This window comes from Asterias amurensis, chromosome 5 (genome assembly GCF_032118995.1).
Source record: "Asterias amurensis chromosome 5, ASM3211899v1".
Lineage (NCBI taxonomy): Eukaryota > Metazoa > Echinodermata > Asteroidea > Forcipulatida > Asteriidae > Asterias > Asterias amurensis.
Window position 1 is genome coordinate 17,037,490 of NC_092652.1, and position 259,900 is coordinate 17,297,389.

Consider the following 259,900-nt stretch of genomic DNA (forward strand, 5'->3'; position numbering starts at 1 on the left):
TTGAGATACACCAAATGAGAAGACTGGTCTTTGACAATTACCAATAGTGTCCAGTGTCTTTAAGTTATCGTGATGTCTAATCACAAAACCTGTTGTTTCTCAGGTGCTTCGGTTGCAAAGTGCGACAAGGAGGGCCTGACTGCCTTATGCTGGGCATGCCTGAAGGGACATCTCAACATCGTCAGGTCATTGCTCGAGAGAGGATCTGACATTGATCATGACGACAAGAATGGTCGGACTCCGCTGGACCTTGCTGCCTTCTTTGGAGATCCACAAGTTGTAAGTTTTGTTTCAGTATTTGTTTATGGTTTCTTGTGTTATTTTCTTTAACCGTCATTCACATTAAATGAAGTGCCTTTTTTTTCATTCAACAGGAAATTTATTCTTATATCTCTATATAATGTCAGGGCTTGACATTATCTCTACTTAATTTTGATTTTGTTCGCCCTTGGGAAAAATCAGGAAAAAAATTTGTCATTAGATAGGATGTAAAGTCGATTAAATCCTGTATAATGTTAAGATGAATGGATTTTTGTTGAAATTGGCAAGAAAGGGGAGGAGAAAAAAAGGTAAAATGTTGATGAAAGTACACTGTTCTCATCTTAATTGATTTCTCTTTGTTCTTGACTATACAGGTACAGCTTCTGATTGAAAAAGGTGCTACTATTGAACATGTTGATAACAGCAGTATGCGGCCACTAGATCGAGCCATCGGCTGCAGGAATACCTCCGTCGTGTCAGTACTACTCAAAAAAGGAGCCAAACTAGGTCCTGCTGCATGGGCGATGGCTACCTCCAAACCAGATATACTGGTCTTACTACTCAAGAAACTCATGGACGATGGAAACGCTCTGTATAAGGTAAGATGATTCAACAACTTTGCATTGTCTCCTGACAGTGACTAGAGCAAGCTAGTGGAAGTGTTTAGACTATTTAGAATGCACTTCGCGGTAGTGAAGCTATTGATGAGAAGTCTCCTAGATCCACTGAGCAAAAGTAGTAATCCCTACTGATTTTCTAAGTCTGCACAGGAAGTAGTTAATAAGCAGGACAGTTCTTTTCACAACTAAGAACTCTATCAAATTCCCCAAAAGATCTACTCTGCAGCAGTAGAGAATTTTTTCTCAAAAAACAAATTGGAGACCTACATCCTTTATCCTACTTTCCTGATGTTTTCGTAATTGTTGTATAATGTTAATTATAATTCATGGCTATTTCATCACTTATTCTTTGTGCGTTGGGGGAAAACAAATAAAAGAAATTAATTAAAATTAATTTCAATTGGTCTCAACCTCCCATTTGACTGTACAGAAGGAGAAGTGGCGAGAGGCGTGTCACAAATACCAGTGTGCGTTAAAGAAGTACCCCACAGAGGCCTTCGGTGATGAGATACGCACCTTCAAGGAACTCAAGGTCAACCTCTTACTCAACGTCTCCAGATGCAAGAGGAAACTTGAGGTGAGTCTAGGGTCGACACTCAATAATGGACCCTTTGAGATATTAGTCAAAACTTTGCCGTCTCCCTTCCCCCACAGATATCCCCCATTTTAGCCTGTCCAGTCACTAGTTTACTACTTTTTATCCCGTTTCCCATTTGATCTTGTCCTTCTTGTGGTCAAACCAGTCCATACCCTCCACCCCTCATCTCCTTTTTAATTTTTCCCCTTTGCCTTTTGCTGTGTACTTTCTGACTGCCTTAATGACTTATTTGAATTATTGGTTTATTAATTGACTGTTTTTGAAATTGATCGACAAGGTGGATTGTTGATTTGATTGTTTTTTTATTGATTGTTTTCATTAATTGCATATGTTTATTGATTGATTTGTTGTTTTGATTGAATGATTCATTGATTCATTGGTGCATTGATTATTTGGTTGATTGATAAAATGTTTGATTAATTTTTGTTATTTTCACATTTATTGATTGATTTATTGATTGACTTGTTGATTGATTTATTGATAAACTTATTGATTGATTTATTGATTGATTTATTGATTGATTTACTAATTGATTGATTCATTTTACCTTTGGGATTGATTGATTGATTTAATTGATTTTATTGAAAGATTTATTGATTGACATATTTATTGATATATTGCTTGATTTATTGGATCTTGCAAATATTCAGGATCTTGCTTTCAATTGTATTGTAGATACATTTACTTGTTGAAGTTTTGTCCATATACCTAGTCTTCCCGAGTGTTTTAAGGGTTCTCAAAAAAAAAAAGTGCAAACCTTTTTACAAGTTGTCATGGCATGGTTTAAAGAAGTTTGTTGAATGCACCTCCGCAGAATGAACGCCTACCATTTCCACCAATTTGGTGGTGAATTCCTTTGTGTTCATTTTGGCTCCCAAAACGGTGGACAGGATAGGCGTGTGTAAATGCGCTGTGTGTCTTGCAAAGGCACAATTTAACAAAATAAACTTTCAACCGATCAATTGATCATTGAAAGTTGCCTCCAAAAACCAATTCATGGGTTCACTTTATTTATGTATCAGCTTATTTGATGTCCGTCTAATTTTCAGAGCACTTACAACTGTTAATGATGATTATTTACAATTATGTTTACTTAGGATTGCTTTGCTTCGTATACTTTCACTATTTTTGTGTATATTTTTTCGAAAGGATTTCATTTGTAATGTGCAATGACCATTCCTTATTTTTTAATAGCGCTATATAGGAACCATTTATTTAATCTAGGCCTACTAAAGTAATATTGCTCACAAAAATCCCATTTTTATTTTCCTTTTTATATTTTCCCTTAATACAATTGTGCGTATGATAAATGTTTAAAAGTCTAAATTTTATGATTGATAATTATAACTTTTCGGGTATTTGTTTATGCCTCTGAAGAAGGTCCGGTGTGGATCAAAAGCTAAGGCCATTTACCCCACTCATTATATATTTATATAATTTATTTATATTTATTTACTTACATGTATATTATTACGTCTCCATAACGTTTAGTGTATTTATAATCAGTATTAGAATGTTTCACATTGCTTTGTCACATATCAAATGTTGTACTTCTTATTGTTGATCCTGTAGGACATTGCGGGAGCCATCGAGTTATCCACGAAGGCCTTAGAGATTAAGCCCAAGTGTTTTGAGGCGTTCTATGCAAGAGCCAGAGCCAAAAGAGCGATCAGGTAAGGACAGTCCAAGAATGATGTTGTAGTTATTTCATTTCATTTATTATTATTATGGACTCTCAGAAAAAGCGATCTTAGTCCCTGTTCTAGCCAAGAACCCCATGGAGACAGACAAAGAAAATGTTTTATTTTTTGAGATGTGGGAGGAATACCCAAACAATAATTCAGGGATAACCCATGCAGTCAGGTAGGGACTGAAAACCCATTCCATGTAGTGCCCCCGGGGCTCATTGCCACCTACTAATGGGGTTGAAACAGGGTTTACCCCCTTCACAGTCTGTAAGGATGTAGGCATGGGTATCATCCACTATAGGAGCCTGGTTAGTGAAGAAGAATCGCTGCCTTCCCAACTTTTTACGAAGCAATTGATCAAGTGCCTTGCTCAAGGGCAAAAGTGTCATGACCGGTAATTTAACCCACACTCTGCTGCTGACAACACCAGAGCTTGGGTCCGGTGAACTAGACTGCTCGGCCACGACACGCCACAAAGAAGTGTATAATTATTAGACAAAACACTGATGTTCACTTTCCTCTCTCTCCCTCTGTCTTGTTTATTCAGGCAATTTGGACCAGCACTTCAGGACCTCCTGGAAGCCATCAAGCTAGCTCCCAACAACAGGGAGGTCCGTCGACTCCTCGTTCGTGTAAAGGAAGAGTGTAAAGATGAGACCAAGAAGCAGAAGGAGATCCCCTCTGCTAAAGACTCACCAGCTGACAATGACCAAGGCAGGGATTCTGGGGTTCCCAATTCGCAGCCGGGAAGCTCCCAGGCCTCGGAGAATGAGATCTCGCCGCCTGATTCCTCAAAGAGGGACGGGGTGTTGCCTGGAAGCCAGACCATACCATCCCAGCAGCACCTGATGTCTTTGAGAAATTCCGAACAGTCCAGCAAGGGCTCCAACCCCTCCAGACAGGTGGCCAGTAAAACACTGCCGAATTCCCACACTATACCTGCGAGTGCACGGATCGCATACACCGGTATGACTAACTCCTACCCGGTAACCGGTACCCTTGTGATGGGTGATCCTCAAGGGTCACTGACAGGGGATGCAGGGAACCAGGATATACAGCGACCTTTGACCTTACAGATTGCACTTGGCCAACCAGGGGGGAACAGCTCGGCAAAGCCAGTGCAGGAGCAAGTTAGTCGGCAGGTTCCGCAGGAACAAGTATCGAAGCAGCAGCAGGCTTTAAGGCAACAGCAACTTACGGCACGGCAGCAAGCCCAGTCCCTTCAACGAAAGACTGCACTTTCCTCTTCCTATAATCAGGACAGTAACTCTAGACTGCTGGCCAAACCCATCACCAAACCTATGCACGCTGGAAACTTTATGCCGATAGCGTCACATCCCGTGAACAAACATCTTTCGACGACAAACACCCATCCGATGGTCTCCAACCCGATGGCCCATCGACCGCTACCGAAACGTCCAGATGAAGACATGCCATCGAGAGCTTCCCCGCTGAGTAACTCCCAAGGAAATCCGCCAGAGATTGGAGGATCTTCCAAGGTATCCACACAACCTCCAGTCATGATGAGGGGCAAACAGCACCGAGATATCGGACAACCTGTGGTGTCACATCGACTCAGCTTTAACATGGAGAACTCAGACGAGGGCAGTATGGAAAACTTAGCCCAGTCCGCCCCCGTCCCGAAACCCGTGGCCCACAGGGCGATAGTGCCCCGGCAGGCATCGCCACTTGTTTCCCAGCACCAGCTACAACAGGAGAAGGATGCCCAACATGGTATGGTTCGGAGTGTGCTGGCACAGCCTGCTGTTCAGCATGCGACATCACCACCACAACCCGAGCCGATGAATGGTAACAGGCAGCCACCCCCTCAGCCAGTCATGCGCCAAGGAAGCAGTGGGTCTCTACATCAGCAGCAGCAACAGCAAAGTTTGTCATCTGGGCAGGAGTTCCCACGACCGTCGGCACAGACTTTGTTCATTGGGCCGACAGCACTTTAGCCTTCCAACTAATGTAACCATTTGTATGGCAGTCGACTTAATACACTAATACTATACAAGACCACAAGGCCGTTGTCCAAACTGGCCCTGTTGAAATATAGGATGTCAGCAGGAGCCACCAACAAGCTATTTGCGGGTTACATTTGAGTAAAGTCTGTTGCAATTTTTAATTTTTTTTTTAATGCAAGTTCACCCCCAAACAAGGCTAAAAAGCCACTCTTGGTAAGGGGCTACAAAAAAAAAACTACTAAATGAAAGATAACTCGGGAGAGAATTGATATTCCTCTTAAAACAGTCATGATTGCTTAGTCTGTAGGGTCAGTTTTGGTTTTTGGTTTGTTAAATGCAAGTCGCCTGACACACGAGGCCTAAAGGCCACAAGGTATGGGCTGTTTTTTTCCAAGGGCCGATGCCACCTCCTCCTGGGGCTGAAACATGGTTACCCCCTTCACAGTCCATATATGGATGCAGGCTTAGGTATCATCCATCAGATGCCCGGATGGTAGAGCAGAAAGCACTTCCTCCCCAACTTTACAAAGCAATCATCGTTTAGGTATATTGCTTAAGGACGCAGGTGTCACGACCGGGACTTGAACCCACACTCTGCTGATCAAACACCAGAGCTTGAATCCAGTGCTCTTAACTGCTAGGCCATGACACGCCATGAATTTGCTATGTCAAATGGTTTGGGACAATCTTTTGTATTGCAATCTGAGCAAACCTTGTCTCTAGCATCACTATGCAAGAGCTTGCCCCCAAACCATGATACATAGCGACTGTCTCTATAGTCCGATGAATTAAAATTTAAGCAATGAGTTGTGACTAAGCCATTGTACCAGACTTTATTCAAATCTAACCAATGAAAATGATTTGCTAAGTGACCCATCTGCACTAGTATTGACCATTTGTATCTGGAGTATTTATCATATGCAACATTTTGTACTAGTTTATATTCATATGCGACTCTGTACTTTTTTCTCTTTTTTTCCCATACAAACTTAGACCTGTTCCACTCAAATTACTCCGAAGATATGTTTTTTCTATTCCAGTGTTGAATTTAAACTGTTCTATCATTATGATTAGCAGAAAATTTATAAAGCTTCTAAGCTTTGTTTTTCTTTAAACACAATTGCTCATTTATTGTTGATGGCTGCTTGCCTGGCGCATGATCAGTCTGCCTTCCAGCCAAGCAAATGATGAAGTATGAAAATATTTCATAACAATCTGACATAAAAGGAGAGAAAAACTGCAAGTACTAAATTCGCATCTAGAAGAAAAAAAAACGTTTGTAGTAAAGCATATGTAAATTTTGCTTCGCAAGAACAAAGTTCTAGCCATAATACAATAGACTGATCCATTAAGCTCCGCCCCATTAATAATAATAATAATAAGACATTTGTAAAGTGCCTAATGCAAAAGCCTCTAAGCGCATAAAAGAAACAATAAAATAAACAATTAGAGAAAGATACAAGATACAAATAGGCAAATTACAAAAAGAAGCTTTAAACAACTGAGTTTTCAACAGGGACTTAAATATTGTAAAGAATTAGCGTATTGACCAATCACAACGCAACAAAGGTCCAACAAATAAGGTCCGACATTCGTGCGCGTATCTTGGCGTGTTCTTGCTCACATGTGCGTCGTGGGCGGAGCCTACTGGATCGGTGTATTGTGCATGTAATGATAAACTGGGCTTGGTGGCTGGTTTCACCGTGTATAATTTTTCGCCTAGAAAGAAAATTATTTTATTTTTCGGCCCAGGGCTAGGCATACAAAGAGATAATGCCTAGCCTCAGTTTAAATGCTACTCCCTTTTCGCCCCCCTTTTTTATGTTGAGTTCTTCAGATGGGAAAACGGCTTTTAAGTTAAAAATATGTTCTGTGAAATTCTGATGCCCACTTACAAACATTTTATAAAAGGTGTTCTACGTTATCGTGAGTGATGAAGAGTTGTTCGGTTTTATGCAGCGTTCACTCTAGCAAGAGCAAACTTGAAAATAAAGGTTGTAAACTGCTTACGAACAAACAAAAAAGGTTTAATGGCCCAACCCTAGCAAAGTCTTTCTCAAAGGTTAAACAAAATCATCCTTCAAGAAAGGCTCTGTTAGGATTGAAACATCAGCTTGGAACAGCTAAATTGGAGAGAAAAAAACTTTCCACTCCATGACCAGTACCTAACTGCATACTTTTTAAAAAGTACTGACATTAATTTCTAAGTTTTTAAAAGATTTTCCCCGACACCAAAGTAATCAAAAGAGCGGTAGGGGATTTTTTTTTTTTTTTTAATGGAGAAGGTGGCTTTTAAGTTTTTAAAAAAATTGCAGAATATGAAGTAGTGGTATACATTTATGTATAGTCTCATTTTGTTAATTGTATATGCGTAATTATATTTATTTTGGGGGTTTAAATGAGGATTTTGAGACTTACTTAAAACTCATTGCTCCATTATTTTTATTTGTATAATTGAAAAACAAGGGTGAGGTTTGTCGCTGGATCATGGTGCAGGTCGACAAAATAAATTAGTTAAATTAATATTTGTATTTATTTGTTATCCTTTTTAAGATGACTTGGGCAGAACTTCCACCCCCTCCCCCTTTAATACATTGTAATTATCATAATAAAAAAAATGCCTTTTTTTTCCAAACTTAAATTTTGCAACTGATTCTGTGCCCTTTTGTGCTATGCAGTTCACTGTAATGGGCAGACTGCCCTATGCAAAAACACGTATTTGTTGGGGCGATCGGTTGTCTGATAGATTGATCATGCTGCATTTTTGGTAGATCTATTATCGTGAAGCTGTCAACCAATCGCGCAACGAGTATATTGGCACAAACGGCCGATCGTCTAGGAATGGTTTTATGCAAACTTCTGTGTTGCGCGATCGATCGATAGCTACTCGAATAATAGTTCCTCCAATAGCTCGGCGCAAACGGTCGATCGGCCGATCGTGCCAAACAAATTCATTTTTTTACCACCTGTGAAGGCATATGAATTATTGTATGTGAATTCTATGTGAGGTTTAAAGGCAGTGGACACTATTGGTATTATTGTCAAAGACCAGTCTTCTCACTTTGTTTTTCTAAACATATGCATAAAATAACAAACCTGTGAAAATTTGAGCTCAATCGGTCGTCAGAGGTGCGAGATATGAATGATATAAAAAAACACCCTTGTCACACGAAGTTGTGTGCTTTCAGATGCGTGATTTCATGACTTCAAATTCTAAACTTGAGGTCTCGAAATCAAATTCGTGGAAAATTACTTCTTTCTCGATAAACTATGTTACTTCAGAGGGAGCCGTTTCTCACAGTGTTTTATACTATCAACCTCTCCCCATTACTCGTTACCAAGTGAGGTTTTATGCTGATAATTATTTTGTGTAGTTACCAATAGTGTCCACTGCCTTTAATCAAAATATAATGCCAGGTTGATACTAGCCTGAACATTCGACATACATGTAGCACTTGGAGGTTCGTGAATAACGCCAGGTATCTGCCTTTAGTGCCTGGCCAGATAACCCTTTGACCTAGCATCCATTTCACGTGGAGACTCGCAGTCAATGCACACTTACACACATTGAGTGAAAAACCATTTAACATTTTACTATTTTCTTGTGAGTCCGATGAACGATTGAGCTTAACCTAACGTGTCCATTGCCTTTAATTCAGACATTAGATTTTGAAACCACAAGATCAAAATTAGTTTCAAGGGATATTTTCCACCATGACCAATCTTTATGTGTAAATCTGTGGAACATCTATATTTTCAATATTACAAACAGTATGCACTCTCTTTCATGGTTTTACATATTCAAGGATATTTAAAGACGATGGACACTATTGGTAATTGTCAAAGACGAGTCTTCTCACTTGGTGTATCTCAACATATGCCTAAAATAACAAACCTGTGAAAATTTGAGCTCGATTGGTCGTCGGGGTTGCGAGATAACTATGAAAGAAAAAAGCACTATTGTCACACGAAGTTGTGTGCTTTCAGATGCTTGATTTCGAGACCTCAAATTCTAAATTTGAGGTCTCGAAATCAAATTCGTGGAAAAATACTTCTTTCTCGAAAACTACCTCACTTCAGAGGGAGCTGTTTCTCACAATGTTTTATACTATCAACCTTTCCCCATTACTCGTAACCAAGTGAGGTTTAATGCTAACAATTATTTTGAGTAATTACCAATAGTGTCCACTGCCTTTAAAGGCAAAGTGAAGATCTTTGTAAATACAAAATCAAGACATTTGGAGAAAGCAATCCAACAAACGACAGGCCTAACTATGTAAACCATTCAAACGCATAATTGATCCAAACGAGTGAAGTACCAGGCCACTGATTTTATGTGTATATATTCAGGAACGGTTTAAGATGCATACATTTGACAACATTTTATTAAAGTACCTCTTTTTGTTTAGGATGAAATATGCAAATGTTTAAAATCATATTTAACCTTTTGAAAGTACTTTAAACGGATAGCTCTTTTTCATTATAATTTGAGTATTATATAAGTTTGTGGGGGGTTGCAATATCACCCTCCTCTATGTTTAAAACTACATGTCCCACTTACCACAAAATCCATCCCCTGGTATTGTCTGATTTTGATTTATTCAGTACTGTAAGGTAAAAATTATTTAAGCTTGACATATGGGCTGGGCACGGATTACATGCAGTTGGAAGCCGCTTGCAGCCCACTGCCTCTGTTACACCTGGGTACAATTTCATTGAGCTGCTTAAGCACAAAAATAAGCTAAGCAAAACAAAATTATGCCAACCAGAATGAGGATACCAGCCAAAATATCATGTCACATGTACACTTTATGACTGGTATCCTGATCACTTTTGCTAAGCAGGGGTTGCTTTAAGCAGTATTTTCTGCTTAAGCAGCTCTGTGAAATTATGGTCTTGGCTTAGGGGCCCTTCAAAAGTCAAATAGACTTTGAGATTTTTCTAATGGAAGTGCCCTTTGCAAAATGACTCTCTACCCTCCCAAAGATAAAATTCTAGACCTGTTTCAGTTGCCAAAAACCTCCTAAATGAAGTGATTTTTTGTTTTCTTTTTGCTTTTTCAGCATCATGACGTAACAAATGATTTATGTAAAAAAAATTGTACAATAGAATCAAGACCATAATAATTGTACAAAACAAATTCCTAGAAAATGGCTGTACTTATTATGCATTTGTGAATATTTGACTGGCATGATTTCTTTTTAACCTTATTTAAAGAATCACTGATGCACGTATCTAATTACCATACAAAGGCGTTTGTCAGTTTATACTGTACTGAGACATACTATAACTCTAATGAGTATGGCAAACTGTAGGTATTATTTATAGTCAAATTGTATATTACTGTAATAAATTTGTGCATTTACAATAATTTGTAAATAAAATACATGAAACTGTTTCATTGTTGCTTTGCAAAAATCTTCTTTATAAAAAATGAAAAACTGTTTTGATTTTTTTTATATAAAGGAACAACAAAAATAGATTTGTAGATAAACATCGACATTTAGTCCACAAAATCAAGGCTTAATTCATCCAAACTTTCTCCCGTTGTAAATAAACTCCCATTTTCTACTCGTATCTCTGAACGGTTCATCCGGTCCTTTGTCTTTTGTTTGCCATCTGCAGATGTCACCTTTGAACTTTGACATTTAGAGTTCGCCTTGCCCTTAGTGGATGGAGAGGGTTGCGCTCTTTTTAGGGCGCTTTTGTTTTGTGGCGTATCTTGTCGCTCATCGTCAGGAGATGTAAATGTAAATTTGCTCAGCTTGGACAGTGTCCCTGTTGCAACTCTGCTTGGTGTCACTGTGGATGAAGTTTGGAAGTTTTTCCCGCCTTTTGGCGATATAAATGCGCCCTCTGGGAAGTTGCTGGAACTCAGTTCCATGGTCTGTTGTTTCTCATTCGTCAGTTTCGTCTTTTTACTCTGTTTAGAGAGCATTTCTTCATCTGAGCTAAGCTTTCGTTTTGACTTGCTGGTTTTTCTATGATGTTTTTCTGTACTTGTGTCATCGCTGCTTGGTTGTCTGTTTGATTTTTTCTCCTCGGATGATGAGATCGACTGTTTTGCGGAAATTCCTGGGGCGGGTGTTTCCCGCCGAAAATTATTTAACATTTGCTTAACCTCCCGTGAAACGCCGCTCTTCGTGGTCGATTCCTTCTGCGTTTCAGTGACATGATCATCAGGATCATCATTCAGCGTGAACAGTTTTTTCCTTGGGGTTTCGTCTGGATCTATGCGGGTACTCTCCATAGTCAGCTGACCTTCGACCTCACTGAGGGAATGCTGGGATAGGGTTGCCATAACAACATCTCCATCCTCGTCAGTCGCACACTGAGATCCCTGTTTGTTTCCATTCCCAGATGACACATTTTGAAGTTTTTCATTTCTACAGCCATTTGGGTTTTCCTTTTGCTTGGATCCTATGGACCACTCACAGCGCCCCTGTTGATTGGTCCTTGCATGCTCATGTGACTTGTCCACTCTCGACTGGCCATCGGTTGGAGACGTTCTACTTTTAGATTTAAACTTATGTTTGAACGACCCATCTGTGGATTTCCCCCGGTCTTTACCAGCAGATGTTCTCTTGCCTTCGACGTCATCTCTACTTGGATTGTCTCCTTCCACATGCTTCCCATCAGCTTGAAATGATACATTATGTACCGACCGATTTGATGACTTCTGACGAGCCCTGGTGGTAGATTCACTACTTGTCTCTTCATATCCTCTGTGAGTGGACGTTGATGGCCCGTCTGCAGGTCCTTCCTGCATAGAGTTACTAATGATCTCATCACTACTACGAGTCTCACGACATCTGGTTGATCGAGGCGATCTGGCAGTTTTATCGTTAACACTTTCTTCAAACAGATCCATCGTCTTGTTAATTCCCTCGATCCTCGATGGATCCGCTTCGGTTGTGTGGTTGACGTTACTCATGGTTTGGTTTTTGGGGTTCTCAAGAAGTGAATGCTCTCTGTTCACATCGTCCAAACGTTGGAGTTCAGATTGAAGAACATCTTGAAGTCCCAGATGAGCTAGGATTAACTCCGCTGAAAATATGAAGAGAAAACCTTTTACAGAGCGGGGTACAGAAACTGGTTCTGTTAACGTACAAATGTATTTCTGGGAGACGTTTAACCACTTTTGGGTTTTTTTCCGAGCCCACCTTAGTTTTTCCAAACTTTTTGGAGCTTCTCAAGTAATCTCTTTCTTTTAAAATCATTGTTGCCAATAAAACGCTGACTTGATAACGAAAGATAACAAAGGTCCTCATAATTAGTTGTATGTTTTTTTGGACAGACTTATGGAGAGCATTAACCAAAAACTCTGCCGTAAGTCTGTCCTAAAACAAACTTTCTTCTAGAGACGTTGCCAAGGTGAAGTGGGTAACTGCATTTTTAGTGCTTTTTTTCACTAAGGATAATAGCAATTCGGACAGCACGACAGCTTGGCTTGCAAACACCTCCAAGGAATATTTTGCACTTTTCGTTCTTTCTCACAATTAAGATTTGTTTACTGAACATAAGAAAATACCTTGGGTTCTGTACTCTGTTTCTGGCTCTTCGGGAAATGATGTGTGAAGGGCGTTGACCCCTCCCATCAATGCAGCTCCCTGTCAACCAAAGTAGGAAAAGAATTGATCAAAACATAAACATAAGACAGACAGCTGTCTGGAATTGTTCTATTTGTCAGGAAATTTCAAAACCGTTTTTTTTCTTTTTAACGTGTCAGCAGCCGTTTTCCTAGGGGCATCCTTTTGCAGAATTTCTATTTCATAAAGCTGTTTACTGTAAGCAAGGGTAAGTGCTAGCTAACCCGCGGTAAGCACACAAGTGACGTTACAATGCAAATCCATGGTAAACGGGCATGTGCGCCTAGAAGTTTTCTGCTTACTTGAGAAATCATGGTATAAAACATTTATGCTTTTATGCACATTTTTCTGCTATAGTAAGCACAAAGATTATCTTACGGGTAATAATAATAGTGGCTTCTTATAAAGCGCTCAGGTCTGTCACGCAGTGACGCTCGTGGCATTTCAACATTATTACCCATTATTAAATCATTCCTTAAATCATCTCAGCTCCCTGGGGAATATACAGCCTAGCTGTGCTGCCAAATATGTAGCGCACTTAGCTAATCAATCTCAAGAACCAACTCTGCCCTCACAGTGGTTTGAGAGAAGCTTATACTTTAGTATCTTGCTCAAAGACACAAGTGTCACGACCAGGATTCGAACCCACACTCTACTGAACAGAAACACCAGAGCTTAAGTTCGGTGCTCTCATCCACTTGGCCACGACAACTTTATGCAATTGGGTCTTGACCTCCATAACTACCTGCATTGTGGATTCCATAACGCTCACAGCTGCCACCGCGTCCATCACCATAACGGTGTCGTGACACATGAGACGAGCGTGGGCTTGAGAAAGTCGCACGGTACTCTCCAGGAGACGGATGGTGGTGCGTGCTGCGTTGCGCTGATCGGCTTGGCGCTGGGCTTGGTAGTAACGGGACAGTACCCTGCATGAATAGTTTAAAGGTAGAATCAGAGATGATTTGGTATTTTTAACGTTATGCTGATTTATAATGATAATAATATCAAAGTCTTATATAGCGCACGTATCTATGTACCAAACAAGGTACTCAAGGCGCCGAGTATATAAAAACTTACAGAAAGATAGGTTTTTGCGGTGATGTATTCTGAGACCCAATTATTTAGCACCTTATAAGGGTTTACAAGGTGCTACAGCGCAGCCACAACCAGGAACACCGGGGCGAACCCCTTCTCTTATTGCTGGGTTCTTTTACATGCTTTACACAACACATGGGACCAACAGCTTTACATCCCATCCGAAGGACGAAGCAATGGGTAAGTGTCTTGCTAAAGGACACAAGTGTCATGGCTGGGGATTCGAACACACACTCTGCTGATCAGAAACACCAGAGTTTGAATTCGGTGCTCTTAACCACTCGGCGACGAAACTTCCAAACTATAACAGAAAGATAAGATAGAAGTCACATGTGAGAGTTTCAGCAGAATACAGTGTCTGAGAAAGTAAACTCAAAGGCACTATATACACTCTCGGCCAAAATACTTGGGGCCCCCCATTCGCAACAGTCTCTCCCTCAGCCCCCCACCCAATGTTGATGGCAGAGTATAGCGCGCAATGAGAGCCAACATTGAAAGGGGGGCACAAGGGCGATGGTGTGGGCCCAACGAGATAGGGCCAGGATTATAGGATTGAGCCTACTTTGGAAAAAGAAATTGAATTGTTGCTAGATAAAATATCTAGGGGCGATGCTTCCCCGTAGACCCTTTGAGAGCTAAGCAGACAGAATTAGCGTATCTCTGTAAATCGAAAATGGAGGGGGTTGTTACTAGGTGTAAGGCTAGATGGCATGAATGTGGTCAAAACAATCAACATTTTTCCTGAATATGGAAATTCCAAGGTACTTTTACCAGATTTGAATATGTTATGACTTTTGAACGATCCTTTTATGTCCGCAAAAAAAACCTGATCTATCTCTGTTTACCTATTGGCATCTGGTGACATCAGAGGATTGATTGATTTAATGAGACACAGATAGGATTGCATCTTCTCCATACTCCAAATAGTATCCTTGGAAGTTCCTGAGAAACAGAAGGAAATAAGATCTATTTACAAATATGAATACGGTAAAACTTGTGGAATTGTGATGAAATAGAAGCAAAGGTATTGTTATTAAGAGCAAAAAATTATTTTCAGAGACAAGAATTAGTGGGTTGTCTGATTTTCAACAAAGACATGTGTGGTACATGTATCTTTTACTTGTTGTTTCTTTCTGTCTAAACTCAGTCAATTCATTCAGAAATCTAGCTCACTACCAGTTTTGAACAAGTCGAAGATCATGATGCAATTTTTCTAGCAGTGGCAGTGGCAAACTTTTGCAACTCGGGTACAAGATTGGTATAAGTAGCTTCTAGCCCCTTACCAAGAGTGGCTATCAGCGTTGTTTGGGGCAAACTTGCTTAGAAAGTTTCACGAATTTGGGATATTGGATTTGGTTTGTTTTTATACCTTGAGGGCCTGGTGACTTGCCCTCCAAAATAAACGAGGAAACAATCCGATCCCAGTCATCATTCTGCGAGTCAAGCAGCACGAGCACAAGATCAAACCTGGACAACAGCGGGCTAGCGAGGGCGACATTCACACTGATAGACTCGTTTGGGTCGTACTGTCCTTTGGGGTTGGTGGCAGCGAGTATGGTGGTACGCGTGTTCAGCTTACACACAAGTCCTGCCTGAAACATGGCAAAAAAATTAATCTATAATCGGAATAGGCAAAATAAAACAGATAACAGAGTTTCAAGGCCATGCAGCCAAGCACACCAGACTCAAGCTCGTGGCCCAAGCAAAACGGACTCTAGCTGAGGGCCCAAGCACACAGGACTTAAGCTCAAGGCCCAAGCACACAGGACTCAAGCTCAAGGCCAAAGCAAACCGTACTCAGGCTCAGGGCCCAAGCACAACGGAATCAAGCTCAGGGCCCAAGCTTAATGGACTCAAGCTCAAGGCCCAAGCAAACCGGACTCAAGTTCAAAGCCAAAGCACACCGTACTCGAGCTCAGTGCCCAAGCACACAGGACTTAAGCTCAAGGCCCAAGCACACAGGACTCAAGCTCAAGGCCCAAGCAAACCGGACTCAAGCTCAAGGCCAAAGCACACAGGACTCAAGCTCAAGGCCCAAGCAAACCGGACTCAAGCTCAAGGCCAAAGCAAACCGGACTCGGGCTCAAGGCCCAAGCAAACCGGACTCGGGCTCAGGGCCCAAGCACAGCAGACTTAAGCTCAAGGCCCAAGCATACAGGACTTAAGCTCAAGGCCCTAGCACAATGGAATCAAGCTCAGGGCCCAAGCACACTGGACTCATGCTCAGAGCCAAAGCACACTATACTCAAGCTCAGGGCCCTAGCACACAGGACTCGAGCTCAGGGCCCAAGCAAACGGACTCAAGCCTAGGGCCCAAGCACACAGGACTCGAGCTCAGGGCTTAAGCATACCGAACTCAAGGTCAAGCACACCAAACTCAAATTCAGGGCCCAATTACATCAAAGTCCAGCTCAGGGCCCACAAGCACACTAGACTCAAGTTCAGGGCCCAAGTACATCGGACTCCAGCTCAGGGCCCAAGCACACTGGACTCAAGCTCAGGGCCAAGCTCAAGATCTTTTCCTTCAAATTGGACCTAAAGCCGTAAATGCATGAAAAGGAACCCAGTTTGTACACTTATCGCTAGAAGGGGTCTTATAGTAAACAAATTAAGCATACCTGTCTTTAAAATCGTTACTGCTTTGAGATCAGATAAAGTTCTATTGAAGAACTGATTATTTGTATAACTATCTTTCTATCTTTTCAAGGAACCTATCGTGAGGTGCAGAAATGATATAGTTAGAGTACTTTCATGATCAGCTACAGTTTTTTATCAGAAATGCATTTTATTATACCTTGGCAACGCTGATCGTTTGCTGTTCCATTGCTTCATGTATACTGCCTCGATCATGCTCACGGATACTGTTAAACTCATCTGCAGAGAAAAATATTCGCAAATATAAAAAACACAATTTTCAGACTTTTATCCAAATTCAGACTTTATTTTTGTCTGCCAGGTGGAAACATTTGAACATTTCAAAATTGTGTAAAAGCGAAAAATTCTACACAGACGACTATTCTGAAGTATCAGTTATACTTTAAATTGCCTTTCTCAACATTTTTATGAAGCACATTGTATAAAAAGGGAGGGGATGCTATCTCTAAAATGATTCGGTAGGCTTTTCCATATAATAATAATAATATCGAAGTCTTATATAGCGCACGTATCTACCAAACAAGGTACTCGTGGCGCTGAGTATATACAAACTTTCAGAAAGATAGGTAATTGCAGTGATGAATTTTGAGACCCAATTATTGTGCACCTTATAAGGGTTTACAAGGTGCTACAGCGCATACAGCAGCCACAGCCAGGAACACCGGGGCGAACCCCTTCTCTTTTCGAAAAGTGCACTGGGTTCTTTTATATGCGTTACACAACACAAGTGATCAACGGCTTTACGTCCTATACTCAGAGTTTATAATATTTTCTATGGTGTGGTTTTCAAATACTTAAATCTTGTATTTCCTGTTGCTCTGATGGCTGCCCATAGTTGCAAAAACCCAGAAAGTTCCATACAGCAGGCTGGTCTCAAGTCCCAGACTAAACTTTGGGGTTTATGTTGCCCCAACTGGCATCCTTACCAATGCAGCAGATACCTCCATCAGCCAGCACCAAGGCCCCAGCTTCAAGCTGCCATTCCCCTGAATCCCTGACTGCTGACACGGTCAGACCTGCACTTGTTGAGCCGATCCCTGTGGTCAGTACAGAGCGAGGGACCACCTTGGCAGCGTACTTAAGAAACTGTGATTTCCCTGTACCTGTATGGTGGGGATAGTCAAAATCACAATATCAAAGCTTGTTGTTTTCTCATGCATGTTTTTTCGGCAGCCCCTTTCACACTGCTTGAAAAGCTAACCCTTGCAAACTCCCGTGAAATAGCTACCCCTTGTCTAGACTTGATTCAAGTCTTACAGATCGCGGTTATTCTTCTGCATCTCAGCCATGAAAATGCCCCCACACTATTAGCTATCATGCGCACTAACTCGCAAGGGTAAATGACGAAGAAAGATCACAAGAGGGCGCTATTTGTAGCGGCATGCAGCTATCAGAACGACTAAAAAGCCACGATCGAAAACTTGGAACCAAGTCTACTCCTTGTCAGTACTGCTCTGAAGTTTTAAATTATCTACCATGCAAGCTCAGCTGGAGCCACTGCCATGAGGGGAACTTCTGGCCCAGAGTGACCCATTGTCTTTTCGTCTAAACGGGTGTTTGTTGTATGTTCATGTATTTATATTGTTCTTTTAAAGTATTCTATTGTAAATTAACAAATTGTTTTTATCCATCCGTTTTTGGCAATTGCGCTGTGGATGTTGTATGAAATAAATAAGTAAATACTGCCCCTTTGTATAAAAATCATTTAAGGTGATGTAATGTTTTTTATTTTGTCTTCGAGTATTGGTTGACTTTTTTTCCCAGATTCTTTACAAAATTCAAGCCATTAATAAATACTATCAGATTTCTTTGACGAAGAAAAAACCTGTGAAATATTAATAAGAAAAGATCTGCTCGTGGTAAAAAAAAAGTAATAGGCAAATTTTACCTGGATCCCCTACAAGAAGAAGGTGCGATTCTCCCCTGGTCCTGGTCCCTGATTGGTGGGAATGAGCCACACCCCCTGCCATTACCATAGCAACGGCTAGTTTGACAACATACAGGCCGTATACCTGGGGGCACAGACTCGATAGGATCACATTGCGGCCCTGTTGGGGTGGAAAAGAAAAAGGAGTTTCTCTTAGAAATTATGACAAATCGCTTTGAGTTTTACTGAATTCTGACCTATAACCATGCTGCAACATTTTGGTCCAGTTCCCTGTATATAATATCGTTAAATAATAAAGACTCACACCGTGCCATTGAGTGGTCAGACTAATTTGCAGATCAAACCTTACACGTAGTTTATATTTCATAAGCCATTTTTAGATATGGTGATAATATCAAATGCACTAAAAACAAATACTGGTCAACTTTGATTTGGTCAACCCAAAATTTGAAAATGTACACAGACATGCCCTTGTGACTTACAACTTGATATTTGTAATGAAAACGTTGCATGCCATTTACGGTGATCCCTCTGCTGCTGTTGTTTCCAGATTGTATTGTAAGCTTGAGTGTGATCCCAGGGCCCAATTTCATAGAGCTAGTAAGCACAGAAATTTGCTTAGCATGCATTTCTTCCTTGATAAAAACAAGATTGCCAACCAAACTCCCACGTGACTTTCAGAATAAGCAAGCAACAGCTGAATACCAGTAACAAGCAATATGCAACAAATAGAAATTTGTTTGGTAATCCTGTTTTGATCAAGGAAGAAATGTCATGCTAATTTTTGTGCTTAGCAGCTCTATGAAATTGGGCCCTGGTTACACGTACATGTATATGGCAGTTAGAAGTTGCATGGCTTCTGACTGGTACCCCGCACTAAGGTATTGACAAAATGTGACAGGCTCTACAAAAATGAGTCGCTTGTCGCACAACCCACTTTCCAGTACAGGTCTGTTGAGTGATGGGAGGGTTAAATTATATAGGGTCTATATTTTCACATTTTCTGATCGATAAAGGTGAATAAAACATGTAGTTTTGTGTTCATCCCTTAGACATTAATAGGTGATGTTTTTATTAAACTGGCTGTTTCCCTAGTATGGGTTATTTTCAGATTGTGACATCTATTTTTTTCAAAAGGTCATAACCTTTGAACCAAATATCACACAAGTGTGTAAGCTATATCAAAATGAAGCTTGTTGTATGCTCTTTTCAGCTATGTATAAAACCCAATAAGTCAATTGTCCCCCTTGTGACTCATTTTTTTCATTTTTGCAGAGCCCATCACAAATAGGGAGAGGGCCCAAGGGCAAGATAGCTCAGTTGGTAAATTTGTCTTTATTCAACCCAAAAGAATTTGAAGAAAAAAAAACAGCACTGATACTTACTGTGAAAGGTGAATATTTATACCTCTCCCAGAATTCTTCAAATTCTTGCCTCTGTAGAGAAACCAAGTATAAAAAACAAAATGTTTCAAGTACAAAAATTACCGGGCCCAATTTTATGGCTCTGCTTACCGCCAAAACCATTACAGCAACGATTTCATAGATGTTTGGTTTACATCGGGAATAAAGAATATAGTTTGTTTTTATTCTTACACAAATGTGTATAAACCACTGAATGTATACTCAGTACTTTCCCAAGTTCTGTGAAGACAAACCCAAGACCTTTGTAATGCTACAGAATGTTACAAGATCAAAAAATATTAGGCAGTGTAATGGAGCACGTTCCCCATGACAGCAACAGAGCCCGACGTCCTGAAGTCCAACTTGTACCCAGCGAAATCAAGTATCAAATCTTACATTTTGTGGAAACCACAAACTGATTTTTTTTTTATGAAGAAAGGGGGAAGGCCAGCTCAAAACATGATCAGCTGTTATTTTAATGTCGTTCACAATTCAAAGGTCTATAACTCTAAGACATGTAAGAGTATACTGAAGACAAGAACGAACCATTTCGTTGGTCACGGTGACTGTTCCTCTCTGATCGTTTTTAACTAATATATGATTGGCTCTCAGGACAAGCTCGATCTCACATTTACCATCGATGTTAACGGGACGCCAGCGTCGCAAAACGATGCCACTACAAAATTAAGAAAGGAAAAAGTTTCAAAGGTGACGTTGTAGGTGAGATTGGGGAGGGGGCGGGTTGGAGGAGAAAATAATTTAAAAGGTCAAATTTAATCGATGCTTTTAAAAGCACATGTACAACATTGGTAATTGTCAAAGACTAGCATCTTCACTTTATGTGACCCAAAATATACCTGAAATTACAAACTCTTAAAGGCAGTGGACACTATTGGTAATTACTCAAAATAATTATCAGCATACAAACTTACTTGGTAACGAGTAATGGGGAGCTGTTGATTAAATAAAACATTGCAAGAAACAGCTCCCTCTGAGGTAACGTACTTTTCAAGAAAGAAGTAATTTTCCACGTATTTGATTTTGAGACCTCAGAATTAGATTTTGAGGTCTCGAAATCAAGCATCTGAACACCGACAACTTCGTGTGACAAGGGTGTTTTTTTTTCATTATTATCTCACACCTTCGATGACCAATTGAGATCAAATTTTAACAGTTTTGTTATTTTATGCATATGTTGAGATACACCAAGTGAGAAGACTGGTCTTTGACAATAACTAATAGTGTCAAGTGTCTTTAAAATCACACGTACATGTACAACAATGGTAACTGGCACACGTACAACATTGGTAATTGTCAAAGACTAGCATCTTCACTTTATATGAACCAACATATACCTGAAATTACAAACTCTTTATACAAAGTAAGGCTCAATCAGTAATTGGAGATCAGAAAACCAACTGTAACATGTTTTTTAATGTTCAAGTCTGTAGAGTTTGGCCTGGCAAGATCAATACTAGTTGTTTTACAAATTTCAGCAATTGTTTTAGCCATAACGAACTGTCCTGGACCTTGGAACAACTAAGACGGGCGAGGAGCCAGAACAAAGCGAGTACTTGCCCTGCTTTTTCTTGAGCAAGTCATTGATGTAGTCAGGTGCAATGTCATGAAGTGATTTGTATACTATAGTCAAGATCTTAGAAACAATACTTTATTTGATTGGAAGCCAGTGGTTGGACATTTTTTATTACTATTTTTTTTATGCCAGACACACAAGGCTTGAAGACCACTTCAAGGTGTGGGCTACAATCAACTACTTTTCCAGGGGCCGTTGCCACCTACTCCTGGGGCTGATAAAATTACCCCCTTTACCGTCCATACGGATGTAGGCATGGGTATCATCCATCAGAAGCCTAGCCGATAGAGCAAAAAGCATAGATACCTCCCAAACTTAAAACATGAGAGTTGTGGTTATGCTTACCAGATAGTGACGTCATCCCCTGCCTTGCAGCAATCTACGAGGTCGTCCTCCAGTACGACCCACATCGACCGAGGAATCTGAAGATAATGTTAAGGATGCAAATCAAATTTCCGTCATCACCAGCTTCTTAAAAGTCTAATAGTACTTATGCTTTTATTTTGATGTGTACATGTTGTTCAACTGTGGATGTGTATTGTTGTGTTGGTACAAAGGTAGTCCTCATATATAAATGTATCATATAAAACTTGAAGGAGTAGTCCTTGGTGGACATGGTAGTCCTTGGTGGACATGGTAGTCCTTGGTGGACATGGTAGTCCTTGGTGGACATGGTAGTCCTTGCTGGACATGGTAGTCCTTGGTGGACATGGTAGTCCTTGCTGGACATGGTAGTCCTTGCTGGACATGGTAGTCCTTGGTGGACATGGTAGTCCTTGCTGGACATGGTAGTCCTTGCTGGACATGGTAGTCCTTGCTGGACATGGTAGTCCTTGGTGGACATGGTAGTCCTTGGTGGACATGGTAGTCCTTGGTGGACATGGTAGTCTTTGGTGGACATGGTAGTCCTTGGTGGACATGGTAGTCCTTGGTGGACATGGTAGTCCTTGGTGGTAGTCCACAGTGTTGTAAAGTAATTTTTTTCTCAAGTCAAGTCATGAGTAATTTTTCCTTAAGTAAAGTCAAGTCGCAAGTCGGTGAAATTGGCCACTCAGGTCTGTATGACTCGAGTCCAAGACTCAAGTCAACAACACTGTTAGTCCAGTGTTTTGAGACGATGATATTCCCTCTCATTTTAAAGACACTGGGCACCTTTGGTAATTGTCAAAGACCAGTCTTCTCACTTGGTGTATCTCAACATATGCATAAAATAACAAACCTGTGAAAATTTTAGCTCAATTGGTTGTCAAAGTTGCGAGATAACTATAAAAGAAAAAACACCCTTGTGATGCTTGATTTCGAGAACTCAAAATCTAATTTTGAGGTCTCTAAATCAAAATTACTTCTTGCTCGAAAACTACGCAACTTCAGAGGGAGCCATTTCTCACAATGTTTTATACTATCAACCTCTCCCCATTAATCGTTACCAAGTAATGTTTTACGCTAATAATTATTTTGAGTAACTACCAATAGTGTCCACTGCCTTGAAGTTGTAATGTATCAGTTGATTCCAGACAAACAACGACTCCTAATATCTAAAAGAAACTTATCAAAGGATACCGTCCCAACTGCCAACTTCTGCACCTGTTCCTGAATCTTAATCTCTTGGTAGTCACGGCAACTGGTGGGAGACCCCACCCCGCTACTTGATAGACAGGTGAACTTATTGGACCCACATCCCTCGGGGTTGGGACATGAATTTGGTTTACACTCGCTGTAGTACTTCTCAAAGGAGGCCTAGAAGTGGCAAAGACAAAAATATGTGTTCCCTAATTATTGGGGGGAAAAAATTGACATGTATCAATCTAAAAGCTCTTTGATTACTAATGTTTTTTAAGGCACATGGACTATTGAAAGAGCTCCTTGCACCAAAGAGCCTGCAAATCAATGTTAAAAAAATTGCAACTACAGCACGTAGTTTAAGTGTCCTTTTGGCCACCTGGCTTGTGACCCTCCAGTGGAGGGCAATAATAAATTACCATGAGCAGTAGACCTGAAGGCACCCCAAGGTTCTTCAAAAGCAAAATCACAATTGATTTTTCCCAGATTTGAATTTTTCTTTGAACTTGCGAATAAATTATACCTGAACACTAAAAGGATGTCTACATTTGGAGCACATGAAATCCTTCTCAAACTCCAGCATTTTCACCATAGATGTTCGGATAACTGTTCCTGCATCGAGAAAAATAAGAACAAACTAAATATTATACTTTCCCAGTGGTTTAATCAAACTCTCCTACCTGGAACAATAAGCCATGTGCAGGTTAGATTTGATTTAAGTCTGGTATAATGACTTGCTTAGTCACAACTCAATGCTTAAAATTTGATTTCATTTTTGGGGTTGAACAAAGAATTGACTAGTGGGATTCGAACCAACGACCTCAGGATTAACGTGCCGGCGCTCTACCAACTGAGCTATCTAGCCCTATATTGGCAGTGTCCCTATTTTGTCAATATCTTTGTTTGGGGGTGCCAGTCAGAAGCCATACAACCGTTAACTGCCGTGTAGCCAGGGATCACACCCAAATTACGATACAACCTGGGAAGCGGCAGCCAGGGGATCACCTTAAGGGGATGCAACTTTTTGTTTCAGATATCAATATAAACCACAAGGGAAACTGACTGGGTAAATTTTGAAATGATATCAGACTACATGTATATCGACAGTTGCTATGTCTCATTGTTCGGGACAAGCTTTTTTTAAGTTAGGTAAGAGAAATAATTATTAGCATAAAACCTTGATAGTATAAAACATTCTGCGAAGAAATTTTCCAAGAAAATCTCACAACTTCGATGACCAAATCAAATTTTCACAGGTTTGTTATTTTGTGCATATGTTGAGATACACCATGTGAAGACATGTCTCTGACAGTTACCAAAGGTGTCCAGTGTCTTTAAAGACAGTGGACACTACTGGTTATTGTCAAAGACCAGTCTTCTCACTTGGTGTAAATCAACATAGGCATAAATTAACAAACCTGTGAAAATTTGAGCTCCATTGGTCGTCGGAGGAGCGAGATAACTAAAAGGGAAAAACACCCTTGTCACACGAAGTTGTGTGCTTTTAGATGCTTGATTTTGAGACCTCAAACTCTAAGCTTGAGGTCTCCAAATCAAATTAGCGGAATACTACTTCTTTCTCGAAAACTACGTCACTTCAGAGGGAGCCGTTACTCACAATGTTTTATACTATCAACCTTTCCCCCATTACTTGTTACCAAGTGAGGTTTTATGCTGATAATTATTTTGAGTAATTACCAATAGTGTCAACTGCATTTAAGCCTTTAATCCCATCATCACATGGGGATTCATTAATTAGGTCCCTAGCTTATAGATAACTACCAAAGGCCTTTCTCAAGAGCCCAATTAATATATTTAATTAGCTGAGCAGTTAAAAATAGTGGACACTATTGGTAATTGTCAAAGACAAGTCTTCTCACTTGGTGTATCTCAACATATGCCTAAAATAACAAACCTGTGAAAATTTGAGCTCAAGCGGTCGTCGAAGTTGCGAGATATTAATGGAAGAAAAAAACACCCTTGTCACAAGTAGTTGTGTGCTTTCAGATGCTTGATTTCGAAACCTCAAATTCTAAACTTGAGGTCTCGAAATCAAATTCGTGGAAAATTACTTCTTTCTTGAAAACTATGTCACTTCAGGGGGAGCCGTTTCTCACAGTGTTTTGTACCATCAACCTCTCCCCATTACTCGTAATCAAGAAAGGTTTTTCGATAATAATTATTTTGAGTAATTACCAATAGTGTCCACTGCCTTTAACCCTTTAATCCCATCATAGGTCCCTAGCTTATAGATAACTACCAAAGGGCTTTCTCAAGAGCCAAATTAATATCTTTAATTGGCTGAGCAGTTAAGAACACCAAACCCAAGAGATTTTAATAATAAAATAATAATAATAACAAGACTTGTAATGCACGCATATCCTCCCTGCTGGGTGTCCAATTTTGCTGATTTTTCTATTACAAAAGACTCACCGGAAACAGACAGAAATTGTCCAATGTCAGAGTTCCTAGGCAGGGTTTCCCTGATGAGCTCAGGGCAGACAGGGAGCCCTGTGACACGAGCGTGAAGATTCACTTTCAGCGTCTGAAACAAGTTTGTCAATACAATTGCGTAATTTTCTCACCCAATGTTTGTCATCTTATACAAAAAATTTGAAATGTAGTATTTTTGCCTGGGTCATGTTCAGTCGGTATGTCTACGAGTCACATCTTTAAGAAATGCCCCACCCCATGCCAAAGTCACGCACATCTCAGCAAACAGTGAGATGTTATTCGAAGTAAGACAACCAAAAGACCACCCAAGATATCAATGGACTTTCAAAATGTTGATATGTTAATAATGTGCATCAATTTTGAAAGAAAAATGTTGAGTACTACTATGGAGGAAGGAAGAGAATTACGAGATGTCGTTAAACGAAGTCCATTTGTTCGAACTCCTTCTCTTCCTTCCTTCATGGTACTAGTAAGTTTTCTCACACACTGACATCAAATTATGGAACTAATTAAAAGAACCTTTGTCAAATCAGGGGTTCATTGTGGCAACTATGTTTTTAAAGAAAATTTATCTAGTGAAGAAGCTCCAAAAAGTTCTGCTAAATAAATAATGACGTAAAGTGGTTGATTAATTCTATTTTCTCACCATCTCCTCTTTCTGTGTGTGGTTTCTGTACAATGACATTACAGCTCTCCTCAATCCAGTGTTGAACGCACTCAGAGTGTGCTCTGGATGATTCAGTACCAAGTCACTCAGATCCATGTTGGACTCAAACAGAGTCATCGCACTACATTTCAAGAGTAAATTTATACAAAAAAAGTTCACAGATTTACAAATAATTTACAGGGTTTACAGAAGGTAATGGTGAAAGACTTCTCTTGAAATATTGTTCCATGAAATGCTTTACTTTTTGAGAAAACATTAAAACAATATCAATTCTCGATAGCGAGAATTACGGATTTGTTTTAAACACATGTCATGACACGGCGAACCGCGCGGAAACAAAAGTGGGTTTCCCCCGTTATTTTCTCCCGACTCCGTAGACCGATTGAGCCTAAATTTTCACAGGTTTGTTATTTTATATATAAGTTGTAATACACGAAGTGTGGGACTTGGACAATACTGTTTACCGAAAGTGTATAATGGCTTTAAACAAATATAAGTCATTCTCAACAGCTAGTAGGCTGAACAACAAGATTTGTAAAAGTTTTAAAATGTTAAAATTCATAAAGTACAAGTAAACAAACATTTACATGTATTTTTAATACAATTCGTTGTTTAATACTTCAAACAACTTAGGTTGAAAATTCAATCTTCAAAAGTTGAACAATACAAACTTGAATTCCCATTTATATCACTTTAAAACAGGGATCGCTCAGAACTTGTTTTTATGACTGTCCAGCGGGACCAATTAGCTTCAAGTCATTTCACTTGTCCATTGAAAAATATAAAAAGCTCCTTATTTCCCAGTATGTAACAAAGTATTTATACCGTTTCGTCCCCCATTGTCAATTTCTCCAGGTGTTTGTTCATCTGTCTGTCTGTCTGTCTGTTTTGTCTTTGTATTGTCCTAAGCATGTACATTTACCTTCAGATTAAGTACTTTGTTGTGTAGAGGCAAGCCGCTACAAGCTACCTGGCTTATTTGGGGCCTTGCCTCCATGCGCTTTCCCCAATATTATTTTTTATTTATACATGGTATGCATTACAATGTAGTTCTGTTTTATTTGTGGTAATAAAATGTGAATTGAATTGAATCGTTTTCAATGGCAAGTATTTCAAAAAATAGGCACGGTTTTCAACCCTGAAGTAGCCAGCTGGGCCCAATTTCATAGAGCTGCTAAGCACAAAAATTTGCTTAGCATGAAATTTCTTCCCTGATAAAAACAGGATTACCAACCAAATTTCCATTTGTTGCATATTGCTTGTTACTGGTACTCAGCTGTTGTTTGCTTATCCTGAAAATCACGTGGAAATTTGGTTGGTAATCCTGTTTTTATAAAGGAAGAAATTTCATGCTAAGCAAATTTTTATGCTAAGCAGCTCTATGAAATTGGGCCCTGGACCACTTTATAAGAGAATTTTGACAGGTCCTCAGGTGTTTTGAGTAGGTAGCATTTGACCAGCGGACCACTATTAAGAGAGAACTCTGTAAATGCTTTAAATCTATGTACACAAGTAACCCCCCCCCCCTTTAATATTATCAAAACTTTTCTGAGTAAAATATTAAAAGTTCCCCTGATCCCCCTCAACCATATTTCTCTCTTTCAGCATACAGAACACTTCAATTCTCTAATACAATTTGAAGGTATTTTCAAAGTCTCAAAGCCAACATTTAATCATAAATAATTTATGTTCAAGATATTATTAAACACTGAAAACTATTAAATTTTGGTTTGTACCCATACACCGATGTGTTTTAGCACTGTATACTCACTACTTTCCCAAGTTTTGTGTTTGTTTTCACAGGACTCGGGAAAGTACCGAGTATACAGTGCTAACACACATCTGTGTATGGGTAAAAACCAAAATCAATATTCTTTATCCATGATGCAAATTTAACATCTATTATAGTGAGAAACGTATTACTCAATAACTCGGTACTGAAAAACACAGGGTGGCCGCACCTGTCCAGTCACATTTCTAGTGGCCAAACACTAAAACCACACTGGCTTCTGGCATGTGGTCCAGTGTAAAAATATGAGGCCCTAAAAAGGCCAACTCACTCGATGATAACAGGGTAGTGAGTTCCATCATCTTCCTGTAAGAGTATCTCAACCAGATCATCTCTATGTTGATCAATCACATAAGACTGAAAGATCACTAGAAAATGAAAGGAAAAAGAAAAAATGTATTAAATCATGCCTGATACTTCACAGAGGCAACAGAGGCAATTGCCTCCATGATGAGGATTAAGTTTGTGCCCTTAGAATTTGTGTCATGATTTTTGAAAGTGGTAAAAATGGGGCAAATCTGGTGACTAGCTGTCGAAATTATAGGCTTATGTGTTGGACCAGATTGTCTTTTGCCGCTCGAAAGAATCTCGTAACCCTCCGGCCTGGCGGTCGTCGGGAGGAGGGTTATGTTATCGCAATTAGGTCATGGTGGTGCCATAAAAGACCTCATCTTCGGCTTGGTCTTTTACCACAATGCGACATTTAAGACCTAGATGCCGCTCTTTTGTTCCCTTATAAACCTTAATAGAAGTTGTTTTGTTTACCAGTGTGCTCCTCTGTTTGTTCACTGTTGAATGACAAACCAGACATGTTCTTCAACTTCAACGTAACTGTACAAAATGAGGTAAAGACATAAATCATATTTAATCAGCAACGGAATGAATTATTGTTTTGTTAAATTTAATTGGCCAAGATGACGTAATTAGTAAGCTAATGAGCCTGACTAGATGGCCAGTGCGAAAACTAATGAGCAGGCCATAATTGTGAACAATTTTAACAGTAATATCTGTGGGTCCCAACATGAACATGTGATTCTCATAAACCAGAACACTTAATCCATCTTGCCCCAAGCAAAGCCGCCCCCTACGAAGTCACCCATTGCGAAAGTTCCCCCGCCCCCCCACCTTGCAAAACTTGTCATCGGTCAATAATGACAAATTCCGAAAAGACAAATAATTTTGAAAAAGGAGTACAGCGCCCCAGTTACTGGGTCTAGCTAGTCGTATCGTACGGGACCTGACCGACCGTAGATGTGTCAGTGTTAAAATCAGCAGCTCGGTGACACTGCCACTGGACCAGTGCAGGAACCACTGGCCCAGTGCAGGAACCACTGGCCAGTGCAGTGGGGCCATTGGTGTACCGTAGGGGCGGGTGATCCAATTTCCAAGACTTGAAAAAAAAACTTTAAAAAGAGGAAACAGCGACAGGTTACAGGTACTTCTAGAAACTATAGTATAAGGCTCCCCTGTGAGCAGGGGAGCCTCACAGGGGAGCCTTATAGTTTCTCTAGGAGTAAGCGACAGGCTGACTGCTCTGCTGAAAGAATGCCTTACCAAGCAGGCATCCATCAAACTTACTCCTAGAACTATTTCGGTTTCGTCCGGCTATCGTCTCCCGTAACTTACGGGAGACGATAGCCGGACGAAACCGAAATAGTTATAGGAGTACATCAAACTCTGCTGGGTAGTATTGTAAAATTGTAGTTAGGTACTACCATACTAGACAACTCACCTACTCTTTTTGCAACTGTGACAGTGATCAACACGGAGTATGATCAACACGGAGTAGAATTTACTTACAAAAATAAACATCACATCAAACGGCGCGCTTCCACCGCATCTCCGCTGTCGCATATTTCATAACACAACTCTTGAGGTCGCTCTTCACTTTGTTAATCATCGTTGCGGTTTGCGCGAACTGTGCATGGGGTGCTGCAGCTACTGGGGCTGCGTGCGATGCGTGCGGCCATGCAGCAGAGAGATGGGATCTGAAGCCATACTTTTGCGTCTATCGAATCATCGTTTGCCAAGTGTATGTCTTCTCGGTCTACGGTCTTTCTGACGGGCACAAGAAGCTGAACATTTACACAAGTAAACAGGGAAGGCTCTGCAGCTAGCTGAATCAGTGTAATTAGACCCAGCTTTCTTTTGTTATATCAAATAAATAATGATTTAGTTCGTACTACGAATCGTAGGTTTTCAGGCATTTATTTTCTGCCACATACGGCGGGATGCCTTTCCTGCAACAATTGAGCCATGGAGGTAGCTGACCTTCGTCCTTGCATTTATCATCATGGAGCTGCCGCGCGCTCTCTCTGTGGCCAGCACAGACAGTGCGTACAGACACTAGGCAGCACAGCCATTGTACAGCCATTATCTGAATCTGAATTATAATATTGGCAAAGCATCCTAGAGTAGACCTAGTGGAAACAAAACACATTGACAAAGCTAACACTAACACTAACACTCAGGCAGGATAGGGACTCTTCTTGTCTTGCCCTAATAATAAATATATCTGAAGAAGAATTCTCCATCATCTGATCTATGTCTGGCCATGGTCTGGCAAAAGGGGTACTGTCTGACCATATGGTCTGACCTGCCCCAGTTAGGCAAGTGCACTCATGCATGTCATAATCGCTCTCACAGTATTTTATAAATGTTTTGTATTTTTCCTCGAGTGTGGTATACCTAGCTCAATTCTGCAACATAGACCCAGTAACTGGGGCGCTGTACTCCTTTGGAATTTTATTTAGTATGACCGATAATGACTAAATTTCTACAAAAGCAGTACAGCGCCCCACGTACTGGGTCTACTCTAAGTCTAACTACAACATAATTATGGCTGGCTTTGTTGGAAAGCATTTCTTACTTTAATCCTATAGACCTTATGCACATGACGTCATTTCAGTACGGTGCCCTCGCCTTGAGGTCAAAAGGAGGTTGTTCATTGGCCAATCTGTGTGCGTTTCGATTGTTTCGTCACCGTTTGACCTCAAAGATGGCAGCTGGATGACGTCAATGCATAAGGTCTATTATAAGATAATTTAGACTTGGCCTTTTGCCCTTTTTAGTTCACATATGAAAATATGAATTTATGCAAATTAAATATGGAGACCTCTTTTTTTAGGTCCCCACAGTCAACTGAAAGGTTCTTGACTTGTTGTACTGTGACTTCCAGTCCACTGGTGCAGTGCTTTTGAAGAACTAAGTACTCAATAGTCTAAGATAAGAGTTGGCATTTATAAATTCCTCTGTGGTAGTTGCAATCCCTGCCTAAATACTTCGGCCACCCATTTGCAACTCTTCCGAAACAGAGTTCGCCAAAATATATGCTTCTCACAAAGCAATCGCAAGATGTATGAACCAGGCTTTCGTCTTTTAGATTCACCAGAGGCAAAACACCAAACAAACAAAATTAAAAGTCCCCAAAGTTAAAGTTCTTAAACCAAGTAACTGTTTCCATTCCACTGGAGTAGTGCTTTCGTAGGACTTGTATAGTATTCCGTAGTAGCATTTAAAGTGTAGGCTGGCCTGGAATTTCATCTTTTAGATGGCAATGCCATTTTTAAGTTAAAAGGGGCACTTCCAATGGGAAATCTTAAAAGTCTATGTGAAAGTTTTGATGGGGCACCAGGGCCAAGACCAGGGCAACAGAGGCCACAGCCTCCGTGTCCTTCATGAAATTCCAGGTCTGAATAGGTACTTACTAGGAGTAAGTACTAGGATGTTTTGGAGGACAATTTCCTGACCTCCCTGTCAAGCTCCTGACCTCCCTGTCAAGTTGTAGGACAAAGTACCAAGTCTAAGTATTTATACTACCGTACTAGGCCTACATACATACATCTAATCTGATCCTTTTGGATGGTAAGCAGTTTGCAAAGTCGAGTGAAAGGTTCTTGACGTCTCCATTACACTGGAGTAGTGCTTTTGTAGGACTAGTTGGCTACTCAGTAGTCTAATAGCATCCCTTCTCCATGGTAGTAGGTACTCCTAGAACTAGAAGTTTAATAGTTCTAGGAGTAGGTGGTAGGGTGCTTTCCCCGTAGATTTACATTACAGTTTTAGAGGACAATCTCCTGTCCTCCCTGTCAGGTACCAAGTGTAAGTACTTACTACCATGCTGGAAAACAATCCAACATCTAATCCTTTTGGTAAATCCTTTGGTTAAATCTAAAGCCTTTGTGATAATTGGTAGTAGGGAGGCTGCTATGAACTTAACTATTCTCAGAAAAGTGCGCCTGCTCAAAAGTATGTACTTCTTAGAAATTGACAGCTTCACCTCGTGTTTCAAAGTCTCTCATTCCAGTACAATATGCTCTGTTTTTAAGGTTTCTGATTTTCATCGTCGACATTGAGAATGGAGGATTTTGAAGACGTAGAGGAGACTCTTGAGAGACTTCAGAGAGAATGGCTGGCTGGGGACAATGCCCTCCCGCCTGAGGATCAATTCACCCCAAGCTACTGCTACGACTGTGCGCGGACTAGCGGTGTTGCAGTCTGCCGGAAGCCATTGCCCAACAAAAAAAAGAAGAGATCCAGGCCAGCTGCCAAAGGTTAGTACACAGGGACATGTGGCAGGCATGGAGGCTATGGAGGCCATGACCTCTGTTGCCCATGGTCTTGACCTTGCTGCCCCTTCAAAAGTTTCCCATAGACATTTACATTTTCTAATGGAATTTGTAAGTGCCCTTTGAAAAATGAAAATGGCCCTGCCTCCTCGAAGTTGAAATTGCAGGCCTTATGTGGAGTTACCAAAATTGACTCAGAACAGGTGGTTGGATAACTATTCCCGAAGCAAATTTGTCTTCAGATTTCCATCAGACTGTATTTTTATCAGATATGTGTTGGTTACTCGCTGTAAGACACACATTCCTCTGATGCACTAAAACAAGCTCTTTGTCAGTGGATGGCATTTGTGTAGTTACAGTCTGCGTCTTTGAGATAATAGTATAGAGGTAGGTTGGGAGACCATTTAGATTGTTTTTATTTTAGTTTTCTCAGCACGTGTACGCTGATTGTAGTGTCTCTTGTGTTTCCAACCTCTTGTGGTTGAACCAGCCCCCTCACGCTATAACCCCCACCCCCACCCTCTTGTCTCCTTCATTGCACATCCTATACTTTTTCTGTGTGCTTTCTGCCACTCTCCCTGTCTCTCTCAATTTAATTCAGGTTGACTGCTTCTGTTACACCAGTATACATGTTTATTTGTGTTTTGTTGTCATTTAGCCATCGAGAAAGACTCTGCTAGTCGAATCATCTGGCCATTAACTTTTTTTTTTGCATTTATACCATAGGTCCTTTTGGTTGGTAACAACTAATTCTGTTGTCTCTTTTACAGATAAACTTGTATGACCTGTAGGAAACTAGGAAAGCCGACTGGTTATAATATTCCATTATTATTTATCCTTCTACTCTTAGTGACACTTTTCTGGCCAGTTGACCAACAATTCAAAACCAATCAATTGCACTGGTTTTGTATGGTGGCACAACTGTGTTCAGAGCTAACTGTAATAAGCCCTTTGCATGTTAGATTTGAACTCCTCAGACTGTAAACAGTTTCTATGTCACATGATTCGGGGCAAGCTTTTGCATAGTTACGTAAGAGACGGTGATCATGAATACCCAAACACAATTCTGAATGGATGTGTATGTCATAATGGTACAGGGTCTGCTCATCTGGAGGTTGCTATACAAAAGCTTGCCGCAAATCAAGTGACATAGCAACTTTCTCTGTAGCCTGAGGAATTCAAATGTAAGTGGTAACTTGTGACTAAGCGAGTCATTACCAGACATTATTAAAATCAACTCGCAAATGGCTAATTGTGTGTACTGTGCAGTATGCATTCACCACATGATAGAATATTAAAAATGCAGTCTTGTATAGTTCATGTGTCATTAGAAAGCACAGTGGATGATATTGAATGGTCGGACAGTAGGAGTAGCATTTTCAGTTAGCAGTGGTCTGCTGGCCAAATGCCACTTAAAACACCCTAAGACCAGTCAAAAGTTTCTCCAATAGATCTGGCCGGCTAGTTCAGTGTTGAAAAGCATACTGTATATCGAATGAGTTATGGACAAGTGAAAAAGCTGACAGACTATACTAATGAAATGGCAAAAGAACTGGTCCTGCTGACCAGTTACTGAAAATGTTTAGGGCAAACCCTGCAGACTTTGTTCTTCTACTATAAGATCTTTTTAACTGTCCCTAGGACATCATCAAAGTATTGCAATCGGATAAGAGCACCAAACTCAAGCTCTGGTGTTTCTGTTCAGGATGGTGTGGGTTCGAATCCCAGTCGTGACACTTGTGTCCTTGAGCAAGACACTTAACCATAAGCTTCTCTCCACCCAGGGGTAAATGGGTACCGGTGAGCTATCTTTTTTTTTTCGTACCACAAACTGGCCATCGCATACACGCATAAGGTATGGGCGCTTTCCCGGATCCCTTCACTGTTGACCCCGTAGCCAGCATGTGGTACAAAACAAAAAATTGCTACCTGTGAGGGCCGAGATGGTTAAGTGAATGATTAGCGCAGAGCGCGGTAACTGGCAGCACCGGCTGTGGGTGGCACGGTTGGCTAGTGCGTAAAGCGCTCGCCTCTCACCAAGGTGACCCCGGTTCGATTCCCGGTCGGGGCCATATGTGAGTTGAGTTGTGCGTTGGTTCTCTGCTGTGCCACGAGGGTTTTCCAGACTATCCGGTTTTCCTCCCTCAGGAAAAAATCAAACACTTTCGATCTTGGCTGTGCTCCGTGGTCATAATGGGTTGATGTGGCTGGCAGCTGAATGCGCCCTTGCATGCCTGCTTCTCGAACACGTTGTAGCCGCGTCCTTTGCAATTCAGCTCTTAGCTGCGAGTAAGGATGATTAGCCCCCCAAATTATTATTATTATTATTATTATTATTATTATTATTATTATACTCCCCAGGGAGCTGAGATTAAGGAATGAACTAAGGCCCAGTGACCAGGGGTAATAATGTTGAAGCTTCATGAGCATCACTGCGTGACTGACCTGAGCGCTTTATAATAAGCAACTATTATTATTTTTATTGTTAACTTTGGAACACTTTATTATTATTACTTTACACTTTATTATCTGTTACTATAAGCATAGACCAAGAAGCATGGTAAAAGAAGCCGCAGTTCTTTTAAATTCAAAACTTGCTTAAGACTCATTTGTGTAACCTGGCAAATAATTAGTGAGATTTATAGTTTGTATGTACTCAGCTCCTCGAGTACCTTGTTCGGTAGATACATGCGCCTGAATCACCCAGCAGGGTGCACATTACAAGTCTTATTATTATTATTATTTATTACTTATTATTATTATTATTATTATTATTATTATTATTATTATTATTATTATTATTATTATTATTATTATGTCCCATAAATATACTAATTTGTTTACTTTGAAATTGTATCTTTGTATTTGATATTTCTTTGTTGTTGCCTGCTACATTGTGTTTTGTATGCTGGGCCTCAGAATAGGGTCTGGTACATGGGTTCACTAAATAGATGGCGAACAATAAACGTTTACACTCGTTATTCTTGTTATTATCACTAATGTTAAGTGTATCTCTCTTATGGCATTAGGCATTAGTCAAGAGGAGTTATTTCACTAATCCTATGTAATCCCTCTTGACTCTGCTAATATTATTTAATCTCATCATGATACAATTATTTTATTAAAACATGTTTTTCCATCAGAGCAGGTACTTAAGCATTCCGATTGAGGGCGCCACAACAAAACAATCCATAATCTGATTATTCTCAACTTTCCTGTACAGGTATTTCTCACCAGGCTATCACAAATCATGTCAAAGCCAAAGCAGCTCCCCAGTTCAAGAAAGTCTTGACCATTCAGGCATCTGCCAAGATCAAGAAAAAAGCCCTGAGCAATCTCTACGGCCAGAAGAACGAGAGGGGGCAATGCTAAATCCTCACGGTCAAAAAACAGGCCCAAGGGGGCATACACATGCGACGAGTGCGGGCAGGTGTTCTCCTTCAGTTGCAATCTCCGGAGACACTTGGAGCAGCACGTGCAGAAAGCCAACGAGTACATATGCAGGCAGTGCGGCGAGTCGTTCACGGTCAAGAGGGCGTACGTACGGCACGTTCAGAAGCACAAGGCGGAATTGATCAGCGTTACCTCAGATAATGTGGAGGAACCTGACACTATAAACACACCAGAATACTTTCCAGTCGAAGAGAATGATTTATCTGATAATGATAATGTTTCTGATGTTGAGGTATCCGACAATGTAGATGCATGGACGTATGATATGGAGAACACACACTCCTCCGAGGTTGCCGATGCACAGTATTCAGAAAATTCGCTGAATGCGACGACTGCGGCTGCTGCTAATGCCTTCACATCCGAGGAGGAACGCCCGTACGCTTGCTACAAATGCGGCAAGACCTTCAGCCGTAACATGTACCTGAATCAGCACATGAGAGTCCACAACAACGCCAGACCCTTCTCGTGTCAGTACTGCACGCGGAAGTTCAAGACCAGACACCATTCCAAGAACCACGAGAAGTCGCACATGTTCAGCAAGCCCTACCCGTGTCAGTACTGCTCCATGTCCTTCGCACGTAATGCGTACCGGGCAATTCACGAGCGAAGGAAACATCCGCATAGTGTAGACATGGAGAGTTCAAGATGAACTATTTGACCCCAAGACAGACGAGCCCTGGGTAAACCACACTGCCATTGTCTTCTACTTGTTTTGACAAGTGTTTATAGTTGAACAAAGTTAAAGACAATCCCTCAAAAATCATCACTGACTGTTCTTTAACCGTACAGGAAAGCTGGATCAAAGATGAAAGAGGCTCTCTTCACATCCTTGGTAAATCATGCCCCCCCCCCCCTACTGGCCCAGTCTATTTGTGACCACCTTTCGCCAAATCTGAGCGATAGATTGTCAGTAATGCAATAAACCCTTCCCACGAAATATGTAAATTGCACATAGCGCGTGCGCACTTACATTGTGGTTGGCAAAATGAGGGAATATCGCCCTGTTTTGTACACGGCTAATGGGTGCGTGACGCCAGACGTGATTGTGCGTCTGCTTAGTCCACAACTCTATGCGGTTTGCCAGCCAATAGGGTATGTACGCATGCGTGAATGTAATTGGCATATTTCATGGGAAGGGTCCATTACATAGATAGAAACAATATGAATGTCACGGGGAAGGGGAGTGGAGATTGGTTGGTACCACTATGAAGCAAGGGTGGCAAAACAGTGCAGCTCAAAAAAAGAGCTATGATGTATGGATGTGAATATAACCTTTTCTATACATCAGCTTCTTTTTACACTTTTGCCCCTTTTTATGACAAAACAGATTGTCTCTGTACCTAATTTTCTCAGCATGTACTTTTTTGAGTAAAGCCCGGTTCATACTTCATGCGAATGCGAATGTGAAGCGAATGTTGACGTCACAAATTCGCAACAAATAATTCGCAGCAGTTGAACTCTGCTCTACTCCCTTGCGAAGATCGCTGCGAAAGGAGGGTCTGGACGTCAAATTCACGTCAAATTCGCATTCGCAGGAAGTATGAACCGGGCTTTAGGCTGTTTTGCCATGGAAGGTGCGTGGGGGAAGTGAAGGTGAGGGAAACTGCAAGGAAAAAGGGAGCTACATATGTACAACAGTTTTTCAAGTGCCTTTCTCTAAACCTGATAATTTACTAAGGCTTGATGCTTTTATGTAGTCACAAAAGTAACCAGACTACTATGATTTCATGATTCAGTGACTACAAAAACTCATGCAATTAAAATGCTTTCAACTCACTTGTTTATGCAATGTTTGATGTTAAAATTGTTCTAGGTTTTTTGTGACCAGGTTACTTCAATTATTCCAGTTTACAGAGTTCAGACTTTTTAATAAATTCTCCAACCTGGAGAAAGCAGAATGTGTCTGTGTGATGCCACTGTTGATGATTCTGCACACATTGTTGGGTCATAACGACAAATTTCAACATTTACATTAGAAATTCTGTAAAATTTTTGAATATTACTATATACCTTTATCCAGATCATCAGGTTGCCATAGGTTGAGGCATGCCATGTCATTATGGGACAGCTCCATTCAAAATTTTCCAAATTTTCGCCTCCCTTTGGTCATTAATCATTCAACCTAGTGGATGAGCAGTTAATCTGCCTGGGGCAGTCATCGGCCCTACTAGTTTGTGCATGATCCGATTAAGTAAAAAAAAATTAATGTAGAAATTACATGGAGATAACAGGTGTTAGTTGTCAGATGAAAACGATGTTTGTTAGAGCCTCTTTCTTTAATGGAGCTTCCCGTATTGTAATAGCGATAGACAGCGTCAACAGGGAGCGTGTTTTAAAGATGACATAGAAGCAGAACAGACTCGCCATTCTCCAATCTGGATGTGCAACAGTTTGCAATTCTTGCCGAAAACGCTATACAGTACGTGCATAAATAGACCGCGTCAATGGGCCCTTATGTTCTGTTTTCCAGATGTGCACAAGTCTGGAGTCTTGGAGCCTTTGTCAAACCCCGACTTTGGCTCCGTCTCTGGCTTGGGCTCCGCGCTCTGCGTACGCGGTGGAAACGCAGCGAGTATGAACCAGCCTTCAGGTCTGTACTTTTTAAAGCAGCGTGTATTTTGCGTGCGGTGGTGATTGGAACATCAAACGGCACCTGGAGCTGAAGCCTAAGCCAAGGTTAGAGCAAGGCCCTAGGACTTGAGTGAAATTTGTGCATAGAGCTGTCTCTTTTTCGAGAGCTGTTTAAATATGTATCTATGCACCTAATTTGTTAACAATTGTTTAATAAAAATAGGGCCTAACTTTTCATAGCTGTTTAGCAGAAAAAAATGCTTAGCATTCTTCTGCTAAGCAAAAACTGGAAATCAGTCACAGATGTGGAAATGTTTTGTGCTTAGCAACTTGTGTGTGCTTATAGGCCCCAAGTGACCAGCCAAGTTTTTATATATTTTTTTTATGGTTCCTGTTTATTATGTTTGTCAAATTTCACCTTAGCTGATTGGCTCACCTAAGTTATTTTGGTCGGGGTCTACAATCATGACAATAGGTTACCAGATGTGTAATATGAATTGTTTGATACTTCAAAGGGGGGACTGCCATATTTATTTTTAGGTCATGACAGGCTGTACTTGGAAATATTGCCTAGTCACTGCATAGGCGCACAATAGACCTTTTTATTATGCAGGGTGCCCACATTATTATACGGTGCTGTGACAGTCGGCATAAATGTATGCGGTTACGGGGTTAGAGTTGGATTTGAAACTTTGCATGGTGGAAGTATGACTAAGAGAGGTTTGGCTTCACATGATGTTACCAAAAACCTCTTTTAGTGGGTTAAATTTAATTCCATGCCAGTCAGCCACAGGCATCATAAACGCCTCTCTTAATGTTAAAGAGCCAATAAAGGATGATCTCAATATGTCAACTATTACCTTTTTATGGCCAAAAAGACATCGCAGATACTGGTTAATAACCATTTTACTCTCAAAATTTGCATTTAGTAGTAGATAACTCGAGTCAAAAATGCACCCGGCCGCGCGGCTTTTATAGCCGAGAGTCAGAAACGGCTTATCTATTATAATGACCCTGGACTCCAGTGACGAATTTCCCCTATTGGTTTTGAACACAGTTATCCTGCTTTGGCATTTCCACACCAAATAGCCGCCACTGACGTAACAATTCCTTTGTCGCGTGGGTTTGTTTGACCCCATGTTTTACAGAAATTTGGCACAGGTCATGGCACCACCAATGCAGTGGCTACGCCGATGGCCTCGTTTTGGGTTAGAATGGTGCACAGCCCCTTTTAGACATTATCAAGGTCAGACATGTAAACAAAAAATCAAATTCTAGTTATTCTTTTTGTGATTAGAGAGTAGATACTAATTACAATGTGTTGTTGGTGTTGTTACCTTAAAGGCACTGGACACTATTGTTAATTACTCAAAATAATTGTTACCATAATTACTAAGTTATCAATCAATGGAGAGCTGGCTGCTGATAGTATAAAACATTGTAAGAAACGGCTCCCTCTGAAGTAACATAGTTTTCGAGAAAGAAGTAATTTTCCACTAAAATATTTTCACAGGTTTGTTATCTTGTGCATAATGTTGAGATACACCAAATGAGAAGACTGGTCTGTGACAATTACCAATAGTGTCCAGTGTCTTTAACAAATTCTTTTTTGTGTAAAAATAAACACTTTGTAAAGTTTTGTCACATGTTTGTGAATGTATGTAGTTGGTCAAATCAAAAGATATGCAAAGAAACCAAACCTTTTGTGTTTCAAATTATTTCATTTTCCTTTATTTTTTGCAAAAATTAGGAGCTAGAAGTTAGTTTGTCAATATTCTTTCTTGAAGCAGTTGACTATACAGCAAGCAATGTCAATTCTTCACCTGTTCTCTAAAATTACATCTTTTTATGACTTGAAACAACTTGTTTGATAGGATAATTGTGCATTTAATGATATGGTTTGGTGGCAAAACTAACACAGTATACAATACTTTACCTGACAAAATGTGTTAAATATTCTGAAGTAGGCCTAAACTTATTTTGTACACATTATTGTTCTTTTTGATACTTATTTATAACTCTTTAAACTTTTTTACTTGATTTTATGTATTTTAAAAAATGGTTATTTCTGTTATGTGACATGTTTTCTACCCAATAAACTCATTTTCCGAACTGAGTTCGCTAAAAAGATCCAGGTTTCTTTATTTTGTTACTCTTGCCCTATTTCAATAAGCCTTTTTGAGGTATGGTTGCCACTATAGACCTGGTGACATCACATGTTTACAAAAGAGCCACAGAGCCTGGACTTCCTGCAGGCATGATTTGTACACAGCTCAATGGAAGAAAATATAAAATCTTATATTTTATGGAGATTGCACTGTCTAATTCTTATCAACTTTTGATATGATTAAAGGAAGCACATCTCAAAACTTGTCCAGCTTTTACTTTCATAACTGATCTTGGTTTTATGTGGAAATTATGACACAAAATGTCAACTTTCCCATAGTACCAGTGTAGTACATTGCCTGCCAGAATAATTAAAGAATGTACAAGGTCACACTTATTGTAAGCAAGGTTGACATGGTCATTTTGCACTGTTTTGGTTTGGGTGTATACACTCAAATTTACCCAAACCTTATTATAGTGTTTAGCATTGTGACTACTGATCCCAAAAAGGCTTCACGAAAAAAATACTTTATACATAATTATATTATGAAGTAGTTGGGCGCCTTCCTTCAGAAAGTTTACAAAAAAAAAAAAAATATTCACATTATATTCACTGGGTGCTGTTTAACCAACTTTCATGGCGCTATACTCTATTATCAATGCCACAGATGTCATTGCTCCAGTAATGTTGAAGGACATGCAATTATGTCCTCTAAGCATTACTTATCCGGAGGACATTATTGTATAAATGCAATAATGTCCGCCGAACGATATTGTATGCAATCGTGTCCGCCCGGACGCTGTCGCATAATGCAATTGTGTCCGCCGAGACAAATTTGCATATGCAGTTGTGTCCGCCCCCGTGCAAAACCGTCCTTGCAGTAAATTAAACGACCTTGGTCGACGGAACATGTTCGCCATTTTTTTACAAGCTATTATTATTAAAACAAAAAGTGCATGTCATGAATGACATGGGAAATGTTCGGCCGTTTGTTGTTCGCTGCAATCATAAAATACGTGCATATTCATGATGCATATTGTACAGTCATGTACATGTCCACCGGACGGTTTTTTTTCATAGCCCTGGACACAAATGCATAAAGTGTCCGGAGCGGACAGTATTGCATGGCGGACACAATTGCATCTGACACCTGCAGTTAGTGCACGAGTTGTAGTTCAATAGTAACATCAGTCATGTGCTCGGACTCGCCATACCAGTGGAAAGTTATAGTGTCAGAACCAACTTTATGTACGTGCATTTATCTTAATATTAACAACAACAATAATATCATAACATCAGCTTTCTTTTGTTTTCCTCTGCCATACGTTAATAAATTAAAATGTACGTGGGACTAACACGTCTCAAAAAAATATCACACAAGATGTTGCCAATTACCTTACTGGTTCATGGATTGATATTTTATGCACATGTTGGGATACACCTAGCCTTGCTCAAGGCAGTCGCAGTATTCGCTCCGAAAAGACGCAGCTGTAAACCCACCCGCCGTATACCCTGTGCATGGTGTGTGCGATCACACCGAATGACCAACCCGTATACACACTGTCACATCGCACGAATACTGTTCACACAAGTCATCGCACTCGTACACCACTAACCGCATGCGGAGGCCGTCAGGCCGACAGCCTTGTCGGATCTGTATCTTCCCGTTTTAATGTGTTGTATTGAAAAAATTCCAATAGTGGACGAAATTGGGGGGGCTCGAGGATAAGCTAGTATGCAGCTCATGAATATGTATATCGTTCGTCAGACCTATCAGACAACACAGGATGTGAGGCAAATGAATTATTCATTTTGACGTCCAATCACGCACTTCCCTTATCACGACCTTTGGACCCTATCATGCGTCCGTGGTGGTGGTGTGTGAGGTAAACATGTCTCGTCTTTCGCGGGCATTATGGTAATGAGCTGACCGTGGGAACTCTTCGCTTATTATAGTAGTGAGGTCAGTGGCTTCAACACAGATCCTACAAGGCTGTCGGCCTGACGGCCTCCGCATGCGGATAGTGTACGGGGGCATCGTGTCGTGCGATGTTACGCACAGTGAATACGGGTGGGTTTTACGCACAGTGAATACGGGTGGGTTTTTATACAGCGGCGGTCTTTTTTCGGAGTGAATAATTCAACTGCCTTGAGCAAGGCTAGGATACACCAAGTGAGAAGACTGGTCTTTGACAATTATCAAATGTGTCCAGTGTCTTTAATAACATAATAATAGCCTATACATACACAATAAAACATGTACACAGAATGCACAGTGCAATTCATTTGGGACAAAGTGGTTCTGAATAAAACAGCAACAATTGTTATTGTTCAGCGTCTCTTTGCGTAATGTTGTCACCGTTTTGTTTACCGCAGCAAAAACCTAGCAATCTGGGCAATTTATTTAAGGAAACCATACTGATTTTCTTCATTTTAATTGTTAAGCCCCCTCAAAAAAGAAGATTAAATTTCAAATGTGTCCATGTTTTTCACAATTCCAATATATCAATTACGTAGCTTTATATTCCCGTTTTCCATGAAAAACATTGCAAGAGGAGAAAACTTAAAGCTGCACATTCAAATGTGAATATATTAAATTAAAAATTAACCTGTTGAAGGTTAAGCTTGAAATTACTATACGTGTTAACCTTGATATTCGTTAGCCATTGTCTGATGATACAGCGATTCTGTCCCTCTTGCTTATGGAGTTTTTGTTTCTCAGGAGATTCTGTTCACAGGCTATTCTGTGTTTAGCCCATTTTTTATGCAGTTCCGACACCCCTGTTAAGTTTTAGGATATTATGTCACCCAGGCGATTCTGTGTGTGTCCCCCCCCCATGCCCCCCCCCCTCCCCCAATCATATAGGAGATTATATCAACCCAGACGATTCTGACCGATTGTAAGCGTTTTTGCCCTCATGCAGGCAGTCAATTAATGGCCTATTTACGACAGAGGTTGTCCCCCCTTCACTGGGGAGATCGTGTCCCCATCCCTTAGGCAAGGTTGTGTTCCTCCATGATTGTCTCCACTTTTGTATATTTTGTACACAGACAACTTTAGAGGTAGCCATGCATGACGACAGATTGTTAATTAAATTGACTGATGACAGTGCTCTGATTTCTCTCCTTTACGGGCAAAGAAAATAATCATGGTGATGCTCTCAAAGAACTCGTTGAGTGGTGTGATGACTCTTACTTGGAATTGTTTAAAAACTAAAGAACTTATTGTGGATTTTAGGGAAAAGAGCGAAGATGTCCCTACGACCATTGTTCACGACCAAGCCGTAGAAATTTTTGCTAAATACAAATACTTGGGCACTATTTTTGATGAAGAACTCAGATGAGACGAGAAATGTCATAAACGGTGAAGTTAAAACCTTCTCCGTTGACACAACTATCCGTAGTCTTTTTTATCAGTCGTGTGTTGTGAAAGTGTGTTGTGTTGTTTATTCATTTCATGGTATTTTAACCTTTAGTGTAAAGAACAAAAACAGTTTGAGTTCTTTCCCCATTTATGGGTGATTCTGTCGCCCCCCCCCCCCCCACACCCCTATTTTGTTTAAGATTCTGTCCCCCGTCCATGCAATTATGCCCCCGCTTGTTTTAGAAGATTCTGTCCCGGCCCAGATTATTCTGCCTCCTTTGGAGTTTTTTGTTCCCCCTAGGAGAGCCGGCGATTCTGTCCCCATGTAGGCGATTCTGGTTGCCCCCCCCCCCCCACAGTTTTTGAGATTCTGTCACCCATGCGATTATGCCCCCCCCCCCCCCAACCCGGCTAATTTTAGGAGACTGTCCCTGTCCCGCCTCATGCAGTTCTGTGCCCTCTTCTTTAGGCGATTATTTCCCCCGGTCAATTAAACAAAATGCCTATCCCTCATCTACTTTTTCAAAAATGATTCATTCCAAAGGGGCATTGTCAACTCTAACCCCACACTCCCTACGCCGGAAAGTACTTTGGGTGAATTTAGCGCACTTGTTGTAAAGGGACGGGACCGACGCGATTCACCCTGACGGCCCGGCGACGGTAGCACCCACGAATCTGTTTCTTCCAAAGCGAAACTACATTTCTCGTGAGGAGGAACGAGAGACCGATGAAGACGCCTTGTAAGGAGTTGACGAGAACCGAGATGTACCAGACTAAGATGACGTCAGATAAGTTGGCGACAAAGAAGAGGGTCCACGTCACACCATTTATCACCACCAACTGTGTGTGTATACGATCGAAACAAAGAAAAGAAAGAAAGAATAGCAAACCATAGTCATCAAAATGTTACAAAAGTGTGCTTTACATTGTGCCGCTTGTTCACTTTGCATGGGTTTTGTTATTATACCTTTATCAAAGTATATGTAAGTCTTAATTTTTGTTTTTACCCATACACCGATGTGTGTTAGGACTTTATACTCCCGGGTCCTGTGAAAAGAATATCACAGGCATCCAGGAACCTTGCAATTCTAGAGTGTCTTACCAACTAGACTACCGAGGTTGCCTGGTTGCTAGAGGCAGTTCGAATTCTATGTTTTGGCAGCGGGTACCGCAACGATATAAGAAATGTTAAATTTGCATCCATAACGACTATTGATTTTTGTTTTTACCCATACACCGATGTGTGTTAGCACTGTATACTCAGTACTTTCCCGAGTCCTGTCAACAAAATCTTGGCGACACACTCTAAAAACTCCTGGTCAGAATTGACTCTTATTCCGAGTCACCAGAGGCCAAACCTTTTACCGGGTTAGGCTGACCCGGTAAGTGGTTAACAATCAGGATTGTAACTCGGATTATGCGTCATTTCGACACGCATTTCTGGGTCATTTTGACACAGATTCGGGGTCACACTGACCAAGGGTCAGACTCAACCGGACCCGGATCCTGTTTGTCTTTGCTAAACCCCAAAATCAAAAATTTACCCAGTCAGTTTCCCTCGTTGTTTTATTACTGAATATTTGATTTTTTTTTAAGTATATCATTAATTAAAGGTGATCCCTATCCTGCTGCTTCAATAATAACACGAATAAATAGAATCTATAGCCCCGTAGTAAACCTTGGCAAAAGTTAGAGTAAACAGATTTATAGAGCACCCTTTTATGCTGTTCTTTTTACGGACATCGCGCTTAGGTCATTTCACAGTGCTGCTTCACTAAAACAGATCACTTTACTTTCCAAATGTTAAAGGAGTTCGCAAAGAAACGCATGCAGAAGTTGTTAAACAAAATTGACGAAAAAAAAATTAATATGGGTATGGCTTACCTTCAGGCAGACAAGAGTACTGGCCTTGACTTTCTTGATCCGCACTACGCTGGCAAGCCTGACAGTGTTTGTAATCACCGTGTAGATCATGAGAACACACAGTAAGCAGTTGATGAAGAGAAGCACCGCTATGGGAACACCGAAGAAGAAGAGAGATTGCGCGGGCTCCACGATCCAGCAATTGCTGCCGCCATATTCCATCCAATTACTCGAGGAGTGGTCTGTCACAACCATAGACACCGCAAAGCAGACGGCCACAAACATGGCAGGAAAACCCCAAGCAAACACGCTGTATCTAAATACCTTGAAGTCTTGCGGCTGGTCCCTTGTATCAAGCAGACGGGTATTGAATATCATGGTGAATGCGAGATCTCCCGCCAAAACGCTCATCCATGTAAACACTGCCAACCAAGCAAAATGTAGTATAGTTGCTCGCAAGACACACAGCCAGGGCACTGGGTTCTTACCAACGATCAAGACAATCTGAGCAAGGATCAGAGCCACCGTAAAGTTCATGACAATTTTACCTGGTTTATTTCGTAAGACGGGAAAGACCAAGTACGTGACAAAAGTCAGGAGTAGCATGACAAGCGAACAAAGACTTCCTGCAAAGCTAATGTTCGAGAGAGTTTCGATCCATTCTGGATAGAGTAAGGCATCTATGTCGACTTGGGGTAAGAAGCTGCACAGTTGAAGAGTACCATCGGGCAGCTGCCAAACGTCTTGAGAAAGGAAAGTAGTGCCTGATGCAATATGCAAAAAGACAGCTTCTGCACCGATGCCTGAGACTTGGAACTCCCCCCGATCCAGAGTCAGTACAGGACAACCATCGCCTACAAATGGACTACAGAGTGTCAAACGGGATTCCTTTGCCATCGATGTGCGGTTCTCAGAAACACCAGATAAATCATATTTCGTTTCATGCACGAAATCTTTCTGGTCATACACATACCCGCTGATGTTGACGTGAACATTTCCTTCCACTTCACTAATCTCAGTGAATTCTACATCGTTTAGCGTGAACCCCTCACAAATTATTGGAGGACATGATTCGTTAGAGTCGACTTCGGACGAGACAATTAAAGAAATCGTCGTTGCATTACACATTGAGGAGAACACTCCATTAGAAATTAAGTCGCCAATATACTTAGACACCGAGGTAGCAATGGAGAAATCTGCGCAGATACGAATGCTGTCTTCTTGTAAGTTCTCAAAGAGTTTAGACTGCACTTTCTCCCAGCTGGAAATATTGCTTGACGAGAGAAGCTGATGGAAGCAGTCATGGGTTGCGTTGTTTGGTGAAGGTGTCTGCTGGAGAAAGACGTCGGCATCAGCAGTTTGCGGCACACACTGACCATCTTGTAGTCTTGTAAAGTCCGGACAACTTAGATTCCTGCAGATAGCCAAAAAAGGGTCGTAAATCTGCTCTGAATTGCAGTTACCCAAACTCTCCGGTTCGGATGGTCCAAATAAACCGTGTTGAATACTTTGTGCTTTATATTTGTTGAAATCAAACAGAAGTGTATATGACCGGTACGGATCAAGAATCGTTTGGAAATCTTGTGCTTCACACTGGAGTCGCCTATCAGTGACTGCTAGTGACGTTCCGGTATTACAATACTTGCAATACATGTTCTTGTAGGGAATGACGTCAGATGCATTCTCGACGTGGACACTGAAGACCATGGAGGTGTGATTATGGCAGTGTTCGATGTCGGAGGGTCCAGCAAGCGTGTCGATTGGGCAGGTGTTGACGTAGTTTCGGTAGCAACGATGTAGGTCTTTGGACGTTTCAGGGGGAGTTATACGCCATTTGGTACACGAACTATACTCAGGGATTCCTCTTGACAAAAAGCGACTACAATCCCAAAATTTGAAAGACCATTGTTGAACTTGTTGTAGTGGGACATTGTGACAGATTGCGCAGTATACATTCTTAAAAACAGAATCATCGGGCCCATTCACCGGTAGCGAAAGAAGATTTTGTGAGCTCTTCAGTGTGTCGTCCTCGCAGTCGTTTCGGACTTCGTTGTTCTGCCAAGCAGGAGGGCATTTTGCAACAGCTACGACATTTCCGAATAGCTGGACTGGGTCAAAGGGGGAAACGCAGCGGAAGAAAGGGGCAAACCTCGTCTCTGAGTTTGGCGGACTTGTTTCGTTAACGCAATGGTCGAAATAATCAACGCAACAGTCACCAAAGATGGTACATTTACTGTCGCAGCGACAATTCTCCCTTGGCGTCACGTCTTCATCACTGGAACCATGCCTACCAAGTAGAACAGATTTGAGAGGTGCTCGATCCTCACAGTCTGGCAAACACCTAGTCCATTGCTCTGGGCAAATTTCACCTTCCACTGTCGCATGAACTGTAAGCAAACAAACGAAGACTTGCTGTTTTTGTTGATGTTAATAATAATAATAATAACAATTAAAACTTATAAAGCGCCATCTATCTAAGACTAAACTTATTCCGAGGCGCATAAAACAAACAAAGAGAGTAACAAAACAAAAACAAAAATACAAATTACGAAGCTTGGAAAGAAATAAGGGTAAATTGAATAAAAATGTTGAATTACATAAACGTGTTGGCAAAAATAAATGGTTAAAAACAGACAGAAAGTCAATCATAAGAAATTTTGAATAGGTGGGTTTTAAGCAGAGTTTTGAAAATGTCCAGAGACGTTGTAGCTCGAATATGTAAAGGAAGAGAGTTCCAGAGTGTGGGTGCGGATACAGAAAAAGCACGAACGCCGTTGGAAGTGTTTGTTTTGGGGACAATTAAATAAAGTTGGTTTGTAGAGCGAAGATTGCGAGTAGGTGTATATGGTGAGAGAATTTCTTTCAGATATGGAGGAGCCCTTCCATTCATAGCTTTCCAGGCGAGCAAAATAATTTTGAATTTAATTCTTTGACAGACATGGGAGCCAGTAAAGTTGTTTCAATACAGGTGTGATGTGATCATATTTACGTGTTTTAGATAATACGCAAGCAGCAGCGTTCTGGACATTTTGAAGTTTTGTGATAAGATTCTTGTTTATACCATAAAGCAATGAGTTTCCATTATCAAGCCTGGATGTGATGAAAGCATGTATAAGGATAGAAGCAGACTTTTCGTTGAGGATTTTGCGAACGCTGTTAATATTTCTATTATGGTAAAAAGCAGAATTTTCAAAAATTGACAAATTTTCTTAACACGGGATTCCATACACATAGTGTTATCAAAAATGACCCCAAGATTCCGAGCATTTGCAGATGATGTTACAGTGGCAGTGCCAATTTGCATCTGGTGATTTACAATTTTGTTCTGGTTATGTTTAGATGATATTATGAGCAGCTCAGTTTTATCATCGTTGAGTTTTAATTTATTGTTGGTCATCCATAACTTAATATCAGAAACACATTGCTCAACACGTTTGCGTTCAGATTGCTCATCAGAACAGTTCAAATCAAATGAAAGATACAGTTGAGTATCATCTGCATACAAATGTACATGGAGTCCGCGGTTTCTCGCGATTGAGGCTATTGGTTTAGAGTAAATGGTGAAGAAAAGTGGCCCAAGGACAGATCCCTGGGGAACACCAAACAAGAGCGTGGCAACTGATGATAAAACTCCATTGATGTTAATGGCTTGAGTTCGGTTGCTGATGTAAGATGTAATCCATTGGAGAGCTGGCCCCTTGACACCCAAAGAGTTCAGGCGTCCCAGAAGTATAGTATGATCTATTGTGTCAAAGGCAGCGGAAAGGTCTAAAAGAACCAAGAACACACCGCGTTTATCATCCACAGTGCGAAGAATATCATTATGAACACGCAACAATGCACTTTCTGTCCCATGATAATTTCTGTATGCAGATTGGGAGGGCTCATACAGATTGTGTTCAGACAGATGATCGGTCAGACGGGCAGCAACTACTTTCTCAATTTTTTTGACATAAATGAGAGGTTGGAAACGGCGGAAATTTTTATGATTTTCTGAGTCGAGCGATGGCTTTTTAAAGGCACCTGAAAATAGGATTTTTTTCTTTTAAACATAAGAGTATATGTTTATTAACAATAAAACAATTTTTTGAGTAATCGTTTGTCACGATTTATATGTTAAAAAAATTAATTAAGTGCTTGGGGGGTTGACTCCGCCTACCCCTTTTGTGACGTAGGAAAAGGAAGACTTTGCCTCGAAGCGTAGATAAACACTCGTGCAAAAGTACATGTAATTCTAAGACGTGAGTTTGTATGCTGCGAAAAAGGTTTTTTTCTGACATTTTTCCGGCAATGCCGACCAGGTGTATTGCTGCTGGATGCAGCAAAACAACTAAAGATGGGGTCAGTCTTCATCTATTTCCTGCAGATCCCAAGTATAGGCGGTTGTGGGCTGCGAAAGTCAGATTAACTAGAGCAAAGTGGTCCGGTCCGACGTCTTTTTCAGCGCTATGTAGCGAACACTTCGAGCCGTCGTGCTTCGAATCCAGGATACACCACTCATTTGACATGACGAGAAGAGCCATTCTTAAACACGACGCCGTCCCAACAATTTTCCAGCTAGTGGGAAATCGAAGAAGGTATCTGAAAGACGTGACGAACCCAGAGGAGCATTTGCTAAACGTGAAAAAATTCGGGTAAGTTTGAACTTTGAGAGTATGTTTTTAGCTTTTGCCAAGTGACACGATTTTTTTGGGGTACCGCATGCGATTCACCGTGCGTGCAGGTCCTATGTGACCGTCCGCACATTATACAGCAGCCATAGTTCGTGCGTGCAGTCTGCTCCGTGGCCGTATTTCTATAATAATACGTAGGCAGACCCACATCTTACAACCCATTTGGTCACTAAAAAGTCGCATAGTTAAATAAAAATAGCAGCAATAGCTTTTGTAAAAACCACTAGGCGCAACATGTTCAAGTTTCAATGTACGTATGTGTGTAAAATCCTGTCTAAATTTGTTTTGATGTGCCATGTTCCCAGACGTAATGTACGGGGGCCTGACTACAAATTTTCTCTTCAAATATCGCGCCTTGAATTACGTCACGAACAGCGCCCTCTCGGGTCGGGGCCTACTCGTAAATTTGTAAATACAATCAAAACTAATATTTTGAAACCTTAGTTAACTTTTTATTCACATTCCTCTCGTAAAAACACATATTTTAGTGACAAAAGCTTTATTAAAAAAAAATACCACTTCCAGGTGACTTTAAGGAGTGGAGTGACGATAGCACTTTTGAAACGCTGAGGGAAAGCAGCGTTATGGAGCGACAAATTGACAATTTTGGTGATAGGGGTGGACGGGACATTCAAGTGTTTTTTCAACAGCCAGGTTGGTTGGGATTGGATCAATGTCACAAGATTTTGAAGGTGATGAAGTTATCAGTTTCCGTATTTCAACTACAGAGGCTGGTTCAAATCTTTCGAGTGTAGGGATATTGGAGTTAGGCTCACTTGTATCTGCACTGATTGACTGTGTAGAGACGGAAGTGTCAAGATCAGTCCAAATATTTCTAATCTTGGTGATGAAGTAATCACTGAATTTTTCTGCCAATTCCAAAGTGTCACTGTGAGTTGGTAGCTTGGTTTTACTTTTACTATGCAATAAAGATTCAACTATCCGAAATATTTCTCGTTGGTTCTCACAGCTAGATAGTTTATCCTGGTAATATTTTGATTTAGCATCATTGATCATGTGGAGAACGCGTTGACGTTGAGCTTTAAACTGATCTCTATCAGCCGCATCGTTTGTTCTCCGCCAGGTCTTTCAAGTCGTTTACGCATTTTCTTTGCTTCAGCAATCTCAGTAGAGTACCATGGGTTTGATGGTCTGATGGTTACAGAGCGATTGTTTAACGGAGCATGATGGTTCAGAAGAGATTTAAGTATGCAGTCATACTGATCAATGAGGGTATCCAACGTTCAGACACGGTACTAAAGTTGGTTTAACTCATGGTTCAACTCGATCGAGTTCAACTCAGTGTGTCTGAACGGATCTAAAGTTAGTCCGAATTGAGTTCAACCCACAAAAGATAAACCGTCCAGGGAGGGGGTTTATCTTTAGACCGCTTCGGGTTTATCTTTTAACACTGTGTGTGGACAGAATAAAAAAAGACCACATCCGGTTTAACTCACAACAGGCGACCCATTGACCTCCAGAATTATTACGTAAACCCGCGGTGACCAATGAACAGGACAATAAACAGGATGTTAGAATAACGGGGTCGCGTTTTCTTTGACCTCTTAAAACCAAAGATAAACCGGATCGGGTTTAACTCAGTGCTGTCTGAACGCAAAGGGGTTTTATTTTTACGATCACCCCCTTCTGCTCGTAAAAGTTAAATCGGTTCGGGTCTAACTTAGTACGCTGTCTGAACATCAAGTTATCCGAAGGATTGATTATCAGATCAGACTTGCAAATATCCTCTGCAAAAGAATCATGGTCAAGGCAAGCATATTTGCGATAGGAGATTTGTTTATTAGTCGGCAGGGGTTTATTTAAGTTTAGTGAACAATGTATGGCTGCGTGGTCCGTTAGAAAACTTCCAACATTTACTGAGTCTACAAGGTTATCGGATGGGCGAGCGATTTCAAGGTCTAGAATGTGACCGCTTATTTGAGTAGGTATACTAACAAACTGTGACATATTGGTGGATTCAAGCATGTCTTTTAATCGAGTGGCAATGTTAATGGTATAATCAATGTACAAGAAGTGCCTCGTCCAATGTCTGCGTAAGACTTGCACGGTCTTTTGCTATAAAGTAATTTACAAATAATGATATCTTTAAAATACATCACAAGTTGAAATTGTTTATATTGTGTAGTTTACTTTGCAGATGGAAGAAATCTCTGATAATGTTTTTAACAAATACACTGAGCTTAAGTTTCCAGACGATGATCTTTATTTTTTGTATACAATGTATTTTCTACAGTTTTTATATACATTTATATTTGATTTGGTATTTGATGTGCAATTTTTATGTCGTTTTTGTCCTTTTGTGCCTTTGTTATTTTTATTGTCTGGATCGCCTTTGATAGTGATTATTTTCGCTTTTTGGATATGCGCAGGCTTGTTCTCTGTGTAGTCTTATTTTTTATTGCCTATTCTTGGTATGTACTGTTTGCCTGGAAATAAATAAATAAACAAATAAATAACATAAAGATGACTAGAGCAGGTGAGAACTTATTCCGCGGCAGTAACGTTAGAGGCAAGTAAGTTCCCCTAATTTCAAATGCGAACAATAGTCCCGTCCGATTTCTTACCTCCCCGGTTTGTAGTTAATAACAAGAAGCTTTCTAGGGGACAAGGTTGATAAAAACATCTTTCTTCTCAACGAAAACCCAATGTGACGATCGACCTATATCTCGTAGGCCTTCGTACGACTGCTATCTCGCCCGTAACACTTCCTTCTCTTACCCGTAACACTTCCTTCTCTCGCCCGTACCACTTTTATATTGCGACCGTATCACTTCGCCTATATATCGCCTGTATACCACTTCCACTTTGCTCGTAACACTCCCATCCCGCCCTAGCGTACCACTTCTATCTCCCTCGACAACTTCCTTCTCGCCCATACCACTTATATCTTGTCCATCTCGCCCGTCACTTCCACTCGCCCGTACTATTCATATGAAGGTCTACGTGATTTGTGTCGATCGTACCAACGGGTTTCAGAAAGAAGGAGTATGTTTTTCGCCATGTCCATTTATAGACGGCTTTGACAAAAAGGAATTTTATTTCTTCTTTTCAGAACTAAAATTAGTCTCTGATCCCGAATTCGAAATCCTACTCTTTCGCGGTAGACTAGCCATCGACAAGTTCACAAAGAACAAAACTACGCAGCAAAGCAGATACACTAGCTTCTTATCGCAAACTGAATAATACAATGACGTACCCCTGTAATCATGAACAGTTTCACCATGTGAATGGTGTTTGCGAATCATTAAACAATGAAACCAAATTCAAAAAACTAAATTCAAAGTTTGTACTCGCATCAGAACAATCAGTTAAATAAACTCAGATTTTGATGATTCTGATAATTTTAAAATGTCTGTCTTATTACCTGTAATTCCGCAGCACACGTAAATTGCTGCTAAGAGCATCGAGTCCAACCGAGTCATTCCGATCACCAGAATCTTTACCCCCGCTGCTTTTTCAACGAAGTGTCACTTAAAACTGACAGCCGCAGAATTGTGCCTTCTCCTTCACGAAGATTATAATTATTTGACATTTAACCTTGGAGAGTAAATCTTATTGTCTAGTATTATTGTTTTTGTTTAATTAGCTTTCAAGGGACCTTTGACAATAATTACCAAGGTGTACATGTGCATGTAGGCAACTTTATCCCCTAATAGTCCAGTCATACTGCAGCTGGACCTCCAAAATCCAAGTGGCGGAAAGCCGTCAAATTTGCATAATTATGTTAATTAGTTTCCGCCATTAGCTGAAAATGAAAAACCATGCATATCTTGACAACAAAGAGGGCTAGCATGCTCAAAATGGTTTCTATACCCATGTTTTCATGGTCAAGGAGTCCAATGAAAAAAGGAATAATCTTTAAAAAGTGACCAAAAGTCTTCAAATTTGCATAATTGTGTTAATTAGTTTCCGCCATTAGCTGAAAATGAAAAACCATGCATATCTTGACAACAAAGAGGGCTAGCATGTTAAAAATGGTGTCTATACCCATGTTTTCATGGTCAAAGAGTCCAATGAAGAATGGGATAACCTTTAAAAAGTGACTAAAAGTCTTCAAATTTGCATAATTGTGTTAATTAGTTTCCGCCATTAGCTGAAAATGAAAAACCATGCATATCTTGACAACAAAGAGGGCTAGCATGCTCAAAATGGTGTCTATACCCATGTTTTTATGGTCAATAAGTCCAATGAAGAAAGGAATAACCTTTTAAAAGTGTTGGAAAGCTTTCAAATTTCCAAAATTATGTTAATTAGTTTCCGCTATTAATTAGCTGAAAATGAAAAAAGGCATATCTTTAAAACAAAAAAGGCTTACATGCTTAAAATGGTGTCTATACCACCCATGTTTTTATGGTCAAGGAGTTCAATGAAAAAATGAATTACCTTTCAAAAGTGTTGGAAAGCCTTCAAATTTGCAAAGGTATGTTAATTAGTTTCTTCCATTGGTGGAAAAACATGCATATCTTTCATTAGGTGCAGGTGGCAAGTCAGTTTTCACTGGCAACGGGTTCTGTTTGACCATTGCCAATTCAGTTGAGCGAGAGGTTGTCTTCAGCCGACGCACTCTCGGGATCGTGTTGCATCATTCGTCAGCTGATCTACGAATATTAGTCTCCTCCTGCCCTTGCTGTTGTTTCCATCCATGGAATCCCAAAGAATAAGGGTGCCAACAGCTAGCTCTGGATGTCGGACAGAGTGGCCAGTCAGCCTCATCCTTCGTTCCCTGATTGAGAGATGATTGTCGATGCCCTTGGAAGGGCATCGTAGGGCTTGGAAGGGCATAAGGTCCTCTTAAACATAGTGCACATCAAGGGCCATCCGTGTATACCATTCTTGTTAAGACACCGTCTAGTGCTCTTTCTTGAATTGCTATCAGAGTTCCTGTCTTGACTCGATACAGAAATACAGACTCAACTGTAGCAACGAACAGCGACTCTTGATGATATCGTTGAGACCAGCTCTTCACAGATGCTCTTGCCAGGAAGGGCATTCCGTGCCAAAGCTCTCCTCACCCTTTCTCACTCTTAGTTGATCATATTATGAGGACGCCAAGGTATTTAAGTTCTTCAATGACCTCTAGGGGAGCTCTAGGGTCTGCCCATCTGAGTTGATTTGTCAACTCAGTGGGCAGACCGTCAATTTGTTGTCTTCTTCGAGTTGAGCTGCAGGCCAACTCGGCTGCACTAGAGCTAATCAGCTGCAAGCAGTTTTTGTGCCTCATCCACTGTGTCTGAGAGGAGAGATGTCGTCAGCATAATCAAGGCCTGTAATCACTACAGCTGGCACTCTCCTTCTCCGGCGTTCGGCAAGCGTAGAGCCTAGCTCTTCCTCCTTGCCATTGATAGCAGATCTCAAAGCAATCCAAGACGAGCATGAACACGAATAATGCTAGTGTGTCCCCCTGCAGAGCTTCAGCCGTGATTTCAAACAGGTATGTGGTACCATCTGGGGTGACCACCTTAGCCCACAAATTGTTGTAGCTTGCAGTAATTGCCTTTTCTGGACTCCATGCTCGAAGGATCTGAATGAGCTTGCATCGGTGTACGATGCCATTGGCTTTCTTGAAGTCGATGAAGGTAATGACACATGACATGTTCTTGTCACTGACTCCGACCAGTATTTGCCTTAGGGCAAGGATCTGCCCAGTTGTGGTTCTCTTTGGACGGAAACCATGAGTCAGGATCAGACAGTTATATGTCTTCATGACAAGATAAGATAAAGGTATAGTTATCTGGTGTAGAGAGGTGGCCCGATTTGGGTAGTGGTATGATGTTAAGAGTTAAAATCAACTCATTGTGGGTAGATCTCCCAACTTGTTGACTTTGTTCCAGTGGGACATCATGAGTAGCTAGTGTGCACAACCACAATCCAGTCGATTTAAGTGATCGTTCCCCCCCCCCCTCCTCATTCTTGAATTTGGTAGTAGCTTCGCATACTGTGGATCTTGGTAGATGCCTCAGTAGGTGCCAAATTGCTAGCCTCGACATATTTCGAGCTCTGTCAGTCTGTTAAAGTCTCGTCACTGAACTTCTTCAATCGCAGTTTATTAAGAACGGTGTTTTGATATGCGCTGTAGAGAAATGCAGTGCCTTTTCAGCAGCATGGATGATCTTCCTTTGGGCTTTCCACCATGAAATTATCAGCCATTTTTGACAGTCATGCCCAACAGCGATCCATGCGACGAACAACACCCTTCCAGGAAGTATTTGTTGATATATGGGTGTTTTTACTAAATGACCAAGAAGCCATTGCAGCATCCCTTGTCCAATGACACTGTGCTTGTTGGAACGACACCAACCTGTTTAGTGCTACCTTTCACAATGCATATACTATAAGGCAGATCCTTATTCTTCATGCCAAAGCCGAAACAAAATAAAAATCGCATGTGGAACATCCGGAAGGAGGAGCTTGGCCCTTCTGTGTGCTCAAGCACTTTGGGGTGTGACACGACACCAAGGCTGTATGGCATTGGAAAGCAAGTAGGCCTGTCCCCAAGATCCGTACCAATGAGTGGTCAAAAGTGGCTGATACTTTCATGATTGAAAGCGCAAAGACAGAGGACATCATCCATGCTTGTGAAAAGACCCTTGCATTCCTCTTAAGTGTGATCAAGAAACTGGTCTGAACAAACGCTGATTCATGAACTTCTATACACGGGTATAAACACCATTTTGAACATGCTAGCCCTCTTTGTTTTAACGATATGTTTTTCACTTTCAGCTAATGACGGAAAATCATTAACATAAAAATTTGCAAATTTGAAGGCTTTTCGAAACTTGTGACAGGTTAATCCTTCCTTCACTGGATTCCTTGATCATGAAAACACGGGTATATACACCATTTTGAGCATGCTAGCCCTCTTTGATGTCAAGATATGCATGTTTTGCCACTAATGACAGAAACTAATTAACATAATTATGCAAATTTGAAGGCTTTTCGACACTTTTGAAAGGTTATTTATTTCTTCACTTGACTCCATGACCACGAAAACATGGGAATAGACACCATTGTGAGTATGCAGCCCTCTTTGTTACCGATATATGCATGTTTTGCCACTAATGGCAAAAACTAATTAACATAATTATGCAAATTGGAAGGCTTTCCAGCGCTTTTTAAAGGTTATTCCTTTCTTCATTGGACTCCTTGACCATGAAAACATGGGTACAGACACCATTTTGAGCATGCTAGCCCTCTTTGTTACCGAGATATGCACGTTTTTTTCATTTTCAGCTAATGGCGGAAACTAATTAACATAATTATGCAAATTTGACGGCTTTCCGCCACTTGGATTTTGGAGGACTTTTGATATGTTAAACTTGGAATCAATTCTGTTGCAATTTTTTCCAGGTCAAGCCAGTATTTCTGATAGATTGACTGGACTATAAACACACGGACGGACATGCAATGAAAGACATCACATCATAACGGGTGTATGAGACAGTAAACACGTTCGTTAGTATCTAGGATTTGAGGCATTGCATGGTGAGGTATCAATGTATATTTGGTTTGCGGTAACACCATGTGTGTATCTACTTGCCAGGTAGAGTTGTTCTTAGGGAACTGTCTTGCTTTATTCTACTGCCGTGGAGTAGATAATCGGAGGTTCGGGAGACTTCTCAGTTCTGAAAAGAACTGTCCTGCTTTTTAACTATTACCAGGGCGGATGGTATAGAAATTAGACTGGACTACTACTTTAGCTTATAGGATCGTAATAAACTGTACTGCCGCGGAGTCAGTTCTGAAGTTGGTTAGTATCCCTATTGTTATACAAAATTGCACATCAATATTGTAACATGAACTAAAAGAATTCTGACTAGTTTTCTAGACTCATTCAAATTAGAGGGCCACGTGAGACAACACGTGAGACAACACTTTGGTTGACGTGGTTCGGTGTTCTATGATGTATGAACCTGCAGATTTGTAATGCAGCCTATAATGTTTCAGGTAAGTGTTAAACAAGGGTTGAAACTAACAGGTAATGCAGCTGCATTGTTCATATATTTTAATGTATACATACATTTTCCTAACGTTACAGAATTGTTTAAAAAAGAAAAACTCGTCTAAGATCACAGGTTTACCCCACATTAAAAATTACACGGTCTAATGATGGTGATAGTAGAAAACACCCCTTGAAATTATTTCTGCCTGAAATGTAATAAATTATGAGAAATAACTAAAACTATTTCACCGTTTGGATTTTATCGCTCAATGAGCGTTTTAATCATTTTAGGGTGGAATCGATGTCATGCAAAATGCAAAAAAACAGAGAAATATAGAATACAAAGATAGTACACAATGAATAATCTAAGACAGTTATCTTGCAAGCTAAGTGAAGCTACATAAAGAGTGGCCGGCACTGTTTTTGATTTAGTGAATTGAACTTTATCAGCATCGTATGCAGGTAAAAGTGTTCCAAAGTTACGGAGCACTATCGGATTAGGCACGATCGACATAATGACGAGAAAGTTCCAGGAACAGCTTAACAAAGTCCTAGCAGAAGAACAGAGAGTGAGAGGATATTCGCAATGTAAGATGACGTTAAAGGCACTGGACGCCTTTGTTAATTGTCAAAAAGACCAGAAGTCTCACTTGGTGAATCCCAATACTATGCATAAAGTACCAAACCGGTGAAAATATGGACTCAATTAGTCATCAAAGTTGCGAGAAAATAATAGAAGAAAGAAAAAAAAACAGATGCTTGAATTCCAGCTGAGGTATCGTATTCAATTCATCAGTGAGAAGTTACTACCTTCTCAAGTTTTATATTATGAACAGCTCCGGTGCCTTTAAGCCGATCTGAGATTGATGCCTTATATTGCCAAGCAGAGATAGCTAATTAGTTTTCTTTTAATATGTCAGCAGTGAGGAAGTCGAGTCCCTGTTGTCCAGCTCTGCACCTGAGTCTGAGACCCCAAGCACAGGAGACGTCATTATCAGGTTAGATCCAGCGCCAATTTGCCTTGTTATTAATTAGCCCGCACGCAGGAGTTGGTCTTCGAAAAGCACTCTGAAACCGTTTGTTATGAAATTCATATTGTATTAGATAGGTTTATATAACACGGTCGGCCATTTTATGGCGTCAAAAATTTGACTCAAAGCACCGGCCCGCTCTGAATTCACCAGTAGCGGTACTGGGTATGATCTTTACAGTATATAGGCCTATCTTGATCAAGTGGGATCGAAGCATTTTTTTCCGATGTTTCAACCTCGGCAGATGATAATCTGATGATAACAGTATTGATTGATGTTGACATGAAACAAATATGTCTGAAATGAAAATAATCGAAGGCAGAGACCCTCTTATAAACCGAATGAAGAGACGGTGGAAACAGAGAGGGGCCTTGAGTAGACCGACACAGCAGAGAGATGCCCCAGCAACTCACCAGCCACGCTTTGTAAAAGTTATCGTTAATTTGCCTTGGATCGGACGAGTTGGTCTTTGAAACTTACGTTTGAAACCGTTATGAAATGCATATAGTTAAAAAGATATTTTAAAAGTAGATTATAATAATCCACACAGGTATATCACTCGAAATTGCATGGCTGTACTTTTACGTCGCGAACTAACACGGTCAGCCATTTTCGGAGTAAAAATAATTATTTTGACTTCACAAAATGGCCGACCGTGTTTGTTTGAGTGCTCAACGTAAAAGGAAAACCGCGCAATTTTGAGGCATGTTTGTGTGGATACTTTGCATTTTATAACAAACGGTTTCTAACGCTTCTCAACAACCAACTCGACCGATCCAATGCAACGTATTCCTTTTTGGATAAAAGGCAGACAGAGCCGGGTGTCCCGGGGAATTCCGTCCGCCGGATCCTGTTCCTCATAATTTTGGAAACTAACATGTGCTAGAGGAGGAGGATTCAAATGAGGGCGCATCAGAACTTATGCACACCATGAATTCTCCATTATGGGGAGGGGGGGGGGGCACGAATCTCATGTCGCACCGATGTCCCAGGGAAATCTGTCTGGAGATTATGGAATACTTTAACATAGGCTGTTGTGGAGGAGGGTTCAAAAGAGGGCGCTATCAGAAGAAGTTTGTAACAGTTCGCCGTATGGGGGGGACGGGGGGGGGGGGATCACCATACAAATCTCTTGGGGACAGAATCGCCACTGGTTGGTTTCAGAGGGTCACCCCACACAACAGTACCCTGTCCCTCTGTCAACTGTTCCCCGGGAGTAGTGTTATAATGTTTGCCATGGAAATTTCCCCCCTCTCATTTCTGACTGAAGATGAAATGTATTTATATTTAACGTATGCCAATATTATGTTCATTTGTTTGCCTCTACTGTGCGACGGTACGCGTGCAATCCCCCCGCCCCGCCCCCCAATAAAATAAGAAATGAATTGTTGTTCCTAGTAATTCAATTATTTTCCACTTTGGTGAACTTTGTGTTAAGTGTATGGCTGCTTTTACCGGTGATGTCCCAGGGAAATAATATGGCCCGCCGGAGATTCTATCCTCGATCCCATCGACAATGGACAAACTTGGGCTAATAAACGAGGATGTTTCAAAAGAGGGCGCTATCATAGCTCACCGTATCGTGGGTGTGGGGGGGGGGCGGGGGGATATGCATCTTCGATGCTGTAAACTGCAGGGGTTGAGCGGAGCTGAGCGTTTTGTCACTACATTATAGGCCGTCAAAACAGCTCAGTCAACCCTTCATGGAGGTATTATACCTCCATGCTTGTTCTACGGTCACAACCTTGTTATGTCCTCACAATCCACAAGCGGCAGCCCGTTCGAAGTTTCCGCTGGTAAATTGTTTTGTACCGTTTACAGTTGCGACTAACCCATGGCCGAGCCCCTTCGTCTAGCCTCCTTGCCACGGTCGACCATGAGAGAGGGAACATCTCCACCATTTATATCGAAACTACCTGAAGCGCCCATCATTGAATAAAGCCATACAGGATGTACTTGACATAATGATTTCCTGTATTATAAAACTTGGTTATGGTTATATATACATGGTCATTTTATTAAGACGGCACAATCGATTGATTGGTTTGGTTGGGATAGTGCAGTCTCGCCGTTTTGGGCATCATGATGTGCTCATGTTAGGTGGGCTACAGTGTTCACCAACTACATATGCAGTGAAATTTCTACCTCCATGATTTAAGTCTCAAGTTGAGATAAAACAAAGAAGGCGATTATAGGTCAACAAAGAGGGGAAAGACCTAGTCCTTTTTTGTTATTTGTGTGAATAAGTTTGAAGTTAGGATCACAACGCGGTGCCCCCCCCCAAAAAAAAAAACACCATGGCGATTCGTTGCCCCCCCCCCCGTAGGATACCTCCAGGTAGCCTCCTGTACAGAAAAGTTCCATGTTCAAACCAGACAATTAATAGGCCTATATCCTTGGCGCCCGTGGGAGATGAATCAAAACGCTTGTTTTAGGCCTGAAACTTTCATAGGCAAACCTTTTTTCAGATTTCATGACGTTCTTGGCCCAATTGTTTCTTGATACTCTGTCAAAATATGATGGAAGAATCACGCATTTTCGCGAAGTTTATCATAAGTCACTGAGGTTTATTATTGATATGACTGTCAAACTGAATCATGGTGCATCATCATAATTCTTTTGCTGCGGCACATAATGTGTCATAAAAGCATTGTAAACGCCCCCATGTTAAAAAACACCACACACAAACAACAAATTCTGATATTTTGAACGTGGTGGATCGTGGATGAAGCATGTTTTGAACACCTGCACCTCATGAGATTTTCTTGCCTTTTTTCCCTTCCGTCTTATTTTTTAACCAATGAAATTTGAATGTTCCCATGTAACGTCTGAAGATTGTACTTTGCTGAGCACTAATAATGGAATATCAGTTATGCTCCAGTACTCAGGGAAAAAAGATGGAATGCCATTATTGTCACTGAAGGTTAGTCCATTTATATAAATTAGGGTATGAAACACTACATGGACTAGTGTGTTAACTTAATGTTGCATTTAACAAGAAATTGTACACTTAATCACTTTAGTATAGCATTAGTGCATTAGAATAAATTATAAATTAACGCAAACAAGTTGTCTATCTTGTTCACCAAATTGCAAGTTAAAAAAGAACACCCCTAAAATATAAATGATATGACCTTTTGAAGTGGATGGTTTGCATAGGCTAACGGACGGTTTGTGAGTAGCGAAGAATAAAATTTACCTTTAATTTACATAAAGTAGCATGGCGGCTGCGGCACAGTGCAACACAAACGCCTAAAAACTGTAAGTAACGTTTATTTTTGTTTAAATATTCCGGTGGAATTCAGTGTTTTAAGGTGACACGACCATTATTTTCTAAATTCATAGGATACCTTTTAAACAGCTGTGCAACCAAAGGGGTTCGCTAAGAGGTGGAAAATACGAGGAAAATTCGTCACGATTTCGGGAATAGGGGAGCTACGCAGTGCTTTCCGCTTTTAATACGAGTCCATCATGCAATGCATTATTGTGTACTTGATTTTTTGTTGTTGTGTTGAATGTCACCCATTGTTCTAGTCTTGTGGATTTATACAGGATCAGTTATCAGTTGGAAACCTCCAAAACCGTTGGGTTTTTATCATGAATTGCTGATGTCACTAGGTCCTACAAAAATAATTTGATATTCTGTATCTTGCTCGGTCCTCTGCTGTGTGTTTCTGATAATACTGAGTCTAATGTTGTTGGACTTGGAGTCGGTGAGTGTTTTCTGATTCAAATAATTGTTATCTTGGGAAGGGGTTAGCAATTTAGCAAGGATGGTGGTTGAGACCCATGACAGGGCAGGGATAACGGATAACTTTCCGTATGGCGCCACCACTTTTTCACAAATTTTTACAAAAAGGGATCTCATTGAGGTAAATTAGATACTATATTATTTCATATCGAATGAAAAAGTGGAGGCGCCATACGGAAACTTTTCCGGGATAACTTTCCACCTTTTCACTCATTTTTACAAAAAGGGATTGAGGTAAATTAGATTACTAATATTATTTCATATCGAATGAAAAAGTGGTAGCGCCATACTGCATACGGAAACTTTTCCCATGGCGGCAGTGGGTGGATGCTGCGAGCAGTGATTTCTCTTTTGAAGTTTGATTCCGAAATTTCAACTTTGTTTTATGGTTGTCGAACATTGTCAAAGTCAATATTTCAAGTGAACTTAAAGTTAACTCCAGTTCATACTGCGAAGGCGTGTGACCGTGTATGCGAATTTTGATGTCACAATGCTGTTTTCAGCGACTGTTTGCAGGAACTGAACTAACTGATTGCGAAATATTCATTGCGAATTTGTGACATTCTTGGGAAGTAAGAACCGGGCTTTAGCGTGCCAGCTTCTGTAACTGACTTCAGGCGCGACTGGGCCTGGGTCTAGTTGTTGAGGCTGAGTGAGTTTGTCTGTTTCTACAGATTCCATTTCTACGATAGAAAGGGATACCACCCTTCTTAATCCTAGTTCATGTTTTTATTAGGCCTCGACTAATATTTCTTTCTTTTCAACATACATGATGTACATTCCATTTCTAATTCTACTGCCACATTTGCCATGGTAGGGGCCCATCATCTGAAGGCTGCTCCACAGTATAGTGCAGCAAAGTTGTTTCACAAATGGGAGACATTTAACAATTAATTTGAAAACTGAAAAATGTCTGCCAGCATTCTTTGGTTTTTAGTTTTAAGGACAGTCTTCTTATTTGCATGTGAACTGATGTTACTAGACTTCAACTAGTGTTCTATACTACACTAGTGATCTAGCCTCTACCTAGGCTCTACTAGACTCTCCTAATTTATCTAGCAGTGTTACCTACCTAGGATTCTAATTTTACACTGGACCGATCGAAGGCACTTGGTTTTAGTATTTTAGCGAGTAAACTTATAACCAGACAAGTCTGGCAGTCTTGTGTTTTTCTATTGAATAAAAGTACCCCACTGTGTAACAGTTCACTGTGTTTACTAGTTCAGATGTTTCAAATGTGACTGTTTTTTTTCTTGTTTTTTTTTTTCATTTCAATTTTGGTCTTGTTCAGTTTTCAATTCTGGTTTTGTGAAAAACACAACTCAGTTCAAACATACATTGTGGTCCAGTGAGCATATAATTTTGGTTATCCTACAGAGTTTCGGTTTGTCACGTTTAGGATTTGTGCCTCCAACATATTGTTTTTTTAAAAACATTTTGTTATGTACTGATCAAGATGGAAACAAATGATGAATTGAATGTTTTTCCCTAGAAATTTGAGCCTGGCACTGGTTTCACTTGTAATAATAATAGGACAACAAACTTGGGGAATATCATTGTATGGTTGGTGTGTGAAAAGTAATTGAACCAATCCTATGTTGGATTGGGTAAAACCAACTGTTAATTGCAAGTGTGCATTCATGAAGATTATCCTGGGTCGATAAGGAGATATTAAAAACTTAAGGGTTTTCTAAGTGAGGAAGAGTAACTCATTCTAACTTGAGATACATGTAAGACCAGTCCTAACTCTTTGTGAAATCCACCCCAGATCAGGGAAAGCTGACAAAAGGTAGAAAAGATTTCCTTTGTGTGTTTAAATATTGCCTTTTTAAAATATAGCAATGTCACACTTCATGTCCCCAACTCTACAGAATGCCCTCAAAATTTGGCTATTAGATTTGAGTGCGCGATCCCGAAATGAGTTAATACAACATGAAGGCAAGGAGTGATTGATCTCTAGGGACGCCATTTTGTAACAAAGAAGTTTATTTTGTTGATAATGTGACCATGCACTTGTAAACTTGACCTAAATACTAGTCAAGGTTTTTATGGTTACTCATTACCATTACCCCATGCAAATATTTTGAGCTTGATTCCCACGCTCAAAAAAGTTCTATAGCCATGATTTCTATACCCTTCTCTGGTTGGATGCTGGTTAGAAATAGAGGGGGGGGGGGGCTGTTATTATCTGAGGTTCATAGAAAATCCTACAATTGACTAGTGGTGACTGTGAGTGAAGCCTTTACAGTCAGGACTTTTTCTATAGCCATAATTTCTATACAATTCTCTGGTTGGTAAAGGTGTGGAGTGTTTAGTTTTTACAGTTCATGATTGCACGTTGTGTTAGTGCGATGTTAGTGCGGTGTCAAGTTTGAGTCAACACTCCAGGCTAAAAGTTAAAAAGTGCTTTTGGACTGTTTTTTCACTTTCAGAGTAGAGTACGTGTACTTGTCAGGGCTTGGTATGTTTGTAAAAAAAATTACTGGACCAGAAATACTTTTTAACACAAGACCTAAGGCAAGAATATTTCTTTCTATACCAAACAATCTGCTGGAAACTTTTTTTAGGGAGAGTTTCGGATTGAAAAAGCTGGTGCCACTGGCTCAGTAGGGGCCTACTAGTACATTTTAGCATGTAAGCAATGTTGTAGCATGACAGGCAGGACAAGTCTGACATATTGTAGACTTTTTTTTCATAGAAAATTTGTGTTCATGGGCTTGTTTTGTTGTGAAATTGATGGGTCCAGTGCTGAAGTTACTGGGTCAGATTAGTCCTAATGGTAAACAGTATTGTCCAAGTCCCACACTTTGTGTATCACAACTTATATATCAAATAACAATCCTGTGGAAATCTAGGCTCAATCGGACATCGGAGTCGGGAGAAAATAACGGGAAAACAAACTCCTGTTTTCGCGCGTTTCGCCATGTCATGACATGTGTTTATAACAAATCCGTAATTCTCGCTAACGAGAATTTATTTTGTTTTACCGTTTTCTCAAAAAGTAAAGCATATTCATGGACTTATATTTCAATAGAAGTCTTTCACCATTACCTTCTGTAAACCCTGTCAATTATTTGTAAATCTGTGAACTTTTTTTTTTTCTGTACCGAAAGGGTCTAAGGGCTTTAATACTTTAAGCCAACTGTTTACATGCTAAAACCCATAGACCCCTACTAAGCTAGTGGCACTACATAAAACTTCATAGAGTAAAGAGAATAATTATAGTAATGTGCATTACTGTACAGGTATTGTGGCCTTGAAGGGACATCACATATATCACAACATGTGCAAGTTACAAAGCTAGTGTACAAGTATAAGCACATATGCGAATGTATGGGAGTATGGGCATGTATGCAAATTTGTTTGCATACTTAACTCGTTCAGTCATAATGTCATACATGTGTTCATTTACTTGATTTCCCAAACCAAAAAGTTAAAATTGGGACCCTTGTTCATACATACTTTGTGTGACCTGCTATTGTGTGATAAATTCACAAACATACAAACAAACACTGTATGAGATAAGCTTTGGGATTTTGTACAACTGTGTGCCAGGGACCACTTAAAAAAAACTGTGTGCCAGGGACCACTTAAAAAAACTGGGTAAAGAAATGAAATAAAATGCAGAGTGCACTTGCATAACAGCGTGCTTTTCAAACAGCGAAATCTTTTTATTAAGCGGGAATGCTATTTAAAGCCATTGGACCCTTTCGGTACAGAAAAAAACAAAAAAGTTCACAGATTTACAAATAACTTACAGGGTTTACAGAAGGTAGTGGTGAAATACTTCTTTTGAAATATTATTCCATGAAATGCTTTACTTTTTGAGAAAACAGTAAAACAATATCAATTCTCGTTAACGAGAATTACGGATTTATTTTAAACACATGTCATGACACGGCGAAACGCGCGGATACAAGGGCGGGTTTTCCCGTTATTTTCTCCCTACTCCGATGACCGATTAAGCCAAAATTTTCACAGGTTTGTTATTTGATATAGAAATTGTGATACACGAAGTGTGGGCCTTGGAAAATACTGTTTACTGAAAGGGTCCAATGGCTTTAAACTTGTTTATAATGTGTTTGGTTATTGTTCAATTTTGATATTTTTGTCTAATGGGTTAAAAAAATAAGGCACAGATTCAAGGTTTGGAAAAACTGGCTACACTTCTGCCTTTGACGGCGTTCATTAAAATTACAATACCTTGACATTATTAATGGGAGGTTCCTTTTTCGAAATGCCTCAAATGTTGCAACAAAGTGGCTTTATATAAATACAAAACATATCTCCCACAGACGACAACATGAGTAATAATGACATAACATGGGTTTTCGTGAATCTTTTTGAAAAGTATGGTAAGTACTCAGCTGGCAACGATTGTTTCTTTTCAACTTAAATCTGCTTACTCTCCTTGAACTCTTTGTTTTTGATTGATACAAACTTTTGTTTAAACGGATTTCAACAAAGATCATTTGTTGCCGTTTTCGATCAAGCTGGCCTTTAACTTGGTCTAAATGATCAGGCATGCAACTTTTCCTCTGATCAGCTGATTTTCTCTTTTTTTTAAACTCAGTTTTACCATACAAAATTGAAGAATACTAAACAAAATCATTGATATTTTGTAATTTCCTTTTTTTTTTTGGTGAAGTTACAGTTTGCATGCCTGAATGATGCACCTCCTTGAATGTACACTGTAGGTTGTAATGTCCACATCATCAGAATACGTCATCAACAGACAATCTCTTGATTATCGATCAATGATCCAATAATTATAATTATATAGGACTTATCATTCGAAGGTCATTAGAATTGTAGGTGTTTGGATCCAGATGACACAGAAAGCTGTTTTGTACAATGATGTACGTAGAACAGGGCACAAATTTTACACAGGCCCAATTCAAAGTGAGAATGGGAGACTTATGAGACACTGGCGATAGCAGACATAGTGGTCCATTTTTGCGACTCTGAGCATGCATGCAAGTATGCTCAGTATTGGCGCATAGGTCTGAGCCCTACTGGCTCACTGAAAAGAGGACCGTCCAAAAGTCTCCCAAACAAGTCCGACTTGATCAAACAAGTCCGACTATCCAATCGCCTAACAATACTTCACTGTGACAAACAAACTATTTTCCGATATTGTCTTTAAGTTTACTTCAATCATGGCGGTAGAAGTAGAGACTTAGGTTGATTTAGTCTTTTCCATGTATATATGTAGATACAGTAGGGATCCTTTTTTCAACACTGAACTGGACCAACCGGACAACTTGGACTGAATTCTAACTGGTACTTAAATAGGCGTTTTTAAATGTAGCTTTTGGTCAGCGGACGACTGTTTCGTACATTATGTATTGTAAGGGAAAACACTGCTCAGTATCCTCCGTCTCTGTCTCTGTTGAGCCATACTGTTGTTTTAACATGCACAATACAAACTGTGTCAAAGGGTGGAACAAGAGTCAAAGCCAAAGGCCAAACTGACCTTGGCCATCCTATTTTCTAAATTGGACCACCCTGGGAGACCATTAGAGCAAGCCTATGGCCATAGCTTGTGTTGCTCAAGTGAACTAAATAATAATGCCAAGACTTTTATCAATCATGCTTTTTGTAATCAAGACTACAGGTCTCAAAAAAATTAAAATTGTTTCTTTTGTATGAAACTATTGTTTCAATGTTAGAGTCCTCCATGGATAAAATCAATGGACATTTCCATCTAAAGGAAACTTTGTTTTTCATGTAGACAAAACCTGTCAGTGAAATAAGGTTTGCATGGTTGTTTTGTGTTTTTTTCGGCGGAAAGGTTGAATATTGAGCGACGTGTTTGTAAATGTAATTCTTGGTGCAAGACATTCTTGTAGACTTGGTCAAACTCTATGGTAATACCAATAGGCCCATTCACTCAACGCTACACACATCCGACTATTAAATTCCACCGATAGAGGGCGTTTCTGTAAGTCGCGATCCCCCCAGCAAGTTGTTTGAGTGAAGTGTGGTGGGGTGATCTGGAAGCTTTCCAACAGCGCCCTGCTATTGTTCAAAAGTAATGTGCGCGGTTAGGAGAAATAGAGCATTGGAATAACAATGTCTTGCACCAAGAATACATGTTTGCATATTTTAAAACACGTTTTGTTTACAAGAAACAGCAATGGTAACTTTTTGATACATGTAACTGTCCATTGATTTTATCCATGGCGAACTCTGTTAAGATTGAAAATATATGTGGATTACACATAGAGTTATACGAGAACTCGAGGGCGCACTGGTGATGCTGTTTGCACAAACAAGACGGGACCGCAAGAGACACACGTGCCATTCGGTACGCGCGTTGAATATGAAGTAAGTAGGTTTTGAAACTTTGCATGGTGGAGATAAGATATAGAAGAGTTTGCGGTAACACCATGTAATAACAATCTCTAAATGAGTTGGGGTGGTTCTGAAAAGAACCGTTGGGTTAACTCGACATTTCTATCAGTATGCTCTGATCAACTTCTGGAGAATGGGTATGTTCAGACAGCGTACTAACTTAGACCCGAACCGGTCTAACTTTTACGAGCAGCAGGGGGTGGTCGTAAAAATAAAAACCCCTTGCGTTCAGACAGCACAGAGTTAAACCCGATCCGGTTTATCTTCGGTTTTAAGAGGTCAAAGTAGAGGCGACCCCGTTGCTCTAACATCCGGTTTTATTCATCAGATTCATGCACCGAGTATGCCGAGATACTGAGTGCCCCATGCCCTGGATGATCATCAGGGCATAATTATTGGATACAAATGGCCAAATCAAACGCGGTAACAGTTTTACCGTTGGGAGGATATGGGCACTTAAAACAAACATGAACACGACTCAATTTTTTTTTTTTAAACAAACAAAATATTGATACAAACCGCCGAGAAAACTCACCAAAATATTGTCCATATTCCATGAAACAGATCACGTTTCATTTGTGCGTTTTGTTTTATACCACTGTTTCCGATTTAATAAATACTTTTAGTTTGTACTTCAATCGATTGGAAGTTGCGATCTCTCAAAAGCTGGTGCCGCGATTTTTATTCCGATTCGTTCATAAACACAACTACACACGTGCAAGTTACGTAAATACATGTACTTCGCAGTATTTTCCCAACTTCCCAACAACAACGTGGTGATATTGCTGGCGTAGGGAATTTCCCTACACACAGCCTCGCGCCCACTGCAGTTCATTCTCCTAGATTAAAAGTACAGCACGCTAGTAACGGTGACGGCAATAGAAAGGCACATCCACGGGATCGGTGATGGATAACTATGGGATATCAGAGAGTGATCACTATGGGATGGCACCGCTGTACATGTGAGAAGCATTAAAAAATATGCTTCTTCGCTGCGCTCGTAGTATACGCATGAAAAACAGTTTCAATTTATTATAGGACACTCAACGAAAAAAGCTTGGAAAATATAATTTTGTTTCAGAATTTAATAAATCATGGGCGTGGGCCTGTGTTAAACTGCATACACCGATCGAGAGGGTTTCGCCAACTCGGTAAGCGGCAAGAAAGTAATATAAATACTCGGTGCTTTTCAGCATCAGAGGCAACAGAAACCGTATACAAGCACTCCGGGTCCCCGGCGTGTGCATTGAACCACACAATGGGTCGTCCGTTGTGAGTTAAAACCGGATGTCATTCTGTCCACACGCAGTGTTAAAAGATAAACCCGAACCGGTTTAGACTTAGACCGCCTCGCTGGACGGTTTAAGTTTTGGGGTTTAAACCCGATCCGGTCTAACTTTATTTGCGTTCACACGCACAAAAGTTGAACCCGAACCGGTCTAAGTGGACTTAGACCAACTTTAGTACGGCGTGTGAACGACCTCACAGTTGGACTCTGATGCTGCATGCTGCTTAAGTACTAGGCGGTGGATCAGCGGTGATGCACGAAGGCGGGAAATGTAGGCGGGAAGTGAACTCAATGATGCGTGGTGAAACCTGTTATGAAGTACACGATGGAGTTTGTGTTTATTGAACGCTACGCGATGCTGTTTTGTAAACACACGCTGTACAATGAGCTGTTTTGTCAACTTACAAAATGGCTGCATGCACGCATGCCGGGCCGTGTGTGTAGGCCAGTGCGCCCTCTTGTTCTTATATTATATAACTCTATGAGATTACACCAACTGACTAAAGAAGAAAAGAAAACCACATTGCACTGTGGTGCTTATCATGGTCAAATATTTTAATTTGTTATCAATCCACACAGTTTAAAATAATCACTATGTGTGAGATGTGAGAATACCTGAGTGATAAATGAACCCTGACCCTTCAGAAGTTGAACATTCAGAGTCTGTCAGTATTAATAGAGGACGAGTTATGGTATTGCCAGTCCCCTTAGCGATGAGCTGAAAAACCTGTCGGCTTCTAGCTGTGAAGCCAAGAATACACGCTGGGAAGAATTGTTGTCGACAAAGGTTGATAACATTTCTGAAGGAGGTCATGATAGTGATGTGATCAATTATTTGCAGGTTTTTCTGTTGCTTTTGATTGAGGAAGCTCTTGCACCTGTTGAAGGAGTCATATTTACAGTTTTTATGAATTGTTGGTACTATAATTCCTAACTGGGAATTTTTCACCCTGTGTGCTCTGACCGGGGTACATTACAGCTCCATAGTTGTGCTTTTACGGTCATGGATCCCTTTTTTGTGGGGGGGGGGGGAGGGGGAGCTTGGAAATTCATAAAATGTTTTGGTATAAATGCATGGTGCATTCTTCGCTGACTCTGCCACATGTACATGTAGAGCATAAATTCGGCGAATGTTGATCATTAAGCGCCAAGTTCGTCGGTAGGCAGAGCCGAGAAATTTGGCCTAATTTTTATATTCAAAACAATAGATTATCTTCAGCAGTGAGTTTTGTTTTATTTTAATATTTAAAAAACGTCTACCTCCTGCACAGCCTGTTGTTTACTTGCACTTTATTCTCTACGCCTTCTTGGTTGTCCTGCTCCCAATATTCAAAAGGCCTCGCAGAAGGACATCAATAACACCCAACCAATACACAATGTTAATCCTGACCATTATGATTTATTACATTCCTGATCATGTTACTAGCTGCTTACAAAATTCCGGGAGCTACGTAAACAAAAATTGTATACAAACTTGGAAAAGTACCCCGGAAATCTGTCTTTGTGAGAAACGAACATTAAATGGAGAGTGACGAGGTAAACAGGCAATTTTGAAGTGACAAAGCTTTCATTCAGGCGTAGTTTGCGTTTACTTGAACAAAGAGCAGTTCAATGACTTGGCATGAATACTGACGGAAACATTCATGTATTTCAATGTAGACTCGTGTCTTGGCAGCTTTTCAACAAATATCCCCTGAAGGGCACTACATGTACAATGGATGTAGCACTGAATTTAGGTCAAGTAACTAAAGGCAAAAAACATATTAATGGCAACAAAAACTACTGGTTAGAAGCCTCAGCAGCTTTCAATAATACAGCAGTTTGAGAAAAAAACATTCCACATCGAAGTAGAGGGGTTGTAAAAAATATCAGTTCAAGTACATACATTTTTAATCATAAAGTTGTTTACTGCTGTAACCCTTCTCAGAATGCGAATAATTCTTCCTGCATGGATAAAACTACCCCAGTCACACCCCCCCCCCCCCCCGGATCCCACCCCACACAGATTTTGCACCGTAAGTTATAGTACACTGTTCACCACCACATAAGATACACTGTACCGTTCATGTACCAGCGTTGAGGTCTCGACCGATGTCTCGGACTTGAGATTTTTCAGGCCTCTGCGATTTTGAGGTCTCGAAACGTTGAAGTGTCAGTCTCGTCTCAGTCTTGGGCAGTTTATGTCCCAGCTGAGACCAAGTAAAAACCCAAGAATGTTTGAAGTTGACTATCTGATGAACCGCATGTCATGTAATGTATTTGCATCCATTGTGCATTTTAATGTTTTTCCATTGTGCATCCATTGTGCATTTTAATGTTTTTCTTGACTGTACAGCGCTTTGAAACAGTGTTAAAGCGCTTTATAAATGCAGTTAAGTTAAGTTAAGTTAAGTTTATTGTGTGCCAAATTTCATACATTAAATTATTTGACATTAGCCAACAGGTAGGCAGGTGGTAGGCTGCAAAGTAGTATTGACAGGATACATTTTTTACCGGTTGCTCCAAACTGTACAGTTTATTATTAACATATTAAGAAAACAAGTGTAGTTTGAAAATTGTTGTTATGATAAAATACATGTGTACATTGTGTGTGCTTCAATAAGAGTAGATACATATCAGTGCATTTAGTATCAAGCAACTGCGTGATCATTCAATTTGCCTGACAATGACCAGTTAAAACAGTAAGGTGTTTTTTTTCTGACTTGGTTTCGAATGATGAGGTCTCGGTCTCGACTTTGGGGTCCCGACTGAAATGTACTGTCCCATCCATCCACCTTGCTTTTTAAAATTGTACAATAGGCTGTCTGGTTTTAAACAAACAAGTTGTAATAATGTACAGAGTCTCACCCAAGTCGTGTGCTTTTCTTGTACTGTCCAGGGCATCTGGTAAACAAAACAAAAGTATCATTTGTTTGTTATGGAGCATTTTGTGTTTGTTATGAGGTCAAGCTAGGGTCAGGCGGGATGCTTAAAGGAGATATCAGATTGTGATTTATGATGAATGATATTTCAAAATTGGTGATGGATTTAAATCAGATATTGATCTCATTGGCTATGGCCCTTTTCAAAACCATGGCTTGGGCTGGGGCTCTGTCAGATGTTTTGGGTATGGGGCTTTAAACGTGCAAACGAAGCCTAGATGCCGAAGCCACTAAAGACCTAAGTTAAACCATTCTTTTAAGAAAAAAGACTGGCAAAGTTTGTTTGAGATGGATTTTTAAATTTGGTTGCTGTTAGTGTTAGAAACTTGTTTACTGACAAGATTGCATGAGTACTTTAAACTAGTCTTGATTGTTTTTGAAATCCCAGATGAAATGCAAACCTATCTATTTTTAAATTTACAAGGTTTTAATTTTGTATTCCATTTGAAACACCTTGAATTACAGTAACTCTTGAACAATGTAGCTGATTTTCATGTCATTATGTAAAATGTACAATCACACGTCTTGAAAAAACTGTCTGCGCCCCAGGGACAAATCAATGCCATCCTTCAAATGTTATCAATATCAATATCGAAGTCTTATATAGCGCACGTATCTACCAAACAAGGTACTCAAGGCGCTGAATGCAGGGGGTAACGAAAACAATGAATACAACACTCAGATGAATAAATTTAATCTCACATAACTTACTGGCTCGTTTTGTTCTATTCAAGAGGTGGGCATCAGGCGTGAAAATGTCTGTTGTTATGACATTTATTAGGCTCATGTCTGTTGAAGGTGATTTGTGTCTGATCTTTTGAGAAGGAACAAGTCAATGCCCTAGGAGGAAGTCGACACTTGCTGGATCATGCTGGATGTTTAGTCAGTGGGGTTGTACTTGTACAAATAATGCATTCTAATTTTAATAATGCATTCTAATTTTAATTTCGTTTCATTTTAATTGACATCAAGTTTCGTGGCCCACAGGCAAAATTGGCAAAATTGGATACCGGTATATGATTTATATATATACAATATAAAAGAGTTTAAAAACATCAACATTACATGCTAGTTGAAATTAAAAGCAAATTAATAGAACAAGAAACTGACCAACTAGTCCGAATGGTAACCACGCCCACATTACCCTCTATGACCACTAAGAAAGTCTACAATTTAAAGGCAGTTGGGAATTGGACATGGTTACCAGTCTGAAGAAGCTCCTTGGTCTTAGGACCTGGAGTGCAAAACGTTGTAGAATAATGTGCAAGTAACATCCTACATGTATACATTTGTAATTTATGGATCTAAAAAAACAAACCTCATAATCCAGGATTGTCAACCATCCTGATAAATTTAATGTTTAAATAGTTTGAAGGAATTGGGCTATTTTGAAAAAGAGTGGTTCTGTCTGGATTCGGGAAATTTTTGATGATTTATTAAGTGTAAGAAAAGTATAAACGACTCAAGGTTGTCCTGCAAGCTCTTTTCTTTGTTTTTGTGGTCAAACCGTAATTCCAAGCTTGTAGGCCCTACATGAGTTTATCTTTCTCCAGCTGATCACCAGTAATGATATGTAATGTACATCTACTCGTCCATACTAAGAGCATGGTCTTTGCATCAGAAAACTTGCCATATTTTTGGGGAGGGAAACTTAAGGACATTTAAAGGACAAGCTAGCTTTTCATTTTCCTACTCAGTCAGCTTTTTCACTCAGATTCAAAAATTTATATCAATTGGAGATGCTTTTAAAAAAACTGAACTAGCCAGCCGAACAACTTGGAGTGTATTTTTTACTGGTTTTGGAGTGTTTTAACCAGCATTTGGCCATATAGGACCACTGTAGCGTTAAGGGAGACTCTGCTCCATGCTACACATAAGACAAAGTGTCAGGCCTGAGCATGACATATTTGAATATTTCTTCTTCAAGCAAAGCTATAATGTCAACACATACCAGGCCTGTATGCTTCGTTTTTGAAAGGGCAAGGGCACCAAGGCATTTTCTCTTTGGCAAAGGGCACCCTATGAGGAAATTGTAAATTTCTACTTGAGCATTTCGAGCGCACCAAGGCAATCGCAAGGGGCAACGGAGGCAATCGCCTCCGTTGCCTCCGTGAAGTATCAGGCCTGCATACTATACTGTGCAATGTGCAGCCAAAGGCTGGACAAGGCCCCCCTGTACATGCTGTGTGAATGCAGTTCGTCTATGGTTTTATCCAGTACCTCGCCTTAAAGTGGTGGTGTGGGATACATGTATGCCTACATGTTCAGGTATTTGCCAGGCACAGTGAGGTGGGACCATTGTTACATCATACAATGCCCAGCCCAAACTGCTATTATTCATATTGTTGACTCAGGGAACCAAGGTCTGCCTACCTTTGGACCAGGGGTACTGTAGAAAGCGCAGTCAGAGGGCAACTATGGCGCTGCATAGTTCAGTGGTTAATAACAACTGAATGCTTGAAACTGCTCTCAGTGCACGCATTACTCATGCACCATGTACACTATTGTTGGTGAATGTGCACCGTTTACATGATGAGAACTTGTCTCGGAATCAGCGGGACATTCTTGTGTACGACTACCAAACGGGCAACAGCCAATCTCGTGGAAAATAGTGTGTTCTTCTTCTGAATTAACATGAATGGATTAACTGGGGTTGAGTAACGACACAATACAGAGTACATGGTAGGTAGGGGACAACAACAAGTGTTGTGATAATGATGGTAGGCTTTTGTAAGATTCTAATCCACAACTATTTGTCCTTGTGCACATTTTTACTGGTGCCTTGACAAGATCTCTGAATTCACTTGGCGGAGATTTTGGTTATTTGTAAAGACTCACTGCATTTTTAATAACATCATGAAGCATACATCATCATGTACATGTACTGTGTATGTCGCAGCAACGTCACGACTTGATGCTGATCTGTACAGTGTATTTTTGTGTACGTGATTCACAATGAAACAGGGGTATCGGATCTATAGACTAGCTAGAGAATCGGTTACGTGCATATTTGGCAAGTCACAGTTCCCGCTGGTTCATGTGGGGTGATAGGAAAGTTACATACATCACAATTAATGGCCTTCATCTATTGATTTGGTAAACAAAGTGGTGGATTTACTCGGTCGGACCTGTTCCTTGCTCTATGGTTGGACACAAGACTGGAGAGGCAGGGGTCGAAATTGCCACTAGCCCGCTAGCCTGGGACTCACCGATTTACAGCCGGGCTACTCGTTTTTACAGTTTGATAGCCGGGCGGGCTAGTGGAAAAACAATGCAAAAATCAACATCACAAACAACAATGACCTGTGCTGATGGTATGGTAAAATGAAATGTAGAATGCAATACTTTCGGTGACCAGTTTGTGCTGTGACTCAAGTCATAATGTGTTTGTTGGGCTACCTCAGGGCTACTAAACATTCTTGGTTATTAGCTCTGCTGACTACCATGAAGTGCACTTAATTTCGACCCCTGGAGTGTTTACTTTCCATGTACCTACCTGGCCTACCTGGTCAATTGATGAAGTTTTGAACACGCTGTTTCTACCTCCATGGTTTGATATCATGTACTCCTTCAATTAACCATCAATATTGATGTTTGTTTATTTTTTGTACAGATAATTTAAACAAGTGCTGAGAAACCTTCCTACTGTACTACTTTTGCAGCAAAGGACAGTTGAATCCGTTGCAAAAGAGTTCTCTTTTCTGGACTCTGTAAATTGACACTGTTTTGATTACACCATGGATGACATGGATGACCCTATGGCGATTGCCTCGCCCATGGGGACAAATGGCGGGTACACCAATGGGTACGACATTGGACCAGCTCAGGGGTGGAGTCACCCTGGAGGAGGAGGAAAGATGATAAATTTATCCATGGACGATGATGTTGTAGACCCCATTGCGGCCAGCATGGAACTGCCAGATAGCAGGTAATTGTCTGTTATTAAACCGGGTTTCTGCGGATCCTTAAAAAGTCTCACTTAGATTGAACTATCAAAACTTAAGGTCTCAAAAAGCATTAACAATCATTTGTGGTCTTAAAAAAGTTGTAATTCCTGTTATCTTGTAAAGAACCAGATTATGCTGCATGGGTATACTGTAGCTATTTCTCTCCCCTAGTTTAGTTACATACGTTGTGTCTTGAACGTTGTTTAAGAGAAGCATTAAAAAGTGTTTAAAAAGACTTAAACTTGAAATTTTAAGGTGTGCAGATTCTACAAAAGTTTTTACTATCTGTAGCATCTTTTGAACAAATTATTTGCGCTCCCAAAACAAAGATTGAAAAATCCTCCTTTGTGATTTGGGAAGACTGAACACTAGAGTAAAGTGATAGGACACCCTACACATAAACCTTAAGGTCCCAGGTTGAAATCCTGCCCTAGAAAATGTGTCTTTGCTTGCTCGAAGTAGTTAATAAGCAGGACAGTTCTTTTTAGAACTGAGAAGTCTCCTAAACATCCAATAAATCTACTCCGCCAGTAGTAGAATAAATAAGAACAAACTCTACCTGGCAAGTAGTGTAGCAATTACTCCAGCACTTCTGTTTTTTGTTTTTTTTACCTGTCTTCCTAATATATGAAGATACTCAAGAGCTTGTTTGAGCTTCCTCACAATAATTGTTTTGTCTACTGATGATTATGGAAACAAACTTTAAAGAAAAGGTTGTGATCAAGTTCAAGAAGTAATCACTGAAAGTAGTAAATGTGAAAGTTTTGCCATGTTTGTCACTTATGTCAGTGTCATTTACATTCTAACTACAAAATTACAAGTAGACTTGTAGATTTTGTACAGTGTACTACAAAATAACTAGTCATCCAATGAAGTTTGTGTGGTACAAAATGTGTGTACGTGCATTTTCTTTGAAACTTGTCAAAACATGTGTTGATGATTGATGAATGAGTTACGGTTACAAGATGTCTTTTGAAATGTCCTCTAAGGGTAAGCCTTGTGTACATTAGCAAAGCCGGTTGAGCAGCACAAAAATAATATTTGGTTGAGCGTTTCGTTCACACAAATTCCTGAGCGGAGAGTCTCATTCTGTGAGTATGGAATTGGGGCTTCAGAGTTGACAATGCAAAGTGAGATGGGGTCAGGGTTGTGGAATGTCAATAGCTGACGCTTACTTTATACAAAGAAAACAATCCTGACCTAAGTGTTGTTACTGCTCAAGCTTACACTCATACACTACTTTATTCCTTACTGCCCACAGTGAAGTTTGAAAATATTTTGAGTTTTTTTTTTTCAAGGAGTGGAGATTGAAATTGCCTTGCCTCTTTGCCTCTACCTACAAGTAAAGACCAACTCCCTTATATTCGTTTTCCTTCCCGGTAATTTTTTATTTGCATCAGCCGCTTTCTGACAGTTTTACCCAAGCTTATCAGACCAATTGAAGGCCATGTTGAATACAGTTAGCCTGTGGTTATCTACACATGTCAGTTAGTCTCTTTATCCCAACAATCAATGTCATTGTTCAGTTTCAATCTTTTAACACATTTTCCCCTTTTGAGTAACGAACTGCAACTCCAATTGCAACCGCAAGTTAGTAATTTGTCAATTGCAATCGATCAATTTGTCATTACCAAATCAATTGATTTGTCGCCCACCTATAAATAACAATCGCTGTTGACACACTATTGAGAAATGCAAAAATACGAGCCTCCCTGTCAACTTTCATGTCACATCTGTTGAAATTGCTTACCTCAAAATACAGAAAAGTATAAAATTTAGCTTTACAGACAACATTAATGTAGGCTTTGTTCTGTACTGTGCAAAGGACCCAGCTTTTAGTAAGGTTTTGTAATGATTTGATTTATTAAAAAAGTTAAATATTAGAAGTATACACAATGTACACCTTCCTTACATTGTATCCCGTTTTAACTACTCAGAATAATTAATAGTGCAAAACCTTACTTGGTAATGAGTAATAGGGAGCTGTTGATATTACAAATATAAAATATTGTGAGAAACGGCTCACTCTGAAGTAACATAGTTTTTGAGAAAGAAGTAATTATCCACGAACTTGATTTTGAGACCTTGGAATTAGAATTTGAGGTCTCAAGATCAAGCATTTGAAAGCACACGACTTTGTGTGACAAGGGTGTTTTTTCTTTCATTATTATCTCGCAATTTCGCTACCTATTGAGGAGTGTTTTATACTATCAACAGCTTTCTATTGCTTGTAACCAAGTAAGGTTTTATGCTAATAATTACTTTGAGTAATTACCAATAGTGTCCACTGCCTTTAAATAAGAGCGATATCCAAAGCGCCTGTTTGTAAATTTTACCAGACACTTCACTGTAGGAGTTATACTACCAATGTGGGAAAGGGCAACCTCTAGTTCCCACAAAGATCTCTCCTCTCGCCCCCAAATTGGATTGATCAGAAACACTTCACTAAAATCATACAAGCGACTCCAGGCAAAAAAACAAATTCTTGAGAGGTTTGTCACAGTAGGGTACCTGGTGTATGTATCATGTGTCATAACACGGAGATATTGGCCAGGATTGGATGGCAGAAAGAAAAAAAACCTTGGACACTTAAGGTCATGTCCATATCCTTGCAAGGGGCAAGGACGTAATAGAAATTTATACTCCACAAATTTATGACCAATATCATGAAAGAAGTTCATCAGGCTGGTAAAATATCAACTTGTCAAACGAAGTGATACTAGTCGAAACGTAAACTAAATTTACGTGAGTATTGGCTGTGTTTGGTAGAAAATTCGTTTGATAAGTTTAAATTTATAACGATCAAACAAAGCTAATATCTATAGGCCTATTTGATGAGAAGCGCTGAAGCCGTTGATCATGTGGTATGAACTGTTTTTCTAAGTTGTGTTGTGTATGGATTTAACATTTCATCCCCCCCCCAAAAAAAAAATTTTAATCTGAGAAACGGTTCATGCATCATGTTGGTCAGATTTCTAAAAGTTGGCGTCAATCGGATGCTACAGCCAAAGATACTATTGGTACCCACTGTCACCCTGGTAAACATGGATACGATTCCGGATAATGTGCACTGACCTTTTCACATTACAACTTCTCCGTGTCGAAACCAACCCTGCCCGGGAGGTGGGTTGATAAATCTCTATCCGTGTCGAAGATTCCAACACGGATCGAAAGCCGTAGTGTGCACACCTCAGGGTTAACTTTCGATCCGTGTTGAACTTGTGCGCCGTGCCATCCAGCGTGTAAAGAAAATTCGCGTTCAAAAGGCGTTGCGTATACTACACAAAAAGTAGCTGCGTCCTGCTTTGATCCGAGTAAGACCTTGCAGTGTGAAATGGTCGCACAATATCCGGATTGAAAGTTACACGTATAACCAAAAAGCTGATTTCGCGCAGAGCTAGTGTGAAAGCGGAGCTGTTTGTAACCGTGTTGAAATTTTACCGAACCAACACGGACCCTATCCGGATAAGGTTCAACACGGGTAGAAGGTAGAAGGTCGATAGTGTGAAAAGGCCTATAGGGCCTAAACGAAAGATGAAGAAGATTGGTCCTGGTCTAGTGAAAATTTTGAGCTGCCTGAGCCCTACTGTATTGTGGAACTCCCTCCCTGTTGCTTTTATAAGCTTTCGAACATTGATACAGATATGATAACCGTATCTGTTCACGTCGCATGAGATTGTGTTTTGCAATCATTCTACGTGTTAGGCCTAAGCCACTGGGTAAAAGCATTTTGTATAGGCCTACAGTATTGTTCTTTTTACATTGGAGAAATTGACTGAATAATTACTTAAAGTTAAACTCTCAGCTCAGACCCACTTGTCATAACGCATGGTGTAAAAGTTTCCAGCAAGCATGGCAAAAAGACACCCTGTTTACAATGCATTCTTATTATTTTAGTATTATGAATGACACCGTAACATTACTGCGGCAAAGGTTTTTAATTTGGGAGAAAGAAAAAACAACTAAAATTAGCAATAAGGGTATCTGTTTTTAACAGGGAAGTGACGGTTGGGCGATAACGGTTTATTTATTCACGATATATCGCTGACAATACATTCGCGATATTCTTTATAATCGCGATTAATAAAATTTGACATCATCAGTCTTAAAACTCCCAGTGAAAGTTGTAGAAGAGACAGTCATAGCATAAGAGAGGTGTTCTAATGACCTATTCTTCTGGTTTTACTCCAAACCTATGGGGTGCAAGATGTCTCATCTCGGAAATACATCGCAATATTGCGATATTTAAGCAATATTGCGATATATCGATATTTCGATTAAAACCAAATCGATCCGATATCGAAATAGTTTCCAAATTAGTATCACGATATTCGATAATATCGTGATATCGCCCAAGCTTAGTTACATACGCGTACGGTGCACACAAAGTATTGAGGTCCATCCGTATTCGTTTGTGTGAATCATTCCCTAATTATGAGTAATTTAAATATATTATTCCACGTCGACAGATGTCATTAAGTAAATACACTGCCCCTGTATGCATTTACGTATACCTGTACTTGATGCACAGCCTTCGAGATAATTTTCCAGTCCACATAATATGATGTTTACCAGTATTATACTGTCAGTTCTTTGGTTACATATACTGGTACCCATTAACAACCACTGCTTTAACGGTATAAAAAACAACAATGATTTCACTGAATGGTAAGGTTCTAAGTACAGGGTATGCTATTGATGCAAAAACAAATAAAGCCAGCACGATGGTGCGCAAACTGAATTATGTACGGACATTTACATAGAACAGTTACACATCATTGTCTGCTCATGGAGCTAGCATGCGTGATATGTTTAATAGCGGAATGATGTATCGCAAGTTAACAGCAAGGGAAAGCTAGAATTGTTAGTCCGGTCGGCCGTGTGTGGTTGCACCTTGTGATTACTTGATATTATTACTGGATGCGATGAATGGCGATGCAGACAACATGACTCAATTGGATTTATCCATGGGTCCAGACAAGAGTGAAGTCAATGACGATAGGCAAGTTAATACTACTAAGCACTGAAGTGTTTGGTAACAATACAATAAATGGTGTGGATGCCGCTGCTCATCAGCAAATACAAACATTAAAGGAACACGTTGCCTTGGATCGGTCGAGTTGGTCTTTGAAAAGCGTTTGTAACCGTTTTTTATAAAATGCATATGGTTAGAAAGATGTTGTAAAAGTAGAATACAATGATCCACACAAACATGCCTCGAAATTGCGTGGTTTTCCTTTTACCTCGTCGACTAACACGTCGGCCATTTATGGGGGTCAAAATTTTGACTCCCATAAATGGCCGACCATGTTAGTTCGCACAGTAGAAGGAAAACCACGCAATTTCGAGGCAAACTTGTGTGGATCATTGTATTCTACTTTTAAAACATCTTTTCAACCATATGCATTTTATAAAAAACGGTTACAAACACTTTTGTTTTGACCAACTCGTCCGATCCAAGGCAACGTGTTCCTTTAATGGCAAGGCAAGAATTTACAGGAGACCAATCACAGGGCTGGTAGTGGTTATGAAATTAACCAGGGACCAATTTCATAGAGATGCTAAGCACAAAAACTTGTTTAGCATGAAATTTCTGCCTCGATAAAAATAGGATTACCAACCGAATTTCCACTTAATGTTCAGAATGAGCAAACATCAGCTGAGTACCTGTATAACAAGCAGTTAATATGCAAACAAATGGAAATTTTGACGATAATCCTGTTTTTATCAAGTAAGAAATTTCATGCTTAGCAAATTTTTGTGCTTAGCAGCTCGATGAAATTGGGCCCTGTTTTGCTTAACTTATCTCTGTGTACTCAATGGTGCTATGTTTAGTGGCAGATAAGATAAAAGAAACATGTACAATGTATAGTGTATTGTATATTTAGCTCCATGGATTAGGATTAAAATAGCCCACAGTTCTGACATTCTTTCTGTGGTTTTACCATGGAGTACACAATGGTAGGCCCTATGTACTTGTATTGGAGGTGTGTCCTCACAAGATGGCCATGGGTTTACATGCAGCTCCATCTGGGTTGAGCATGTTTGACTATGGTTTTTTAATCTGACAGGTGAGGGATGTAACATGTAGTTCATGCACTGTAGTCTGTACATAAACCTGGCAAATCCCAGGAGTAGTGTCAGTGATGTGACCTATTAAATTTAAGAATTTGTCCCGACCATGTTTCAAGCTACCTCGGGGCCACCTCAACCAAATGTGTACATTTTTACACCGTATTTGAGGATGAATCATTCCTGTATTCCAATGTTACTTTTTTATTTATTATGCCCATTTTCAACAGCTGGCATTTCATGGGGTGATGGGTGAACCAAGTCCCTTCGAGTTAATAATGATAGCTTGGTAGCGAGTTTGAAATTTCTTTTGTGCAATAGGCCGAGTCAAAATTCCTAGACCCATTATTATATTCATGTCACTAAATACATTTTGGATGTAGACCCTACATGTATAATACACAATTAAAAACCATTGATATAGGGCCTATGAATTAAAATTACTTGAAAAACATTTAAACAATTTACTGGTAATTAAATTTGTACACCAACAATACACATGTTAGACCTACACAATTCGCTTACACAGTTCACAAACATTGATAGTAAGTAGTATAGTGCTGGGCGAATAGTGAAATTTTGTTATTCGGATACCGCTGGCCAACTATCCGAAATTAACCGGATATTCGAATAGTTTTTTTCGCCGATAGAGGGCGCTATTTAAAAAAAGAATTTAAAAAAATATATATATATATATATTTTTTTGCCGCTAGAGGGCGCTGTTTGTTTGTGAATGAGATCTTATGGGCGGATTGATATTAGTTTTAGACAGTGTCACTCGGTTCATTCATAAAAATGACCGGATCTAATTTAAAGATGGCGATTTGCTTTTTCTTTTGATCGTGATTGACTCTACGTGAAGGAAAACTTTTGTAATCTTTGAACAAATTACGTCAGAAATGTCATTGTTTTAACTCTTCACGGAAGTGAGCATAGTTAAATACTTAATATATGCTGTTTCATGCTGTCTTAATTGAAGTTTCATTAGGATTCATACAAAACATTTGTGTCAGTTGTCGCCCGACGTCCTGCGGATATTCGGATATTACAGAATATCCGGTTACTCGGTTGTAACTACAGAATTATCCAGTTTGTAAATAGGTATTTGCGCCCTATGCGGATATCCGGTTAAGAGAAAAAAAGGTCATTCGCGGTTACGGATAGGAAAACCTATTCGCCATTAACCGGATATTTGAATTATTCGCCCAGGCCTAATAGTAAGATGGGAAAAGGTACTGTACACGTATGTACAAATTGTAAAAGCACTGCAGTTTGTTATTGTCATAAAACTGTGAATGTAAGTGGTTGGGCGATTTTTCAACACTGTTTGAAATCTTGTGTTGATGGCGTGGTTGTCACCCTTTAGGTATGTCACAACTCAGTGATGTTGTGTCCGCATGCCAATCCACTGACTAACTGGCAACCAATGTACCCACACATCAGTTATACACTGTGTGGTGTTGTGTTGCATGCAAGTCTGACGAAACACAAAGCATCGGTTTATCATGGAATGGATGGAAACTAAATTGTTATTTTGTAATTCTTAATTCTCAGCTTACGTGTAAAAAATATCTAATTTATTCTTGGAATTTACAATTCTATGAAATGACAATAGAGGTGGGCTTTGCATCATGGGGTCAAAATTATCAATGAGATTGGCCATGCATGCTACTTGTGAACTTAAAGCCATTATACACTTTCGATAAACAGTATTGTCCAAGTCCCACACTTCGTGTATCACAACTTATATATAAAATAACAATCCTGTGGAAATTTAGGCTCAATCGGACATCGGAGTCGAGAGAAAATAACGGGAAAGCCCACTCCTGTTTTCGCACGTTTCGCCGTGTCATGACATGTGTTTATAACAAATCCGTAATTCTCGTTAACGAGAATTTATATTGTTTTACCGTTTTCTCAAAAAGTAAAGCATTTCATGGACTAATATTTCAAGAGAAGTCTTTCACCATTACCTTCTGTAAACCCTGTAAATTATTTGTAAATCTGTGAACTTTTTTTTTTTTTTCTGTACCGGAAGGGTCCAATGGCTTTAAAAATTGATGATTTGAAGAAAATTATAGTATAAAAAAACTCGCTGTTCATGAACAGTAGGAAGGATGAAAACTTGAAACAACATACTTGTACACTGTAGGCCTTCTGTGCAAGCATGTACATTTTTAAAACTGAATACTCAAGTTCTGTTTTTTTTGCTCACATTTTTATTGGTCTTTTGGTTACACTCAGTGAGCTAAAATTTAATCACCTTCATATAAAAGTAGTGCACAGTACATGTAGTAAATATAGTTTCCATAGATTAATTGCATTATGGATGTGGTTATTTTTTATTGTCATTGGATTATTTGAAGAATGAGTGTTGTTTTTCTCCTCATTCAAATGTAGGCCTATCCCTCCTTGAAAGGTGACATGTAGCACAATGTGCGTCGCTTATGAGCGTCACTTGAGCACCGCTTGCGGCAGATACCGGCGCTTAAAAAGTTTCCATTATTACATGTGGGATCAAGGATGGTTTTTCTCAACTCAACATATTTTAATATTAAAAAGATGTTTTTAAATGAGAGATCGCCTAACACCAGATGGCCACTTCAAGACGAGGGACTAGCACTACATACATTTACAAAAACTGATTTTGGCGACCGACCCAAATCAACTGCCACCAGGGCATGTTGCTACGTGTACGTACTCCTGTGATTAAAACATGGATACCCCTTTTTAAAGTTTGTAAGGATGAAGGCAGTGAGCACCAACTACATGTAGGAGCCAGGCTGGTAGAGCAGGGCTCAATTTCATGGCTCTGCTTACCGCCCAGTTCGGCGCTTACAATCACGATTCCCCGCTTACGTGCAAGCGCCAAATTTCTGCGCTAGCCTTGTAGCGTAGAATGCCGACATAACGTTGAGTATGCACGCACAGAAGCCACAATTTGCCGCTAACCCGTGAAATACGCTTGCCGTAAGCACAGAATTCCCTGCTTCCATAAGCGCCGATTCTGTGCTTACGGTAAGCAGAGCCATGAAATTGGGCCCAGATCTTTGTATAATACAATTACCGTTCCAACTTAAATTGCTGATTTTAGGCAAAATTTTAGAGAAAATTACAATGCAGCACCCTGGCTATATGCTTCGTTTTTGGAAGGGCAAGGGCACCAAGGCATTTTCTTCTTGGTAAAGGGCACCCTGATGAAATTTGTACTGGAGCATTTCAAGGGCACCAAGGCAATGACCAGGGGACACGGAGGCAATCGCTTTCGTTGCCTTCGTAAAGTATCAGGCCTGATGCAGTGTCCACTTGTTGAGAAAAGAACACAAAATTTTCACGGTATTTTCACAAGAACACCACATCCATCCACATTTAGATAGGTGACAGCAGGTGCCAAACCCATCTCTGGCCACAGGATTCGCAACTGGACGCCCACAACCTTAAAAAATCTGAGAAATGATTCACGCATAATCATCTCTTAGATTCAAATTTATGGGTGAAAAATTATGATCAGTTGTAACCATAAATTGACTCAAAGGGAATCCTTTCTCAAAGATAATTAATACAAATAAATCTTTTTTTTGGGGGGGGGACCACACCAATGTATGACCCCTACCTTCAACCAAGATATAATTTATCTTTTCTTTATTTCCATAGATACAATCCCCAATCACAGAGACAGCAGTCACCGGTGCCCTCCTACCAATCTGATCCATATGATCAGAGATCAGACGCCAACCAACAGCATCGTCAACCTAGCTATTCTCCATACCCCGTAAGTACATTTGCCTTGAAAGGGTCTGGGGGTTGTTTGTAGGACAAAAACCACAATGTCCACAGATTTACTTTAAACTTGCACAGTTTGAAGATAATGATGGTAGAAAGCTTCCCTGAAAATATGATTTGTTGAAGTGCTGTAATTTTTGAGAAATGAGTAAAACAGGTCACAAAAGTAAAACGTATTTTCGTGACATTCATTTCTCAAAAACTACAGCACCTCAGCAAGTAATTTTTTAAGGTAAGCTTTCTACTATTATTATCTTCAAACAATGTAAATCGCTGGACATTGTGTTTTGTGTTAAAAAAAGTACGGAAATCTTTCAAGTCCCTTCACTATGTGAGACCTCTTTAGTTCTCACGTCTACACTTTGTAAATAGCGTTACAAAAATTTAATTGCAGGTGTCAATAACAGTGGGCTACATACTGTAGGTGTCAGTACCATAGTAACTGGTGTTCAAACTTCCGTTCTCACAACTCAAAGGAAAATTCAAAATAATTTGATATTCACCTCTGAAAAAGGGTAGAACCGCCCCCAGTTTTAGTTTTAACTTTGTAGTATGTGTTGTACTCGGGGGGCTTTTAATGTTGCTGTCATAAACTTTTCTCTTCGCTCTCATGCCAAGTTGCATGTATTCGTCACCACACAAATGACACTATGAAAGTGAGCAAAAACACTGGAGAAAAAGCGTCCCTTGTTTTAGTTAAATCATGGAGTTCATCCTCCATGGTTAAATGAAACATACCAATGGAGACTTTGAAACTCGGACTACCTAAAGTATTGTCACTTTTATCAGTCTGATCAGTTTACATAGACCTGGTGGAAGCATTTACACATCACAAACAATCCTGATGAAAACAATAATCTACAAAAGACTGAAAACTCCATTTCTACACTATATAAATTCAACCATCATATTTTTTGTACTAAATAAACACTTATGTGGCGTTAGGACGCGGCAGAGTCGCAGATAAAGTGATCAAAGTTCAATTTGTGATGAGCGATCGATTGGAAAAATTCCTTAAAGTAAACATTTTTGGGGGTTAAAAGTAGGCAGTGTTCGTGTACTTTTGTGTTTACAGTCTGTAGTAAAATTGAACTACTTGCTGAGTGCCTGGATTAGTGTAGTATTAGTATCTGTACATGAACTTGTACGTACATTTACGTACTTTCTTCAGGAAAAACTTTGCAGCCCAGCAATGAATGTCCACCTTCCAACCGTCATTTGATAGCAAAATGTGTCCATGCATGCATCACTAATATCACGTTGGGAGGGCTTAGAATGGTCCAGTACACTATTGAAGGAAACTGACCCATGCAAATTTAGGTGAAAAGGATCTGATGAACTTTGATAGGGTATGGAAAGTCTGTTTGTAAGTACATTACATATTCCATTTACAGTATTCAGTACAATTGTACAGACTTAAGTATTTGGTGTTTCCCGCTTGAATTTCAATCAGTATAGGCCAAGCACTCACACCATGCACACACACCATTAATTAGTGTAAAATGAATCAATCTTGTTCAGTCAAAGTTAACATTTGTTATAAATAAAGATTTGTATAATCTGCTTAAAAAAACACCAAAATGTACATTGTGGCCCTATTATGTTTTAAACTTCATTGTAGCTGTATGCCCTACATGTGTACATGTTCATAAATGTTTGTTGTATGTTGTTATTTTGTAGTTATTTGTTTTTATGAAATTTATGAACCTTCTTCATTCAAAGTTAAAATGTGTAAATGCAGTATTTCTTTAGAAACACTGGCCAAATGCTAGTGAGAACACCTACATGAAAGGATCAGTCAAAACTCACTCCAAGTGGTCCAGCTGGCTAATAATATAATAATAATATCGAAGTCTTACATATAGCGCACGTATCTACCAAACAAGGTACTCAAGGCGCTGAGTAATATACCAAACTTTCAGAAAGATAGGTAATATTGCAGTGATAATTTCTGAGCCCCAATTATTTAGCACCTTATAAGGGTTTACAAGGTAAGGCTTTTACAAGGTGCTACGGCGCATACAGCAGCCACAGCCAGGAACACCGGGGCAAACACCTTCTCTTTTTCAATTAGTGCACTATAGGTTCTGTTACATGCGTTACCAACGGCTTTACGTCCCATCCGAAGGACGAAGCAATGGTAAAGTGTCTTACTTAAGGACACAAGTGTCACGGCTGGGGATTCGAACCAACACTCTGCTGATCAGAATCACCAGGGTTTGAATTTGGTGCTCTTAACCGCTCGGCCACGACACTTCCAATGTTGAAAATCATCCATGGACTACATGACTACATGGACAAGTGAGCAAATTGGCGGACCAGTTAAATGATGAGCAAACTGATCATGCTGGCTGGTCGGTGCAAAAATTAAAGGCAAACACTGCAAACAAACATGTGTAGTAGAATTACAATGTATATTTTGTAGGCTATAAAAAAGAAGGAAATCCCCCCTCAATGCTAGCACTACCCACTTAAAATGGTGTTTGGAGCTAATGAGCAAACGGAACAAACGATAATTATTTTACAAAACACAGTAGAGTAGGCCTACCAGTACATTATCATTATGATAAACCTCTTTTGGGGTGTTAAAAATGGTGTCTCAGCTAGCAAGCAAACAAAACAGCAAGCAATAATTATTTTTTACCAACATACTGTCAGTGTACTACTACCAGTACATTCTGAAAAACCCTTGTAAATTCATACCCAAGCTAGTGAAAACACCTTATGAATTGAGGTCACTCTATATTAATAACATCTTACGTAAGGTTTTTATAATGTGCAAATGACCATCAGTGTGATACATGTACAGCTGCAGTAATGTGACAGAATAGAGGTTTATAGCGTTTCCCTAATAATTCAATAAAGAATTAGTCTACTTTTATAACAGAGCTTTGTGGCATCATCCAATACAATTACAAACCTTTTGTTGTGTAAATCAGAGTGTGAAAATTCAATGAACACAAATTGTCTGTCTGATCTTGTTTTAAATATATGCATATTTGAAAAAGTTCATTTTGCATACAATTCAACGTTCTTCATATATTTACTCGACAAGGGTGTCTTATTCTTCATAGTACAGTGTATGAGCTGATAAATTCAGACGATTGTAAACAGTAGAAACATGACTCTCTATACAATACAAGTAGGGCCTACGTTTGCTCGTGTTGTCGCATTTTTATTGACTAATAAAGGTTCCACATAAAAATACTTCACATGCCAAAACCCCCAGTTAGCCCTGTCTTCATATTGTTCAGATGTACACATCTATTGTACGTACTCTGATGATGCAGACGCTAAACACAACGTTTCAGCATTTGACGTTTTTGTTAATGGCTTACATTTATGATTGTTGGGGTTGAACTTAAAGAATTGACTAGAGTGGGATTGGAACCAACGACCTCCGGATTAACGTGCCGGCGCTCTACCAACTGAGCTATCTAGCCCTCTATTGGCGGTGTCCTTATTTTGTCAATATCTTTGTTCGGGGGTGTCAGTCAGAAGCCAAACAACCGTTAACCGGCTTACATTTATGTCACATTGTACAGTGAGGATTGTTCACAGGAATCACAGACACAAGAATAATGCTTAGTACAAAATGTACAACTGAAATTTAGACCCTACATAGGTAATATATTTTTTCACTTTTAGTTTGTTTGTCTGACCTTTTATTGTTGTACATGTATTGTGTAGTAGGCATATTGATTTCTAGTACAATGTACATTACGTTGAGTACAGTTAAGCCTATTAGATATTTTCCAATTTCCAATCTACATGTACATCACAGCAAAGTACATACACTACATGTGTGTAAGATCATTACTATTTCCATGCATATTACGTAGTGCTACAGGCTCACAGTAACTGCGCGCACAAATATGACAAAGGATGTGAAGGCCTGCAAAATATAAAATGTGCACAGGTGACTCTCACATAACGATATTCATGGTGATTCTGAAAAACATCCATTTGCCTGTAATGCTATAGTTTTGAAGAAATTAGTAAAACCAAGTGTTGATCTTCCGGGTCCAAACCTAATGTTTGAAACCAGTGAAAACATTGGGTTTTTCACTATTTTTCTTATGACTCTTATTGACTGTTCGGCTATAAAACTCTCTAGCGCTATTGTTTGATTTATGATGCGTCAATGTATAAAAGGAGGATACTGTGTGCTTTGACAATTATCAATGATGCCCTTCAGCCTTTCAAGGTTTACAATTTATAAAGACTCTATTTGTTTACAGAATGTTTGATTTATGATGCACTTTGTAGTTCATCTTTTCTTTCAACACAACACTGTGTTGAGGGTACTGTACCCTTCACCATCACAGTCAGCCATCATCAATTCACGGGAGCAGTTTGTACCATGACATTGACACACACCGTTGTAGAGGTCTCTCGGAGTCCCCCCTAAGTGTCAGGTGACAGATCACGCCACTGACCTTCACCCCAGCCCTGCTCACAATGACATTGACACCCGTTGCCTGCAGTGGGGTGGTTGTCATGACAATTTGGCTGACACATTCCTGACATAGTTGGGGCATTAATGGATTCCTGGCGATTAAACCAGAGTGGTCCCACTCAGTAGTAGGGAGTGGGCCACACCCACCTCCGCTCATGACCTGAGATGGATTTCAATTTTGTTTGTTTTGAATTCATGATAGATCATTACTGTACTCTAAAAATTGTTATTGTTATTTTTGATGATCTAATCATGGAACAATGATATACACAAAGATGCATTCGTGTTGGGGAGAATCATTAGTAGTAGAATAATTTGAAAGAAATATGACTATTGAACTGAAAACATTTTTTTATTATTTTTTTTTATTTCTACCCTCTTTCATTATGTTTCTCTTTTTATGTGAATGCATGTTCTGCGAGCAAAGTAAAACACATTGTTATACACATGAACATGTGTGTTTAAAGCCATTATACACTTTCGGTACAGAAAAGAAAGAAAACAAGTTCACAGATTTACAAATTACTTACAGGGTTTACAGAAGGTAATGGTGAAAGACTTCTCTTGAAATATTGTTCCATGAAATGCTTTACTTTTTGAGAAAACATTAAAACAATATCAATTCCCGATAGCGAGAATTACGGATTTATTTTAAACACATGTCATGACACGGTGAAACGTGCGGAAACAAGAGTGGGTTTTGCTGTTATTTTCTCCCGACTCCGATGACCGATTGAGCCTAAATTTTCACAGGTTGGTTATTTTTTTATACAATTTGTGATACACGAAGTGTGGGACTTAGACAATACTGTTTCACAAAAGCGTATAATGGCTTTAAAAAGGAAAAACAGTTCTATATGTATGGCCTACAGGTTCTACACATGACAATGTACTTTACATATTTTGTTTAAAATGGTGGCTGCTGCTTCATGCACAATATACACAAAATATTTATTAAAAAGGTCTTTTCAAAAAGGCATATTTTCTGAAATATGTGTTTTGTTCCCTTTAGAATCCCCTCTCATTTTTAAAAATGTATTATTGGTACCCAAAGTCCCATTATTGTTAATCTATTTACCTTTTTAAATGTTTATTTTTTGGTGGTGGGGGGGGGGGGGGAGCTCGAAGCTTGGGAACACCGATTTGTGATCCTTGGGGGCCTAGTTGAACTTGATTTCAAAAGCTATTTATAAATGGCCTGAAAGGGGCAAGGACATACCATGGTCAACCCATTATCACAAGCATAACTCAAAGGGTCAGAGTGGTCAGAGTGGGAACTACAAAAACAATTTTGATCTGTGTTTGTGAACTAAATTAAATCTCTCAGTTTTAGTTGTTCCTGGGGGAATTAGTATTCCTTGTTACTGCAAAACAAGGAACAGGTGTGCCATTCTACTTCGACCATTAAATCTATTAAATCTATTAGGCACAATTTAATTATGAGGAAATGACGATCAATGACTCTGTGCTTTAATGTCATTAATTTCATTTTCATACTCCATGATCAAAAGGTTATTAAATGAAAAATACTTCTAAATTTTTTTTAAAACTAAAGCATTTTTATGAAATAATGCAAATTATAATAATAATGCCTATATTGATGTCTTGAAAGCCCGTACAAAGATGAAATTTGTTTGGGTTGGGTATTAAATTGTTGTTCATCATTTCATCATTTATTGTAATGTTATGTAAATTACACCATTATTAATATTTATATTTATTTTCAAGAATCTTAACCTTTGCCTTTGGAGACCAACTCTGACTCATTCCTGGTTTACTTTTCATGAAAAATGTCAGGAAAATTAATAAGAAACAGAAAATGTACAATGTTTTGTTTTTAAAGAGTTGTAGATTCTACATATGTACACGTTTACATGAGAACACTTTGGATAATGTAAATTTGGTCCCATACCTTTTCTTTGACCGTCTTGTTTGAGCAAAAGTTGGTTAAGTACTACATGTATGCCATTTAAAAAAAAAGAGGTGGGTTTTGGGGTTGACTTTTTGACTAGAGTGGGATTTAGCGTGCCGGCGCTTTACCAAATGAGCTTATCTAGCCCTATATTGGCGGTGTCCCTATTTTGTCAATATTTTTGTTCAGGGGTGCCAGTCAGAAGCCATACAACCGTTAACTGCCAAGTAGCCAGGGATGACATCCAAATTACGATACAACCTGGGAAGCGGCAGCCTGGGGATAACTTTTAAAAGGGGATGAGACTTTTTGTTTCAAATGTCAATATAAACCACAAGGCAGACTGACTAGAGAAGCCGTTTGTCGTTAAAATTTGAACAACAGGCAGACTTGATTGCCTCCATGCCCCTCGGTGCCCTTCAAATGCTCCCCAATAGAAGTTTGCAATTTCCTCATAGGGTGCTGTTTTACCATTACCAAGGAGAATATGCCTTGGTGCCCTTGCTCTTTCAAAAACGAAACATACATGCCTGAGCAAGGAGTAAACGTATCTATTTCTGAACCAGTTGGATTTCTACCTCCATGGTTCGATGATCTTCATAATAGAGTTATAAAACGTCATTTTGAAGTCTGACTATAATAAACATGCAAACGAATGCCTTTGTACACGCACCCTTCTGTAGGGGGTCTGTACTGTTCCTCCATTACATGTGTACCCCCATTCATCGCCTCTCTTCTACCACCCCCCAGCGCCCCTCTCCCAGCTGGAAGCTTAACCCTGAGACACCCCTTTGTGGTCCCCAGATTATTTGCCTGAACAGAGAGTTGGCAGGGATTTCATATGCAAATGAGTTTTGCAATAAGGGATGTTGGTTGGTCTTAAATCCATAACAGTAGACCAGTCAACCGCTGTAAATTTCAAAAACAGGATTTAGCTAACTGAGGCTTCTGTTCTGTGGTACAGGGTGGGAAGGGGTGCCGATATTTTTGGCGTGTCTCTTTCTAAAGAAGTCACTAAGCTTCAAGGATCTTCTTTGTCCAGTTGTAATGGCAAGTCATAACAGACATGTGTACCTGAAATGTTTTAGAACCGGGAAGTAGGCCTATTTATGTAGCAAAAGTAATGCTGTTTTGCCCTAGAATGTGAATTTCATTTATGTGCAATGAAACAGCCTGGTTATTTGTTAATTAATAATGTGCTTTGAAATTGTACACTTCCAATCAAGGGTACCTTTTTATTGGGGCTTCCATCGATAATAATATCAATTAAATTTTTTTATTTTAAAGTTGCACTCTTTGCGGAAGATTTACATTAAAACCCCAGCATTCCCATCATGCTCAAATGACATTTTCTTGCCTCTAATGGATACAACTACATTAGGTACATACATGTAATTCTAAATTCTTATTGGTCAATCCATGGAGGAAGAAAATAGAACTTTCTTCCTCCATGGTCAATCCGACACAAAAATAATTAACAAATTATGCGTAAGAATTTTGGTAGTAAATCGGAAGAAAATGTAAAAACAAAATGTCCTCAAAGGAGCTTGCCTCTGGTACAAAAATGTCCTACTGTTGGATATATGCCATCCTGTGTGTCGTTGCCACACAAGCTTTGGCTACTACATGTAGATCTGACTGTTCCAAAAGACAATCTACTTTTATCCAATAAAGCAACAGCATATCCCAAACCAACACTTCATCATCCCAGTATTTCTGTTTTGTTAAACTCTTGTTTCACCTCACAAACCTGGGCCCACTTTCATAAAGGTGCTTTAGCTGAAAACATTGATCGTCTGCTAAGCAGAAATGAGCAGGACACCAGTCACAAATTGTACATGTGACATGGTAGTTTGGCTGGTAACCTTTACTATGGTAAGCATAATTTTGTTGTGCTGCTAAGTTACTTTTTGTACTTTTAGCAGCTGTATGAAATTTGGCCCTGATTTATAGAAGTTGCCCTTAGCGATGGCTTGAACCCTGGGTATTTGCGCCAGGTGTACAATTGTATAAAATGGTTTGGTTGGCTTGTCAGAAATCAGCTGATTCCCACATGTTTGCCGCACTGACAGACTTGTGATCTGCTGACCCGACCTGACTCACTTTGAATTGACCTCAGGTCAACCTACTGACCTCAGGACAATCTTGCATATGAAGCCATCTCATAAAATCTGGTACATTGTTCTGTTTTTAGCCACAAAAGAACCCAAAACAACACATTTGATGTGTATCATTTGTAGGCCTACATGTAAAAAATTTTGAAGTGGGCGTGTGTAGTTCTAAAAATAGCTTGTGGGTTGTAACTAAAGTATTTATTTGATCGATCGGTTTGTAAATTTATTTGCTTTGCTTAAAAATGAGACTTTTAGATTTAGATTCATTTTGAAAAGAATTTAACAGTTGTGCGGTTTAAATACTTATTTTGTATTCTTCCCCCTTTCTTGAGGGAGAGACAAAACACAGAGGGTAAAATGAAATTGGTTTAGGTTGTGAACATCACTTCTTTGTCGTTGAATGGTGGTTGAGTAGTGTGGCTTGTCATGGCCGAGCAGTCTAATTCACCGGACCGAAGATCTGATGTTGATCGTCAGCAGCAGAGTGTGGGTTCGATACCCACTCACTACATGTGACGTTTCATTGAAAAGTTGGGAAGGTAGTGCCCCCAGGGCTGTACGCTTCATTTTTGAAAGGACAAGGGCACCAAGGCATTTTCTCTTTGGCAAGGGGCACCCTATGAGGAAATTGTACATTTCTACTGGAGCATTTCAAGGGCACCAAGGCAATGACAAGGGGCAGCGAAGGCAATCGCCTCCGCTGCCTCCGTGAAGTTTCAGGCCTGTAGTGCAATCTGCTCTACCAGCAGGCTCCTAGTGATTGAACCCCTAGTGTCCGTAAGGACTGTGAAGGGGAGTTACCCTGTTTCAGCCCCAGGAGTACATGTAGTTCGCAATATGCCCCTGGTGACGGTTGATTTATTAATGTGTGACAGTTGATTTGTCAATCAGTTAATGTGTAGCCCTCATCACCTCGCAGTGGCCATCCGTCTTGGGCCTTGTGCTGTACGGTGATCTCTCTGACAAAAACTTGTAGAAATTAACAAATTAACTTTGAGGAAATCTTGTTCTGTTTACAGGCATCAAACGAACCATCATGGGAATGGCAGTATGGATCAGTCAGGCTGAACAGAGTAAGTAGAAAAGGACTGTTGCTTGGAAGGAAGACGCATTTCCCCCAAAATATCCTGTTTTTAATTTTTCAATTAAACCAAATTTGTTACGCTCCAACTATTACAGACAATCCCTTTCTTACTGGCATCTTGAAGTGAATAATCTTTCCAAGCTTCATTTTTTTCTAAGTATGGATTATCTTTATGCCCAGTGGCAATGAAGCTTTACTCCATAGCACTTTCAAAAACTTTTGCGTTAAATCACAAAGTATTATAATTTTTGTTTCAATGTTGGGGCAATGTGCATTGGTTTATGTTTTGAGCATGTAATAGTGCTTCACAGTGGATAACGGCACTTTGTTATTAATACAAGCATGATCAATTCATCAAAATGGCATAGTAGATGTGGCATAGCTTTTGAAAAACTTAACTTATACATCAGACCCTTGAGAAAGGTTACTTGCTGAAATTGACCTTTAATATATTTACTATGAGAACAGCACATTCAAATGAGCATCAACAAATTCCCATATTGAAGCATAATTTGTAACTTGGAGTCTTCCTGAGAATGATACCCCACTGAATTTTAAGAAAATTTAAACCAGAACAAATAAAATGAAATAAAATGAAATAAAAACTGAAAGTGTAGAAACTAGAATGAGTGTACTCTTCCATAATAAATAATAATAATAATAAAACCAATACATGTAATAAATACCTTTAAAAGAGAACAACATTGTAATTGAAGTTTGCTTTTCTCGATTTCCACTTTGACAGAATCCAACTTGTGGCTTTGGTCTGGCAGTGATCGGGGGCATCGACAACCCAACAAATGCTGGGGAAATGTCCATCATTGTGAAAGACATTCTGCCAAATGGACCAGCTGACGTCAGACTCAAGTAAGTACAGTTACCAGACCGGCAAAAGGGAAGGCTGTGTCTGAATAGACTTTTATCACGGTGTGGCCATCTTTAATTTCTCCCATTGATACCAATGTAACCAAACCGAGGCTGGAAGACCTTAATAGTCTGGTTCCTGTTTTCAAAATGACTATTTGCATTCATAATTGTTATTTGATACGAGGAACGTGACCATGATAAAGGCAACATGACAAAGACCTATTGGCGGCTATGACTACGCCTGTTGCCAAAGGGTGTTGCTAAAGATGTCCTATGTAAACCTTAACCCATTGTGACGCCACAATTTTGCTGTAGCCATTACTGCCAAGTCGCACACGATCAAAGTCTAAAGTGCTGGAGTCAAAAGTGATCAAGGGTGTGAAAAAAGGGCGAAATCATTTCTGGTTTCTGATTCAGTTTCAGTTTGTTCTTCCCAAGTATGGAGAGGAACAAATAACACAGAATAATGGCTGAGCCTTCCAGTGTGAGTTTTGATACATCTGTGAGAGCGCTACTCTTTGTTTCGGAAGTTTACACTGGAATAAAAGTGATCTGAACTAACAGTTGATGGCAGGATAGGGAGCCTGTCGATTTATCTGGGTACTATTTATTTGATGAAGGAAATGAGGTGCAGGTGTTCTGAACTGTCACATGTCAGGTACTCCAGCATAACACCTTGTGCTAAGGTAGTTCAAGTTAATAGGCAGGATAGTCCTTTTTTATAGGACTATACATGTGCTTGTACATAGTCTCCCAAAAGAACAATATACATGTATACTGCCATAAATGCCCCCTCTCCCTGATTCTGGCAGAAACTAGAAACTTACCCTGAAAATAAACAGATCTTTCCATATTCTGATGAACACTTTTGATAATGGAAGCTTTTCCCCTTTTATGCTGCATGTAAATTTTAAATATCTCCTTGATTATGGTATAAAAATCTTCCTGATTGAAAGATACAAATGTTAGCAGCTCTCGGTAGATTCGTCAAATGTCACTTCTGTGCTAGTACACAAGCAAACATTTTTGCACCCGAAGAAAAACAACAATCTGTTTACGTCAGTTTGTACTGTGTACTGGTCTAAATATAGATGGGTCTGTATATTTGTGTCGTCTAAAACAGGTGCTAGGTACATATATCGTTATGTCTCAAAGTTTATGCGTTCTCTCCCTCAAAATAGCACAAAAGAAAATTGTAAATCCTCCAAATGCAATTTTGCATTCGGTAAAAGCAAATGGGAAACATAGGTGACCGTAGTATTTTTCTCAAAAAGGTCGTTCATCATGAAACAGTAGAGTTCAATAGCTGCTTGATCATATGGGCTTCATCAGCTTTGATGATTTCCTGAACCCTACTCTTAGAGTTTTGTCATGGGAAACATAGGTGACCATAATATTTTTCTCAAAAAGGTCGTTCATCATGAAACAGTAGAGTTCAATAGCTGCTTGACCATATGGGCTTCATCAGCTTTGATGATTTCCTGAACCCTACTCTTAGAGTTTTGTCCACAAGTCGTATATCAATGCAGTATATTATATATGACAGATTGTTGGTAAGGTATTCAACACAAGATCACACACCACTCAATTTCAAGTCCCTAATGACTGCTTAATGAATACAGTACAGCTTTGTAAAAGCCTTTGTATATCAGTGGTCAAATGCCAACGGTTATTAACTTGATTTATTCTTCACTACTCTTCTAAAAGAAAGCGGGGAAAACAAATCAATCAAAAGCACTGGGAACTTCTTATATATGCCTTCAGTCTATTTTGTGATTTTGTTTTGTTTTGTACTATCACATTTTTTGTTGTTAAAAATTTAGCTCAATTGGTCGTTGAAGTTGCGAAAGAATAATGACAGAAAAAACGCCCTAGTTGCTCAAGTTGTGTGCTTTCAGATGCTTGATTTTGAGACCTCAAAATCAAATTCTGCGGTCTCAAAATCAACTCAAATATTTGTGAGAAATTACCTCTTTCTCAACAACTACTTTACTTCAGTGGGAGCTGTTTCTCACAATGTTTTATACTATCAGCAGCTCTCCATTACTCGTTATCAAGTAAGGTTTTATGCTAACAAGTATTTTGAGTAATTACCAATAGTGTCCAGTGCCTCTAAAGAATGCAGTTGACTTAATTTTATACTCTCTTTGCATCTGTTAAATAGGAAAAACGACAGACTGCTGAAGGTTAATGGAATCAGTATGGAGAATGTGGAACACGCTGTTGCAGTTGGAGCTCTTCGCAGTGCAGGAGATACTGTGGTCATTGTAAGTTTTCCCTTTGGTTGTCTTTTTGTTTGTTTGATGGTCTGTTTTTACGGAGTGTTCCCTCAATAGGAGACTTTGAAACGCTAGGTGGCAGCAGACTTACCAGTTAAATGTCAACACGGTTTACGTAGTTCTGAGCACACATACATTACCAAGAACAATGTGTTTTACCTGGTAAGTCTGCTGCCACCAAACGTCCCAAAAGTTCCCTATTGTTTTGGTGAAACCAAACACCTGGAAATTGCTGCCTGTTGCTGCAAAGGTAGTAGTCCTGGCTGATTACATACCCCTCAGGGTTCTCCACATGTGGTTTTGGACAAGTGAGACCTACATGTATTCCTTTATACATGTAGCACCATGTTAGTTTACAAGGTGCGGTGGCGCAATATGCTGCCGATCATACCGGGGTGAACACCTTCTCTTTTTGATAAGTGCAGTGGGTTCTTTAACATGCAGTTCACACCACACGGGACCAACAGCTTTACGTCCCAGCAGTAATGGTTAAGTATCTTGCTTAAGGATACAAGTTTTACGAGTGTGACTTCGAACCCACACTCCGCTGATCAGAATACTGGAGCTTGAGTCCAGTGTTCTTATCCGCTCAGCCATGACACGCGTCAATATTGTATATTGTAACAATATTTGAAATGATGATTATTTCCCTCCAGGAATACCGACGGAAGACCCAGGCCCAAGCGCCCATCACTAAAGCCCAGACACTGCCGGCGTACTCCCAGCCGCCCCACTTTGACACCACTGATAATACCGGCTCTTACTACACGCCCCCGAGCCAGAGGACGCCCCCGAGCCAGAGGTCAGCCTCACAGCCGCCGAGCCGCCGGATGGGCTCACAGCTGTCTCTGACCAACTCCCAGGGCCGCTCAGCAGCACAGAGGGAGTACATCACGTTAAACAAGACGCGCAACGAGGGCTTCGGGATGCAACTGGGATGGAAACTGTTTGTGCAGGGGATGAGCGAGTACGGTGTGGCTTCCAATCAGGGGCTCCAGAAAGGGGATACAATTGTCAAGGTTAGTAAACAAATCCAGAACATAAACAAATGTCTCTTTTTTGTCTTTCAGTTTTGTCAGGCATACAGCTTTTTCAGCTGTTTAACTGAGTTCCCGCCCTTCTTTTTTTAAGTGCCATAGAAATCTGAAAAACACACAAAATGGTATAGAGACAACGATTTTCCATATGTATGGAAAACCCTGCCCTGCCAGCATCCCAAAAAATTGCGGCGCGAAGTGCAGTGCTTGTGCGCTTTGACCAGTGTATTTGTTTCATAGAGAATCCAGGGTTATGATTGCCAGCCTAATGTTGAATTGCTCATTTCATAGAATACCAAAATGTAATTATCCCAAGTGAAGTTAGTCATCTCAGTTGATGAATATAACAGGCCTCGGCATATGACAGGCGTTTAATAAACCACGGCATCTACAGCAATTGCTGTGGTGCCCTTTGCCAGGTTCGTATACAAATTTACATTTTCCCCATAGAAGTGCCCCTTATCAGAGGAAAATTGCTGTGCCCCGTTAAGGCCTAATATAAACTGAATTTGATAAACATAAATGAAATAAACATAAATGAAATGGAATTTTTGTGTGTTTTCCTTTTGTGCCAATCGCTGTTCAGATCAACAATTATCCCGTGGAAACTCTCAGCCTCTCCGACGCTAAGAGGATCATCCAGACATCTGGGAACGCCCTCAACCTGGAGATCATCCGCGAGCCTCAAGCGCCACAATTCTCCACGCCAGCTTACGCCTCGCGGAGCGTGGACCGTCTGGATCGGCTGTCCCTGGGCAGAGGGGAGGAGCAGCAGCCCCCACTGCAGAGAGGTTATGCTGACCCCCAGCTGCAGTCGCAGGCTCCTACTCTGACCAATCAGATGCTCCAAGAGCAGGATGACGATCCACTGCACAGCGCTCTACCACCAAGACCTCCACTACCCAGAGGAGAGCGACAACAACGTACGCATTTCCGTTCTTATTATCCGTGTTGATGTTGCGGCTAATTTTGCTGATTGTTAGGGCCGAGTCACACGAGGGCGGCGATAACGAATACGATAAGGATCATGACGCAAAGAGAACGCATTCTATTGATTGAATGATTGTGTGCGTATTCTGCGTGGAACAATTCAACCAATAGAATGCGTTCTTTTTGTGTCGTGAGAATGTCGTTTTCGTTTTCGCTGCAGTGTGACTCGGCTTTTAGTTAGGTTTATCCGACAGTGACGGGCATTATATTCGTCCTAGTCTTAGTGGTTGATGACATGGGTCTAACTCTTTAGATCCCTCTCTAGATCAGTGATGATAATTTGGTGGTTTTTTCTTCTTGTGTTAAAGCACAAGGGACCATAGGGTACCCAGTCATTTTCCCTTGTGGTTTATTACCTCGTATTATTTGAAATACAAAGTGGCATCCCCTCAAGGTGATCCCTCTCCTGCTGCTTCCCAGGGCCCAATTTCATAGAGCTGCTAAGCACAAACAAATTTGCTTAGCATGAAATTTCTTCCTTGATAAGAAAAAGGACTACCAACCAAATGTCCTCGTGATTTTCAGGTTAAAGCAAACAACAGCTGAATACCAGTAACAAGCAATATGCAACAAATAGAAATTTGGTTGGTCATCCTGTTATTACCAAGGAAGAAATTTCATGCTAAGCAAATTTTGGTGCTTAGCAGCTCTATGAAATTGGGCCCAGGTTGTGACATACACTTTGCCCTGATCCCTGGCTACGTGGCAGTTACAGGTTGAATGACTTCTGATTGACACCCCTGAACAAAGAAACTGATAGAAAAAAAACCAGGGAGACAGTCAACATAAGGCTAGATTCTAGCTCAGTTCAGAGAGCACCGGCACTTTAATCTGAAGGACCCTGGTTCAAGCCCACTCTAGTCAAGTTTTCTTCGTTCAATACAAATATTTTTGTTATAACTTATATCAGATCACGTTGGTCCCATGTGCTGTGTAACGCATGTTAAAGAACCCAGTGCACTTATCGATAAGAGAAGGGGTTCGCCCCGGTGTTCCTGGCTGTGGCTGCTGTATGCGCCGTAGCACCTTGTAAACCCTTATAAGGTGCTAAATAATTGGGTCTCAGAATTCATCACTGCAATAACCTATCTTTCTGAAAGTTTGTATATACTCAGTGCTTTGAGTACCTTGTTTGATAGATACGTGCCATTATTGTCCCATGAAAGTATTCTACTGTAACAGTAAACAAAAATGAATGTTGAAAAAAACCTTTTTATTCCCCCCCCCCCCCTTAAATACAGAAACCTTCTCAATGCCGCCACCCCGGCCTCCAAGCCCAGGGAAGACAGAGTTTATGGGGTAAGTTTATAAGTATTTATAATCCAACTAAAAACTAGTTCCCGGTAGGTTTTTTTTTTTTTTCAGTGAGTCATTATTATTTCATGATTATTATTTCTATTATCGATTGGTTGATTTTTAATTTCATTTGTGTTTGTTTGTTTAGGGGGATTTTTAGTTAAAAAGGGGGGGGGGGTGTTCAGAACTCCTGTATTGCTGCATGGAAAGAGATTTTGCTGCGTGAAATGTACTCATTAACTCACTACTAAACCATCATGTGCGGTAGAACATCAGTCACCCAAAACAAAGCATGGTTTTCGTTTGTCATTTCTCCTTCCTACATACACTCAGCAACTAGACCCCTTGTCATCCACTGTAGCAAATAGTTCTCCTCTCTCAATATCCACTCTAGTAACATGTAGGTCTTTAAATACCCATGTTTGATGGCTTCGCTAATACAATTTTGTTTATGAAATTCTCATCATACCATGCACAATGACCATGTACATGTAGGACTTTGTCAAGATGCGTTTTGCCATATATTTTTTCTATGGCCATGAAATATTGTAAGTTATAACACACCTCTTGCTCGTTCTGTATTCTGGTTGGCTGAAACACGGTCATGTGGGATGAACTTATATAGGCTAGTGATCGCGCACACGTGTTTTGCGGGAATAGTACCAGAGTGGGCACTAGTCTTTGCGATGGCTATGCCCTCAGCTTCGCTTTGGGCATAGTCATGGTTTTGACATCACTTAGGGCCTATAATTTTAAGTGCCCTGCAAAGCAGTCAATATTTCCTTGTTATCCCAAATGAGTCCTTTCATTGGAGGATTCAGGTCACATGGCATTTATGAATCGATATATGACCCATATAACATAATCTGTGTATGTGCATATTGGTACGATTGATTGTGGAAATTTGTGTACGTTACCTTTTTACAATTGCACGCGATACCATACTGCGTTATACACGCCAGTACAAAATGTCTGCAGTGGATCCCAAAACACAAACTTGTGTGCATTTAAAGACCTGCTTGAACGAAAATTTCATGTAGTAAACTTTGCTGAAAAAGATTTCAATTGTGTAAAAAAAAACAATCATTTTGAATGCCCGTATCCAGCGCTTTTCTGAGAGATTTACGAAAAGCCCTGTTATGTAATCACTCTCAAAACTCCATCTCTGGGAGCTTCAATTTGTAAAGCCGCTTTGTTGCAGCGTGGAGGCATAACAAAGCAAGCTCCAAGAGTTGACGTCAGCGGCATTGTCCTTCGCTTTGTTAAATTGAACATTCCATATTTCCTGAAAATATTCTCGCAGTTGTTAGCCTGAAAAAATTCATTATTTGTAAACCTGTAATAGCATCCACATTCATGTACACAGATAGTACTTTCCCAACCCGATGTTGTCAACAGTATATAGATGCGCAACAGGCAAATGTTGCACAGTGAACGTTTTGTACTACAATGTCTTTAGACCAGGATGGGAATCCGATTTACATGGTTGGCTTTATGCCAAGAATGGTTTAGATATGGGTATATTATGTGCAGTCCATCCAAATCAACTGAACAAATTTTACATATGTTTGAGATTTAGAATAGTATGTAGTTTTGTTACACCTAATCTCGCCATCTGTCTGACTACCAATGTAAATTAAAAGGAAAATTAAAAAATAAAACTGGAAAAAATAATAGCAGTAGCACCATGTGATGGACCTTAATCACGCTGTCACCATCTTGGTCATGTTCCCTGTTTACAATAACAGTAATGAATGCTAACATTCACTGCGCATGGTGGCACCAGACTAATATTTCGTCCAGCCTCAGTTTGATTACAATGAGTTGGTATAGAGTAAAATCAAGATGACCACACCGTGATAAAGGTCTATGGTTTACAAGGTGCTGCGGCACAATATGCAGCCAATCAAACTGTGTTCAGTTGTCCACATGTATAGGGATATTCGTTCCTTGTAGTGCCTGTAGACCTTTTTGCATCGACATCGCCCTGAGATCTAAGATGCAGCTGTTACCACTTCCCAATTACATCCTGTTTCCACAAACAATACTCTGAAGACAACCTTTCATCTCAGGATGGGCATTCACCTTTTCCGCTGATTGCTTGATTTCCTCTAAAGTCTTTCCTTTCTTTCAGTGTCACAGAAACTGAAAACGCTGCACAAAATATCTTTGATTTGCTTGGCAGTTATACTTTTGCTATTTCGCAATGAAAAAGTTGTTTGTTCACAGAATGTATGAACAAACATTGTTTAAACATGTAATGTTCGTAGTGTGAGATTCATTTAGTAAAGAGCGGTTTTAGATTGCTCCTGTTAATTGTTACTGTTAATGGCCAAAACAGACATCATATAGATAACACTAAATAACTATTTTACTCTAAATATTGAGTGATAAAGAATTCAAGTCAAAAGCGTACCTCTCCTCACAACTTTTTCAGCTGAGAGTAAAAAAAAATGGTTATCTATGATAATGGTATGCATTGACTTATTGATGTCAATGACAGCTAGAAGACGCTATTTTTTTCCACTAGAGGGCGCTGTTCGTTTGTGGTCGTCCGTTTGTGAATGAGATCTTATGGGATGTTTTAGACAGTGTCACTCGGTTCGCGTAGCATAATACTTATTTTATGTTGTTTTATGCTGTCTTAATAGAATTTTATTCATACAAAACATTCCTATCCGTCGGTTTCATGAAAATATCATTACCATTAATCATTTTAAGAACATTACCTGAAAAGTTAGAATTTGGGACGTTGACAAAGGTTTTCGAATCAAAGTATTTATTGTGTACTGTCCTAATGGCGAGGTGATCATCAGACTGTAAGGGTATTTCAAATAAATAGGTGATTCGTGTTGTAACATCTATTAAAATGCATGTAGCCAGTCACCTCATTCTAACTCATGGCTCCTCCCCCAATCGACCTCCACCAGGCATTCCACAGCCCTCTAACAACGTCAACACTCTCAACTCATGCGCACCTACTCCCTCGTCAATAGAGGGCCGGTCACATTGCGCATTCCTGCATCACGTCTCTGGCTGGGCAAGCAAACCGTCTTTGTTTTCTGTGAGAGCTCCGCATCAATGCCTGAGTATGACTCGGTTCTTATTCCAGGGGTCTACGTCGCCTGTAGCCGAGAGAGCGTCAGCGTTTTTGCAAAGTGGGAGAAGTTGATCCTCTGTTTTTTTTGTGAGGTAGACTGGTTCCCAATCTCATTCTACATTTAACCAAGTCACATTCCCATGCAGCACCAGTCTACTTGTATTTTCAGCAAACTGCACTTAAAAAACCCAAAGTGAATTAATGAGGGTTCTAAAATTTCATCCCTTTTTTTTTCTCTGCACAAAACATGTACATTTATCATTTGAGAAAAAGCAATTTTTTGAAGAAAATGTTCAGAAACGAGTCGTGTGTAGTCTAGCATCATTGTCATCATAATAGTTCGTGCCTAAGCTGCGTAGACTGGTACCCAGACAACCTTGTATTTGTATCTTAGATTGTTTTGAGATGGGGAGCCTGTCTTTCCGAGGATCAATTTCTTGCACAGCGCTGAGACACAAGGATGTCGTCATGGTCTGGGTTGGAGAAGGATGCTACGAAGGCGAGGCTTAAGAGTTTGAACACTCTCACATAAATATGCTTTTGAAATTCCCTAGGCTCCCTTTCGCACGGTCTCCTTGGAATGCAGCCGCGGGGAATACAGCCACAGGGAGGCCCTGGTAGTTTTGTTTTACCCCATGGTTACCCCGGCGCACTTTTTCACTGTCACTGTCTAGGCCCCACAGGGCTCCGGCTGCACGACTTTGTAAGAAATCCTTGGGAAAATACGCGAAGACGGTTTTAAAATAACGTATTTTGGAAGATACCGTCTGTGAAAAAAAAAAAAATAAATAAAAATCGTTTTGTAACGGTTTTAAGAACCACAGAGTTTTATAAATTACAATTACTCCTACCTACTCCACAGCAGAGGTAATGATAACTACAAGTATTCTCTGGGGTATGCCCACTTGCCGGGGTAGATGGGGGGGGGGGGGTAAAGTGGTTCTAGTGTGAATGGGCCGGCTATTATTCCCCAGAGTTGCAATAGAGTGGTGTGAAAAGGGCCCTAGTGGGCTTCCTAGTGATGCAAAGTTTCATCAATGGCACGTCTGTCATCAATTTTTCCTTTCCATGTTTTAAGAAATCTTGGCCTTTAACAGTTTATGAAGCAGCTTAACAAATGTAGACTTATTTATGTAGCAGTTACATGTACTTTTTTGTTTTACTACCACCATGTAACCTCATAGTGTTTTTAGATACTGATATAAACACATCATGTAATCTGGGGTATAGTTTTTGGTGTTTAGTAAAACCAAGTAACAAATTTCATGGAATTAACTATAATTAATTATAAAATCGATATTTGATCAGTATTCTGAAGCTGTCTACCAAATCATAGCTACATTTTTTGTGGGATGCACGACTGTAAAATGTTACCCCATTCCACAAGCCACCGCTGTCACGTGAAGTTGAGTTGACGTGCCAAATAGGAATGTAATTAGGGCGCTGGCTGATAGCCAATCATGTGATCCAGCGCGTGATCTGATCTTGCATGGGCCATCATCTGGCCAAAAATTGTCAATAACTGTGCATTAAACCTGTGACAGTTTAAGATACGTATTACCTGTTTATATCAGTAGGATAGGATAGTACTACTGTAGTTTTGAAACACGCTCGTGTGGAATACAGACAATTATGTCGTTTCGAAGCAGTGGTGGCTAGTGGAAGCGGTGCCAAATTATTATCTAATCAATTTTGAATATTTCAGTAGTCCAAACTTCCCAAAGAGTGCCATCTTTATTCAGACTTATCGGTAAAAAAACAAAAAATAGTTTGAAGGAATTTTGTTGTTAAATCTTCTTTGTTCCCCGATTAGTAATAGTGATTAATTAAATACTCATAAAATATGTAAATATTGGACTCATTCTATAAATAATTGATCCATTATGATATATTACTGATATTTGTGAAAATATTTGGGCATCGAATCTTTTTTAAATTTCGGCAAGCAAAAAAATGATGATGATGTGTATATGTTTGGAACCACAAAGTACTATTTTAATATCTAATCCTGCCATTTTTTTTTTTAAACTGATTGTTCTGCGAATATTTTAAAATGAAATACATAAATTCCTACATTGCAGTGTACAAATAGTAGTTATGAGCATTAGGTTTTCATTTACACACTGGAGTAGCCGTGGTTTCTTCCTACACTCAAAAACAAACAAAATCCAACACCATGTAATGCAACACCCCAAAAACTGTTGGACTCTGATTATGGCATAAAAAAGCCTGATCCCCCAAAAAGCAGCCTCGCTACCATGGGCAGCCTGCCCTGTCGATACCTCTCGTCACCAACCAGTGAAGGGTTGCACTGAAAATCAATGCTGATTGGTTCCCACAATTGACTGATTTGCGTGGAACGCCCAAAACAAAACCGCACACAGTGTAGACTTGTCACAAGAACGACACGGGACCAGATTCTCTTCAACTTGATGCGTCTTTCGCGGGTTACCATTTTGAGCGATCGCAGATTGGCCACTGGGCTATTAAAGTATCCGATAATTATGTGCATAATTCAAAATTAAACTTTGGGGTTATGATCCCAGTATTTGGGGGACAAAGAGTGCGATGAGACCTTACACCATTGGGAAAGAGGTTGCATTTAAGCATTCAGTTTACACGTGTACAGTCCTGAGTCTGAAAAACAAAACATGCTGTTGGAGTTTGATGGCCGAGTGTTAATCATCATAAATTCCACGGCTGAAATAAAAACCTAAACTTCGAAGATTGACTAACATTATTTAATTTTTTCTTGTTGGTAGGATAGTTAAAATTTAGCAACCATTTACAACCCCGTCTATATTACGTTCATATAACAGAATTCTACAAGTATTCCAACTTGAGTTTAAAGGAACACGTTGCTTTGGATCGGACGAGTTGGTCAAAACAAAAGCGTTTGTAACCGTTTTTTATAAAATGCATATGGTTGGAAAGATGTTTTAAAAGTAGACTACAATGATCCACACAAGTTTGCCTCGAAATTGCTTGGTTTTCCTTCTACTGTGCGAACTAACATGGTCGGCCATTTATGGGAGTCAAAATTTTGACCCCCATAAATGGCCGACGTGTTAGTCGATGAGGTAAAAGGAAAACCACGCAATTTCGAGGCATGTTTGTGTGAGTCATTGTATTCTACTTTTACAACATCATTCTACCCATATGCATTTTATAAAAAACGGTTACAAACGCTTTTCAAAGACCAACTCGACCGATCCAAGGCAACGTGTTCCTTTAATCTCACTGTACATATATTCTAATTAAAAATGATGTAAAATTATATGATTAATTATTCATTGTCACGCTAGATTATATTACAGGATGTGCTAGTACACGTAGACATATTTGTGGTTGATACCATGCCATTAAACACGGTTCATACTTCATGCGAATGCGATTTGAATGTTGACATCACAAATTCCCAACGAATAATTCGCAGGGGTTGAGTTCTGCTCAACTCCCTCGCGAATATCGCTGCGAAAACGGAGTTGTGACTTCAAATTCACGCAAATTCACGTCAAATTTGCATCGCATGAACCGGGCTTTACTGGATCGTGTACATCACTTAGAAAGCAGGAAAAACGTTTATAAAAACCAGTTTTTACAACACTATTGGTAGTTAATGTATTCATCAATGTTCTAGTTGATGACAGTATCGTCTCGAATCTGTAAGATGTAAGCACCTTGAAGTGTGTCAGTAATTCTTGTGCAAGGTGGAGACAAAAGAAAGAGGGTACGTTCATGGAGGTTTGCGATATTGCCATGCGATTAATCCCTTGGAGTAGCGATGGCTCTGAAAAGTCGATTCGTTCATAGAGTGGTTTCTCTGTATTGGCAATAGAAAAATTTCGTTTGGGATATTCTGTTTCAGTACCACACTTGGACAAAAGACTTGGTCGGTATTGCCATGCTTTTACCCCCTGAATTTTAGTTTTTGGTCTTGTTAACATTCTATGTAGTGCTTTTTATAGGTAGCAGTTACATTACATTGAAACGTGTACTAATTGGTATTGGCCTGCAATTCAACACACGCAGAAGCTAGTTGAAAACTTTAATAATAATAATAATAATAATAATAATAACAATAACAATAATAATAAACAGCATTTATAAGGCGCATTGTGAATAAAAGATTCGTCTATGCGCCTAACAATAAAACTAAAAGGCTAAACAGAAACAAGACCATTTAAAATCATAGAGGCAAAATACTATTAAACCGAATAATAACCGACAAAACGTTAGAAACAACAGACCTAGATATAATATATAGGGCCTAAACCCATAAAATGGAAATATTAAAAATACAAAAAATTTTGCACACGGGTTACAATATTCAGGGCTTGAATATGGGGTGAAATAGAAGAGAAAAATGTTTATCTGACCAGTCTTCATGAGCTTTCTCGCAATTTAACAGTTAATTTCTTTTTTAACAATATTTTGAAACTCAACGGAATTAATTGTAAAAATACCACAATCAAAATCAACATTTGAACATCATTTCTTTCTGTTTAAGATACATAATGATTACACACGGACTATTTTTCAATTGAAAAACACAAGACAACTAGACTTGTCAGGTCAGGGCCCAATTTCATAGAGCTGCTAAGCACAAAAATTTGCTAAGCATGAAATTTCTTCCTTGATAAAAACAATATTACCAACCAAATTTCAATTTGTTGCATACTGCTTAATACTGGTGTTCAGCTGTTGTTTGCTCATCCTGTAAATCACGTGGCAATTTGGTTGGTAATCCTGTTTTTATCAAGGAAGAAATTTCATGCTAAGCAAGTTATGTGCTTAGCAGCTCTATGAAATTGGGCCCTGGTCGGAGGCTAAAATCACTGGCCTCGTGGTTGCAGTCCAATATCAAGCCTTGTATATAGAAGCCTTGTTTGTGTAACAAAAGCAACTTCCCAGTGTTAAATTCAAGTGGTTTGAAAGGCAAATATTTATAGCTTAAATCAGAAAGTCTGTTTTAGTTTTTTGTTTTTTTGTAAATGCTGATGTTTATGCTGCTCATTCCATCAAATGTACTTTGTAATTTGAAATGAATTGGACAAAATCAATAAATGCTCTAATCTGATAAACACCGTTGCTTTTGTCAAGATCATTATCAAAAATGTTCTTTTATCTTAGTATGTCCATGTGGAAAAAAATAGACAGGCCTATTTTTTTTTACACGATTGTTCATTATTATTATGTGTGGCTTGTACGTAGGTCTATGATGTTACATTGTATGAGGCAATTTAAAGGCGAAATCAGGCCTGATATGTCACGTGGGCAAAGGAGCCAATTGCTTTCATGCCCTTAATCATTGCCTTGGTGCTCTAGTTCAAAGGTAGATTTCCCTCGTTCAAGTGCCCTCAATGTCCTTACAAGATCAAGACCCGCTACCTTTTCCAGGCAATCTCCAAGAAAAAAAGACAATTCACATTTAACTTTACACGTCTTGGGGTAGTGAGTCATTACCTATCTTATTAGGACTCATGATTTGGAGGAAAAAAATCACAAGAGCGCATACATTCAAAAGTTTCACTGGACCAGAATCTTGTTTTCCAAGACCAGAATCAAAATAAGAAAATTGTTTGAGTTTAAGATATAATCGTTGTTATTACCTAGTGAGGTATTATTTGTCCAGTCATGAGTTTACTGGCACTGGGGTTGAATTTCAAATAGAGTTAGGAGTTCTTATCCTAGGAGATATTAAAAACTAAAGCTAGGTGTAAGTTAGGACGAGTAACCCGTCCTAACTAGTCTTAATTCTTTGTGAAATCCACCCCTGGTGGCTTAGGTCCTATGGCGTAGTCTAGTGTAAACTTCTAATCCTGCTTGTGCCTGCCAAAGCATTCATTTTTGTTTGCGTGGCAACTTGTTGACCCGTTAACAAACTGCCTCCTTTAAACAGCCTTTTTTCCCCTACACAATCGCAATTGATTGCCCTTACAAATTGTAGAATTTACTGGTACTATAAAAAAAAAAATTGTGTGTGCAAAAGGGAACATTTCTTGACATTTCATTCCTTTTGAACTAACACACTACGCGTGAATGCTAGATTCTATTTGAAAACCATACAATTGAGACATTCCTAGCAATTGAGAAATACATGTATGCCAATTTCTTGTTCAAAATAAAGTCAGTACAAAGGGTTTTGTTGGACAGTCAATTTACAACAGAGATCATAACTTGATCCCCTTGTAAATAATCGATGACATCAGTTGAACCTTCAATTACTCTCAATTTACATGTGTTTCCACCTTCCTTCGTTTTATGCTTCTGAAACATGTTCATGTTTTGCAGTTAACAATAACCCTTTTAGATATATTTATTGGATTAAAAACCAGGGAAGAAAAACAAAAAGTGACACAGACAAATTAAAAATCAGACACAGTACCAAGAGATTGATTGTTTTGGTTTTCATTTTCTGCTTTATTTAATATTATTTAAAAACAAATTGAAAATGACAAGTTTAGGCCTCAAAAATTAAAGAAACCATCCCCCCCCCCCTTCCTGAATATTTGTTCAGAGTAAACATCTGGATATTTGCGCTACAAATTGTATTTTTATTATTATTTTGTTGTGTTTTTTAATTTCAAAGTTGCTACACATCAAACATACATGTGCTAGTCACCTTGCCCTTTTGTTAGGGAGTTTTAGTTTTTTTTAAATCCTATTGGGGAATGAAAGAATTATGTAAAACTTGAAATTTTCACCAGCATGAAATTTGCACCCTTGATCTGAGGTCTTTCCACGCTTCTGAAAAAGGTGGCACTGCTACAAAAAAAAAAGTCTCTTCTAAAAACCAGCAGATCTGTTTTGGTCTTTTGTGTAGATTTATCCGTTTTCAAGGATTCAAAAATTTCATGCTCGTGAAATTAACACTTTAACATTCGAGATTAGATAGAGAGTGGAAACAATGGGTAATTCATGCTGTGAAAATTTCATGTTTTCTTCACAGAATATCGGACGAGGTTGTCGAAGGGGAAGAGCGCACCGTGTCGTTCATTAAGGGCAAGAGTGTAGGGCTTCAGGTGATCGGAGGTAACGATTCGGGGGTGTACGTTGGGCGCATACAGCCCGGTAGTAACGCCGCTTACGCCGCGTCGTACAACGGAGAGAGAATTCATGTTGGCGACCGCATTGTTGAGGTGAGTGTTGTTTAATACCCAGATTGCATATTGACCATCGTACTCCAAACTTTAGTTAGTGAAATAGAAGTTTTGAACAGCTTTTTTCTCCTCTACAATCAATTACCTTAGCATGGCTTTCCCTTACTCGAAAGTGTCATGGCTGAGCGGTTAAGAGCACCGAATTCAAACTCTGGTGTTTCTGATCATCACGGTGTGGGTTCAAATCCCCAGCCATGACACCTGTGTTCTTAAGCAAGACGCTTAACCATTGCTTCGTGCTTCGGATGGGACGTAAAGCTGTTAGTCCCATGTGTTGTGTAACGCATGTAAAATAACCCAGTGCACTTTTTGAAAAGAGAAGTGGTTCGCCCCGGTGATCGAGGCTGTGGCTGCTAAATGCGCCGTAGCACCCTGTGATCCCCTATAAGGTGCTTAATAATTGGGTCTCAGAATTCATAACTTTCAATTACCTCTCTTTACGTATTTAAAGACAGTGGACACTATTGGTAATTGTCAAAGACTAGCCTTCACAGTTGGTGTATCTCAACATATGCATAAAATAACAAACCTGTGAAAATTTGAGCTCAATCTGTCATCGAACTTGCGAGATAATAATGAAAGAAAAAAACAACCTTGTCACTCGAAGTTGTGTGCGTTTAGATGGTTGATTTCGAGACCTCAAATTCTAAACCTGAGGTCTCAAAATCAAATTTGTGGAAATTTACTTCTTTCTCGAAAACTATGGCACTTCAGAGGGAGCCGTTTCTCACAATGTTTTATACCATCAACCTCTCCCCATTACTTGTCACCAAGAAAGCTTTTATGCTAATAAATACTTTGAGTAATTACCAATAGTGTCCACTGCCTTTAAAGCCATTGGACCCTTTCGGTAAACAGTATTGTCCAAGGCCCACACTTCGTGTATCACAACTTCTACATATAATAACAAACCTGTGAAAATTTAGGCTCAACCGGTCATCGGAGTCGGGAGAAAATCACGGGAAAACCCACCCTTGTGCCTGCACGTTTCGCCGTGTCATGACATTTGTTTAAAATAAATTCGTAATTCTCGATACCGAGAATTGATATCGTTTTAATGTTTTCTCAAAAAGTAAAGTGTTTCATGGAATAATATTTCAAGAGAAGACTTTCACCATTACTTTCTGTAAACCCTGTAAGTTATTTGTAAATCTGTGAACTTTTTTTTTTTTTTTTCTGTACCGAAAGTGTTCAATGGCTTTAAATGTATAAATACTGAGTGCCTTGAGTCCCTTGTTGGTAGATACAGTGTACATGCGCTATAATAGACTTTGATATTATTATTCCTAATTAAGGTTAACGGAATGAATCTTCTCGGTAAGACAAAGGAAGAAGTCATCCTTCTACTTCTTGGAGTCCTCAACGAAGTCAAACTTGTCTTGAGAGAGAGTTCGGGTAAGATGACTGTCTATGCCCCTTCAAGAGGGAAGTTTAAGGCATGCTTGTTGTACATGAGAAAGTGTTCCCTACTTTTTTTCCTAGAACCAAATATCATGTCCTAGAATAGCGCACAGTCACAGCCTTTGGACTACTGTAACAACACATGTACTGACATTCAACAAGCAATCAAAAAAACATTTTTTTATTTATTTATTTATTTCCTCAAAACCTCCAAAAATGGAGATGATGTACATGTACATCAAATAACCTTTCACAGAAAGTTATTTATTTTTCATCTTAAAATCTTTAAATCTGTTTATGCCATTCATATAAAAACAGATGTCAAATTTAAATGAAGGCAAAACAATCTCCTTTGTTGTTATTTCCTAAATTCAAAACGGTAAATTTTAAACTTTCCGACGAGTGATATCCAATTAATTGGTATGAAATTACTTTTTTTTTTTTACAAAACTGTTTTTTATATTTTTTATCCCAGCTTTTAAGGCTGTCCTTCATGGAGGAATCGGAGATCGTTTCTTCATTCGTGCCCACTTCGTGTACGAAGCCCCGACCCCAGATGAGATGGGCTTCACCAAGGGAACCGTCTTCCGTGTTGTGGACACCATGCCAGAAGGGGTCATGGGTCACTGGTTTGTGCTCCGTCTGGACCGAGCCAACACACCTGTGGAGAGGGGTATTATCCCAAATGATAACAGGTAAAAAAAAGGGCAGGCTTGTGATTTTGATTATATTTTTAAAGTATCTTTTACCTGATTTTGATGTTTCAATGAACTCCTTTAACCGCCAGATTTTCTTGTGCGGTCGTTTTGGCGTACTGGTGTCGCCAACATAGGGCTAGAAAGCTCAGTTGGTAGAGTGCTGGCACGTTGCTTCAAATCCCACTCTGGCCAGTTTTTGTTTGTCCAACCCCAAAGTCATTAACAAATTCACCCAGTCAGTTTTCCTTGTGGTTTATGATAACTTGATGTTATTTTGTGTCTATTTTATTATTATTATAGAGCGAGTCAATTAAACCTGGCTCATCAGAACAAAGAAGCCCAAGCTCTGAAACCGGTTTCCTACGATGGGCGTAAAGGGAAGTTTAAGAGGCTAGGCATGAGGGCCAGCATGAGGTCCAAGTCCATGATTAAGGACCAGTGGGACGAAATCATATTTGGTGAGTAACTCTGCCACCTTGGCCCAATTTCATAAAGCCTGTGAGCACAAAAACTTCGCTGAGCACAGAATAGTGTTGCTTATCAGAAACAGGTTACCAGCCAAAATTACATTAAGTTTCATCCATCCAGCGCCACTTTAACTCCACCACTTTTAGCAGTCCAGCAATGACTAGAATAAGTATTGTCGTCTAGTTACTGAATCACAATTTATTGATATGTGCAATTCATTATCATAGATGTTAAACCAATGTTTGTAGGAGAGAGATTTGCTGATGCCAGCTTGGTGTTATTTCCCCTTTGTGGGGGTTTGCCGAGTTCCCTCGACGGGAAGATCATCTAAATTAACACCAAGCACATAAGTGTGCTTTCTTTAACCTCTGCCCATTGATATTTTGTATAATATTGATTTGCTCAATAAAGATTGATTTACCCCCCCCCCTTTCCCTTTTCAAATATATTCTATCATTTTTGTCTACTTGAGTGCATTAATTTGATTAAGTAATTATCTCACTGCATAGATAAATTATTGACGTACTGAACAATACCTACCTTTTTCGTTGAACAATGCATCAAAATAATTGACGAAACTAGAGTAACCATGCTCCAGGGGCTTGGTTGATCCAGTTGGACTAGCTCGTCAAACCACACAGCACTCGAGTGACATCTAGATCAACTTTGGTTAAGTCTAGTCACCCACCTGAACTTGCTCTAGATGTACCTGTGCTGGTCATTCAGTATTTGTCTGCTTTGTTGTATAAAAAAAGATATTTATGCTAATTTTCACAGGTGGTCGAGTCTTAAAGTTTCCGGCCTACGAGCGTGTGGTTCTCAGAGAAGGTAAGTTTTCAAAAAATGAAAATATCTTCAGCACTTCATCTTTGTCAGTTTATTGGCATGATTGATAAATAAGACCCATCAGTGTAAAATGCGAAATGCTGCTCTACATTTTGAGAAATTTTGCACATATTGTAACTTATTCAATATATTCATTGTTTATTGTCATGTATTTATTGTTAGCAATCTGACTCTGTACATGTACATATAGGATGTCGTTTTTGTTGTGCAATATGAATAATTGCTTATCATTGCATAATGACCCCCCTTGCATAATTTGAAACACTACCAGGTACATACACACGTACACTAAAGTCACGGACACATTTTTTACGCACAAAGAACAGCCAATCGTCCAATGATCTGCCTCCTTTTGGCCTCAGGGATGCTGCTCTTTGAGAGAGAGCGTGACGATGTATGCTAAGTGTCTATGCTAAGTTTTCTTGTACTTAAAGTGGTGTTGACTGTTGGCCAACACGTAAGATTTGTTTAAACTAAATTTGTAATCTTGTTTTTTTTCAGTTGGTTTTGCTCGTCCAGTGGTGATCTTTGGTGCTGTGTCTGACCTGGTCCGTGAGCGACTCCTCAGAGAGATGCCTGATAAATTTGAAACTCCACGTAGGTGTTCATTCTTTCTTGCCCCCTGTTCCCCTCCCCTCATTTATAACACGTTGGAGCTTGCTCTAGTCAGTGTCAGGAGACTGGCAAGTCGGCTAGTCGAAAGTTTGAGACCAATCAAGAACTTATTCTGCGGTAGTGAAGTCTAAAACAAGGAGTCCCCTCAATCCAATAAGCCAAAGTGGTAGTCCTTGCTGATTTTCTACATTCAACCCAGGTAGTAGTTAATAAGCAGGACAATTCTTTTCAGTACTAAGAAATCTCCCTTATTCCAAAAGTCTACCCTGTAGTAGTGGAAAAATATTTTGATTTTGAAAAAATCTACTCTGCGGTAGTAGAATATATAGACAGACAAGTTCTCAAAAGAACATGATCATTTACCAAGCAAGTAGATACACACACGGTTTTACCGCAAACAAAATGATAATGACACCTCACCATGCAATGCCTCAAATCCCTCAAAGCTCATGATGTTTGTTGTTGTTGTTGTTGTTGTTTTCTAGTGATGAACCACACTCTGGATAGTAGACCTGGTGAGCCGATGCACGTCAACCCACAGGGATCCATCAAACTGCATGCAATCAAGGACATCATGGATAAGGTACCTAGCCCTACTCTCTTTAGATGTTCCAGGGCTGGATATTCACTGTGGCCATGACGGCCATTGCAGTCCCGTCTTCAAGTGGCCGTGATGCCCCTTGAAAATGACAAAATATTACGGCCAAGTTTGCTGTGCCCTTTCTCCCCATGGCTATAGTGCCAAGATCCCTGCCGTCTACCGGCAACCCTGACCATGCCGCCGATAGCATCTTGGACCCAATTAATCGCCACCGTCTAGTGCAGCCACTTGTTTTCCCACAGCAATTATAGTTATGTGCCTTGATCAAGAGCACAGGTATCATGATCTGTTATTGTACTCACACTCTGCTACTGACAACACCAGAGCTGGGGTCCGGTAAACTAGGCTGCACAGCCACGACATGCCATGTTGTTTGGAGATAATAGTTGCTTTGTGACCAAAGGTGATCCCCACTCCAACCACTGGCCTCTGCACCTGACATCAAACATCAAAATAATCTTGGGCGCACCAATTTGGGAGTCAACGTCAATGTGATCTATATAGTAGAGTACGCATTTTAGGCAACCCTGACCCTACGCCTACCAGGACCCCATTCTTAGTCAAACCGGGGTCCTAGAGGTGGAAGGTGAGGAAAGAAACAACTACGCTTAACCGGCGCCCCGGTTGTGGGTTCAGGTTGACGTTTGAAGATTAGATTTCCTTTGTGAGCATAATTCAAACCAAAGCAGAGTGCCTTGGTAAACATTTTTAATTTTTTTTTCATGTCATCAATTAATTTGAAATATTGTGTTCCCCAGGGCAAACACTGTCTGCTTGACGTCACCCCAAATGCCGTGGAGCAACTGAACTACGCCCAGTGTTACCCCATCGTCATTTTCCTGAACGCCGAGAGCCGTGCGCACGTCAAAGAGATCCGAGGACAGTTCCTTGGGGAGGGGGTGGAGAACAAAGGGTCTCGCAAACACTACCAGACGGCAAAGAAAATGAAGAAGTTTTACTCCTATGTTTTCACAGGTATGGAAGAACTATTGTATGGTTTATAACTATAAGAAAAAGGATGAAAATCCTCATGTCCACTGTTAGGCATGGAGCTGATCAGGACCTAATTTCAAGCCTATACGCATAAAACCTTGCTAAGCACATCAAAAGTATTGCTTAAAGCCATTGGACCCTTTCGGTACAGAAAAAAAAAAGTTCACAGATTTACAAATAACTTACAGGGTTTACAGAAGGTAGTGGTGAAATACTTCTCTTGAAATATTAATCCATGAAATGTTTAACTTTTTGAAAAAACTGTAAAACAATATCATTTCTCGTTAACGAGAATTACGGATTTGTTTTAAACACATGTCATGACACGGCGAAACGCGCGGATACAAGGGTGGGTTTTCCCGTTATTTTCTCCAGACTCCGATGACCGATTAAGCCCAAATTTTCACAGGTTTGTTATTTGATATAGAAGTTGTGGTACACGAAGTGTGGGCCTTGGACAACACTGTTTACCGAAAGGGTCTAATGGCTTTAACAGAGTTACCAGCAAAAATGAGAAAAAGTTTACGTTTTTGTGACTAAATTAAGTTTGTGCTTACAAGTACATGTATAAGAAGAAATGTGTCAAGCGGTATTTTCTGCTTAACAGCTTTGGCTCGGCTGGTGTGGAATCTCAGACTGCTCAGACTTCCTGCCCACTGAGTAGAATACGCAAACAATGGTGGCAGCTTGTCCAATTTTGAATGCCACGTTTCTATAGGACTAAGGTCTGGAACCCGGGATTGCACAATAACCCCCCTGACAAAAGGGATATTATGAGCACGATTTCCAGAACCTTCTGTCCTTCGGCACGCTACACATTGGAATATTCACTAGTGGATATTCAGATCAGTCATCTGACTTCAAAAAAAAAAAAAAGGGCATGCTGATGATGTTCTGGACATTGTGCCGTAGGCGAGTCCAGTTTAAAGTTGGTGTTTAAACATGTCATGCAACTTGAAGTAGCTAAGACTATGTATTCAAAAATTATGTACACACAATTATTGTAAAAACTGACGCAATTTAGCCACTGGCTAAATTCTAAGAAACCATTAATAAGAAGAGTTTGTTTTTGTGTTTGATTTCAGCCATGATACCTGTTAACCCAGATAGTATGTGGTACAGTCAGATTAAAGAGGCAGTCCACATCCAACAGAATAAGAAGATCTGGATCTCGGAGGCAAAGGTAGGATGGCATTTCCAATTTTGGCTTAAATATGGGCCCGGTCACACAGGCGTCGATAACAAGAACTAGAACAAAAAACGTTATCAATACACGCCCTCGTTTGGTTGAATAACCGTGAGCGTATTCTGTGCGGAGCAAATCAACCAACAGCATGCCTTCTCTTTGCGTTGTTATCGTTATCTTTCTCGTTAACACTGCAGTTTTACTTGGCCTTAAGTCGTGGCTCAGGCTTAGTGTAGGGAGCTTTTATAGACAAAGGAATTCACTTTGTTTATATTGATTAATTCTGGTTGTGAAGCCAAGGATTTTCAGAGAAAGCAAAATCTATCAAGTACCCCATGGAGAGATGACAAAAGAAGGAAGTTTCAGTGTTTAGATGTGGGTGGAAATCCCTAGAGATTTATCCCAGGGGAAAACCCAGGCAATCAAGTAGGGACTGAAAAAAAAATCCATGTAGTGCCCCCGCTGGGATTTGAACCAGGGTCCTAGAGGTGGAAGGAGAGGAACGATACCACTACCGACTATAAATGTTGTGTTTGTTTCTCCTAATTGTAACCACTTCAATCATACAGATCGGGGAAGACCTCGACGAAGACACACCGCTGAACGTGATTGGTCAGCTGACCCTCCCACCTGACTACGAGAGCGACGCGGAGTCCGTCTTCACCAATGACTCCAGATCAGTGGCCAATGACAGCATGGTGGAGTCTGACTTTGAGCCTGTGTCGCCCACCGATACGTACAAGGACGACAGCTATAACTTCCCCGAGGAATCTTTTGAGAAGAAAGAGGTAGGTGCTTTCTTGAGATTTTAGCTCTGAACCTTTAAAGCCATTGGACCCTTTCAGTAATCAGTGTTGTCCAAGGCCCACACTTTGTGTACCACAACTTCTATATCAAATAACAAACCTGTGAAAATTTCATCGGAGTCGGGAGAAAACAACGGAAAACCCCACCGTTGATTCCGCGTGTTTCGCCGTGTTTAAAATAAATCTGTAATTCTCGTTAACGAGAATATATATTGTTTTGCTGTTTTCTCAAAAAGTATTTCATGGAATAATATTTCAAGAGAAGTCTTTCACCATTGCCTTCTGTAAACCCTGTAAGTTATTTGTAAATCTGTGAACTTTTATTTTTTTTTCTGAACCGAAAGGGTCCAATGGCTATAAGGAAAAGTATTTTTTTTTTTTTTCTGAACCGAAAGGGTCCAATGGCTTTAAGGAAAAGTATACGAGTTGTTTGAAGCTTTGCATGGTGTGGATAAATAGGTAGAAACTATAAGTAAATGTAAACTTGTGGGTTCAACCATGTGTTAATCTCCTTTGAGGGAGTGTTGCCTCTGAAAAGAGCAGGTGTGGTCTCAACATTTCGAAAAGGAAACTCTGCTTGTCTGCTCTTTGATTGTTTTAATCCTATATAAATGTACATTGACTTAATCAAACCAACCTGTGAAAATATCATATCAACAGGTGGTAGTTTTTTTTCTTTCGTTTACTCCATGAAGAAAGTTTAATCCGTAATAAAAAATGAACAATCTGAGAAACGTTTCTGACAGAAAACTTTCTCAAATTCAAATAAAAACTGATATCTTTTTTCATGACTACATGACTTTAAAATGCTTTATACTATTGAAAGCTGCTGTACTTCTAACTCAGTAAGTTTTTATTGCCGCTAATATTAAGAGTGATTACCAAACGTATACCTTCCCTTTAAAACTTCATATGACTGATTGCCATTTCTTCTTGTGTTGTGAAGGAGCTACCTGTTTTAGCAGTGGCCCCTCCGACCAGAGAATACTCTTCAGATGAGGAAGTAGAAGTCAAGCCTGTAATTCGAAGCAGTCGTCCCCGCCACAAGAAACGAGCGGACAAACAACGCTCAGAGCCAAGACCTTCCAGCAAAGAGCGTGGCCTCTTGGGTCGTTTCCCCTCGCTCAGCCGCTCGGAGTCTCGCGGACGCCAGTCGGATTATGACGATGAAGACCTGGACGACTCGAGCAACGCCAATAAGTACAATGTCGACTCGCGGTCCAAATACTCGGACCGTTTGGAGAAGACGTGGACGCCGACAGAGCGTCCGTCGCGCAGGGAGCACATGAGGCGACGCGAGGTGATTGAGAAGGAGAAAGAAGCGAAGGAAGAGGAGGCAAAGGTCAGGGCGGAGAAAATTAATGCAGCCTCGTCGCAGCCAGGTAGTGCTCGCCCTGCACCCGCACCAGGGGCTGTTAAGCTACCTCAACTTGATGCTCCACCACAGCGAGGCCAGCGACCGGTAACGGCTCCCAAGCCAATAGTGGCTGCCAAGCCAGTTGTCGCCCGACCAACCACGGTTCCCCCTGCCGCTCCTCAAGCTAAACCGAGAGTTCCTCCTAAAGAAACCACCTTCGGGGTGAAAGAGACAACGTTTGGGGTTGAGGAGGACGTCGTCACAGAAACATGCCCTCCACGTATGTTTTTCCAGCTTCTTTGTTTTTAATTTGTTTTAACCCTTACACCAATGTGTATTAAGCACTTTATACTGTACTTCTGTGAAAAAAAATTCACAGGTGAATCACTCGGTTGGATTCAACCTCATGACCTTTGCATTGCTAGAGCAAAAGGCCTTACCACTATTATTTTTGAATGAGATGATAATCCAGGAGAAAATTGTGTTATTCCTTTCGAACGAACTGTTGAAATTTTTAGCTAATGAAAATAAAAGTTTGTAAAAGTTACTAACTGTTACCATTTCTCTTGCCCTCAGCTATTCCTGAGAAACCAAGGATGGAGACTACATTTGGTGGAGAAAGTGACCTCCAGTGGGGTATAGAATTTGATAGTCCAAACCTGATGGAGGAGCCGATCCTTCGTGCTGCTCCTCCTCCTGCCCCCAAGCCAAAGCATGTTACAGAACCAGTCTATGCACAAGTGCAGAAGGATCGTCCAGAACCTCCAGCTAGATCGGAGCCCCCTCCAAGACCAGAACCCCCTCGAAGTCTGGACCCCCCTCGAAGTCTGGACCCCCCTGAGTATTCCCGCCCAACGAATGGACTGGCATTTTCTGATGACGCAGCCCCCTCTTGGCAGGTGGAACCTGATATCATCGCACCACGCCCTGTAGAGTTTCAGGAGAGTGCCCCGCCTTCCTGGAGGATGGAGTCCCCATATGCCCAGGTTGACAGCGGGATTGACAGACCAAGCCCCGAGGAGCCGCCACCAGAGTTTAAACGCCCCGAACCAAAGATGGTGAGCATCAAGTCCAACTATGTGGAGTCTCACACGGTGACCCAAATGGGTCGCCTTGATGACTGGGACCAGTCCGGGGAGAGAGACCCGCCTCTGATCATGGCCCAGTCCCAGAGCACAGACTATTCAGAACCACCCTCTAACATTGACTTCAGGAAGCAAATGAAAGAGGCGTACACCAAGCTGCAGAAGGTTCAGGTGCGGGAGAGCCCTCGAGGGTGGGAGCAACCCCAGGGAAGGAACAGCCCTACTGTGGAACTGACTCGGGTAGCGCAGACTGAGGAAGCACCACCAAGATGGGAAGAGCCCAGGCAAGAGGCTCCAAGTCGGGAGCCACCCAACGGGTTGTCTGATTCTGGTACATCGGACACGGACAAGTACAGCAACATTTCTGAAGGGAAGCCAGACCCAGCTCCCAGAGCGGCTCCTTACGACCGGCAGTCCTACAAGGAGTACAGGGAGGCCTTCTTCAAGAGATCCAAGTCACCTGGAAGGCAGTACCAGGAGAACCTTTATGCACCCAAGGGATGGAACAGCAGAAAGAAGGACAACAACAATGCTGCGTCCTTCTGGTCAATCCCTATCAGGTAGGAACACTCTTTTACTCAAACTCTGCTGTCCCAAGATTGAAGTGTCATCTTAAGACCTATATTTTCAATTATTCACTTGAACCACAGTTTTCTTTCCGCAAGGCCAGATTTGGGCTATGGACCCATACCAACTGTCACCAGGGACATGTTGCCACCTACTGCTGGGGCTGAAACAGGGTCACCTCCTTCATAGTCCATAAGGATGAAGGCATGGGTTTCATTCGCTATAGACGATGTGACCTCTGACGTCACTCAAAAAACCATAACATGATTCGCATGCATACCGCCGGGCAAAACCTTTGTGTTTTGGCTGCCAGCTAGAAAGTGTATGCAATCTTACCATGACTACGCGTCTTTTTGCCCGGCGAAACATGAAGTATACAGTTTTTTGTCAACAGAGGGCGGTTTGAATGTAAACATAGGTCGCATCGTCAATAAGAGCCTGGTAGTTAAAAATATTTGCTAGCAACCAGCACCTGCAATTGTCCTCAAGTTACTGTGAAGCATACAATTTTTCTGATCTTTTATTATCGTAGCGAGGACAGCCTAAATGCTGACGAGGGACACGAAGTGCTGGACACAGTCAGGGGTTTCTTTGACTACACCGGAGGGGTGCTGTCCTCGACAAGTACAGGGGTGAGCATCGTCATACCCAAGGGTGCCCTCCCCGAGGGCGGCAGGCAGGAAATCCTCTTCAAGGTCTGTCGGGACACCAACATGCTACCCCCGCTGGACAAGGATAAAGGTGATTATTAGTACATCTGAGGTGTGAAATAATCCATTCTTGGTTAGGTTGATTTTTGATTTTTTCTCTTTTTTTTTGAGTGCCCTCTGCCCCCTCTTAAACTGTTACAAAACCATGCATTGGTGAAGAAAAGAACAAACCCATCGGCAAATGTTGTCTGTTAGCAACTCTTCTGATGGCTTTAACCTTTTGATACTTCTTTTGTTTTCCTACTGCAAACCTTGGCGTCGTCGGTTGAATTCTTAAAACAAAAATCCCTAAACCAACTACAATCCCAGCCAAAGTGATTGGCAAACAATTCCCAACATTACAATAAACATTTCCTGTCCAGTTTCCCTTGACAATAAACATTCTCTCCCCGTCCCCCCTCCTCAAAGTTGATGGGAAGGGAAGACACCAACCTTGAAAGGGGGCACGAGGGGCCAAAGAGATATGGCCGGAATTGTAGGTAGCTGTGTTGACTTCAACCAAACATGGCTGGTATCGTGGCGATTACTTTTTTTTACAAACTGCCATAAACCTCCCTACAAATAAAAATAATTTTATCAGAAAAATATTTGGTGCTAAGGTTTGCTGCTGCTTCTCCATCAGCTTTTTTTTTCTTGTGTGGATATCAACATTTGTATTTCTTTTTGGCAAAGTTTCACTACAAAGTAGATATGAATTGCCTTTTTTCTGACACACTGAGAAAAGTTTGAATATGTGTAGTGCCGTCTGATATCTACTTGATACACCGTAAAATTTATTTTCATGAGGGACTAGAATTTTGGGACATAAAGTTCTTTTCGTTCACCTGGTAATAACAAATAACAAATGTTTTCTTCAGAAACCATGCTATTTGATTTAACTTTCTTGCGCTGAGGACACTGTTTTTAGAAGCTCACTAGAACTCTTGGGGTTGCCGAAATGCGGAAATGCCATCATTCCCTTTTAAAATGTGCTCACAATTTTAAAGGAACACGTTGCCTTGGATCGGACGAGTTGGTCTATAAAAAGTGTTTGTAACCGTTTTTTTAATAAAATGCATATGGTTGGAAAGATGTTTTTGAAATTTGACTCTCATAAATGGTCGACCGTGTTAGTCGACGAGGTAAAAGGAAAACCGTGCAGCTTCGAGGCATGTTTGTGTGGATCATTGTATTCTACTTTTACAACATCTTTCTAACCATATGCATTTTATAAAAAAACCGGTTACAAACGCTTTTCAAAGACCAACTCGACGATCCAAGGCAACGAGTTCCTTTAAATTACGTTGTCAGCATTGAACCCTTCCTCTATACTAAAAAGATTCTAAGGTACGAGCAGCAAAGGAAAGAACAGTCATGTGACATCTTATGATTTTTTTAAGATTTCAGTACATGTAAAAGAAAACACCCCAAAACATCAACTCCTTCAGCCAAAACATTTTTTTTATAGAAGTAATACTACAACACCTGGTAGGTTTGGGATCGAGAACCAGGGAGAATTCAGGCATGAGAGCCATTTCAGGAATTTCCAATGTCAGATCTTATCGATGGAATGACTTAAGACAAAAAGTTTAAGGCCAAGGGGACAAAAGCCCATTAGTCCTCAAGGCAAAATACCAGGGGCATAAATTTATGTGCTTTTGTGGTCGTGCTTACCCATTTTTTAATATTATTTTTTGTTTTTTTATTTATTTATAAATGAATGGCAACTTGACTGCATTGCAAAAATTACCCAGCATGTTATGACACTAATTGTACTAGAAATTAATCTTTTATATTAAATTATTCATCTTGCTGCGTTCACCATTACTTAAAGGGAAGGTGTACGTCCACAAATTTGAATCTGAGAAGAGTTACAGTCCTTAATGTTTCTCAGGATGTGTAAAAAAAAAAAAAAATATTTACTCAAAATAAATATTTAACTTAAAAACTGACTTGGTAACGAGCATTGGAGAGCCGTTGATAGTATAAAACATTGTGGGAAACGACTCCCTCTGAAGTAGCAGGGATTTTGAGACTGAGGTAATGTCTCAAAATAATAAAAGACTTCTAGCTAGAAGTCTTTTATTCCTATCTGAAAGCACACAAATTCGTCCAACAAGGGTGTTTTTTCTCTCACCACATTCTGGCAACTTCGACGACCAATTGTACTCAAATTTTCACAGGTTTGTTATTTTATGCTTATGTTTGGATACACCAAGTGAGAAAACTGGTCTTTGACAATTACCAAACTTGTACCTTCCCTTTAAAACATTTGAACTGTTCCAAAAACCAAAGGTATACTTTGCCTGTAATGAGAATTTCCAATTATTTTTTGTTTCCTTGAAATTTTATCCCAAAGTGGATTTCACCTTGTTGATTTTAAACGATTGCAATTTTCAATTATTCTTTTCATGGCCACGTTTCCATTATTAAACTAACTCTAAATCAAAAACATCATGTTGCTTTGCCATTAATATAAAACTTTGCATGGACCCATTGAAATAGGAAATAAATTGTTGCGGTTTAACTTTTATCACATCCTTTGCGACAATTGAATAATATATAAGTAACCTATGCCTTTCATGTATTTGAAAAATTATAATATGAAACACCTGAAGTTATAGTTTGACTACGATCCAATTTCGATTTCCGGATGTTTCAAACATCCTGATTATTTCAATCTTTCCCAGGTGAGGATCTCTGCCCAGTTACTACAGATAAACCAAACGGTTTAGAGGCTGGAATCTATTTAGGTACACAAGTCAGGAGTCCTTAATTGGGGGATATTCCTATTTGGGCTTGATGCATTAACACTTTGCCAAGATTGTTTCACTGGTGTGCTTTCTCACATTCATGTTATGCTGCTTAGTGATTTAACAAACTCCTGCCTAGCCTAGTTGCTTATGTCTTTTTTGCAAGTTTGCTGTGTTACTATAGAACTGTAAGGTACAGCATTGATTATATTTAAGTGGCTATTGTTTGTGATCTCTCTACTGTATGTTCTGGGGGTGTCAGTCAGGGATCGCACTAAAGTTTCAAATATAATCCTGGGGTGGATTTCATAAAGGTGGTCCTAAGTTAGGACTAGTCCTAGGCAATGCTAAGAGATAGGACCAGTGCTAAGTTAGGATGAGTTACTGGTCCTAACTTGGGACCAGTCCTATCTCTTAGCATTGCCTCTTAGGCAATGCTAAGAGATAGGACCAGTGCTAAGTTAGGATGAGTTACTGGTCCTAACTTAGGACCAGTCCTATCTCTTAGCATTGCCTAGGACTAGTCCTAAGTTAGGACTAGTCCTAGACAATGCTAAGAGATAGGACCAGTGCTAAGTTAGGATGAGTTACTGGTCCTAACTTGGGACCAGTCCTATCTCTTAGCATTGCCTCCTAGGCAATGCTAAGAGATAGGACCAGTCCTAAGTTAGGATGAGTTACTGGTCCTAACTTAGGACCAGTCCTATCTCTTAGCATTGCCTAGGACTAGTCCTAAGTTAGGACTAGTCCTAGGCAATGCTAAGAGATAGGACCAGTGCTAAGTTAGGATGAGTTACTGGTCCTAACTTGGGACCAGTCCTATCTCTTAGCATTGCCTCCTAGGCAATGCTAAGAGATAGGACCAGTGCTAAGTTAGGATGAGTTACTGGTCCTAACTTAGGACCAGTCCTATCTCTTAGCATTGCCTAGGACTAGTCCTAAGTTAGGACTAGTCCTAGGCAATGCTAAGAGATAGGACCAGTCCTAAGTTAGGATGAGTTACTGGTCCTAACTTAGGACTGGTCCTATCTCTTAGCATTGCCTAGGACTAGTCCTAAGTTAGGGCCACCTTTGTGAAATCCACCCCTGGTCTCAATTTCATAAAGCTGCTTAAGCAGAAAATATTTCTTGAAAGTTTCTGCTTAATAAAAATAAGCAGGATACCAGTAACAGATTTTACATGAGAAATAGCATTGGTGGCTGGTAACCATATTTTGGTAAGCATGATTTTGCTGTGCTAAAGCAGCTCTATGAAACTGGTCCCTTGGTAGTGGCAGGAGAGGGATCACCTTAGGTCGTGTGCGATAGCTCAGTTTGTATAACACCTGCACCAAAATCTGGAGGTCGCAGGTTCAAGTCCTGCTCTCAAGTTGTGTTTTCTTTGTTCAACCTTAAAAGTATTGAACTGAAATGTTCCAATTACTAGATGTGAAATTTGAATCAAAGAGTTTATTCACTGAAGGTAGTTTTACCATCATCATCAATGCTGTGCCTGACATAAATGAACATAAATTGGAAGTGAACTAACGATAGATGTAGAGAAGCTTGTGACCAGTATTCCATCTCTTGTGCTAACCATTATAAGGATTTAATTAATGAATTACTTCATTATTAAAGAACAGTGGCATGTCGTGGCCGAGCGGACTAAAGCTCTGGTGTTGTCAGCAGCAGAGTATTGGTTCAAATCCTGGTCATGACACATGTACCCTTGAGCCAGGCACTTAACCATAATTGCTGAAGACGAGCAGAGTATACTGTTCGAAACGTCGAGACCAAACCGGCTCTTTTTAGAGCCACCACTCCTTCAAAATAGCTTTTACCTATGGTTGTACCCGCAAGTTTACTAGTAATATTTATATTTATAGTTGCTCTCATAATTGCTTTGTGATAGTCGGGGAAGACACGGTACATGTAGTGCATTCTCCTCTACCAACCAGGCTCTAAATGTATGATACCCATGCCTACATCCTTTACAGACTGTGAAGGGGGTAACCCTGTTTCAGCCCAAGAGCCCAGGTCGAAATTCCAGTTGAACCTGGTTAAACTGGGTTTAACTGGAACTAGTTGAAACCAGTTGATAAACTAGTTTAACACAGTTAAAACCAGTTGGTTTAATATGGAAAATGGACAGAGACCAACCGGTTTATAATTTCAACCTAGTTGAACACAGTTAAACCTAGTCCAAAGCAGTTGGTTAATATGGAAAATGGACGAGTTTGATCACTATCCAGTTGAACCGGTTGACCCAGTTAACTAGGTTCAACTGGCATTTTGACCTGGGAGTAGGTGGCAACGTGCCCCTGTTGGCAATTGATTTGAAATCAGTTAAGTGTAGCCCCCACCTTGAAGTGTCCGTTTGTGGACTTGTGGCGTTAGGCAATTTCTCATAAACTCTGATGTATCTCCAAATAAATAAAAAAATCTTGGTTTTTCCTTTTGTTTTTTAACCAGTTGCTCTGGAGGACACAATAAGCGCAAAAATCTTAGTCAATAGGAAGCAGCGAGTCTTGTCAAATCTTGCTTTTGAGTTTCTATGTGTGTTTGGCGGTGTTCATGTCAATACCATGCACGTGTATGATACGGCTAATAATGGTGGATCCCAAACACCCCCCCCTTTCCCCGAGAATTCTACCAGTACAACCAACCATTCATCATTAGGTTCATTTGTAGAATTCCAAGCACCCTTTGCTTTTTAGTGGCACTAAAACAAGAACTAAGCACCCAAAAGAATTCTTAAGGGAGAAATTTCCAAGTAAAATTTTCACCCTGCTGCCAAAAACCTTCAATAACTGCACAAATTATTAGCTAGTTACAAAACCAGACGCAAGTTAACGCAACTCCTTGCTCCGTTTCTTCTTTACATGTATAACGTAACTACTAACAATCAGTTCACAGTTTCTTTCATCTCTTAGAATAGGACTACTTCTTGTCGTTTATATAAGTCCATAGAATGTTTGGTTCACTTTGAGGTTATGGTGCCTGTACTCAGTTAAAAAAAAAACAGGAATCGAGAGAGTTCTTAAACGGAATTTCCTAATTGTATTAATGAATTTGGGGTACTTGCCTGGTGACCAGTTTTGTTGTTGTCTTTTTCTTCCACTCTGTGCTGATTAACATGTGTTCTGCGCCTTTGATCATTTTGTATGTAAGGGGCGCAATATAAATTATAATTATTGTTATTATTACATGTATTGTGAATTGTACTCAAAACTGTATTCATAAATTTGATAATACATGAAAGGCAAGGTGAATCTCCAATGGGACCAATGCACATCAAAACCAGTGAAAGGGAAAGTTTTGCTTCAATGCAAGAGACATAAAGACAAAAACGCCCCTCTGTAAGGTAATTTTTTTTCTCTTTTTTTGAGAGAGATTTTAGATTTAACTTTGATCTCTCCTCCTCCTTCTAGGCGAGACACTCCTTAGCCCCGTGGTCATCTGTAAGCCCCACGGTCTGAAGTTTCTCAAGCCGGTTGAGCTGCGTCTCCCGCACTGTGCTTCCATGACACCTGATGGTTGGTCCTTCAACCTCAAGTCCAGCGACGCTGGAACTGGCAGTAAGTATTTACTCCTGGTAGTTCTTCTAAAATCAAATCGCTGCGTGACTTACTAGCAGTGGTGGATTTCACAAAGAGTTAATACTAGTCTTATCTCACGTTAGGACGAGTTACTCACCCAAGTTAGGACGAGTTACTCGCCCAAGTTAGGACGAGTTACTCGCCCTTACTTAGAACAAGCCTTAAGTTTTAATAACTCCTAGGACTAGTCTTAATTTAGGACTGTCTTTTTGAACTCGACCCCAGATTCAATATAAGTCAAATTTTCCACTTGTTAAGAAAACAGAAAAAAACATGTTGAGGTAATTTTCATCAAAGCGTTAAACCCATACACATATAGCTAGGTGTAAACAGAACTACATGGAGCCAATAACCACAGCCTAAGTATAACGTAATATATTGTGACAACGAAAAAGCGTCCTATGTTATACAAAAAATACTCTGGAAAAGTACAGGAGGGTGCGGTTTCTAGTAGCGGAAGAATTAAACGTGCAAGATTGGCTTCTGCCTATACGTCATACGAGAAGGTTAAACCAATGTGTTGCAGAGGTGGCTTAAAGCTAAAGGATGAACAACAAAAACAAACTAAACGCAGCGCGATTCTGACAGTGGCCTTCGGAGAGAAATAGGACAATTTTTTTACCATTACCAAATTGTTATTCTACCGTTAAAGGCACTGGACACCTTTGGTAATTGTCATAGACCAGTGTTCTCACTTGGTGTATCCCATCATATGCATAAAATAACAAACCTGTGAAAATTGGGACTCGTGTTGCACAAATTTGTGTGCTTTCAGATGCCCTAAAAAAGGCTTCAGGCATGAAGTCTTTTAATATTTGAAAGAGAAATTACCTCTTTCTCAAAATCTACGTTACTTCAGAGGGAGCCGTTTTTCACAATGTTTTATACTATCAACAACTTTCCATTTCTTGTTACCAAGTAAGTTTTTATGCTACTTTGAAGAGTGTCTTATAATCAATTTCTTTTCTTATTGCAGACACTCCCTCTCAGTGGCAGAACATGGTCATACCGGGCGGTGAGGAAGGCCAGTGCCAAGTCAACGCTAACAGCGTCTCCATTCTTGTCGACCACTTCTAAACCCTCGCACATATGCACCCACGATTTAGTTTATCACACAAGTTGTCTGATGTAGCTGTAAACGTTCATTTGTTGTTCATGGACAGTGACATGTGAAGCAATAGCGATTGAGTTTCACAGTTTGCTTGTCTGATCAACACAGTGCAACTGGTAACAGTCATTTTTAAATCTCTTTGTGGAAATTGGTCAACGTAATGCTGTATTATAGGCAAAATGTTATGAAAGATACACAAATGTCACCAGTGAAACTTTCACTTTGGCTGTCATGGACTTCTTAGCATTATTACATTAGAGTTTGAAGGTTTACTGAAGCAGTGAATATTCATCTGTAAATAGTTTCAATTTAGGTTTGTTATTGTTTTTTCAAAAGGGCATGCAAAACTCTGAGGGTTTTTTTGTGAACAAAATTTCATTAGGTTGACTTTTTGTGTTAAAAAAATAATATAAAAACCCTCAAAAACTTGACATTTTCTATTTAATTTTGATCAAGTTTGAACATACATTTGTACCAAAAAAAAGGTTCTTCATGAGTAAAAGCTTTTTGAGCTTCGCGGTAAAGCTACCTGGACCCAATTTCATGGCTCTGCTTACCAGAAGCAAAGAATCTGTGCTTTCAAAAGCAGGGAGTTCCAGGCTTACATCAAGTGTATTTCACTTGTGGGCGTATATACTCCACGTTACTACGCATTTTTACACAGCTAATGCAGAAATGTTGTGCTGACACAGTAAGCGGAGAAAGATGATTGTAAGCGCAGAATTCGGAGTAAGCTGAACCTTGTAACTGGGCCCTGATCACATGTTTTTGAGAGGGACATTCTTTTACGTAATTATCCCCTGTAGTCACTAACCTAAATAAGAAGCTTAATTCCAGTTTTAAACAGTTCGCAACTACTCAATGTACTTCATTCCACAGTGAAATTTTTCTGGACATTCCAAAACTGACCACAGTTTTTTTTTCAATATTTAAATTAAAAAAAAAAAAACACCAACATTTTTTCCAGCTGACTTGCTTCAGATTCCAAAAGAAAGACTTACTTTAAGTATTCCATGCAGTAACTTCAAATACCTTATCTCATAATATAAAATACATGCTTGGAATTTTTTTTGACAATTGCATGCCTTTTTTGTTTGACAACAGATCTTTGAAGGGGTCCACATTTATGTAGATTTTTTTTGTTTTTTGGTTTCAATTTTACAAGTACTTGATTCTTATAATATGTCATTAGTGCATAACTTTGTTTTAATGCCTAGCATTCTGAAGTAGCTGTGGTGAAGATCCTAAAATAATTAATATTAATAGAGAGGGGTGAAAATAATAATAATATATGTGTTCTCTGTATTTTACATTTGATGCATTGTACATAATTGTACTTTTTAGAGCGTTTTCTGGGGAAGATTTGATTTAGACCCCAATAAAAGTAGAATTTTAAACACTCACTAATTTAATAACTAAGATAACTATATGCTTTGTTTTTGTACAAAACCAAAATGATGAACTTTTTTCACACACAAAACAAAATATTGAATTCTATTTTAAAATGAGAGGGTTTTGTGTGTGCTTGGACGTTTTTTATACGATTGTGAAGTACTAGTGGATTATATTTTTAAGTACATCTAAAGCTATTGTTGTGGTAGTGAACATCATTTGATCTTGTTTAAGCATATTGCGTTTATTGTAGATCAGTTTGTGTATATCTCGTTGTAGGAACCAACTTGAAGTCAATTTCATTGAGCTGCTTAAACAGAAAGTATAGCTCCACAACATTTCTGCTAAGCTAGACAAATTACATGAAACCAGTTACTTAGTGGTAACAAGTAGCATTTTTGGCTGGTAACCTTAAATCTGTTGTTTAGTATTAAAAAAAAATTAAAAAATGCTTAGTTACTTGTTTGTTGCAGCTCCATGAAATTGGGCTGTCAGGCCGAGTCCATGTTTTTAACAGATTCCTGTGTACCAAAGTGTAATTTAACATGCTATATCTTATAATTTGTTGAAGGGGCCAGACTATTTTTAGGTGTTGTGTCTAAATTGAGGGTTACTTGTTATATATAGATAGATCACTGCATAGGTCTAGTCATCAAGATTGCTTCTACAGCCAACAGCCAAAGTAACTCAACATCACACATTCTGAAAACAATTCTTAAAATAATCAGTTTGGGTTTCACAGTCATTTCTTGTGCAAGCAATGCATCCAAATTTGGGGTTCGATTCCCATTTGAGCAATATTAGCCCACAAAGTACAAACAATTCACAGCACTGTCGTGAAAACAATGGGCATTATGTAAACCCAAATGTCTTAAATATCTTTCAATTTCATGATTATCACCAAGTTTAACATTTGATTCATTTCTTTTTTGTGTGTACGATTTGTTTGCATTTTTAAATATATCAGTTATACATTTGTAATATCCAGTAGTCTGTATATACTCATTATCAAAGTGATGTTTTTACTTATTTAGATGTTAATTTCGTCTCATTTAATCTTGTTTAAAACAAAAGTTTATTTGGAAGCATATCATTTACTGTTTCGTAGTTTATGTTGATTTTTTTTGTTGATTTCATTTTGTACAGTATTTCAATACAGCACTTATTATACAGTACTTTTAACCTAGGCTGGTTTATCCCATAACTTTTCCATTTTTTTAAAACTCTGTATGGCTAATTACCTTTTAAATGCATACACTGTATTCCCCATCTACAAAAGCTGTAATGCTGTTGATATTTCAATGTGACAGTACTTTTTTTCCTACAAGACTCAGAATGTTTTTGTTATTTGAATGGAGGAAAACCAAGATGGAGGGGTGTCTTTGAAGAACTTCATCCCTAACTGCGTAATATTTAACATAAAGCAGGAGTCAACTCAGAGGTGTTGAAAGAGGGGGATTAGTGTTAGCATGGAACCAGCCTATTACTCTTGTATATTTACTATGTAGGTATGAATGGAGGTACCTTGACTTCTCTTAGTTACTCCCATAGAAATACAACGTGGAGAATTATGGGTGCAGTTGTCTGTGCGAATCTGCTTTAAAGGCAGTTAAATTAAACGGCCCAACTCAAAAATTTATGCTTTTGATATAAGATCACTTCTGGGTAAATTGTGGTTTTTGTGTTGTTTTTTTGCAATTTCAAAGTTTCAAAATAATTTTCGAGATAATTTGCCATGAAAGGGCCGAGGTGACATAGAGGACACATGCATGGCAGACACAGACAACAATTAAGCTCAGTATTCCCCTGTTTGTACATTTATGGTTATTCCCTCAGTAGTGAGGCTAGCCTCTAGAGGGAAGTACTATAGACGATGTGACCTATGTTTACATTCAAACCGCCCTCTGTTGACAAAACACTGTATAAGTCATATTTCACCAGGCAAAAAACGCGTATTCATGGTAGCACTGCGTACGCCACTTTCTAGCTGGCTACCAAAACACTAATGTTTTGCCCGGCGGTATGCACGCGAATCATGTTACGGTTTTTGATGACATCAGAGGTCACATCATCTATAGTTGTTCCAAAGTGTGGAGACGCTTTGAAGATCAAGTCATCATAAAAAGCACTTTAAATATCCAAGTTGAGTTTTTATAATCAGTGTAATAAATATGTACATATGTTTAGTGACATCCGAGGATATACAACTGCAGTTTTATCCAACCACAAATATTATGCAAGGTTCCTAGTCACCATTTGAATCAGATTCTCAGTCAGTTTAAATTTAGTCGACAGTTGACTTATCGGTTTCTCATGAATGAGATTTCCAGTACAATTTTCCAAGTTTGCCGCTGTGTGTAACCAGCTAAACAGAAGTGCCTTAGTTTATCCTGCCCAGGAGGTAGTACCAATGACTCGTAATCAAAGACATACGATTACTAAAAGGCAAAAAATAATTGTAAAATTTCTCAATCATGTTTGTTTTCGTTTAGAGCGTTTGCTTGTAATTGTTGCATTAAATAGAAAATCAGTTTTCCTTGATGGATTCTGTTTTGCTCAATTAACGCGTGACACTCCATCAACATAAAGAAATAAAAACCTGAAATGTATGCATAACTTGACACAAATTTCCATATTGCTACAAGCTAATTAAAGCCAAGATGGTTAAAAAATGTATAACAAATGTATAACAAACAAATTCTAGCTGAAAGCTCTATCCATATCATCTTATTCATGTGTATGAAGGGGAGCACCGTTATTAGTTGCAGGTAAAACACTTCATTTAGAAATTATCAATTAATACTTCAATAACACTCGGAACCAAGCCATTAGCGCTAAATATTCATTCCTTTATTATAAGTATATGAAAACAAAATTAAAAGTTACATTAATTTAGAATATTTTAAAAGCAGTTTAAATCTTCTTTTTTTCGTTTTTAACATGTGGTACTAACTATTTTGTTGTTTTTCTAATTTAATTTTCGACACTGGAAATGTAACACAAAAAATTAAGGTGTAGTTATGATGCTCTTATCTGTAGAGTCAACTAAAGGTTTGAGACAAAAGGAGAAATAAATGTAAAATCCCATCACAAATATAGTGCTTTTCTATCTTGTCTTTTGTTGTGAGTTGTTTTGTTGAACTTCCTTTTTGTTAATAGAGAACAGTGAATTAATTTGTTGGGGTCAGAGGAAGGGACTTTGATATTTGTGGAGTTCAGTGATTAAATGGCTTTACAAATCCTTATTACAAGTTGGGTTAGGATTTAGGGCTCGAAATTTGGGGGGGAATTCACAAGACCACAGGACTTGTTGATAGTATGAAACATTTAAATTTAAAACAAATAGTTTTTAGGCACTGGACACTATAGGTATTTACTCAGAGTAATTGTTAGCATCAAAACTTACTCGGTAACGAGCAATGGAGAGCTGTTGATACCTGTACATGTAATATAAAACATTGTGAGAAACGGCTCCCTCTAAAGTGACGTAGTTTTTGAGAAAGAAGTAATTTTCCATGAGTTTGATTTCGAGACCTCGGATTTAGAATTTGAGGTTTTGAAGTCGAGCATCTGAAAGCGCACAACTTTGTGTGACAAGGGTGTTTTTTATTTCATTCATATCTCGCAACTCCGACGAACAATTGAGCTCAAATTTTCACAGGTTTGTTATTTTATGCATATGTTGAGATACACCAAGTGAGAAGACTGGTCTTTGACAATTACCAATCGTGTCCAGTGTGCCAAGGGTCTTGTGTTTCTCAATTGAATAACAAAAAAACACACTAGTGTAAAAAAAAACCCACAAAAACCACGAAAAATGTTGTCTTTGAATCTGAGTGTATCAGACTCAAAGACAACATTTTTTCATTTAAGATGGTGTTTTTTTATTTTTGTTTTTAAGTGTGGTTTTATTATTCAATTGAAAAACACAAGACCGCTGGACTTTTTCTTTCTTGAGTTTAGAGGCCTTGACACAAAGCTACTGGCTTATATAGAGCCTGTGGTCCGTGTAAGATTTGAGTTCTGGGATTGGTGTAGGCCTACACCCTTATGGTTATGACAAAGGTAAAACGCTTACCCTCACCTCAATTTATAGCTGATATTAAATAAGTTCATCTGGATTGTTGAAGATCATTAATTAAAAGATTTGTTTTTACAAACTCAAAGTTATTGGATGATAGTGTGAGTTTTTATGTTGCTGAATATTGTAAAACAACAAAACCTTACTGGCAGTAGAGCTCAAATTTATGGTAACATTCTGCATGATAAGATCTTGAGCTTGTAGCTCAAAATGTTCACTGGGCCAGAATTTATTTTACAAGACAGAATCTTAATAAGAAAGAGTTTTCTACAAAGTTGAAACAAGTATATTGTAAAGTAGGATTTGAAACTTTGCATGGGATGGTGGAAATAAGACTAGAGTAACTATATGGTTTGAGCATGAGCAAGGAATTTGTGGTAAACAATTGTTATTTGAACAGTCACTGAGTGATTCCTTCTTAAATATGGGTTTAAGTTTAATTTGATACTCAACTGAACTGATTGATCAGATTCAGATTTAACATTTGAACGGATCATTATTCTAAATTCTATCTAGTCACAAACATTTTACTCGCTCTCGCCACAGATTAGTTTTGTTTCATTGATTTCGTTATCATAACGAGGAAGCAAAACTAATCTGTGGCGAGTATGGACCCCATAACTTATGGGTCCATACTCGACAAGCTTTGCTTTTTATGGGCCCCCTAGTCCAACTCCATTTTTGGTTTTGGTTTTCGTAACTTATATTTTGCATTTGCTTGTAAATGTTGAATTTATTAGTATTTACTTCATGTGTTATCATTATTCAATTGGCTTATAAAACATACTTGTTTATTCACTCCTAATTGTTTTGTTTATTTGTTTGGTCTTGTTGGAAATAAAGTGAAGTGAATTGAATAAATCTCCAATTGAATACATCTCCATCCGTACTCTTTGATAGATTCATCAATGGTGCACACAGGCACTTACGAGTGCCAATCAATCAATGAACAACAAAAACGCCCGCCCCATTTTCGCAATAACATTCCAGCGTAGCCTGTTCCCCTCCAATCGCTTCCTATCCGCTTGAATAAAACACTTTAGACGTCTAGGTGTAATACCCATCGTACGCTGCCGAAACAATGACGTCATTGGGAAATTTCCTTGGCCATCTTTGCACTACGTAATGCTACAGGAATAAAGAATAGCGTCATCTTCAACGAACGTGGTTGAACAATCGGGAAGGAGGGAGAAACGGAGATTTTCAAGAACGGTAAGATGACAGACAGTCGAAAATAGTTATTCTGAAGGATATTTTGATATCTTGGGAAGAGGAGGGTGGGTAGAATGGATGAAATGAACGCTTCTGAAGTAGTTGTTTTAGAGGAAATGTTCAGCGTTGAATTCGCAGGCTTGTGCACTTACGTGCATGGGGCCTATGTCACTGTGTGTGGGGTTGTGTGGTTTTTCCTTCTTTCAACATCAAGTCAAGTAACACTAGAGAACAACATCCTGTTTTAAATGATCTAACCTTAAATTTAGGCATCTTTCTTCTGTCTATTGATAGGGCCTAATATATGGGTTTGAGTGAGGAAGTCATGCCATGGGTAGGGGTACGTGAAACTACACCAACTCAGTAAAAATAAAATTGTTTAATTCCTTCTTGTTGTTGACTGATTTGTTAATAATAATGAATTGTTAGGACAACTTTCCGTATGGCGCCACCACCTTTTCACTCATTTTTACAAAAAGGGATATCTCATTGAGGTATTATTAGATACGATATTATTTCTTATCGAATGAAAAAGTGGTGGCGCCATACGGAAATTTTTCCAATTGTTATCTTATCATCGGCCTTATCTAGCATTGTCTAGGTGCTGTAACGTAGTCCTTTTCCTTCAAAATATTTCCTCAACGGAGTTTTGAGTGTTATGAAAGGATTCATCTATAGAGTAAGAGTTAGACCATCTCTTTCGAGAAACTATAATGGGGTCACACTAAATACTGACAACTCACGACCCCTTGCAACAACTCACGACAACAATTTTAAATGCACTTCAATTGAAACATAAATAGACCTTTAAATATATGCGCAAGAGTCGGAAGTCATATGCACCTAAATCACTTTCAAACTGTTGAAAAAATTGTGTTTTTAATTGGTAAAAAAAAATGTTTTTTTACCCGAATTTAGTACCGAACGGAACTTTCGACATACTGGGACGATTCCATTACACCACAGGGGTGATACAATGCAAGATGATTATTTACCATTTTATATGCCAAAAAATGTGTATGTTGAAAAAATATTATTATATTTAAATCTCCCCTTGTAACTTCAAATTCCAGAGTGGCGGCTTAGTTACTTACAAGAAATGAAAATACAGCGGCTAAAACCTAAAAGAAAAAAATACAACTCGGCCCTCAGAAATTACAACATGCGGCCAAAAAGTGGGATACCTGTAGGGGGAAAAGGAGAGCAAAACAAAACACAACATTTTTAAGCCATTTTATTAGTGCTTTTTCTGCATCTGCACCTACCGTACTCTCTGGATCTTTCATGTCTACAAAAGAGCCACAGAGCCTGAGCTTCCTGCAGGCATGATTTGTACACAGCTCAATCAGAAGAAAACATAAAATTTTATATTTTATGGAGATTGGATTGCACTGACTAATTCTTTACAACTTTTGATATGATGAAAGGGGCCACATCTCATTACTTGTCCAGCTCTTACTTTCACAACTCTTTGATTTATGGGGAATTGATGACACAAAATGTCAACTTTCCCATGTGACCAGTGCAGTATACCTTACCCAAAGAATGTACAAGGTCACACTTATTGTGAACAAAGTTCACATGGTCTATAGAACCATTGCACATTGCGCAGCCTGCATGCACCCGCGCCACCTGTCCGCCATATTGGGGTAAAGGGGGTAGAGTAAAATGTGCACAAAAGAAGGTACACATGTTACGCACTAAATACACGTGTAAACACGCGTACCATCCTGGCGGGCAGGAGACTCTTGTATGCGCGCTGCGTGTTTTTGTGCAACTTAGGGTCTACAGGGCCTACATGTTCATGTATATTGAACTCCACAAACTCTGCCAAATAATGCATGAGATGGATTTTTTTCTGTATGAAAATTTGCTTAGCGTTAAGTAGCGCTATGAATTGGGCCCCTGAAATGAAAGCTTTGAAGTAATAGTTTGTTATTTTTGTTGTGTGTTTATAGACTGGATTTGGATCAGTTGATTGTACTTGGTGGTGTGCAGAAGATACTAAATCATGATGGGAGACAGTGGAAAGCCCTTTGCTTGCACTGAGCTTGGATGCAATCAGGTTTGTACAAATTCACTTCCAGCCATTTAATCTTGAGTTCACTAAACACGGATCTCGCCATCAGGGAGACCTCTTTGCACTGGTGGTCATCATTTGTGGCTACCGTCTGCCTTGTTGTTAATTTATAAGGGAATAAAAGGGTAGCGACTAGGTCTTAAATGGTCGTTTAAAGCCAGCAGGGTCGTGGCTGTGTGATAAAGGCCCGACCCTTGGGCAAGGGCCTTTATCCCACGGCCACAGCCTCGCAAGGTTTCAAACAGCAGTTCAAGAATGAGTCACTACTCTTTTATTCCCATTCATAAATGTCATTTTGGTTAAAAGGCATAATAAAGTAGGACACTCCGTAAAATTATCTGTTTCCCGACATCTTGCCCTGTACGTGCAGTTGTGGGCGTAATGCATCCTCATATCCATGGGCTTAAATGGCTCGGCAAGATCGATCACCCCTGAGAACAAAGTTGTGGGCTACCCGCACAAGCGTGTCTGAAAACAATTGGATATAAACAGCTCCTGCTGGTCGTAATCAACTGTGCTATAGGAATACATGTAGGGCTCATACTTTTAAAATGTAGCTCCACATAATTCGCAAAACAAAATACTCAGCATTTTGATACATCTCTTGGGGTGTGATGAAGCGCCTAAGAACCCAGCCGTCGATTTCACAAAACTCTTCCTAACTTATGACTAATCTTAGGACTTAGGACGAGTCCCAACCCTACACTGTAGCATGCAGACCTTAAGAATAATCCTAAGTTAGGAAGAGTTACTCGTCCTAACTTGAGTTAAGGCGAGTCCCAACTCTTTGTGAAATCAACGGCAGTAGTAGTACATCTGTTTTATGCTAATTTGTTTATTTTTGTAGCGCTTTGTGAATGAAGACCACTTGGAAGTGCACAGGCGGAAACATGAAATGTCTCTTGGGTTACGAGACTTCAAATCGTTGGACACGCCCGTTATTGGTAGGTATACTTAAAGGATTTGGCTACTTTTTCAAAATGACCATAGATTTACATTAAACTTACATGGTTTGAAGATAATGATAGTGGAAAACTTCCCTTCAAATATTACTTACTGAGGTGCTGTAGTTTTTGAGAAATGAGTAAAACAATGTCATGAAAATACGTTTGTAAATGCTTAAAATAATTTTTATGACATTGTTTCACTCATTTCCCAAAAACTACAGCACCTCAGTACGTAATATTTTCAGGGAAGCTTTCTACCATCATTATCTTCAAACCCTGTAAGTTTACTGTCAATCTGTGGACATTGCGTTTTTTGTCCTACAAAAAGTACATAGACCCTTAAAAGGGATATGCCCTTGGTTTTTGGAACAATCAATTGTTTTAATCCTATATAAATGTAATATTAAGGGAATCAATGTGTGGTGAAGAGGTTTTCAATAGTAGTTTAAACCCGCCGGGTTTTACTTTTTGACAAAAAGTGTTGATGTTGTTTGACCGAAAAGGTATTTATGAATGGGAATCAAAATGTGTTGAATCGGTTTTCAACAAGTGGTTTAAACCCGCCAAGGCCTGATTCTTGATAATTTACCTCGACTTTGCCCCGGTAAAATTATCAAGAACCAGACCTCAGCGAGTTTAAACCACTAGTTGAAAGCTTCTTCACCAAACATTGTTTCCTTTATTCTTGATATCCAATAATGTTTCTTTAACAGCAGATCAAACTCCAACGCCAACTCGCTTCCTGAAGAACTGCGAAGAGGTGGGTCTCTTCAACGAGCCTCACAATCCGTTTGATGCGATGTTTCGAAAGGCAAGTGAACATGGGGTAAGTGATCTTCAGGGAACCAGTGCGAGCTTCACTCGAGTATCATTGCAGAATTCCTTTATTGCAGCAGGTTTTATTATTTCCGTGAATAAAATCAAGATAAATATTTTGATAGTGTCGAAGTAACGGCTTTTTGAGGCGGACTTGTCGTGTAGTTACTTTAACTAGTCGCTACAACACTGTAAGGTTTGAATAAATTTGTGTGTATACACCCAAACCAAACGGTACACTCCTATCACGTCCACCATACCTCAAAAAGGCTTGTTTGGTCTTTGGGTAGGTGTAGTGGTTAAGTCGGTGTTTCCTTGGGTTCACAGCTAAAATTAAAGGAACACGTTGCCTTGGATCGGTCGAGTTGGTCGTTGAAAAGCATTTGTAACCATTTCTTATAAAATGCATATTGGTAGAAAGGTGCAGTAAAAGTAGAATACCCTGTACAATGATCAACACAAACATGCCTCAAAATTGCACGGTTTTCTGGTTAACCTCATTGACTAACATGGTCGGCCATTTATGGGAGTCAAATTTTTTTGACTCCCATAAATGGCAGACCGTGTTAGTTCACAAAGTAAAAGGAAAACCACGCAATTTCGAGGCAAACTTGTGTGGATAGTTGTATTCTACTTTCAAAACATCTTTCCAATCATATGCATTTTATAACAAACAATTACAAATGCTTTTTATAGACCAACTCATCCGATCCAAGGGCGCTGTTCCACGGCGACCAGGATACATGCAACAATCTGTCTGTCGCTTTTGTCTTGTTTTCCTATTTATTACGTTTTGGATGGAGAAACTTTTCTGGTCAGTATGTTCATTTACAACTTGACAACCCTCTGGATCTGGATTGGAGTAGTTTGTAGCTTCCTGGCAGCTCCAGGATTAAATGCTGTTTGCTATGGATTACCAGACCCATCGCATAGACTGATTCAATATGGCCGCCATGACCTACTACATCTTGCCGATGAGTCTCTCTCGAAGATTAAACCTACCAATCTGCAAGACTGGGTCCCCTTGAAAGGGGATGAACCACCAATACATAAACATCGTCGAGGCAGGAGAGGGGGAATACGACAACGGGTACGGAAGAGGGGTCTTCGTCCACCGCTACCTGCCATTACGCTCAGCAATGCCAGATCGATCAATAACAAAATGGATGAACTACGGGGTAACGTGAGGTATGAAAACGAATATCGCAACTCTGGGATAATTTGCATTACAGAAACATGGCTAGATAAAGACACCCCTACTAACCTGATCGACATTCCTGGTTTTGTTGCGGTTAGACAGGATCGATCCTACTAGGATACATGTAAAACTAAAGGTGGAGGCTTGTGTGTTTACATCAACAAACTATGGTGCAATAACTTTACGGTGAGATCGTCATTCTGTAGTGCAAATATCGAACTTCTTTGCATTTCATTCCGCCCATTCTACCTCCCGCGAGAATTTCCACAAGTTCATGTTTGTCTGGTATACGTGCCCCCTGATGCAGATGCAGAACAAGCAGCAAACGTGATACATGATCAGGTACAGCAGTTGGAAAATCAATCTCCACTTTCACCAACAATTGTTTTGGGAGATCTTAATCATTGTCTCCTTGATCGGTGCTTACCACATTACCACCAATTCATCGATAGACCAACACGAGGGGAAAACATTTTAGATCGGTGCTATTGTTCAATACAGGAAGCATATAAAGCAGTTATACGACCAAGTCTTGGTAACTCGGATCACCAGGTTATTCATCTACTGCCAAAGTACAAGCAGCAACTGAAAAGGGAAAAGCAGATTAAGAGAACAGTTCAACTGTGGAACACCGAATCTGTGGACAGACTCCAAACGGCCTTTGAAATCACTGACTGGGATGTACTTTTGAGTTCAGGTGGAGATATCAACAAACAAACTGATGTGGTAAATTGCTATGTCCGTTTTTGCGAAAGTCAGCACATGGCAACGAAAACTATTACAGAATACCCCAACAATAAGGCTTGGCTGACCAAGGAAGCCAAACTTATTCTGCAAGAAAGAAAACAAGCACACAGAGCTGGGGATCATGCAAAGGTTAAGGATCTTAATCGGATCTTTAGACGAGAGGTTAGACTTGCCAAAGTAAAATATCGTCAAAAACTTGAACACTGCTTCCAAAACAATAACCCTAAAGGAGCATGGAGGTGCTTGGAAATGATAACAGACTATAAAACGCCAAAGAATAAGGGGTTTCAAAATATTGATGATTCAAAACAGAAAGCTGACGACTTAAACGAGTTCTATTGCAGATTCGACAATATCGACATGTCGACTACACTTGATCTGATTAGCGATGATTTACGCTAAATGGAGGACACGTCAATTTCGATAGAGGAGAGGGAAGTCGTCAAACAGTTCAAATTAATCAACCCAAATAAAGCTACTGGACCTGATGAAATACGGGGAAGAACTCTCAAATGCTGTGCACGACAACTCGCAACTCCATATAGAGAGTTGTTTCAGATGTCAGTTGATCAACAAGCATTGCCACTATGCTGGAAAACAGCCATCATAACACCAGTCGCTAAAAAACCACATGCGTCGGAGAACAACGACTACCGCCCTGTAGCAATTACATCTGTGGTGATGAAATGCTTGGAGAAGATTATTCTACATAACCTCAACCAGCCTATTCAGGAGAAACTCGGCATCTACCAGTTTGCATACCAGCCAAATAAATCAGTCCAGGATGCTGTTCTGAGTTTCACGCACGAAATTTACCAACATTTGGACAAACAACAGTGCTATGCAAGGGCTCTGTTTATTGACTTCTCATCGGCTTTCAACACGATGCAACCAACTTTGTTACTGGAGAAACTCAAACACTTAGGCGTAAAACCATCTTTAATTCTCTGGATAAGGGACTTTCTCTCAGCAAGAGTCCAAAAGGTTAAAGTAAACAACATTCTTTCCGACTCTATAGTTTGTAACACTGGTTCACCTCGGGCTGTGTCATTTCACCCATATTGTTTATCATTTACACAAATGAATGTACATCCAACCTCAGTTCAGTGAAAATTTTCAAATATGCCGATGACACAGTTATTCTTGGACTCATAAACAACCAGCAGGAGGGGGAATATAGGAAAGCGATACAGAACTTTAGCCAGTGGTGTAATGATAACTATCTCATTCTGAATCCTCAAAAAACAAAAGAGATTGTGTTTGATTTCAGGCATATTAAGAGAGGTGAACCTTCAGCCAATAGTATTAGCCTCATTGGACAGGATATTGACATTGTGCAAAACTACAAATACCTGGGTACAATAATCGACAATCAATTGAATTGGAGTAACCATTGCTCAGCGCTCATCACAAAGGGCTGTCGGTTAATGTATTTTTTGCGTAAATTGAATTATTTTCATGTAGACAAGGAAATTATGATTCTGTTTTACTCATCTGTTATTGAAAGTGCTATTACTCATGATTGTTTGGTTTGGTACAATGGAGCAAGAAAACAAGATACTGGTAAAATGAAGCGGGTTGTGAAACAAGCATCAAAAATCCTAGGGATAGACATCGATCTTGATGAAATTTGCAAAGATAAGGTTCAATCTAAAACAGAGGCAGTTGTATGTAACACCAACCATCCATTAAACAAATTCTTCATCAAACTTAGAAGTGGTAGGAGATGGCAGTCACTTAGGTGCAAAACAAACAGGTACCTCAACTCCTTCATCCCATACTCCGTCCGTCTCCTCAACCGTGTTTAACTACTTTGTTTACTTTCTGCTTAGATGTAGTTTTCAGTATAATTAAATTGTGGTTTATTAGAAATGTGGTTTTCTGATTAATTAATAATTCCAGTAGTTTATATATGATTGTGTGTTTTTTATTTTTCTTTCTGTATTGCGTGTATTCAAACAGAGTTTCCTACATAGTGGGACAAATAAAAATTGAATTGAATTGAATTGAACAGGCTCCTTTAATGAATTGATTAGAATGAAGTGAAATAAACCATCCCGAGTCATTGTTGAGCACAACCTACATTTTTTTATCCCACACAGGGTCCTGATTCCATTGGGACCTCCTCGTCAAAAACCCCGCAAGAGGAATCACTAGAGATCGAGTTAACTGACTCCCCCGATAACACAATGGAAGAATCGGCCCAGCAGGCGGTCTCCTCTACGACCACAGAGGACACACACCAGTTGGAAGAGACCATCGGCACGGAGGAATTGTCTGAAGATAACATGGTCTCTGTGGAGGTGGAGGTATCTAATGCCACTCCAGCTTCGCAGACGGTCGTGCCCATCAGCTTGCAGGGAACTCCAGTAACTGTTAGCGGGAATACACTGACCAGACTCTCAAACAAGTAATGCTAACTAGAGGAAAGGGAAATGACCAAAGTAACTTTGTAATGTACTGACGATGACTAGAGCAAACTATTTGAAACGCTGAGACCAACTAAAGAACTCACTCTGCGGATAACGATCCTATAAGCTAAAGTAGTAGTCCCAGCCAACTTTCTATACCATCTGCCTGGGTAGTAGTTACAAATCATGGCAGTTCTTCTCAGAACTGAGAAGTCTCCCGAACACCCGATAAATCCGATAAACAGAAAGACAGTTCTCCAAAGAACAATCTCTACCTGGCAAGTAGATACACACATGGTTTGACCGCAAACCAAATATATATTGACACCTCACCGTGCAATGCCTCAAATCATATCTACTCATTTTTCAAAAGAAGGAGTCCCTGTGTTAGTGGAGAACCTAATATTACAAGTCTCTAACCTCACATCAAAATCTTCCTAATTGCCATTCCTTCTGATTCCCCTTTCCATTGCAAAACTTTTCAATATCTATTATCAAAGAAGTACATCACAATATTCATTTGATCATTTCCCTTACTCTTATATTAAACTCCACAGTTGCAATTGAGCTATATTATTAAAGGTGCACATTCTCTGTGGACTTTGCGCTTTGGGCTGTATAGAGCATTTTTATATCAATTTCGTATGGTTGGGAAAGGGCGTTTAAAATTTCATGACAGAAAGTAGTCCACTATTTGGTTCGTCCAAATTTTTGAATCAACCAAATGTTGGACACTGCTTGTTCACCCTTACTCTGATGTTTTTATGTTCTTACTGTATACTCAGTACTTAAAGCCATTGGACCTTTTCGGTAAACAGTGTTGTCCAAGGCCAACACTTTGATTACTACAACTTCTATATAAAATAACAAACCTGTGAAAATTTAGGCTCAATCGGTCATCGGAGTCGGGAGAAAACAACGGGAAAACCCCACCCTCGTTTCTGCGCGTTTCGCCGTGTCATGACATGTGTTAAAAATAAATCCGTACTTCTCGTTAACGAGAATTTATATTGTTATGCTGTTTTCTCAAAAAGTAAAGCATTTCATGAACTAATATTTCAAGAGATGTCTTTCACCATTGCCTTCTGTAAACCCTGTAAGTTATTTGTAAATCTGTGAACTTTTATTTTTTTTTCTGAACCGAAAGGGTCCAATGGCTTTAACTGCTCAAGCTCATGTGTTTCAGTTCAGCATAGTGTGAGAGTCCCAGTTGTACTCATTAGCAAGACACTTGGCCATTATTGCTGCGTCCTTCTGACATGACTCAAAGCCGCAAGTCCCGTGTGATGTGTAATGCACGTGAAAGAACACAGTGCACAGATCATGAAGAGACGGGGCTCACCCAGTGTTCCTTGTCAGGTTGGTAGCATATTGCGCCACAGCACCTTGTGAACCATTACATGGTGCTGTAAAGGTCCTATATTTTGATCTCATTATTAGTAACATTAACATTTCTTCTGTTGTATTACAGCTACAGAGGTCAAGCCCTTGGTATTTGCCAAAGCTTTGCCACGCCGATCCTGCTGCGCTTACCGAATGGTCAAACTATCCCTGTTGTACCGCCCTCGGTTGCCAATCCATCGGCACCCATTCCAGTCGCCATGTCGGCAGTGCCACAGGTCTCCGTGATGGTCACAAAGCCCGTCGAGGCACCTCCACTGGACTCCAACCTTGTGAAACAGGTAACTAAAATCTCATCAAATACCCATGGTGGGATATAATTAGTGAGATACAGAATTGGTGGAGCTGACAAGAAAAGTCACAAACAGTGTTTATGTTTTATGTGACCAACCATGAGTTACATGGGGGGGACAGGGAATGTATATTGTCATGTTACGATAGGGTGGCCCAAGCATTTTGGCCGGGATTGTAGACTTGAAAGGTACAAGCTCAAATGGTAATGGGACCTTGGTTTTATAGACAAAAACCATGGGTCTGAGACCAAGCCCCTGAAAGTTTAGTAATCTACACCATTATGCAAACAGTAGATTCTGACAACAGAAAGAAAACTGACAAAAAATGAACTAAGTCAACCACTTTTGATACCAACGCTTTTCTTAAAGGATTTGAGTACCTTTTCAAAATGTCTATAGATTTACATTAAACTTACAGGGTTTGAAGATAAAAATAGTGGAAAGCTTCCCTTCAAATATTACTTACTGAACTGCTGTAGTTTTTGAGAAATGAGTAAAACAATGTCATGAAAATTCGTTTGCAATGGCTTAAAATAGTTTTGGTCTCAGACGAAAATTATTTTCATGACATTGTTTTACTCATTAACCAAAAACTCAGCACCTCAGCACGTAATATTTTCAGGGAAGCTTTCTACTACCATTGTCTTCAAACTTTGTAAGTGTAAATCTGTGGACATTGTTTTTTTTTGCCCAACAAAAGTTACATAACATCCTTTCAGATGTGGATAAAACCCAAGGCAAAAATCCCAGAGGGGATTCAATCTGATTATGATGAATTCTGTTTTATCTTTTACCCTGACAGAAACTGAAGAACACCCTCCTGACGTGCCAGTCCCAGGGTAACATGGGTGTGATGACGCAAGCTGTTGATGTGGTCACCAGGCAACAGGCTGGAGTGTTGACTCGAGATTCGCTGGCATCGTTGGGGGATCTCCAGGATCTATCACCAAACAGCCCTCTCAAGTATGTACACACATCTAACAAGAAGTTGTGTTCATCTTTTCCTTGACCGAAATGTTACAAACATTAGGTGACAGATCCTTTTCTATGGAATGAACTGCCATCTGACATTCAACACTTGTAGCGCTGGCAAACTTCTTTGCTAAGCAAGAACTAAGTGGAGCACCAGCCACACCAATGTAAACTTAATGTAATTTTGGCTGGTAACCTGTTTCTGTTGAGCAATACTTTCTGTGCTTAGCAAGTTTTTGTGCTTAGCATGCTTTCCCCTTCTTGCTGTTTGTTTGGTTTTCCCCCAGAGGATTACTCTTGGCTACTTTTTTTTCTTTTTCTGCAGCAGTAAGAGGAAACGTCGTAGTTCTGACATGAGCACAGACGAGAAGAGAGAGCGCTTCCTGGAGAGAAATCGAGCCGCTGCAACGCGGTGCCGAAACAAACGCAAAGTGTGGATTAGCAGTCTGGAGCAGAAAGCGGATGACTTAAACAGCACTAACAACGTACTGAGTGTAAGTGTATTCAGTCCTTAGCAGGTTTAGATCAATGTGCTTTACAGCATTACTCCCGCGATGGCATGGCCAGGCGGTTAAAGTCACTGGGGTGGATTTCACAAAGAGTTAGGACTAGTCTTATCTCGAATTAGGACGAGTTACTAGTCCTAACTTAGGACTAGCTGTACTTTTTTGATATCTCTTAGGACTAGTCCTAACTCTTTGTGAAATCGACCCCTGGACAATTTTGGTAATTGTCAAAGACCTATTTGAGATATGGCGAACACAATGCTACAAACGAAATAGTACACTCCTATCACATCCGCCATACCTCAAAAAGGCTTATTGGGTTCTTGGCTAGGTGTAGTGATTAATTCTGAGTTTCCTTGGGTTCACAACTAAAATTGATACATTAAAGACCCTGGACACTATTGATAATTGTCAAAGACCAGTCTTCTCACTTGGTGTATCTCAACATACGCACAAAATAAAATACCTTTGAAAATTTGAACTCAATTGGTCGGCGAAGTTGCGAGATAATAGTGGAAGAAAAAACACCCTTGTCACACGAAGTTGTGTGCTTTCAGATGCTTGATTTCGAGACCTCAAAATCTAATTCTGAGGTCTCAAAATCAAATTTGTTGAAAATTTAATTTGTAACTCGAAAACATGACTTCAGAGGGAGCTGTTTCTCACAATGTTTTATACTATCAACAGCTCTCCATTGCTTTTTGTGCTAACAATTATTTTGAGTAATTACCAATAGTGTCCACTGCGTTTAAAAGTGCTCTGAAGACCATTCCAACTTATTTCAATTCCCTGAGGCCATGCAACGCCAAGCTGTCTAAACAGTGCTCGGGACTTAGTCCAACACAATGCTGTCTCAGGCCTGGCATGTTCCCATATTATACACCTGGGTGAAGAGATGCAATTATGGTGAAGTGCCTTTGCCAAAAGAGACAAGTGTCTTGACCGGGAAACGAACTTGCACTCTTTTTCTATTTTTGTTTTTACCCATACACCGATGTGTGTGTTAGCACTGTATACTCGGTACTTTCCCCGAGTCCTGTGAAAAAAAATATCAGAGGCATATTGCTCAGGTGGGATGCAAACCCACGACCCTTGCAATTCTAGGGCAGTGTCTTACCAACTAGACTACTGAGATTGCCCGGTAGCTAGAGGCATTTTGATCCTATGTTTTGGCAGTGGGTACCGCAACAATATCTAATAGGTGTTAAATTTGCATCACTTATGAAGTCAACAATTTTGGGCACAGCCTTTGATTTAAATTTTGCAAAAGACGTCAATCCTTAATACTTCCTGTATTTCCCCACCCCTTTCTATAGTCTGAGGTGACAAAACTACGAGAGGAAGTAGCCCAACTGAAGCAGCTTCTACTGGCCCATAATGATTGCCCGGTCACCATCATGCAAAGACAAACTCACGCTAGCATCCTAGCAGGTAAGTTAACAACCTCAAAACTCAACTCATGTGGTTTGCCAACAATTCGCTTACTCTGGTCCAGCGGTTAAGACTGCAGAATTTGTTATCACAAGGTTGATGGTTTGATTCCTACATTTCCCAATGACTTGAATAAGTATTGTCTCCTAGTTGAATCAAAATTTTCTCGATTTGTGCAATGCGTAATCAAAGATGTTAAACCATTGATTTTGTGAGAGAGATTGGCTGTTGCCAGCTTGGTGTTTATATATTGTGGGAGTTTGCCGTTTTCCCTTAGCGTGAAGATCATCAAAACAAACAAACAACCAAACAAACAAACTCATTACTAACCACTTCATAGACCTTAGAGTAAATACTCGGTACGCGCACATTAGGCGTGGATTGAGGTGCATGCTGGTCTAGTTAGCGATTCATTTTGATTGCTAGCTAGACCAGCATGCACCTCATTCAACAGTGTATTTGTGAAACGGTCGGTGTTGAATGACCTATATACTAAATGTTATTCTGGACCTGCATTCGGCAGACGGTTTATTACAACCAGAACAGTTCCAGAGCGCCCTCAATGATTTATTGACATCTGAACTGCTGACGTAAAAAATCTAACTTGTGTGTCGGCTTTTGTTTTCGGTTATTTGTTATTCAATATTCAAATAAGGCACTGTCATTATCCTCTCTGTCTGCTGCCTCAACCAGACTCATTGTACGACCGTTGTACCATATGGCGACTATGGCGACTGTGCATTTTCCAAAGAGTTATATGTAAGAACTAGAGAGCGCACTGGCCTATATACGCTCCCCGTATGCGCGCAGGCGGCCATTTTCTAAGTTGAACAAACAGGCATTGCTTAGCGTGTGTTAGTGCAGCCATTTTGTAAGTTGACAAAACAGCATCGCATCAGCCTTCAATAAACACAAACTCCAACGTATTCTTCATATTCAACGCGCGTGCAGAATGGTGTTCGTGTCTCCTTGCGGTCCCGTCGTGTTTGTACAAGAAGCATCACCAGTACGCCCTCTAGTTCTTATATATAACTCTATGGCATTTTCTCACATAGACCAGTCTTATGGAACAAGCTACCCAACGACCTCGGACACATTTCAGACTCATATTAAGAAACTTCTGTTTACTATCATTCCTGTATTGGTGTAATTTCAGAGAGCATTTGTTTACTTTTGTAAGATCTTTTCTGTAGCACCTTGAGTAATTTTGTATTAGAAAGTAACAATTTTATTTATTTTTATTATTATTTTTATTATAAAAACTTGTCTTTGAACCAGCTGCTGTGCAGAATCAATCTGCCAATGAGGACATAGCGCAAACCTCCACGTCCAATCAGCATCAAGCAGAGGATGACGGCCAACAGCTCCCAAGGTGACGTGACCACGCCCACTTACAGTGAATCACCCTCAACCCCCCTCAAGAGGGATTCACCCATTGGCTGAGCTCTTCGTGACCTTTGACATCACATCATGCATAGTGTGAAGTTTTTTTTATACAATGTCATAGTTATTTATATATATATATATATCAGTATACATAAATAATTTTTTTTTAAAGTTCAATCAAACTAGCAAATGATTAGTTTGTAAATGGCTTACTGAAAAACCATGTGGATTTTCAGTCACCCAAAATCTGTTTAATTCTTCCCAGAATTATTATTAAGATAATTTTTAAAGGACGGGTACAGCATTGATCTTTAGAATCGTTCAATGCATTGCGTTTCTAAGGGTAACTCCTGGGGGCAGCATAATGTGCATTCTTGGAAACATGCGAAGCCCAGGAATCTCTGAACCATAATGATAACAATAGTGGGTTCTTATAATAATACATGTAGTACCGAATTCGTCACTCGGTGACACTTATGGCCTTCCAACATGATAATCACTGGTCACATGTCCATTTATTTTTTTATTCCTCAAACCATCTCGCCTCCTTTTGGAGTATACAGCCTGTGCTGCAAAGTATGTAGCACACCAAGCTCATTCAATTGCAAGAACCATCTCTGCCCCAACAGGTACCAATTTACCCCTCGGTAAAGAGGAGCAAGTATAACTAAGAGCAAGTTCGAGTGGGCACATTTTAGTCAACTACCGATCACTCGGGCGACGCGTTTTGAAGTATAGTCAACCATCGGTACCAAAACTCCTTTGCCTTCCGCGTTTTCGTTTTAGTGTCACTGGTTCCCCTCTACACTTAGCACATGTTAGCATGGAACAGGTTGTCGGGACCACGGAAGAAACCATGGTCATGAGGCTGGTTCCACGTGGTCCAGCACAGTAGTCAACCAATGGTCAACCAGCCTGGGTTGAGTCAAAATAGTCAACCTTTAGTTAACCATGGTGCACACTCGAACTTGCTCTATGTGTCTTGCTCACGGACACACTTTGTGACAGGTTTTCCTGTCCCTACCTGATTAAGTGGATTTTCCCTGGAACAATTCTCTGGGGTTTTTCCCCCCACATCTAAAGCTGAAACTTCCTTCCTTGTCTTATGTCCATGGTGTTCTTTGCTAGTATAGGGATTAAATTCACAAATGGAAATAAATTATAAATAAATAAATGTATAAAATAAATGAATAATTCAACTGCAGCAGTCTTGAGTTTTGTTCTGCCACAAAAAGTGAAAACAAACTAGTAAGGCTTGCTAAATGCCTAGCTATGGGTGCGTTCGATTAGCTTCCCTGGGTCGACCCTATGGTGCTCACTCGATGAGCCCGTGACAAGAGCTAAACGTCATGCTAAATGTCATGCACCTGAGGCCAGCCCCAAGTGACCCACTCCACAAGTAGGGCACTTGGGGCTGACCCGGGTGAGCCCCTGGAATGACGTCATAGCTATTTGAACGTACCGGAGGCAGACCGGGTCAACCTAGGGAGCTAATTGAACGCACCTAATGTAATCCAGCCAGAAGCTCCTCCCGAAAGTTGTGCAAGTCTTGTGAAAAAAATATTTTGTAACAGTGAAAGTTTTGAGGTTGAAACCATATTGTGTAGTTTCCTCAAAAGATTCCCCTGAAATTCAATTCAGGCATAGCAAAGAATGTAATGTTCTTATACATTGTATGTACAGTATTTAAAATATTATATCTAAAGGAAATATTCCTATGGTTCCTTAAACAGTTAGTGTCTTGTCAGTTTATTTTTTTAATATCTCATTCAAAGAAAATGTGTTTTAAGGGAAAAAATACATATTGTCTGAAGGGAAATGAGGGGACAATTTATATGTAATTGTAACAATGAACTGATCAATTTCAACTATTGGTCAATGCATTGAGGTGGCTTAATGGATCTGGAAAATTGAAGTTGAAGTTTTTCTTTTTAAATGTGTTTGGATTTATTTTGGACAGTGGAACGAAAGTGTGTTGATAAGTCTAGTCATTTATGAACAGATAGTGATTTGCTGTACATTTACGTCTGTAACATTTTGCCAAAATGAAATATAAACCTGTATAGTACATCTACACCAAATATTTTAGGTAAAAATAAATGGTTGTTTGGGGATATTAACACAATCTAGTGTTAATTCAATTTAATTTATTAGTTTGACTTTTTTAAACAATAATGAAGATTAATGTTTTTCTTTGTGAATAGTTGGTTATAAAAGTAGTTAGCTTTTGATACTTTTATCTTCTTAAATTTTTTTCAAAGAGTATTTTATCCACATTTTATTTTGTACATTTTGAAAACTAACTTTTGGTTTAAGCTTTGAGATTTCATATTATGCAAGTTTTCACTCGAGTATGGTCAGAAAATTCATGACTCTGTTAGGTGAAGTGCTTGTATCTGCTTTCGTCAATCTTTAGAAAGATGGAGCCGTGTTCTATGAGGAAATTAAGTCGTTCAGATTGTTTATTTGAAAACAAAATTCCAGAAATTAAACTGTACAAATTTCAGTTGTATCTGTATTTAGACCTGGATGTAAAAAGTGAAAAAAATAGCCAGCAAAATTGCAAAAACAAAAGTGAAGAAAGGGCCAATGTAGAAAATAAATTCTGCTCTTGGATCTATTTCTCAACCTATACTCGATCAAGTTTTATTTGCGTTTATTTATTTGTTTGTTGTCCCTTTGCGCTATGGACCTTTAAAGCCATTATACACTTTCGGTAAACAGTATTGTCCAAGTCCCACACTTCATGTATCACAACTTATATATAAATAACAAACCTGAGTAAATTTAAGCTCAATCGGTCATCGGAGTCGGGAGAAAATAACGGAAAACCCACTCTTGTTTCCGCGCGTTTCGCCGTGTCATGACATATGTGTTTAAAATAAATCCGTAATTCTCGCTATCAAGAATTGACATTGTTTTAATGTTTTCTCAAAAAGTAAAGCATTTCATGGAACAATATTTCAAGAGAAGTCTTTCACCATGACCTTCTGTAAACCTTGTAAATTATTAGTAAATCTGTGAACTTTTTCCTTTTTTTTGTACCGAAAGTGTATAATGGCTTTAATTATGGTGCGGCCATCTTAGTTTTCTCCCTTTCAGATCAATGTTACCAAACCGAGGCTGGAAGGGGAAAAATAGCGTGTCAAAACTGTTCAATTACAATACATTGACATTTGTGGGTGTCCAAATTTGAAACAGGGTGTCCTTTTTGCAGACACACCTTTGTGTTATACAGAACCCCTGTATATTTTTTTTATTATGTTAAACATCTTTGCCTTAGTGCTAAAATTTGGCATGTGAGAATTTGTTTTATCTTACCCCCTATTCATATTTGAATGTAGAATATTTGCCATTTTTTTTAAATAATGTTCAATTCTAGTGTGGTGAGCTCTTGTGATATCTTTCTCATCGTACAGGAGTCTAGAACAGAACCATTGAAACCTCCTGGTGACTTGTATTTAATCTTACAACTACTGAAGATTTCATCAAATTTATCATTTTCTGTCAGTGAACGTCTTATTTTCAAAATTAAATAAACTCATTTGATAAGATTTAATTTTGTTGTCCTTGATAATTTTTAAGAAATTGTATTTTTGTTTAAACTGTTGGTTTTAATAGATGTTAAATTTGCATCGGGGATCAAGAATATTAATTTTTGGTTTTTACCCATATACACCGATGTGTGTAGCACTGTATACTCAGTACTTTCCTGAGTCCTGTGAAAAAAATCACAGGCATTTTACTCGGGTGGGATTCGAACCCACGACCTTTGCAATTTGTGGGCTTGTTTGTGACAATGTATATGCCTCTCTTATTATTATGTTGGTAAATTGAACGTTGCTTTGTACGGTAAACCATTAAGCAGTCACCTTAATTCAAAATGAATTGATGAGTTTACTAGTCAGTATTTTAGTTTCTTTAGAGACCATGAAATCTTACAGTCGACTGTTGTTATAACATGTGTGTTGTTATAACATGGAGGTTGCTATACCTCCATGTTATAACAAGATCGCTGGGACTGGCCAAATTACCTCTTCACACAACAGGTAACACTGTTATTAAAAGATAATCAGAAAACCACATAACAAACCACATCAATGGAATCATACTAGAAACAAACTGAACAAAAATATGAAACAGACATTTTGTTTTTGTTTGTTTCAGAAACAACGATACTGTGTTAGCACGATGTTGACATTATTCAGGACGTCACCTTTGCGCGCGGGTCTTAGTTTTTTGCATTTTTGATTCAGAAACAGAGATACACATGTACTATGTTAGCATGGTGTGTCAATTCGGGACGTCACCTTTGCGCGCGGGTATTGGATTTTACTTTGCATTTTTGTTTCAGAAACATAGATACTATGTAAGCATGATGTTGACAATGAAAATGTCAATTCATGACGTCACCTTTGTGCGCGGGTGGTCGTTTTTATTTTGCATTTTTGTTTCAGAAACATAGATACTATGTAAGCATGATACTGACAATGAAAATGTCAATTCAGGATGTCACCTTTGTGCGCGGGTGGTTGTTTTTATTTTGCATTTTTGTTTCAGAAACATAGATACTATGTAAGCATGATGTTGACAATGAAAATGTCAATTCATGACGTCACCTTTGTGCGCGGGTGGTTGTTTTTATTTTGCATTTTTGTTTCAGAAACATAGATACTATGTAAGCATGATGTTGACAATGAAAATGTCAATTCAGGATGTCACCTTTGTGCGCGGGTGGTCGTTTTTATTTTGCATTTTTGTTTCAGAAACATAGATACTATTATGTATAAGCATGATGTTGACAATGAAAATGTCAATTCAGGATGTCACCTTTGTGCGCGGGTGGTCGTTTTTATTTTGCATTTTTGTTTCAGAAACATAGATACTATGTAAGCATGATGTTGACAATAAAAATGTCAATTCAGGATGTCACCTTTGTGCGCGGGTGGTCGTTTTTATTTTGCATTTTTGTTTCAGAAACATAGATACTATGTAAGCATGATGTTGACATTGTAAAATGTCAATTCAGGATGTCACCTTTGCACGCAGGTGGTCGTTTTTACTTTGCATTTGACTCCGACTTTGACACCGCTTTATCTCTATGTGCAAATATCCTGTTGGAGATGCATTTGAGACGCGTTCGGAGCGTCCCAACTTGCTGTTCATCCGGTTTACGATGAAGCTTAGCACAAACTCAGTGGCAATATAAAGATTTTGGTATATTCAAAGAAGATTGAAGTACAATATTGTGTGCTGCCATGCCTTTAGTTCCTGAGTTATCGCCAATCACTATCACAGACTTCCTTATTCAAACCATTTATTGTGTTTGTCTCTTTGACATCTCTTTGTACAAAAATCTCCCTCGGGCCGCTGTTGAGGAGCATCTGTTTAGAGCATGCTGCTTATTTCCGAAGCTACCATATTAAACTTTGAAATTCTGATGCAACAAACAGTTCCGGAGTTATTGTCAAGTATAACATATTTCAAATCATTATTTCAAAAACCATAAAATGGTCGTTAACAAGTTTTATGTCATTGAGAAACTGCACTCGAATTCAAACGCCGCCGCCAGACTTGGAACAAAACAAACTGTACAACTGAATTGTTGTGGAAACTTAAAGTCGCATATTTTAGCCCTCAAGAAAATGCGCCTCACATAAAAATCAGGGTAAACTTTCGAAGTATTTTATGGTATAGGCCTTCGAAATAGTCTCTCTGTCTGCCCGAGTACGAAGTGTCCAGGGAAAGTGTCCGACATCCGAATTTTCAAAGTAGAAGTAGGCAAACAAATTCATGAAATAATGGACTCGAATTGTGAAGGCTCCCCTCCCCACACTGAGTCGTCACACACGCGGCCTGTGCCCGCCCTCATTCGCGCTCAAAACATAAACGAGGGTTTTGGTATACGCCGCGCTCTATATCCGATCCGAACGACCCCGCCCACGTGAAATACACCCGCACGTACCACTTTTTTTTATACGATTCCAAGAAAAACTGTCGTGGTCCGTCGTAAAACTATGGAGGTAGAATGGTAAGTAAAACCTAGCTAGTTTCACTATTATTGTATTTTTGTGTTAAAATTAACAATCCCCGCCGCCCCCCTCGATTCATGGTTGACCTCCTAGGGGGTCACCAGATACTGAACCAACTGCGGGGATTGACGTCATATCGTCCGATTCACATGCGCGCATGCATTGATCATGCGCTAGCCGTTGGCCGGTGAATTTTGACTGCGATGTATTATTTACCGCGGACATTTCTGCTAGTGCCAGCCAGGACACAGATTAGAGGACGTCACGATTGTTTACTCCTTTTTGTTCACTATCAGTTATTTGGGTACCCCTTGTTGTTTACACTTTGCAGCAGGGGATTAAACTAGTTTGACAATTAGGACCTGATTGGACAAGTGTCTTTTGCTGTTTGGTGGAACGCGGAAGTCCATTGCCGACGAACGAAGAAGATGACGAACGTTGCCATTGTAATGGTAAGCGTGCGTGTGTGAACGGGTGTTTCGATTTTAGAAGCCGTTCAAGAAAACACCTAAGACAACAACAACAGACCCATCGTTTTTATCTCAGAAATATTCCCGCCTACTAAAGATAGTTGCTGTCCATTTTGAGTGAGGTATTTATATGGAATGCTCTTTGACAATCTGACAATAACCATGGATAGTCTCGTGCTGTACCCAGAATATCACAGACTTGTGACGGTGGTCGTCCCCGATTTGTGGCATTACTACCAACACGAGCCGAGCCACCCCGACGGATTTGTCGGAGATGTCAGAACGTATTGTGTGCCCATTTCTTGGGAGGAACTGAAATTGCCATTCTCCCTGGCAATTCTTTGGACACTAATGAGAGTTTTGATGACAACAAAGGTTTTTAAGGTATGTTTTTTGTACTAAAAATGTTTGCTTAGTAATAAGTACACTCCGTTACATTGCAGTAAATACTTGACACTGTGGGTTCATGGAGGTTGCCTCCTAGCCCACCTTGTTGAGCTGTTAATAATGGTTCCGCTTTTAACATCGGTCTCATCACTGTCACCTGCTACCATGTAATGGCGACAGTGATGAGACCGATGTTAAAAGCGGAGCCATTAACAGCTCAACAAGGTGGGCTAGGAGGCTACCTCCATGGTTGGTTTCACAGTCACTGACCATGGTCCATGCATGCTGAAGGGGTTGACATTTTTGATATAAATTGAGCTTGCCTTTTAACCCCTAATCATACTACGGACTACTACCTAGCAGTCTGCTACAGAACTATGATGAGGTTCGTTCCGCTATGATTTATGAACCTCAGTTTTATATAGGAGTAGCCTTGGATAACTTTCCGTATGGCGCCACCACTTTTGCACTCATTTTTACAAAAAGGGATATATCAATCAGGTAAATTAGATACTATCTTATTTTATTTCGAATGAAAAAGTGGTGGCGCCATACGGAAACTTTTCCGTAGCCTTAACGTGCGGGAACTGCTTATTTTGTTGCTAACATTCTACAACAGTTGCACAGGAAAAGTTTCCGTATGGCGCCACCACTTTTTCATTCGATATGAAATAATATAGTATCTAATTTACCTCAATGAGATATCCCCTTTTGTAAAAATGAGTGAAAAAGTGGTGGCGCCATACGGAAGTTATCCGTTCCAGAAATAATGCAATCATTTGTGTTTTAAATAGCATTATTCAAAATATAAATCTATTTAAAAAGTGATTTTTTTTTTTTTAATTGTATCTCAGCATAAGCGATCGCGCAACATCAGTAAACAGTATTGTCTAAAGGCCCACACTTCGTATTTCACAACTTATTATAAAAGAACAAACCTGTGTATCAAAATTTAGGCTCAATTATCTGAGTAGGGAGAAAATAACGGGAAAACCCACCCTTGTTTCTGCACGTTTCGCCGTGTCATGACATGTGTTAGAAATAAATCCGTTATTCTCGATATCAAGAATTGATAGTTGTTTTAATGTTTTCTCAAAAAGTAAAATGCCGGTTTAGTTTTTAGTATTTACTTGAATGTTAGTAAGGGGAAAATCTGAATTCAGGGCTCTCCCCTTTGTTTATCGATACATGTGAATTGTGTGCCGACGATACGCGCTGATTCACAAAAACAAATGCTCCAAATCGCTCCTTTTAGGGCTTTTTTCAAACATATTATACTACACCATGTGGAAGTAGAAGATATTCCCTACATACTATACCTCGTTTCAATGCAGCATGCTTCGGCCAAACACATACACAAAAATGCCCCACTATTTAAAAAAATCCTGGGGAGAACCAGTTGTATACAAGTAACCGGAAACACAGGTCAAGTCTTATTTTCCTTGTTCTTCTTCTTCTTCTTCTTCTTCCTATACGAGTACAAGCCTGGCATGTGAGTAACGTATTGATTTGTTTGTTTCACTTTCATTTTTTTTTATTGCAAAGTTTTACTTAACCCCATAGAAGTACTTCAAGAAACAGAGCTCAGCTCAAAGACATTGTAAGGACGAATCGCATTAGGACCAAGTTGGTTCCAGAAATATTACTTTTACATGTAAGACAGTCTGTTTTTAAAGAAGAAAAGTCCAGATGTATCTTAGATGTATCCGGCAGGATATTTTGCTGACTGAACCAATGGAGATGGAGATCCCTCTTTAAATCAGAAATGTCTTGGAACTAAGGACTGGGTTTCCTCCCACACTACAGGAAACCTGCACCCTTAAGATGACCAGATACAGTTTTGTTTAATGTTTGGCAGTCTTTGAATTAACTTGTTTAATTGTCAAAAAGTTTTATTTGACTAGGATGGAATCTTGTTGTTTCTTACTCGATAAAAAAAGGGAGTGGGGCTAGCACTAGCAGTAGCCTAACTAGCAGGGGCCTGTAAATGATGGATGCTCATCATGTTTTGTGTGTACTATGCACTTTGAATGCAGGGTACATATTCTGCAGCATTTTTGATGAATGGTTCACAGTTTCATTGAGGTGTATGAAGGTTAACTTTACAATGCCTACACATACCATCACATGATTTTAATTGTGTGATTTAAATCTCAGTGATAAAATTGCCTCCTTGAAATGGGTAATTGGTTGCACAGCGAATAGTGTTGGAATTTTTTTATTGAAACAGATTTGGTCGATCAGAATGCACACTTAACATACGTGTAACATAACAATTAAAATTTATAAGGCGCAATTCCATCTAGATCATAGCGCACTAGAAAGAAATTAACTGTGAAAAAGGTGAGTCTTATGGACATTATGAAAAGCAGAAGTAGTAGTAGATTCCCTAATGGCAGTTGGGAGATTGTTCCAAATCATTGGCCCAGCCACACTGAAAGCCTTTTGACTTGTAAGCTCTGTTGTGTGGTAGGCCATAATATTTGCAATATCCTCATTGGTCAAGCAAGGTAACTTTTACAGGCCAATTTACTGCAAAATGTAGGTTCCCTTATTGCATAATGTACACCTGGCCAGCTAAGTTCTGTTGGTGTTGAACATTGTATAGGACTGGCTTTGTTTGATTTGCACTACATGTATAAACTTGTACTTATCTGTAACAGAGGCAGCAGTGGCCAACTCTATACACATAACTGTGAAATGTAAACTCAAACCAAACCACACTACCACTCAGTAGATCCATGTTAAACCGTCATTAATAAGATTAAGCCTGGGCAAACTGTGTGACTAGTGTCTAATAAGTCGCGAATATTTATTGCTTTAGTAGAGTTGCAACTACCCTTTTTCAACTTCTTGGGTATCCTATAAAAACATCTTGATGTCTAAGGCTTGGTGAACATCGATTGACTCAGGGCAGGGAGACCAGCTTGTAGGAAAATAGGACGTATCGTAGTTCAAGATCATGCACTTTTAATCCACCTTTTGAGGAATGTCAAACCCTGCAATTGGTGGATTACAGAAACAAGTGTATTCACAAAGGTGGATCAGACACTGCAATTTAATTTGGTCATATCTGCTTTTGCTACAAATGACCCTTTTTCAACTACTTGGTTTTAATCGTGCCGCCACGACTACAAAGATTGTCGCGACTGAAACACAATCAGACACCAATGACACAACCCTTCAATCCTTCAGCGTGAATGTTATTATTTTGTACCTGCGTCAAACAGTATGGCGCAATGCATCTTGAGAATTAAAAATCAGTTGTGACTGGTGTCAAAGTTGCGACTATTTGAGGCGCAACCAGTCAACAAGTAGTAAATTGCACTACTCGCCCAGTCTTTAATAAGACAGTACACCACTTGAAACAAGCAGACATAAGCGTTTGAAAGCTTTTTGTTATTAATGTTAATTGACAGACAAAAGCATTCTCCTGATATCATTAATGACGGCTAGAGAAAATAGTTTAAAATGTTACCGCAAATGTACAAAAGTAATAATTAAGAGCTTGTATTCGAAATAATACATTTCACTTCAAGTGGAGTACACATTATTGTAAACATTATTTAAGAGGGCTCTACCATGATTCAGTGGAGCTGAGTTGCTCTTAGAGTAGATCGTGCAAGTTAAAGGCAGTGGACACTATTGGTAATTACTCAAAATAATTATTGACAAAAAACAGTTCTTGGTGACGGGTAATTGGGAGAGGTTGATGGTAAAAAACATTGTGAGAAACGGCTCCCTCTGAAGTGCCATAGTTTTCGAGAAAAAAGTAATTTTCCACGAAATTGATTTCGAGACCTCAGATTTAGAACTTGAGGTCTCGAAATCAACCATCTAAACGCACACAACTATGGTGTGACAAGGGTTAATTTTCTGTCATTATTATCTCGCAATTTTGATGACCGATTGAGCTCAAATTTTCACAGGTTTGTTATTTTATGCATATGTTGAGATACACCAACTGTGAAGGCTAGTCTTTGACAATTACCAATAGTGTCCACTGCCTTTAAAACTTATTCACTGTGCAGTTACCAATATGCGTATACAGTGTATTTCTTCTACTTTCTCTGTCCTTGACCATTATCTCTAAAATAAAAGACACCCTTTGACCAAACCAAAGGTTTTGTATGCACATCAGACATCATGTGTAGTACAGTTACTGTATAGTGACCTGAGCCTTGTAGTACGTACAGGGAAGTGTACTTGTTTTTCAGTGCAGGTACATGTACATGTAGCGTCACCCTGCATATCAGCATGGGCTCTTTGGTGATTGTTTGGTATCAGGTGATCACAATGCTACTGTATTCAAATGAAGCCAGTTGTGTATGATCCAAGATCAATAGAGGTTGATGGGTGAATGCACACAGTAAACTGTATTGGAGACTGTAGCGTCACCCATAGGTGAGATCTCTTCCTCCATGCCAGTGTGTAGCTATCTTGCTCAATATTTGCCTTTGTCAATGTCTCAACATCCTATTTAAATCAATCAAAGATCGCCATGTCAAATTTTAACCCCTAAAAAACATTTTAATTTGCATTTAAAACTTTCTTAAAATCAAGATGCAATTGCTACGTTTTTAAGGGTCGTTTTTAAGTACCATGCTGTCCACGAGGGAATTTGAATCTACCAATCCAAGTTCCATCATAAATAATATGTTCTATAGCTTAAAACTCAGAGTGCAGGTACATGTACATTTGTATGTGGCCTGAAAAAGAAAGACAGCGCAAAATGGAAGGAAGAAACCACTTCTTGGCTGGTTCTTGAGGTTATACAGAGGAAGTTGTAAGCGGCATGTCTCGGAATTAAAAAGAGGACAAAGAAAGAAGAAAGAAACTGAGGTCTTGATAATTGAAGTCTCTTGATGATGACAAGAGCAAGCTAGTCGAAACGTTGAGACCAATTTAAGAAGTCCCTGCGTGGTAGTGCAGTTATTAATGGTCCTCTGAGTCTGAGCTAAAGTACATGTGTAAATAGTAGTAGTCCCTGCCAATTTTCTATACATTCCGCCCAACAGTAGTTAAAGAGCAGGACAGTTTTTCCAGAACTGGGAAGTCTCCCGAACAATCCCATCAATCTACTCATCGGCCAAGACAGTTCTCTAAAAACAAACTACCTAGCAAAGTAGATGTAACGTCAAAACCATGCAATTTCGAGGCAAATTTGTGTGTATTATTGTATTCTACTTTTAAATCATCTTTCTAACAATGCATTTTGTAACAAACGGTTACAAACGTTTTTCAAAGACCAACTCGACCGATCTAAGCAACGTGTTCCTTTAAGTTCTTTTAAATTTCTTGCCCTTTGTGACAGTGCCCAAAGACACATTGTCTCATGACTAGGACTTTGATTCAAACACACATTCCATTTAGAATTGTCTGATACCTATACAGTTCAACCTCATTATGCCTGATTCGTGTAATTTATTACAGATTCGTATGCAATGTTTATAATTAATAACAACCTTGTGTGACGACTGACAAGTACTGTACAATTTGTGTACAATGTTTGCTGTAGAGCTATTTTAAGGTTTTTCTGTTGATCATCATTCTACTGACCTCAGTCATTTATTTTTACATTGATAATGCAAAAAGGGCAAGGGCTCCATATCCAAAACTGGGGCGGTGCTACTAAACAAGTGGTATATGGTAGAGATCATTTATTATTGATCAGAATTGAGGAACTTATGGATTTTAGCCTAAAACGAAGCCTGGAAGAACACCCAACAACACATACAATCATATTATACGATGCGTATTGTTCCTGCTGTTTAAAGTGTGCTTAAAGAGGTTGACTGAAAGGACACTAGGACAATGCTGACCAACTGCCCTGAGTACTTAACCCAAGGTTTATTTGGCGTCTGTTCTGTTCAACCTTATGATGATGGTCCCTAACCCATAAACCCCAGTGTGACAATGATACGTTGTGCATAATCAATGTCTAATATCTACTATGATGTAGTCTGTGGTGAAAGTGGCAGTAATCACTTGTTACCTTTAGAGCATCATGCTAATGCAAGACAAACCTGGGCCCAATTTCATACTGCTGTTTAATGGTTTATAAGCAAATTTTTGTGCTTACTGTAGCCATAGAAGAAAGCGTATTTCACAGGTTAGCAAGAAAAATAGGCGGCCATCTTGCACGTTCACCATGGATTTGCATTGTCCGGTCATTTATTTTCTTGCAGTAAGCACCGGAAGGTTATCACGCCTTTTTCGTGTGCTTACGGTGAGCAGCGCTATGAAATGGAAATCGCGCAGTAAGCACAAAAAATCGGCAGATACGCAGCTCTATGAAAATGGGCCCATGTTACCTGTTTTTATTTTTCATTTGCAATTAAAGAATGCCAATTTGTATTAATGGCCATCAAGGAGTCGGAAAGGAAATAAAGCACCAGCAGTTTGAGAATAAGGAAATAAAAGACTGACCAGTGTCGATATTTGACAGCTATTTAAAGCAAGTAGGGTTGTGGCAATGTGATACAGGCCTACCTTTAACTAGTTGTTGTTATACATGTATGTAGTGCATTTTAAAATATTAAAGGAACACGTTGCCTTGGATCGGACGAGTTGGTCAAAACAAAAGCGTTTGTAACCGTTTTTTATAAAATGCATATGGTTTGAAAGATGTTTAAAAGTAGAATACAATGATCCACACAAGTTTGCCTCCAAATTGCGTGGTTTTCCTTCTACTGTTGCGAACTAACATGGTCGGCCATTTATGGGAGTCAAAATTTTGACCCCCATAAATGGCCGATGTATTAGTCGGCGAGGTAAAAGGAAAACCACGCAATTTCGAGGTATGTTTGTGTGGATCATTGTACTCTACTTTTACAACATCTTTCTACCCATATGCATTTTATAAAAAAACGGTTACAAACGCTTTTCAAAGACCAACTCGACCGATCCAAGGCAACGTGTTCCTTTAATGACAATACACTTTTGCAGTGCCCTGGTATCCCAATAACATTCCTGTAATTTTTCTTGGGTCCCTGAGGGGTATAGTTGCCATGCTGCTCTGAGGGTATTTCAAACAAAGTATCAACACATTAACATGAGTAATACATTTTCTGTTGAAACACGTAATTAGCAAACAAAGTGGTTTTTTTATTTTACTTACATACTATTTTTTTTAGACCTTAAAAATGATATACTCCAGAAGGACATGTGATCTTCCCATGAATGTTGTCAAGTAGTTGCACGCCTAATTAAGTTAATCTTCACACATAAATTTGTATTATTTAACAAGAGTCACTCTTACTGCAGGCGCAGCTACACGTGCTTACGTCATTATTTCTTTTAGTACAGGTACAGTTGACAGTGTCCCTGCCAGAGGGTTTTTAAATTTTAGAAAACTGAAAAACACTGAGGCTTTAGGTTTGCCAGCTTAGACATTTCCTTGTATTTTGCAAAAAAATTACAAAGTTGCATGTCTGTGAAGCGCCTACTCTTGTTATTGTAAAAACAACATTACCTCATTTCAAAGGCGCTGGACACTATTGGTAAATACTCAAAATAATTGTCAGCATAAAAACTTACTTGGTGACGAGCAATGAAGAGCTGTTGATAGTATCAAACATTGTGAGAACCTGCTTCCTCTGAAGTAACATAGTTTTTGAGAAAGAAGTTATTTCTCACTAAAATACTTTAATTGAAACAGCTTGTGCGACAAGGGTGTTTTTTCTTTCATTATTCTCTCGCAACGTGACAGCCAATTGTGTCCAAATTTTCAAAGGTTTGTTATTTTATGCATCTTTTGAGATACACAAATTGAGAAGACTGGTCTTTGATAATTACCAAAGTTGCCGTAGATTTCACCAAACTCTTCCTAACTTATGAATAAAGATGAGTTAAGTCCTGTATCCAAAGGCGTAGGACACATTGAACCCATCCTAAGTTAGGACGGGTTACTCGTCCTAACTCAAGATAGGATTAATCATAGCGTTTTGTGAAATTCAGCTGCAGTGCCTTTAAGGGTTCGAAACTAAAGCTTTGTATTTTTTAGTGTGTAATTTGACACTTGAAGCACTAGTTCTCACTTAATGAGTGCAGCATTACTGCCAGTGGTAATTAGGCAGTAACCAAACTGCAATGTTTAAAGATGACATCCCATTTTTACATGTAGGCCCTACAGAAAGAGTGATGCTGTAATTTATTTTCCCCTGCAAATCAAATATAATTTTAACAACACTGGGTGGCCTTGAACATTATTGAATGTTTAATTAGAATTTATGGAAATTTCCTCTAAAATAAAGTGCGAGACAAAACACCATGATAATATTGTTTTGTTAAACAAAAAAAAACAAAAAATTGTAATCTTCCATCTGCAGATTATGATTGTAAGATAAAGTTGTATTTTTGGCAAACTGTTGACCTACATGTGTGTACAAGGCTCTTCTGCACACATTTGATATTGGCAGTAATACTATTAGCAATGCATTGTGTGTGCAGTCTGCAGTTTACCCGGTAGTGTCCATTAACAGCAAATTGCACCCGTAACTTTTCGCCCAGTTTTGGTTCCTTAATGGCTTTATACCGGAGTGTGTGCAAACTATCACCAGTCACACAAAACACCATCTGAAGATGTACATACAAACAGTACATGTAAAACTATGACCTTGTTGCTTTACAAGCCTTTAAATATGGGGGGGGGGGGGGGTGTGGCAGATGCTGCATTGAGACCAAAAGTTTGTTGACCTTTTAGTTTTCCCCATTTTCACTTCAAAAAAGGCCCACTGTAATGCGATGGATGCATAATCTCTGCCCTCGGATTCCAAGAAGAAACCGACCACTTTCCCGTCCAGACTCGGTTTCTTTGTTGATTTGTAAAACAAAAAACAAAAACGATGTAAAGATGACTTACCATTTTAAAGGGGCCAATTTCTCTATACACGTCATTGTTGTGTTTACAAGACGCTGGTATTCAGAACTGATAGACCATTCATTTAAAGACCTTGGACACTATTGGTTATTGTCAAAGACCAGTCGTCTCACTTGGTGTACCTCAACATATAATGCACAAAATAGCAAACCAGTGAAAATTTGACCTCAATTGGTCGTCGAAGTTGAGAGTTAAATCATGGAAGAAAAAAACCTCATCACATTGTGTGGTTTCAGAAGCTTGATTTCGGGACCTCAAATTTAATTCTGAGGTCTCCCAATCAAAATCGTGAAAAATTACTTCTTTCTCTAAAACTACGTTACTTCAGAGGGAGCATTTTCTCACTTGTTACCAAGTAAGTTTTTATGCTAACAATTATTTTGAGTAATTACTAATGTGATAAAAACCAAAATTATTTTGACTAAAATGATTCACTGTTCTGTACACTTTAATGTTTGACCATAGTTTCTGGAAAGGTTTGCATTAGATTAATACTACAACTGTCCTTGTAAACAATGAAGAAAAATGATTGGGAAGAATATTCCACTTTGCATGTCATTGTGTTTTCCTCCATTTACATGTAGTGGCCTTGGGCAAATTGGATAGGGGCTGGCTGGGGAGGAGTTTTGAACGTAGTGCCTGGAATATCAAAAGGGACAAATTCTATAGCATTTAGATTTAGAATGAAGAATTAAAAATTTACAAAATAAACGTATTTAATTATCATAATTGTCCCCAATTTCCCTCACCAGCTCCACCCCCTCCCCAGCTGCCCTGCCCCCGCCCCCCCTTTCCGGAATTGAAGGGGACAAATCCTAAACTTCAAGTCATAGGCCTTTTTTGAAACCTTGGCTTCAGCTTTGGATTCAGCTTCAGGCCCCGGCCCTCTCGTCTGAAACGCATACACAAAGCATGCACAATTATCAAAACAACCATGGGGCTAAGCTAGCCTGAGCCAAATCCAAAGCCGAGTCCAGTCGTTTTGAAAAGGGCCATAAGTTCCCCAATAGACTTTAAATAGATTTTCCAATGGAAGTGCCCTTTGCAAATTACAAATGACCTTGCTCTTTCAACAAATATGAATTTTTATTCATGAACTCGGGTTATCTTTTGACTAAAGTTCAACTGTAAAGTGTGGCAAAGGCAACATGAAGTGTGTATTCCATAGTTTTTAAAGTACTAAAAATAAATCCTTTGTTGTCTGCACAACCTTTGGTGTCCTATTTTTTTGCTGTAACCAAAGTAATGTTGCGGGTATTAGGTTTAGGGACTGCAGCCCTTACCTACATGTGTAAACAGTCATGTAGGAATGGTTTGGTTGGTTCAATGATGTACAATACAGTGTGGATGTATACTCATGAATGCTTTGTGCAATGTGGTTTTGGTCACTCATTTGCATACCCATATGTCACATTCAGGTTATGATAATTCTCATAAGGACTTTATTCACTAAGGCAGTCTGTCTGCTGACTCAGTCCTCAGGCACTCCGTGAGCTCATGTGGTTGACAACCGCAACAAAACGAACTTGCATAAATTTCCTATAGTGTCTGCGACTTAGAAAGGTCTGGTAGGGAACTGACTGACATTGAACATTTTGAATATCAAATATTGGTCAGGACAGCCCATTATACTTTATTTCACATGTGGAAATATTTTACAAAAAAAATTGAATGAAGTAAAAAATCTATGAAGTTAATGGTTTTTCCTCTTTATATCAATATTGTAAAAATATCAAGGGCTGTAAGCTTCATTTTTGAAAGGGCAAGGACACCAAGGCATTTTCTCTTTGGCAAAGGGCTCACTATGAGGAAATTGTAAATTTCTACTGGAGCATTTCAAGGGCACCAAGGCAATGGCAAGGGGCAACGGAGGCAAATCGCCTCCGTTGCCTCTGTGAAGTATCAGGCCTGAATATCTGTAACCCATATGTAATAGAATGTGCACCAATCTTCTCATTTTAAAGTGATTTCTATAACTTTTTATTTTGTGTGTGGGGGGATTTTTTTTTTTTGGGGGGGGGGAACAACATGTGGAGGTTGTTGACTCAAGGTTCACTCTGCTTTTATGAAGGATTACAGAAAACCCGCATAAAAAAATGAGCCAGAATCAGTTTCCAGTCTCAATGAAGATTTAGTTCTAAATGATTTTAATATTTTATTTTCTGATCATAAGGGCCACTTACATTGTACGCTTCCTGATTCAAGTTACATGATACCATGGCGCCATTCGCTCAGTTTAAAGCCATTATTCACTTTCAGAACAGACCCCAAAAAAGTTCACTGATTTACAAATTACTTACAGGGTTTACAGAAGGTAATGGTGAGAGACTTCTCTTGAAATATTATTTCATGAAATGTTTTACTTTTTTGAAAAAACACTGAAACAATTATCAACTCTCGACATCGCGAATTACGGATTTATTTTACACATGTGTCATGACACGGCAAAACGTGCGGAAACAAGGGTGGGTTTTCCCGTTATTTTCTCCCGACTCCGATGACCGATTGAGCCTAAATTTTCACAGGTTTAATATTTTATATGTAAGTTGTGATGCACGAAGTTTGGGCCTTTGGACAAAACTGTTTACCCAAAGTGTCCATAGGCTTTAAGAGGGCTCCAAGGGTAAATTTATCTAAAAGGTTGAGCCCTCATGAAATTTGGGAAACAATTGAATGTTTCTAAATTTGACATTTTAAAATGTTATAAAATGTTGTCATTTTGTGTAATGCTCTCTCAGAACAAAATTTGAAACATAACCTCATCAGACTTGTAAAAACTAAATTTGATGCATACATACAAAATTATATTATTCCAATGAGGAATTTTGGTCCGATGGCCAAATGCAAATTAAAACACATACGATGACCAGTCAGAATTCTCCCCATGTGGTCTGGCTGGCTAGTTCAGGACTTGCTAAAAAATATATAACTAATCTGATATTTAAAGGCAGTGGACACTATTGGTAATTACTCAAAATAGTTGCTAGCATAAAGCCTTACTAAGTAGCGAGTAACAGGGAGAGGTTGGTAGTATAAAACATTGTGAGAAACGGCTTCATCTGAAGTGGACTAGTTTCCGAGAAAGAAGTAATTTTACACGAATTTGATTTTGAGACCTCAGATTTAGAACTTGAGGTCTCGAAATCAAGCATCTGAAAGCACATAACTTCTCAGGGTGTGTTTTCTTTCATTATTATCTAGCAACTTCAATGACCGATTGAGCTAAAATTTGTACAGGTTTGTTATGTTATAAATATGTTGAGATACTGCAAGTGTGAAGACTGGTTTTTGACAATTACCAATAGTGTCCAGTGTCTTTAAATATTGACCAGTGAAAAAAAAGATGATGGTCTTGCCAGATGAAAAGCCAACTGGTTCTGATGGCCAGTCAGTTGATTTCAGGGCAAACCCTGCACGGCACTTAAGCTCTGGTAAGGGGCACTTTTATACAAGGACAAAAATTGTATTGGAAATTTGCACAGCAATTACCACAGCAATTACTATTTGTACTAAATTAGTTTGCCTTTCTTTTCTTTTTCTTGACAGCCTCTTGCAGTTTGGGGAAAGCTGCGTGAAGACAACATCAACAAGTTACCAGAGAGTGCATGGCGTTGCATGTGTCACTGTGTAACATGGAGTTTTGCTGCCTATGTCCTGCTAAGTCGCTACCCAGATTTTTTCACCAAGCCACACACAATGTTCAAAGGTTTGTCTTTTTATCTGCATTTATCCTAATTCTCTAAAACCCACACTCTGATTATGCATTGATTGTGCTGTATGTTTTAAAGCCCTTTTTTACACAACAAAGACGAACTAGGGTTCTTAGTCTAGGGCTCCAGTTGTCGTGGGCAGATATCAAACTCGAACACAAACTTTCAAACGGTCAAGAGACCAACATCCAGTAGAGATGTAGAAAGAACACAGTCAAAAGATGATTCTACTTATTGCAGAATCATCGCCCTTTGATCGCCCTTTCAGGGTCTTGATCGCCCTTTTCTCGAATTAGGGGATCAATGCGGGGTCCAGTGGGAACGAGGTGTTAGTGTTTGAAAGAATAAATAATTGTTCCGTTTTGGCGTGTTCTGACAGGAATGTTATCGGTGCTGATTGGGAATTATCAGTGTACATAGGCCTACATATGTACTCATGCATTTAATGTAATCACTCATCATTAAACTTTGTACTGGTGGTACAAGAGATACTTTATTACTATTTAACTTTCCAGGGACCCCAAACAAGGCTAACTCAGTAGGGTCAAAGTTGAATCCAAATGGCAACAGAAAAGTTTGTTGACTTAATGTTATTGAAAGGATAGGGATTGGTCAATGACAAGGTCATATTTTTGTCATCCGATGTTAAAGGGTTTGAGAACTTTTTGTAGGACACAAAACACAGTACCCGCAGATTGAGCTGATAAGGTGCTGTAGTTTTTGAGGAATGAGTCAAATGATGTCACGAAAATAATGTTCGTCTTCCCGAGAGATCAAAAATTATTTTAGCACCATTACCAGTACTAGTATTACTAAATTAATACCATATTTACACGACTCTCTAAAAAAAATATTGCTCTGTGCTTTTCACTGCTTTCTCAAAAACTTGCTGACTTAGACGGTAGAAGCTAAAACTCCATTATTAAGTTTAAGATTGCTTTAACGTCGCTCTTATTTAACATTTAATTCATCCATTTGTTTGTTACCCAGTACATCTGGTCTTTGTATTCTGTTGTGTTTTTCTCAAGAGCGCTTTAGGAACATGTTTGATTTCTATGTGTTATGCGCTATATAAGAATGGTTAATTATTATTATTACTATTAAACTTGTACAGACAGGTAAATTATGTATACACCTTCATTCATAGAGTAGGGATCAAGTCGTGGCCTAAAACAAAGGGTATCAAAACCCTTTAAAGTTGTGTGTGCAAGAGTTTCATTCCAGCTTGTTTTTTAAAAGGGTCATTGGAATTTGTAGCTTAAAATAACAAGAATTTAATGTTTTAAATGTTGAGTATTGGTTGGCCCCTAGCAGGGATGGCTTATTTCTTTGGGTGTATTCCAGCAAGTATGGCACTAAAAAATTTGCTTATATTTTTGAAGTGCTACTGGTATTTGCACCACAGATCAGTGCCGAAAAATAACTTTTCTAATCACACCACTGAAGATCATCTGAGCGCCATTGTTCCACTGTTTGATTTTCGGGTTTTTCCCCTCTTGCCAAGGGTTGGTTTTTCGGCAGTCAGGCGCTTATGCTTTCCTTTGAATAAGAGCAACTGTAAATATAAATATTAATAGTAAACGTGCAGGAACAACCATGGGTAAAAACTCTTTCCTTTGAAGTTCTCACTGCATATTGGTTGTCATGTGCGCAAAGTAGAACATTAAAGGCAGTGGACACTATTGGTAGTTACTCAAAACAATTGTTGGCTTTAAAACTTACATGGTAACGAGCAATGGTGAGCTGTTGATAGTATAAAATATTGTGAGAAACAGCTCCCTCTGAAGTAACGTAGTTTTTGAGAAAGAAGTAATTTCTCACAAAAATATTTGAATTTATTTTGAGACCTCAGCTGAGGTCTCGAAGTCGAGTATCAGAGAGCACACAACTCGTGCGACTTGCTTCCATTTTTCTCTCGCAGTTTTGACACCCAATGGGAGACTTTGGAACGCTAGGTGGCAGCAGACTTACCAGGTAAATTTCCATTGTTTATGTAGTTCTGAGCATGCGCACATTACCGAGAACAATGGATTTTACCTGGTAAGTCTGCTGCCACCAAGCGTCCCGAAAGTCCCTTATTGAGTTCAAATTCTCACAGGTTTGTTATTTTGTGCATGTTGAGATACACCAAGTTAGAAGACTAATCTTTGACAATTACTAATAGTGTCCAGTGCCTTTAAGCACATCCTGAAGTCAAGTGTGCAAAGTACAAAACTTTGTTTACTTATTGAAGAAAACTATTTTGGGCCAAGGTTAGGCTGCCATGACCTGTATATTATTAAGGCAGGGAAAAATCCCATTGTATTCTGATACATGTATCACGTGTGTTGGTTGTTTTTGGTCATCAGTTAGGAAGTGCTGTGTGGTCAGACCATAGAGAAAGTCTAAACCTAATGCACCTCCATGGTTAAAAACATGGTAGGCCTATACCACACTAGTCCAGGGAGGTTGATCTTGCTGGCACACAAAGATTATCTTGAGCCCTCTTCACACTGTATCTGTTATCTCCGTGGATTGCAGCCCTGGGTAGGGTTGGGACTGATTTACCGCATGGTTTAATATCCACTTTCACACTGTGTCTCTATATTCCGTGGGGTTCTTATTGCTCGTTTCAAGAATACCCGGGGTTTTACCGCTTGCCCCTACTCCAGGGCCCAATTTCATAGAGCTGCTAAGAATAAAAATTTGCTAAGCATGAAATTTCTTCCTTGATGAAAACAGGATAACCAGCCAAATTTCCACGTGATTTTCAGGATAAGCAAACAATAGCTGAATACCAGTAACAAGCAATGCAACAAATGGAAATTTAGTCGATAATCCTGTTTTAAGAAACTTCATTCTAAGCAAATTTTGGTGCTTTGCGCCGCGTAGTGGCAACAATGCACAAATCAGATCACAACCTTTTGCACAGGTGCTCCTTAGTTTTAGCAGCGGCGCGGCGGGCGCGCGCGGCGGCGCTGTACTGCTCAAAAACATTGGAAACAAGGATGATCGTAACTGTTGAATGGAAAATGCTATTCCCCATGGGTGAATAGGTCTTTTTGATCGCCGGTGCGGATGGGAGTAATAGTGAATGTCTCGTGAAGGAAGTTCCACTAATCAAATGACAAGGATATGTATGTCAGTATAAATGTAATCTGAAACAGAACCCCTGGTGGTTTATAACTTAAAAACAGTGAAACACGTTAAATGAACTGGTGGTGTTTTCAACTTCAACCCAGACCTTGTTTTTTACCAAGTTGAAGATCTACCATTCTTTTTATTTTATGTACAAATCACATAGCAAGGACACTTAAATTGGGATAATAAAACTTAACAACTGTGTAGTTGGATAGTTCATTGAGATCTGTATCTCGATGACCAGGTTCCAGTTACAAAAACAGGAACTCATCATTTATACAGTGTTTTGTTATGGTAACCCTGAAGGCTTATTATTATAAGCCCAATGGAAAATGATGGTTAGTTCCTCATCACCTTGGATCTCTGAAATTTTGATGAGGGGAATTTTCTCATTGGGTGTGTTTGATTAGAGTTTACGTGGGTCGACCCTATGGTGCTTATTCAGGTGAGCCCATGACAAGAGCTAAGCATCACTCAGCCCCTCGTGGTGACTTCATGCACCTCGTCAAAGCTTTTTGAACGTACCGGGAAAGCTAATTGAACGCACCCTGTATTCATCGTTCGCCTAAAAATGCAATGAATGGCCATTTTGGATTTTGGCAAATTTTCTCTAGTGTCTAAGGCCGTGTCTAAGCTTAGCCGTGTCCGAAACGACGACTTCGGCTACAGCTATGTCTAGATCAGCGCGTCTACCAGTATTGAAGAATAGGCAGACGCACCAGTCTAGCCGTCGCTGTAGCCGAAGTTGCCGTTTCGGACACGGCCTTACTTATATACCTCATTGCATTGGCAGCCATCTTGATGTCAAACAATAGAAACATGCATGGGTATATAACAACGTGCTGCGCAGGACTCTCGACACATCATATTATGTACACGTGTAAGCTCTTCATTCACATTGGTGAAAATACCGTTTTGGCTTGTGATTTCATAATGTAAACGGTTTATTTATTCCAAGGGGGTCGAAATGAGGACAACAGAAGTTAATCAACTGCATGTTGTCCTTAGTACTGACCCAGATCATGAGAGGTACATAGTACACTACAATGTAGTATAATATCATACAATATTTGTTTGCACCCTTTGCCATCAGATTCCATGTTTACTTAAGAGACATACCTGCGGGGCATGCCACAAATTTCTTTTTCTCTCTACAGGCTGCTGAATTTTTTTTAATTAATCTGCTGAAAAAAACACATTTTATGCACACTGCCGTTGATTTCACAAAGAGTTAGGACTCGTCTTATGTATCTCGAATAACTTAGGATTAATCTTAAAGGCAGTGGACACTATTAGTAATTACTCAAAATATTTATCATCATAAAACCTTTCTTGATCACAAGTAATGGGGAGAGATGGATGGTATAAAACATTGTGAGAAACGACTCCCTCTGAAGTGACGTAGTTTTCGAGAAAGAGGTAATTTTCCACGAATTTGATTTCGAGATCTCAAGTTTAGAATTTGAGGTCTCAAAATCAAGCATCAGAAAGCACACAAATTCGTGTGACAAGTTTTTTTTTTCTTCTTTCATTATTATCTCGCAAATTCGACGACCGATTGAGCTCCAATTTTCACAGGTTTGTTATTTTATGCATATGTTGAGATACACCAACTGTGAAGACGAGTCTTTGACAATTACCAATAGTGTCCAGGGCCTTTAAGGTCTGCATGCTACAGTGCAGGGTTGGGACTCGTCCTAAGTCTTAAGATAAGTCTTAAGTTAGGAACAGTTTTGTGAAATCGACAGCTGAATACTAGTGTTGAGGGGCAATCCATGATTTTCGAGGAGCAACTGATACATTTTGTATAGTATTTTGCTCTGTATAGACCCCTTTGTTTCTATGAAAGTCGCCATCTTGTAGGGCAAACAGTATGCACGTCTCAACGTGTACATCAATGCAGCACGCAGTGTTCCCAGCAGTTTGATTTCTATGGCATACAAACACACACACTCACAAACGCCATGTTGTAGGACAGGTTTTTGTTAATGATGACATCATATTCAATACGGTCTATAGAATCGTTCACTGCATGATGTAGATCCCCCTCCTTGCAGGAAAAAAAATAAGAACCTGAAACAGTTATTAAATGTCAGCAGGCTGTTATGGACTTATTTTTCTTCAAATTGTATGGATTGACCATGCTGGCATGGATGATTAACTAGTCTTATCCAAGGTTATTCCGTATCATGCCAAGCCTGGCATGTTTTTAGGAACAGTCCGAGGTCACATTAAACTTCTGATTTGTTCCTGTAGTCCATCAGTTTACTTACTGTCCCTCCAATCCCAACTACCTGTAATTCTATAGGCCTACATCAAAGTTTGTATGCATGTAGGTAAGCTTGGGCGATATCGATTTATTTTATTCACGATATATCGCCGACAATAATTATATCGCGATATTCGATATAATCGCGATTCATTAAATTTGACATCATCAGGGTTCAAACTCCCCGTGAAAATTGTAGAAGAGACAGTCATAGCATAAGAGAGGTGTTCTAATGACCTATTCTTCTGGTTTTACTCCAAACCTATGGGGTGTAAGATGTCTCAGCTAGGCAATACATCGCGATATTGCGATACTTAATTGATATCGCGATATCTCGATTAAAACCAAATCAATCCGATAACGAAATCGTTTCCAAACTAGTATCGCGATATTCGATAATATTGGGTATCGCCCAAGCTTACAGGTAGGCATACTTCAATCAATCTGGGCCCTTTGGGATATAAAAGCATTCGTCATTTAAATCAATTTATGGTTGGAAAGATATCAAACTGAATATATCATGATTCAAACAAATATCCCTCGAAATTAGGTGGTTTTCCTTACTGTGAAATCACATGGTGGATTAAAAAATTTGGTTTTACAAAATGGGGTATCGCGTTACATGTAGTTCACAAAGTAAAAAGAAAACCACACAATTTCCATGGGTATTTGGGAATCATTGTATTCTACTTTTCAAACATCTTTACAACTTTTTTTTTAAAATTTCATAGCCCAGAGCGCCCAATCCCTAACAACTTAAGACATCCCCCATTGATATCATGGCAAACGTTACACCATCACATCAATATTGTCATCAATCTTTATCCCATTTCACTATTTCTGAGAAGAGTCTTATTTTTGTCCTACTTTTTAAAGGGACAACCATCATGCCAGGTTGTATAGTACACGGATGATGAATTGCAGAAGTTATTCATAATAATTTATTACATTTATTAAGCGCCTCACGCTAAACCAACCCCGAGGCGCTATTACAGGGCACGTTTTTTTCAAGAGAGCCTCGAAACTTGAATCAGTTTTACATGCTAAAGCAATTTCTGTCCCACTGAGAAAAACATTTTTAAGGAAATGTTTACTCATTTCTCAAAAACTACAGCACCTCAGCAAGTAATTTTTTAAACGGAAGCTTTCTACCATCATTATCTTCAAATCGTGTAAGTTTAATGTAAACCTGTGAACATTCTGTTTAGTATTGTACCCAAGATCGGTAACCAAACCCTTTAAAGTCATATTGGACACTTTCGGTAAGCAGTATTGTCCAAGGCCCCCACTATATAAAATAACAAACCTGTGAAAATTTAGGCTTAATCGGTCATTGGAGTCGTTAGTAATATTTGAAGGGAAGCTTTTCACTATCATTTTCTTCTAACACTGTAAGTTTAATGTAAACCTGTGGACATTTTGAAAAAGTACCCGAATCCTTTAACTGAACTTTGAATTGTTGTCTATTTCTCGCAGATTGGGCACCGGGCAATGCGGTTCCCTACGACATCTACCTTGTGTATGCAATCCAGGGAGGATACTACCTACATCGTATCGTGGATACGCTGTTCCACGACATATGGCGAACGGATACCATAGTCATGTCCCTCCATCATGTCCTGTCTCTCACGCTTATAGCATTCTCATATGCGACAAGGTACTAACGAATGTGTATACCCCCCCCCCCCCTTTGGAAGTCACATCATACAGCTACGGCTACCCTTTTTAAACATTAATCTCAAAGACACTGGACACCTTTAGTAATTGTCAAAGACCAGTCTTCTCACTAGCTGTATCTCAACATACATGTATGCATACAATTACAAACCTGTGCAAATTTAAGCTCAATTGGTCTTCCAAGTTGCGAGACTGATGGAAAACACCCTTGTCGAACATGTTGTGTGCTTGCAGATGCCTTGAATTCGAGAACTCAGCTGAGGTCTCGAATTCAGTTCAAATATTTTGGTGAGAAATTACTTCTTTCTTAAAAACTGTTTTACTTCAGAGGGAGCCGTTTTCTCCAGTGCCTGTAAATGTGATTTTATACTGCTGAAAAAGCATTACCCCAAATTTGTGTGGACTCACACGAGCGTAATCCTTCAGCTGTAGTTATGAGAGCATAATTGTATTAATATTCAAGATTAATATTAATTTCGGCCATCAGGAAGGAAATCATTGAGCTTTGGAATTGGATGAGGGAGATCAAAGTGTATTAATATTTGGGATTAATATTAATTTGGGCCATCGATGGAGGAAAACATTGAGGGTGGATTGGGGGGGGGAACATAATGTATTAATAGTTGGAATTAATAACAATTTCGGCCATCGGGAGGATGAAATCATTGAGGTTGGAATTGGATGGGGGGGGGGGGGACATAATGTATTAATAGTCAGGATTAGTATCAATTTTGGTCATCGGGAGGAAAACATTGAGTTTGGAATTGGCTGGGGGAGAACAAAGTGTATTAATAGTCGGGATTAGTATCAATTTTGGTCATTGGGAGGAAAACATTGAGTTTGGAATTGGCTGAGGGAGAACAAAGTGTATTAATAGTCGGGATTAGGATCAATTTCGGCCATCGGTGGAGGAAAACATTGAGGTTGGAATTAGCGTGGGGAGAACAAAGTGTATTAATAGTCGGAATTAATATCAATTTGGGCCATCGATGGAGGAAATTATTGAGGGTGGATGGGGGTGGAACATAATGTATTAATAGTTGGAATTAATAACAATTTCGGCCATCAGGAGGATGAAATCATTGAGGTTGGAATTGGATGGGGGGGGGGACATAATGTATTAATAGTCAGGATTAGTATCAATTTTGGTCATCGGGAGGAAAACATTGAGTTTGGAATTGGCTGGGGGAGAACAAAGTGTATTAATAGTCGGGATTAGTATCAATTTGGGCCATCGATGGACGAAAACATTGAGGGTGGATGGGGGGAAAAACATAATGTATTAATAGTTGGAATTAATAACAATTTCGGCCATCGAGGAGGAAAACATTGAGGTTGGATGGGGATGAAAACATAATGTATTAATAGTTGGAATTAATAACAATTTCGGCCATCGAGGAGGAAAACATTGAGGTTGGAATTGGATGGGGGGGGGAGGAACATAATGTATTAATAGTCTAGACTAATATCAATTTTGGTCATCGGGAGGAAAACATTGAGGTTGGAATTGGATGGGTTACCCTTCCCGCAACCCTGTTTCATAATAATACTAGCGAGAAACTATTTAAGGTATAGTGTCTGGTTAAAGGCACTGGACACTATTGGTAATTACAAAAAACAATTGTAAGCATAAAAGCTTACTTGGCAACAAGCAATGGAGAGCTATTGATAATCAGGGTGCTTTTTCCTTCATTAATCTCTTGCAACTTTGATGACCAATAAAGTCAAAGTTTTCACAGGTTTGTTATTTTCTGCATATTTTGGGACACACCAAGTGAGAAAACTGGTCTTTGACAATTACCAAAGGTGTACCTTCCCTTTAAAGAGGGTACAGATGACGTACCGTACTCTGTAATAGGCCTAACAGAAGGCTTGCACACCTCCTTCAAAGCCAATCTGTAAACCGTGGGAAAACTGTTGTTAGCTCACCTCCGTCATGCACTTTAATCATCTACACTAATTGCTAATGTGTATTACGGAAGGCCAATGACCGGCTCATGATTATGTATCCCTCAATGGCTTGTTATCATTCATGTCATTAGACGATTTCTTGAATAGACCCACGCACATTTGAGTTGATCATGCAAGCGTAATTCTCTCGGAAGTACACCAGGATTACCTTAGTGCAGTCTGGATAAAATACTCTGAGAGATTAAAATGACAAGTGGTTTTGGATTTTTATTAAGAAACTGTCGGAAATAGGCATGCAACACACGGGCATCGTACATGTAACATACACCATGGAGGTAGAAACATGTACAGAGCTCAAGCACGTCGGAAACGAACAAGTTTTACAGAGTTTCTTACTTTATTACGCCTTTTAACCCAAAAGGTAGTTATTAATGGGAATAAAAGGGTAGCTACTAGTTCTTTCACAGCTGTTTAAAACCTTGCAGGGTCGAATTGATGTGTGATCAAGTTGGCTCGGGCCTTTATCACATGGCAATTCGACCCTGCCTGTTTTAAACGGCAGTGAAAGAACTCGTCGCTAACCTTTTATTCCCTTAATAATACATACGTAATTTGCGTCTGAAACTGTTTACTGATTTTTGACAAGGAGATTCTGTCTTCAGAGTCCTTTGGAAAAACTTTGATTAGATCAAAACATGAGGGCATTACCCCCCTCTCTTAGAAAGCCTACTTGGTGAACCTGAACTATTATAGTAGACCTTTTCAATTTGAGGCGATTGGATTTCTTTAATGCATCTTGCTATAGATGTATTTTCCCCCAGTGCAAGTTTTTATGTTAAGCCCTTTTCACATGACAAAAAAAAACATCTATGCTCCCTTGCTACACATATAATGAGTACTGATTGATTTTTGTTTGGCATCATTCAATGACCAAAGGTTCCGTTTACCCAAGGATTTTGCACATTCCGTATAGTCATAGTCAAAACTTCCGCAAGTGGAAGATTTGTTGCATGTCCAGAATTAAAAATTAGCCAGGCTTGCGAAGATTTTTACTAGCGAAGATCAGAGCATTGTTGTTTTGTGGGTCACACAAAGTGAAATTTTTTTAATATTTTAAATATAAAACTGAAATAAAAACAAGGTATCCACGCTTAATTGCTCCCACGAGAAATTTGCTTTAATCATTACCATAACCGTTAATAATGGTAACAGCAAAAATTAATCACCCCATAATGTTGGCACTCTTCCTTAGCAACAATCTCTAGCAGTGTTGTTGTTACCTGGAAGTCACTGAATGGAGCAGAGCCAACGCGCATTTAAATGAGACCTTGACACACTCGGGAGGAAATTTTCTCTCCCATGGAACCAAACTGTCTGCCCCTTTTGTTGATTTTAACACACAAATATTCATGATTGTCACAAGAAAGCTCATTAAAGTGCTATTCACATGACAGCAATTTAACCGGGGTCATTTGCTTAATTGTAGCATGGTTGTAAAATGTAGCAATGTTTGACAAGATTTTGCAAGAGAACTTTGACAGAAGAAACAATTGTTGTCCTTTCACACTTGGTACATTACATTTTTACAACCATGCTACAATTAACATGGGACCCCTGCTAAATTTCTCTCGTGTGAAAGGGGCTCAGGGCAAAATTGTTCATGTAGGGTCTACATGAAGTTAAAGCCATTGGACCCTTTCGGTAAACAGTGTTGTCCAAGGCCCACACTTTGTGTACCACAACTTCTATATCAAATAACAAACCTGTGAAAATTTAGGCTCAATCGGTCATCGGAGTCGGGAGAAAACAACGGAAAATCCCACCCTTGTTTCCGCGCGTTTCGCCGTGTCATGACATGTGTTTAAAATGAATCCGTAATTCTCGTTAACGAGAATTGATATTGTTTTACTGTTTTCTCAAAAAGTAAAGCATTTCATGGAATAATATTTCAAGAGAAGTCTTTCACCATTGCCTTCTGTAAACCCTGTAAGTTATTTGTAAATCTGTGAACTTTTTTTTTTTTCCTGAACCGAAAGGGTCCAATGGCTTTAATACATCGGGGCGGGGCCACTGAAAAGGGAGAAAGGGTGATTCAATTCAATAGCCTCAAATGAATAGTGTCTGTTAAAGCCTATATCACACTAGTTCAGCCCTTGCAGTGACGGTTTCCCTTGCATAGCAGAGCAAAATGCTACACAAAATATATCAGTTGCTACTCAAAATTCAGAATTAGCTAATCAATATTAGCATGCAGTTGTGCATTCAAACATTTTGCTATACAAAAGTGCTAGATGTAATTGTTCCCTGCCTTATTCTACATAAAATGTCCCTTATGTTTTCTCAAGGAAAACCGAAATACTGTTCCATGCCTGATTGTTGCAGCAGCTGGGTATGGTACAGATCTTGGCAAAAAATCAAGGTTTACCGATAGCGAAAAGAAAAGGAAAATTAATATTATGGCTGCAGACAAATTCTCTAAGAACATGATTCACTGATGCTTTATGCACAAATTTTCTACATGTGGTGTATACAGTGGAGAATGGTGGCCAAACGCTGTGCTACAAAACTATTTTAAAAATTGATCAGAGATTCAGAGATCCAGGCAAAAATCAAGCCATGCAACTTTAAAGCTGAGACTTTGACCGCAGTTTTAAATTATTTATTTATCAAAATGTTCTCTTTGAATAGTATTGGCCTCTTGATAGATTCATAAGCTTTTGTGTTATACAGGTTCACTCATGAGTCAACGACGGTGACTATAATTTGCTCATTTTGTGATTGGTTGAATTTAACCTTGGGGTATTGTGACGACAAGCAGGGTCGACGGTGGTGGCTAAGAACTTGAACTAACGATTGCACTGCTCTGAGGGCTTGCCACGTACCATCATTTATGAATGGACTCTTTTGTGTCGCATTGGCAAATTAGTTGTTGGTTATTGCACTGTGTTGTAATTGGATACGAAGTGCAATTCAAAAGGACATCGGTCCAACTGAAATGTTAATTAAGTTACATATATATTACCCTAATATAGTTTGTTTAATGATATTTACAGTACCATGTTCAAACCAACCTCCCTTTTGCTGAATTTTCTGTGGGGAAAAAAACAGAAAATTAAGAGAGCTGTCATAATATTTGTAAAATTTAGGTTTTTGGGGGGTGTACCACTTTGATTGTTGTTTTTGTCGAGAAACTGAAGAAAAAATTTTAAGAAAAAAAATAAGGCATAATTTGTAATTAAAAACAAACCTAGAGCATTGGGGTTAACATTTGTTTTTAATTGTTCATCCCGGATGCAAAGATTAACATCTATTGTTGTTCCACCCACTGCTATGCATTCAAGCTGTCTCTATAGCCATCGAGATAGCTTGGTGGTCTAGTGGTAAGACATCTGCTCTATCGATACAAAATGTTGTGGGGTTAAATCCCAACCGGATGATATCAGTACATCGGTGTAAGGGTAACAACAAACAAAACCAAAACCGAAACATTACTATAGTATTTTTTATTTTTTTTGCGAATCCTTAAAATTTTCTCTGGTTAGATGAATCCTTCAAATGACAAATCCCAATTAATTGATTGCACCACTCATTTTGTTCTTTTTTTTCTCTTTGGTCTTCCTCAGATATCATAAGATTGGAATCCTGGTGTCCTTCTTTCACGACTTCGATGACATTTTCTTAGAGTTCTCCAAAGTCTGCGTTTACCTCAAGTTCCGCAACGGCAAGAAGCATAATTTTTTTCAAATGCTGGCCAATATTTTCTTCACCTTCCTCACCTTTTCCTGGTACGAAGATTCTCTTTTTTTTCATTCTTATTTAGTAAATTTGTCTGGACCGTCCCACTGACCTTTTATTCAGACCATTCATGGAGTTGTGCATAGGTTCATTTAGGCCTGTGATGCATCGGGATTTTTCCCAAGTTCAGGATTTTCAATTGAACTCCCTGCGACCTTCAGAATTTTTTGAAAGACATGAAAATGTAATCACAGATGACAGGCTTGGCACACCAACAAAATTCAGAATGTTATTTAAAAATTTGCATCTTGCTGATTTGCTATGCCTTGGTTCATCACAAAGTCAGTAGTATTTTTAAAACTGAAACTTCTTCATTGTCTTCTATCTATTGGTTTGGCTAGAATATATCCAGATACTGAGTGATAATGCCCGCCCCCCCCCTCCCCTCCTGATAACATGTCTATCATGGTCCATACATATAGTAGGCCTACATGTATGATTGATGACATTTTTTTAGTACATGTACATGTACGATAATGGCACTTATAGAATACATACAATAGATCGAACATGTGCGAATGGCACTTATAGAATACATACAATAGATCGAACATGTGCGACCTTGACACTGAAAGGCCACTGAAGGACAAAAAAGGAAAGTTGGGCACTTCGTCTTGTTAACCCATACATATTGCATTCTAATAATACACATGTTAGTATAACATTAAAATCTTTATTTCTATAGCACACATCTCCTTTTCTCGAAGAGCTTTTCAAATATACAAAGCAAGTGATCTAAGCAATTTACAAAACTATTCCTTACAGAAAAAAAAGAAAAAAAAATGCAATCAGCACAGAACAAAAAAACATAAAGATAGACAAATGATAGACAAATAATGGGTCTCATAACTCGATCATAGGTCTGTATACATGTCGTAAAAATAACGAGCGCTTTGAGATGGCCCTTGGCCTTTATAAAGGGCTATATAAAACTGCATACTGTTGTTCCACATCATTGGAAATTGCCTTTGTTAAAAAGCCTTACCTGCTCTGTATATAAGCAACCTCATACTGTAGTTTCCACGGTCAAGTGCACAGCCTGCTACATATGTACATGACATCACAGTTACTGTGTCGGCCAATGGAACATGCACAATCTAGCATATTGGTGCTAAATGGAGGCAGATTTGCTTGTTGTTTTGTTTTAAACTGCGGATCAAACTCACAAAAGTCATAAAGATAGAACCCTGCATGGACAATTGGACAATAATAATAATAACCAATTCTTACATGTATATAGCGCATTTCACAATAACCATATCAATACGCTTTACATTAGTGCCCTGGTCATAGGGCCAATAACATCCCTTTTAATGTTTCTCAGCTCCCTTGGGAGTATACAACCTGGGCAACAGTTTATATCGCTCCGAAGGCTTTTTCATTCACAACATCAACCTCTACCCTTGCAGGTACCCATTTATACACCTGGGTGAAGAGTAGCAATTATAGTAAAGTATCTTGCTCAAGTATACAAGTGTCACGACCGGGATCCGAACCCACACTCCAAGAAGTTGCACCAGAACTTGAATTTGATGCTCTTAACCACTCGGCCATGACACTCTACAAGGGATATAGGGTTGGCATTGTGGTTCATGTATCATTCCTAGCTTTCCACCTCTAGAACCCCAGTTCGAATCATGCAGGTTGCACTTCGTGGAATGGGTTTATAGTCCTTATCTGACTGCGTCGGTTTTCCCTAGAGTTCTTCTCTGGGGTTTTCCTCCCACATCTAAAACTGAAACTTCCTTCCTTGTACATGTACATGTATTCGGCAAAGAGTGTATTCACTATGCGTTTAGCATGTTCAGAGACCACTGTAAAATCAGTACATTACGCCCAGACATGGTTAACAGTGTTAATTTTTTTTCGGGTACTGGATCTTTTCATTACAAAAATAAAACCAACAAATAGTCAATGGCCTGATGTTTTGGCCCCAGGAAGGCTAAACGACGACACAACACATATCAAGGAGTATATAAATGGAAGAGAAGCAGTCCTCAAGTGAAAATACATGAATAGAGAGAGAGAGAGGCAGAAATTACACAGGAAAAGGGGTTAACAAAATAAAACACAATTTAGAATGCCCAAGATAGCACAATAGGGCTTTTAAAGGCAGTGGAAACTATAATTGTCAAAGACTAGCCTTCACAGTTGGTGTATCTCAACATATGCATAAAATAACAAACCTGTGAAAATTTCAGCTCAATCGGTCATCGAAGTTGCGAGATAATAATGAAAGAAAAAAAAACACCCTTGTCACACGAAGTTGTGTAGGTTTAGATGGTTGATTTCGAGACCTACAGTTCTATATGTACATCTAAGGTCTCAAAATCAAATTCGTGAAAAATTACTTCTTTCTCAAAACTATGGCACTTCAGAGGGAGCCGTTTCTCACAATGTTTTATACTATCAACCTCTCCCCATTACTCGTCACCAAGAAAGGTTTTATGTTAATAATTATTTTGAGTAATTACCAATAGTGTCCACTGCCTTTAAAATGGGGAAAGCACAGCTGCACATTGTTGTTTTTCACTGAAGAGTAAATGAATCCTCGTCCGAATAAACCTAGAAAATCATCACAATACACCCAGAATGGATAACAAAATGCAGTGAACATTTTTGGTGGTGCTGAATTCTTCATAGGTTACAAAAGCCTGAAGAAATAATACAAACCCCCCAAAATTCTCATCTGTTTCAGGAAATGTTATTCTTTCAGTGATGAACTTTGTTTCTAAATAAAATAGTGTGTCCTTTAAATCTGATATAGAAATGCTGTTGTCATTGTTTTGACTATGATTGAATCAAGACAAGGGAACTTAAATAGTACGCACTATCAGTGAACCCCAGATATCTCCTTTTACCCTTATCAATAACACCGAACAACTCTGTTTGTTTTTCAATCAGCTGATCCATTCAATGGGGAAAAGTAAGATACAGTATTAGTCAAGGACATTGGTTCCTGATTTGCTGATATCATTGTATTCTGCGCATTCAAAATTCTGTGAGCAACTTGATAATGGTGTACAATAGACCTTGATTTTATTCCCTTCCAACTCATTGTAACCAAACTGTAGCTGGACGAAATAATAGTCTGGTGCCATGCACAATGAATGTTAGCATTCGTTTCTGTTATTGGAAAACGGGACATTACCAAGATGGTGACAGCTTGATAAAGGTCCCATGGCGTTTTGCATATCTGAGGGGGCACATGGCACCTACAGCAAAGTCGAATGTGCCAATATGCCCCCAAGGGGGTACAAGAGCATGGTTATACCACAACAATAATATTGCAGGACTATGACACAAACACTACATGAGTAAATTATGTACAATAATACTATAATAAAGATTAACGACATTTGTAAAGCGCCTAATGCAAAAAGCCTTTAAGCGCATAAAGAGAACAGAAAAAAATACAATGAGCGAAAGAAATTGAAGCAGCTTCAAACGAATGGTTTTTATACAGAGAGTTAGAACATTGCAAAGAACCAGCCTGGGGAATATACCTGGGGAAGACTTTTCTTAAGACTATTTGCAATGAAAGCAGATTATAGCAAGCGTAAACAACAATGGCACAACATTTCCCAAAAAATGTTGCTTCACTATTCCCGACGGCACACTGCAGAAGAAGGTTTATCAATTTACCTAGTACCAGCGTAATTACAGCCTCATCCCCTTGTTTGCTCATTCCCGGGCCTATTTATAGTATGGTACAGGGTGCTGGAGTTGACCAATGGCGGGAATGATCACGGTGATGTATACCGTAATACATCACTGTTCATGTCACCCAGCCCTGACCCATGTAACATACGTCTAAAGACCAATGGCGGGATGATCATGTAGTACCAGCGTAATTAGAGCCTCATCCCCTTGTTTCCTCATTCCCGGGCCTATTTATAATATGGTACAGGATGCTGGAGTTCAGGGGCGTCAATCCGTCTTGAAGTGTGGGGGGGGGACATAACATTTACGGCGTGGGGTCCGTAGATGCTCTCTGGTGCAATTTTGTGAATCTGAGGGGTGATGTTCCCCCTCTCAGATGTTGGAATTTAATGCCTATTTTTAAGCTATGATGCACCTATTCTTGCTATCATGGTTATTGTACATAAAAAGCAACTCAATTATAGCTTCGTTATATCAATATTGTTTCTGCATTCTAATGCTCAGACGGCGTTTCATCCCTATCATCACCAGACCTAAGACACAAGTTTTATGGGGCAAATCTCTCAGAAAGGAACAGAACATCTGTAAAATGTGAGCAGCAGTAGAACCTTTTGGGTTGACAACATCTTCAAGTGCGGATCTATGAACCAAGTTTTAGTTGAAAATACTGTCAAATAGTGAGCACGTGAGTGTGAAACCTTTACGGCATGGATCCGGGCCCGCTCAAGGGCCCGGAAAAATTTGGGGGAAATCTGTCGAAGAGTGAGCTCAGGGGTGTGAAATCTTTACGGCATGGGTCCGGGCCCGCTTAAGGGCCCGGAAAAATTTTGCATTCTAGATGCTCTGTGGTGCAATCTTAGGCCAATAAGAGGCATACAGAACGGAACAGAACATCTGTAAAATGTGAGCAGCAGTAAAACCTTTTGGGTTGACAACATCTTCAAGTGCGGATCTATGAACCAAGTTTTAGGGGAAAATACTGTCAACTAGTGAGCACGTGAGTGTGAAACCTTTACGGCGTGGGTCCGGGCCCGCTGAAGGGCCCAGGAATTTTTTTATATTTTTAGATGCTCTGTAGTGCAATCTTTAGGCCATTTAGCGGCCAAATGGCAAACGAAACAGAACAATGAGCTGTGTGAATATTTGTGTTTCAGTGCTCCACAATTCCTCAGTGCAAAACACGATTTTCATAATAATAAAGGTGGTCAAACGACACGGGGAACATTGATACTGTGTCCCCCACCCTTCGAAAATTTGATGGGATGGGGTGGGGTAGGGGTGGGGTACACGTCCCTTCCACTCTTTCAATGGGGAGGTGCAAATCTGTCAACGATGGAGCATGCGTGTGAGAAGCCTTTACGGCTCGGGGTGCGGGCCCGATTAAGGGCTCGGGGTGCGGGCCCAATTAAGGGCCCGGGAAAATTTTGCATTTAGATGCTCTGTGATGCAATCTAGGGCCAATTTTGAGAAGGGATATTGTGTCATCCTTTGCCCACAGGATTAATGCCCATATAGGGACACAGGGTTTCGTCTTACACAGTGCAAAACTTGGGCTTCGTGATAAAGGTGGTCAAAAAGGTGGGGGGGGGGGACATTTGATATTGTGTCCCCCACCCTCCAAAAGGTGGGGGGGACACGTCCCCCTGTCCCCCCCCCTGATTGACGCCCATGCTGGAGTTGACCAATGGCGGGAATAATCACGGTGATGTATACCGTAATACATCACTGTTCATGTCACCCAGCCCTGACCCATGTAACATACATCTAAAGACCAATGGCGGGATGATCATGTAGTACAAGCGTAATTAGAGCCTCATCTCCTTGTTTGCTCATTCCCGGGCCTATTTATAATATGGTACAGGATGCTGGAGTTGACCAATGGCGGGAATGATCACGGTAATGTATACCGTAATACATCACTGTTCATGTCACCCAGCCCTGACCCATGTAACATACGTCTAAAATTGTATTTTTTAATAACTACTATAGCGCATTTCACAATAACCGCATCAATGTGCTTTACATTAGTGCCCTGGTCATAGGGCCAGTAACATCCCTTTTAATGTTTCTCAGCTCCCTTGGGAGTATACAACCTGGGCAACAGTTTATATCGCTCCAAAAGCTTTTTCATTCACAATATCAACCTCTACCCTCGCAGGTACCCATTTATACCCCTGGGTGAATAGAAGCAATTATAGTAAAGTATCTTGCCCAAGGACACAAGTGTCACGACCGGGATTCGAAACCACACTTGGGTGACTTAGCACCAGATACCAATAACAATACCACTTGTGCAATACCTCTTGTGCAATGCCTCTTGTGCACAACGCTCCACAATACATAATAGTGGCTTCTTATAAAGAGAGCATATCCGTCACTCAGTGATGCTCAAGGCGCTTTAAACATACAGTACTTTCCTACAATGTATGAGACCTGTACATGTATAATATAGCACAATGTAATGGTTTACAAGTTGCTATTGCGCAATACGCTGCCAATCAAAGCAGGAACACCGGGTGAACCCCTTCTCTTTTCGCTAAAGGCACTGGGTCCTTTTACATGTGTTACACAACACCTTTTATGTTCGTTACACAACACATGGGACCAACAGGTTTACGTCCCATGCAAAGGACGAAGCATTATGGTTAAGTGCCTTGCTTTAGAACACAGATGTCACGACTGGGACTCGAACCCACAATCTGTGATCAGAAACACCAGAGTTTAAATCTGGTACCCTTAACCGCTAGAACATGACACGCCACGCGATGTTCTTGGTTCCTAGTGCAAGGAAAGCTCAAATTATTTTGTCTGTAATATTTTGCTTAAGATGGTTGATCTGTGGAAGTGTCATAGCCGAGCGGTTAAGAGCAATGAATTCAAACCCTGGTGGTTCTGATCAGCAAAGTGTGGGTTCCAATCCCCAGCCGTGACACTTGTGTCCTTAAGTAAGACACTTTACCATTGCTTTGTCCTTCGGATGGGACGTGAAGCCGTTGGTTCCATGTGTAACGCATGTAAAAGAACCCAGTGCACTTATTGGAAAGAGAAGGGGTTCGCCCGGTGTTCCTGGATGTGGCGGCTAAATGGGCCATAGCACCTTGTAAACCCTTATAAGGTGAAAACACCTTGTTAGTAGATACATGCACTGTATAAGACTTCAATATTATTATTATTCTTGATGTATTTTCTTGTACATTTATACTATTTCCTCGGAAGGTGTGTGATGCGTCTATACTGGTACCCGTTGAAGGTACTGAAGAACACCATACCATTGGTTGCTAAGCAGAACGAGGTTCATCACATGCCGTTTGGTATCATCTTCAATATCATGCTCTGGATTCTACTGGCCATGGATATCTACTGGTTCATGGTATGTCAATGGATTGCAATTAACTTCACTCCTTCACTTAAAAAATGAAATTGCGTTTTTGGACAATTTTATCTTAATTAATTTCTGCCCTAAATTATCCTTTTCCCATCAACAACAATTAATGAACTTGTGGTTTGAGGATCGGTTGTTTCGAACATGTTTTGAATTCCATTTACAACAAAATCTTTGTGAATCACTGATCGGTCAACAATGAACATTGAGAAATATTTAATTTAGACTTCCTCTGAGGCTGAGAGATAATTTTTTTACCCAAATAATAAAAGACCTTGCATCTGAAAGCACACGAAGTTGTGCAATAAGGGTGTTTTTTCTTTCAATAACTCTTTTTCTCTTTGATTACCAGTTGAGCCCAAATTTGTACAGGTTTGATATTTTATGCATAGTATTGTTGGGAAACACCAACTGAGAATACTGCAGGCGTTTTCACACAGCGCTAGGATTAATCCTATCTCGAGTGTTAGGACGATTAACTCATTCTGAGTTAGGATGGGTTCAATTATTCCTATGTCTTTGGATGCTGAACTTTACTCGTCCTTAGTCCTAGGATTTATCCTAAGTTAAGAAGACTTTGGTGAAACCAGCGGTTGGCATTTGACATTTACCAAACGTGCCCAGTGTCTTTACATATAACCTCACATTTCTTTAACTTTCTTCACTTAATTCCCACAGCACATCCTCGTTGTCTTGAAGAAAGTTGCAACTGGACAGATGAAAGAGTTGGATGATATCCGTGACCTTGACGTTACCAAAGAAATAGCTAAAGCTAATGCTGGCAAGAAAGAGCAAAAGACAGAATAGAAGGATTCACACCTTTAAGCAATGATAACAGGGAGGTTTAGCTGCACGTCATGCAAGCAAACATGTGAACGCAAACGTCAACAAATTGTGTTGTTTCTATGTGCATCACCACAAAACGTGAGATTTTAACAACACAATTTCTGACGTTCACGTTAACGTATTTGCTCGCGTAACGTGGAGCTAAACCTCCCCATTGTTTCAGTTGCAGCTGTGCAAATTGATGGTTCTTAACCCTTTTTTATATTAACAAAAGTTCACAAGTTTAATTTTGAAGTTAAAATCCAACCCATGTGATGGATGAAACAGAAAGTAATTGAGTAGATCAAAAGCGATCCATGGTTTGTTACTAGTTACATTTTAAGTTCTGAAGAGATCATTACAAAATTTTTATTTGAATCAAAATTGTGTACACTATATAATTTTCTAGATCCGTTAAAAATTAAAAGTCTTTCAGAATAAACTTCAGCCATTTAAATATATGGAGGTTTGTGTCGATGCACTCAAAAAAAAAGTGCATTTAAAAACATTTTTTTAACAGTGTAGTTACATAGTATGTATTTTCCCACCCTCTTCAAAATATGTACCATACCCAATTGAAAACCCTTGGGTGTCAGAAAAATGTCTTGAACTGGACTTACAGAATTTCATGCGAGAGTTTCATTGCATCCTTGAGGTTTTTTCACCTTATTTATTGAAAAGCATTCATTTTTAAATATTACAAAATACTGATGAGAGACAGTGGCAGGTTTCTTGCGCTCGTGTGTAATGACCCCTTGCACTCGCGTCACACGCGGCAAATGTGCCACGCTCACCATTTTGGTGGGCACGGTGTAAATGCTGTGTCGCCTAAAATGCGCCCTTCACTGAATAGCGCACATTGACGTTGCCCACCAATTGCTTGGCACAATTAAAGACTATACCTTGTCGTGACTGATTCCCTGTTGTTGTTGTTTTGGCGTTTTTCCGCTAATAAATACGTTAAGCAATATTTTTCTGCATAACAGATCTTGAGAACTAAGGCATTGTACCTGAATTAAATTCTTACAATTGAACTTCAGTCCATGAGCCTTTCTGGATCCTGCATTCTTATTTTGAAGGATTTATTTTCAGACTTTTTAAAGCCATTGGACCCGTTTGGTTAAAAAATAAATAAAAGTTTTACAGATTTACAAATAACTTACAGGGTTCACAGAAGGCAATAGTGAAAGACTTCTCTTGAAATATTATTTCATGAAATGCTTTACGTTTTGAGAAAACAGCAAAACAGTAGAAATTCTCGTTAACGAGAATTACGGATTTATTTTAAACACATGTCATGACACGGCGAAACGCGCGGAAACAAGGGTGGGTTTTCCCGTTGTTTTCTCCCGACTCCGATGACTGATTGAGCCTAAATTTTCACAGGTTTGTTATTTGATATAGAAGTTGTGGTACACAAAGTGTGGGCCTTGGACAACACTGTTTACCGAAAGGGTCCAATGGCTTTAAAACATGGTTGACACTGCCTTTTTTTATTCATCTTTTTTTCTTTTCTTTTTTCAAGTATTAATATCAATTGTTTGCTGATGCTCATATAAATTAACTGTAAACTTATGTTCAAATAACTGACACTTAGGTCTTTGTAAATAGTATTATACTTGAATACCAAATAAGGATGCATTTTCTCTTGATGTAATTCAGGATTTTTGTAATGAAAAGGTTAGACTAAAACTTTGTATATAATATGGTAAGCTACATAGTGAACATTTGAAGAAGGGCTGCGTTATAATGAAGCTTTCTTTCCCCCAATTTATTTAGATGAAAAGCAGTTTTTAACAGATTTTTTTAATGAAGGTAATGGGGTATTATAAACTTGATGTTTGTTACATACATAAAACATAGCGCGACTGCCAAATGGTCAGCCTGCCCAATGGTCTACCTGCCCAATGGTCAGCCTGCCAAATGGTCTGCCTGCCCAATGGTCAGCCTGCCCAATGGTCAGCCTGCCAATGGTCAGCCTGCCAAATGGTCTGCCATTTTTAGTCAAGTTATAAAGATATTGTTCCAGTCTAAGGGCATCAGGCTTACAAAAAGCATTGCCGTAGTGCTTTTCAACAGTGAAATTCTTTTCTTCCAAATCGATTCAAAAAGGGGATCCTTAAAATTAAAAAAAATGGAAACTATTTGAGGATAGCAATTCTCTACTACAGACAATACAAATTGCAGCCCGGTTCATACTTCCTGTGTTATTTATGTCACAGCTATGTTTTGCGCCGGGAATGTCTCGCTGTGCTGAACTCATTCAAAATGTGTTTTGCGAATTTGTGCTGTCAAAATATGCATTGCATTTTCATTCACATGGAGTATAACCGTGCTTTACTCAGGTGCATTGGGCCAAAAGACACTTAAACCCTTTTTTTTTTTTAGAGAACACTCAATTTTATGGTCATATGAAAGTGATGCTGTTATTCTGTGTAGCTTTTATAGGCCGTGTCAGAATCCAAATAACCAACAGTGGTTCAAAATGGCTCATACTAATCCAACATGGTGGCAACAAGCAGCTACTGCATTGACTTTTATCTATTCAGCGAAAGTCATATTCTGAATTGACAACCTTCAATGCATTTCCGGGTGAACTAATTATGTAACAAACAATTGTGTATTTATTTGTTTCCTTAGACATTTGTACAGGATTGTGCTATGCAATCATCCATGTCTGTAGCTGCGATCAAGGATGTCTTGTGCTATATCTTTGATGGGTGGTGTCTACGTACATAATAGGTTATGATGATACACAGTCACACACGGTCCATGCATATTAAGATACATCAGCAGGATGACATGCACACATGAAGTCCCTAAGGACGATACAAATGCGCACATGCACACGGCCCATGCAGGGTCCATTAACTGTAGATACGCACATTTTGTCTGTACATCAAATATGCCACTTGTTGTGGTTTCCAATGTTGAATTTTTTGCTTCTTCTAAATCGGCTAAAAAAAAAGGATTGGGAACAATTTATAGGATGGCAATTTTATACTTAAGAAAGAAAACGAAAGTGTTGCCAAACAAACTGTACCGTGTGCAATGTAAATTTTAAGTGAAAAGTAAATGAGCAACATGTAATATGGATCCATGGAGCTTGGGGTATGCTTTATGCTTGGATTTTGGCGGCATGGGGCAGAATTCAATTAGACCATTCTGTTTGCCTTCCAGGGCACCGTGACTATGTCTGGAAATAGTACATTACAAACAGTATGGTCTCTAAAGGGTTTTTAAATTACAGGAAGGAAGAGGTCTATCAAAAACAACAAATCTTTCTCTATAGAAACTGTCTTAGTTTATTTCATAGAGTCCTGGGGTCAATTTTACAAAGATAGTCCTAACTTAGGACTAGTCCCAGGAGTTGTTAGAACAGGTTAAGGCAGAGTCACTCTGCACTGATTAAGAAAATGATAACGATGCAAAGAGAATGCATTCTGTTGGTTGAATGAAGTGTGGGCATATTCTGCGCGGAGCAACTCAAACATTAGAATGCCTTCTGCCTGATCGTTATGGTTTTCGTTATCGCAGCAGTGTGACTCGGCCTTCACTCGTCCGAACTTGAACACCCAGATGAATTTAGAGGAGTGGAACCATTGTGCGTTCTGAACTAACCAAAGTTATTCACTATGCACCAATATCAGTCTATAATGCATTCCATTTCATTAAAATGTTGAATAAACTGAGCTTGATCTTTTTGCTTTGGCAATCAATACTATTTATACATCGATTGTCAATTTTTTTTGAACAACAAAATTTATACATGTATCACTTTGTATATTGGATTAGCATTGCTGAGGGACTTAAAAAAATGTTTTAAATGTTACTGTTTTCTCCCCTTAGGGTTATTGATTTTTTTTTATTTGTCAACATTATGTTTAACTGTAGGGCAAATTGACAATAAACATACAACAATATAAGACACCTGTGAACATTTCATTTGAATACAGTGCCCACTATTGAGAAAACAGCACAAAAAAGAGCGTCAAATGACAAAGTCACCCCCGTCTCTGGCTGTATTGATTGAGGCGGCATTCAAACAAAAACAACAGAATTTCTTAAAGTGGTCTGCGGGCAATCTTTGGGATTCTATTTCTTTGACATACAACAGGGGCATTTTCAATCAGATAATTTCGCAAGATACTTACGACAATAGGCCTATAGATACAAAACTTCACAATTTCGTTTTTTTAGTCATTCCCTTTAAATTAAAGTTCAATAGATGCAGCTTTTATTGAAATGTTCACAAAACTCTACAAGAAATGTATGGAGAGTAATTACTTTAATCAAAGAAGTCAATAGGATGTAAGATCATTTCGAAATTTGCGGCTATGGCTAGATCACCATGGTAACATACATTAAAGTATAGGTTGCTCTGAGCAACAATCAGAGTCGCAGATCACGGCTTAACCAGTGCTGTGAGTTGTTTAGGATTTTGGGAACTAACCATTTTAAATTACTACAATTGCTTTCAATGATGTCACAAACTGGCTGAACTTATTACTAGAAAATTGTATGTTTATTTTGATTTGGAACTGAAGTGGTTTAGATTATATTAAGCGTTAATTGAATGTATCTAGTTTTAAGTTGTATTACTATTTTTTTTAAACTAATTTACAAGCCCTTTTTTGGGGGGATGACATAACTTCTGTGAATGCATATGAAGTGAAGATAAATTTGCTGATGCATTTATTTTTTTAAAGGAGTTTTTGACACGTGAAGTGTTGAATATGCTGTTTGCAATGTTGGGAACATCATAACAAAATCTTGTATGTTTTGAAATGGTTGCAGCGAGCGAGAGTGTCATTGTATCAAAATGTAATTTTAAGTATTATAACAAATTTTGAAATGTGAAAACTTATCTAAGATGCATAAATATTCCTGTTGGCAGATAATTTCTTTTAAACGTAGCTTAAAACTGAGATAATGTTCATAAAGGCACCAGCAGCCAATTTCACGAAACGCTAGGATTAATCCTTTCTCGAGTTAGGACGGGTAACTCGTCTTAGCTTAGGATTAATCTTAAGGTCTGCTTGCTACAGCGCAGGGTTGGGACTTGTCCGAAGTCCTACGATCAATCTTAGGCCGTGTCCAAATTGGCGACTTCGGCTACAGCTACGGCTAGATCAGCGCGTCTGTCAGTGTTGAAGAATAGCAGACGCACGCGCCCTAGCCGTAGCTGTAGCCAAAGTCGCCAATTCGGACACGGCCTTAAGTTTGGTGAAATCGACGGCTGGTGGATCTCCTCAATGTATTTTTTTTTTTGGGGGGGGGCGGGGTTGAAGGGGGTAGGAGATAAAACCCAATGATAGTCGCTTGAAGTTCTTTATTATGGAATTTTTATTCCACTGGAGAAAAGCCAAGCCTAGACTGGAAGGGAAACTATGACATTTAAAAAAAAAATTATTTTGGAAAATTATTTTCTTAAGAACCGTCACTTGAGGAATGCGACCACAACATTTATTAAAAGAATATCGTCATATTTAAATGTTTGATCAAAACTGTTATAAAATTGACAGTACAAGTTCTGATTTTCATTCCTTTAAAAGCCACTAGATTATTGCCATTCTGGGAAAAAAATAAAAAATAAATATGGCTACACAATAGAAATGCATGAATAAAGAACTAGGGGGGAGGCGACATTTAACTCAGCTATCGAGTAGCATAAATTTGGTAGCATGAATTTAAGTCAAACTTTCCATGGTGGGAGTATTATCAGGTGATGTTTGCCATTTCTAGCACCGTGTGTAAATCTCTTTTGGGTAGTGTTGGTTCTGAGAGAACCGGTTGTTGATAACTTTAAATTTCGATGAGTATGCTCTGATCGTCTTCTAAATGTTGACGACTTGAAACCAACAGTTCTTTCCAGAACCAACACTGCTCAAAAGGGATTTACACATGATGCTATCGCAAACCTAACGAGCATAAATCTAAAAAGTGCTGTATTTCTGCGCATACCCACATAATAATTATTAGAGCACTTATAGCACCCCGCAGAGGAAATAATGTGTAAGAGAATAAATCATTGTAGTCTAGGGCCATCATATACAATAGACCCATTGCAAAACGCGCAGCGCGCTTGCATGCACCTCTGCTGTCCATCATTTTGTGTGTTAAAAACACGCACAAAAAGAAGGTACACGTGTTTACGCACCTGCGAATCATGCACGTCTACTCTACCTTTTTGGTAGACTTGATTCAAGTGTTAGATCGCAGTTATTCTTCTGCATCTCAGCCACGAAAAACACCCTCACATGTTTAGTTATCACATGCCCTAACTCGCAATTGATCGTAGGTGAAAAATTACCAAGGTTGATCACAAGCCGGCGCTGTCTGTAGCGGCTATCAGGACGACTAAAAAGCCACGATAAAAGACTTTGAACCAAGTCTTCCTTTTTGTGGGAGTCCATTCCTTTTGTGCACGTTTTGACACACAAAGTGCCGGACAGGAGACGCGCGTGTATTTGCGCAGCGTGTTGTGCACAGGGTTCTTACTCGTAAAATAGCAAACAATCACGCTATCTGTGTTTCTCAGTGTGCCTTTATAATATGAACTAGATGGTGTCTGCACATTCTAATAAATTTGTTTGAGTTGACAACAAAAGTCTGAGTAAAGAAAAACTTGAGTAGTAAACAGTTGTAATATATTCTTGTCAATGGTATGGTACCTTGACCTCATCACTGGCACTGGAGTAAGAAAGGAGTGTTAACATTCACATAAATGGGAGCATATTTCAAAATGTATAATTTGCAAGAATATTGCTTCAGAATGGATTGCCAGTGTGGTCGAATTTTGTTTCAAAGGATTTTTGTAAAAACCGAAGTGCCTCCCGAGGTTAAACGTCCAAATTTAAGCAAACCAGAGTAATTGTTTGGTTGAAGAAAGTCCTTGAATATAAAAACTGTGTTTAAGCATTCCTAGTAACATGATATCTCTGTAAAAGTCAATAAATATTGTTATTGGAAAGAAATTCTGTGTCTTCATATTTTCTGTAATATTTCCCCATTAGTTCTCCCTTTTTGGTATTTTTTCTAGGTTTAAAGGCATGGACGCTTGATAATTACTCAAAACAGCTATCAGCATAAACAAATTACTTGGTAACGAGCAATAAAGAGATGTTAGTAAGATAAAACATTGTGAGAAATGACTTCTCAAATAAAAAAAGACTTCAGCTGAAGCCTTTTATAATGCATCTAAAAAGCAGACACATTTATGCAAAGATGGTGTTTTTTCGTTCATTATTCTCTTGCAACTTTGATAACCAATTGGGTCAAAATTTTCACAGTTTGTTATTTTATGCATCTATGTTGAGATACACCAAGCTAACCGCTGATTTCACAATGACTAGAATAAATATTGTCATCTAGTAATCACAACTTCTTGATTTTAGTAATTCATAATCATAGATGTTGAACCAATGTTTGCATGAGAGAGATTGGCTGTTGCCAGCTTGGTGTTTATACCCCTTTGTGGGAGTTTGCCAAGTTCCCTTGATGGGAAGATCATTAAAAAAAAACAAGATGGCCGCTCAATTCTACATCTGAAATGACACGATCTGATAACACAAGGAAGTAGATTAATACTTTTATTTCCCTTTGAAATATGTTTGCGGTTTGCAAATAATATTATTGGCACATTTTCAGACCTTTCACAAAGAGATATGACTTTGTTTCACTCCAAAAAATGAATAGTGTCTGAGGATGTGGAACAGTTGTGATGCGCGATTCGGATTTGAGTTTATACAACATACAATAAACTTCATAAGTTGCCCATTATTTTATCTGCAAAGAATATGTTTGAAATCATGGATTTAAGTTTGGATGTGCATGCCATGCATGCAATTTGTGTGATAAACTAGGAGGAAAACTTCATAAGAACCAGCAAATAATTATGGAGGACTGTAAAACTATTATTTTTTATCTTCTGAGAGTACTTTACATTTCAAAAGTTTGAAATCATTTATTGAAGTGGTTTTGGTTTTAATGTAATAGAAACTGAAGACAAACTCATAAATTTAATAAATAGTTATTTTATGGTGTTTTTTTAGATGATCTTCCTGCGAAGGGAACTCAACAAACTCCCACAAGGGGATATAAAAATGCCAAACAGGCAACAGCCAAACTCTCCCATACAAACATTGCTTTGATGTGTATGATTATATCAATTGCACAAATCAAGAAACTGTGATTCGATAACTAGACGACAATATTTATTCTAGTCAATGTGAAATCCTTTAAGTCTGGAAATGATGCACATGTTCATGTAATGTATACACTTACAGATCATGGGCTAAAAAACTGACGGTTGTAAAAAAAATAATACAAATTCTGAAATCAGAACTACTTTCTACTCTGTCCTTACTCTATGGTTTATCTTTGCTTCAAAAATTTAGGTTTTGGAGGCTATTTATTATCTTGAGAATATGGGCACCCTGCTGGAAGATTATTGATAACATGCAAGGCTACACATGAACAATCACATTGAACTGGGCCAATTTAAGAAAATACTGCAAAACACATTTCTTTGCTAAGCAAAAATTGAGTCTGGCAAACTTTATTTGGGCTTGTAATCTGTTTCTGCAGAGCAATACTATTCTGTGCTTTTGTGCTTACAGGATTAAAGCCATTATACACTTTTGGTACAATAAAAAAAAAAAGTTCACAGATTAACAAATAACTTACAGGGTTTACAGAATGTAATGGTCACGAAAGACTTCTCTTGAAATATTATTCCATGATATGCTTTACTTTTTGAGAAAACATGTAAACAATATCAATTCTCGGTAGCGAGAATTACAAGTTGATTTTGAACACATGTCATGACAAGGCAAAACGAGCGGAAACAAGGGTGGGTTTTCCCGTTATTTTCTCCCGACTTCGATGAACGATTGAGCCTAAATTTTCACACAAAGTTTGGGCCTTGGACAACACTGTTTACCGAAAGTGTCCAATGGCTTTAATGAAATTGGGCCCCTGGTTGTAGTACATCAGAGCGACTGAATGTGGGACGTACAATAATAAGTCAACAGAGGGCAGTGTTCTAGGTAATGCAGAATACACAGCTCTGGAATGCAGCAATAATTGCAAGGATAGAAAGTATTTCCTTCCTCTGTGCATAAATTTAAGTACACTGATTCGAAACATTCCATAATGGTTTAACAAGTAAGGAGACTGGCTTATGGGTAACAAACATGCAAATTTGATTTCTCTGGCACTTTGCTTTCGGAACAGTGCTGTGCTCGTCTTCAAAATGCCTATGTCAGATGCAATTGTGTCCGCCATGCAATACTGTCCGTTCTGGACATTTTTGCATATGCAATCGTGTCCGGGGCTATGCAAAAACCTTCCGTTGGACAGTACATGTTGTACATTATGTGCGCGCGTAAGCGAGCGTGCATGCACTGAACCTATATATAGCATGAATATTCATGTATTTTATGATTGCAGCGAATAACAAATGGCCAAACATTTCCCATGACATTCATGACATATGCACTTGTAAAACAATGGCGAACGTGTTCCATCGACCAAGGGCGATTAATTTACTGCCAAGGACTGTTTTGCACGGGGGCACACACAACTGCATATGCAAATGTGTCCGGGCGGACCACTTGCATTATGCAGCAGCGTCCAGGCAATCATGATTGCATATGCAAAACCGTCCGGCGGACATTATTGCATATGCAATATTGTCCTCCGGATAGTATTGCATAGAGGACCTAATTGCATGCGACACCTACACTGTTCGAAATGAGACATCTCAGTTTGGGTTCTTTTTTTGGAATAACTCTCTCCTTAAAGAGATATTTATTTCACACGGTTGTCAGCTTAATCCCTTATTGCACGCACATCAATATACAACATGGATAATATTTCAGTATAAATATGAGTTAAAAACAATTTTGCACTCTGTTATTGACATCACGCTCCTCACAATTTTTCGATAGCAATGCAATGTGAAGCAAGAAACTTGCTTGGGTTTGGGTATCTTTTGTCTTCTGGAAAGTTTTATATGATGCTCTAAACTGTCACACTGCTAAAAATGGTATTCTTGAAATAAGAAAAACATCTTATTTAGAGAATATATTATTTCTTGTGTCACTCCCGAGAAACTTTTTCTAGAGAACACAAGAAATATTTTCTCAAAAAAATGTTTTTCATATCTCAAGAATACAATTTTTAGCAGTGCACCAATAGTTGGGGTGCCAATTATACAAAGAAGTTATGCTGGATTTGCAATTTGAACAATTCATCGAAAGCAGCAAGTTATTGGTCTCAATCCAGATGACTCAAAAAGTATAAACAAAATAATTTATTGACCTATCTGGCAAATCAATTTCTCTTATTTTTCATATCGAATTTTGATGTTTTTTTTTTTTCATTGCATACATTCAAGTTCTGATAGTAAAAGGAACTTGATCATTCTAGGTGATTTTCTTTAGCCTTTTTCAAACAAATGTTTGAGTTATCACAAAGCAGTGACGTAGTATTTTTTATTTATTTATCCTGACTCATCATCAAGAGGTGGGCCAATGGTTTGGGGATACTCATTTTCTCGTGACAGGTGTGCCAATAACATAGAGGGCGCTGTCGTAGATTCCGTTGTTTTTCTCTCACACCGAACTTTTCACTAAGAGCTGTAGACATACAAAAATGGCAACGATGCTCGCCGTTCCACTGAAAAACAGCGCAGAATTGGACCTTGTTCGTCCTTTGAAAAACTTCATCAAGAATACCTTCGGCGATGAAGGAAGTGACGATTACTCAAGTCAGTTGGATGAGCTCCATAGACTCCGGAACAACGCAGTGTGCAGAAAACTTGACAAACACAACACTTCTCTGGAAACGCTCGCAAGGTGTGTAGCCCAGAATCCGGACAATAATTTGATTAGAAAAACAACCTTTTTAAGTTTTGCTCGTGCTTTTATTTTTAATATTTGTTGAGCACTATTAAAAGCAACATGTTGTCTGAAATGCGCTTAATATAAATTGTTTTATTATTATATATTTTGTAAATAAATCTTCACAAGTAACTATCTAGTTTCTAGTAGTAGGGGTATCTTTGGTTGGTCATTTCACTCATGACTCATGTCACATGTGTAGGCTAATTACTAATTTATTATTATTCACACTGTACTGGCATTGCAATTGGGTTTGGGGGGGGGGGCAGGCACTGTCTGTCATAGTGGCGATAACGTAACCCTCCTCTCGACGGCCAGTCACTGTAGTGTCAGACTGTAGAAATAAATAGAATAGAGAAACATGAAATGAATGTCATGAAAAGTGCATCCTGCTTCCAAGTGGAAGGGAAGTGCCAATTGAATGCGCTGGACTCCCTCCATCAACTTCTTCTCGTGCCGTCGTGGCCCAATGGCAACACCTAAGTAAAAATACCGTTTGTCCTTCAGCAAGACAATGAGGAGAAAAACGAAACAGAGACAACAACAATAGGGACAACGACAACAACAACCCAAAGAAACAACAAAGCAAACAACAAAACAAATAACAACAACAACAACCAAAAGAAACAACGACAAAAACAACAACAACAACAACAACAACAACAACAACAAATCAACAACAACACAAAAAACAAAGAACAATACAACAACACAAAAAAGCAAAGAACATACCTAGACATTATTAAAAAAAACTAAAAACTAAAAATATGACAAAACAACAGAATCAGACAAAAACAAGAACCAATTGACCCATTTCGGCTGAGGTCATCATAAAAAAAATCTTGAATGCGCCATACTGGTGGGCAATTTCACTGTACGTTTTTATATATAACTCTATGATGTGCATTATGCAGTGAAAGTGCGGGAAAAGTTTCCGTATGGCGCCACCACTTTTTCATTCGAAATAAAATAATATAGTATCTAATTTACCTGATTGATATATCCCTTTTTGTAAAAATGAGTGAAAAAGTGGTGGCACCATACGGAAAGTTATCCAAAGTGCGCGTTTTAGGCGACGTGGCACGTAAACCTAACTTGCCCACCAACATGGTGAGCGCGGATCAGTCGACGTGTGTGCAAGGGGTCAATAAACATAACCAATTTAAGCTGGCCAAGATGGCAAAAGTGTACCAAAACACTGTGACCAGAAGGCCTGTCTATCTATGATTAAGAGCACCAAACTCAAGCTCTGCTGTATCTCATCGGTAGAGTGTGGGTTCGAGTCCCGGTTGTGTCCTTTAAAGCAAGACACTGAACAACTGCTTTGCCCAGTGGGGTGAAAGCTGTAGGCCTAGGTCTTGTGTATTGTTTTAAAATCTATCAACGCACATAAAAGACCCCAATACACACTTACATGTATTGCAAAGAGAAGAAGTTCGTCCTGATGTGTCTGGCAGTGTGACTATCTTGAATTAAGAAGGCTGCACTTATAAAAGGAAAAGAAAAAGTGGCACAACATGGACAGCGCCATGATGTTTGCAAAAGTGTGCAAGTGCGGGGAGTAGTCTTTCGTTCAAGTTATTATAAATTCTTTACTCACAGCCCCACCACAGCAGAGTATGAATTAGCAATGCCCCAAGCAGCGAAGCAACAGGCTTGTGAAGCACTGTATTAGAACTGCATCGATAATGATATTATTGGTATCTTTATAATTCAGGCTTTTTGATTTACATATGAGATTAGAGTTTCAATTATACATTTGTGTAACAACTGCAGGAAACATGGTGGCTACTGGCTTCCTGCTATGAGCACAACCCACATTCATTTTCCTAGTAAAAAGCTCCTGCAGCGAGATTTGTAATCTGATGTCATTTTGAGGGTAAAGTTATCAAAATGGTATGACAAATGCAGGAAAGGGATGGTGGCTATGAACACAGTCAGATCTCTTTCTCTTGTAATATCCTCCTGGATAGAGGCCTATGAACTTATTTTATATTGCTGGTGTTTGGAGTACGGAATTACCATTTGTGAAAAACTAAACAATTTACTTACAAATAAGAATTCCTAAAGGGTGACATTGCCTTTTTAATTAATTCAAGTCTCTCAAATTGATGCTGTTTGAAATGAGTTATTATCCTTTTTAATAAGGGAATCAATGTGTGGTGAAGAGGTTTTCAACTAGTGGTTTAAACCCAACGAGGCCTGGTTCTTGATAATTTTACCCGGACAAAGTTGAGGTAAATTATCAAGAACCAGGCCTCGGTGGGTTTAAACCACTTGTTGAAAACCGATTCAACCACTTTGATTCCCATTCATAAAAACCTTTTTGGTTAAAAGGCTTAATAAAGTAAGAAACTCTGTCAAACTTATCCGTTTCCAAGTGCTTGAGCTCTGTATGTTTCCACCTCCATGGTATGTTCAGTATACACATGTTACATGCAATGTACGACGTCCGTACGCGTGCGTTTTCCGGTTCAGTTCGTGCACATGCGCGTATAGTCTTGGTGCATATTCGCTGGTTTTCCTTTCACACAGCGGTCAACTCGCCGACAGTGCCTGCATCGCCCGTAACAAGAAACATCTTGCATCAAGACTAGCGCGGAGTCTCCGCTCACAATCGGTTATAAACACTGGTCATTATCAATGGTTTAAACAGCCCGCATGACGCGCTCTCCACCAATAGGAATAGTGAAACTGTCTGAGGTATTTATGAAGAGTTGTTAATGCACTGAAACACTCATAGTGTGTTTGAATTAGTGAGTAGCTATTAAACAAACAAAAAATTACACTTCATTACAAGTAGACCTACAAGTTCCGGTACAACCAGCGGGCAAAACCTAAATGTGTTTTTTGGCAGCCAGCTAGAAAGTGTATGCAATCTTACCATGACTACGCGTCTTTTTGCCCGGCGAAACATGACATACGGTATACAGTATTTTGTCAAGGGAGGGCGGTTTGAATGTAAACGTAGGTCACATAGTCTATACAGTCTTTTGGTTATACAAAATTTTACACAGAAACCACATACTTCATTGGACATGTTAGGGAATCATTTACTTAAAAATATCTTTCTTACCATATTAATATAAAAACAAACACATTTTTCAGCCTAAAGCACCAACCTGGGCCCAATTTCATAGAGCAGCTTAGCACGAAATTTGCTTTGCATGAAGTATGTTCCTTGATAAAAACAGAATATTAAACCAACCAAACTTCCATTTCTTGCATAGTGATTGTTACTGGTATTCAGCTGTTGTTTACTTATCCTGATAATCACATGGAAATTTGGTTGGTAATCCTGTTTTTTACCATGGCAAAAATTTCATGCCAAGCAGATTTTTGTGCTTAGCAGCTCTATGAACTTGGGCCCTGAAGGCAACATGCCTCTGTATTAAAGCCATTATACACTTTCGGTAAACAGTATTGTCCAAGTCCCACACTTCGTGTATCACAACTTATATGTAAAATAACAATCCTGTGAAAATTTAGGCTCAATCGGACATCGGAGCCGGGAGAAAATAACGGGAAAACCCACTCCTGTTTTCGCGCGTTTCGCCGTGTCATGACATGTGTTTATAACAAATCCGTAATGCTCGTTAATGAGAATTTATATTGTTTTACCGTTTTCTCAAAAAGTAAAGCATTTCATGGACTAATATTTCAAGAGAAGTCTTTCACCATTACCTTCTGTAAACCCTGTAAATTATTTGTAAATCTGTGAACTTTTTTTTTTTTTCTGTACCGAAAGGGTCCAATGGCTTTAAAGGCAGTGGACACTATTGGTAATTGTCAAAGACTAGTCTTCACAGTTTGTGTATCTCAACATATGCAGAAAATAACAAACCTGTGAAAATTTTAGCTCAATCGGTTGTCGAAGTTGCGAGATAATAATGAAAGAAAAAACACTCTCGTCATACGCAGTTGTGTGCTTTCTGATGCTTGATTTCGAGACCTCAAATTGTAAACTTGAGGTCTTGAAATCAAATTTGTGGAAAATTACTTCTCTCTACGTCACTTCAGAGGGAGCCGTTTCTCACAATGTTTTATACTATCAACCTCTCCCCATTACTGGTAATTAAGAAAGGTTTTATGATGATAATTATTTTGAGTAATTACCAATAGTGTCCACTGCCTTTAAATCAGACTGGACACATTTCAAAAGTTTGTACCTAAACCCATAATGTAAACATTACTGTAACTTCCACGTTTACTGATTTGAGCTCTATACTCAATGTTAGCGCAGTATTTCATTCATAAAAGCCACATGTCTGAGGAAATGTAAACTTCTTCTGCTTTAACATTTCATAGTGTACTAGGAGTGTGAGGCAGTTGCCCCCCTTACTTATTGCTGAGAAGACAGCTTTGCTTGTTTTTAAGAACTACATGTAGATGACATATCAAATTTAAGTATACTTGTTTTGATTCATACTTTCTGTCAGTTAGACCTATATTCGCCATTTATGCATTCATGATACATGTAGAATACAGGTAGCTCTTGATGATAACATCATGACATTTGGCACACACTATACATGTAGAGTGTGCATGACAAAGATACTTGACAGATTTGTTGATTACAATTTTACAATTTTCAAAATACATAACTGCTGCAAGAAAATTAACTGTTCTTTTGAATGTTTTGTTTCTTTCTCAGATACTACGATCAACTGAAGGCCATAGAAAATAAACTACCAATCTCTGAAAGCCATGTGAGTAGAACTCCTTTTACCAAGGACATGACTCAACATAGTTATTGATCTCTCATCACATTGTGGAGCAGTTTAGCTGTCCAATTGTGATATTTCCCCTGATTCAATTATGATATTATTCTTCTACTAGCCAGGGTGTTTAAAGGATTTGGGTACTTTTTGTAACACAAAACACAATGTCCACAGATTTGCATTAAACTTACACCGTTTGCACATAATGATAGTAGAAATCATACCTTAAAATATTAGTTGCAGAGGTGTTGTAGTTTTTGAGAAATGGGTAAAACAATGTCAATAAAAATAATTTTGTCTCAGTGATCATGGGACGAAAATTATGTTAGCATGTAAAAAGCGTATTTTCATGACACTGTTTTTACTCATTTCTCTAAAAGTACAGCATCAGGACTATCATTATCTTCAAATAGTGTAAGTTTAATGTAAATCTGTGGACATTGTGTTTTTTTGTCCTACAAAAAGTATCCTTTAAATGTTGCTACATGCGCTCATCACATTTTGCAAATGTTTATGCAAACATTCACGTTCCTGGCCTTGAACTTCGCTCTTGAAGAGGCACAGGAATTTGTTTTTTTTTCTGGTTTATTAGGGAAAGCTTGTATTGACCCCTTGCACGTGCGTCACACGCGGCGACTGATGCCACGCTCACCATGTTGGTGGTCAATAGGCTTACGCGTAAATGCCGCGTCACCTAAAAATGCGCACTTCACTGAATAACATTGACATTGACCACCAAAATGGCGCATCCAAGATTATTCTGATGATGACACCAGGTGAAATGGGTCAATTGGAACCTTGCAGAGGGCACCACAACAAAAGCACAGGGCACCACCACAACAGTTGCTGTTCTGGTTTTTATTTCAATTTTGTTTTTCAAAAATTTCAAAAAACATGTAAATTCGGAAGTCAGACATTTTTTTGTCTATAGTTCATTTTTAAAATACTTTTCTTGATTATTTTACCGGATTATGTTTTACTTTGAACAAAAAGTTATTGCTCATGGCATAGTTAGTTATGGTGGGTCAGGTAACCCAAAACAGAACAAATTTTTTTTTTGGGGGGGTTTAAAAACTCACTTCAGCTGGCAATCTACATGTACCATCTTGAAAATAATCAGCAACTTTTAAATCACTCACAAGCACTTCAAAAATTCATAGAGCATCACAAACCAGGAAGTGCATTTAGCTTGTCAATACTTGATGCTATTGAAACTGAATGAGTGAGACGTAAATGTAACCAATTCTTTTGTTTTGTTTTGTAGGCTTCTGTAACATTCACGTGGCAAGATGCGTTCGATAAGGGATCCTTCTTTGGTGGTGGCCGAAAACAGAGTAAGCTTACAAAAATAAACAAGGCTTGATTTTGGGGTAAAAATCCACAAGTACTAGGCGTTGTAGCTAAAAATATTTAATGAAGCAGAAGTTTTCTTACAAGACCAGATTTAGTATAAGAAAAAAACTTGCTGACACAGTTAAATGTGCACAGACCGGCTTTTATATGAAGAGTAGACATGTACATGTGTATGTACATTGGTGGGGGGGGGGGGGGTCGAGGCGGGTAAGAGAAGATTTTTATATTTTCAATTAAATTCAAGTACACATTTGTCTTTCATATAAAGTGCATTTTGTTACTCAACTGGTTATATTTTATCAGACCCAAAATAGTCATGTTTTTATTTTGCCGGCCTGACACTAGCGTCACTGCCTTGGGCCTGTTGTCCAGCGTGAAATTCCAGCCCTGATAAATGAAAATGACAAGGGTCCAATTTCATCTGTTAAAGGAAAGGTACACGTTTAATTATTGTCAAAGACCAGTCTTCTTACTTGGTGTATCCCATCATGCGTAAAATAACAAACCTGGGAAAGTTTGGGCTCAATCGGTCCTCAAAGTGGTGAGAAAATGATGAAAGAAAAAACATTTTTTTTGGACAAATTTGTGTGCTTTCAGATGACTTCTAGCTAGAAGTCTTTTATTAATTTGGCCAGAAATTACCTCTTTCTCAAAAACTACATTACTTCAGAGGGAGTCGTTTCCCACAATATTTAATACTATCAACAGCTCTCCAATGCTCGTTACCAAGTCAGTTTTTAAGTTAGTATTTGTTTTGAGTAATTACCAAACGTGTACCTTCCCTTTATCAGAAAAATACTGCTTAGTAAAATTCTTTGCTAAGCAAAACATTAGTGAGGGCACCAGTTGCAGCAATGTGAACTTTATGGAGTTTTGGCTGGTAGCCAGCTACAGTGGCCTGGGGCCTGTTGTCCAGTGTGAAACTCCAGCCCTGATAAATGCCCAGGGCCCAATTTCATAAAGCTGTTAAGCAGAAAATACTGCTTAGTAAATTTCTTTGCTAAGCAAAACATTAGTGCGGGCACCAGTTGCATCAATGTAAACTTTATGGAGTTTTGGCTGGTAACCAGGATCTGTTAAGCAAGATTTGTACGTGCTTAGCAAGTTTACAGGCTTGATGAAATTTGGCACAGAAGTTACAAAACATCAGGTGATATGTCCCACGATTTTCATATTGAAACATGTATTACTCCTGACAGGTGGATCAACAGGGAGCTATGAGATGGTATGTGTACTATTCAACATCGCTGCCATGAACAGTCAGATAGCCGCTCTACAGAGCTCAGAGGACGATGACTCCCTTAAGACAGCGGCCAAGCAGTTCCAGCAAGCAGCGGGTATTTTCAACCATCTCAAAGACACTGTGGTCTCCAGCGTGCAGAGCATTCGTACCTTTGATATACACCCAGATTGCCTGGCGGCTCTGGGGGCACTCATGTTGGCTCAAGCCCAAGACACCTTCTTTAAGAAAGCTCGCCAGGGTGAGTCACTGACGTATATTTTTCGACAAAATTCTAATACAAAATTCTAGTAGAATGGTGAAACCAGTCACTACAGATCACCACACTTTTGCACAGTAGCCCAATCAATTTAAATTGACCCCTATTGCTTGATGCCCAGCTCACTAATACCGGTCTAGCTTGTCCACCACTTGGGGGAATACACCGATCCATTAGGCTCCGTCCATGGCGCACGTGTGAGCAAGAGCATGTGAGCCTCTCCCATGCCATTCTGCACAACCCTGCTGCGCGCGACAAGCATACGCTTACGCATGTCGGACTTTATAGTGTCAGACTTTGGGTTGTGCAATGGGTTGTGGTTGGTCAACACGCATTAAGGCGGAGCTTAATGGATCGGTCTATTTAACCCCCAAAATGGTGGATATTGTACAATATTGTATCTTGCTCAATGTACCTTCCTTTCAAAAGCTAGACCTGCTGATTGATTCATTACCACCCATCAAATTTACAGCCTTTTAGCGAATTGGGGACCAGTCACAATAAACATGAAGGCTGGGTTAGTTAGGCCTTACTGGGCCCAATTTCATAGACCTGCTAAGCGCAAAAATGTGCTTAGCATGCAATTTCTTCCTTGATAAAAATAGGTTACCAACCACATTACCATTTGTTGCATATTGCTTTTTACTGGTATTCAGCTGTTGTTTGCTTATTATGAAAATCTCAGGGAAATGAGATTGGTAATCCAGTTTTTATGGAGGCAAACTTTTCATGCTAAGCAATTGGTGCTTAGCAGCTCTATGAAATTGGGCGCTGTTTGTTTGCCTGTACATTCTATGCTCAGCAGCTGATGTGGACTATTAAGGTGCTGTTTCACCTGTTTGATATAGGATTTGAGGCATTGCATGGTGAAGTATCAATATATATTTGGTTTGTCATAACACCATGTGTGTAACTACTTGCCAGGTAGAGTGTGCTCTTAGAGAACTGTCTTACTTAATTCTAATACCTTGGAGTAGATTGTTCAGGTGTTCGGAAGACTTCTCAGTTTTGAAAAGAACTGTCCTGCTTATTAACTATTACCTGGACGGATGGTAAAGAAATAGGCTGGGACTACTAATTTAGCTTATAGGATCATAATTAACTGTACTACCGCAGAGTCAGTTATTGGGTTGGTCTCAACATTTCATCTAGCTTGCTCTAGTTATCGTCAGGAGACTGTTTGTTATGGTACAACAGTTTGGTGATTGGATTGTGCTTTATAAAAAACCTGTCTTAGAATTGTTGTATATGTTCAAGTGCCTTGAGTGGCTTGAGTGGCTTATCAGTAGATACGTGAGCTTTATAAGACTCAAAAGGTCTCTGAAAACATTCTTTTTCAACCAGTAAATCTCGCCTGGCTTGGCCTGCGCGTTCTAGTCAAAGAGAGACCGGCTTTTCTTGGTTAAGTTCAGGCTTTGCCTAATCGTGGTTTTCCCTTTTGGTTTTTGATTGCATTCCCATTGCTGTTTTTTTTTCCTGTCATTCTCTGAGTGCTTTGCAACCTTAGGAAAAGGCGCTATATAAATGGTGTTATTATTATTGTTTATTATTATATCACATTCATATCTTGACCCTGTGTGCCTGTCTTTCCCCATTTTTAATCCCCTTCAGATAAGATGAAGAATGGAGTCATCGCCAAGATTGCAATGACGGCGAGCGAGGAGTACGCCGAGGCCTTGAAACTCTGCCAGGTGTCCTACATCAAGGAGATCCTTCCCAAGGAGTGGATTCCTATCGTGGCCGGAAAACAAGCCTTCATGCATGCCACGGCCGAGTACTATCAGTCGATGGTGTCTCAAAATGCAAAGAATTATGGTGAGGAGATTGGCAGGCTGAACGTGAGTACCCTCATCTCCAAATTTGTGCTTCCCTCGGCCTGGTTTACAGCGTTGGCACTCAATCTAGAAAAGCATATTTATCAGGACCTCAGAACAAGGTAGTTGAAGTGTCGTGGCCGAGCGGTTAAGAGCACCGACTTCAAACTCATATGTGGGTTCGAATCTCCAGCCATTACACTTTAACCATGTCCTTAAGCAAGACACTTTAACCATTGCTCTGTCCTTCGGATGGGACGTAAAGCCGTTGGTACCATGTGTTGTGTAACGCAAGTAAAAGAACCCAGTGCACTTATCGAAAAGAGACGGGGTTCGCCCCGGTGTTCTTGGCTGTGGCTGCTGTATGCGCCGTAGCACCTTGTAAACCCTTATAAGGTGCTAAATAATTGGGTCACAGAATTCATTACTTCAATAACCTATCTTTCTGAAAGTGTGTATATACTCAGCGCCTTGAGTACCTTTTGGTAAATACGTGCACTATATAAGACTTTGATATTATTATTTTTACACCAGTGCTTAATCTTGCTCTAATTCCACTTATGCTCACAGAAGTCACACAAAAAACACTGAGAAAAATCCTGGCATTCAGAGCAACACCGGAAATGGCCACATTGAATTCCCAAGTCTGACCCACCTTTGCGTTTACACCTGTTTCTGGAATCCATTTTGCCTGATCTGGGGCTGATTTCACAAAGATCTAAGATTGATCGTAATTGCAAATCAATTGTAGTTGCTATGAAAATGGTGATGTCACAATACAAATTACTATGGTGATATTGAAAAATTGTATTGCGATGAATTGTATTGCTTTGTGAAATCGGCCCCAGATACACTCAAAAGGTGGATTAAAATTGCAGGATCTTGAAAAGGGTCTGATCCTAAAAAAACAAATACAACCTTTGGAAAAACTGCTAAAGCGATGGTAGATCAAATGGTGTTATATAAGACCGAAGCAGATTCTTGCCATTTGATTTGGGTATTGTCCGTGGACTTCTCAGACACAGCCGCAGCTGCAAGAGAGGGACAACTCCCCGGGCGCAGTCCATCGTCAGTATTGACGGACGGATGCCTACTACTACTACTATGTCCGTCATGTGATAGCAAATATTTAACAGACCATTGCACTACTTCATTCAGCGTGCATTTTTCGTTCTACTCACCGTGAGTTTCTCGTTCCATCCAATTTGTTCTACTGCGTGGTGCGTTCAACATCATCGCATGTGCGTTTCATTGTTAATGCAGCAGTTACGGTTTCTGCTCGGCACATACTACATTACAGTGCCCGCGGTTCTTAACAGCAGTACAGAATGCACTTAGTCACTGTCGAATTCAGACAAGCCGTACCAGAAAAAATGGGTACAGTGTCACAATTAAATTTTGTATGCTTGTTTGTTTTGAAAGTTGTATCCTTAAAAAAGTATGAAACAAATAATGAATGTTTTGAATTCCTGCAATTGTGAGAACATTTTCATTCGTTGAAAGATGGAATGTTCCATTCAACCCGGCTCCGCCTTACTGAAAAGAACATTCCATCTTTCACACCATTGCATTGATAAACTTTCATTGTATACTATTTATTATTGTGTTTCTTGTCATATTTGTTATCCCTAATGCTGTGATCACACCAATAACACCTGTCCAGGGTAAGCTTGGGCGATATCACGATATTATCGAATATCGCGATATTAATTTGGAATCGATTTCGATATCGGATGGATTTGGTTTTAATCGAAATATCGATATATCGCGATATATCGCAATAATCGCGATATATCGCGATATCGATTTAATATCGCGATGTATTTGCTAGCTGAGACATCTCGCACCCCATAGGTTTGGAGTAAAACCAGAAGAATAGGTCATTAGAACACCTCTCTTATGCTATGACTGTCTCTTCTACAACTTTCACTGGGAGTTTGAAGACTGATGATGTCAAATTTAATTAATCGCGATTATATCGAATATCGCGATATATTGTCGGCGATATATCGTGAATAAAATAAATCGATATCGCCCAAGCTTAGTCCAGGGGTGGATTTCACAAATAGTAAAGACTAGTCTTATATCTCGAGTTGGGAAGAGTTACTCGTCCTTACTTAGGACTAGCCATATGTTTCTTAACTCTTTGTGAAAGCGACCCCTGCTCTTGCTCTTTTCCAGCACGCCATTGAGCTCTTACAGTCAGCCACTCACCGCGGAGGCCAGCACATCAACTTCAAGTCAACGACAGAGAAGGTCCAGCGCGCCCTCGCTGCCGCCAAGAAAGACAATGACTTCATCTATCACGACATCGTACCAGAGATTGCCAACCTCAAGTCTATTGGTTCCGCTGCCATCGCTAAACCTCTGGAAATTCCATCACCATTGTATCCCAAATTCTCAGGTGTGTGTAATTTTCAAGGTCCTAGAGGAATGCTTTTTTTAATGGACATTCATATTTATGTGTCTTTAAAAGGGGTTTGATACCTTTTGTAGATCAAGTTTTTGCCCATGACATGAATCCCTACTCACTTTAAAGGCAGTGGACACTACTGGTAATTATCAAAGACTTGCTTTCACAGTTGGTGTATCTCAACATATGGATAAAATAACAAACCTGTGAAAATTTGAGCTCAATCGGTCATCAAAGTTGCGAGATAACAATGAAAGAAAAATAACCCTTGTCACACGAAGTTGTGTGCGTTTAGACGGTTGATTTCGAGACCTCAAGTTCTAAATCTAAGGTCTTGAAAATAAAATTCATGGAAAATTACTTCTTTCTCAAAAACTATGGCACTTCAGAGGGAGCCGTTTCTCACAATGTTTTATATCATCAACCTCTCCCAATTACTTGTCACCAAGAAAGGTTTTATGCCAATAGTTAGTTTGAGTAATTACCAATAGTGTCCACTGCCTTTAATTGAAGATGCATGTAATATAGTTTACCCGAAGAAGTTCCAGCTTCATTAGAAGTAAAGTTTTTGAGGAAAACAAGTGAAAATCACAGAGCCATGTTTTCAGGAGAGTCGCGTTAATCCATTGTACATGCTGAAAATTTGAAACTGAGAAGCAATTTGTCTCACCGAAACGAAAATTATTCTCGATAAATAGTTTTACTCATGTCTCAAAAATTACACCGCCCCACTCAGAAAGTAATATTTTAAGGGAAGCTTTCTATCATTATTATTTTGAAACCGCTTAAAGTTTAATGTAATTGGGACATTTGTGTTCTTTTTCATTCAAAAATTACCCAAACCCTTGAACATGTCAAATGGAAATCTGAGCAGCTTTTTTTGACTGCCTTGCATGACTAAATTCATTCATTCATTTGAGACCTGAGTCCACTAAAAGAAGGTCTTGAGACAGTTTCAAAACCTACTTCACTGTATTGTGACCACAACTTTTGATATGTCGTGAGTCCCTTTTCTAGCTTTGTCCTCAAAGATGTTTGTTTGATGTTTCTGATTTGTAGATCTTTTTGAGAAACTGGTTCCTTTAGCTGTTCACAACGCACTGGATGCGTTTGAGTCTCGGAAAAATGATATAATAAGCGGAGAGATTAGCAAGCTACGTGAGAGCACACAACTCATGGATAGGTAAGTGCTGCTGAAATAAATGCATGTAAACATTACGGTTGAGATGTTAACCAGTTAGTCTTTTACCCATGAAACAATGTTCAAACCCAATACCAAATTGCTTTCCCCTATAGGTCATGAACCAACACGGCACGCCATTTTGTGGAGTAAAATTTTCGACTTCACAAAATGGCCGACCGTGCTAGTTTGCAAAATAAAAGCAAAACCACGCAATTTCGAGGCATATTTATGTGGATCATTATATTCTACTTTTTTAAACATCTTTCCAACCATATGCATTTCAGAACAAATGGTTTTAAATGCTTTTCTTAGACCAACTCGCCCCATCCAGGGGTGCGTTTTGACAGCTGTAACCAATTGTTTCTGACTGCATAACCAAAACGGTAACCGAGCTCACAACTCGGTTATTGTTTAGTCTGATCAGCAGAACCAACAACCAACAACCGAAACAGTTTTTGGTTACCGCGGCCAAAACTCACCCCAAGTCAACATGTTCTTTTAGATAAAACGGAAGCCCATAGAAAGGAAGAAATTATTTGGGTCTTCCTTTTCTTTAAAACTGTTCAAGGGGAAGTATTGACATTCCTTTTGTTGATGGAACTGTGTTATTTTATCCCCCCTCTACAAAGTGTGACTTAATATTTTAAATTTTCTGCAATTTGTTATATATTTTCTATCTGTGTTAAAGGGTGTAGGACAAAAAAACACAATGTCCACAGATTTACACTGAACTTACACAGTTTGAAGATAATGATAGTAGACAGCTTCCCTAAAAATATTACGTGCTGAGGTGCTGTAGTTTTTGGGAAATTAGTAAAACAATGTGAGACCAAAATTATTTTAAGCGTTTACAAGCGTATTTTCATGACATTGTTTTACCCATTTCTTAAAAACTACAGCACCTCAGTAAGTAATATTTGAAGGGAAGCTTTCCACCATCATTATCTTCAAACCCTGTAATTGAATGTAGGGCAGGTATTTGAATGGTGATGTCATATTCAATACGGTCTATAAGAATTTTTACTTTTGTATTGTCTTTGGCAGTGTTCTGGCATCGTTGAATCTGCCAGCATCTATAGAAGATATGGGTGGGTCGACGGTCCCACCTTCTGTCTTGCAGAAGTCCACCGCAGTACGTGAGAAGGGAGGCATAGCCAGCATTGATAAACTCTTTAATGATATGCCAGATCTGCTGAAGAGGAACACAGAAATCCTTAACGAGGTGAGATGACTTTCTGTTGAACCAGCTGCTGATTTAACGAAACTCAATGAATAATCCTAGCTCTAGTTAGGACAAGTAACTCGCCCTAACTTAGGATTAATCTTAAGGTTTACACGATACGGTACAAGGCTGGGACTGGCCCTAAGTCCTAGATTAATCCTAAGTCAACGGCAGTATTAGGCCTAAGCAGCTAGTGCAACTACTGATTGCATAGTCGAGTTGCGACTACCGCTTTTCAACTCTTTGCTCTGTTGGCGTTTTATTCCATTTCTGTTTAAAGACACTGAACGCTATTGGTCATTGTCAAAATCCAGTCTTTTCACTTGGTGTATCTCAACATATGCATAAAATAACAAACCTGTGAAAACTTGAGCTCGATTGGTCGTCGGAGTTGTGAAGTAACTATGAAAGAAAAAAACACTCTTGTTACATGAAGTTGTGTGCTCGTAGATGCTTGATTTCGAGACCTCAAAATCTTAACTTTAGGTCTTAAAATCAAATCCGTGGAAAATTACTTCTTTCTCAAAACGTTGTCACTTCAGAGGGAGCTGTTACTCACAATGTTTTATACTACCAACCTCTCCCCATTACTCGTTACGAAGTGAGGTTTTATGCTGATAACTATTTTGAGTAATAACCAATAGTGTCCACTGCCTTTAATCGATGTCATGCAAAATGTGCTAACGTTTTTTTTCACTATTTCTCGTCACCTTGACAGCCTGATCGTATTAGACTTCTCCACGTTTGTCAGTTTGTGTGTTATGGTGGATGACGTAAAGTTCTTACACTGCCAGCAATTGTTTTGTTAGCAAAAACCAATTCTGTAATGTTCCTTTAAAAGAAGTTTTGACTCGTTTGTCCTTTCTCAGTGAGCACTTTATTCATTTGTTTTTAAATCGATGTCATGCAAAATGTGTAAATATTTTTTTTCACGGTTTTCTCGTGACCCTGATAGTCGATCATCTCAAACTTCTATATTGGTGTATAACATTAAGTGCTTACACTGTCAGCAACTGTTTTGTAAGCTAAAAACCAATTTTGTAATGTTCCTTTAAAATAAGGTATGACCCATTTGTCCTTGCAGTCATTACGTCTACTCGACGAGGAAAGCAAAAGCGATGACGAGATGAGAGAACGATTCAAGGAGCGATGGACCCGTCTCCAGTCAGGGCAATTAACGACCCCACTTCGTACGGAGTCGTCCAAGTATCGTACCATCCTTAATAATGCTATACAGGCAGATGGTGTCGTCAGGGAGAAGTACAATGTCAACAGGGAGTTCATTGTCATTCTGTCTAAGGACCAGGTATTGATGAAATGCACTTATTCTTAGGTTTGATTTGTTAAATTTATTTTACTTTCATACATTTCATGGGAAAAAAAATGACGGGTCTAATACTTCTTGGAGGCAACGGAGGTGTTGCCTCCTTGCCCCCCTGGTTAATGCCTTGGTGCCCTGGAAATGCTCCAGTAGAAGTTTCCCCATAAGGTACCCTTTACCAAAACTTTATCTGCGAAAAGGGTCCCATTGAAATACCGCCAAAAATCTGGAGCTTTTTTTTTCTACACGCAGCAGGACGAATAATTTGTATTTGGAGTACACAGTCTGAGAAACTGAGAATAACGTTTGTCAAATTGGGGTGAAATCTGGTATCCTTTTCCTTAGCCACATTACTTTGAAGTGAAACCCTTTCTCAAAATGCTTTTTACTTTCAAAAGCTGGTGTACATGAATGTCTCCCTAAGGAACTATTTATTGCTATTCATTTTAAGAGTGACTCCCAAATGTACACTCCTTTAAGCAACACATCGAGAGGGCAGAGTAAAAGATTTTGAGAATGCAGAAGGCAATGAAGGTTGACTTGGCTTCCAAACAAGTCGTTTGAGTTAGTACCTCACTGCGCATGTACGTTGCTGATCAGTAGTCCACTAAATGTGCGCATTCGAACTTGCTCCATGTCATGACAGATGTACTTCCTTTGACCATAGTTCCATGCTTTGACCTACAGAAGGATTTAGGTGCCGCCCTGCCTGCAGCAAGTGCTGCAGCAGCACTCAAGGACAACCCGGCTGTTCAGTCACTGCGGAGTCTCATGAAGCAAGTGGAGTCCATCAAAGCGGAACGTGAAGTCACCGAGGCGGAACTCAAAAACACCAAGTGTGACATGAGTAAGTCCCTTGTTAATCTGTCGCAATTGAATGGGAGACTTTTTGAAAGCTCTGCCGCTAGAGGGCAGCAGACCTACCTGGTAATGGTGCACAACTCCCATAGCAAACAAATTCAAAAATACTCAGCACATATTTAGAAGTCTTTCAGCCTCTTGAAAATTCACCAGACAACTGAACTTCAGATTTCTTCTCATTTTTTGGTAAGTCAGCAGTTTGAAATTTTTGCTAATTACCCTAGAAAAAACACCCCTAACAACTCATGCAAACAGCTTGTTATCCTTGGGGATCTCGTGTCCAGTACGTCTGGTTCCAGAACAGTTTGGTTTATACTGCGTACCAAATGTTTGGCATTGTGTTTTGAAATACAAAATACAGTTGGACTAAATCATAGATATAGAATATAAGAACTAGATCGGCCGCGCGTACATCTGCTCCATAGACCTTTTCGCAAATACCGGGGCGCGCGCGTAAAGCTTGGAATTAGGTGTCTTGCTGGTATCCAAATTTGATCCATATATATCCCACAATGCACCTCATTCAACAGTCTGCGCTTGCGCGTTGGTATTTGCGATAAGGTCTATAAGCCGTACACAAACATTTCTATTTTTTCATGGACGCGCTTAAAAGTCACGTGCTGGTGGCAACGCCCAGAAAATGAACATGGGAGATAGGCCTTTAACCACAGTATGGACGCGCTAAAAGTCACGTGCTGGTAGAAGATACACGTTGGAGATAGGCTAATGGCTGCCCCCATGCCAGAACCCGCGTATGTACGCACGGCCGATCTAGTTATTTCATTCTGTATCTATGGACTAAATCTAAATAATAAAAAAAACACGCAATACACAAAGTATTTGTTGACAAGTGCTGTTGCTGACCGTTACTCTCATGCTTCTCCTATTCCGAAATCGTTGACATTACCTGGTGAAGAGTGCCATCTCTTGGTGATTGGCAGAAAGTTTCCCGTTGCTCATGGATTGTGACATGACGACCAGCGATTTTGCACCATAGTAATACCCAGAAACTGTGCACCAACAACGAACATCGAATGTATATTTGCCAAAGATTCTACAGGAATACACCTACCATGTCCAATATGTGGCAGAGGGAGTCCCCAAACTCTTGAGCAACACACTTAAAGACACTGGACACTATTGGTAATTGTCAAAGACTAGTCATCTCACTTGGTGTATCTCAACATATTCATAAAATAACAAACCTGCGAAAATTTGAACTTAATTGTGCGTCGAAGTTGCGAGATAATAATGAAAGAAAAAGCGCCCTTGTCACAGGAAGTTGTATGCTTTCCGATGCTTGATTACGAGACCTCAAATTCTAAATCTGAGGTCTCAAAATCAAATTCGTGGAAAATTACTTTTTTCTCGAAAACTACATTACTTCAGAGGGAGCCGTTTCTCGTAATGTTTTAAACAATCAAACCTCTCCCAATTACTCGTTACCAAGAAAGGTTTTATGGTAATAATTATTTTGAGAAGTTACCAATAGTGTCCACTGCCTTTAATCATTATTGCTTTGTACTTTGGATGGGACGTAAAGCCTTAGGTCCTGTGTGTTTTGCAATGCACGTAAAACGAGATGGGGGTTTGTCCTGGTGTTCCTGGTTTGATTGGCTGCATATTGCACCACAGCACCTTGTAAACTATTGCATGGTACTATGAAAATGAATAAGTGCCACACTTCAACACGCACCTTGTAGAAAAAAAAATGAGTGCTTTGAGACACTTTCTTGGTGAAGAGTAATGGGGCGAGGTTGATAGTATAAAACATTGTGAGAAACAGCTCCCTCTGAAGTGACATAGTTTTCGAGAAAATAGTAATTTTCCACGAATTTGATTTCGAGACCTCAGGTTTAGAACTTGAGGTCTCGAAATCAACCATCCAAACGCACACAACTTCAGGTGACATGGGTGTTTTCTTCTTTCATTATTATCTCGCAACTTTGATGACCGATTGAGCTCAAATTTTCTCAGGTTAGTTATTTTATGGGTATGTTGAGATACACCAAATGGGAAGACTAGTCTTTGACAACTACCAATAGTGTCCACTGCCTTTAGGAACTCCATATTATTATTCTTTGTTGTCTTTATATCTACACAGCATCAAAGTTCCTCGGTGCCTTGGCATCCGACGGAGCAATTGATGAGGAGTCAATCTCGGTTGAGGATTTGGATCGTATGTTCTCTCCGCTCATCCAACAAGTCCAAGAAAGCATTCACAGACAGGAAGTCTTGCTCAATAATGTCCAGGTCAGAAAAATAATAATATTCACGAGAAGAAGAAGAATCATTTTCTTCGTTTTTAATAAGGGAATAAAAGGGTAGTGAAGGGTTCTTACACGGCCGTTTAAAGCCGCCAGGGTCAAATTGCTGTGATGGCAACGGCCCTGCAAGGTTTTAAACAGACGTTTTAGAACGAGTCACTTCTCTTTTATTCCCATTCATAAATGCTCCTTTTGGTAAAAAACATAAAAAAATACAATTACAGACACTTTGACAGTTGAAAGTTCGAGGTTTGAAATATTTGTTTTAAAAATTTTGTGAAGAGTCTGTTGCGCGTGGGTTGTGTGTAGACTACGCGCGCACGGTTAGAAGTAGACTACGCGCTGTTACTAATAGCTATGAGTTTCGTTCCGCGTGATATCTTGCGCGCCTGACATGCGGAAGCCAGCCGGTTATAAACACTGGTCATTATCAACCATTTAAACACCCCCACGTGACGTGCTCTCAACCAATAGGAGTAGAGAAACTGTCTGGGGTATTTATGAATTTCTTTTATCAGAGATCTCCTAACATCACAAGGCCCAGACAGCCACTTCAAGGTGAGGCATTAAACTGGTTTTGGCTATTAAGTTCTACTGCCACCACAGGCACGCTGCCGCCTACTCCTGGGGCTGAAACAGGGTGACCACCTTTACAGTCTATAAGGATGTAGGCATGGGTATCATCCACTAGGAGCCTGCAGCCGATTTCACGAAACTCCAGGATCAATCCTATCTCGAGTTAGGACGAGTAACCCGTCCTAACTTAGGATGAGTTCAATGCGTCCTACGTGTTTTGATACAGAACTGAACCCGTCCTAAGTCCTAGGAAGAGTTCTAACTTTTTTACAAAGCCATTATGGTGAAGTTAGTTGCTCAAGGGCACAAGTGTCATGACCGGATATCAACGTATGCAAAATATCGAAGACACGTGATGCGCTGTGAAAATTTGGAGCATGTCGAACCCCCGAAAAAATATTGAGCTGGTTCAAAATATCTCGGCGTACTGAAAGTTGCCCGTAAGTCTGTGGTATGTTAGACATACGTTGGCATACACTGACATACGTGAGAGTTACGTGTTACCCATAGGTTGGTTAAAATTTGGAGCATGTCGAACCCCCGAAAAAATATTGAGCTAGTTCAAAATATCTCGGCGTACTGAAAGTTGCCCGTAAGTCCGTGGTACGTTAGATATACGTTGGCATACACTGACATACGTGAGAGGTATGTTACCCATAGGTTGGTATATGTTGGTGTTTGTCGGCTAATGAGATGATAACGTATATATACATATATATGCCGTATGGCTAACCTATGCATGATGGATCACCAACGAGTCTCAACAGATGCTGACGTATCCACTTATGCCTGGCGATTGTGTAACATTATACAAATATTGACCAGTTTTAACAATTGCACGAGTATTAGCAGTCAATATTTGTTTTAGAACACCCAAAACATTTCTAAATACTGTACTATTAAGTTACTTATACAGACCTGAATGCTACAATCCACGGACGACGCGAATACAGATTGCGAAAACTTTTACTGTGCTGCATGTAGTGTCATGTAATCCGAAATCGTTCCAGACTATTAATTTATCATCCTCGTACACGCAATAGACGTCTGGGTATTGCACGCCGTGTGATAGTCTTCAGACTAGCGCACGGCAAACCGATGCACTATCACATGGCAAACCGATGCACTATCACACGGCCGACTTCTAGTAAAACTAAGACATATCATGTGACGCGCTCGCGCTCTAAACCAATGAAAAGGCAGAATATTGGTAAGGGGTGTTATAAACATAACTTTGTTATAAGTTAGTGATACGCTATCAATACATTAGTCATACGCTATGTATGTACATTCAATAAGCTATGGATACGCTATGGATACATCAATTTTCCCGATGGGAAGTTCGTCGTTCTTGGACTTTGACAATTGTGTTGCACTATTTTGTGTGTACGTCGGCATATGTGTAGGTGAATCGCCATGGTGTGACAGGCCCATAGAGGATAAAGTAGGATTTTGGAGGGTAAGGGTTTCACACCCCACCCGATCGCTACACCCCATTACATAATTGCCATTGGAATCATACTTGCTGGGTAATTATCAAGATGTAAACATTGATTTATTATTTTTGTCTTTGTTTTTGTTTATGTCTGTAGGATGCCAACACCCGTTTCTGTACAGCCAAGCAGTCTAACACATCGGCCAGTAACCGTGAAGAGGTTCTATGTAAGCTGGCTGCGGCTCATAATGCATACATGGAACTCACTGCAAACCTCACAGAAGGAACCAAGGTAGCTGTACATTAGTGTCATTGTCAAGACAACACTAAAACACTAATATGAGCATCGTTGTCAAGACAACACTAAACACTAACATGAGCATCGTTGTCAAGACAACACTAAAACACTAACATGAGCATCGTTGTCAAGACAACACTAAAACACTAATATGAGCATCGTTGTCAAGACAACACTAAACACTAACATGAGCATCGTTGTCAAGACAACACTAAAACACTAACATGAGCATCGTTGTCAAGACAACACTAAAACACTAATATGAGCATCGTTGTCAAGACAATATTAAAACACTAACATGAGCATTGCTGTCAAGACAACACTAAAACACTGACATGAGCATCGTTGTCAAGACAACACTAAACACTAACATGAGCATCGTTGTCAAGACAACACTAAACACTAACATGAGCATCGTTGTCAAGACAACACTAAACACTAACATGAGCATCGTTGTCAAGACAACACTAAACACTAACATGAGCATCGTTGTCAAGACAACACTAAAACACTAACATGAGCATCGTTGTCAAGACAACACTAAAACACTAATATGAGCATCGTTGTCAAGACAACACTAAACACTAACATGAGCATCGTTGTCAAGACAACACTAAACACTAACATGAGCATCGTTGTCAAGACAACACTAAACACTAACATGAGCATCGTTGTCAAGACAACACTAAAACACTAACATGAGCATCGTTGTCAAGACAACACTAAAACACTAACATGAGCATCGTTGTCAAGACAACACTAAACACTAACATGAGCATCGTTGTCAAGACAACACTAAACACTAACATGAGCATCGTTGTCAAGACAACACTAAAACACTAACATGAGCATCGTTGTCAAGACAACACTAAAACACTAATATGAGCATCGTTGTCAAGACAATATTAAACCACTAACATGAGCATTGCTGTCAAGACAACACTAAAACACTAACATGAGCTCGCTGTCAAGACAACACTAAAACACTAATATGAGCATCGCTGTCAAGACAACACTAAACCACTGACATGAGCATCGTTGTCAAGACAACACTAACACACTGACATGAGCATCGTTGTCAAGACAACACTAAAACACTAATATGAGCATCGTTGTCAAGACAACACTAAAACACTAATATGAGCATCGTTGTCAAGACAACACTAAACCACTAACATGAGCATCGTTGTCAAGACAACACTAAACCACTAACATGAGCATCATTGTCAAGACAACACTAAACCACTAACATGAGCATTGTTGTGAAGACAACACTAAACCACTAACATGAGCATCGTTGTCAAAACAACACTAAAACACTAATATGAGCATCGTTGTCAAGACAACACTAAAACACTAATATGAGCATTGTTGTGAAGACAACACTAAACCACTAACATGAGCATCGTTGTCAAAACAACACTAAAACACTAATATGAGCATCGTTGTCAAGACAACACTAAAACACTGACATGAGCAACGTTGTCAAGACAACACTAAAACACTAACATGAGCAATGTTGTCAAGACAACACGAAAACATTAACATGAACAACATCGTTGTCAAGACGACACTATATCACAAACATGAGTGTTGTTGTTAAGGCAACTTTAAAGCACTATATCTTGAGCGTCAATTATTGAGCACAACACTTGAGTTTGAATAAAGAATTTCTGCCTAGGAGACAAAAAAACCCAAAACACTAAAGCACTATCTTGAGCATTGTTGTCAAGACAACACTAACATGAGTATCGTTGTCAAAACAATACTAACATGAGCATCGTTGTCAAAACAACCCTAACAAGAGTATAGTTGTCAAGACAACACTAACAAGAGTATCGGTGTCAAGTCACTACTAACATACTTATAGGGCATGGTTTTCAAAACTACACCAACACACTAACATAAGCATCAGATAGCTGTTTCTCTGCCTTAGACAGTCTTAGTGTAGTCAAATCTAAAGCCTGTTGCAATAAGCTGGTCTTAGAGTCTGTGATGAGTAGTGAAACACGAACAAACATCCTTCAACTTTGTTAGGTACAAGGGCTGCCATTTTTCATGACGCACTGACAACGTCAACAAATTTCAAATCATTGGCAACCAGCCTTCATTTGCACCTGTCGAGGGTTGCATGAAGTCCAGAGAGATTCTCTACTAGTTTTAGTTAAGAAATTTGGTGACAATTTGGAAAACAAAAACTTTGGGACGAAATTAAAGACCAAGTCAACATTATCAACCCTGCTGTAAGAACACACGAAGACATCAAGAAAAAAATGGAAGGATTTAGTAGCGTTGTAGGGCTCTTTGCATGAATTAAATTATCAACAACTCACAGATGTAGGGCCATGTTTAAACTCAAAACAATTGATTATAGCCAGCTCAGCGCAGGTTAAGTTTTGAAGACTCACTATTCATTAAAGACCAGCCGTCGATTTCACCAAACTCTGCCTAACTTAGGACGGGGTCAGTGCCGTATCAAAATACGTAGAACCCATTGAACCCATCCTTAGTTAGGGCGGGTTACTCGTCCTCACTCGAGTTAGGATTAATCCAAGCGTTTCGTGAAATCGGCTGCAGGTTATTGAAATGAGTCTTTAATTAAAGACTGTCTAAGCGTATGTTGAGTTAACCGGCTATAGACCTGATGCTGATCAAAGTCCTTTAATTTAACCAAATCATGTGATATTTATAAACACCAATCACAACTTGTTGCTCTTTCCCTCGCTGTCCAGTTCTACAACGACCTGACCCAGGTGCTGGTCCGGTTCCAAGGAAAGGTCAGCGACCTCTGCTTTGCTCGCAGGACGGAAAAGGAGGAGCTCCTGAGGGACCTGACTCAGAGTATCGCCAACCAGCCGTCATCTCCTCCCCCTGTCACCCCAGCGCATCACACCCAAGGTGAGTAGATTAATCACATCAATAGAGGGCGCTGTCAGCTACATGTACTGGAAAAGTGACTCATCAGCAGAGTTAGGCTGAGTTCGAGTTAGCAGCTGCGCCTACGGCTACTGCTGTTGCTAAGGGTGTTGCTAAGGACCTCCTATACCTCAGTGTATGATGACGCGGAAATCTAGCTGTAGCTGTGTCCCCAATTTGGATTTGGGCTTATTTTATGTTTTGGTTGGTGCACCTTTTCCATTGTTGATATTTGGATTCGGGCTTATTTTATGTTTTCGTCGGTGCACCTTTTCCATTTGTTGATTTAAACAAAGTGCGCCTGTCGGCATGGCCTGCCGAATGTTAGCAAAACTAAGTTAGGACTAGTCGTCCTAAGTTAGGACTAGTCCTAGTCTTAACTCTGTGTGAAAGCGACCCCTGCTCTTTGATCTACATGTACTTGTCTAGTGCTGAGGACACTGTTTCCAATAACTCTGTGAAATCTTAACCGAAAGACGGAATAGGGGTTAGGGGTTACCGAAAGGTGGAAATGCCATCATTTCATCATACCTCCTTAAATTTATCATCCTAGTTTCAGACCTTTCTTGTCAGCAATGACTCTTGCCCCTAGTTAAGCGTGGTTGGTATTGCTACAAGGATTTGCCGTAATCCAGTTTATGGAGAGATTGCTTTACCAATAAGGGCTCAAAACTTACACTAGACCACAAGCCTGGAGCCAATGGTTTTAGAGTCGGGCCAGTAAACTCACAATGGGATGATCCTGGTGGTCTTTTTAATTTTTTTTATTTGAATAAGATATTTCATTGTGTAATATCTTTGTGGGATAATCTTCTCTGAATGCTTGTTCAACTCATTTTGATTCTGGTACTGTAATTCTGAGCTGCAATCCATACAGTCTTGTAGAATTTCCCCCCCCCCCCCCCCCCCAGTAAACTCACAATAGGACAATCCCGGTGGTATTTTTATTTTTTTCATTTGAACAAGACATCTCTATGTGTAATATCTTTATGGGATAATCTTCTCTGAATGCTTGTTCAACTCATTTTGATTCAGGGCTTGTCAGATAAATTATGGGCCAGTAAAAATGTTGAGCTGCAATCCATGCAGTCTTGTAGAATTTTCCCCCAGTAAACTAACAATGGGACAAGCCCGGTGGTATTGTTTGTTTTTATTTGAATAAGATATTTCATTGTAATATCTTTGTGGGATAATCTTCTCAGTGCTTGTTCAACTTGATTAGATTCTGGGCTTGTAAAAAAGATAAATTATGGGCCAGTACAAAAATTTGAGCTGCAATCCATGCAGTCTTGCAGAATTTTCCCCCAGTAAACTCACAATGGGACAAGCCCGGTGTTATTGTTTGTTTTTATTTGAATAAGATATTTCATTGTAATATCTTTGTGGGATAATCTTCTCAGTGCTTGTTCAACTTGATTAGATTCTGGGCTTGTAAAAAAGATAAATTATGGGCCAGTACAAAAATTTGAGCTGCAATCCATGCAGTCTTGCAGAATTTTCCCCCAGTAAACTCACAATGGGACAAGCCCGGTGGTATTGTTTGTTTTTATTTGAATAAGATATTTCATTGTAATATCTTTGTGGGAACATCTTCTCTGATTGCTTGTTCAACTCATCTTGATTTTTGTCTTGTGAGATAAATTCTGCAGCCGATTTCACAAAACGCTAGGATTAATTCTATCTCGAGTTAGAAAGAGTAATTCGTCCTAACCTAAGATTATTCCTAAGTTGGGAAGAGTTTGGTGAAATCGACGGCAGGTCCAGTATATGTTTTGAGCTACTATCCATTCGGTCTTCCCCCCAAATTTGAGCCCTGCTCGTACAGGCGCTGTAAATATGCAGCTGTGAATGTTTGTGTTATTGGATCGTAACGATGTCTCCCACCATGCATGTTTGTTTGATAGAGGCAGCCCGATGCTCATTAACTGATTTCCCGTCCCATCCCATCCCAATTGACAACTCTTTGTCACCCATCCTGCTTATCTACCGCTGTTTCATGTACTCTTAAAAGCCACTGGACACCTTTGGAAATTGTCAAAGACGAGTATTCTCACTTGGTGTATCCTAACATATGCATAAAATAACAAATCTGTGAAATTATTTTGGACTCAATTGGTCATAGGGGTTGCAAGAGAATCATGAAAGGAAAAAAAACATTCTTGTTGCACAAATGTGTGTGCTCTCAGATGATTAGAAAAGGCTTCAGCCTCAAATTCTTTTAATATTTTAGTGAGAAATACACCCTTGGAAGTTGCAATTGTTTTTACCAAGCCTATCTAGCAAGGTTGTAGCTACACTAGGGCAAATTGTATGCCGGCTAATTTTGTCGAGGGCGGGTGTATCTAGTGCAGCGAAGCACCTCACGACCAGGGTCTAGGGGCCTGCTTATGGGCAGTGGACACTAATGGTAATTGTCAAAGACTAGCCTTCACAATTGGTGTATCTCAACATATGCATAAAATAACAAACCTGTGAAAATTTGAGCTCATTCGGTCTTCGAACTTGCGAGATAATAATGAAAGAAAAAAACACCCATGTCACACGAAGTTTTGTGCGTTTAGATGGTTGATTTTGTGACCTCAAGTTCTAAATCTGAAGTCTTGAAAATCAAATTCGTGGAAAATTACTTGTCTCTCGAAAACTACAACACTTCAGAGGCAGCCGTTTCTCACAATGTTTTATACTATCTCTCTCTCCCCGTTTCTCATCACCAAGAAAGGTTTTATGCTAAAAATTATTTTGAGTAATTACCAATAGTGTCCACTGCCTTTAAGGGGGCCCTATAGGGTTCAAGGGACAGCGTCTTCCCAAGCTGACGGGTTTGTGCTGTTTTTTATTGCTTTTATGGGCTCCCCAGGCTCTCTCCTGCTCATATTTGTGCCATTGTCAGAGGCAAAAACAGGTGCAGTAGCACAGCTGATCTTTTGAGGTCCCTGACTAAACGAAAAGTATGGGTGCGTTCGTTTAGCTTCCCTGGGTCGACCCCGGTGTGTGGCGTTTTTTTTTTTCCAGGATGAACGTGGGTAATTATCTGCACTGTTCGTCCTGGAAAAAGAAAACGCCACACACCGGGGTCGACCAAGGGAAGCTAAACGAACGCACCCACTACTTAAAAAAATTAACAAACAATAATATATACATGTATCATGCTACATATTGAGTGGGCGAAGATATTTTGTTTCAGCAAAACGAAAATCTCGCCCTCGCAAATTACCAACTGGCACGTGACCAAAAAAACACAGTTTTCAAAGAAGTCATAAATAATGTCAATCTAGTAAAGCAGTTTTTTTTTTCTTCAATTATCAGAAGACAGGTTGAGTATTTGTGGTTTACAGAAAATAACTTAAATTACATTTGGTATGAAGACTGATTGACAGAGTTTGGTTATCTGAAAATAAATTGACAATCTGTGGGTGTTAGAAACTTAGTTGAACGATGATACTTCGCGACACCCCACGCCAAAATCAGGCATTTCTTGGAAATAGTGAAGTGACACATAAAGTATGAGCCTTATTATCATTAGTATTGATGGCTAGGATTAATAAAAATTGAACCGAACCACTGTGACTCAAAAGCCTATCAAACCAAACTCGAAATGTTTAAACAAATAATTGCTAAACAGTATAAGAGAAATTTGGAAATATTGAAAAATAAATTAATAAGCACGCAGCAAAGATGTGATTTGGTAAAATGTTTTAATATTTCGGTCCGTAGCAGGATAGTGAGCGATCTGCAAATGACACAGCATGGGTTCTGGGCATATTAAACTTGGGAGAAGATGTATATGATCTAGGCTGTCTGCATACTGGTTGCAGCTGTAGTTAAGTTAGATATGTATGATGGTGACTGTTTATGAAGAGCTTTGTACACAAGAAGAACAACTTTGAATTTGATTCACTGTTGTATGGGGAGCCAGTGAGGAGTAATGAGTTCCGATGTGATTGAGTTTCAGTGCAGTCAGTCAGTCACTATGTCAGGCAGCTTGTCATTTGAAAGAATGCTTTGCATTTTGTTGTGACTGGTAATCTTTCTTATTGTCAGCAAACTCGTTTTGTGGTTAGGCAGTTTTTTGCCTCATGAAGTTCCTACCCACTGAGGCCTTCTTGGTGAACCTGAGCATCAATGTCGTCAGTGCAAACAGTCAGTCATTCTGTCATCAGTTCTCTTACTAGTTTGATACCCCTAACCCTTAGGCTGAGGGGTGGCGACAGCTAATCTTGACATCACCATCTTTGTCTGTTAGTCTCAGCTCTGGGATCTTCCCTGTTTTGATCTCTGAGCCTCTCTAGGGACTTAGTCCAAACTCCTGGTTCTGGATCTGCCTCCAGCCGATGGGGCTTCTGAATTTGTCAAATTAGAAACTTTGTGTTTCCTGCACGCGGATAGCTTCAAATGGTAATCGGAACCTAAACTTGGATCAGAGATGAAGAGCCAATTTCTTAAAGGCAGTGGACACTATTAGTAATTACTCAAAATAATTTTTAGCACAAAATCTTACTTGGTAACGAGCAACAGAGAGCTGTTGATGGTATTAAATATTGTGAGAAACAGCTCCTTCTGAAGAAACGTAGTTTTTCAGATAGAGGTAATGCCTCACTCAAAACAAACGAGTTGCCCAAGAAATTTTTTCCCTAAAGCAAATATTTCATTGTAACAGTTACAACCAATTGAAATTGGTGTAAATTCGGCTCCCAATATGTTTTGGCTACGCAAGACTTTTCGGTGCTTGAGAAATTTTGTTTGCTGAATGGCTTGACGAACTTAAGCCTAGGTCTGTCAAAAGGTCTTGATGTGTAATAATGCCCTAGGCAAAGATGCAAGTATGGTTCACTGACCTTAACTTAGGCATCATAATTGGAATCGTGGACACGACCTGAGGCCCATCCAATTTGTTAAGACACGAGTCCAGGTTTTTATTTTTTAGGGGCCTGGATTGATTGAATATTTGCCCAGGTCAATTATAATCACTTTGTTTGTGGCTGTGGCTGGATGACTGAAAACACCTATTCTTTAACACTATCACTGTAGGCTTTAGCCATACATGTAGCTGAAGTCGCTTGAATCAGATATGGCTTAACTCTCATTTCACCAAAAAAGAAACAGGCTGCTTTTGCCCTCCCTCAGCGGGCAATGTCGGTGGCTTTGGGTAGGTTACTTCCTAATCACTGCAAAGGCCTGTTCTTCAATATTGTATCTGCAGCCGAGTGTACATAGCCTTGGTACAAAACCAAGAAGTTCGAAAAGGGCAGGGCCCAATTTGATAGAGCTACATAAGCACAAAAAGCAGCTAAGCACAACAAAAGTATGCTTACCAGAATAAGGTTACAAGCTGAACTACCATATGACGTGCACAGTTTGTGACTGGACTGCTCATTTCTGCTTAGCAGACATATGTTAAGCAAAATTTTCTGCTTTAAAGTACAGTGTAGATCTATGAACTTTGGTCCAGTTGTCTTTTATTCGGACACATCCTTTGGTTACATTAGTACACATTTACTGCCATGCATCCAAGATTTCCTTAAAAGTCTTGACAACTGTTCTGGCAGGTGTAGCCACGGTTCACTGAGAACCTTATCTAGACTTAATATTGGAATCGAGGGAATGACTTGAGGGGGGCCATCTTGTCTACATTTAGAGCCATGAGTCATTGAAAACGTTGTGGATGAGAGATCAAATGTCTGCTCGGTTCATGACGGGTGATATTCATCTGCTTCTGGTTGTGTTCAGGCTATTACTCCCCTCAGACCCTCCATGCTCAGACTAACTCATTTTGTTGTTTTCAAGGGTTTTTGGTGTCTTTGTTTTCTCCGCATGGACTGAATGAATGAATAAATAAATGAATTGTTTTCTGTGATCACAGTCTCAAACCATGATATTAACTTAAATATTTTTACATGAGTCAGACTCAGAAGTACTTTTTTTTTCTTTCAAGTTTAACAAATTTTTTGGTATTATTTTGAACATGTTCGTCAGTTTTCGACCAAGGACAGAATGTTGAGGCTGAATATAATACGCCTACTGGATGTGAAGGTATACAATCAACCATCACCTCAGTTGCCAAATAATTGCTCAGAGCCACATTAATTTTTGTCCATTTGTACCACGCTTCACTCACTTGCTGACACCCCAACCAGAGCACAAATTTTCATTTTATAGTGTGAGTTCTAGTCATTCATTCATTTTTCAATCACAAATGTTTATTTCCATGTTATTCAAGGATAAATTTTCAAATTTAATAGGATACAAATGGTGAATGCTTTTGAATGCAATGGTGAGAATATTTTCATGAGTTGAAAGACGGATTGTTATCAAAACTTGTGACGTGTGTGTGTTTGCGCACATGTCTGCTCGGGTGCCGATTTAACATGCATTGCAAACGCAGTGCACGACATGGTATCATAAATCCTGCGCCTTACGTGAGAATGCACGCATATGCACGAAAGACGCAAGAATACAACCAGTCCCTATCCAACCCCCCCCCCCCCCACTGTTACCTTCCTCTTTGTTCATTGCAAATGCAGTGCATGACATGGTATCATAAATCCTGCGCCTTACGTGAGAATGCACGCATATGCACGAAAGACGCAAGAATACAACCAGTCTCTATCCACTCCCCCTCCCCCCACTGTTACCTTCCTCTTTGTTCATTGCAAATGCAGTGCATGACATGGTATCATAAATCCTGCGCCTTACGTGAGAATGCACGCATATGCACGAAAGACGCAAGAATACAACCAGTCTCTATCCACTCCCCCTCCCCCCACTGTTACCTTCCTCTTTGTTCATTGCAAATGCAGTGCATGACATGGTATCATAAATCCTGCGCCTTACGTGAGAATGTACTCATATGCACGAAAGACGCAAGAATACAACCAGTCCCTATCCAACCCCCCCACTGTTACCTTCCTCTTTGTCCATTGCAAATGCAGTGCATGACATGGTATCATAAATCCTGCGCCTTACGTGAGAATGTACTCATATGCACGAAAGACGCAAGAATACAACCAGTCCCTATCCAACCCCCCCACTGTTACCTTCCTCTTTGTCCATTGCAAATGCAGTGCATGACATGGTATCATAAATCCTGCGCCTTACAAGAGAATGTACGCATATGCACGACAGACGCAAGAATACAACCAGTCCCTATCCAACCCCCCCACTGTTACCTTCCTCTTTGTTCATCCCCTGCTTTCTCTGTGTGTGCTTTCATCTTTATCATCTTTTTCCACTTGACTGGTTTGGTTACACCGGTATTCCTGTGTATGATTGTAGTGTTGTCAGCTAGCCTTCGAGAAAGACTTTGTTAGTGTCGAAATGTGCGGCCACTAAGAATGGTTTTTTTCCTCCAGAATACAAACAAAATAGTTAATTTGTTGAGAGCTGCATTATTTCATGAAAATTACAAGTTAATGAGGACTAAAACGGCATAAGCACGAAAAGACAAAGCTTATGAGCGGAATGACTTAATTATAAATTAAAGATTCTACCGACAGAAGAGATAAGTGTTATAACAAGTGCTGTGATCTTGCCTCTTTTGGAATAGCGCTATAATAAGCACTGTTTAGTATTATTATTTTGTTATTAAAGCCATTATACACTTTCGGTAAACAGTATTGTCCAAGTCCCACACTTCGTGTATCACAACTTATATATAAAATAACAATCCTGTGGAAATTTAGGCTCAATCGGACATCGGAGCCAGGAGAAAATAACGGGAAAACCCACTCCTGTTTTCGCGCGTTTCGCCGTGTCATGACATGTGTTTATAACAAATCCGTAATTCTCGTTAACGAGAATTTATATTGTTTCACCGTTTTCTCAAAAAGTAAAGCATTTCATGGACTAATATTTCAAGAGAAGTCTTTCACCAATACCTTCTGTAAACCCTGTAAATTATTTGTAAATATGTGAACTTTTTTTTTTTTTTCTGTACCGAAAGGGTCCAATGGCTTTAACATCAACAAGAAAGTGAAAGGTTTATGTGTGTCAACAAATGTCTAGCGAGAAACGTAATCAGACTACAAACTGACAAATCAAAAAGCAAAGGGAGTAACTGTATATAAAGACATGAGAAGGAAGTGACATGTTTTTTATGGAATGATCTTGAGTCATAAGACACATTATTTTCAGCAAGGTTCATTCATTCCTTTTGTTTTCAACAGAGCTATCAGTTGATACCCCATGTACATTATTCATCTAATTATACAGCCCTTTGTGTGTGTGTAGAAAAACAGGGAGTAACATTCAATATTTTGTAAGAGCTTTTGCTAAGAGTTGCATTGCTTGATTTCTCACCAAAAGACAAAAACGGTTTATAAATTTGTTCACTGAGCTAGCTTTGACAGATGACAGAAGATGGTGTTACAATTATAAAAAAATAAAACAAAATAAAAAAAGCCCATAATACAGTATGCCAGTATGCCACGCATTATGCACAAAATACTTGTTCATTTGTTGTACATTGCTGCCAGTAGCTGGTGATAGAAGGGGCCTGACAACAGCTCAACAAGTTGACCTGACAAGACCGGACTCAAACCCACACGCTGCTTCAGCTTGTCAGAAGCACCAAAGCTTGAACCCAGTAGCCTTTTTGAGGTATGGTGGCAACTTTAGGAGTGCACTGTTTGGTTTGGGTGTTATGACCCAATTCACCTCATCATCAGAATAATCTTGGATGTGCCCTATCGGTGGGCAATGTCCTTGTGCGTTATTCAGTGAAGTGCGCATTTTTTGGTGACGCAGCATTTACATGTAAACCTATTGCAACCAAAATGGTGAGACGTTCGCGCAAGGGGTCAATACAGACAAGTTTACCTAACCAAATAGTGTTGCATAGTGTCCATTATATACCTCATGTATAGAATCCTCTAATCTGATTGGTTAAAAATGGAGTCGGGGAAATAGCTATGCCCCCTTTTTCTATCAAGCTGACGTCATAGTGACTATGCCCGGGGCATAGTCAATTGACTATGCCCGCTCTGAAAATAACACAACTATGGTGTGTATAATGTACGACTAGCGTTCCGTGTCACAGCTTGACCTTTCTTCGCGGGCGACCTTTCACCAAATAGTCAGAGTGTTGTTGATTAAAAGAATCCTTATTCCGTATATAAAATGACTGTTGACTGCTTAATAATCGGGGAACAGTTAAAATTATAGGCCCTCGGTGATGTCCAAACCATGGCTATGCCCTCAACTTCGCTTCGGGCATAGTCATGGTTATGCCCTCAGCTATGCCATGAGAAGGAAGTGACATGTTTTTTTATGGAATGATCTACAGCCCTTTTTGTGTGTGTAGAAAAACAGGGAGTAACATTGAATATTTTGTAAGAGATTTTGTTAAGAGTTGCATTGCTTGATTGTTTCACCAAAAGACAAAAACAGTTTATACTGAGCAACCAAATGAGCAGCATAGAAATATTGAGATCAGCCTGATTCATACTTCCTGCGAATGCTGATGCAATACAAACTTTGCCGTTACAGCTCCGTTATCGCTGCAAATATTTCGCACTGTGTCTCTTCCAAATTATTTATTGTGAAGATGTGGCGTCAAAATCTGAATCGCATTCGCAGTTATGAACCAGGCTTGCATGTAACTCTTTGCAGATCTTGTACTCAACAAAGCAAGCACTTTTTTGTTCATCATTGACTCAGCGATTGTTAGTTGACATATAAATAACATTGAGGTAACTGATTCATCAGTAGGTTTCAAACTGTACTCTTCATAAAATTGACTTGTCCGTTGATGTCTCTATTGCGCTGACAAAGACTGCACTTATTTATAAAGAAAACTTGTGTTTTGCTTGCAGGAACAGCTGCGAGACAACCACCACCACGCCCAAACCAACCCCCGACCCGCCCTCAAGCCCCTCCTTCACAACCTCCTCCAGCACAAGCCCCTGCTGCACAACCTCCTCCAGCACAAGCCCCTCCTGCACAAGCCCCTCGCCCCCAAGCCCCTCCATCTAGTGCTCCTCCTCAATATACCCCAGGCACCCCACAATCAACATACGCCCCTGGGTACCAACCCACGCCTAGTTACGCCCCTGCCGGGGGATTCGCCCCCATGCCTACACCCTATAACCCATACGCAGCCCCTCAGCAGCCCCAAGGATTCGGCAACCCGTATCAACAACAGCCCGGCGGGCAGTATCAGCAGCCCCCTCCTCAACAAGGTGGGTATCCACAACAAGGCGGGTATCCACAACAGCCCGGTTATCCACAACAGGCCGGGTATCCACAACAGCCTGGATATCCACAACAAGCTGGATATCCACAACAGCCATCAACTCCTCAGCAACCAGGCTACAACCAATATCAGCAACGGTAAACTAGTGACCGATACACTGTCGTTGGTATCCACAACAGGCCAGGTATCCACAACAGCCCGGTTATCCACAGCAAGGTGGACTCACAGCCATCAGCTCCTCAGCAACCAGGCTACAACCAATATCAGCAACAATAAACAGTAGTGACCGATACACTGTCGTTGGTATCAACAACAGCCCGGGTATCCACATCGGCCCGGGTATCCACAACAAGTTGGCTTTCCACAGCCATCAGCAACCATGCTACAACCAATATCAGCAACGATAAACATGCAGTGACGATACGCTGTCAGTGGTTATGATTCCCTTGATGTATGACGCTGCCAGTGTAAGTCTTGGATTGACTAATTTCCTGTTGAATTATTAGCCACAATCTTTTTTCTCAAAGGGCCTTTGGTGTTGACCATCATTTTGTTGGTTACTTGAAATCAAACACTGCTTTTCAATTGGAAGCTTTTGGCTGTGGCTACATACATGTATACTTCAAACGTTGGAAAGATTGCAAAATTGGATATGGACAATTCCCAAATTATTGACTTCACCCCAGCAATGTTTAATGATTTGTCGAAACACGGAGTTCAAGACTGATCAGAATACTAATGGACTTTGTACATATCATGTTTTATTAATTAATTATTGCCAAGCGGCTTCAAACAGCAAGCAAAATTCCTCATAAGATTTGATACATTTCCATTAAGATGTAAGTGGTGAGGATTGTACTGTTTTTATCAGAGATATTTGACCTCGGATACTTGTCCAAACTTGCTTATTGTTCATGAAACGCTAGGATTAATCCTATGTCAAGTTAGGATTGGTTCAATGCGCCCCGACTTGCAAGTTTGTCATGGCGGGCGCTACTGGTGCAAGTCGGCCGATCTGTGCGTGAAAGGTAAATGAGAAACGCTATGGTTACAGAACTTAACTTGTCCTAAGGTTAATCCTAAGTTAGGAAGCCAAAGGAGTAGTTTCTCAATTGAGATGCAGTATTTATTGAGCTGGGTTTAAACTTGGGGTTGCAGCCATGGCTGATCCTAAGGACGTCCTACACTTCAGTATGTGTTAACAAGGTGATCCAGCCGCAGCCGCAGCCGCAACCTAAGTGGCTTATTCAGAAATCAACTTAAACACCCATACAAATTCTGTTTTATGACATGTTTTATTTGGGGCAGAGGGTACCCCTACTAAATGTTCTCAGAACACACCATTTTCCTGTTGTACAGAAGTACCCCACTCCTTAAAGGCAGTGGACACTATTGGTAATTACTCAAAATTATTATCAGCATAAAACCTTACTTGGTAACGAGTAATGGGGAGAGATTGATAGTATAAAACATTGTGAGAAACGGCTCCCTCTGAAGTGGAGTAGTTTTCGAGAAAGAAGTAATTTTCCACGAATTTGATTTCGAGACCTCAAGTTTAGAATTTGAGGTCTCGAAATCAAGCATCTGGAAGCACACAACTTCGTGTGACAATGGTATTTTTTTTTCTTTCTTAGTTCTCACTCTCACGCACCACAACTCCGACGACCAATAGAGCTCAAATTTTCACAGGTTTATTATTTTTTGCATATGTTGAGATACAGCAAGTGAGGAGACTACAATTACTAATAGTGTTCAGTGTCTTTAAAACACTCCAAAGATTTTCTGTGATTCCGAGAACCCAATGAAGAGACAGTAGAGTGGTCACCATACCCCATATCGAGCACGTAATGTTCCATTGTGTGCTAATTCTAGTAGGCTGGTACCTGTGAAGTTTTGTGCTTATAATGTGGTTGTGGATTCAAGAAACATGACACATCGGTGTATGGGTAAAAAAAAATCAAAATTAATATTCTTTATCCCCGATGCAAATTTAACGTCTCTTATGACAAATATGGTTGTTGTGTGTATCCTCAGTAAGACTAACTGAATCGCCAAATAAAATACACTAATTAAAATGTAATAGCTTGCTTTAAATATGAAGGCCAACAAAATCCCAACAATTGTAAATACTTTTGAAAGCTGAAAGCATCAAGCAGCTAAAATGCAACATGTAAATGCAGTATAACGCAGAAGGGTGTGGATTACCCGAGTATTGTAGCAATTTATTACACATGGAACAGTCAAAGAGTGACAGAATCAATCATATTATGACTATTGATCATTAAGCATCCAACGTTTCTACCGCTGTTTACTGACTCAGTCTAATTGAGTTAATGTTTGAGGAGGACAGTCTCACCATGTGACACAAGGTTGCATATTCATCAAAGTCAAGGTTACAAACTGTCAACCTACTTCTGCTCAAAATTTCAAAAGGGAATCTTTTGTTGATTGTTCAAAACATGTCTGAAATTGTCCTCTCTTCTCGTCCAAAAGACAGGCTCAAATCGATACTTTCAAGTGTATGATTGAGGTTGAAGGACTTGGCTTCGATTTTGTTCAATATGACAAAAAGGATTGAAGATGGCATGAGATTTCTTAAGATTATTCCAGAACTCACTGTCTTGAGTTTTTAAATTTGTTTAATAGAAGTAAAGCAGTCATTAAACTGAGAAAGAAATAGTCCACATTGTTTCCAAACCTGTATACAGAGTCTTTCACCTTCTGAATTGAACCATCTCAGGATGTACCAGGTTTATCAGGCCTTGAGCTTCGCTCTTGATGGGGCGCAGCAATTTCCCTCTGATAAGGGGCACTTCTATGAGGAAAATGTCAATTTGCACGGGAACCTTGCACAGGGCAACACAGCAAAAGCACAGGGCACCAAGGCAATTGCTGTGGCAATTTTGAGGCCTGGTTTAGAATTTAAGGGGAACCCAGACCCCACAAGCAACTTTTTTCAGGAATTTCCACAGTTTGGAAAACTCATCCCCGATGTGAGTTGAATGTTGAAAGCAAGTTTGTGACGCCCTCAACAGGTGCGATTTCATGCATCTATCTGGTAGTGAATTATTCCCATCATAGACAGTTCATTATCTTGATTCCCTTTCTCTGCCATAGCATTCCTGAAGGAGTCAGATGGCACAAAATTCCCTTTGTTACTTTGAAAAAGAGAGCGGCGCAATTTAGTGCCCAAGAAATTGTGTGTGAAAAAAGTAGATTGCCTCTTGTAAACTTTTTTTTGTTTTTTTTTACACTTTCGAACAGATTCAAATATCACTTCTTGTAGTAGGAGGGGGTTAACCATGTACTCAATGGAAATTATAGATGAATCGTTTTCCCCATTTTCCCATTAACCTCCCTCAGCTGCTAATGCCCATATATGAGAAAATCCTCTTCTGTAAAGAGCAGGCATGCAACTTCGTGATCTGCTGATTTTCCTCTTTTCTTTTCAAAACAGTGCTATAGAAAACCGAAAAACACTGTACAAAAGTTAAGTGTAAACGGCTATTTCCTCTTTTTTTTCTCCTGCAATTGGAAATTTACATTCTTGAGATGGAGGTTACCTGAGCACTCTGTCATAACTAGTTTAGGAGTAGTGAAACCAAATGCCCCCCTGTCGCCTCTTTGAGGTACTTGGGGGCACCGTTGACTTGTCACCACCTGTGCCAAGATTTGGGGTTTCACAATGTAGTTACCCCTTTACCCCTCCCTCCCAGGTCTGCAATAACACTCTCCGCCCCTCCTTGTTGCTTCAGGCTACCCATCCGACATTGGCAGAATGCCAATGTTGAAATGATATCAGACTTGCCCACAAGGTTTAAATGATGAGTGTTGGCCCTGATTGTTCCATTTAACCATGGAGGTAGAAATAATTCCCCCATGGTTAAACAGTAGGCTACTTGACTAGTGAAATTTACTACTCGACTGCATTGCAGTTAATGTTAGCCACAGGCACAATATAGTAAAATTCCTGCTGACAGGATTGAAGGATTGTGTCACTGATTTTACTGTGTTTCAGAAGTAAATTTTGTTGTTGTGAATAGTCGTGGGCGACACAAAAGGTCCACCAAATAGGAAGTCGCGACTATTTTTGTTTAGTAGTCGTGGCGGCACGATCTTTACTGGTCAATAATCTTGTCACTGGTCTGTGGTACATGAACAAATTATCTCTATGCACATCATATACTTACCTTTGCAATAATTGTTCTATTTTCTTCTGTGGTTTGATTCTTTTTGTTGTAGTGGCAGTCAGATTTGTTGTAAATAGCATTATAATAAATGAAAATTACTTCAAACAAATGTTTGTTGAAACATATTTATAGGGGCAGTCTCGTCATATCAAAGCAGGCCTGTGCCTCAACAAGGAATTCTGAACTCTCACCCAGTTTAAGCATAGACCTTACCGCAAATACTCGGTACGCAGGCGTGAGATGATTTTGATTGCTTAGCTAGACCAGCATGCACCTCATTCAACAGTTGACGCTTACGCAATGGGTATTTGTGAAAACGTCTATGCACACGCCCTTTTCATAGATAAGATACGTATGGAGTGCGCGCATGCTGTAACTTGGTCAGAGTTCATTCAATGTACAAAGGCCTGCTTTGATCATGACGACACAGGCCCTTTAAATATCTGCATTAAAGTTTTCATTTAATATGTATGAAATTATATTTCCATTTTTAATATTATGTAATTTAAATAGTATGTAAGATTTTATTAATAAGCCTAAAAACATACAAATAGCTTTAATCATTAATTTGGGGTTGTTTTTTACGTGAAAGTGGTTCCTTTTACTTGAGAACTGTAATTATCAAACGTAAAAGTGTTAACTAAAAACCATTACATCATGTGTCTGCAGCATTAGCTTTATTATAGGTAGAGCGGAATATTTTATTCAAAAATCATTTCAATAACAAATAAATGAAAACCTGTGTCTCCTGTGAACACAGTCTGTTGTGTCTGGGTTTATGATTGCTTTATATTCTTGATGGAATATGTTAAAGGGGACTGTGGGTGTAGTGTGCATTGATACAACTTGAAGCCATAGTGGAGACAGTCAGACAAGTAATTAAAGGAACACGTTGCCTTGGATCGGACGAGTTGGTCTTCGAAAAGCGTTTGTAACCGTTTGTTTATAAAATGCATATGGGTAGAAAGATGTTGTAAAAGTAGAATACAATGATCCACACAAACACGCCTCGAAATTGCATGGTTTTCCTTTTACCTCTTCGACTTACACGGTCGGCTATTTATGGGAGTCAAATTTTTTACTCCCATAAATGGCCGACCGTATTAGTTCGCACAGTAAAAGGAAAACCACGGAATTTCATGGCAAATTTGTGTGGGTTATTGTATTATACTTTTAAAACGTCTTTTCTACCAGATGCATTTTATTAAATAAACGGTTACAAATGCTTTTTATAGACCAACTCGTTCGATCCAAGGCAACGTGTTCCTTTAAGGTTTGTTTGTGGTGACATCATGTAGTTTTTGCTATGATCTTATAACCAGGGCCCAATTTCATAGAGCTGCTTAAGCACAAAGTTTTGCTTAAGCAAAAAAATCCTTGCTTTGTAAAATCAGATTACCGGCCAAGACTCAACCCAATTTTTATGCTTAGTAAACAACAGCTAAATACCAGTCACAAGCAATGTATATGGCATGAAATTTTGGCCAGTAACATGTGTAAAACAAGCGAGCTGTTTTCGTTCTTAAGCAAATTTTTTGCTTTAAAGCAGCTCTATGAAATTTGCACAGAGCTGCAGAAAATACTGCTTAAAAACCCCCGATTGGCACTATTTAGCAGGATGTCAGTCACAAATTGTACATGTGATGTAAGCTTTTGTGACATCATGGTTTTAGTTACTGTGCACAGTACTGTACTGTTTCTTTAACTTTAGTGGAGCTACTAAATATATTACAATCTAAAGAAGGTATTGTATACATGACAGTTAACAAAAAATGCTGTTATGAGTAACTTGACTGATCTGAGTGTATATTTTTGTTTCAATGTATCCCAACGTTTGGGGTAGTTCAATATTTAAATTTTTGGAACCCTCCTGTGTGCTTGTTGCGCATGTCGTCCGTTCCCCCCCCCCCCCCCAAGATAGCTGCCAAGCTGAGGAGATGACTTCCAAGACTTAACCACCCCAGGAGGAGAGAGCCCAAAGAAACGCTCACACCTGGAGAAACTTAGTAACTTCTTGTCAGGAACAGTTGTCCTCTAACGGGAACTTCTTATATTCTGTAGTCCTGCACCAAGTAGAGATTTTGTCTTGAACAAGCGTGATGGGCTCTTACGCAAACATGGAATGTATGGAAGTCATGGTGAAAACTTCTTTGAATAAGAACAGCTCGGAAGACATGCCAACCTGTTTGTCAAGGTGCAGGGTGAACTGTGAACACTGACTCTGATTCCTCATAGAAGTTTTGGAGTATACCTTCATGTAGATGCATTGCGTCCATGATGTCAGTTGTAGAGACTACCCAACATTGATTGAGGTCTTTGAAGTCGTGTGCACAGATCAGCCGTTTGATATTGCAAGCCACTATGTATCACAGAGTTGTCTATCCAGTCAGTGTTGCTAATATATAGGTGAGTAATAATAATGATAGTAATAATCTTCTCAAGCGCTCAAATCCATCACTTTGTGACGCTCAAAAGGCTTAAACATTCAGTAATTTCCTGCAAGTTGGAGACGGTTTTTGAAGTATGAGACCAATTTCTTTGGAATAGCAACATGGTGGTGCAATATGAAGCCAAACAAACCAGAGTGAACCCCTAGTGGAAAACATATTGCTTTAACAAATGCCAAAACTTGCTGTTCTGAGGTCACAAGCATTATCCTAAGACTCTGAGAACCATATGTTGTCTTGTTTTTGTGATTTTTTATCTAGCCTTCGTGTAAATTGGTGATACTATGACTATTTTTCTGGTTCACCTTATCTATGTGTAATCATGTACCTCAATTTTTCATGACTTACATTTTACGTGTGTGGGATTCGAACCCACAACCTTCGAATCCTACCTGAGTAATATGCCTGTGATTTTTTTCACAGAACTTGGGGGAAAAAATGAGTATACAGTGACACATCAGTCTTTATGAGTAAAACCAAATTTAATATTCTTTATCCTGATGCAAATTTAACATCTATCTATTACACTATATGTATTCAATCATGGCAACATAAAAGGGTCTGGGTACTTTTTGTAGGACAAAAAACACAATGTCCACAGACTTACACTAAACTTACACAGTTTGAAGATAATGATAGTAGAAAGCTTCCCTGAAAATAATACTTGCTGAGGTGCTGTAGTTTTTGAGAAATGAGTAAAACTATGTCATGAAAATAATTTTCAGGTCAGTGATCATGAGACGAAAATTATTTTAGCATGTAAAAACGTCCGTGTCATTTTCATGACACTGTGATACACGAAGTGTGGGTCTTGGACAATACTGTTTACCGAAAGTGTCCAATGGCTTTAACATAAATGTATTATCTATCTAAAAGAACTCTTTGTTTATAGAGCCAACCCTTTTCAGATCAAACGCAGCACTATGATACCTTTACATGGTGCAACCACTAGAAGCTCGGTAGAACACATTACCAATGTGCTAGAAATTTTATGTGTAATATTAAAAAAAATTAATATTCGCCTCGCCGACTGTCTTTTTTGTACCATTTGCTTATCGCCTAGGTACAACCATTTTTATGTGTAATATTAAAAATGTTAATATTAAAAATGTTAATATTCCCCCAACCGACTGGATTTTTGTACCGTTTGCTTATTGCCTTTACAACCATTGTAATGCAAACACAATTGACTGATACTATAATTGAATTGAGTGTCGTTGTTAATGAAATTACAAATCTGGCTTGGGATATTTTGAAAAGGATTCTAAGCATACAAATAATTATGCTTAGCGAGTGCAAGCCTGTTAAGCCGAAATATGTTACCTCATTAAGTGCCATATGATGCATTGTTCATTTTGTCTCCTTCACTAACTTTTGTTAAAAAACTAAAAAATTTTAAGCAGCATCCACTTTTAGGGGATCGCGAAGATACTCCTATATTTGCTTTTAAAGGCAGTGGACACTACTTGGTAATTACAAAATAATTGTTTGCATAAAAACTTACTTGCTAACAAGTAATGGGGAGAGGTTGATAGTATAAAACATTGTGAGAAACGGCACCGTCTGAAGTAACATAGTTTTTGAGAAAGAAGTAATTTTTCCAAGAATTTGATTTTGAGACCTCGGATTTAGAATTTGATGTCTCGAAATCAAGCATCTGAAAGCACACAACTTCGTGTGACAAGGGTGTTTTTTCTTTCATTATTATCCCACAACTTTGATAACCGATTGAGTTCAAGTTTTCACAGGTTTGTTATTTTATGCATATATGTTGAGATACACCATGTGAGAAGACTGGTCTTTGACATTTACCATTAGTGTCCAGTGTCTTGAAGTTAAAAGTGATCGCAGACATTTCAAGGTGCAACGTGTTGTTGTCTGTAGGCTTTTATAGTGTCGACTGTGTTTACAATATCCTGTGCAGCAGGGAAAGGCCAAAGTTCATCTGTCACAATGCCCCCACAATTATATCGGCTACCGTAGACTGTCTGAACATGATGATAATTTATTCCTAGACCTGCATCCCTCAACAGTAGTGTTATGTGATTGTAATATTGAAGGGGGCGGGGGAGGGGATGTGAGGGCAAGGTCGATAAAGACAACTCGGAGGGGGCTTAATTAGTTAAACCATTCATTTGTGCATAGGGGGCAAGGGAGGCAATTGTTCTGTGAAATAAGACGGGGCTTTTTGTTCCGTCAAAATTCAAAAGTATTTTGCTTCATGTCAATACATTTGGTTTGACATGGAAATTTGAAAAAGGCAACGCATGATTTGGTTGTCATATTCATTATTGTTATTATTGACATTGTAGATTTGAAACTTTGTCGTATAAGTGACCAATACTGTAGCGTAGGCAGTTACTTCAATCCTTATAACAATATTCATTGGTAGGGCACATCTGGGCAGTGGGGTAAATAGCACAGTGGGGAGGGGGGCGGGGGCGGGACACAGGGATCTCCCATCCCCCACTCAGAACCCTTCTTCAAGATGAGATATAAAGTAATGACTCAATACATCAAAGACCCCCTCTCCCCCCCCCCCCCCCCCCCCCCCCCTGCCTCCCGAAATGAAAATGTCTATGCCAGTGCCCCTGCCTGGGTAGTAGATAGTTACTGGAACTTTTCTGGGGGAATTATCTATGGCAGTGGTCAGTGCATTGAGGCGTGTCTCACAGCTCCTTGCTCCAGAGTCTATGATGTGAAGTATCTGTGATTAGTAGGTCTCTACATCATGCTACAATAAACTTTGACATTTATTTAAGAACCACAGTGGACTAGCAAACTAGAAATTGGAAATGATTTATACTCTATTCGTCCCAAAACCCAATTCATGCAAAAATTATTACACCTCCCCTTTAATAATTTGTTTATTTAAAAAACAGAAAAAGAAAAAACAACAACAGTGAGAACCAAAACATTTTTTTTCTCACTGAATGACTCATCCAAAGTTTCTACCCTGATTCTGAGATGCACAGCTGGCTAATTGTTCTCGTCATACAGTCACTGGAAACGGAATAAAAAATCTTCAAATATCGTTATGAACGTCTTCCAGACAGGATGTTAGGGCTGTGAGGAGACCAAACAAAACTCAGCTTTCTCTCAGTAAACATTCAAGTGGGAGATCCAGGGTTGGGGGAAGAATTTGAAAACCGAAAGGTCAATTTGGTAATTTGATATTTAGAAAACAAGAACACTGTGATTCAGTTTTAGAAGTAATTCCTGTTTTGATGTCTTGTGGAAGTACATTTTTGCTCTTGTTGAAGGATATCACTGCACAATAAAATTATAAATGTACATCTGCTCTACAAAAGGCAAAAGGACGTGGGTTCGAATCCCACCCAAGTGAATTGCATTTGTGCAGGAAGGGCTATGGGGAGACCAAACAAAACTCAGCTCTCTCTCAGTTATATTCTGACGGGAAATCCAGGGTTTAGGGCAAGAATTTAAATAAAGAAAGGTCATCTTTGTAAATTGCATTATTTTTTTAGAAAAATTGACAAAAGTACACATGAGAGGGGGTTGTATTTAGAAAACAAGAAAACTGTGATTCAGTTTCAATGGGAATTGCTGCTGTTGTGAATTTGATGTTTTGCCAAAGTACATTTTTGTTGTTGAAGGATCACTGCACAATATTTTTGTATCTGCTCTGAAAGCAAAGGTCGTGATCAGGAAGGGCTGTGAGAAGACAAACAAAACTCAGCTCACTCGCTCTCTCTCTCTTAGTAAACATTTTGGCGGGAAATCGAGGGTTCGGGGGCAAGAAAGTAAATAAAGAAAGGTCATCTTTATATTTTGCATAGTTTCTTATATTAGACCATTGACAAAGTACACATGAAAGGGGGATTGTATTCAGAAAGCACGAAGCATCATTATTCAGTTTCAATAAGAATTGCTGTTTTGATGTCTTGTGAAAGTAGGTTTTTATTGTTGAAGGATCACTGCACAACTGCCCTGTATGCTTCTCTAGCAATGCAAAGGTCCATGGTTCAAATCCCACCCTAGTGATTTGCATGGGTCTTTTTCGCAGAAACCTGTGATTAACATATCGTATAACGTATCGAGTGATTAACAGTGATTATCTGGAGAAAGGGTACAAACAAATTATAATCTTAATCTCCAACATAATTAAATTAATGTGTAGTTGCTCAAATTCTTGTTGGCCATTTGCCAAGCAAGTGAACTTATTAAGGGATGCTTCTCTGCACTTTTGTAAGGTCATCCCGTCCCTCGCTACCTGCACATAGTATTTATTTAGGGGTGCACTAAATAAATGAGGCCATGATTAAAACTGTTCATGTCTTCTCTGCCACCTAATTGTCAAGCACAATTTGGGCCAACCTCTAGTAACCTGGGGAAGGGGACCCCTTCCCCATTGATGCTCGTTTCCCCTTTCCCCATTTGAAATCTGAACATTTTAAAAGTTAACTTGTGCATTTTATTTAAACTATTTTTCCATTTACTCACAGCGATGTGTTTTTGTTTACACTCGCGTCAGATTATCTTATAACGAAAAATTTGTGCTCTGTTAATCTCTCTTCTGCCACCCTAATTATTTTTTAACAGAGGGATGGGTGGTTTTCAACTGTGGGTTGGGTTTAAGGGGACATTCTTTGTGGCAGGACGGTTTTGTAGAGGTGCTGGTCACCTGTTCCTCCTCGCCAGTCACCGGCTAGGTATTTGTATCTGTATGTATAGATTTGTATATTTTTATGCCAGTGTAAAGTCTAATAAAACTAAGTCTAATAAAGCTAAAAATGAGACTACTGAAAGGGGTTTGTTTAAGAAAAATGCAAAAGGAAGCAAGCGTTTTAATTAGCCAGCAGTGTATCCCCAATGGTGCACCCACTTTTGGCCCTCTTATTTGATACTACCATTCACTTTTGTAAGCGTGCAGGTTTCTTGCACCGAATCAACCAACCAAAAATTGTCAATCGATGTGGTTCGACAACCCTAGGTTGTGATAACCCCTGGTGGTCTACAAAGGCAAGGGTGAGGGTTGGGGTTAGGGTTAGGGTTAGGGTTTCAAGGGTTAGGGATATAAGATAATAGGAACATTAATTTGTAGGGATGTCAGAATGAAGGGTATTGGAACATTACGGTTTAACCTACCGGAGCCATTAAATCATGTGGATGGTCTGGGGGCCAATGTTATAAAGCTGCTTAGCTTTAGAAGAAAATTGTGCTTTAATGAGCACAAGCGTATTTCACAGAAAGCAAGCTTGCAAGTTCACCATGGAGTTGTATGTTACATCATGATTAGATCAGTCACTTGCTTAGAGTAGCATCTGAAAGTAATCACAACTTTATCTGGGCTAACGGTTAGCAGCGCTGTGAAATGCAAATTGCACAGTAAGCACAAAATTGGCTGTAAGGCAGCTACTAGGCCCTGATTATCACAGGCAAACTGGTTAACACATGTCTTTGTGGCAAGCCACAAGCCACATTTATAGACAGTGAATCCTGTGGGGAAAAACCTGTAATGGTGATCCCTGGCTGCCGCTTCCCAGGTTGTATCATAAACTTGGGTGTGATCCCTGGCTACACGGCAGTTAACGGAATGGCTTCTGACTTACACCCCCAAACAAAGGTATACAAAATTGGGAGACATAGGGCTAGAATGTTTTTTTGGTAAAGTGCCTGCACGTTAATCTGGAGGTCTTTGGTTCAAGTCCCGCTCTAGAAAATTTCTCTTTGTTCAACATAAATCACTTTAAATTTACCCAGTCAATTTCCATTGTGGGTTATTATTGGGTATGTAAAAAAAGTTGTACAAACCCTCAGAAAAGTTTACCTTTAAACCTGACCCTGATATTAGCTAAGATTGTTTTCCCTCTGCAATAAGTCCCCAAGTGTTTGAAAAGTTCCCCGCCCTATATGATTCAACAGGAACTTTTGTTTTGGTTGGCAAAAACAAGAAAAAAATCAAGAAAGAATACATTTGAAGTTATCTTTGACATTTGGTTTGGTCCAGTCTCTCTATTAATCTGACGGTAAAGTTAATTTGACTCCATCCTAATTGAGTGAAACATAAGTTAGGGTTTTTCCTGTGCTCTGTTTTAGCTCAGAGCTCATTGATTAATTACATACCGTGAAAACACTACTTTCCAGTTGTAATCTACGAATGCCATAAGTAGTTATGAAATTGACTTTGGGCCAAATTTGTAGAACTGTAAACAAACTAAACTTTGCTTATAGCATTGCTCTGTATAAACAGAGTACCAGTCAAAATGACATGTGATGTATTTTGTTAGTGACTCATCATGGAGGTAGACCGATGATGAATCAATGGAAACTCTCAGATTTATGCGCACGGCGCTCATGGTTATCTGATGAACAGCGTCTCTTTAACCTCTAGGCGAGGGCGCACTACTTAGTTGATGCCATGTGCATAGGGACTATTTGACAGAGTTTGTTTTCCTAAGTCTTTTGCTTTAAAAACTATTTGAAATTCAAACACCATTTCAGTCAACTTTGTGCCCTTTTAATTTTTAAAGGGGGATGAGGGGCTTTATATTTTATTTTTTTAACCTAGGCCTATACCCTGATTTAATATTTGCTGGCTTTGTAGAAAACACTAAAGTCTAAAATATGTGTAAATATCAATCTTTAAAAAGATGTTTAAAAATTAAGCAAATAAACAAGATTACTCTTTGTGGGGACATGTATAAACATAAAAGGATGAGGGTGGGGACAATTATGCAGCTAATGTGTTTTTTAACTTTGCAAAAGTGAGTGTTCTTTTACGAATAAGGCACTGAAACAGGAAGAAAAATGTTTCTAAAGATACAATTGTACGGTTTTCTTTGGTGATGGGATTATTTGACTGAACTGTTTTGTGTTTTTAAAACAGATTTTATTTTTGGACCACATGTAATTCTCATCAGGGTCACAAATCAGCTAGCTAGAGTTAAGAATCCAATCAGTATAAAGGTTGGATAGTGGTAGAATAAGTTGATATCACACTTAGGTTTCCTCTTTTGGGACCATATTGATACCCCAATTGGGGTGGGGAGGCTTCATATCACTGTATCAGGGTAAAGGGATATCCCCATTGGATGTCAATCAATGTCAAGCTACATTTAGCTCCCCATTGGGGGTAATATACATGCAATATGAAAAAGATGCTACCCATCTTGTCTGTCATCATTCTCCATCTCAGGAGAGAAGATGTGATTGCAATCTTCCACAATCCCCATGCCATCATCTCTACAACACTAAGAAAAGTGCATTTTCACACTTCCATATAATTTATGTATTTAAACATGATTTTTTGTTACATTGTGGATATCGCGGTGGCAGCAACACTTAAAGGCACTGGACACTATTGGTAATTGTCAAAGACCAGTTTTCTCACTTGGTGGATGCATCAAATAACAAATTTGGTCATCAAAGTTGCAAGAGAATAATGAAAGAACACACTCTCGTTGCACAAATTTGTGTGCTTTCAGATGCCAAATAAAACGTTTCATTTTAATATTTGAGAGAGAAATTACCTCTTTCTCAAACACTATGTCACTTCAGAGGGAGCCGTTTCTCACAATGTTTTGTAATATATACTATCAACAGCTCTCCATTGCTCGTTACCAAGAGTAATGATTATTTTGAGTAGTACAGTTACTCAAAATAATTGTTAGCATATAAACTTTCTTGGTAACAAGCAACAGAGAGCTGTTGATAGTATAAAATATTGTGAGAAACGGCTCCCTCTGAAGTAAGGTAGTTTTTGAGAGAGAAGTAATTTCTCACTAAAATATTTGAATTGAATTTGAGACCTCAGCTGAGGTCTTAAAATCAATGCATCTGAAAGCACACAACTTATGGGACAAGGGTGTTTTTTTGTTGTTCATTATTCTCTCGCAACTTCGACGACCAATTGAGTCCAACATTTCACAGGTTTGTTATTTTATTCATATCTTGAGATACACCAATTTTGAAGACCTGTCTGTGACAATTACCAAAGGTGTACAGTGCCTTTTTTAAAACATGAATTTAAACATTGCATGGTGGAAACACAATCTGTGGAGGTCACAATAGCAGCAACACTTTAATAAGCTCATAAAGTATTCAATCTTGGTAGGCAGAGGAAGGAGCACCCCTCTCTCCGGAGTGTCAGGTTCCACCCACGTTCTTATCCAGGGTTGTTTTTTAAGAGAGAGAGAAAAAAACATAAATTTAGAGAGAATATTTGACGAGGATGTTGATGACGAATGATTTGTAATATAGGTTTTGTATGTAATCTTGCGATGATGGATTAACAGAGGGTTAAATAGTCCTATAAATACCCACCGAGTGGAGAGGAAAGAAGAAATAAAAGAAAGGAGGTGGGCGCTTTCGGGTTAAATGTCAAAGTGTTTTTAATAGCGCTGAGAGGAAGAGCTTAATCAACTTGACAGTTATGAAACATGATCGTTTCCACTTTGGTGGGTAATTTCCTTAATTTTGTTTATGATTTGGTAGATTTGTTCATTTCAAATCAAAACATCATTAAACTTTCACAGATACAAACCAAAACACAAACCAAACAAACAATAACGTTAATTGGGCAAATTAAGTAAGTAGCATATGTATATGCTTGTTTTGTTTATTTTATAGTAGTTTCTTAATAGTTTATCTTTTGTGGTATCAAGTATCTTTGCACCCAGACACAAACGAGTTTCCTCATAGGAACATTTACCGGGTAAAATATAAAAAGGCTAAAGGTGTGTTGAATTTTTTTGGGCATGTTTTACCCCACCCTTTGTTCCTAGCATATGCACCTTCCCTCAACCCCCCTCGAAAATTGTTATGTTCCATTTCTTACTATCCCATACGTTGTACAGCGAGGGAGGCACGAGTTTGGGATTTTCCAGCTGAAATGTAGAATGTAACTTGACGCCATTTTGGCAAGCAACTCTTTTGGTGCAACAAAAGATTGCAGAAAAAGACCATAGCATTGCAATCAATGATATCAAACACATTTCGTGTGTTGGAATGGCACCCATGTGTTTGGTACATTCCAACAAATGATAGAGCTCCAGTTCTTGGCCATATTGAACCTTCAGCGCTCTTTAATCTTTCGTATAATAACCCATCATAAACCATTTTGAGGTACGGCGGACACAATACTACAACACTATGAGGTTTGGGTAAATCTGTCTGTACCCAAACCAAACAGTACACTTAAGTTGTATCACCTGTGCTATACCTCAAAAGGCCAATTACATCTTTGTTATGGCAGCCCCTTCCTTCTGAACCATTTCCTTTCCAATGTGTAAATAAGAAGAGTGTAAGTAATTGTGTGTGCTTTTCATTCTGATGTAATCATGAAGAACAAAGTGTGATTGTGATCTTTTTTAGGCTGAATAATTGATGAGAGGATCTACAAGCAGGTGTTGAAACCCATCACGCTTAAAGGCACTGGACACTTTTGGTAATTGTCAAAGACCAGTCTTCTCACTTGGTGTATCTCAACATATGCACAAAATAACAAACCTGTGAAAATTTGAACTCAATTGGTCGTTTAAGGTGCGAGATAATAATGGAAGAAAAAAAACCTTGTCACAGGAAGTTGTGTGCTTTCAGATGCTTGTCAATAAAAATATTTTACTGAGAAACTACTTCTTTCTCAAAAACTCAGAGGGAGCCGTTTCTCAAAATGTTTTATACTATCAACAGCTTTCCATTGCTCATTACAAAGTAAGTTTTTTTGCTAACAACTATTTTGAGTAATGACTAATAGTGTCCAGTGCCTTTAATTGAGTAACTTTAGCCTTCAGGCTGTGTGTGCCAAAATATAATAACACAGGATTTGCAACATCCCTCCTTTGAATAGATATTGTCCATGCTTAAAATAGACCTACAATGTCACTCAGTATTAATGCAGTTCTGTCTCTTCTTGTCACAGGTATATTATATGAAAAGGGTACACAGAGACGCATTGGTTGTTGACAGTTATTTGATTTGTTGGGTAGTCAGAGCGCAATTTCAAAACTGTCCTGCAGAGAGTTTCGCTCATAGCCTAAACAAAGTTGTTGCTTAGCCACAATGCCATGGTGTTTTCATTTGTTTAGACTCAGCTGCCTGTAATTCTTTTTGCTTAATTGGAATAAAGTTTGCTAAGCAGCTTTGTAAAATTGGGCATGTAAGAGAAATCTTGGCTCAGCTGTAAAAAAAACTGTTTTAATATTGAAAAGTTGATGTAATTCAAGGAAATGTAATTCTCTCATAATAATGCATTTTTAAGTTTAAGATTTTGTGTGTATAAAGATAAAACATCACATTACATCTTTTGTCATATCACTTATGCTATGCACACAATATACCCCTTGAATGGGTGTATGGGGATTGGTGAGAGAGAGGGTTGATTTGCTCAAAATTTTACACAGATAGAAACAGACGTACTATAACGTCTAATATAGAGTGTTTTTTCTTCCCTGTCAATTGTTGTCCTCTTCTTGCTGTGCCCGAAGGTTCCCAATTGTTTTGCCCAAACTGAACCCCGCCCCCTCGCCCCTGCTTCCCTGGGTTGTACAATCCCAAGCTCACATCGCCGTTAGAGCAAGGCCTATCTTCGGTTGAGAATGGTGCATGATGTGTTTACCAAGTGTGTTTCCATTGTTTCACTACAGCGATGGTGTCCTACACAGGGGTCCGATGAGTTGAAATACAGGGGACCAGGGGTCAATTTCACAAAGAGTTAGGACTAGTCCTAACTTAGGACTAGTCCTAGGAGATATACAAATTGCATGGATTAGTCCTAAGTTAGGACAAGTAACTGGTCCTAACTCGAGATAAGACTAGTCCTAACTCTGTGAAATCCACCCCAGAACTGCTCGTTTTCCTTCTAGCCTCAGGTCTGCAAGACCAAACTTCAGAGCAGCTTTATATAAGCACACAAAGTAGCTGAGCCCAACCAATTTATGCTTACCAGAATTAGGTCACCATTCAAAATACCATTCATCATGTACAATTTGTGCCTGCTTATTTATGCTTAGAAGAAATTTGTTAAGCAATATTTGCTGCAGTTTTATGAAATTTGGGCCCATACCCAGCTGCCCATACCCCTGGTTATGGTGACGCTGTACTGAAAAACAAGCTTCCATCACCTAGATCATGGAGGTAGAACTACCTCCATACCTAGATGAAGGTCAGTGGAAACACAGACATGGAAGTCCATGTCCATGATTGCTAGGAAGTCGCCCATCAATGTCCCCTTGTCTTGTATTTTTCACTTTTGGTGAGGATATAACTCATTCTTGACTTCCTTTTACAGACAGGTTATGTCTTATTACCAGGTACCAACAAAAACACGACCCATCCCGTGAATCATTAGGCACTACTTTTTTCTCTGCTAAATACTTTTGTTTTGATTTGGTTGATCTGCTGTTTTTTACGTCTCTAATAAGTTGGATGTTTTTTTTTCGTGGTGCAAAAGTGTCATACTTACTGGTATACTTTGAAATATCTGATGAGAGCCAACCAAAATAGTGTCTTTTAAACCGATAACAAAAAATGTACCAAATCGAATAGGTTTTCCCGTCCTTTTTTAACAAAAATCCATCGATTTTAACACCCAGCTCTTTCAGTTTAAGTTTAAAATTAATGTTCAGCTGAATCAGCATTCAACAGTCCAAAAAGAGTAAATTAAATTTTGCCAGTTAAGAATTCACTGGTCAAATAAGATCATTCAATTTCATTAGGCGACAAGACTCTTCAATTTCGTAATTGCCATCAACAAGAGCTGGTCAACGATCCAATTTCATCAAGTGTATAAGTAGGTCTAAGGTTTTCCCAAGCATGCTTCAAAACATCTGGTTGTTCAAAGTTGAGCAGAATTAACTACCTATTTTATATGATTTAGTGCATCGTTTATCAATGTGTTTAGTTGACAAGATTAAGCAAAGGCATGGTTAAAACCAAAACTTTAGAGTCCGAAAAAATAATTGTGTAGTTTCTATCTGAAAAATAGCTATTACTTGTTTTGTAGATTGAAATATTATTGGGAAGTATCCTGTCCAAAATGCCCCCGTGAATTAGAAATCAATAAAAGTATATATGTCTAAACAACTCAAGTTTACTTTTGGAGATTTCAATTTCCCTGGCATAACATCTCTAAACATTGATGGTTTGACGTTCTTGATAAACCTGTCACAGCCCAGGTCAAATTCCAGTTGAACCTAGTTAACTGGGGTCAACTGGTTCAACTGGATAGTGAACAAACTCGTCCATTTTCCATACTAACCAACTGGTTTGGACTAGGTTTAACCGTGTTCAACTAGGTTGAAATTATAAACCAGTTGGTTTCTGTCCATTTTCCATATTAAACCAACTGGTTTTAACTGTGTTTAACTAGTTTATCAACTGGTTTTCAACTAGTTCCAGTTAAACCCAGTTTAACTAGGTTCAACTGGAATTTTGACCTGGGAGTTTTTGGCCGTCTTCTCAAGGTGACTTAACATCTATGAAAGTGACTTATATTTATCTTTATTGATAATTTATATAATAAATCAGCTATAATACACTGACAAAAACCATTCGCCTCTAAATGAAGACAAAACTGTGATGTACATGTACTTCCAGCATATTTCTTGTACAGAGCTGAGCAAGTTCAATACCCCGTTAACACAACATACCATATTTATATTTGCATATAAATAAGCTGGTACTCTCTGATATGCTTAACTTAATATCCTACCACTCAAATCCTGTTAAATCCACCTTTAATTTTGCCTGATTTTATTAATTTTATATAGGATTTGAGGCATTGCATGGTGGGGTATCAATATATATTTGGTTTGCGGTAACACCATGTGTGTATCTACTTGCCAGGTAGAGTTGTTCTTAGGGAACTGTCTTGCTTTGTTCTACTGCCGCGGAGTAGATAATCGGAGGTTCGGGAGACTTCTCAGTTCTGAAAAGAACTGTCCTGCTTTATAACTATTACCAGGGCGGATGGTATAGAAATTTTACTGGACTACTACTTTAGCTTATAGGATCGTAATAACTGTACTGCCGCGGAGTCAGTTTGGAATTGGACTCAACGTTTCGAATAGCTTGACTAGCTTGCTCTAGTCATCGTCCTGACGATGACTAGAGCAAGCTAGTCGAAACGTTGAGACCAATTCCGAACTGACTCCGCGGCAGTACAGTTTTTACGATCCTATAAGCTAAAGTAGTAGTCCAGTCAAATTTCTATACCATCCGCCCTGGTAATAGTTATAAAGCAGGACAGTTCTTTTCAGAACTGAGAAGTCTCCCGAACCTCCGATTATCTACTCCGCGGCAGTAGAATAAAGCAAGACAGTTCCCTAAAAACAACTCTACCTGGCAAGTAGATACACACATGGTGTTACCGCAAACCAAATATATATTTATTAATTTTCCCACCCGAGTAATATGCCTGTAATATTTATTTACAGGACTCAGGAAAGCACTGACTCAAGTATACAGTGCTAGCACACATCGGTGTATGGGTAAAAACCAAAAATTAATTTTGAATAATTTTTTTTTTACCGTACAAGAATGCTTCCAAGTTCACAGGTTAAATAGACATAATCAAGTTATGAGGAATTGTATTGTGGATTTGTGCAGCTTTGTGTTAACAGTTGCAATGGAGGTTGAGGGATTGCAATAAAAATTGAATTAATTATACACAACTTTTACTTTACTGACAACCCATTTAGAAAACAAACTGTCCAGCATGCAAGCAACGAGGACGTGTTCGTCTGCAAATCGATCTATCACGACACCATTAAAGGGACTCGTTGCCTTGAATTGGGCGTGTTGGTCTATGGAAAACGGTTTGAAACCAGTGGTTATGAAATGCATTTGTTAGAAAGACATTTTAAAGTAGAATAATTATGATCCAGACAGTTTGCAGCGTTTTCCCTTTACGCTATGAACTATAACCCACAAGCTATTTGGTGGCAACTAACGCAATTGGCTATTTTGTGGATGGCTGACCGTTTTAGATAGCAAAGCAAAGGAAAAACAGTGTAATTTTGAGGCATATTAATTGTGTGGATCATTGTATTCTACTCTAATTCAAACACCTTTCTAACCTTATGCATTTTGCAACAAATGGTCACAAACGCTTCTCATAGACCAACTGTGGCTCGATCCAAGGCAACTTGTCCCTTTAATTCTACTACAATCAGTTCAGATTTCTACATGGCCAATAACTGTCAAAAAGTGTTACAGCCGGATGTAATCAATAACACATAATAAAAGATAATAGTCTGATCTGCAATTTAACAGTTTAATCAACTGACAACAACAAAAGAACTGAAAGCTAAAAGTTTATTGAGAATTGGGCAGTGAAAATATAGATTGTAAATGAATGCCATGTTACTTTTCCAAAATTATTTACCAAGGCACACAAACATAGAGTGATCCTCACCTGCCCCATTGGTCTTGGGGCACATTCCCCCACCCCTATTTTTTGTCCCCCAGGTGCCCCAAAAGAAAGAAGAAAACAAAACAGAAACATGCGCATGTGCCTTCTAAACAAAAAGAGGAAAATGGCTGTCCCACTACTGATGTAGTTGTGCTGTACATCCATTGGAAAAGTCCCCCATCCTCCATAGTCACACACTCACCCATACCTCCGGCTCAAAAACACTGTTAGTTTTCTTGTACCTAGGACATTTTTCAAGTGACAATGTACTGAAATAGGAAAATTTAAAACTCACGGGGCCAAAACAAATTTGAGCAACTATGA

General features: G+C 39.4%; 6 protein-coding genes and 1 pseudogene across 15 annotated transcripts in view; 6 read left to right on the forward strand and 1 right to left on the reverse strand.

The window, feature by feature from the left end:
• The window catches only part of LOC139937774 (uncharacterized), a 96,285-nt gene extending 91,160 nt beyond the window's left edge, over positions 1–5,125 (forward strand). Inside the window, 5 exon segments of the mRNA XM_071933079.1 lie at positions 104–279; positions 636–860; positions 1,312–1,458; positions 3,052–3,152; positions 3,715–5,125. Coding sequence (XP_071789180.1) covers positions 104–279; positions 636–860; positions 1,312–1,458; positions 3,052–3,152; positions 3,715–5,125 — 2,060 coding nt within the window.
• Positions 5,126–10,628: 5,503 nt separating this feature from the next.
• Positions 10,629–29,666, reverse strand: LOC139937775 (uncharacterized). 2 transcript variants are annotated; one of them, XM_071933081.1, is made up of 18 exons: positions 29,564–29,666; positions 28,597–28,662; positions 28,103–28,199; positions 26,022–26,163; positions 25,355–25,466; positions 23,445–23,533; positions 22,922–23,098; positions 21,707–21,783; positions 20,314–20,443; positions 19,750–19,800; positions 18,365–18,524; positions 17,403–17,579; positions 16,616–16,695; positions 15,191–15,413; positions 14,667–14,763; positions 13,469–13,652; positions 12,666–12,744; positions 10,629–12,181 (listed from the first exon to the last, which is right to left on the reverse strand). In XM_071933081.1, exons 2-18 carry the CDS (start codon positions 28,640–28,642, stop codon positions 10,638–10,640), a joined length of 3,465 nt encoding a protein of 1,154 aa, XP_071789182.1. In that variant the 5' UTR covers positions 28,643–28,662; positions 29,564–29,666; the 3' UTR covers positions 10,629–10,637. The 2 variants fall into 2 exon arrangements, with proteins under 2 accessions (XP_071789182.1, XP_071789183.1); XM_071933082.1 differs by lacking the exons at positions 28,597–28,662; positions 29,564–29,666 and having other exon boundaries at positions 28,004–28,128.
• An 86-nt stretch (positions 29,667–29,752) lies between these two features.
• On the forward strand, positions 29,753–40,527 carry LOC139937512 (uncharacterized; annotated as a pseudogene).
• Positions 40,528–62,630: 22,103 nt separating this feature from the next.
• On the forward strand, positions 62,631–137,081 carry LOC139937868 (tight junction protein 1-like). Of its 4 annotated transcripts, none has more exons than XM_071933232.1 (25): positions 62,631–62,682; positions 77,352–77,666; positions 87,412–87,529; positions 97,045–97,098; positions 97,855–97,976; positions 100,141–100,243; positions 100,912–101,274; positions 101,879–102,215; positions 103,524–103,581; positions 113,631–113,820; positions 115,137–115,236; positions 115,718–115,937; positions 116,241–116,398; positions 117,186–117,236; positions 117,756–117,851; positions 118,355–118,452; positions 119,229–119,445; positions 120,549–120,646; positions 121,219–121,437; positions 122,402–123,092; positions 123,389–124,457; positions 124,997–125,205; positions 127,844–127,906; positions 131,317–131,463; positions 132,461–137,081. In XM_071933232.1, the coding sequence occupies exons 2-25, from the start codon at positions 77,476–77,478 to the stop codon at positions 132,559–132,561; spliced, it is 5,073 nt and encodes a 1,690-aa protein (XP_071789333.1). In that variant the 5' UTR covers positions 62,631–62,682; positions 77,352–77,475; the 3' UTR covers positions 132,562–137,081. The 4 variants fall into 4 exon arrangements, with proteins under 4 accessions (XP_071789333.1, XP_071789336.1, XP_071789335.1 ...); XM_071933234.1 differs by lacking the exon at positions 62,631–62,682 and adding an exon at positions 62,836–63,134; XM_071933233.1 differs by lacking the exon at positions 62,631–62,682 and adding an exon at positions 76,230–76,420.
• A 2,108-nt stretch (positions 137,082–139,189) lies between these two features.
• On the forward strand, positions 139,190–156,100 carry LOC139937477 (cyclic AMP-dependent transcription factor ATF-2-like). 3 transcript variants are annotated; one of them, XM_071932629.1, is made up of 10 exons: positions 139,190–139,280; positions 141,239–141,345; positions 142,208–142,304; positions 143,021–143,133; positions 147,171–147,478; positions 148,951–149,161; positions 149,976–150,136; positions 150,471–150,639; positions 151,968–152,082; positions 153,361–156,100. In XM_071932629.1, exons 2-10 carry the CDS (start codon positions 141,292–141,294, stop codon positions 153,456–153,458), a joined length of 1,326 nt encoding a protein of 441 aa, XP_071788730.1. In that variant the 5' UTR covers positions 139,190–139,280; positions 141,239–141,291; the 3' UTR covers positions 153,459–156,100. The 3 variants fall into 3 exon arrangements, with proteins under 3 accessions (XP_071788730.1, XP_071788732.1, XP_071788731.1); XM_071932631.1 differs by having other exon boundaries at positions 150,474–150,639; XM_071932630.1 differs by having other exon boundaries at positions 143,024–143,133.
• A 3,566-nt stretch (positions 156,101–159,666) lies between these two features.
• Positions 159,667–200,567, forward strand: LOC139937869 (ceramide synthase 1-like). The gene is made up of 6 exons (XM_071933236.1): positions 159,667–160,354; positions 172,785–172,944; positions 179,814–179,994; positions 185,549–185,710; positions 192,600–192,753; positions 193,444–200,567. The coding sequence occupies exons 1-6, from the start codon at positions 160,106–160,108 to the stop codon at positions 193,570–193,572; spliced, it is 1,035 nt and encodes a 344-aa protein (XP_071789337.1). The 5' UTR covers positions 159,667–160,105; the 3' UTR covers positions 193,573–200,567.
• A 3,639-nt stretch (positions 200,568–204,206) lies between these two features.
• On the forward strand, positions 204,207–239,229 carry LOC139937689 (programmed cell death 6-interacting protein-like). Of its 4 annotated transcripts, none has more exons than XM_071932958.1 (16): positions 204,207–204,452; positions 209,152–209,206; positions 210,483–210,552; positions 211,771–212,052; positions 213,682–213,908; positions 216,066–216,288; positions 217,357–217,480; positions 218,525–218,702; positions 219,787–220,008; positions 220,711–220,870; positions 222,989–223,137; positions 225,320–225,454; positions 228,193–228,358; positions 234,350–234,406; positions 238,186–238,680; positions 238,816–239,229. In XM_071932958.1, exons 1-16 carry the CDS (start codon positions 204,250–204,252, stop codon positions 238,839–238,841), a joined length of 2,772 nt encoding a protein of 923 aa, XP_071789059.1. In that variant the 5' UTR covers positions 204,207–204,249; the 3' UTR covers positions 238,842–239,229. The 4 variants fall into 4 exon arrangements, with proteins under 4 accessions (XP_071789059.1, XP_071789061.1, XP_071789058.1 ...); XM_071932960.1 differs by lacking the exon at positions 238,816–239,229 and adding an exon at positions 236,851–236,971 and having other exon boundaries at positions 238,186–238,477; XM_071932957.1 differs by having other exon boundaries at positions 238,186–239,229.
• Positions 239,230–259,900: the final 20,671 nt, after the last annotated feature.

What these genes read in the sequence shown, in the direction of transcription:
- LOC139937775 (XM_071933081.1), bottom strand. Translation starts at nt 28,642, where the DNA reads ATGTCTGGTTTGTCATTCAACAGTGAACAAACAGAGGAGCACACTG. An exon ending in ACAAACAGAGGAGCACACTG is followed by an intron (nt 28,200 to 28,596) that starts GTAAACAAAACA and finishes TTCATTTTCTAG; the next exon opens with TGATCTTTCAGTCTTATGTG. An exon ending in AGAAGTTGGCAGTTGGGACG is followed by an intron (nt 21,784 to 22,921) that starts GTATCCTTTGAT and finishes CATTATCTTCAG; the next exon opens with ATTCCTCGGTCGATGTGGGT.
- LOC139937869 (XM_071933236.1), top strand. Translation starts at nt 160,106, where the DNA reads ATGCTCTTTGACAATCTGACAATAACCATGGATAGTCTCGTGCTGTAC. An exon ending in TGACAACAAAGGTTTTTAAG is followed by an intron (nt 160,355 to 172,784) that starts GTATGTTTTTTG and finishes TTTTCTTGACAG; the next exon opens with CCTCTTGCAGTTTGGGGAAA. An exon ending in TGGATATCTACTGGTTCATG is followed by an intron (nt 192,754 to 193,443) that starts GTATGTCAATGG and finishes TAATTCCCACAG; the next exon opens with CACATCCTCGTTGTCTTGAA.
- LOC139937477 (XM_071932629.1), top strand. Translation starts at nt 141,292, where the DNA reads ATGATGGGAGACAGTGGAAAGCCCTTTGCTTGCACTGAGCTTGGATGC. An exon ending in CTGACCAGACTCTCAAACAA is followed by an intron (nt 147,479 to 148,950) that starts GTAATGCTAACT and finishes GTTGTATTACAG; the next exon opens with CTACAGAGGTCAAGCCCTTG. An exon ending in TCACGCTAGCATCCTAGCAG is followed by an intron (nt 152,083 to 153,360) that starts GTAAGTTAACAA and finishes TCTTTGAACCAG; the next exon opens with CTGCTGTGCAGAATCAATCT.
- LOC139937689 (XM_071932957.1), top strand. Translation starts at nt 204,250, where the DNA reads ATGGCAACGATGCTCGCCGTTCCACTGAAAAACAGCGCAGAATTGGAC. An exon ending in TCTCTGGAAACGCTCGCAAG is followed by an intron (nt 204,453 to 209,151) that starts GTGTGTAGCCCA and finishes TTTCTTTCTCAG; the next exon opens with ATACTACGATCAACTGAAGG. An exon ending in CTTTAAGAAAGCTCGCCAGG is followed by an intron (nt 212,053 to 213,681) that starts GTGAGTCACTGA and finishes AATCCCCTTCAG; the next exon opens with ATAAGATGAAGAATGGAGTC.
- LOC139937868 (XM_071933232.1), top strand. Translation starts at nt 77,476, where the DNA reads ATGGATGACATGGATGACCCTATGGCGATTGCCTCGCCCATGGGGACA. An exon ending in TTGGCGACCGCATTGTTGAG is followed by an intron (nt 113,821 to 115,136) that starts GTGAGTGTTGTT and finishes TTCCTAATTAAG; the next exon opens with GTTAACGGAATGAATCTTCT. An exon ending in TCTGGATCTCGGAGGCAAAG is followed by an intron (nt 120,647 to 121,218) that starts GTAGGATGGCAT and finishes TCAATCATACAG; the next exon opens with ATCGGGGAAGACCTCGACGA.